Below are 239,661 nucleotides of genomic sequence, written 5' to 3'. Positions count from 1 at the left end.
ATGATAAGACGGGAGGACCAAGAACCAGCTGGGGCTCTCGCCTGACTTCTCTCTCCATGACGAGATGTACCTGACTTCTCTCTCCATGCCTGGGAGCGAAGCAGGACTAGCACACCCACCCGTGCAGAGAACCCACCATGCCCTTGCTGCGTCTGTCTGAATCTCGTAGGCTTCCAAAGTGTGAAGACTTGCTAAAAAGAAAAACCCTAATTTACAATGAGCTCAGCATCATTTATTCTATAGGATTATAAACTGACCTTCAGACTGGGAGAGGAGCCCCGAGCTGTTGGACAATGGCAGCTGAGATGAAGCACTGTGTGAACGGGAAAGAATGCAGGAGGCCCTGAGAACTCCGGAAGTTAGGGCCACAGACCTCCATAGAGCGGGGAGCAGTGGACGCTGCACGGAGGACACCACACTGACATCTGTCTCAGCTGGTGGCACGTGTGGGTCTGGACGTCCTGCCCTCATCAAACGCTGGCTGGTCTTAGGTTAAGGGGCTTTTTTGTTACTGCTGTGTCCCTGTGCGGGACCGTAACTGAGGCCTTGCTGGCCACCTGCTCTGACACCAGCCTGAAAACACTCTATGACCACGTCCAGAGTCCTTCATGGGAGTGGATGTGAACAGAAATGTGCTCACATGTAGCCTGTGAACTACCTTTCTGAGTGGTCAGGTCCATGACCACGCAGAGCTGACAATCAGGGCTTCTGACCACACAGTAGGGGACTGGGTGGGGAAAGACAGCTGCTCATACCCCTCAGATGTGTCAGGAGCTCAGCTCAGCCCTGTGAGGTACTGCTGTTACTCAAGCCACTGACAGACCAGACAATGGAGGCTCAGAAAGCTGAGCTGTGGTCAAGGTCACAAGCTGGAAGATGTCCCGGCAGGAACTGGATCCTACTCTTTGGAACCCAACCTTCCCCCAGAATAGCCCCCCTCCCAGGACCAGGCTGTGGGGTTTACTGCTTTATTAATACAAAGTATGGGATTTAAAATTGCCTAAGGAGTACAAAAAAGAAACTCCCTCTGTCATCTTTGACAAACCAAAAATTAAAGAATTATTGAGTCGGGAGCACATCTATAGTCAAGTTTAACTCTGGGAAGAGGAAAAAGGCTGAAGGTAAAAAATTCCTATTCTGCAATAACATATGGGTATTTTCAGCCTTACGTTGTACCAGTAATAGGAATCCCATTCAGGAGAGGAGGAGATCAGCAGAGAAGCACGAGGGGAACTGAGAACAGAGCTGCCTGCCCACGGGCTTGGAGCCCCAGCCACACTCTCTGCTGCGAAGCTGACTTCAGAAAGAGCCCCACCGCCCCAGCAATTCACACCCTCCCCAGGGCCAGGCCAGACCCCTGGAATGGACTGACACGGCCTGGTGGACTTCGCAGCAGAATTAAGGGAAGGTGAGTGGTGTCATCATCATCACCAGTCTCTCACAGGACCAACTTTTATTCTTTTCAGGACAAACTTTTAAAAGTAAAATGAATGAAACCACGTGAGATCAAGATACAAAGACAGAAATTCAATGTAGAAAAAAAGACTTTGCTGGGAAACAGTTGAGGAGAAACACTGGAGACATTTCACAGCCACACAAGAAGCTCACATTGTAAACAGGATTAAGCTGCTATTGATCTCCCCCCATCACATCAGGGTTTCATTTTGCTCAGCCTGAGATCTCGCTCAATTTCAAACTGCCTGTGATCCACTCGGTCTAGAAAAGCTTTCCGTTCAATGTACCTAGAAGAAAATGAAAGAGATGTTTGTCAGCAGAATTCAGTAAGAGAAAGGGCCCCCCTGCACTGTCCCATCCTCCAGGGTGTGAACAGGTCCACCTCAGCAGCCAGCGGGCTCCCTGGGTCAGAGAAATGCAAACAGCCGACCACAGTCGGTACCCAGAATGACCACCCACGACTCAGTAACATCCAAACAACTCACAGTTGGTCTAAACGAGGATGTTTCTGGTTCAGATGTGAATGAAAATAAAATGAAAAGGAGACAGCAACAACTTATCAAAGGGAAAGCACATTGGAGGCTTGGTGGCAGGAAAATGTTGCAACTATGAAACAAGGCTTTAAGGAAAGAAGAAAACCGGCTGAGTCAAACACAGGTTCAGAGCTCAGCTTGCTTACATGAGCTGGGCCACACTGGTCAAGGACTGACCATCTGAGCCTCATTTTTCCCAACTGCAACACAGTGATGTCGTATTTCATGGCTTAAGTGGTGTGCTGAGTTGGTGGGGAGAGAAAGCTTTGCATCCTGCATGTATACATCAAAATATAAGAAAAGGTGCATCTGAACGTGGAAGAAACAGGGTAATAAAAACTACCTCATAGGGCTGCAGTGAAGGTGAACGTGAGCTGAGGTACATAAAGTGCTCACTTTAGAAGGTATTTAACTGCCTCCCGCTCTTTCCTTCCACTCACCCTCTCTCCTCTCGGTGTACCCTCCACCCAATTGGGTGCAGGCTGCTTCTGTGCAGTTGACAGAAAAGGCCATTCCCTAAACTCCTCTGAGGGAATGAGATCAGTGCCTCTGCTGCTCAGAGTCCACACAGGTCAGTGCTCTGAGCGTCAGCAGACAGCTTCCCTCTCTTCCCATGTAGGGCGGGAAGGAAGCACAGGGCTGCAGCGGAGGGGAGGCTGGTTACTTAAGTAGAGACACTGCTGCATTTTAATGCTCCTTCTTGTCATAAAGTGTCCCTCGATATGCCTGGGGGGGGCATCTCTGCTAATTAATCTACTGAGAGAGCAAAACTGCCATTGAAAATGGAAGAGATAATTAAATCTCTGCACTCATTTTTCTTTTGTTGCACTGTGGAAAAGGTACACCTGTCTGTCATTTCAAGGCCATTACACATTTATGGTGAGAACCTCACCGGGTTTAGGAACCTGTGTTTCTTTGCCGAATTCAGGGCCTGGCTTTCCCTGTCACAGCACCCTGTTTCCAGCCAAGCCTGCAGCCACTAACCCTATACCTAACTGCAGAGGGGGTGATGGCTCTGCACCTGAATTCAAGACTCTGCCACTTGTTGGCTGTGTGACTCTGGTAAGCCACATCATCTTGCCCATTTACTTAGCACAGAGTAGGTGCTCAATAAAATGGCAGTGAGTGCTGTCACCATCATTTTGAGAAGCCAGCTTCCCTCAGGGTCTCGAGGTCAATGGATTCAAGAGGTGGTGTCGGCTCTCTCTATAGTGTTATCAGCAACTACCGTGTTTCCCTGAAAATAAGACCTAGCCGGACAATCAGCTCTAATGCATCTTTTGGAGCAAAAATTAACATAAGACTTGGTCTTATTTTACTATAAGACCGGGTCTTATATAATATAGTATAACAAAATATAATATAATACCAGGTCTGATATTAATTTTTGCTCCAAAAGACGCATTAGAGTTGATTGTCCAGCTAGGTCTTATTTTTGGGGAAACACGGTAGTGGCCACCACCTGGCCCGGGGTTGGGAACTAAGAGGCTGTGTCACAACTGCCAACTAGAGGCCAGAATGGCAGAAACACAAGGCAGAGCCTGATCCTAGGTTTGACATAAGACCTCAGGGTCAGGTTATCAGACTTAGCAAATGGAATACAGGATGCCCGTTAAATTTAAATTTCAGGTTCCCGGTGGACAGGGAAGCTATAGACACTGGACCCACTTTTGACATGGAGAGAAAACAGGGGAGATTGGTGGGAAGGTAGACCATAACAGCATAAATTCCCCTTCCAACTGTCACCAAGGGATGTGGATTCTCCAGTGGGGACTGTTAACCAAAATCGACTGAAGGGCTTTGTCACACTACAACCACCACCCCTCCCCGTCCCAGCCCACTGGCCCTGGGTGAAGATCGTGATGGGGATCAGGTTTTAAATGTGCTTTAAATGCCCCTCGAAGTTCCAGCAGAAAAAAAAGGGTGAATTTAGGGCACATTTCAAGAGAGCCATTACCCAGTGCTACCCAACTGAGAGCGGGCTGGAGGGGGAAGGAAGAGGAAGCACTGTACGGGGCTTTGAGCATTTGTAGTCTTTCCTCTTGACTTTCCTTTAAAGCAGAGGAAGTGATACTTAAATTGGGATGCTTGCTGAGCATGACAGGGCCTTGCAAGTTCCCAGAAACAGTGCTGGGTCCAGCTGACCTTGAGACTATCAAGAGCGAAGCCAGGATGGGTGCTAAAGAGGCAGGTGCAGGCAGAGTTCAGGGTTCAGGTTTAGGGCAGGCCTCGGGCAGCAAAGAGGGGCACATGTGCAGAATGCACCTGCATTCTCAAGGGCTACTCAAAGGCCATCAAGGCAGGTCTGGTGATTTCATTCCCCCATTCACAGCCATCTGCAGCTGCTAACGGGATCCCTCTGATGGCTTTGGTTTGCTGCCCAAAGCTGACCAGAAACAAAATTTCTATCGGACGTGGATGCCCCTATCACCGAGAGAGATAAAAGACGCCACGGATGAGGACAGCTTTGACGTTTACTATTTTTGTGACTTTGGGCAAGATATTTAATTTTCTGTGTCATATTTTCCTTCTCTGTAAAACAGGAATAAAAATTACAGTACCCCTCTGACAATACAATGAAACCGTGGTAAGTACTCTGTAAACAATAAACCCCAAATAGCGATGAGCATTGTGGGTTCCTGCTGCCCACTTCTGACTTGACTGCATTGCTACAAAGCCTCAGAACCGGGACAGCGGGAACAGGGACCAAGGGACCAAATGCTCCAGAAAGAGGAAGGGCTTGTGGGGAAGGCCCCTCCTCCACGGTGGCCTGAATGGATGGCCTATTTCAATGGAGCCTCAGGACGTTTCCAGGCACCTTAAAGCGGGTTACAGCCCCAGTGGTTCCCAGCAGAACCACCAGCTGACAAGTGCAATGGTGCTTTTCTGGCCTGTGCCCAGCACTCCTGGGGATCCAGGCTGATTTGGCCCAGTCTACTGGGAAGCTGGGGTGTGGGTGGGGGCGTCATCCCTTCCTGCTACCATTACCATATGTGGCCCATCTTAGAGGCCGCAGCTCTTCACTTTCATTAATAAAATATGCTAATAGCATCAAAACCTAAGGGATTTCCTAGCATTTCCTTTCAGAACCAGGTTAGACACAATAGACTGTGATATGTTTTTGATCTTTCAACCCAAATTGCTTTTCTGCCACCAATTTTCTTTAGAACCAGGCCAATGAGGAGGGAAGGGGAAATGGAAGAGGAGAAGAGAAGGTAGAAAATGCTTCCAGGGAACATGTCAGCACCTATTTCTGGGAACCCACACGGCACGAGAGGTTGGCCACCTACCCGGCCAAGAAGTCAGTGTAGGCAGGATGCCCAGTGGGTGTGCTGACGTCCAAATGCTCCATCACATGCCCACGAGAGGCCTCTTGCCCACTGGTCAGGAAAGGAAGGGCACGGGGAGGTCCAGGGAACTCGGAAGCGGGTCCAGAGCTGAGGACGCCTGGGGGCTGCCTTAGAGGTCGGCTGCAAGCAGAGGCGGCGTGCACTCAGGGCAGCACAAACACCAGAAGGGAAGGGGTAAACTTTTAATTCCCAAACTGGAAAGCAACGGGTAACAGAGGCACTCAGAGGCTGGAGTAAAGCTCTGTGATGGAGGTAATAAGATACACATTATTTTGCCCTGAGAAATGCAAATGAAAGAAGCAATCTGTCTAGTATTGCACAAGCCATGGGGGTTGGGGGCGCCGTAGAAGAGATGTGACTTGCAAACACCTTGGGTGCCAGAGTGAAAGGGTGGTGATTTTAATTAAGTTTCTCCTCCAGTGCTTTCCTCCCATTTCATTTCAATGTTGTGCTGGTTCTTAAAGCGTGACTCTTAGGGGTAATGGAGAGACATTCTTTGGAGAAAGAAAATGATTTTCTCTGGTCTTTCCTTCATGCCTCACCAAATCACAAATACACCTGGTTTCCAAGAGCTCCATAGCCTTCAATTTGATTGTCAGCAGCTGCAGGACCACGCCTCTGCTCCTCATTTTCTATGCATGAGCCCTTCCCCTATGCCTGCTGGCCTCCACCTCGGCAGTGCTGGAGGACCCACTGCTGAGGGCCAACACTGCCGGGGAACCTGTGGGATGGGTTACAGGCGAGAGGGAAGCAATGACAAACGCCTGGAGTGCAGACTGCTGACATCCATCCTGAAATGCTGGACCAGGTGCTGGGAGTCTGGGCTCAGAGGAAAAGTATCCTTGGTAGAAGCATTTGAACCAACTTTGCTGACCGAAAATGACCCCTGGGTGGAGCCATCATTCAGGTGTATCCTGCCCTTCTTTTCTGGGTGGTCCATTCTAGTCCTACTAGGCTCCGAATCAAAGCCATGGTTGTCTGCTAGCCAGTGGGATGGGCATCGAGACAGCGCAGCGGCTCAGCACGTGCTCTGCGTCGGTGCTTTTCTAGGTGCTGGTGAGAGTGGTGAACCAGACCCTGACCTTGGGGGCTTACTACATAGGAACAAAGAAAACCAAACAGGACAACATGCATCAGTTGGTAATAAGTGTGATGGAGAAAACACGGTGATGTGATTGTGGGTTCTAGGGTAGGGCCATGCTAGAGACTGGCACCTGAGTCCAGCCCATCATGGAGAAGGGTCTGGAGGAGCACGGCTGAGGGGGGACTGCCATGAGCAGGGGAGGACAGGATAACAGGTGGGCAGGGGACAGCTCAGGGAGGGCATGGAATGCCAGGGTTAAGGAGCTGAAAACTGATGTCAGCAGGGAAGAGAGGAAAACGGTTTGTATGAAAAACAATCATTTAGCTGCTACCATGTTTCCCGAAAATAAGACCTAGCTGGACCATCAGCTCTAATGCATCTTTTGGCGCAAAAATTACTGTAAGACCAGGTATTATATAAGACTGGGTCGTATTTTACTATAAGACCAGGTCTTACAACATAACATAACAATATAACATAACATAACATAACACCAGGTCTTATATTAATTTTTGCTCCGAAAGACGCATTAGAGCTGATGGTCCAGCTAGGTTTTCTTTTCAGGGAAACACAGTATGTGCCGGAGAATGGAGGAAAGGTAAAGATGCGGAGGCAGGGAGCACAGCAGATTCCTGTGGCTTGTACTGAGTGGAGGCAGTGGGGCTGGACTGAAATATTTCACGACAGAATTATCTAGTGGACTTTCAAGACATAAGTGGAAAGAGAGGAAATCAAGGATGACTCCTAGGTTTTCCTTTTAACAGCTGGGTGGATGGCGATGGTGCTATTTTTTGAGAAATCTGAGGGAGGAAAGTGTGTTTATGGAAAGAAAGCAGGTATGTGGTTTTAGGTATTAACTTTGATGTGTGTCTTGGCCATACAAATGGATATGTCAACAGGTGATACGGGAGTCTGGAGCTCAATGGAATGGTCACTTTTTTGGGAATCATCAGCAGAAAATGGTACCTAAGACATGGAACTAGCGAGCTTTGTTGGGGGAGAGAATGTGAGAAGAGAAGGCTGCCAGGAACTCAAACCTGGGACTCCCCAAATTTAAAAGCCCAGAAAAGGAAGAGAGACCAGCCAGGGATAGTGGGAAGAGATGCCCCCAAGCTGTATTTGCCATGACTGTGGAAAGTATTCCTATAAAGGGTTGGCAGGAATATGCCAGGAAGGGGGTTAAAGGAACAAAGCACTTAACTTTCCTGTAAGGCCCGACACTTGGTATGATTAGTAGAAGCAGTTGGGAGAAAGGAGTGAGCAGAGGACTGGGGGAAAAGGGAGGGTAGTTCTATTTACAAACACGCCAGACATTTCCCCTACTAATGTGATACCCGTAATAAACCTGAGAGGGATACTGAAGAGTTTCTGCTTTACAGAGGAGGAAACGGGGGCTAGAACACATGGCAGGTTGGTAGAGGGAGGATGTGAATTCAGCTTCAATTCAGTTTATGATAAAATATAACACACACACACACACACACACACACAGCAATGTATAAAATGGGAACGGCAAAAGGATTACTATCAAGCAAGTACGCATGTGGCCTTTACCAGGTAACACAGCAGCAGCTGGCTGCCTCCAGGAGGCCCCTGCAAACTCTTGGCCAGTGCTGGCCAGCCAGGTGGGAGCTCGCCCACATTTCCTTGCTCTCCTTTCACGTTCCTGTTCCCTTGACATTAGTCCAGTTGTGCCTCACTTTGAACTTAACATAAATACTTACACTGTGTGTCTTCTTTTGTGACTTGCTTCTTTCACAGATTGACCTAATAGACACACTGGTTTTGCATGTTTTTGACCCTCATATAAATGGAATCATACTGCATGAATGTCTTTGTGTTATTATGTTATTGAAATTTTTTCACGTTCATTCCCATTGCTGAAGAATATTCCCGTGAACAGATCACACTTTGTCACACTACTGACAGACATCTGAGTTGTTTCTAGTTTTGGGATATTATGAAAACCACTGTTATTTAAATTCTCATATGTGTCTTTTGGGGAACATATAACTGAATTTCTGTTGGGAATATAGCTAGGAGTTGAATTGTTAAATCACAGGGAATAACTACACTAAGCTTCAGTAGATAAATGCCAAATGGTGCATTTGAATTGAATTGTATCTCCCACATAGATTGGACATTTTTATCATTATGAGGAGACTACTCTCTTTATTTCTGGTAATGCTTTTGCCTTAAAGTCTATTTTATCTAATATTAATATAGTTACATCAGCTTTCTTTTGGTTAGTGTTTGCATGGTTTATCTTTTCTCCCATCTTTTTATTGTCAACATTTCTGCATCCCATCGTTTTAGATATGTCTGTTTTAAACAGCAAATGGTTGTTTTTTATTTTTTAAGTCAATGTGTCAATCTCTGTCTTTTAACTGGAGCATTTAGTTTATTGACATTTAATGAAAATTCTGATAAATTTAGTTTTAAATCTAACACCTTATTTTGTGCTTATTATTTGTCCTGCCTGTTTGGTTTCTTTAATTCTTCTTTTGGGTCTTCCTTCACAAATCACTCTATTTTTCTCCCTCTATTACTTTGGAAATTCTGTACTCTTGTTTCTATTCTAGGAATGTCAATATGCATACTTAACGCCTTTAACCTCCTCCTGGATAAAACAAGATCTTGGGAAAATTAAACTCCATTGACCCCCGCCCCCTTCCAACTTTTAGGTATTTATTGCCAGGTATTTTAATACTATCTTGCTTTAAGAAAAAACCTAATAACTTACAAGACAATAATATTGTTTTATATAGTCAGCGCTGATTTAAATTCACCTCATATCTGCCTCTTTGTCTGCTGGGGGCAACACTCAGCTTTTATTATTCTCAAAATTTCCATATTTGCCCTCGTTTTTGAAGGACACACACACACCCACCCACCCCCAGAAGCCTAGGTTGGTAATTGTTTATTTCTGCACTAGGAATAGACCGTTCCAGCGTCTTTGGCTTGTCCAGCGTCTTTGGCTTGTACTGTTGCCAATGAGAAGTCACCTGTCAGTCTAATAACCCTCCTCCTTTCAAAGAAGTCTTTTTTCTGGCTGCTCTTAAGATTTTTCTCTGTGTCTTTGGTTTGCTACAGTATCACTCTGATATGTCTAAGTGTCGATTTCTATTTCATTTATCTTGGGATATGCTTTGGGTTTTAAAAAAATCTATAAACAGATATCTTTCATCTTTTCCCACTCTGTCCTCCAAACTGCTTAACTTCCCTCCCATTTACTGTCTTTTTGTCGCTGAACTATGTTCTGGATAATTTCTTCTGTTTTCCAGTTCATGGATTCTCTTTTCAGCTGGTCCTACTATTAAATCTATCCATTTAGTTTTTAGTTATGGTCACTATATTTTTTATTTTTGGAAATTGTCTGTGTCTTTTTCAAATCTGTTAGGCCACTTTTTTAAGTTTAAAATCTGTACTTGATATTTACCTTGCTTAAATTCTTTGCAGATCTGATTCTGTGCCTGCTGTTTCTCAAGGTGCCTTGTTCCCTTATGTAAGTATTTTCAGATAGCAAAATTGCCCTTTAAAAAACTGGAAATAATAACCAACCTAGCTTCAAATTCTATCAAATCTTTACAAGGGGAAAGACGTGATAGCACTTACTGAATGGAATTACCATCAAAACACAAAAAGCACAATAATCTTTTAACCTCAATCCAACCTTATTTTAATCACGACTGCATAACAGGAATATTTTTATCACTAGTCATGACCTGAACTCTTGTATATGAGATCAATTTAAATATGGTGCTCATAAAAAGGTCACAGTCTCATAATAAATATCACAGAGGCCAAATCATTACTCATAGGTAGATTTTTTTGCGACATTATCAAATGTGACCTTTCCCCCTTCTTTGTTCAGCAAAGATCACTTTTTGTTCCAGGGGTACACTTCTGGGGATTCTCCACATATTCCTGCAGAGGGTCCTCTCCCCAGCTGTTGCCTCTGCTCTTGCCATCTGTATAGGAGAATTTGGGGTCTGACCTCCCTCTGCCCAAACAGACCTTACAGGTTTTGGTCCTTGTGCTTCCCTCCCTTCAAATCTGTGGCACTGGGCACACTTCTCAATAGAAATCTTCCTGCCCTTCTCGACATCCCGTTTTGAAGTCAGCTCTCTAGTTACTGGTAAAGGAGCCGCTAAAGGAGTGAGCATGGTCAGGCGAGTTAAGAAAGTTTATTGTGAGAGGAAGTCTACTGGGCTGAGCAAAGATGGCTATAGCCCGGGCTGCGCGTCTAAAGGAGACTGCAGTGAGGAGGGTTATATAGGGGCAATGCTGACAGGGTAGCATTGTTTGAACAGAAAATGCCTGCAAGCCAGCAGCTGTTTTGTGGCATTTTCTGTTATCACAAGTTTGGCTCTGTCTGCAGGTGTAGGCCAACAGACATTTTGTTGTTTTCTTGCAGACATGGCTCTGCCTATAAGTCAAGGTCTCTGAGCCCTAACATTCATAGACCTAACAGTTAACCTATGTGCTGAAAAGGCTCACCCAATAGCTGGTGCTGTCATCTCTAAGTGCTGCTCAACCCTGGCTGTGCAGCAGAAGTGCCTAAGGAGCGATCTGAAGACACAGAGAACGACGACTCTGGGTTCAGCAGCTCTGCACAGGGGTGACCTTGTCACCTGCACTTTGGAAAACTCCCCGAGGATTCTCTTGCTTAGCCAACATGTGACACAGTCCCTTCCCTGGAGGAGCTACTGGGCCCTTTGATCTGCCTGCAGGTGTGAGGAAGGCAAGTGAGTGGAGGCGTGGGGTAGGCACTGGAAAAACACAATCAGATCTGTGGAATCCTGGCGAGGGGAAAAAAGTCTCAGGGAAGGAGGGAAGAGCAGAGCACTTAAAAGTTACACGCTATTAGCTATTCCCTAACCCAGTGACTGGATTTTCCATTGCCTGAAAAGTCCTCCATACAAAGCAGATGTCTTTTGTAATCTTGTTTTCTCTTCCAGTCTCATTTTATTAGCTCTCCCTTATCTTTAACAGCACTACTCCTAACTTTTACAAGACCTGCAAGCAGAATGAACACTGTCTGACCCACATAATCAATACTCAGAGAAACACAGAGCGTAGCACACTCTGGTACTTCCCCGCTGCCTTAGATCACTAGACAAATGTGGCGAAGAAGAGGGAGCTGTGAGTTACTAGAGCTGAGTTGGAGTGGGTTGGTCTGGGGAAGATGTCAGAGGCCCTCTCTAGGTAACACTGACTCCTGCCTGCCCTTCTTCCTGGGTCTCCCCCAGATGGCTCTGTGGCACTTCCGCCTCTGTCCTGTGGCATTCCATCTTTGACACACTGACTTAGAAGTACGGTAGTTAAACAAGCCCGCGAAGTCATTAAAAAAAAAATACTTTTAAACATACTGTTCAACTTCCAAGTTCATTCAAATAATCTTGAAGCCTAGTTTTAGTAACATGGCCCCCAGAATGAATAACTCACCTGACTTTATTATAGGTCAGCTCGTAAATAACCCCAATGCCGACCACCTGGTGCGCGTCTTTATGTGACAGGAGCTCTGCAAAGGGCTTTGTGTACATCTCTTATACGATGAGTACGTACTGGACATACTACATACAGTATCTCACGAGATCCTCACAACCATGGAGGGTGGTAACATTATCCAGTTTTATGGCGAAGGAGCTGAGCCTCAGGCATGGCCTTACGGTGAGGGGCGGGACGATGAGCACCCAGGGCTGCCTGGCGGGGCCACACCACACTTCCTTTCACTGTTAGGGGCGGGGTCTGTTACCCCGAGGCATGGACCCACTTCTGCAGAAACTTTGTTCCTTAGTTCCTGCTGAGGTTCCTAAGCACTCACGGAACACTGCTTCTTTCTTGATATTCCTAAATACCTAGTTTATGGACATCCTCTGTGTATTGCAAAGTAAAGAAGAAGGGAGTGCAAGTGATGGCCTGGATGCTATCTGAGGGCTGGTGTGTCACAGATTGAAGCCAAGGGGGGAGCTCTACCCTGGGCTGTAACGACACGGACAAAAAAACAACAACAGAAAAAAGAAAACCCATGATAATGCGACAACGGCTAGGCACTCTGTTGGCTCTGCTTTTGAAGCATTTGAGCTAGTCTGGCTTCTCAGAAGGCCAAGTAATTCAGGTCAGGCCAAGACTGATACAGTGAGCCATCTGACCACGTGAACTAATGAGGTGACTTACAGTTCACAGAAGCTATAATTTAGCAAATTCAGCTTGGCAGACGTGACTGTCCCTGCGAGAAGTGCTGCTCACATGCCTCTCCCTTCCTGTCACTCCCAGTGTTTTTCTCACCGCCAGGACCTGCCCCACATTAGAACAGAGCTTCACTGACAGACCAAAGTACTCACATTTTTTCATTTAAATTGGGTGGCCTTTCTGCAATAAACTATTTCACAGTTCTTAGGATTTTTCAGAGGACTAGAATCTCCTCCTTACCCTTCTTTCCCTCGATTGTGGATGGCTAGTTCTTCGCCGATGCCCTCTTCCTCCTTGAAGCTCTCCCAGTCCAACTTGGACTTCTCCAGGGTGCTCATCTTCTGCTTCTTGGCTCCAATTTTTCCCAAAAGGCTGCTCATGCCACTAGATCTCTTTAACCTAGGGGAAGGGAAAACATGAGACATGTAATATGCGAAAACTACATAATCTCTTGATTAATGGTTTTTTGATTGGCACAGGGCCCCCTAGAATCGAGCTATCTATCTTAATGGGAGCGATGTTTGTATCTAGGGTACTGCCTGTCTGGTGTGGAGAACACTGATAGTAAGTAGACCAGAATTCTAAAGCACTTTTCCTGCTTAACATCTCGGACCGCTCTAAGGATCTGGGGTAGGAAATCCTGCAGACCTCTGTATGTCCTGACAGGTCTCTGCTTGCAAGGAGGGAGAAGTACAGCATGATTCAGACACGGCTTTAGATTCACATGCCCAGGTTCATATTCCAGGTCTAACTGACTTTAGGTAGTTATCTAACCACATCTGCCTTGGCTTCCTAATCTACAAAATGAATACGTACCCACGGGGTTATAGTGCATCTTACATGCAAAATGTTTAAAATAGCACCTGGCAGAGGAAAGGTGCAATAAATGTTAGCCATACTGAATCACTGTCATCATTTGTGCACTAAAGCCCCAGGGAATTCTTTGAAGAGAAAGAGAACCAAACCCCAACACTGATGATCAAGAAGTCACAATATCTTAAAAGTACTCTAAGACCAGTTTCCTTTCAACTCCTGTGAGTCAGGGCCTAGGTTTTTCCCAGGAGGTGGAGAATATCCCTTGCCCTGAAAGCAGGGAATGTACAGCCCATGTTCTATTTGCTGGTGTTGCTAGCTAGCATGGACTGTGGGAGAAACCCCATTTGCCCACGTTCAAGTCTTGGCAGGTCAAATTTTCTAGCCAATGTTAAATGTATGAGCTAAAATAAGAAAAACAGAATGCAGCTGCTGAGAAGATGGTATTAGGGGAAGGAACGTGGCTTTTGGTCTCTTTATGAAACTAATACAGGTTATATACCAGCATGCAAGAAACTGAAAGTGATTTTTTGCTTTACTGGGATAAGCAAGAGTTAAAACATTTAAAAACTATGAGCTAACACTACAAGGCCTACCGAGAACGATAATGATACCTGTCACTTGCCTAGAATGCTGATTCTCCAAGTGCTTTCAGAGCCATTTGCTTATCTCTTCTCACTACGGCCTGTGAAAGAGGAGTGCTGAGTCTCAGAGTTGGAGGAGGGGGCTTCACGATGACCTAGTGTCCCTCTAACCACTCTGAAACCCCACCTTCCTCGATCGCAGTGCCCATGAAGGGATGGCTCCCTGTCTCTGCTCTGGAGTGAGCAGACAGGCCAGTGTCCAAAATGCACATGAGACTGTTGGGCTGAACCATTTCCCTCCGCACTCTCACTGTATTCATGTCGGTTGAGAGGAGGCTACTAGCTTCCCTACTGTGGTCACGTCTCACTACACGCTGTTAGCTTAAGATCAACTTAGAAGAGGCTGGGCGGGCATCCTCATCCGCATTTTGAGTTGGACAAATAAACAAAGTCTGAAGAGGTTAAATGATACAACAAAGGTCAAATCAATAGAAAATGCAGATCCAGGACGAGGCAAGGTCATCTTGACGCCCAGTGCAGTGCACTGTACTGTCTTGCCTCGAAGGTGAGAATTTACTTGAGATATTTTCAGACAGCTATTTTACTTCCCAAATTGCTTAAGAATTTTCCAAACAGCTCTTTATGAGCTTTCAATTCACATCTTCTAAAAATTCTTTCCCTATAACAATTTCTCCCTCAACACATACACGCGCCCTGTTGTACCAGGAGCAGGGCATGAGTGGGGATTAAGAAACTTAAGATGTCTCAAATCTTTTCACTTCTCACCTGCCTCAGGGCCACTACCTAGGTTCTCACTGTTACAGTCTCTCAGGAGCCTCTTCACTGGTCTCCCTGACTTCTGTCCTGTCCCACCCTCATTCATGAGCTCCATCCTGGCATCTACTCTACCTGCTGTCATTTGAGTGAATTTTCTAAAACACAAAACTTATCATGTTTTTCTGCTTAAATGTCCCTGGACCCCTATTGTTCTTACAATAAGCCTGAATTCCTAAACTTGCAAAGTTTTTCCTGATCTTCTCTTATCACACCTACCCTTGTAATCTATGCTCCATCTATATAGTCCTGTACCTGCACTTCACCTCCACCTGCCTCCCTCCCATTCATCTGGTCTTACCTCAGCTTAGAAACCACTTCCTCCAGGAAGCCTTCCTGGACCCTTCCCCCAATCTCTGGATTAGCTACCTCCTGGTGCTGTTTCTATTGCACCCCAGTTCTTTTCCTATTGTAGCACAAATCCTTTCCCTGACAGATGCTCAAGAACTCTAATTTCAGCTGTCCCTGCACTGGTCCACTCTGAACAAGCTCAGTCACTGCTAAGCTTGTGTATTTGGCAAGACAATATCTTACCAAAAGCACACACCTGGAGGATTTCCATTTCTGGTTGCAGGGCCCCCTTTGCCCCTGGATACGTGGTGAAGTTCATGCCATTGGGGCCACCCTCATTTAGCTGGTGGCTGAATGGACCAGCCTCCTGTGCTCATACAGGAAATTCTGGCAGGTACTCTAAATACTTCTCAGGAGTTCTGGTGGCATCGAGCCCTCGTGGCCTTGGACAGGCACTCTTGTATTGGCTTTTCCTCCTAACCTGTCTCACTCGTCCCAACCCCTCACTCCTGCTTCCTGGGATGACTTTCCAAATAATCTACCTGCACTACAATTCTGCTCTGAGCGGAACCTAACGGATATTTAGGAGAAACGTAATTTTTCTTGTGTATGTTGCCTCTTTGCGGACACTCCAAATCTCTCTAGAGAACATGGATATAGTTCTGCAAACAGCAGGCACTCAGTAAAGCCAACAATGTCATCTGGACACAGAACAAATTAGTGGGAGAGAATTAGATCTTTGTAGAATAAAAAGTATTCAGAACACTTTGAAGTTGGGGAATTCTAAGGGGAGTAATTTCCACTTGTATTCACCAATCAGCTCTCAACAACGGGTTCCCTATTTTATCTGGGCAGCACCAAAGCTGGACACCATCTCTGTCCCTCAGCTTATAGCTCTGATGGTATTCCCAGATTACACCGTCTCTTCCACAAATCACTTTCAGAAGTCTATGAGAGAATGACTTTTTGCTACATGGCAGTAAAGAGGGTTCCAGAAAAGGAAAAAAGCCGTAATGCCCTTTTGCCCTGTTCACCACTTAAACATCAGCAAAATGTCACCTGTGCTATTATGCGTTATGGGAAAGCTTCCAGGTCTACCTTCATTGGATCATTAACATGGTTTATGATTTCCTAATTTGATAGTCTTGAAAGCAAAATTACCTGTCTTTTATTTGAGGCTAAATCAAAGTGAATGACGCATTTATAGTAGCAGCCAGAACTCACGGAGGCTCATCATAACTAAGACCTTCACTTTCTTCCTGGAACCTGGCATGTGGGGTCCCTGCAGGCTTTTGGGCTCTTACACTCACTCCCACCTTGACATGGGGCTTTAGTGGCATGATCCCGGCGTCATTCCATGGCAGCTTTCAGGAAGGCAGAGTTACCCAGTGCTTGGCCCTATCTCTGCTGGGAAGGTTCGTCAATCAGGCTTTCAGGAAAGCTGAGGCAGGCAAGAAAGCCTCAGGGGCTGCTGGCTCTCTCTGCTGCGAAAGAAGGCTGCAGAGGGCAGAGCAGCGGTACATCTCTCTAAGAACTTTGTCTCCTCAGGAGGGAGTAAATCAACACTGGTTTCCCATAGGCATTTGGCAGCTGTGGAGACCGGAAAGCTGTGGAGAAGAGCAGGCCAGAATCCCCTTGGAGAAGTCTCTGCTGTCAGTAGGAACCGATGCAGTTCCAGGCACCACTCTTTGTTCTGGAACCTACGCTATAAGGGCAAGGGACTACCAGAAAGTTGGTTTAGACAGACTGCCCCCTCACCAAGCTGTGGATTTTCCTATCTTGGTTCTAAAGTGTGATGAGCGGTGTCACAGAAGACCATAGTACTTCATTCAAGAGAATCCACCTGTTATAAGTCAAAGTTCAAAGAAATGCATCACACACTTGCCCACTCACAGATTACATCCGGAATGTTATACTCAGACATGTCCAGAGTATTGTTGCCACGATGTTTTCAATGTAACAATGATATTTCAACCTCCTCCTGAATGGCACACTCCTCTACCGACCTTACCACCATAATACGGATATAAAGACTCATCCTGTCCGAGGAGCATGGCTTTCTTTCTAACCAGCCAGCTTCCCATAAGAGAGCATGGCTGAGTGCACGCTGGGGAAAGAGACTTACCAAGTTTTCTTTCTTGTGTTTTCTGTCCAGTTACCCATCAAGCAGCAATTACCTCCAATTCCCTTCCTACCTAGCCCAAATGACCTATCCCAACACCAGACACCAGCCAAGACCTCACACAAAATAAGGCTCAGAAACTCAGAAAAGGAACAGGGACAAAAAAGGGCAAAATGACGCTCATCTTTTTCTTCTCTGAATTCAAAGTTTACAATGATAATTTGCTAGTACTCTGCTTCTCTATCCCCAGAAATGTAAGTTTAACAAAACTGATTACAACTAAATGATAAACTCCATCCTGTTGAGTCAGTCATAAAGATATTATTGTAACTTGTTTTCTCTGCGGCAGCCCCATGATTCACCAACCCATTTCCATTTATTTTGTAGCAAAAGCACTGCTGTATTTGGCCACCCTCAGAGAGGCGCTAAATCCTGCTGTTATTTATAAGAGGTACTGGAAAGGAGCTGGGAAAAGAACGTCTCAAGTGGCAACAGAAAGGATGGCAGGACACAACAACTGCTTGTGAAGGGAAAGTGGGAACCTCTTCCCCCGTGACCTTTAAAATCAGCCTCAGGCAGTTGGCGTCCCAGGGATTAGAATTTTCGGTTTGGGAATACATTTAGAGCTATTCATTCATTGTACTCATCCAACAGAGATTACTGAGAAACGACTGTCTACCAGACATTGTGTTTAGAACTGGGGACATGAAAATATATCAGGCATACTCTTTGGTTTCAAGGAGACAATCTAATAGAGGAGATCGCCATGCAGGGAAATTGTAACCACGTACTATGAGGACACGGAGAGGGAGCAGCTGAGAGGCTGTTTAATCCAAACTGCCTATTTTAGAGGTGAGTTAACTAAAACCTGAGAAGGTTAAGAAACCTGCCCCAGTTCACAATGGGAGACTTGGGGCTAGTACTCCATGCTTTTGACACCCAGCCTGTCTTCTCCATCTTGCTGATGCTAGAGATGGGGACGAGATAACCTTTGAGGGTACCTTCCATGCTCCAATTTCCACCATGGCTCACTGCTTTTGGGGACTGGTGGGTGGTGGTGGTATTATTATTTTCCCTGTTGTCCCAGAGCTCACTGTACACAGGACCCATTTCTTACTCATTTGGACTCACCCATTGTATAGCATAAAGCCTTGTCATGGTACGTGATCACTACATGTTTAATGAACTAGATCCCTGTGACTTGACAATGGACTTACCCAAATGAATTTTTTTCTTGTAACAAAAAGATTCCACACTACACTTGAACTGATAGGCCAGAAAAGGTAGCTCCCAAACTAGATCAGCAAGGACAGGGCCGACACATGTTCTCGGAAGCAGTACTGACCTTTACTTAGAACTTCAACTTACAGAGCCTGGCTCAAGTCTGTGCCTTCCATCACACAACTAGCATAACCACTGAAATGCAAATTATTTGGAACAAAGATTCTTTGGCAGACATACGCAGTTTCCTTAGTATTTGTCATCTGTTTACAAGGCGGGAGTGAACTTTTTTGTAGCTCACACATAGACTATTTTCCAGAACCCTGAGAAATGGGAAGAAAGTTCATGATAACCCTTTGGTGAGAACTGTCTACTTGGAACCACTCTTCTCTTTCAGATCTTCTTTGGATTTAGCTGAACTCTGTCAGAATGAAAAGTAAAGCCTTGATCCCCGGGCCCATTTCACTCCCCACCTGATCTACATCTCTAAGTAATGCAGAGATTTACATCTCTAAGTAATCTCCCCAAAGCCTAAAAACAGACCACTCAAGGAAATGGACTGGAAGCCAGTGGTACGTGAGGGAGATAGTTCAAATCCCATTCACTTCATCACCTTGTACTGACAGTATTCTGTGCGACATCAGGCTCAGGAAAGTGGAAAACCAGAAGTAAAACAAGATGTTCCAAATGATCTTAAACATTTTGTGGCTTGCAAAATTGTCAGTACTCTTAAATCTATTATTATTGTTGATATAGTGCCAGCAAAAAAAAAAAAAAAAAAAAACAAGTGGCATCTATCAGCAGGTGAAATGAAAGCTGGCAAACAGCAGCAGCTTCAGTTTTTCTACAAATAGAAAATGATTTGCTACTAAGTTTTATTACTCTTATGCTAATTCAAGAATGAACTGTACTTAAGTTTGTCTGATTTGATTTCAGCTGCTCTGCATCTTTATAACATGTCTATGAAACATACCTGCTTTATTCCACACTTGAATTTTCCTTTAATCTTTTAATCTAGCATGGTCTCCCATCTTTTTTTCTGTTTTCTTTGATTTTTGGTCATTGATGTCATTGCCGATTTTTTGAGTCCAGGTTCATTTTCTTATATAATATCGCTACTTTGGGGTTTGTCTGTTTCCTGTGCTAAGTATGTCACACTGATGAGGCTGGGTACTGCTTACTGCACCATCACACAGTGATGGACACAGAGTGTCAGGTCAGTCCAGGACCGATGATACTAAGTGTGGTCCCTTGGGGAAGGTGCTGATGGCCAGAGCTCTCATTTGTAAAGGGACATTCTCCCCTCTGTAATTAATGTGTAATATGTAGGATAAGGGTCTCAGGAAGTTTAGAAGCTTTGACTGCTTATTTCTGGTGCTTCACTCTATAATACCGTGACGTGTACTCTAAGGACAGACTGGGTGAATGAATAGTAAAGGATCTTATTTGAAGGACAAATATTCAGAAAATCCCAAAGGAAACATAAAGCTCTGGCTTTATGAGAAAAATCTCTAAAAACTGAAAGAGCAGTAACCAGAGAAAAGGCCAAGGGTTATGTATGGATCACCAGCAGAGTCCTAGATTGGACAGACCAATGGTGAGAACAGAGGTCTCTGGCCAACATGGAAGCATTCATCTAGATACCTCGATATTCTTCTCAAGGGGTGGCCTGGTATGTGTAAGGGTTAAGTGACACGGAAGGCAGTGGCAAAGAAAAACCCTTCTGGCCTGTCCATCAGACCTCTAGGAAATAATACTTCTGAATTTCCCTTCTCTTTTGTCCCACTCCCATGTGGTTTCATCTCATTCCCTGGGAAAGAGATAATGCCACATCCCTTCCAGCCTCTGCCCCAGCAATTTCCTTCCTTGTGTCATTCCCATGTGGTGGTGGTGGTGGTGGTGGTGGTGTCATGGCAAAGCAGGAAGGGCCTCCGTTTTACGGCAGTTAGGAAGTAAAGAGGCCTGGGGGCCCTCCAAGGAGGAAATGTTCAGTTTACTGGGAATTGGGGATTATGCCAGGGGAGGGGGATGCTTTCCCCGAGGTGCAAACTGCTGTTGCTTTAATTTGTATGATCAGGCACAGCTGGGGAGAATAATTTATTGACCAACACAAACAGGCCATTTACATTTCTGAGACAGAATTTTAAAGGAATTATTAAGTACAGCTTTTAACGAAGCCCATAATGGCATTTTTCTTTATGTAGAACCCTGGGAGCTCAACTGAGGCAGGCACAGCTTGTTTTCCAGATACTGGTTCCATATGGGCTCCCAAACAACCACAGCCACAGAGGCAAAGGAGAGATGAGGGGGACTGAGGATCTGGCAGCTACCAGGACAGTGACCCCTCCACAGGTGAGCTCTTCCGCTCTCTGCGGTGAGTGCTAAGCCAGGGCGGGTCTGCAGCCTACCTGCCTGGGCTGAGCGCAGGAGCCACCCGCTCACCCTGTCGCTCCCATCAGGAAAACACCGCTGGGCAAACAGCTCAGCTCTCCAACAGCTAATATGAGATGCAAAGCACAGGGCATGGAAGATAAATGTGCCTTGATTATGGGTTGTATGGCTAATTGCTGATTAGGGAGTTGGCATGCTTTCTCAGACCTCAGCATTCTGCTTTTCCTCTGACGCTCGGCTTTCTTTTTCTCCCAGGCAGTTCTCTATCTCCTCATGAAAATATCTGAGATGTCAACATAAAGTACGTTTTAAATTCTTGGGCACCGCCCAGAGTGAGATCAGGTTAACTTTTCAGGATGTGGGGGTGTCTCTAGCCCTCTAGCCAGACCAGAACTATTCCTTTAGTCTTACATCACAGAGACCTCACTGAGAACGAGTCATGCCTGTGCTCCTTTCTAGAAATGGGTGAGCACACTAACCACATGGCTTTAAATGAAACTCATATGAGTTGGCCAGCGTACATTTTGCAAAATTACTTCCCCTCCTTCCCAAACTTCTCACTGCTACTAAATGAGCATGCTCGATTCCAAATGAGAAGGATATGGATGCTGGACACAGCTGGCAATCCTGACACCTCCACATTCTGTCTGAAGGGGAGTGTGCTTTATGGTCCTTTCATTAATGAGGCTGAAATGGTAAGAAAGGTCATTTTCAGCACGTGGTGCTCTTGCTGGGGCCTGACTCCAAATCCCTCTCACAGTGGCACCTGCCACGTCGCTCGCTCATTTACTTGCCAGGGTATCTTCTCCAGCCTCTTAGAAGCCACAATACTGCTAACTCAATGGGCAATGTAACAAAGCTTATACCCCAACCTGCCCCCCTCTCCGGGGCAGCTCCCACCTCTCCTCAAAAAGCCAAGGAACACCACCATCAACGTCAGCAGTTTCCCCCTGGTCACAGCACCCCTCACAATCCGGGATTTAAAGAGCCCTTGGGAAGCAATTATCTGCACCAGGGTGATCAAAAGAAGGGGGTTGTTTCAGCCTGAGTCCACGATGTCCCTTTGCTAAGGCAATGCAATGGCTTTTAACAAAGAGAAGTATTTGTTCCCATGTAGTTTGGTAGAGAAAGCAGAAAACTTTCTTTTTACTTTATGCAGGAAATGGTTTTCATAGATGCTAACCGCAGCTCGGCAATCTGTATAAACCACAACATAGTTTCTCTTTAATAAATGGAAGATTTTTACCCATTGTATCACTAACCACCAAAAAGAATTCCCACCCTCCACCTCTAAAGCAAGAGATGGAGGGTGGGAATTCCTTTCCTTAATCTGTTACCCAGGGTTGCTAAAGCAGCTTTTTCATTCAGAAATGTAGATTATTCTACAAGTTTCCTGTCACCCAATCCCACTGCTGAGTGATGGACAAACCTTGAATGAATCCAGTCTCTCTGCACTCTGAGATCCCCTCAGATGACGTGCCTTTATGACCATGACCCACAGGGGGTCATAATATAAATGTATGACTGTGGGTTATGGCCAAAGTTTTGAAAAAGGTGCTTTGGCAATCGCTGGCTGGGATAAAGGCCTGCTGAAATAAAGCTGGCCATGCATAGATGGTTTGAGGGAATTGAAACGAAACGAAATGAAACCAAATCAAACCAAAGCAAAAGCATCGTTAGTTGCCCTTCATCAACTAAAGATGTGAAGGGCAGATTACTGAGTTCTTTGATTCATCCTTGCATACTATTAACCATTTGCTCTGGGAAACTAGCCATCACTGTCTCCCTGCTTTGAGAGCAAGGTTCCTGCCCTGAGGCCAGCAGAGTAGCCTTGACCCTCTCCTGGGGGGCCAGTGGCTTTCGGATGCCCTTCCCATCACTGTGAGGCTCAGCTGGTAGGTACTTCAGCAAAGACTGCCTGAGCGTGTTCATCATTTTCACTGCCCGGAAGGAAGCAGGCTCGGAGCTAGGGGACACTGACAGTCTCATCTGAATGACACAATTAAAACTAAAAGGGCACACACATATTAAAAAAACCAAAACAAGCCCCCGCCAACTACCTAGCTGTAGCGAGGAAGAGTTTTCCTCTAAGAGAGAAGATAATGGAGACAATAACCCAAGTATATAAAAGCTACTGAATTTATTCATATTCTGAAAGAATGCTGGAAAAATCTGATGATTAATAATTTCTTATTTCTAGCCAATAGGGTTAGAGTTAGGGTTAGGGTAAAAATACTTTTAAAAATAGCTTTACTGAGATATAATTAACATACTAAAGAATTCACCCATTTAAAGCATGCAGGTCAATGGTTTTCAGTGTATTCAGTTGTGTAGCCATTACCACAATCTAATATTATAACATTTTGTCACCCCCTCAAAAATAACCCTCACACTGATTAGCAGTCACCCCCCCCCATCGCCCCAGCTCTAGCCAACCACTAATCTACTTTCTGTCTCTATAAATTTGCTTATTCTCTCAGCTAATACTTTTAAATCATGTCTGACTATTTTAAATTATTCAAAAGCAACATATCTCTCAGTTGGTTATCTATTACAGCTTCCTATTGGAAACATTTAAACTTTCAATTTGTTCTCTATGTTGATGGTCAATACATAAATTTCGCAAGGGCCAGGAAAATCAGAAATCTAGACTTCAGACAAGAACACTGGAATATCTGTTGTAGAGCTCAGTCTCACACTATTTTGAAGCTGTGTTTTTAAAACAGTGGGGTACAGTGGCTTTGCATACATTGCAAAAACATGTCCCTGCCATTTAATTTTTTTTTTTTAAACCCTGGGCGAGTTAATTTCTCTGAGCCCCAAGTAACCAATTAGTAAAACGAGGATAATAGTAACTACCATGAAGGGTGATGATTACATGAGATATTCATCAACTCAACCCTATTTATTGAGTGCCTTCCGTGTGCCAGACTCTGCTGGCCCCTGGAGATAGAGACACAGATTTCTTACCCTCATTTAATTCATTTGCACAAGAGATAGATACGCAAACAAGTAATTACATTATGAGAAAACGACTACCCAGCAAGGGCAGTAAAAGCATAAGCATGTGAATTGGGGAAAGCTGCTGAGAGAGGGGTATGTGTCTGAAATTTGAAGGGTAAGAGGGAATCTGCCAGGGGGACAAACTGCCAGGGGGATAGAGAAGTCCAGAAAAAGGTTAATAATATCTGCAATGTATGTGAAAGCACGTAGCACAACACCTGGCACATAGTAAATAATCAATATTCCCTGTCGTCCCAACTCTTACACTCGTATGTCCTTGAAAAGATACTCTTTAAAATCCAGAAAGAAATTAAAATCTTGCTGCTGCTGGAGAAAAACTGGCGGATCTGAAACTTTAGGAGTTGCTTGTTCTGTTTTTTTCCTGAGGCTAATTCATCTTTGGCAGCAAAGTACATTTTATATTTTGACTTCTTTTCCCCCACAAACTTTTCATTTAAAAAAATTTCAAACCCAGATCTCCTTTAATCTAGAACAGTCCTCTTGCCTGTAGAAGGGCCTACGACTTGGACCTGACTGTTGGCGTCGGCTTCTTTGAAGGCATCTGGGCGTCTTCCAGCCTGCAATTCTTGGACTGCTTTGCTTCATCTACACGTACTTCCTGAATGACTTCATCCAGTCCCAAGGCTTAAATACCAGTTATATGCTCGGACTCCCCACATGTCTTATCTTCAGCCCAGACCTTTCTCCCAGACTCCAGCCTTACAAGCCGTTGCCCAGGGGACATCTCTACTGAGATGCCCAGTATACTTGGCCTGCGGCAGCAGCTGCCCACAAGGCAGCAACCACACCGGCCCGGGGCTTACCTCTTAGACTTCCTCTCCTCACCGACCCCCATTAATTCCACCTCAGGCAAGCACCCATCTTACAGACCTTGCTTCAAGCCATTCTTCTGTTCGAAATAGTCTCTTCTCAGTTAGCAGCTTGGTTAACTCCCTCCCCTCCCTCAAGTCCCCTCACGTTTCAATTTCTCAATGAGACTTATCCTGGCCATTCTATTCAATACTGTAACCTTTACCCTGACCCCACACTCCTGATCCCCTACCCTCCTCAGATTTTCTTTCCTTGATGTTTTCTAACACACCATGTAATTTATTTATGTTTATTGTCTATCTCCCTGCTGGAATGGAAACTCCACAAAGGCTGGGACCTATGTCTGTTTTGTTCACTGATAAAACCCAAGCACCTGGCAGTGCCTGGCAAATAAAAAATTTGTTGAAAGAATGTATGAATATTAGGGAAACATGTCAACTTCATAAATTATAAATAGATTCCAATAATGATAACCACTAAAGTAACAATTCTCGGTGTTGGCTAATCTCGTAGCTGCTGCTCATCCTTAGTTAAGTTTTCTACAGGAGAACCAAGTACTTCAGAGCAAGAATAGGAAAAGCATTTGTTCATGGCAACAGATGGCAGACCTCCTTGAATGGCTGTCAGTAGCCTGGAACTTGTCCTACGCTGGCCTTGGCACCACCTCATAAGAGCCTGCGGAATGTTCAACAATCTTGTTATAAACTCGTAATCCGGAGCACAGGGGCTAAGATATCTCAATTAAAACACAAGTAAGGGACAGTTAAGGGAAATGTCAGGCTAATCTTTTCTTGTTTATTTTTGCCTATAACAGAATTTGTGGGGGGAAAAGGGTGGTGGTAGTGGCATTTGGATTCATTTTCTGTGAAAATGAAGCCCTAGAACAACCAGGTCAGGAGACCTATGGAAAGACTTAGCTGTGTGGCAAATGAGCTTTCCCCCTTGCTATTGGCTACCTCACAGCTGGGCTTTGGTTGGTTTGGGGGGGTGGGGTGGGGCTAGTTTAAAGTCATATACACTACTATGTTATGAGCCAGAAGCAATGCCTGAGTCCAGCCTTGACGCTAAAACCAATAATGGATGGATGTAATTGGAGCAATTAGCTCACTTAATACTCAGCCAACAGAAAAATTTCTTGTCAGAATCTGCCAGAAAGAGTTATTCAGGTTTTGCCGCAGGCAGCAAACTGAGCTGTGGCAAAGATGACCACTCCCTCCAGCTGTCACAACCAGCCATGTCAAGGTAAGAGAGTTATGCAGACACTAACTTTCCCTCTTGTTCAGTGGAAATCTGAGCTGGTGTGCACAGTGGAAGGGATAAGATGGTGAAGAGCAGCTAGAAAAAGATACAAAAAGGAATTGATGCTTCTTACTGCTGGGGGTCTTGGTGCATGGTTGAGAACTCAGGGGTAAAAGAAGATCCTAAAAACTTCCAAAGGGGGTGGAAGAATAAGGTCATATACAAAGATTCAAGATTTGCAAATGGCTTCAGACTTGTGATGCTTGACTGTGGAGCAATGTCCTCAGAATTCTGAAGGAAAATAATTTTCCACATATAATGTTACACCCAACAAAACCACTAATAACACATGAAGGTAGGAGTGGCCGATTACCTCAGTTGGTTAGACTGCTGTGCTCTTAACAAGGTTGCAGGTTCAATCCCCACATGGGCCACTGTGAGCTGCGCCCTCCACAACTAGATTGAAAAAACTACTTGAGTTGGAGCTGATGGGTCCTGGAAAAACACACTTAAATAAATAAAAGTTTTTTTAAAAATGTGAAGGTACAACAAAATTATTTTCAGGTATACCAAGTTTCAAAAATTTATCTCCCATAAACTGTTTCCTAAGGATGTTACTGGAGGATGAGCTATATTACAACAAGGGAATAAACTTAGAAAAAGAAAGACAAGGGATCCAAGAAATAGGGGAGCTACACAAAGAGGGGTAAAAGGACGGTCCAGAGCAACAGCTGCACAGAAAGCCAAGCTAACAAAGAATCCTGGTTTGAGCAGAGTGACGGAAGGTTCCAGAAGTGATTGGGGGCAGGGAGGGGATGGAAATGACAGATTATCTGGCATAGTCGAAAGGGATTTTACAGCCCTGTTGGAGATTTGGGGAAAAAAATTGTGATAGGGACATAGAAAACCAAGCAAAGTAATATATGTATACGAAAGGAAATATGAGGCTAGTCCACACCCAGGCTTGGGAGTGAAAAACACTACCAGTGATAATAATGTTATTAAGTTGGGAGGATGGAAGGAGAGCTGGGATGCTGAGAGGCAAGGGTGGATCAAGAGTGTTAATTCCTCCTCTACCAGAACAGGAGTTGGTGCCTCTTAAAAACCAGAATTAACAGAAAGTTAATAAATAATGTCTAAAATTGATAAACTGAGAAATAATAGTATACTAAACCATTAGTTTAAAATATGAACAAGAAAGTACCAGAAGAATTAGCTAAAAGAGTTTAAAGTAGTTGGCTCTGGAAAGCAGGACCCAGGACGAAGTCAGGAGACTGCCTAGTACACTGTAACTATTCAAACTATGTATGATTTTGATTTAATAATCAGTCTGGGTTAATAAATCTTAATATTCCTACAGCAAAGAAGAGAAAGGGATGTTTCTGAGGAGCCATAGTCTGGCCATATTAGGCTCTTGGACTTCCTGATTTTGAATTTGTCTTCTTTGACCTCTGCTGTTTTTGTCACTTAACATGTTTCTTATTGTTTATTCTTTTAAAAAATTTTTGTTCTCTTGTTTATGCTTTTTTTTTTAAAGAAAGTAGAAAACATGGGTAAACATTTTTTTTTTAAATTTTTATTGGGAAGTATTGGGGAACAGTGTGTTTCTCCAGGGCCCATCAGCTCCAAGTCATTGTCCTTCAATTTAGTTGTGGAGGGCGCAGCTCAGCTCCAAGTCTAGTCACTTGTGCTCTAACCAAGTGAGCTATCCAGCCGCCCCTCTTATTGTTTATTCTTAATAAAGATCTTCTACATGTACAATCCTTTCCATAACACTGAAGTACCTGAATTGACCTATATTTGATAGCGTTCTATGGATAGGTTGGTCACTTGTTCACTTGTTCTAATATAGTTATTTATTCAAAATGTCTTACATTCCTACTATTGGCTAGCAAACATGCTGATGCAGGAGTACAAAGAAAAAGCAAGCCTTGTTATTATTCTTAGGAAGCTATAGCCCCCGATAGTACCTGACAGATAATAAGAATGAAATCTTCTGCTTCTCCCTCTAACACCTGTTATAATATTTTTTAGTGTTTTTCAGTGCGGTCCCAGAATCCCCTGTGGTTATTAAAAATGCAAACTCCAAGGCCCATCCCTGGCCTCCTGAATCAGTTTCTCTGGGATCAGCGCTTTACTTACAGCACACTACGATTTGAGGGCCACAGTTTTAGAGAAAATTCCTGATGTTTCCCACTGAAGCACATTACCACCTAAGTAATTATCCAAACATTATGGTTTCAAGAGAAACTGAATGGGCTGCCCAAACATTTGGGCAAGGCTGTGAACTCAATTTGGGTCAGCAGAGCCAAGTCACTGAGGAGTCATGAGGCTAGTTTTCAAAACAAAAAAAAGACGGATGTGTAAATTCAGGATAGAGGTGAGACCAGGATGGGGGTGGGTGGTTTTATCTTCTCCACCTGGTTCTGAACTCATGAGGAAAAATCATTCAACTTCCATATTGCTATTTCTTCACTGGAAAAGTTGGTGAAACGATTTGTTTCCCTGTGAGTACAATGTTGAAATGATGAAAGCTAAAACATTTTTCAGCACTTAATATAAAAGGTTTTCCAGAATCCTATTTATTTCTCAGGTTTCGTCTGCTGTTAATTAGAATATAAAGAGCATAAAACTGTGACACTCGTAAGATGAGAATGCCCCTCATTTTACTAACAGTCAAGCCCCACTGTCCATCCCCAAGCACGCTGAGGCCAACTAGCACAATTTTGTTATTATTCTGAAGGCTGCCTCTCAGGTAGACAAGCCAGTCCTTACGATGACAAAATGAAGCAAATTCCAACTATTAAAAGTTAGAAACAACACACAGTGGGCCTTACTCACCAGGGCTACTTCAAGGGGCAATGGGACTTATTCCCCAGCTACTTAGGACAGGCCTCTCCTCCCGTAGGTACTGAGGTACTGCTCTTCCTGCTGTGTGTGGGCGCCAAGCACTGATGGCCACACCGCCAACTTGTGGACTTCAATGGTGGCCAAGTACAGCCTGTGGTTTGTCTTACTATTGGGTCGTGCGTACGTACACACACACACACACACACACACACACACACACACACACACAGAGGTGTATATTTTGCAAATCTCTTCTTTTGTTCTGTGGCTTGCCTATTCACTTAATGATATCTTTTGATGAGCACAAGAAGAGATATCTGTATAGTTATTAGTTCAACACAAAAGGGAAAAAAATAGTAATGTTACAGATTTAAAGAAACGACCAGGATTTCTTCTTTAAACTATTTGCTTTTAGAAGCCAACTGTGTTTCTTAGTGAATGTGGAACCATTGTCTAAGGGCAAGCTAAAGTTTGGAATGACAAAAGTCACTGATGGCTGCCCCTTCAGATACATGCTGTGCTGCAGAGCCAAAGTAGATCACAGGACTGGCTAAAGGACATGCCTCTGTCAAATGAGAATTAGAGAGGAAAGCCTTCAAATGCCACTGAGACTGTCATCACACCAGAAGTTTTCGTTTTTGTTTTAAATAGGGGAAGGAAAGTTAAAAAGGCAATAAAAGGAAGTCTTTAAAGCCTTCCATACCACATTCTAGTTATTAATACCCTTTCCTTCTTTCGCTCTCTCCACAAGCTGATTAAAAAATAAGGAAGGAAGTTATGGTGGTTAGAGCAAGGCACTAAGATGATACGACATCTGGGCTGCACTCCTAATTTATCTGCTGTGTGGGCTGTCCCCACCCTGGATAAATCACTCCTTCACATTTTCTACTTCAGTGACTGAGACACAGAGAGACCAGTCTAACTCTGAGAGGCTGTGAGCATTATTAATCATTAATGCTCTGCAAGAGCCTCTGTGGAACAGAGGTACCGCAATATTAGTTACTCATGATCATTCGGAAAGGCCAACGATCGTTGCCACCCCCTACCATCCCCCCATCCACGACTTGCCCCGACTCACTGCAGCTGTGGAAAGCTTTGCTTTTTTCCCCTCCTGTAATCATCAAAACAAGACCCTTTAAAACAACAGAAACAGGTGAAAAGGAACAAGAAAGGATAATAATAAGGATAAAGTGTTGTAGCAGTCCCCCCCACCCAGACAACCCTGCCAACCTGAAATGCTCTAGAGAACACCTGCACTTCCCTGGGAGGTATGCCCCACAAAGAGGCTGCGGGCCAGCAGACGTTGCTCACTCTTAGCAAAGCCGTGCATCAGCTGGAGGAGGTGCAATGGGCAGAGGAGGTCTCCATTAGAATAAAGGAGGGAGTTGGAGAAAAGGTCATGTAAGGTACAGGAAGAAGTCTCTTGCCTCACCTTTACTACTCACGTTAAACTCTGTCAAAACAAGGCTGAAAAAGAAACAAAGGTGGAATACTCCCAGCACAACCTAATCCCCATGAAAAACTGGAGACAATGAAAAACACTTATTCAGCAGGTCAACTGATAAGCTAAGGAAATGCATGCGGAGGCTGAGAAAGGCTCAGGCACTCCTAAAATTAGTCTCCCAGAGGGTACAGTTCATGGACTCAACTAATTCCGCCATCCTTCTAGAGCCAGCCCCCTATTGTGTGTTGGCTTCATCATTTAGTAAGAATGGTAACCCAACTCCTGGTTAGGTTTCAACCACCAGTCTCTTGACGGTTGAGCGATTAGAACCTGAAGTCTGTGTTTGCCAGAAGTCTTGCCAGTGACTCTGCCTCTGGGTGGAGTTGGTGGTGGTGGAGGTGGTGGTGGTGGAGGAGGGGGCTTAAACCTTTATTTGGTTTATGTATATGGTCAAAATTCAAAATGATCAAAAAGGGACCCAGTGGAAACTAACGAGCTACCAGTCCCCCAGCTACCAGTTCTTGTTCTCGGAGGCAACCACTGTTACCATTCCAGGGGTGTTCTTTGTATATGTGACCACTGAGAATTCACAGACCACCCTCTCCAGTAGCTGATGCCCTAGCATTGTAGGTGGAGCCTAATTCCTCCGTGAGCACTGATAACAAATCTCCATATATTTAGTTTCTATCTGAGTCTGGAAATAAAGCTCTGCAAATCAGATTTTTAAAATGTTTTCTTCCTGCCAGAGCTATTTCATGCATATTCACTTCAAACAATGTATATCTGTATATATTCCCTCCCCCTCCTTAACATAAATGGTTGTATGCCCTCTACATTATTCGGCTCCTTGCTTTTTCATTATTTATGTATTTCAGAGATCATTACCTATCATCAGTCCACAAAGCAAATTCTCATTCTTTCCAAGCTGCATGTTGTTTTAAGAAACCATAATTTATCTGGCAGTCGCTACTGATGGACTGTCAATGGCAGTATTTTGCCACTACAAACATGGAGAGCCACACCCTGTCAAAGCTCTGTCACCAAACTTTGGGATCTCTGCCAATCTGGTGAAAAACAGCATCTCCTTGCCATTTAAATTTGTGTTTCTCTTTTTATTAGCAAAACTCAGCTTCTAACGTGTAAGGGCCATTTGTATTTTCTCTCTGGTGAACTTTAAAAACTGGGCAGTAGGTATGTTAAAGATGAGCATCTGGAGACTTGGACTTCTGGTGACAACCACGGTGGATGGTAGAGCACATGTGACAGGACATCTGGGTAGCTGCTTTGCACTGCTGTGATGTGCACGTGGCTGCTCAAATTCCAGATTATTGACCGAATGCATTTTCTGATGTCCGCCCCCCCCCCATCCCATCAATGCTGCTTTTGTTTCCTTTTTCATTTTTCTGGACATCCCTCTGGTAATTCTATAAAATAAGGATCATGAGTGAGAAACTGAGTTCTTGCACACCTGAAAAATGTCTTCATTTGCCCTCCACCAGAGGGATAGCTTCCCTGGGTATGGACTCCCTCCTAGGCTCTACATTATTTTCTCTCAGAACTATAAATGTGTTGCTTCATTGTCTTCTTGTATCCAGTGTTGCCACTGATGCCAAACTGATTCTTGCTTCTTTGTAGGCTGGACTGTTTTCTCTCTGGAAGCTTTTAGGATTTTTCCTTATCCTTAGTGTCCTGAGACTTCCATTATATGTGTACAAAATGAGTCTTCTTAAATTGATAAATTTGTGGTGGGCCCTTTCATGCTAAGGATTCTCACTTTACTTCTGTTTGGGAAGGTTTCTTCCCCTCACCATCTTCTCTCTTTTCTTCTTCCAGAACTTATCCCAGATGAACCCAGTAACTTCTGAAATGACCCCCTTTATTGTATTCATTCTTTTGTCACCCTTTCTATTATTTTATATTCTAGGAAAATTCTTTGGCCCTTTCCTCCTGCTCACTAATTCCCTTTAGTTGTATCCATTATACTGTGCAGCCCCTTTAACAAGATTCTAGCTAACAATCATGTTTCATTTTCAAGATCTAGGAAATAAAATTCATTCTTTTCCCATAATAGTCTGTTCTTGTTTCATGAATGCAATATTCTCTTTTTATCCCTGTCAGGGTATAAATACACTTCCCTTAATGTCTCCTTCCTTATTTACTTGGATCCACTGATGTTAGCTTTTCAATTTCTTGAGCTTGGAACTTCTCTTTTATGACACTGGTTTTCCTCAGATGTTTGGTGACTCTGAGTTATGTGCTTGCTCATCATGTTTTTAGATCTCCAGTATGTGAATGCTCCATCTAGTGACCACAGCCATGTCCAGTAATTATAGGGGAGCAGTGGAACATGCAGGGCTTTTGGACTCTAGTTTCTACCTTTAATATCATTCCATCTGCCTTCTCTCCTTCAGGAATTCCTCAAATTTCTAGGTTACCCAGGACATTCCTTTATTTCAGCATTGTTAAAGACATATATTTCTGATATATTTAGGGATTTGGGGTACATGTGTAGTTGGCATGTGTTCAATTTACTATCTTAAGCCATCTTAGCAGTGGCCATTTAGCACTGACCAGGTAGAGAATATTCTAAATATAAACCACTACTTCCTTATAGTAGAAAACAAAGATTCCTTAAAAGTCTCCAAATGGCATACATGGAGAAGGCAGTCCTTAAGATGAAGGATCTATTTTCTTTTCTTTGCCTATCAAATAAACAAAGCCCCCTGTCACTGTTTATGATTTTCCAGGTACTGCTTTTGGGATGCCTCAATTGGACAGACTCTTCTGGTTAATGAAATAATAATGACAAGTTAATAAACAAGCTGTTTGGTTTTCTAAACCAAATGTAATACCAGCTTTATGAGTAGGGTTGCCATGAATCAGCTCATTGGAATCTACTTGACTGATAAAATCACATTTCTAAAATTGCAAAGCTGAGAAATAACCCTGTAACAGATGTATGTATATGCAACAACCCTGGGGCCCTTTCAAATCATGGAACATCACCGACAATCAATCACTAAAAGAAAAAATAATTTAAGAGAAGAAGTAATTTCTGGTTCTCAAAGATAACCCAATTTAAAGGAGACTGTTCTTTCTCTAATAAGCTGAAGAGAGATAGGATCTGCCTCCTTTAATAAATGCTAGGTTAATAACATTTACTTAACAGGAGTAAAAATTTATTTTCTTTGTCCTACATTTAAATGTTTACATAAAACTAATACTTATGTTGCTCAACTGAAAGTAGTTTCTGGTCAGAGTAACAGATGGGGAAATCCTTCAATAAAATGTCATTGCCTTGAGGTGAAAGGCAACATAAAGACAAGACCAGGTTCTGCAGTAAGAGGAAAATATTTTTTTGGAATGAAACTTCTGCCTGCAAGTGAAGTTAATGTTCAAATTAAAAAGAAAAAGAAAAGAAATAGAAGCCCCTTGGTAGACTCTCCACTTCTCTGCTTGGAAGAAGGTTCTTTTCTCCCTTTCTGTTTCTCATTTGCGAAGTAAGAAAGAGTTAACTCATAAATTAGAAGAATGTTGTTCCAGCTCCACAGAAAGCTTTTAAGGATAGGGTCAATGCAAGGACCAGATTCTTCATTAACTCGTTAACAAGACAGGTCACTGTGGCCTCAGGGTTCATTTATCAGCAGGAAAACCTCAGCTGGCAATGGCTGGTTATTTCCTGTACATCTCAAAATCCAGAATGGAGAAGGAGACTCCATTGTGAGTTTGTTTCCGGACTTGGAAGGAAAGAAAATATTTTCACGATGACTATTCTTTTCTCAGGCTGGTGTCACATTTGGCCCAAAGGCACAATGGGCAAGCAAGGGGCTTCCACTCCCAGAGCACTTTCTAATGCTGTTTTTCCCCCAGTTAGCTATGTTCTAATGATGCTATGTGTAACCTCATTGGGTTTTACTGACAAGGCACTAGTTCTTCAATGAATTTTTATGTAAACGTTAATAGCCATAAATTAGGCAAGTGTCAGCAGTGATTAGCTGCCTATCTACCTGCACCACATACCATCAGCTACAATTCTCCTTGATGACTGCTGTTCTTGACTGTGACCTACTGTTCTTGGTCCAAAATGGTATCCAAAGCTATTAATAACCCTATGGAAACCGAACTGGTTTTGCTATAATGTTCAGAAAGACTTTCTTTTGTAATGCTGAGCCTGGCACCTACTTTGAGGAAGAAAACCATGAAACATCAAGCAATCATCCCACTGTCAAAAGAAGACTGGTAGTTTCTCTCCAAAATAAGTGGCTGGATTAGCAGAGAGCTTAAAACAAAAACCCCCAAACAAAACCTCTTAGCAGGGAAATTAAAAGCAGAGCTCCTATGTATTTGGCATTGCTCTGGCAATTAAGCCTTGGGAAGGCATCTCTGGCCTCACTGCAAACAGCAGAAGGTTTCAGCAGGGTATAGGAGGAAAAAAAAAAAAAAGAGACCTGATTTGCCAGTCTCCCCTTCCAGCCCTGAACTAGCAATGCTCACACACCTTCCACAGCTCCAAGAAAAGGCAGCCACAGCATTTCTAGAGGAGGCAAAGCTGCTGTTTCCTTTCTACCTCTTCCTTTTGCATATGCCACCCTTCCGAAGGCTCCCTTTTTGTGTTCAGTTGGTTGCTCGTCTCAAGCAGCCAGCTCAGGAGGCAGTGTGGTATACCTGAAAAGACCTACTGGAGGAATCAAAGGCCTCTCGGTCTTTTGACTCTGGCTGGCCCTTAGCCTCTCTGAGCTCTCTTTCCCATGGTCTCTTTCATTCTAAAACTCATGGCATTTTCCTAATTCATAATATTTGTATAGTACACACATTCCAAGCTAAACACTTCAAATATGCACCCCAGGTGCTTGAATATCACATGTCACACCAAGAACAGTTATAGCACCCTGCCACAAAATCCACTGCCAGGTCCAATCTGTGATCTGCTATGCGAGGCGTTTTACAATCCTCTGTTGACAGCAGAGTTTACTTTTTACTATAAGATGTAGGGAACAGTGGTACTTTCTAGCAGTGTTGGGAAAATAATCTCGGATTTATTGTTTTGAAAAACTGCTACTCACTACAGTCACAAAGCCATGTTCGTGCTTCTATTTTCACTGGTATCCTTATCCACTCTCCAGGAAGAAAAGGTCAGTACAACAGGAACTTATGTATACAAAACTCTGCTATGGCTCTGCCTCATAATAGCTTTGGCAAAAGAAGAGAGTTTTCTTTACTAGCTGACTCATTAACAGAAAGACCGTAAAAGTTTGTTTAATTAGAACAAGAGAGGGAGGTAGTAAGAAGGTCATTGCTGACCCATCACTTCCCATCCCCAGCCGTTGCCCACGCCAGTTCCAGTTCTGACCAAATCCTGTACATTAGCATGCCTGCTCCCTGTCTGCACACAGCACAATAGGCAACCTTTCTCTAGGTTCTTACTTGGGAGAAGGATAAAAACTTATTTTGAGGTCAGGCGGCTGGGTTAAGAGTCAGGAACCCTCCTCATCTTATCTTGACTTTGGGAGAAAACTTAGATTAGTGATTCTCAATCATGGGTGATTTTGCACCCACGGAACATTTGGCAATGTCTGGAGACATTTTCGGTTGTCACAACTTGAGGAGGGGAGGACAGGTATGACTGGCAACTAGAGGGTAGAAGCTAGGGATGCTGCTAAACATCCTGTAATGCACAGGATGTATGTAATGTGTAGTTCTCCACAACAAAGAACTATTCGACCCAAATGTCAGGGGTGCAGAGGCTGAGAAGCCCTGCCCTAGGTGAAATGGCATTCCTTCTATGCAAAGGGAGCAACTCTGCAGAGCTGCTGCGATGAGGACAGCAGTCTCCCTGATGCAGCAGAGTATGAGCTCCTTGGAAGGTCAGGTCCAGCAGCGAACATAGCCTGTCAGTCCCAACTTCTGGTTGTTTTTGGGGAAGATAAAGACTGATTGGCTTGGTCCTTGGGAAAATGGAAAAAGTCTCTGGGCTAAATTAAAAGACTTTACTGCATAATATTAAAGATTTCTATATACCGTTCAGCAACAACCCTTTCATATTTTAGCTGGGTAGAGAACAAAATGTTGGCAGCACTAGATGCCCAGTTTTCTCTGCATGCACATGTGCTTCTCTCTCGTGTAAGAGTTCCTTTGTGGGGGATTCCACCTTTGAGCAGCCCTCAAGTGGCCTGGGAACAGTCTGGCTATGGTTCCCTGACACTACCATGTTGACTCCATTTTTCTCTCCAGTAAAAAAAGTGTTGGTCTACATCATGTATATGAGAAACAAACACAAATGGAACTGTTCCAAGATGGAGAGGAATTTTAGAGAAAATAGATGTATATGACTAAATAGGGGCAATTCTCACAGTCTTTAGGGGAGTACATGGTCCCAGAAGCCTGGGAGGGAGTTTATGACTTTATCACTAGCTCAATTTTAAAAGCTTCCACATAGAAACTAAGCAGTAAGCTTTGGAATTGCCTTCGCTAGCACGCTAGAACTCTCAGGGCTGAAAGTGATCAATACCCTAATACTGACTAACCCAGCTCTCTTTCCTGTCACACCACTGTAAACCAGTTAATCAACGCAAGAGCAGCTCACGCAAGGTTGATTTCCTAAGGAGGCAAAGAAAAGAGAATGATTTGGCAGTTGAGTAGACTGGGCAACAGATGAGTATGCAACATTTTATGCAAAAAAATTTAAAGGCATTTGTTTAATTATGAGGACATTTTAAGACTCTCATAAAAAAGTTTTCCCTTTACCCCCAAATTAAAGCAGCATGAACAATTTTAAAGCTCTTATTTAGTTTTTAGTGTAATTATGGCAGGACAATGGCTGTAATAAACCATAGTTACTTAAAACCCAATGGACCAATTGCTTGGCTGTTGGATGAAGCTAACTAATCTCTGGCAGTAGTGCACTAATTCTAAAACTAATGAAAAGCTTGCCCTGCCAGCAAATACAAGGCTTTGGGGGCCTATGCATGTTTTTCATTGTGCTACACAAATATAAAAAGGAATCAGGATGATGACTGCATAACAATGTGAATGTACTAAATAGTATTTAATTGTATGCATTAAAACGATTAGTTTTATGTGAATTTTACCTCAATAAGAAAACAAAGGAATCAGGAGATAAACTACTATAATTGCTGTAGAAAACAAAATCCTGGGGAGTATGCCTATTAGAAAAATACCTATAAAACAATGGTATAATTCAAGAACAAACAACCATATTACAGCTCATGTTCAGATGTTTTACAGTAGACATGTATTCACATGAGAAGAAAAGCAAAGAAGAAGGAAAGCTGAATGAAAGACTACTCAAAATAAAATTTTAGAATGAACATAATAATCCTTAAGAAGAGTCCAGAGGCAACATGGTTTAGAAAGACTATCCCAAAAGCTGAGAGAGAGTTTGGTAACAGGAGATCAAAATCGTTTGTTTCTGTGGTGATTCGTTTGAGGTAGACCAATGAGGAAGACTGAATATAAGAAATGCAACTGAGTGAAATTTAAAATCTTGGGAAATGTTGATCTGTTCAAGACACATATTATTTGGTCCTAAGCTGGTGTCCAGCTGCCACAAGACCTGGTCAAGTAAACAGTGACTACACTGAGGCTGCACAAGGGAATAATCAAGGTCATCTTGAGATGAGGTCCAGAGGCTTCCAGGTCTCCACCCAAGAAATCGGAATGTCCATTAGAAGAAAATAACAGAATTGGATGACAGTGTGAGCAACACTGAGCAATGGCTCAAATGTAAATGTTCAGTGTCCACAATACATCTCCCAGGACTCACACTGCTTAAATCCCACAAGGCACACACAGTGCTTACTAGTATCAACCTAGTGTTAATAACAGAAAGGTGGTGAGATCATGTCCTGGATTCCGACATAAAAGATCCCGGTGAAATGTAAACGAAATAGCCCAAGGACCAGGAATGCTAATTTGCCAAAGTTCTCTGGGAATAAATGCTCTACCACACAGAGTTCCAGATGGACAGATAGGAAGAAGGAAGCCAAGAATAAACTACTACATTTCTAGATATTCTACAATGTGCACTTTGATTTTCCAAGATACTTCTAAAAACTTCCACTCAAAAAAAAGTCAACACTTCCTGCAAAAGATTTTGTATGCCATCCAAACTCTGGAAATCACCCTGCTCCATTCCTCTCCTCTGAGGCAGTATTTTGCTGCCTAATAAAGACTTGAAAATCTCGTTGTCAGTCATCAGGACTTCCCCACCCCACCCCCCGAAAAGTGATTTAGCATTCTGGGAAAATGGAGATAGTCTCATCTATCCTTCCCATGTAACAGGAAGTAATTGGTGCCACAACAGTTGGTGCATTCTGGGAACTCAAGTTCACTAACAAGTGTCAATATTCCTCTTATTAATATCAATAGAACACTAATCCAAAGTGACCTGAGAAAAACTGAAAAACAAAGCAATAAAAAAAGATCAATTTAAAGGGAAAAAAAATACTAACTTTACAGTGGAGAAACCTGGCAGACTCCACCTTAACCAAATGATCAAGCTTAACGTCACCAGTAATTTGTTGATACCCTGTGCATGAGAAGGGCACATCATCTCGGTGGCAGTCTTTCCAAACATGCATAATCCCAGTCACTTCATGAAATCATGAGGCAAACTCAAGTGCAGGGACATTCTACAAAATACCTGACCAGTACTCTTTAAAAAGTGTCATGGTCATGAAAAATAAAGACTTAGCAGCTGTCACAGGTTAAAGGAGACTATGGAGACATGACAACTAACTGCAAGGTGGACTCTTGGTTTGGATCCTGGTCCACAAAAAGGACATTAGTGGGAGAGCTAGTGACATCCAAATAAAATCTGTTGCTCAGTTAAAACTGCAGTAACCTGCAAGTTGTTTTTTCCTTTTTGGTTTATCTTAAATCAAACTTGATTAAGATACTAATTTACTACAAGCTCTTTTTTTTGTATTGAGATATAATTTGCGCATCATAAAACATACTCCTTTAAAGTGTACATTTCAGTGGTTACTAGCATAGTCACAAAGTTGTGGAACCATCACTATTACTTAATTCTAGAACATTTCCATCAGTCCTCCCCCTGCCAAAACAAACAAACCTCAGTACCTATCAGTAGTCTTTCCCCATTTCTTATCCTCCCTGCCCCTGACAACCATTAATCTACTTTCTGTCTCTATAGATTTGCTTATTCTGGATATTTTCTGTAAATGGAATCATACAATACATGGTCTTTTGTGTCGGACTTCTTTCACTTAGCACAAGGTTTTCAAGGTTCATCTATTTGAAGCACCAATGTTGTAGCGCCAATCAGTATCTCACACATTTTCAAGGCCAAATATTCCACTGTACATTTTATTTATGCATCCATCAATTGATAAACATTTGGATTGTTTCCACCCTTTGGCTAGTATAAATATAAAGGTGCCTTAGGGTGGGGCCAACAGACAGCCCCAGGATGGAGCTGGTCACTAGAAACACCAAGTGTTTAGAGGGTTGGAACTTTTAGCCCTGCCTGTTGACCTCTGGAAAGGGAGAGGTTAGAGACTAAGCTCTACAAAAACTCTTGAATAGTAAAATGTGATGAGCTTCTCGGTTAGAAAACACATTGAGGTATTTGGGCGACTGTTGCGCCTGGAGATGGCATGAAAGCTCTGGGCACACTCTTCCCTCCCAATACGTTGCCCTACTCATCTCTTCCATTGGGCTGTTCCTAAGTTATATCTTTTGTAATAAATTGGTAAACACAGTCAAGTGCTATCCTCTGTTCTGTGAGTCACTCTGGCAAATTATTGACCTTTAGAAAGGGGTCATGGGAACCCCTGATTTATAGTTAGTTATTTGGACAGAAATGTGGATGATCCAGGACTTGTACTTGGCATCTGAAGTGGGGGGCTGTCTTGTGGGACTGAGCCGTTAAACTGTGGGGTGTACACAAACTCTGGGTAGTGTTAGAATTGCAATGAATTGTTGAACACCCAGTTGGTATCTGGCGAGTCAGAGAATTGGTTGCTGTGTTGGAAAACACCTCGGAATGAATGTACATTTTGTTTATCCATTCATCAGTTGATAAACATTGGGTTGTTTCCACTTTTTGGTTACCATGAATAATGCTGTTATGAACATTTGTATACAAGATTTTGTGTGGACATGTTTTCAGTTTTCTTGGGTATATACCTAGGAGTGGAACTGTTGGGTCAGATGGTAAATCTAACTTTTTGAGTAACTGCCAAGAATATTTTCCAAAGATGCTATAGCTATACCATGTTACATCCTACCAGCAACATATAAGAGCTTCTTTCAATTTCTCCACATCCTCACCAACACTTGCTATTTCCATCTTTTTTATTACAGCCATTCCCGTGGGTGTGAAGTGGTATCACTGTGCTTTGATTTCCATTTTCCTAATGAATAATTATGTACAAGTGCTTTTTAGATTAAATATTGTTATTTTAGAATTATTGCAGACATTTAAACTGGACACAACTTAAGTAAGGATAGCCTTAAATCACAGAAATCCTTACCAGAAGCCAACCCCTCCCCAAAACCTCGGCATAAGACTATTAGTGGAGGGATTCTTTATAAAAACAAAAGACTAGAAACAACCCAAGTGTGTGTCAAAGAAAACTAACTGAATAAACTCTGGTACAATCATACCACAAAATACCTTGCTTCTGAAAAACAATGAATGAGGAAACTCTCTAAGTACTACAATCAAGTGACCTCCAGAATGTATTAAGTGAAAAAAAAAAGCAAGGCAGAGAAAACTGTATAGGAGGTCAGACAATTAGTTCGTGAACTTGTGGCAATGATGTTGCCAACTTTTTTTGCTATCAGAGGGATTATGATTTTGAACCAATTGGACAAACAGTTAACCAAGTTTACTATTTGGAAATGCTGAAAAGGCTGCGCGAAAAAGTTAGATGACCTGAACTTTTTGCCAACAATTCATGGCTCTTTGCATCATGACAATGCACCAGCTCACATGGCACTGTCTGTGAGGGAGTTTTTAGCCAGTAAACAAAACTGTATTGAGCACCCTCCCTACTCACCTGATCTGGCCCCCAATGACGTCTTTCTTTACCCGAAAATAAAGGAAATATTGAAAGGAAGGCTTTTTGATGACATTCAGGACATCAAGGGTAATACCATAACAGCTCTGATGGCCATCCAGAAAAAGAGTTCCAAAATTGCTTTAAAGGGTGGACTAGAGGCTGGTGTCGGTGCACAGCTTCCCAAGGGGAGTACTTCCAAGGTGACCATATTGATATTCAGTAATGAGGGATGTGGCACTTTTTCTAGGATGAGTTAGTTCATGAACTTAATTGTCTGACCGCGTATAGTATATTACTGTTAATCTAAGTCAGGGGAGATAAATATATCTTTTTTTGTTAATGGAAGGATAAACCATTAAAAAAGATTACTTATGGTATAAAAAGAAAATAGGTGGAGGGGATAGAGACTGAAGCTAAACTTATTTGAAAATTTGGTTTTTTTTAATAGATTTTGCATTAAGTACAAAGTAAAATTTAAGTAAAAACAAAAACAATCCCTAAAAATTAAATATAAAATAAAACAAACAATAGACTTAATATTTATCTAGTTGTTGGCATTACAAAAACTATTCCAAGTGACTTTAGAACATAGTCATTTGACTATACATTTTTAGTGAAATATATATACCCTAAGGACATAAAGAGAACTGCAAAGACAAAACAAAACAAAAAACCCCAACTTCAACTATGTATTTATACTAATTGCACCTGGTACTAGTGTCAGTACCGTCATTTTGAGACTCTGGTGTGTCTACTGTGAAATAAGGCAAATGGGTATTTATGTGACATTCTATAATTCCTGATGTTTGTTCTCAGTTTAAGAAGACAGAAGCTTCAGATTTAAGATAACCTGAGAGTCCTAAATTTGATTTAGAAGTAGAGTATTGCTTTTAGAGGAAGAAAATAAAAATAAAACTCTGCTCTGTGTGCTGAAGTCTTTGGAACAATGACCAAGTCAGTAGCAGCTAACACTTCTTATCCCCAGTGTTCTGAAATAATGTTTCCCTTTAAAAGGCACTACGTTAGATAACTGATACCAGGACTGGGGCAAGAAATATACAAAATGAGCCCGGGATGTTTCGTTATACCTGATAATATGGAAGCTATCAGAGAGTATTAGGGTCATTGTCGAAAGACTTGTGAATCTACTTTAAGAAATACTGACCATATGAAACAATTTGAGAATCAATAAGGATAATGACTACACCAAATTGCAATAACATCAAATGTTTTAATTCATGAGTTCCTAATAAAAAATATTAATTGGTTACTATGGAAGATGTTAGTGGACCAACTCATTTTGAAAATGGGTAAAAAATAAAATCAAGCATTTAGCATTTATCCTGTTTTCTACAGGAATTAGGAACTAAACAGATGAGGAGAGGTTGATGTTACACAAATATTATAGCTAATAAATAAGGAATGATAGATTTAGATTCACTGTTATAGACTGAATGCTTGTGCCTCCTCCCCCTCCCCAAATTCATGTTGAAACTTAATCCCAATGTGATGGTAGTTGGAGGTGGGGCTTTGGGGAGATGATGAAACATGAGGGTGGAGCCCTGGAGAATGGGGTTAGAAAGGTTGAAAAAGAAGCCCTAGAGAATTCCCTTGCACTTTCCACCAAGTGAGGACAGTGAGAAGACAGCTGTCCATAAACCAGGAAGCAGGCTCTCACCTGAATCTGACTGTGCCTTTATCTTAGGATTCCTCGCTCCAGAACTATAAGAAATAAACTTCTGTTGTTTATAAGCTACCCAGTCTACGGCAACCTGTTACAGCCTCTTTCTGAGAACAGAAGAGACTATTTGTAATTGAAGTAGAACGCCTACACCCTCTGCTATAATTACTTTTTATGTTTAAAAGAAGAATTTCCACAGCAAAGACCATAAAAACCCATTCTAAAGAATCTTAACCATACCAATCATGTCTCCAATGAAACAGGTATTTACCTGATACCACTACCATAACAATTTTTATTGCAATATAAAAGCTTAACAATTTAAATATGTAAGAAAAGTTAAATGTGATCACAACCTTTATAGAACTCCTGTTTCTCAAAGAATATTTAAAGTCCAGACAGAATGAAAGCCCTTCTTTTAGAACATCAACAGGGCAAATGTCCAAAGGGAAAATTATTGCCAGTAGTGGGAATGGTAATATGCCTCATAACATGTCAATGGTCCCTCCTCCATAACCACAACAGACATCAGTAATTAATCATAGCAATTCTTTCCTTCTGAGCCCCCACAGAGCTTCAGAATCTTTCCTCCATGGCAATACGATAACCACGACCAGTGTTATTAGGTACGAGGAAACCTATTTGCCACCCTTGTTTATGTCTTTTCTTCTTGGCTTCCCTCTCCTTGGAAAAGCATCATAATGCAGTGGAAGGAGCTCAGGCGTTGGAGTTAGACAAACCTGGGTGTGCATCTGGGTTCTGACTCTCTTTTGGCAAATAAACCTATTGAAATCTCTTTATCTTTAAAATGGGGATGAAACTATTCACTAGGATTAGAGATAATGCATATTAAACATTCATGGTGAGTGTTCACTAAATAACTATTACCATCATTCTCTCCTGAGGCTTGTTGAAGAAACCCATTACTATAACCACTACCTGAAGGGTGGAAGAAGGTCTGGCCGAGTTGGGGAAAGGAGATACTGGCCCACAAAGACTGACCTATTGCCATTAAGATCCACTGCTATGAAGAAGAAACATGCGGAAGCCCTGCAGTGAATTGTGGTGATTTGTGAAGAAAGAGCAGACAAGGATATACACAAGCCACATGACGCTTTAACTGGCCTCGAGATGACTGCTTCACATTGATAACTAAGAATAACTTGTTACAGAGTTAGTTGCAGGGGATATTTCTCTTCCTTACTAGGATTTGAATTCTTTGAGGACAGAGACCTTTTTCTTTCTCTCTATCCCTAGCACAACACTTTGCCAAAAGTATTCTTTAGTGCCAGGCAGTTAAAAAAAAAAAAAGAAAAAAGGACAGGACAGAAGGAAGCAAGGAAGGAAGGAAAGAAGGAAGGAAGGAAAAAGCAAGGAAGGAAGGAAGGTCAGTTTCACTTAAGAACGAAGTAGCACTTTGTTGCGTGCCATTCACCTAGTTATGGAGGAGGAATCTGAGATTAGCCAGGTTACACAACAAGACATGGCTAGGGTGGGAGGTGAAGCCCTGGTCAGCCTGACTCCAAGCATGAGTGAGGCACTCACATGTGACTCACTCACATGAGTGAGGCCTACAGATGTGGAGGTCCTGAAAAATTTAAGATATATCTCCAGGGAAGGTGTCTTCATGATAGTATAAAAACACGGCGGCCTCGTTGTGCTATTAGTTCGGACATATGCACTGTGGTATGGAAGATGTTTACATTAGGGGAAGCTGGGTGAAGGGTACACGGCATTCTCTATCTTCACAACTCTTCTATAAATCTAAAATATATTTTCGTAAATGTGGTGGGGAAAGGGACAAAGTGCTGTTTAAAAAACTGCTGCCTAAATGCAATGGGGTATTCTGGATTGGATGCTAGAAGAGCAAAAAGCCACTCATAGGAAAACTGGAATAAAGTCTAGAGATTGGTTAACAGTTTTGTCCCATTGTTGAGCTCTTCATTTTGACAAATGTTCCATGGTCATGTAAGATGTTAAAATGAGAGGAAGCTGAAAAGTATATGAAACTCTCTGCATAATTTTAGCAACTTTTCTGAAATAATAATCTATTCAGGTCATTCAATATAAAATTATTTTAGGGGTGGCCAGTTAGCTCAGTTGGTTACAGCATGGTGCTGGTAACACCAAGATTGCCGGTTCAATCCCTGCATGGGCACTATGAGCTATGCCCTCCTTAAAAAAAAAAAAAAAAAAAAATCTAAAACAAGAACTTTAGTTTTATAAAAAAGAACAAAGAAGTAAAAATTAAGTAAAACAAACTTCTATATACCATCCTTGTAATGTAATAAACATAATTTTATTAAAATGAGGTTATTAATTTATTATATCTTAATTCTTAGTTATCTTTTTAATATTCTATTTTACTATTATTAATATTCTATTTTACGAAGTGGGAAGTGAGCATAAAGCACTTCTGCTGAGAGTAGTGGTCTCCAGGAAAACATTTATGCACCGGAGTTACAAGCTAAATACTCTGCTTCTCTCAGATAAACTGTGGTAATTCATACGTGGGTACTTGGCAGACATTTTCTCATTTCTGAAAAGTGAACGAAGTAGTCTGTCACTTCAAGGAGAACAACTGACAGTATCTGCTGCCAATAATAAATTTTTAGCTTTAGAACTTTGGAAAACTTGTATGTACCATGAGCTGGACAGCTTCCCAGTGCTTAGAGACTTTCTGATGAGACTGGCAGTGATATTAATGTATGCGACTTATTAATTAAATCAGTCAATATCAGTAGATCTGTATAACTCAGTATAACCCATTTTCCAAATGACTAAAGCATGGCATTACAAATCATGCATATTAGTAAAAAAAATTCATTCAAAGTGCAAATGAGACCAAAGATTTTAATGTAATAGCACAAAAAGTTTATTGATATGGTTTCAGATTCCACATTACAGCTAAAATTTAAGAAACTACTATGGTTCATATTTTGATATAGTATAGTGATTTCAAAAATTATCTAAAAAGCTATTAAAATGCTCCTTCTTTTTTCAACTACCTATCTATGTGAGGCTGGATTTTCTTCATATAATTCAATCAAAATGAAATATCAAAACAGACTGAATGGAGAAGCAGACATGAGAATCCAGCTATCTTCTAATAAGCCAGACACTAAAGAAATACTATCACAATACTACTTTCCTTACGATTTTTTTGCAAAAGTAGTTACTTACTTACATTATGTTGACATGTAATGGGGTTTATTATTATTAGAAAATGAATTAATAAACATTTTAAATTGTTCTGTTTTGATTTTCTATATGATAAATGAGTTATAACCCACTAGATAATTCTATGGAGTGCAAAGAGGTCCTGAGAACAAAAACTTGAGAAGTGCAGATGTAGGGTAATGTGCACATAAATTCTTCTCCAGCAGGAAAAAGAAAAAGCCAAATTCTTATTAACAGGAAAAATTCACACCACTGGCTCCAAAATAGCAGAACTCTGCAGAAGTTGATATGCTGCGAAGTAGATTGTGTTGAAGTTTAGTTAGTCTGTGCACTGATTTTTCCCCCCACCCAGACTCCTAAAGAGCAAAAATAAGACAAAACAACAACAAAACCACTACTTCTCATGCCAAACCACGAAGCCAGTCTTTCCTGAGACTCCACGCCTTCATGGGCATCCTGAGCATCACTACCTCCACCTAGTGCTAACCAAGTGGCTCATCGTCTATCAGATTCTCCTACCTTTCATCCAGAGATTAACAGCCCTAAGCAAATTTGGAGACACATTCAGGACCATTAAAAATTAGTTTTGAATTCAGACCAAAAGTATAACCACCTCTGCCCCAGTAGGGGTGTGCTTCACTGTCTACTTGACCAAAGGCAATTTCTCTTGAGTGCCAGTGTTTCCTAAGTACCATCCAAAATTTTCAATGTTTTGTTTCTTGTGCTGTCAACCCTCATATTTGCATTGCTAATGGACACTTTCAAAGAAAGTTGAAAATGATCTGATAAGACAATTAGTTTTCTACTTGGCTGAATCTTGTATACTTTCTACCTTTTCAAACGCTGATCTCCCAATGGAGCTAGATTCTGTTTTGTGACTTACCCACACACACCTCTTAGCACATGAAGTAAAAGACGGGTTCTGAAGGAGTCCTTTCAGAAAGTAAACACAAGGGTCCTTATACTCACACTACCACAGAGCTTTATCTCATAGACTTGGGGACTTGCAGGTGGAAGGCAGGAAAGGGCTGGAGGTGTCTCTAAAGAGAATAATGCATCTAATTAGTCTCAGCCCCTGACTGGGTGTTGAGTCAGATGGCTGAGGGGTGAATAAAAAGTTCCTTGAAGCCAAAGTTGTGGGATAAATTTTAAATCCTGGCAGAGATGAATAAGAAGCCCTGGGGGAAATAGAGCTGAAAATTTTCTGTGGTACCGGCAGATAAAGAAAACATAAACCATTTTTCTTATAAGACCAATTTACACATGTAGAATTATACATTGACTGTATCAGCAACATGAACACATTATGTTGTGTTTAAGTGGGATCCATGTAACTCTTATCAGTCACCAAGGTGTCACCAAGGCCTCAAGGCTACTGGATTACCCTATTAAGATTTAAATAAAATCAGTTCAATATGTAACATGCACCCCACCCAATTTCTTCTGGATATTCTTAGGGTATTTATTAGTTGCTTCTAGCTTCAATTTTTTTGGTTGTGTCGAATAATCTCTGCTCTGTCATTCATTTTTAGCACACACACAGTCTATACACACAATGTTCTATATGTGGATACCAACCCAATCCTGTCACCAGTGCAAAGCTGTATACCATATCAGACTATTTCAGGATGGGGGTGGGGTAGAGCAGGGTATTGGCAACCCAGCACAGTAAGTAACAGTGGAATAGAGAATTAGCCATCTCTCTTTTGGGGAATCCCTAAGAACTTCTCACCAGCTATATCTTTCCCTGAAAGTCCTAGAATGATCAACAACTCTCTGAAATTTTATGTCAAATTTATGTACGTGCATATTTGTAATTTTTCTAGGAGGTAGGTCCATAATTTTCATCAGACTTTCAAAGGGCTCAAGATCCAAGAAAAGTTAAGACCAAGAAAAGTTTATATTCAGGTGAACATCAAAGTTCACTTTAATAGTAGACCAAATTATTGTCTCCCCACTAGATAATGTATCAGTAATGGGGAGATACAAATTAAAATTGTAGAATATATCATTTTATACCCATGAGACTGGCAACACTGAAGTCTGCAAATACCAACGTCTGGAGCAATAGGAACTCTCATTTGCTGCTAGATTGGTTCAACCACTTTGAAAAATAAATCGACATAATCATTTTAGGTTAACATTGAAACTTAGTCTAGATTCAGTAAATTCATTCTTAGAGTAGTCTTTCAAATTGCTGGTTCAAATTAGTGGGTCATAACCAGTATTTATTTTACTTTAATGAGAGATGGAATAGAATGTTACATTTTTACCTTATTGCATCTATTACATTTTACTTTCTTATGCATAAGTATAGTAAAAGTTTTGTTTCAGTCTTATATGTAGGTTAGAGAGAGAGAGTGTGTGTGTGCGCACATATTCGGGTTACAATGAAAATCTATTTCTTACTGTGGGATCATAATTAAAAACATTTCCCAAAACAATGACTTGGAGAAACCCCTACACATGTGCGCAAGGAAACATACATCGGAATGTTTACAGCAATATTTTTCCAATAGCAAAAAACTGAAAACAATACAGGAAAATGCAAAATTTGTGACATAGTCACACTATGGAATATAATAAAGCAGTGAATACGAATGAATTAAAGCTACCGCATCAATATGGATCTCAAAGAAAAGTTATATGAAAAAGTTAAAGAAAAATATATACTGTAAGACAGCATTACTTCAAGTTCAAAAACAAGCAAAACTAAATAATTATTTAAGGGTACTCATATAAATGCTTTAAAAAAAAACTAAAGAAAAGTAAGAGAATGATAGAAACAAAAATTAAGATGGTGGTTACCTCTTTGAGATTGAAATGGGATATAATACAAAAGGATACCCTGGGAATTTCTGAAGTTTAGTAGTGTTTTCTTTCTTAAACTGGGTAGCAAGTGTATGGGTATTTGTTTTGTTTGTATTTCTTATATACGCATATACATTATATATATGTTTTTTGTATGCAGGAAATATAATGAATAGAAAACAAAGCTCTGTCACTAAAATGAGGTTTACAGCAACAGCAGTACTTTTGGTCACTACCACTCATGAGCTCCCTTGAGCCCAGATTTGATCTCTAATATCACATTCCACTAAAAGAAACCAGACTCCTTGGATGGCAGATTATTCCATATCTTGGGGCAAGAAAACAATCAAGAGTGTTCTGGTATTTTCTATCACTGCCAAAGGGCAAGACTACTTTTAAGCCTGTCAGAATAATGTGAAAAGGACAAAGGAGTCAGCTTAAGACAAGGCTGTTAGATAAAAACAATTTGAGCATCAGAAAGAAAACTGTTGTTAACTGAAACAAATTAATTTTGTAAAAATAATTCAGCATTACGAATTGATGTTCCGAGGGTCTAAAATGGGTTTTTGTTCTTGAAAGGAACAGTTGCCCTCTTCCTCCATCTCAGTAACACCCAAAAGGGGCACAAAATAAAGACAAAAACAACAGATATGACCATAACCTCTCTGTAGCTGAGTTAAACCCCCCTTTCTATTAGGTTGGTGTAAAAGTAATTGCGGTTTAAAAGGTTAAAAATAACTGCAAAAACCGCAATTACTTTTGCACCAACCTAATAGTTTTCTACTAACTGCGAAAGTAAACATACTAGAAATTAGCTACTAGTTTACCCCCAAACCAAACAGTAATAAATTTTATAATAATTATACTTATAATCCATTTTATTTGTTATGTTGTTTAAACTGTTTAAAAGAATAAGCTACATTTAGTGTTTAATATGTAAACATTAATTTTCAATAGACAAATTAAATTGACTATTAAACAACCCAAAGAAATGTTACAGGTAAGATGTTAAAAAGTTGTACATAAGACTTCTTTTTTTTAAGGCAATAGTAAGAAATAGCAGTTGACTTGGTCTCTATCCACATGGTATCTATCCAACCTCTCGAGTACTAAGATGTGTTTTTGGCTATTTTTTCAAACATACCACCTATTCCCCAATTTTCTTCCTATAACCATTCATTAATTCAACAATTATTTATTGGGTGCCTACTTTTAACATAAACTATTCTAGGTGCTGCTGATAGTAAGGTAAGTTAAACAAAACAGACTGGGTTCTCCACTACCTTGGGGCTTATGAACTCATTATATAAACATGGCCCTGGGCACACTGATAATACCCAACAACTACCCAGTAACAAGAACTTTCATTGGAGAAATGCCGGGTTTAAGTCATAGATTCAAGTTGCCATAAATACCTCCCAGAATGACACTGCTTTCAGGGTTACAGAGTTTGCTGTTTTGAAATAAGAAGAGGTCCAGAAACTCTAAGTCTCATCTCAAAACGGAATGCTAGGTCAGATACTACAAAAACTTAGAAAGGGATAATGATTGAAAAGCTCAGAGAATGAAAAAACTTTCACAATACACAATAGAATCGCCAAGGCACCTGTCGCCTCCACGGCTATACTATAGAAAATAACTCCGAACACATGGACATGTCCTTTACTTGTGCAGTTTCTTTCTGAATTTCCTATGTCTGTTTCCTCTATGGTTTCCCTGGTTTCCTTGTATTTGTTTTCAGAACCTTTGTTAGTTCTTTGTTCTCTTCCTTCTCCTATTCCGCAGCCTGAGGCTTTGGAATAGGCTGGAAGTGGGCCTAAGAAAAACAAGCACAAGTGCCTGTCTTGACCAATAATTCCCATACATACAGGAAGTTATTTGTATAAGATGAAAAAACTCAGAAAAGCCCAAGTATTCAATGAAGTTACTCTTTTCCAGAAGAGGTGCTTTGGCTGCCATCAAACACCTGCTAGTTCTTACAGTGTATGATCTATACAAATTAGGTGGCGGCCATCACATGAGACAGAGTACTGGCTCACTACTGTTTTCTCCTGTTTCCATTTGTCTGCTCTACAGGATTCAAAGCAAAAATGGTCTTCATACCAAAAGTCAAGGCTCCGTAGAGCCCAATGGTTTTGCCTATAATCTATGGTGCAACATCCCTCTTTGGGTGGAGAGGCCAGGCCAGGCTGCAGCTCTAGGAGTGTTAATTCCAACAGTTTGCTGAAAAGACCAGTAAAGTGGAAATTAAAGTAGAGCACAACGCTCTTTTGAAGAATCAACCTCTTGTCTTCTTTCCAGGCAAGGCAGTGCTATGTTTTGCATTTTCCTGGACAGTCCCAACTTTTTAATTTTACTCCTTAATGTATAACTACATTTGATTTTAGCTCAAAAAAAAAAAAAGAAAAAAGTAGCACAATAATGAGGCCAATCTCAGTCTACAACACAAGCTGTGAGCTGAGGAACCTTCCAGAAGAGTTCTCTCTGCTTTTCATTCCTATATTTATAAGCAACCCTAAGTTCTGTTTATAAGAGGGAAAAGAATTACTTTACTATAAAACTCTAGTTCACTGTGGGCGCTCCGACTAATGACCATAAACACTCTGCTCCATAGGGTTTGTTTTATAAAACAGACTTTAATTCTTCTTTTAAACAATGATATTACATAGAACCAGAGGCAAGGGCAGGAGGTCACTGAGTGGACCCCAATGGCTGCAGCAAGAGCTCTAGCTGAGGTTTTGTTACTATGGCAGTGGCGATGGATGGAAGGTCTTATAGCTGTGTAAGACTGCTGGCTTTAAAATCTAGCCACTTGCCTGATGACCCAGCAATGAATGAGCTGAGAAACTAAAAGAACCACCACAAGGAAACAGATGAAAATATTTGGCCAACTTCATCCAGGCACAAAGAAGTGTTTGGTGTAATACTCTTCACTCTGGTACTAGAGTCAGGTTTGAAACAAAGCCAAATGTCTTTTTTTTTTTTTTAACTTTTATTTATTTAAGTGTGTTTTTCCAGGACCCATCAGCTCCAAGTCAAGTAGTTGTTTCAATCTAGTTGTGGAGGGTGCAGCTCACAGTGGCCCATGTGGGGATCTAACCGGCAACCTTGTTGTTAAGAGCACTGAGCTACCCGGCAGCCCCAAATGAGGTCTTTTAAAAATGGTTATTTTATTTAGAGAAAACCGTAACAAATCAAAGAATGAGACAGACAAGGAAATCTTCTTAGCAAAAAAAAAAAAAAAAAAAAAAGGCAAAAAGATTTCATGTATGAAAGTCTGCGCACAAAAGGGGCACAATTTGTGCCCCCCGTATTGTGACACTCGCCTTCTAAAATACTTATTAATACTTACTGCTTATCTAGTGGCACAATCTATGTGGAACTAGAACAAATACAGGAAACTTTTTACCCACGTGGAAATGGTGTTTGGGCAGGGTATCTGTCTTCTGGCAACTGTCCAGAACTGCTCAGCATTGAAAAATAGGAAATTGACATGAGTTCCCCAAAGATCCTGATCCATTCAATATTTAATAAATATTTACTGATAAACTATTATGAACCAAGGACTAGACTGAGAATAATAAACTAAAAGACTTGCTTCATGCCTTCAGGAAGCTAACAGGGAGAAGTGAAAAAATAAAATGTACATGAAAATCAATGTCATTACAGACTGAGGTTAGGTGATATGAAAGAAAAGGGGCTACGACAAATGACAGTGGGAACCGAATTTAGATTGGAGAGGTGTCTCCTGAGGCTCTTCTCCCCTCTAAACAAGTATCTAAAATAATTTTTGGAAGTCTATTATTTTAAACATTTTTTTGCCAGAAGGAAGATAAGAGTTTTATTTAATAATTCAACTTTTAAAAATGGTAATTAATGTACAAGCACAAAATTCAAAAGGTATCAGAAAATAAACCTCCCTTCTCCTCTCCCGTCTTCCAGCTACCAAATTCCCTCTCCCTGGAGACAAATACTATTATTAATTGCTTGAATATATTTCCAGAGATACACTAAACCTGCAGTTCTCAAAGTGTGGTCCAGGGATTCTCTTCAGGCAGTCAAAAAGGTTAAAACTATTTCCATGAAAACACTAAGACATTATTTGCCTTTTCTCTCTCATTCTCCCACAAGTGTACAGTGGAACTTTCCAGAGGCTACCATGATAGGTGATAGCATCATCACTCTGATGGCTGGTGGAATGTGTGAAGCAGATATGAGAATCCAGCTATCTTCTATTAAGACAGATATTAAAGAGATTTGTAAAAATGTAAAACAATGCCACTCATCTCAGTAAATTCTTTGTTTTGGAAAATATACTTATTTTTCATAAAGATGCCATTTATATTAACATGTAATGAGTTTACTACTATATGAAAACAAATGTTTTAAATTTCTTAGTTTTAATTTCTAATATAGTAAATATCAATAGATCTCAAAAGCTTTTGGGGTCCTCAATCATTTTTTAGAATGTAAAGAAATCCTAAGACCAAATAGGTTGAGAACCACTAATCTAAGAATGCGTAAGTGTTACGTCATTGTTCATTTTGAACCCTACTAAACAGTGGTATCTGTTGCATCATTTTGGTTAATGTTTTAAGGGGTGTGGTTTTAAGCGATGGATGATGAGAAAGAAGCTAAGTTACTTATTTGTGGCTACAATGTGTTGTGGATTATTTGGCCACCAACACAACACAAATTTCACCATGGTGACTGGTTAGTTGTTTTTCCACATCATGGTACATACTTGATGTATTAATATGTGGAGTTACTCTAAGCCCATAAAATGGTTACAAATCAGATGATAATTATATATGTGATATCTGAAATTGAGTAACAAGGCAAAATACATCTCTCGGTGGAAGAGTAAAGAGAGAAGGTGTTTTTAAATGGAATAACATGGTTAATGGTGGAGCAGCTTTTTAGGACTAACCCTTCCACAACCAGAAACAATGATAAACTCTGGACAAAATATGAAAGACAAGTATTGAAAATACAATAGAGCAACCAAAACCCGGCAGAAATTGGAGTACAATCAACCCTCGGAAGAAGGCAAAAGACTGAGAGCTGAGTCACAGAAAACTGCATCTTCATGGCTTGAGGAGACAAGAGTACTGAATTTGGCTGTCAGAGCAGCTGAAAAATGAGGGAGGAAATCCCAGCTCAGTAACAAGATACACAATTCATAGCCCTGTTCAAAAATAGGCAAAAAATTTAAAAGACATTTCATCAAAGAAGATATACAAATGGTTAGTAAACATATGAAAAGATACTCAACATCATTAGTCATTACATATAATGGGGTACCACCTACACACCCACCAGATCAAAAAGATGGACCATACCAGGTGTTGGTGAGGAAGAGGAGAAATAGGAACTCTCTTACATTGCTAATACATAGGAATGTAAAATGGGGCAGCCATTTTGGAAAACAATTTGGCAATTTCTTAAACTACTTTAAACATAAATTTATCATACCACCCAGCAATTCTACTCTTAAGTATCAACACAAGATAAATTAAAACATATGTCTCACAAAGACTTGCATACAAATGTTCAAGCAGCATTATTCATAATAGCCAAAAAGTGAAAATGATCCAAATGTCTATCAACTGGTGAACAGATAAGCAAAATGTTGAATATTAAGAGAACATTATTCAGCAATAAAAAAGAATGAACTACTGAAATATGCTACACCATCATAGATGAACCTCAGAAACATATACCAAGTAAAAGAAGGCAGACATTAAGAGATATATTAAATATATTAAATGTATTATTCTATTTATATGAAATTTCCAGGAAAGGTAGATCTACAGAGAACATCACAGAGCAGTGGTTGTCTGGGGCTAAAAGTGGGGTCAGGAATTGTCCACAAAAGGGCAGAAGGAAACTTTGGGTGATAGAAATATTCTAAAACCGAATCGTGCATGATGAAGGTTACAACTCTAAAATATTTACTAAAAATCATTAAAATTATATACTTACATTGGGTGAATTTTATGGTATGATAAATTATACCTTAAAGCTGTTTAAAAAAAACACAGAAAAAAATGCTAGGGAACAGAGAGCAAGCAGGGTGGGAGGAGGTAAAATGAAACTTCTAAGACTCATCAGTCAAATGTAATATGTGGAAGTTCTTTGCAAACTAGCTGTAAAAAACAAACAAAAACCTCTTAAGATACAATTAAGAAAATATGAACATTCAATGAAAACTTGATGGTATCAAGGAATTATTGTTATTTTCCAGATGTAATAATGGTAAAAGAATATTTAACTTTTTAAAGACATATATATTGAAATACGTATAGCTAAAATGACATGATGTTAAAGTTTTGCTTCAAAACATTCAGTGGATGTGATTGTGGTAGAATGGATGGGGCTATCACAGACGATACACAAATGGGACATGTGTTGGTAAGTGCTGAAGCTGGGTAATGTGTACATAGGGATTCATTAATACTATGCTACTATTGTTTGAAATTTTCCATATTAAAAAAAATAAAGGGATAATATCTACCTTATCAATTTATTTTGAGTAGTCAATTTGAAAACACATATAAAGAGCTTAACATAAACAAGTTTGGCAAATGTTGGTAATTGTTAGTTTGATGATGATACAGGGATTCATTATACCTTCCTCTTTACTTTTGTATATGTGTTTGAAGTTTTCCACAATAAAAAGATTTTTTTAAAAAAGTCTGACACCTATATATTTCATTGCATTATCATTTTTTCATTTTTCAATATACTAATACTTATGCAATCATGTCTTGCTTTACAAAGACCAAGACACTTACATGGCCAATCAGCTAATGTAGTAAATTCAAAGTTTGGTTAAAATAGGCATATCAGAAATATATATAAATATGAGTTGATCAAAAGTCAAAATTAAATATAGCCCTCCCTTCTTTTGTATAGTTTTTAAAGGTAATACGAGACTGATTTCATTAGGAATAGAATAAATTTATTTTTTTTGAGGAACAATAAAAGCTTAAAGCACATATTGCTATATAGAAATCTAGCTAGATGCAAAGCTTCTGCTTTAACTACTCTATGCAATCAGATTTAAGGCTGTGCAGTGTGTAGCCCAATTATTCTGCAATAAACTAAATACAGACTACTGCTAGAGACACATGTCCCCACACTGGTTTCCTCTGATGCAAATGGAAAAACAATGATTACAAATCTGTCCATCAGACACAAGGAGATTGGGGAGGGGGGGGCGGGTGAAGAACCAGTCTATTCTCTACTGTTCAGAGTCTCAAGAACTGGTTAAGGAACCAGATTAGAGTTTCTAAAATGGCCTGCTTTTGTCTGACCCACACATAGTTTTTTTAAAAAGTAGGAAAAAAATTCACACAAATTGACGTAAAATCCAGGAAAAATCTTAAGATCTGGTAACGTTTCCATGTGACAATAAATGACTGGTAGACACTGGAGTTTGGGACCCCTGTCATAGACTGATATAAAGATGGACACGATGTTCCCTATCCATATTTTAAAAATAATGTCAAAGCAAACTAAGAAACTTAAGCAAGATTCATATAAAATGCAAATTAGTATTTTAAAAACTAATATCTCCATCTTTAAGTCCTATGGTTAAGCTTCCACTGTAGCTGAGTTCTTATTCTGCTAACTTAGGCTCTTCTCTAAATATAGGTTTCTATATTCCAATACATAAAAACATTAATATAGCCTCACACTCATGGGAAGAACCTCCGTTTCTGAGTTTTGCCACTCAGATGTTTCGTTGTACATTGGAATGAACAGAGGAAAGAAAATTAAATGAAATTTCAGTTGGGGCGTTATCTTCCTGTAATTGAAAGGTTTCATTTAGGAAGAGGATGAAAATATTAATTAAATCTACACAGGCTTTTAACTAGTTTTAAGTTTCATTTATTTGTTAATTCTGCCCTTCTTATTTTTCCTGTTCATTTTTATAATTTCCTTGTCCAAATATTAACTAGTAAGTGAAGACCAACCTTGTTATTTAAGAAGGGGAAAAAGGGAACAATAACGTATTTTTACTGAGCCTGTGTTTGCCAGAAACTGTATTAAGACACTTTATCTCATTTCATTCTCAACAGCTCTATGAGGTAGGAATTATGATCTCCACTTTATAGCTGAAAGAGTCTTGCAAAACTAGGGTTTGAAGTCAGCAGGACTGGTTAAGTCAAAAGCACATATAATTATATTCTACCTACTTCCAAAGGAGTTGGCAGTAATATTCATGACAGCATTCTCTTCCTTCTACCATAAAATACAAGAGGCTCAAAATAATAACTACAAGAGGGCTTTAATCTGAAGAGTTTGACATAGAGCTAAAAATCCCCAAATAAAGAAAAAGTGAACACAATTTAGTGGTAACAAAATTGAAATATATGTGGTTTTCATATCCGTTCACAAATAGCTCAACACTGGGCAGCAGGAACACACCCATAATTTCAAGACTCCAGCCAGGATTGCTGACTAGCCTCAATAAAAATGTCAACTTGCTGCCAACGGATCCAGATCAGTGGAACTTTCCAGTTCTCTAAGGAAGCAATATAGAGTTGCCTGCAAAATGATTCCAGAATCCAATCAGAACTAGAAATTTAAAAAATCTCAGATCAGGCTCTGAGCATCAAATATCTTCGTGAAAGAACCAACAGAAAATCTGAGAGGTGCTCTAGTTGCCTCAATCCAGGGTTGCCTCAATAAGGTCTTGGAAGTCAGCTGACATTTGCAACTGCTGGCAAAGTTCATTCAACTTTTCCTTCTAGGTTTTGTTTCATGGAAGAAAAAATAAAACCATCATCTTCTAACACTAGGTAGTACTAACATTTCCTCCTGGCACCCTGTCCCCCACATATTTAAACACACACACACACACACACACACACACACACACACACACACACACACACAGAACCAGACACACACATCCCTTCAAATGCCTGTTTGAATCCTAAATAAACCAGAACACTGTGTCAGGGAGAGGGAAAATAAAAGTCTCAGCAAGGAAACATTTTAGTTAAAGTTCTAAAGGCAAACTAAAACTGCTAACTGAAAACGGAAATTAACTTTACCAACTATGAGATAAAGAAAAAAGCTCATGACCTTGTTACTTTAAAGGAATTCCCAAGCATGGAATCAGATCACAGGCTTAATTCCCAGTTTAGGAACTGAAACAACTCTGGCCTAGAGATAAAACGGTGACTATTTGCTTGACACACCTCTGCTGGAGCAGCTGCTCCCATCTGTCCACTTCCCTTCCTGACTCTAAAAACTAGTTCAAGGTCTGTATTTATCAGTTACATGTGCTAATTGGAAAAAAAAAAAAAAGGACATTTCCCAGGACACATTTATGGAAATAACATAGTGTCCTATTTCAACAGGCATAAACAGACGTTAAATTGACCAAAGTATATTTAAATAATCTCATTCATTCTTAGTAATGCTTACAGATTTGTTTTCTTACAGGACTTTCTTCCCACAAAATGACTGGCTATATACTAAGTTTTATAACTATTAGGAAGGTTATTTTGCTCTGAAAAAAGAAAAACAATTGGAAAAGAAGAGGGACGTTTTTCAAATGAATTTTCACAGGGTGGGCATTAAAAATCTCCTAAGCTAAGAAACAGAGCACTGGGTTCTTTTTCTTTGTGACCCTCTATCCTGCCTAAACCCACTGTGTAACTGACCATGAACAGAAGAGAGGCAGTTTGAACTCCAGCAGGTGAAATACACTGTATTTAAAGGGTCTGCTCCCCATAAGACTGTTCTGATTATAGCCATGAAGTCATTTTTGTCCTTTACAAGGGAAGCCGTCACTTCCTCCACACAATTCACCCATCCTACCTGCAATAACCATTTCTATTTGAGAAGAAAACTCTAATGAATTTTATCACCTTTCTAAATACGTAGTAGTCTCTATAAAAACATTGTTTATCAGAAAGCAAAACGGTAAATAACCTAAATGTCCTTATAGGGAAATGGTTTCATAAATTACAGAACATTCAGAACAGAACACCATACAGACATTAACGAGAATATCAGGTAAATCTACATGTACTAACATGAAATTAAATGTTTTAGTGCATATATTTTTGTATTTTTAAGTAAAAATGACAAATTTCAGGAACACAGGCTTAGGTGACTCCATTTATGTAAATAAACACCTTTTACATGTGAAAAAAAAATCCCGCACATAGCTACATATATATAGATTACTAAATGCTTAGGGAAAGGTCTAGGATACAGCTGTCCGATTGTAATACAATGAGAACCAAAAATATAGTTTTTCATTTTACAGTAGCCATATTAAAGAATGTAAAGGTGAAATGAATTTTAATCATTTATCCTATTTAACCCAATATATTGAAAATGTTAGTGACCATTTCAATAATGAAATTGATACAAAGATTATTGAGATAGTTTGCTCATTTTTTTCTTACTATTTTAAAATTTAGTGTTTATTTTACATGCATAGTGCATCCCAACTTGGACTAGTTCTATTTCAATGTTCAACAGCCGCATATAGCTAATGACTACTGTATTCGACAGATGAGGCTTAGAAAGAGAAACATCAAACTATTAACTTTTGTCTTCTACATCCTTCTGCATTGTTTGAATTTTTTAAATAACAGCCAGGTATTACAGACCCAAAAACCGAAACATAAAAGCCAGTACCATAAGGTTTCTTAAAAGGAGAAATCGGGGCCGGCCCGGTGGCTCAGGCGGTTGGAGCTCCATGCTCCTAACTCCAAAGGCTTCCGGTTCAATTCCCACATGGGCCAGTGGGCTCTCAACCACAAGGCTGCCAGTTCAACTCCTCGAGTCCCGCAAGGGATGGTGGGCTGCGGGGCGCCCCCTGCAACTAGCAACGGCAACTGGACCTGGAGCTGAGCTGCGCCCTCCACAACTAAGATGAAAGAACAACAACTTGACTTGGAAAAAAGTCCTGAAAGTACATACTGTGTCCCCAATAAAGTCCTGTTCCCCTTCCCCAAGGAAAAAAAAAAAAGAAAGAAAAAAAGGAAATATCATCTCAACTTTAGGATAGGCAGAATTCTTAGGATGCAAACACCAGTGACAATAAAAGATAAATTAAACTTCATCAAAATTTAAAATTTCTGCTCATCAAAATGTATCATAAAAAAGTGAATAGGCAAGATAAACAGACTGGGAAAAATACTCAATAGCACTTGTATCTGACCAAGTACCCATATCCAGGATATATAAAGTACTCCTACGAATCAACAACAGACTGATGGACAACCCAATAAAAAAACAACACAAAACAAACAAACAACAACAACAAAAAAAACGAGTCTGGAAGAGACACTTCACAAAAGAAGATATACAAACAGCCAATAATCACATGAAAAGATGTCAGTCATCATTATTAGTCTTCAGAGAAATGCAAATTAAAGCCACAGGAGATACCATTTCCCACCCATTAAAATAAAAAAGACTGACAACACCAAATGTGGGCAAGGTTATGGACCAAGCAGAAACTTCATATACTGCTGGCAAGAAATATAAAATAGCATAACCATTTTGGAGAACTGTCTGGCAGTTTGTTATAACATTAAACACACACCTACCCTATGATCTAACAATCCTATTCCTAGGTATTTATTTACCCAAGAAAAATAAAAACATATGTCTTTAAAAAGATTTAGAAACAACTCATGTCCATCAATAGGATGGATAAACTGGTATATTCTCATATAGTGGAAATAAAAAAGAATGAACTGATAGACACGGCAACACGGTTGAGTCTAAAAAACATTATTCTGAGTGAAAGAAGAGTTATACAGGCACAAAAGAGTCATACAGGTCTAATTTGATTTACATGAAGTTGTAGAATAGGCAAAACAAATAATAAAAACGATTGGTTGCCTGGGGCAGGGCATTGGGTGTGAGGGGGTAGAGGAAGAGAACAAACTGGAAAGGGCCATGAGGGAACTTTTTGGGGTGATGGACTTATACTACATTTTATTTTGGGTTGTGGCAACCTGGACTTATACAACTGTCAAAAGTTCCTGTGATAACCTACCTCCTGTCACAAAGGTCAAATGCTATGGTGAACTAAAAAGCATTTAACGGATGCTGTTTAATACATCTTCTGAACAGATGATGATTGAGAAAACAACGAAGGTTGGAGTATAGAGAATTATTGTCACTAAAATGCTCTCCCATCATTCTTACTGATGTGAAATCACACGAATTTCTTCATGTATTTTCCTCTAGTTTATTTTGTTTTGTTGTTTTATTGGGGAATAGTGTGTTTTTCCAGGACCCATCAGCTCCAAGTCAAGTCGTTGTCCTTCAATCTAGTTGTGGAGGGCGCAGCTCAGCTCCAAGTCCAGTCGCCGTTTTCAATGTTTAGTTGTAAGGGGTGCAGCCCACCATCCCATGTGGGAATTACACCAGCAACCTCATTGTTGAAAGCTCAGGCTCTAACCAACTGGGCCATCTGGCCGCCCAATTTTCCTCTAGTTTTGTTATTTATAAATGAGATGAAGGAATACTAACTACAACTAAAATGGTGTCCTCATTTCTCTGAAATCTTGTTGTATTTATATTTCACACCTTCCTTGAATATTTTCAATGAATGTCTATATAACAAGGCATCCGGCTGAAATAACAAAAAAGGAAAAGAAAAAAGAGGAGGGAAAAAGGTGGCAAAGAGAACAAACTAAGTATGAGAGAAGATGTAGAAAAGGCTTCCCATGTTCAGGTGCAACTTAGTCAATTTTGTTCCAAAGGAGGGAAAACATGAAGCCATTAAATATGCTCATAACTGGAAGTCAGGGGAAATTACTCAGAAAGTCTTTTCCCCACTGCCCCTCCCCACAGATTCACTCAGTTCTATTTTTTCTTGCAGAAAGTCCCCCACAGCAACAAAGTAGTCACCCCAAGATGCCTTCGCAATAAACAGGATATTGTGCCAAGTGGCAAAAGGTTTGGCTCACGTCCCTCTAACGTCTCCTACCTCTATCTAGTTCATCTACTCTACATAGTAAGTTTGCTAGTATTGGTCACCAGCCACAGCCTGACACTTTAGTAAGAGCTCACGTCATGTATCAAAATCCCTTACACACATTTTAACCCGGCACCGATGCTACATGGGAGAAAACAACCAAAGAGTTATCCATAAGGAAACCCCAAGTTAAGAGCAGGAAAGGCGGAGGGAATATCATGCGTTTCCTGACTATGAAACAAGGCTTCCAGGCACACATCAGAGCTTTTCGCTCCCTCTGACAAGGATGTGCATTGTGCAACGTTCTGCTGTGGAAACACTTCTACAAGAGGACAAGTCAACCTGAAATAAAGGAAATCAGAGGAGTTGCGAAATAAGTCCTCTGGAATGAGTAAAGAACTTCTCACATGTCTATGCTTGATCTATGGCATGATTAAGCTAAAATAAATTGTCATTCCAATCATATATAGGCATTACAGTCTGTTTCCTGGGTCAGTTACTTGCTGAACTCAAGCTGTGGAACCAAAAATGCTCTGTTTATAAGACGATAGGAGAATACATATAACCAAAGGAATAAGAATGAAATCTCCTTAGATCAAAGTTTACCCAAGACTTGTTAAAAATGGTGATCATTAATAAAAGCTATTCATTCTTTCATTCATTCATTCAACAAATACTGATAAAACATTTACCCTGGACCAGACTGGACATACAAAACAAAGATATGAGGTCTATGTCTTCAAGCTCACAGTGCAGCGGGGGAGACCAATATGTAAACTGACAGAGTACAGAGCAGCAAGTGCTCCAATAAAGGCTATTGACAAGTGTAGTTGGAAGGGGTATTAGGGTTTTTAGACACTGACTCTGGCTGAGTTAGACAGAAAGGAGCTTTATTTAAAAGACATTGGGGAAAAAGGAAGATATTGGGCTTTGCAAGTACCCAATTGAAGCTTAATTGAAGTTAGCACCCGCAGAACATATATCAAGACAGACCACATCCAGGGATATAAAATTAATGTCAACAAATTTAAAAGAGTTGAAATCATAAAGAGCGGATTCTCCAACAACAATGGAATCAAACTAGAAATCAACAACAGAAAGACAACAGAAAACCTCCAAATACTCGGCGACTAAACTATACATTTCTAAATAAGGCATGGGTCAAAGAGAAAGTCTCAAGAGAAATAAAAAAATGTTTAACTGAATGAAAATGAGAATACAACATATAAAAAATTCATGGGCTGGGTGGCCAGTTAGCTCAGTTGGTTAGAGTACTGTGCTAACAACACCAAGGTCGCCGGTACGATCCCCACATGAACCAGTGAGCCACGCCCTCTACAGCTAAGATTGTGAACAACAGCTCTCCCTGGAGCTGGACTACTGTGAGCGACCAACCGACAACCGATTGCCTCAGCCTGGGGGGGGGGGGGTAGAGTGCAAGGCTCCTAATACCAGCATGGGCCAGGGAGCTGTGTCCTACAAAACTACACTGAAAAACAACGGCTTGAACCAGAGTGGGGCCGGGGGAGGGGGGGGAGGCGGAAGAAGGGGGGGAAAAATTCATGGGACACAGTTAAAGCAGTTCAGGAGGGAAATTTCTAGTACTAATACAGACATTATAAAGAGGAAGAGTCTTAAATCAATAATCTAAGCTCCCACCTTGAGAACCTAGTAAAAGAGTAATATACATGCATAGCAAGAAGAAGGAAATAATAATTAGCATTAAGGCAATTGTAAACAAAAAGACAACACAGAAAAATCAGTGAAACAAAACTAGTTCTTTGGAAAAAAATCAATAAAAGCAATAAGCCTTAGCAAGACTGACAAAAAAATGATAGTAGACACAAATTACCAATATCAGGAATGAAATCGTTTATCACTACAAACCCTACAGATAGCAAAAGGATAATGAGAGAATACTACAATGAACCCTACTCATATAAAGTTAACAACTTAGACAAAATGGGCCAATTCCACAAAAACCACAAACTACCATAACACACCCTCTATGAAATAGATAATTTGATCAGCCCTGTAGCTATTAGGGAACCAGAATTTATAATTTAAAAACTCCCCAAAAAAGAAATCTCCAGGCCTTGATGGTTTCATGGGAGAACCTACCAACTGTTTAAACAAGAATCAACATTAATTTTACACAATCTCTTCTAGAAAACAGAAGAGAAGGGAACACTTCCCAATTCATTTAATGAAGTTAGCATTGTCTGATACCAAAACCAGACAAATAAGGAAATAAAACAAACAAAAAAACTAATACCAATATTCCTCATTAATACAGATGCCATCCTTAACAAAATATTAGCAAATACATTTCAACAATACATAAAAAGTATTAGGCACCATGACCAAGAGGGGTTTATTCCAGAGATGAAAAACTGGTTCAATATTTGAAAATTAATCAATGTATACTAGCATAAGTAAAACATATACAGATCAACAACAGAATTGAGAATCCAGAAGTAAACCTAGTTATGTCAATTTATTTTGACAAAGGCATCAAGACAATTCAATGGGGAAAGAATAGTTTTTTAAACAATGGTGCTGGGACAAACGGATAGCCACACACAAAAGAAGCAAGCTGGACTCCTACATCACACCATATTTGAAAATTAACTCAAGACAATCAAAAACCTAAATGTAAGCACTAAAACTCTAATAAAACTTTTGAAAGAAAATATAAGGGTTAGTATTTGTGGTCTTGAGTTAGGTAATAATTCCTTAGATATGACACTGAAAGCACAAGTAACAACAAAAAAAAGAGATTAACTGGCTTTCATCAAAATAAAATAATTTTGCTGCTGAAGATATGATCAAGAAAGTGAAGAGAATCCACATAAAGGGGAAACTATTTGTAAATCACATACCTGATAAGGAACTTGTATTCAGGATATATAAAAAATAGTTACAACTCAGTAATAAAAAGACAAGCCAATTAAAAATGGGGAAAGGATCTGAATAGACACCTCTCCAAAGATATACAAATGGCTAATAATGACATGAAAAGGTGACCAACATCATTAGCCACCAGGGAAATGCAAATCAAAACTACAAGACAGAACATCACACCTCTTAGGATGGCTATGCTCAAAAAGAAGAATAATGACAACTGTTGAGGAGGATGTAAAGAAATTAGAAACCTCATATACTGCTTGCAGTGTAGCTGCTATGGAAAACAGTCTGGTAGTTCATACAGTTAAACACAGTTACCAAATGATCAAGCAATTCCACTCCCTCCTACCCAAGAGAAATGAAAACACATGTCCACAGAAAAAACATGTAAGCAAATATTCATAGCATTATTCATAATAGCCAAAAATTGGTAACTTGAATGTGCATCAACTGATGAATGGATAACCATACAATGGTCTATTATATGGCAATCAAAAAAAATGAAGTACTAAAATATGCTACAATATGAATGAACCTTGAAACAATTAGTGAAAGCCAGACACACATATTGTATATTCCATTAATATGAAATGTTCAGAATAAGCTAATCCACAAAGAAACAGATTGGTGGTTGTGTAGGCGAGGAGTGGGAGGAATGGGGAGAATGGGAGGAAATGGAGAGTACCGGCCAATGGGTGCAGGATTTCTTTTGGGGGAGACAAAAATGGTCTAAAATTGGTAATGGTTGTTTGCAAAACTCTGTGAATATACTGGAAACCACTGAATTGTACATTTTAAATGGGCAAATTGTATGGTATGTGAATTACATCTCAACAAAGCTGTTTTAAAAAGATAAATCAATATAATTCATCATATTAATAGGCTAAAGGAAAAAAAATCCTAAGACTGCATCAAACTAGGTGTCAAATATACGGTTCTGGAAAGAGAACTGACTTTGGGTAGTGAACACACAATGTGACATACAGATGACGTATTACAGAATTGTGCACTTGAAACCTATGTACATTTTACTAACCATTATCACCCCAATAAATTTAATTTTTAAAAACGACTATATCAAACTGCACAGAAAAAGTTTTTGACAAATCTACAGTTAACCTTATATGTCAGAACATAAGACTGAATGTTTCTCCCTAAGATTGGAAACAAGGCTAGGATGTCTGCTCTCACTGCTCTTATTCAACATAGTGCCAGAAGTTTCAACCAGTGCAATAAGTCAAGAAAAGGAAAAAAAAATACATATCAGGAAGGAATAAAACTGTCTTTATTCACAGTAATAATTATCTATGCAGAAAATCCCAAGGAGTACCCTGAACTAATATTTGTGATCAGTGAGGTTGCAGGATATAAGATAAACACAAAAATCTATTATATTTCTGTATAAGAGCAATGACTATGTGGACACTGAAATTAAAAATACAATACCATCTATAGTCACTCAAAAGAACATTAAATATTAAGTATAAATCTTGCAAAACATGTATAGGACTTGTATGCTGAAAACTACAAAATGCTGACGAAAGGAATCAAAGATCTAAAATAAATGGAGAGACATATCATGTTCATGGATTGGAAAACTTAACATAGTAAAGATATAAATTCTCCTCAGACATATAGGTTTATATATATTCTGCTTGAGCTGTCATAAAAGAATGCCACAGACTGGGTGGCTTAAACAACAGAAATTTATTTTCTCACAACCTGGAGGCTGAAAGTCCAAGATGGAGGTATCTAGTGAGACCTTTCTTTCCTGGTTTGGAGAAGGCTGCATTCTTGCTGTGTCTTCACATGGCTTCTTCTCTGTGCATACTTGGAGAAAGATATAGCTGGTGTCTCTTCCTCTTCTTATAAGGACATCAGTCCTTATCAAATTAGGACCCCATCCATATGACCTCATTAACCATAATCACCTCCTTAAGGCCCTATCTCAAATTATAGTCACATTGCAGGTTAAGGCTTCAACATATGAATTTGGGAAGGAAATAATTCAGTCCATAACAAGGTTTAATGTAATTCCTATTAAAAGTCCAGTTTTTGCAGATACAGACAAAATTATTCCAAAATTTAGACAAAAAGGCAAAGGAACTACGATAATTAAAACAATTTTGAAAAGAAATAATAAAGTGAAATCAGTTTACTAGACTTCAAGACTTATTACATAAGTCACTAATCAAGATTGTGTCATGTTGGTAAGAGAGATATGTGTCAACGGAACAGAAGAGGGCCCAGAAATAGATAGACCCACACAAACATGCCCACTGATTCTTGACAAACGTACAAGAGCAAGTCAAAGATCTTCAACAAACAGTGCTGGAAATAGGACAGCATAGGCAAAAAAATTAACCTTGACCCAAATTGCATACCTTATATAAAAATTAACTGAAAGCGGATCATGGACTTAAATGTAAAATATAAAACCATAAAACTTTTAGGAAAAAGCAAAGGAGAAAAATCTGTGGGGTCTAGGGCTAGGCAAAGAATTCTTAGACTTGACACCAAAAGTATAATCAATAAAAGGAAAAATTGATAAATTGGACTTCATCAAAATTAAAAACAATTGCTCTGTGAAAGATCCTCTTTTTTTTTTTTTTTTTTAAGACTTTATTTGGGAAGGGGAACAGTATGTATTTCCAGGATTTTTTCCAAGTCAAGTTGTTGTCCTTTCAATCTTAGTTGTGGCGGGCGCATCTCAGCTCCAGGTCCAGTTGCCACTGTTAGTTGCAGGGGGTGCAGCCCACTATCCCTTGCCGACAATCTTGTGGTTGAGAGCCCAATGGCCCATGTGAGAATCGAACCGGCAGCCTTTGGCATTAGGACGCAGAGCTCCAACCGCCTGAGCCACCGGGCTGGCCCCCAAAAGATCCTCTTAAAAAGCGTAAGACAGGGTCGGCCAGATGGCTCAGTTAGAGTGTGAGCTCTGAACAGGGTTGCCGGTTCAATTCCCACATGGGATGGTGGGCTGCACCGCCTGCAACTGAAGATTGAAAATGGCAACTGGACTTGTTGCTGAGCTGCGCCCTCCACAACTACTTGGAGCTGATGGGCCCTGGAAAAACACACTGTCCCCTGATATTCCCCAATAAAATTTATTTAAAAAAAAAAAGCATAAGACAAGCTATACACTGGGAGAAAGTATTTGCAAACCATATCGTTCATAAAGAACAAATATCTAGAATTTATAAAGAACTCAAAACTCAATAATAAAAAGCTCAAACTATTCAATTAGGAAATGGGCAAAAGACATGAAAAGTCATTTCACCAAAGAGGATACAAAGATGGCAAAAGAGCACATGAAAAGATATTTAACACCATTAGCCATTAGGGAAATATAAATTAAAATCATAATGAACTATCACTACATACCTACCAGAATGGCTAAAATAAAAAAGGGACAGCACAAATACTGATGAGGATGTGAAGGAACTGGATCCCTTATACATTGAAGGTGGAAATGTAAAATGGTATAATTCGTCTAGAAAAGTCTGACAGTCCCTTATAAAACTATCCATGCAGCTACCATATGACCCAGCAATTGCATCCCCCTGAGAATTTATCTCTGAAAAACGAAATTTTAATTGTGGTAACCAGAATAATAATGCCTCCCCCCCACACACACACCCATACACAAGATGTCCTCTCCCTACACCGCTGGAATCTGTAAATGAGTTACCTAACATGGCAAAAAGGACTCTGTAGATGGGATTAAGGGTATGGACCTTGAGATGGAGATTATCTATGTGGGCTCAATCTAATCACAGGAGTCCTTAAAAGCAGAGAACCTTTCCCAGCTGGGTCAGAGAAATTATATGGAAGGAGTAGAGATTCATAGTTTGAGAGAGAATCAACCAGCTGTTGCTGGCTTTGAAATAGAAGGGCCATAGGCCAAGGAACGGGAATGGTCTCTAGAAGCTGGGAATGGTCCATAGTCGACAGTAAGACAATGAGGAGCTTAGTCCTACAATCATAAGGAACATAGACCTGCTTTGATCATAGCACAATGAGACTTGTGCTGGATTTTTGATTTATAAAATTGTAAGACAGTAAGTTTGTGCTGTGTAAGCAGCTAAGTTTGTCGTCATTTGTCATAGGTGAAATAGAAAACTCATGTTCACACAAAATAATAATTTACGTTCACAAAAAAACCTGTACACAAATATTTATAGCACTTTAATAGCCCCAAACTGGAAACCACACAGATATCCTGCAGTGAATGAATGACGAAATGAACTGTGGTACATGCATACCACGGAATACAAGTCAGCAACGAAAGGGAATGAATTACTGATACACTGCACAACCTGAATGAATCTACAGAGTGAAGAAAGCCCATCTCAAATGTTATATACTGCATGTTTCTATTTATATAACATTCTTGAAATGACAAAATTACAGAAATAGAGAACATACTAGTGGTTGGCCGAGTGGGGGAGGAAAGTGAATGTTGTTCTGGAAGCAACATGAGGGACCCCAGTGGATTGAAAATGTTCTCGTCTTCACTCTATCAATGACATTATCCTGGTTGTGATATTCTAAGATGTCACCACAGAGGGAAACTCAGTCAAGGGTTCAGGACTCTCGCTGTATTATATAACTGCATAGGAGTCTATAATCACTCAAAATAAAAAGTTCAATTTAAAAAAAAGGTATTGGTTTACTCACAAAATCCAGGAGGACTCAAGATCCAAGTTCAGAGGCCAAAATAATCACACCGCAGACCTAGGCCGCTGAGGAGACTGCTGTCATGGCTGCCACGCACATCCTGCTCTGAGGGCAAACGAAGCGGGTCTAAGATTTTCAGAGTTCCCTGCCTGGGCTCTCTAACCCTGGACTCAAAATCCTGGGCAGAGGTCTGATTCATGAAGCCATGGTTCCTGACTGAAAAGTAGCTGCAAGGGGGCTGGGAAATCAGGGTTTTCATTTTTCAGCTCCTTGCCTCCTGTGAAGGGTGGCATCTAAGAGGTTTCTTCAAGATCTCTGAGGGGGTCTGGCACCAGACAGACAAAAAGAAGGCAACAATAGGGGGCGGGGGTAAAGATTTTCAAAATAGACTTTAAGATGGTGCTGAAAGGAGGGCGTCAAATAGACTGACATGGACATGAGGGAATTTCACAAAAGAAAATTCATGGATGTTCTAGAAATCAAACCAAAAAATATTCCCAGGTATTTTGTTGCTGAACAGAATAGGGAAAACCAACAAAGGGAACAATGTAAGTAGCTCAAAAGAGAGAAGAAAAGCATCAGACATTTAAGATACACAGTATTTTAATAGTGAGAATCATTAGGTCTTGGGTAGGAGGAGCAGCAGTTCGTATCTTATATGAAAGGTAAGTCATCAAATGTATTTTTAACAGGCGCTGGGTATTCTTTTCTATGCTCAGAGTGGTCAGAAATGTTTCCTTCACTTCACTTCAAACTCATCAAATGTAATGAACAACTTTGTCCTAGCTTCAGGGAAACATGGAAAAGAACAATATAGGGTATCTGCCCTTAAAGAGCTCACAATGAACTTCCAGTTCAGACATGACAGATGTTTCACATAACCTAAGCATTTTCCAGATAAAGACCTAGAAATGCTAGATAAAATATTCCAAATATTATTTTAAATGTGTAGCTAAACTTAAGGCAAAAAGGGAACCCCCTAGGTGCCAGGATAAGAGAAGGAATTGAAAACCATAACCGTAGCACCGGAGCTAATACAGTGGCTACAGGGGGCTGAGTGGGGTAGGGGAAGAAGTTTCAGTAACTTCTGACCTGAGTTTTGTTATCCACATAATAACAGGACTGGTCTTGGGCTTATAAGCAGGTAAAACCTAGAACTAAAACCCCAAATAAAGGACAGACTAGAAAACATTTACCTAACAGCCCAGGAAGCAAACAAGAAAGCTTCTCTCTGCTTGGGCTATAAGGGGTATGGGGCAAAAAGTGTCTCTGAGAACTGGAACCCTGGGCCTGCAATCACATGCATTCGTGGTTCAAGTTATTTCGATCCCAACACCTGAATGCCCCTGGAACTCCAAAGCAATAGATTAACATAAAAATTAGCCCAAGCCAGGGCATCTAATAGAAGGAATTCATTTCTACTTTAGAGAAATACAGCTTCGCCCAGGCCACTTCGGATCACCTCACAGATAAAACCTTGTTAAGGATGAGTAAAAATACACTAAACGCAAAGGAAATAATCCACGTTAAGAGCCAACAAATAAAGACAACTTTAGAACCCCCCAAGAACTTCGATAAAAGAACCATCAGACAGTAACTATAAAGGAAGTACACTTAAAATAATTATAAATGTAAAACAAAACCTCAAAACCATTAAGAATAAGATTCTACGCAAAATGCACAGGCAGATTTGAAAACCAACCAAATAGAATTTTTAAAAATAAAAAACTTAGTCACTAAAATTAAACTCAATGGACAAGTTAAAATAGATTTGACACAGCTGAAGGAAAAGTAAAGAACTGGGACACAGTAAAGAAATAGCCAGAAGGCAACTCAGAGAATTAATGAGATGGAAAATACCACAGAGAAGCGAAGTGATATGGAGAACAGAAGGAGATCTGACATATACCTAACTGTGTTCTAGAAGGAGATAACAGAATGAGGCAATATTCAGAGATAACTCCTGACAATCTTTCAAAACATTCAAAAGACACAAATCCTCAGACTTAAGAAACAAAACTAAATCCACACCATCTACGTTATTGAAACTGCAGAAATCAGAAGTCAAAGAGAAGATCTTAAAAGAGCCTTTACTCTTTGTAGGACACGAATGAGAAAGAATAAAATAACTATACTTCATGGTCAAATATCTAAAGGGCCATTAGTGGAACAGGAGTACAAAGAGAGAGGACCTGTATCAGAAAAAGTGTGTGGGGAGGGCAGAGCTGGGGCTTGAAAAACAAGTAGGATTCCCATAGATGGGGAGAGATGAGGGCAACTGGGGAGGGGAGGCATCGAACAGTTTGAACAAAGTGAAAGGAGGAGAATACGGGTCAGGGGGAAGACTCCTTTTTGGCTGTCAAATAGAGTAACTCAGAAGAAGATATGGTTAGCCGGAGTTAAAGTATGGTGCTCACTAATACCAGGCTAAAGAATCTGAACTTAATAGTAGGCAACAAGGATCCAATTTTTGAGCAAATGAAGTGATCTAAATGAACTCTCTGCCAAATTATCCCAGCAGCAGCATGTAGGGTGGATACAGGAAGAGAGATTATAGGTTTTAAGTAATGTAGGAAACAATTACAATAGTCCAAGTCTTTCAAAAGACTTAAGAAAATATTTCAATTACATGGAGACAGACGCTTCAGAAAGTAAGATCCAGAAAAAAGGCAATGGGAATAGAGATGAAATATAGAGAGGTGGGAGGTAGGGAAGAAGGGAAAGAATATAAATGAATATTTATATACATTTCGAAGGTGGGATTAAAAGGAGTTCACGGATTGGGCAGTTGGGGAAGAAGAGGAGGCAGGGAAAAGAAAGAGAAGAATTGAAGACGGCACTGAGGTTGGAGCCTGAGTGACTGAGGGAATAGTGGTGGTACATTATTTTTTCTCCAGGGACATACCGGCAGTTTGGCCCAGCAGGAGAGAATAGATTGGAAAGAAATCTTAGATTCTAGTCTAGGTTCTGCCTCAGACAAGCTACTTAACGTCATAGGCTATGTTTCTTCTATCTGGAATATGGGAGGATTTACAGAAAAAGAGTTGAATGATGGACCAATGTGGTAGGTATCAAGGGGATGCAGAATCAGTTTCTAGCAAGCAGTCAAAAATATAGGTCTGGAGCTCAGGAGAAAGTCAGTACTAGAAGGACAGAGTAGAGAATAACCAACATAGAAGAGATGGCTAAAGCTGTTGTAAATATATGAATGATATTATTAAATGCATAAAGAAAAGAAGCCTGTGAATCTTGGGAAAACCCTAAACACAAAATATCCTGGTTGCGATATAGAAAAGGTGGCAGCTGAAAGCTCAGTGCCATACCAGGCTTATCAGGAAGTGGTGTCCTGAGATAGTGTATCATAAGTAGATGACATATCATATTGGGAGAAAGGAGTTGTATTTCATTTTCCATTGCCAACCAATTTCCTCGGTGATTGATAAAATGTAAGGAAAATAAAAGCCTTTATCACAGAATTTCCTTTCTATGCCTGGGAAACATTGATCTTTTGCTTTCATTATGGTGTTAAACAGAGTCCTATTTCAAAAGAATTTTAAAAAAATATAACTCCAATTTCATAAAGACAGATATTTCATAATCTAAGCCTTCACAGAGCTGAAATTCTGCCTGGCGCATTCTTGCATGATAGTATAAAACACACAGCTGACCCAAATTAGCCCAATGGGAAAGCTGGCTTCACCACATCAAGACTGAGAAAATGAGGTCCACACTGGTCCAATATAAGCTAAGTCGGAATGACTTTCTGAAATGACATAAAAAACTTGGATTTAGTTAACCCACAGCACAACACAGAAACATGGCTGGGAAGCAGACACGATGTTTTGTGGTTAGTGTTCTAAACGAAATTTTCCCTCAAATCTTTTCTTTGAAGCTAGTTACACTAGACAAGAGACCAAGATCAAGAGTGCTTTATACATGGTATTCCTTGGATCTTTCTAAATCTCATTTCTGGTCCAAATAGTCATGTCACACACTCTTTCTGACTGTAGAGAAAATTATTCTTTGGTTTCTGCCTCCCACAGCTCACCATCTCACAAGCAGCTGGGGCTAAAGGATCTCAGTCTAAAGCAGAAGTCAATGCAGAGGATGGGTTTTTCCTGTTCATTCTCAAATTAGCAGCCAGCCATTGAAATTACACATTTCAAATTCAAGGAATGGCTAATAATCAAAAGGCTGTGACTTTTTTGTGGTCATCTGCATCCAGAATTACCAGCTCTAAAGATAAATAGGTGTTCAGCTCTTTCATTTTCTCAATGAGATGCAAATATTAACCTAGTTTAAAAGTTTTAAATTATTTCAGCATAAATTTGTCATAGGTTCCCTTGGGTAACAGGGTTCTGGCAAGAATCCAGGGCTAAGTAACTGAATATAGTAAGGGCTGAACTTCAGATTAGCCTGATCTTCAATCCCTGACCAAAATAATTAGAACACAGCTGTTCAACCTCTTCCATAAGAAAAATTCTCCAATCCAAATGAAAATATTTACCTAATATGAACCTTTCTGAATAATCATAACCTTCCATGAAATGGCAGCAAGATGCCTGATCAGATAAGAATCACTGGTCGCTATGCTCAGGATAAATGACATTCTTCACGGATGTTAAAACTTCTGGGAATACATAGTAGCTTCAGACACTAAGGACCTGAGAGAGAAGTGGCATGCTGCGTTTTAAAGGATCTAGAACATACAGCCCCTGAATTGGCTCACAAATTTCTCTCAGTGTTTATAAAACTCAGATTTTTCCTGAACTCTAAGGTGACTAATAATTAATTAACTTTGATGATTTGATATAGTATGGAAACTATCTACAGGTGATACCCCAAATCTTAATTTATTCTTTCTGTAACATTTGACAAATGCACAAAAATGTAGCATTAGTTTAATTTTTGAATAAAGAGGGTTGTTTTTGGTACAAATTTTCAAAGGAGGGAAAATTTTAAGCCACAACAGCAGGTTATGAAGATCCAGTTAACATAATGATTATGGAGAAAACCCTGGTGAATACTGGTAATAGTGTGAAGAAATGGCACCTCACATAACACTGGAGATTTATTTGGCAACACTTATTAAGATTTAAGGTATACACATCTCATGACCCAGCAATTATACTTCTAAGAATTTGTCCTCCAGAAATAACAGCACAAGAACGTTAAAAAAAAAAAAGAAAACAGAAAAAAGAAAGTGCAACAATTATTACAGAATTATTCACAACTGTAAAATTTGGAAAACTAATGTTCATCAATAATGGAATGGCTAATTATTCAAGTCATAGAATATTCACACAACGAAATACCATGCAGACATAAGAAATGGAAGTGTTTACATTGAACATGTAAAGATGCCTTAGACTGTTAAGTAAAAATTCAAGTTGCAGACTAACATAGAGTCCATTATTGTTTTAATGTATCTATGATTATAATTTATTAGCATAGTATAAGGAAGAATCTGCACAAAACTGATAGCCAGTTAACAACTATTAGCTTCTGAAGCTGGGAATGAAGGCAAGGTAGGTAGCATGAAAATGTCACTGCTCTTTCTGAAGAAATATAAGTGGTGGGACTACAGGTCATTTTTACTGTCTAACTTGTAATAAAACAACAAATAACAAAAGAAGCTTTTGCATCTCAAGGAAAACAAATGATAGAAAAATCATCTGTCTAAGCACATCAGTAGAGTTGAAAACAAAACAAATTCTAGTAAAAGACAAATGTAGGAACCATACAGCACATAGAACTCAAACCAAGAGAGTAATCTAATTAGTCAAAGAAGAATGTACAGCACTCATGTACCAAATCTTGGGAATGCTTCAAGCTCCTGGGACCTTGCCAAAGACAAACTATCTTTTCAGAGGGGATTCTGCCCTCTAGTGTGCACTAAAAGAAGCTAAAGCACTTGAAGCAAACCAATCAAGTAGTGAAATTTAGTGATTTCATTAGTGAAATGAAGTATTTTCACTTCATTTCTAGAGCATCACAATTTTCTCTCTAAATGAAGTCCTCCATATCCTTGTTTCTAAATCGATTTCCCTTTATCATCCTGAGTAAACTTTGTGAACGTCATGACTTCAGCTACTTATTCTTTCTATTCTTCCCTACATTCCCAAGAAGTGCCCAAAGCACATTATCAACTCATAATTCACACCAACAGAAATTTGGTACAACCAAGGGTATGATAATATAGCAAAATAAAGCTTTCAAAGTTTATAACAGTTATAAGCACCTGACTCTTAAACTCAGATTTTTAAGTCCTGTTGGCACTATAACACTAGGCTAAGGGCAAAGGGAAAACACTGCTCTGTGTAATGAAATCTCTCTCTTCACAGGACTTTCAAGGGATACTAGAATTTGTTCAACACTGGGCAACCTTGAAAACCACTAGGAACACTTCCTAGGTTCATAGTACTTGCTGTAGATATTCAATCCAAACCGACAGAGGTTACCCCATCCTGGTGACCACAGATTACTATATACCTGTAATGCTTCTAGAAGTATATTTTAAAAAAACAAGAATAAGTTAAAACCAAATGAAGCAGAGTTTAACATCCATTGAAGAACATAAAGGTGAAAATCTGATCCAGGATTTTCTTGCCCCAACACAAAGCACATCCCTGTGGAGTTGACAGGCAAGATGACAGCAAGGCTGCCAGAATCAATCATTTCCATTGTCACACTAGCTCCTTGAAACATCCTCTTAAAATCTATTTCTATCTAGCTAGTCCTATCCTAGAACAAAGGCTGCCAGAAGAAATGCACTTAACACAAGCTGGGCAAGGATGTCTCCTGACTCCCCTAGCAACACAAACTGCCTACAACGTAGGATTCACACCTCAGTAGGAGTCCATTACCCTACAAAAATAGTAGCAGCCATTATTCCCTGGTCGACTGATCACATCTTGTCCACAGCTTCATTGGTGACTGTTAAAAGAATATGTATATACAAACATACCTGGAACTCATTTTTAAAATCATACTAGCCCCTTCAACTTCATGAGATAAGAATGAGATTAAACAGGAAACCTGGATTAGCCATGGTTCATGGGAAAAAGGCTACAAAGGAAAAGGGAGGAAACAGTCATCTCACCTCCTTCAAAAATAACAAAATACAAAATAGCTTTCAAAGAGTCCTTTATCAGTTATAAAGCTGAAGAGAGATACTTTTAACAAAAAAGGCTAATTAGAAGTGTAAGAAAAAGTGACTGCATGGCAGGCACAGTGGCTGAGCACCCAGGCTTTGGTCTCAAATAGATCTGAACTGGAATCCTGGCTCCACTATCCATCAACTATGTAATCTCAACAAGTTAATGACACTTCCCCGAGCCTCAGTTTCCTGATCTGTGAAATGGGCACAAAGTTAATGCCTGTCTCTTGAGTGTTTATGCAGATTAAATGAAACACTTAGGACTGTGCCTTAAACTTGGTAAGCTGTCAATAAATAGAAACTATTTAGTCTTTTTAAAAAGGTAAATAAATGTTTAACCTGCAGTCTCAGAAGATAATATATCTAATATTTTATCTAAAGAACCGGTTCCAAAAGGAAACTGATCTGGTCACTAAAAGGAAACTTGTCATCCTAGAGTGTGAGAAACACTTGACTACAGGAACCAAGCAGGTAACAGAAATGAGTGAGGTAGATGACTAGGGAGCAGGAAAGGGCAAACACCATCTACTCTGCTCCAGCTCACTGATGTCACAAAGAAAGAGGGAAGGCAGTGGCACAACTTCTCATTTCTGAAGAAAAGCCAGTAATCCCGATTTTTATGTTAAGTCTCCTGATTTTTAAATGCTGGCCACATAAAAACCTCTAAGGACAGATCTGGTCCATGGGCTGCCACTTTGCGAATGCCTGCTCTGAAGTAGGGTCTCAAACCAGAAACAGAAGGTAAGTTCAGTTATGTAACTGAGGGACTCCAGCTCCCTAAAACAATGTATCTCAAAGGGGACACTGCTGGTATTTTGGAAAAGAAAATCCTCTGAACAAACCCTCCTAAGCGATGCAGGATATTTAGTATCCCTGAACCCCACCAGTGGTCTCCTTAAGTCATACGACAATCAAAATATCTCACCACACATTTCTGAACACCTCCTACGGGCAGTACCACATCCACTAAGAATAACAAAGTTAAATTCAAGTCAGTGGGAAGTTCAAGAACATCTATTTATAAACAGTAATAAAATAAGGACAGGGTCAGCCCTAAGTCAACTCAAACTAAAATCCCAAATTATCATCAAACAGGAAATCTCACTGAGTAGAAAGCTTACAGCTGGCTATGGAAATAAATCAAAAGGCTTAATTCCCTCTCCTTACTTTTGGAATTATGACAGAAGGAAACTGCTTTGCCTTTTCTCTAGCCATTGCTGTTATAGTGTTACTAGACATTATAGTTTTCCACCAATTTCCATTTTTCCTATAGCAGGAGCTTACATATAGGAATGTACATGCTTCAAAGAAATCATGGTGGAAGAAATCTAGGCACCCAAATCACCCACTCCTTGGTAACACTCCTAGATTTTTTTCTTATGGCTCATTCAAGAGCATATCCAGATTACCAAATGACCCAGCAATTCTATACCCAGATATATACCCAGGTGAAATGAAAATTCATGTCCACACAAAAGCTTGTACATAAAGGTTCATGAAGTATTATTTATAATAGCCTAAAGTGTAAACAACCCTGTGTCCACCAAGTAATGAATGGATACACCAAATGTAGTATATCTATACAAGGGAATATGATTTGGCCATAATAAAGTATAGACACATGGATGAACCTTGAGAACATTATGCTAAGTCAAAGCAGCCAGACACAAAAGGATAAATATTGTATGATTCCATTTATGTGAAATGTCCAAAAAGGCAAATGTAGACACAGAAGATAGATTAGTGATTGCCTGGGGGTGGGAAGGAGAGGTAGGGATGGAGATAAAGAGTGACAGCATTTCTTTTGGGGGTGACGAAAATTATTGTGGCTGTATAGCTTTATGAATGCACAACTCTGTGAATACGGGAAAAATCAACAAAGTGTGTAATTTAAATTGTTGAATAAATAAAAACAGCTCGATAAAGCTGTTTTTAGAAAGAGAGCGAAAAGCACAATTTAAAATTATTGAGTCCAAAAATATCATGGGTCACATCTGTTAGAATACTCACTCTCTTCTAATTATCTTGATTATTACCATTACCAATAAGGCCTTACTCATGATATTTATTCTTTTGAAAAAGCCGATTGTCCTCTTCCTGAAATGGCCATTCTCATCATGTACATCATGTACTGCGCGAGTTGACCATTAAACAATGTGGGTTTGAACTGCATGGGTCCACTATGCCGATTTTTTCAACTGACCTGCACAGTTCAAACCCATGTTGTTCACCGGGGTCAACTGGTGGCTGGGAAACTGCATATGCAAGAGGACCCATTTAAGTTATACACAGATTTTCTTTGGGGCAGTCGGACCCCTAACCCTGCACTGTTCAAGGGTCAATTGTACATCTATTCACCAGGCACACAAACACAGCCAACTGATCACACATTTCATGAGAACATCAAACCAAGAGGTGAAGTCAGATTTCTGAGGTAACTTGTCTTTTTTGTTGTTGTTGATCTAAATACACTTGCTGTGAATAATTTGGGGGTCCTTTCTTCCCTGTTAGTAAAAACACGTGAAATATAATTAGCTTTGAAATGCTCCTCTCAGCATGAAAGCAACTCCTTTAAACATAAAAGAACCTAAAAAATAAATCAACATAGGTCAGAGGTCTGATCAGTCATCATAACAAGAGATTCTGATAAAAAATTAGAGACATTTCCACCTAATATTGTGGGTATATCTGATTTTTGTTACTTTAAGTGAAACGCTCAATGCTCTCTCTATTAAGACTATATATCGAAAATTTGTAAAACTTAAAAAAGCCAACAGTCATGTTTAGTCATGTCAGAGGAGTTTGGGAGAGATCAGATTAGTTGCTCAGACAGGAAGACTGTTGCAAGAATGAACGGTTTCCGGGGACTGAGTGGTCCAATAGGCTGAATACTGACAAACCACAAAAGTCAGGATTACTGTCTTCTCAGGCTTTCGTCTGGTTTTCTACTGCATCATGACACTGAGGAATTCTGTCTCTTCTATATTTGGGGCAAACATTGCTAAACTGACACACCCATGATGTTGTTGGAGACTCAACAGTAAGGCCTGTTTTCCCCTCAATAGACGGAGAAAATAAGACAAAACTACATGGGAAAACGATGTTTTCCACCCTTGGGCTTTATTGCCTGAGGTCATTCCCAACCCATAAGGAGGCAACTAAATAATAAGCCCTTAATTAAACAAGTTAATGTCCATAGCTAGGATAATAAACTGTAATGAGACTTACAGCCCACTAGTAGCCCACTACTGGAATAAGGTAAGTAATAAATGTGGGGTTGAAAGCTGACTAGCCAGATACCCACAAACTCTGGGAGAAGCTGGATTCAAGTGGCCAATAATATTGGTAATGAAGACGGGTGGGGGGAGGGCAGAGAGAGAGGGTGAGAAGTGGAACAAGAGCTTAGCGTAACAGAACTGTGGGAATTCAGACATACTAAGCATTGTGCTTTGTATTACCAAATGTAGAGCGTGCTTCTTGTCAGTCTCTAACTCAAATTGGGTGTTTGGTTTACTCCATTCCCAAAGCATAAACTATGGTTTTTTTATAGCCTACGCAGTGTGCTATTTTAAACATGTGGAGGAAATACATTTTCGGTTACAAACATTTGCTGCTCCTGTGAATCTGTTCTTGTTTGCTAGCAAAGGATGTGGGACAGGATGTTTTACTCTCCTGCTCTGGTTTTCCTGTATTGCTTAAATCTGTTTAGAGAGAAGAAAAATAAATAAATAAAGTATTTCTACTAGGCAATTTCTGTAAACTAAAGCAACTCCAAAAATGAAAAAAGTCTGTGGAAAAAAATATTAGAATAATTTTCTTTTAATAAATTGGATTACTCCTATAGATTCTTCCCTTAAAAATACTTTCCATGCCACGCACGTTCAGCCTGTAGCAGACACTAGTGTTGGCACAGACAAAACATGCTCACTTAGAGACACCAGATCAGCGGAATTCCTCCTGACTGTCTTTTCTCAAGCACAATTACAACTGTAGAACCTTTTTGAGATACAAGAAAAATGATCATGCCAACCTGAATGTCATCTTCTTGATTTATTCAGAAATTCAAGGTACACTGTATCATTAAGTTAACGTGTGCCCATTTTCATGTACAACTCTAAGGACTTTTTTACTCAGGCAGACACATCCTTATAATCTGTTATGTCCCACTATAACTTTCAAAAAAATGGATTTTGGTCAAATTTCACTTGACTCCTTTATAAAGGAGTCAGTAGTTCATTAATCTACTGAAAGATCTTTTATCAGTTGGCCCCTCCAAATTCCCTCCATGTCCTCCTCCACGCTGCTCCCTGCCCCAGATGCTGCCCTGTACGGACGAAAGACTCTCTTCTGGGTCAAGCCTTAGTCATGCTCCTTTGAGTCCTCATTTCAACTAGGGTTTCAATCTTGGCCCAATCCTTGCTGGGCTCGCACAGTTCAGTTTTGGTAAGAATCCTATAAAGTCAATTTAAAGAGAATCCCCCCCCTCGATATCTGATCTGATCATTCTCCATATTTGACGGAGTTCCTAATCCCACCTTTGATGTATGAGGCCTAGCCTGCCTTCGGCAAGAATCCCCCCACTCCCACTCCTCTTAGAAATATTCCATCCACTGACCCTGCCCCTCTCACATTGTTCCTTGGCTATAAATCCCCAGCTGTCCGTGCTGTACTCAGAGTTGAGTCTGATCTCTCTTCCCTATTTTGATAGTCTTAACACCTATTGCAATAATCCTGAGTTAAGTCTTCCTTACCATTTTAACAAGTATCAGAATAATTTTTTCTTTCACAAGATTCAGTGGTCAGTGGAGCGTCCTGGCTCCACTGAAATGGGAGGAAGGAATGAGAGATCTGGATATTCATTCCACTGGCTTCTCCCTGGAGGGCCCATCACTAAGTGAAGGTCTCAGCTCCTGTCAGGAGGCCCTGTCTGCCATAAACTGCTCCCCTTCTTGCCCCTTCAAGTCTAGGGGTAAAAATGGAGCCTCATTATTACCAGCCCTGGGGATACTGCACTATTCCTATCCCTGTGGTTTTACATTACTTTGTGAATTATTAAACTCTTCTCCAAGTATCCTAATTTGAGGATGCCATCTGTTTCCTGCTGAGTCTACCTAATATAGATATCATCTCTGCAGATTTCTTATCCTAGAAAGGCTATTTATTAGCTCTTTCTAAGAAAGGAAGGCATGGACACAGAACGCAGTGATATTTCCATGAGTGACTTAGTGACTTCATCAAGCTGACCTTGTTAAGCTGCTACTTCTCTCTCCTCTAGTTATCCTCATAATTACAGTAACAGAGTATATTCTGAATCACGTAGTTTCCAAGCAGAATCTCTAAGCATCAACAGGGATTATTTTAAGAAATACCCAAGGAGTCTAGAAGTAAAAATTGTGCTAGTTGAAACTATGCTAGAAACCTAAGGTAGAAGAAACTTTGCCTTTATTCCTATCTGACACTTAATCCAGATGTACCTTTCACAGTAATACTTTCAATAAATTCAAAATACACTATATATTAATACCAGATAGAAGCCTGGTAACCCAAGTAAAAGCCTGTAAAAGTCTAGAGCAATATTTTTTCAAATTCAGGTAGTAGTAGATTGTGAAATCACTTCAATGAGTCATAACATTTTTAAAAATAATACATACTATACACAATACTGTAAGACAGAACATCAGAGCTCATCATATATCATAAAGGTAAATATTTCACCAATTTTTTATTTCACATTTTTACATACCTATATTTATGCGTGTACTATGGCATACTGTAAAATGTATTCTTTACTGTGAGTGGCAGTCAAAAGAGTTTGAAAGCTAATGGTCTGAAGAGAATCCCTTTCAAACAATGATCATAGGCTTAAAAACATGTTGCTTCAGCCTACAACTGCACTTTTTAAAAATCTCAACCCTCACTAAAAGTACAGTTCATTTTGTGACCCAGTACCAGCACACCAGTAACTGAAACAAAAATGTTATTAAACAATATCAACTCTTACTATGTGATGTACTATAATATTTTGTATTCTATTTCATTTCTTTTAAATAATGACTGCAAACCACAGCTTAAAAAGTACTGGCCTAGCGTATTAACAAGGCCAGGCCTGGAGAACTGTTCATATTACTTCGGTCCATCCACAACTACCTCTGCCTGTGTTTACATCCTTCCCACTGTGGTAACCAGCACCTAAATTCTTGTCCTTCTCAGGTTCTGTGTAACTACCACATGACTCCTGACACCTAGTCGCTCCAATGGGAAGAGAAATACTTGGAGTAAGCAGCAGATAAAGAGTAGTGAGCAGATGTGGACGTAGCCCCAGCCACATCCTTACACTCACCGCCATGGCACACCGAGAGCACCACCTCACCGCAAGCACCTGCAGTCCACAGCCTGGGGAATGAGGCCAGGTGGGAGGAGCTGAGCCAGTGACTGATGGCAGCTGGAGGGTCAATATCCCAGCCTCCTTGCCCTCTCTGTATTCTTCACCATCGCCCTGAGTTCCCTGGCAGGACTGGCCACCAGCAGCAGTAACCTGCTAGGTAACGCACCTGTGCTGCCTTCCTTCTGACCCTTTTTACCTCTCTACTGGGGCTTCCTGGAATCACCTCCCACATTAACGACTGGCACTCAAACCTTCATCGGAGGGGCTGCTTCTGGGTAAACACCACCGTGGTGAGCAGACTAGTGTAACATAAGAGTTGTTTGGAGCCAGAGCTGCAGACATGAGAAAAGCCTGTCCTAGAAAAGCTTATTATCTGATAGGAAAACTCTATTTTTTTTCAATGTTAGAAAAATAAAACAAAACTTTACTGTTCATAGCAATGATGTTTGGGGAGGGAAGGAAGAAGCGGCAACAGAAGGGTTAGAAAGCCCCTATAGGTGACTTTTGTACCCCCAACACCTCAAGGACACAGAGGTCCCCACAGGTAGCACCATGTCCGTGTCACTTCTCTGTAGGCCAGTGCCCTGGACTCTCATATTCACTGTGAGGCTTCACTTCTTACATACAGGTTAAGAAGACAGGGAGTTTTATTTCCTCCAAAGAGAAAGAATGCCAGTCTTCTGCTAAAAATAACTCAAGTAATATGGAAACCATGAAAAGAGAAAAACTATTAAGTTCCTGACAATCTATTAATTGAATTATTTGTAAATCAGCTTTGACCTTTTTATGTGCTTTTGAGGTCCTTGGGATGGGAGTGAGTACTCAACTCAAACTTCATTAGACATTCTGATGATACTGTCATTCAAAAACTATTTTTAAATGTGAAGTTTACTTCATGTTCAGCTCTGTAGTTAACACTGTATATCAGGACTTTTTTCAGGGTAGAATCAAACTAGAGACCTATGGCTAATTTTCCATTGCAGCTTCCATTTTGGCAAATATTTCAGCAAAGGCAGAGCAGAGCATGATTCCTTCTCTCAGGAAAGGAGTCATGACAGCTACAGTTCAAGCAGGTCATTAAACTGAAAATAGCTTCCCAAGCGTGTCAGGCAGACCTGGGCCTGGGACTGGAATACTCACCCGGACCCAGCAGGGAGGGATGGCAGAGCTGAAGGGACATTAGCCTGTGGTTTTTCTTGCTCATTTTGCTTGAAGAAGGATTTGGCCTCTCTAGATGTAGCATCTACTTCTTTAGTCACCCTGTTCCAAGGAAGGAGATGTTAAGTTTACAAGAGGAATAAAAAGAGAGAAACAAAATCTAAAAAAGGGAATAAATGATAACAAGGAAAATACCCACTGAGCTTTATGGTTAAAGTACACTATAACAGTTCTAGAGAAAGACATTTTCCCTTACTACACGAAACAACAATGTATGTAAACTTGATCTCTCTAAAATCCCCTCCATGAAACACATGCTGGTAGTCACTACTGAATTACAGGCCTTGGGGTTACCGATGTGAAGGCTGGAAAAGGCTCTCCCACTGCACCTCACATGTCAATTAGGGCTCACACATAAAGACCCAGTAAAAGCTAGAAGGGGGAGATGGAATATTTGGGAGAAAAACATTGGCATTATTTAAAAAAGAAAGCAACAGTGTAAACAACTGGAAATACTAAGCAGAAGGCTCCTGTTCTACACTTAAAAAACAACCTAGAAATGAAACAAGATCCCTTAAAACTGGCTTATTCGGCACTAATTTGGGAATGGAAACTATATGATTGAGAACCTGGTCCAATTTCAACTCTGGAAAAAATTGCTTTCAATAAAACTGAAGAGCAAACAAGGATATTTATGGTGCCTGAAATTTCAGATAAATAAAGGAGAAATGCCTAATGCCTGCTTAGGCTTGCTAACTCAACAAAAACATCTGAGGAATTTTGTTCAAATTCCAATCTATTTGTAGAAAGGGTCCAAGATTATGGTCACTGTATTACATGTTCAACCAGGTCATCCAGAATACTGGCCAATAATGACAGGAGAATCCTACAAATTCCACCTTTGCAGGAATATGTCTCTATCTCTTCTTTCCTTCTTTCTAGGCTTCTTAGGACCAGAATCAAATTTTCTTATTAAGAGCCATCTCACTGCTGCACTCAGTACTCTGTCACCCACACAAATGACAGAGTAAGAGTTCGACAGTTTTGTATTAAGAATCTTCACTGGGAAAGATAGCCTAGTTAATCTTGAAGGGCGACTTAAACAACGACAACAAGCCTGTTATTCCCCTGCTCAAGTTCCTGAAACAGCTCAGTGTTACTCAGAGGATCAGACATAAACAGCTGAGTCTTGCCTTCAAGGCTGTCCAAAATTTGGTCCTACTTTCTATTAGGCTCAATTGGTGTGTCCCTCAGCTCTCCCAAATGAACCTCTCCATGATGAGTCAAGAGTCAAAAATAAGAGGAAGAATTTATATGACAGATTAGACCATCATTCAGCAAGTAGTCTCGCCTTCCCTGTTGACCAAGAAGATACTTCCCCACCCCATTAATGTTGGGCTTGGATACATGACTGGCTTCAATGGTCGGTGAGATGCTAGCTGATTTGACAGAAATAGAAGCTTTCAATGTGTCTGTGCTGTTTCACTTGCCCTTGAGTTCCATCCTTTAACCACTAGAATAATATGCCTCAGGTATACTTGCTACTGGTCCAAGGTGCACGAAAGACATGTGCTGTAGATCTGGACCCCAATAGCAGCTTGGAGTCAAGCCTAGTGAACCCAGATAGCCAGAAACACATGAGCAACACATAAATGCTTACTGGTGTACATCACTGAATTTGGGGATGATTTATCACACAGCATTTCTGTAGCAACAGCTGAAACATTTACATTTCATGGGTGAGAAAACTGAAATCTAAGGGGTTAAGTTACTTTTTTAAGACTAGCCAGAGATTAAGTAGCAATGGCAGAGAGAACCATGTAATAGACTCTATTTCCCACAGATTGGTGCCACAAATTTTCCATTCCACATGCTATTCTAGAACTGATACTACCTCAACAAGAGGGGCATGGAATGCCACCACCCCTTGAAACTGGGTGGGCCTTTCTGGCTGCTTCGATACTGAGTTCAGGGTAAATGAGTTAAGGCTTGCTGATAAAGGGTGACACAGCCTCCACTGGCTTTCTCTCTTGGGAATGCACCTTTGCAACACCAAGTTACCATACAACAAGAAGTCTGGCTACCCTGAAGCCATCATGCGGGAGAGAACATATGGGAAGACCACACAGAGAGAGAGAGGCCTGAGGAGCCAGTTCCAGCTCCCAGGTGTTTGAATCTTCCTAGCCCAAAGCACCAGACGTGGGAGTAAGAGAACCTTCAGGAGGGCTCCAGACCTACACAGTACAACTGCACAGGGCACCCCGAAAACTGCCTAGCAAGAGCTGCCAAGCTGAGCCCAGCCATCCCCAGAACTATGAAAAATCACAATAAAACAATTGTTTTAAGCCACTAAAATTTGGGGTGATTCCTTGCACTACTATATAAACAACCAAAATAAACCCACATCCAAACCCAAGGCTTAATGCAGAGTCCCAGAGTGCTGGACTAGAAAGAGTTGCCTTTAATCTCCTTGCCCTGGGTAGAATCTGGGCTCATGAAGAACAAGTGGAAACTTCCACGTAGACATGGTGGTCTGAACACAGGTTTTATTCTCCATTCCCTACTCAAACCCTGATAAACAGTGGTAAACAAATTTACAAGGGCAAAGTTACACATGGCTAATGAGAAGAGGTGTAACGGCAGGACAGAGATGTCAGTCAGATTTTCTGAAGATAGAAAGTAAACAGACAAGTAGTAATTGGCTTAGGTTTTTCTTTTCTCTGATCTCTTAGGCTACAGGCAAAACAAATCTGTACTATGCTATTGTAGAAAGGTTCAGAAAATTGAAATACCAGGAAACTTTGAAGGTGGAGGAGTAGGGCTAAACCCAGCTGCAAGTTTGCATCAGGAGCAAATAGGTTCCAGGTCCCCTTCTGCCTTATACCAGAGGCTACTGTCAACTGATTCAACGAAACCCATTCCTCTTTTGAGAAATGAAAATTACAGAAATTCTAGACTCAAAGGGCAGGGTTGAAGTCTCATTCTGAAAACAGGGGAATTAAATAAAAATCTATTTGCTCACTCTTCCCTTGCTATAGCAACCTTAAAGCTATGTGTTCTGGATGGCTGAGTTACAAGATAGGGTGCTACCCAACCAGTATTAGACTTTGCACCAGTAACAAATGAGTATGTACTATGTTATGCTACTGAGTTTCTGGGTTTATTTGTTACCCCAGCGTAGCACAGCCTAGCCTTACTAGCACATGAATTTAACGAATAGGAATTTGAGAACAAGAAAACATGGGAAAGGTTATCAACAGACAAACTTGTCCACAAAAAGAATGTTCTACAGAACATTTGATGTAGCAAATTTACAAAGGTCCACATCATTATGAAATTTTAGAATATTGGGGATAAGAAAAGATGAAGATCAAGTAGCCCAAATTATAGGGAAAATAAAAGAAGACTTTATGCAAAGTATGTTTATTTTTTTGTGTTTTTTTTTAACTTTTATTTATTTAAGTGTGTTTTTCCAGAACCTATCAGCTCCAAGTCACGTAGTTGTTTCAATCTAGTTGTGGAGGGTGCAGCTCACAGCGGCCCATGTGGGGATCAAACCAGCAACCTTGTTAAGAGCCCCGCGCTTTAACCAACTTAACCTACCAGCCGCCCATGGTTTTGTTTTTTACTTGTTTTACCAGAGGACTAAAAAAACGGAAATAATAGCAGCCACCTGAAATAATTTGGTAAAAATTTTCTGGAAAGCAACCTAAATCCAGGCACTGTGTTACATGTAGGACGTATAAAAAGATATGACGTGGTCTATGCCCTTAAGGGGCTCACAGCCTATCATATCAGGGAAGCCAACCATGAAAATGAGTCATGACAATACATGATTTCCAGTAAGTGTCATAAAGGAAGCAAGGAAAAAGTATAATCGTGAGAGTTCCGTTAATTTCTCAGGGTCAAAGTCCTATTCGTATTCACTAGGAAACAACTTCTATAAACTGGTGTGTTTCTCTTACGGACTTTGCTACTTGATGTTAACAAAGTAATATTGGCAGATTTCTCTTTGTTGACAGTGTGCGTAGAACTTCACTTTTAACCAGCAATAAGAAGCGATTCAGCTATCAAAATATCTTCAAGTAGGAGTGGTCTAAACTATAGACCACTTCTAATATACAAGAGGGAACACTGACAAGAAAAAGCCCACAATTAGCAGTAGTTAATTCAAGTGTTATCAGCAGAAATTCCATTGTAACTTCATTTTCACTTAATTCAGAACTCCCCGAAAAGTCTTTATTTAAACTTTCCGTGACTGGCCGTTTCCAAACGTGAATCATTTAGGCAAGTCTGAGCTAACTGGATCAGCTGGTTATGTGACAGGGAAGGATAAAAAAATGATGTTTCCTTATTCTCCAAGGTTAACAAGCTACACATTTTTCAAGTGGGGAAAAAACAAAACAAAAAAGTAAAAATCCAAAATCTAACTATTAAAACATAATTTGAAAGAACTAAAGCCTAACTTTCTGCTAACACTACCTTATGCTTATACTTACAAATTCTTCCCAGTCATCACTAGCTCTTTCCCACATTTCTTAAAGATGCAATAATATTCTTAACTTGATACAAAAGGAAAAAGCAAAATAATGATGTCAAAAGAGATAAAAAGATATGTTCAAAACTATACACCAAGTTTGTATCCGGCCGTCAATTAACATTCAGGCCTCCCAAGTTCCTACATGAGGGTTCCTTATAATACCTAAACTTAAGTATAAATAATTTAAGTTAAAACAAAAATCCTACCCAATTGCCAACTATTAACAGGGCTTTTGTTTTCTTTAGGAGAAAAGAGTTAGAGAACTTTCACTTGTCATGTTATATATCTCTGTAACATATTTTTTTCAAGTAATAAGCATATATTACTTTTGAATATGTTATATTTATGAAAAAAGAAGCGCTTCTTTACTCGTGTTTGACAGACATGGTGCTGCCCTCTCCCGACAAATCATAGAAATAGCAGGCTCCCAGAATACCCATCCAGTAGTTGTAATAATTTATATACATAAGTCATGCTGTCATCAACCCAACTTAGATTACATCAATTAACAAGAAAAAATTAAGCTATTTTGTCATATTAAAAATTTTAAAAATTAATATACACAGCATTTATTCAAAATTTGTGTCTAGATGTTCACTACTGAGAACTGGTATTTTATGTAGTTTGTTTCAATTACAGAATGAAAGGGTATAAATATAACAGTGATTCCCTGTATCAATCACTTATACTCACACTTTCAATGAACAGCATGTATAGTTATAAATTCTTTTCCTTTTCCTATCTTATGTTCATTTTGACTATGTTTATTAAAATGTAATTATATGTCTATTAAATTTTATTGTTAAAAATTTAGGCTTGTATACTTATTTTTAATTTATTTTTCTATAATTCCTGTCTCTTGTGTTTTACAAAAGTATTGGTCTGCAAAAGGTTGAAAATTTTAAATCAAGGTCCTTCACCACAGAGAGTTTAGATGATAATCTGCATTAAAATGAAATTTACTGGATGTGAGAATTATATTGTATCACAAAGGAGAATGTCCTTGTTCTTAGGGAACAGTGTTCAAGTATTTAAGAGGGAAGTAATTCTCTAATGTGTACAAGTATTTCTCAAATGGTTCAGCCAAAACAAAAATAAATACAGATATATATGGAGGTGAGAGAGGCAAAACATTAACAAGTAGTGAATCTGTACGATAGCTATATGGGTGTTCATTGTAATACTACCCTTGCAACGTCCCTGTAAGTGACATTTTTCAGAAAAGTTGGGGAGAAAATTTTTTTTAAATAATAAAAAGTTGTGCTGTACAACATTTATAAAACTCATAAGGCCAAATCCTTTTTTTCCGAGATGTATTTTCACTGGACAAAACAATTGTTGGAAAGTAGATACTATTTTTAAGAGTATCAATTTTAGGGGAAATCATACTTTTAGAGAAATTACATTTTTAATTACTGTCAAAGAAAATAAATGTGACTACCTAAAATACTATCGATTGGCACTTAATCTGTTCTCATTTAGCTCTAAATTATAGATCTGCTGTTTTCACATAATAAAATTTAAATACAGAGGAAAGAGGAAATTCTGGGCATGTAGCTCTTACCTAGAACAGCCAGGAGGTCATTAAGCTCCTACTGCTTTTCTAAATCAGTAACAAACCTCATGAATCAATTATAAAGAACAGTATTAACCCTTTTGCTGTGACGTTCATTTATATCTGAATGAGTATACCTGAAATTTTTATACATAAGAATAATGTCACTTATATACAAAACAGCTCAAATTGTTATTATTAAATGCATAAAATAGTCAAAATATCAACTTTTTGTATTTTGTGGATTTCTGACACATTTTGGAAAAAAACTTGAAATCAATTAACACAGCCAAAGAGTTCAAGTGAAGAAATAAAACAGGTAGCAAATTTCTCTCCTGGTACTTTCAATTCTTACCTGATTTCAGAGGCTTCACTGAGGTTCATACTTCACAGTCAAGGAAAATAATAAAGGGAGAAATGACTTAGTCAAAGTCACAAAGCGTGGCAATGAGTATGGGACCATATGCTTTACTCTTACATTTTCTTGTTTCTGCTCAGCCAACCACTTCATAATACCCCAAACTACATTACAATATGTGAAAGGACCTTTCTCGTGTTCCCTGATAATTCACAGAGCCACCGTTTTCCTTAAGTTCCATATATAACTACAAAATAATACGATGGGCTGGAATGAACCAGATGTCTAACACCATTTAGAAAGATGCTCATTTTTAAAACTACTTCTGAAGTTTGTGATTGTCATCTTACCTGACTTCTTCACCAGCAAAATCAAACACTTTGGTGATTTTAACTTTTTCTGTTTCTTTAGGTTTCTCTGGCTCTTCTGCTTTGCTCACCGATTTACTTGAACTCATCTCTTCAATCTCCTCTCTTTTCTATGAAAAAAAGAAATGTAATCCATTTCACGTAAGGAAAGAACCATTCAAACATGCTGTTTATGGCTATGCTTAAATGTTTCATCTCTAAACAGCTAAAGACCTACTGAAAATTTATTTGATTAAAAAGCTTATTTTTTCTACCATAGGGAATGCTTTTGCACTTACCGTGTTTCCCCGAAAATAAGACCTAGCCGGACAATCAGCTCTAATGCGTCTTTTGGAGCAAAAATTAATATAAGACCCAGTCTTATTTTACTATAAGACCCAGTGTTATATAATAAGATTAATTTTTAATCTTAGATTAATTTTTGCTCCAAAAGATGCATTAGAGCTGATTGTCCAGCTAGGTCTTATTTTCGAGGAAACACAGTAGTAGAGTTACTATCAAAGTGCTCCTATGTAGTATGACGTGTGCTGTAAGCTTCAAATCTCAGTCTGTAAATTTAAAAAAAAATCTATCTAGAGAAACATTCATCTCCTTCATCTACCAACTTACTTTAACTTGTGGACTTGGGGGCACTTTTGATTTTGGTCCCACATCATTGAGGAAGCTGGCCCACAGTTCATCCTCCTTCTTTTTCCTTGCATCCTCTGACCCAGTGCCTTTTTTCTGCTCTGCTACCGCGTCTTCCTCCTCACTGCTACTTCCTCCAGATTCCCCACTGGCATCCTCCTCTTCCTCTTCCTCTTCTTCTAACATGAGGCCACCTTGTCTTCTCTTCCTAATAACCCACAGTCACAAGAAAAAAGAAAGACAAGACAGACAGTACAAAATGATTTCAGTTATCCCTTCCTCAATTCCAAACATAATGTTGCAAACCCAAGAAAACTTAAATCTGGGGATTACTGATTAAAACACACATTGAGGGGAGTGTAAAAGAGGTACACTGAGATTTTGTGGGGGAAAAAAGAATTGAGCTCTTTAGCTTTTTCCCCAAACACTTAGAATCAAAATATAGTGTTCTGTTTTCAAAGTCAGGACCAGCTATTTTCACCAAGAAACACCCTAAATCACCTCACAGAATCAATCTGTCCGGAGAGTGTTCCCAGAACATCTCTGTCAGGTATTTTTGACTTTTTTAAAGTCATTACATTTGTAAAACATGTCTATCGAGGAGAGTTTCTTCCTAGAATTCTGGCGTTGGGGGATCCATGTTTCTTCCCACTTTCTAAAGATATGAAAGCTGGAATACAGAAAACCTCAAGGACAAAAGAACTGGGTCCAAGACTCATGAGAGTAAATTGATTCTGACTTCTAATACCTAAATACCTAAAGTGAATCTAATACCTAAAATTCTTTTTTCCCTTTTTATAAACTACAATCTGCTTTTTACTTCAGTGCCCAGGAAGCCAGAAACACCAATCAGAGAATAAAAGGCTTCTATGGAAGATTCTCTTATTTGAGTTAAACAACCTGTCAGAATTTTCATAACATTTGGTGGGAGTGTAATTCCGTAACCGGTCTACGGACAGCAATTTACTAATATTTTTACATAATTTTCTTAGTGCATATAACCCTGGATCAAACAATGCTACTTCTACAGATCTGATTTACAGACGTACTTCTACACATATACAAAGACACTACAGTCTTGTTTGTTGCAGTAAAGACGAGGAACAATCTAAATGTCTCTCATAAGGGAATCCTTAAATAAAGTCTATTCGTACAATGAAATATTATGCCATCACTGAAAAGAATAAGGTATAGCTAGATGTACTCCCATGGTATCATCCAAGATGTGAAATAATGAAAATGAGAAGCAATACATACGCAAAGCATGCTATTTTGCTTTTTGGTTTAAAAAGAGAGTAGAAATATATACTTACATGCTTGTACATGCATAGACTATCTCTGGTAACACAGTTCTGAGGCAAAGCCACAAGGGCTAGAGACAGTGTATACATTTTTGTAGTAATTGAGTTAACCACGTGTACACATTATCTATTAAATTTTTTAAAATTTAAGCTCAAAATTTTGTAAAGCTTGCCAGAGACCAAAACTGCAATTCTAAAATGTCACCAAATGTTTCCCTCAAGAGAGAAAGGTAAGATACCCTGGCAGCAAGAAATCTATCATCGGATCAATCCCAGTAATGAGGCTTGTTGTGAGCTGCTGACTTCTAAGGGCCTTGAGGGCAGCATCACCTGGCTGGCATGCTCTGGGCCTTTCTCTTCTTCCCTTTGGTTTTCTGTGTCTGCTCTGCACCATCCACTTCATCTTCCTTCACTAATTCATTTACATCATCTTCACTATACTCTCCACCTGAAATCACATAATAGGGTGGTCACACAGACAGGAATAAAGGCTTTCACATCCAGATGAGACATTTTCATTACAAAAAAGTCTAGTATTTTCCACTATTCTTCAATTAAAATACCATTTCCTTAGGGAAGTCTTCTCTGTCCCTGGAGACTAGGCTAAGTTATCAGATTCTAGTGTTCCGTGGCAGTCCGTATTTTCCTCTGTAACTCATCCCACTTGTATTTAATGTTTGCAATTTCTGCTATGCTCTACATGAGGACATGGATCCTACTTGTCTTTATAAATATTTGCTGAATGAATGAATAGAAATTCCAGTTCTGCTACTGTTCTTTTCAAAGGAAAAAACTAGTATTCCACCTCATCTTGGATATCTTTCAAAAGACAGCAAGTGATACCTTGTCTTGTCAATAAAAGGGGTTTAGAAAGAGGCCTAAAGACTTCCAGTTAGACATAGCAGAAAGAACAAACATGTCTACTCTCCATCCTCAGACACTGACATTCAGGCATCTCCAACAAAGAATTGCTGCCAAGATCCCAGTCTGACCACACTGTGGGCACCAGTCAATAAATCCTGCCCACATGGGGATTCAACTAGTTTTACTTCATATAAACTTTTACTTGAAGGGTAACATATATTAAAAAGCACACAAATCTAATGTACAGCTCAATGAAATTACGCAAAGTGAACACACATGTATAACCAGCACCCAGCTCAAGAACATTATAACCACATTCCAGAACCCCACTCATGCCCCCTTCCAATCACTAGCCATCAGCCCCAGCCCAAAGGTAACCACAGTCCTGACTTCAAATACCAGAGGTTAGTTTGTTATTCCTGAGTGGCAGCAAACATAAGCCTACAATGTGTACTCTTTTTAAGATAAATATTTTCCAGTCTGTTCATTGACATGGCATACAAATAATGTCATTTTACGTAGCAATGAGCATCTCTTTAAAGTTGAGATCTCATTCTTTGATATGATTTATCACCAAAAGGGCTCCCTGGGGGGAAAAAAAGAAAGAAAGAAACTTCAGCTAATTTCAGGTCTGAGGGAAGAAAAGCACAAGGTGAAACCAGGACATTTTGCTGTGCCAGAAAGCAAGCAAGCTATTTAAGAATATTGGGTCACATTAAACAGTCATAAGATCCATCTCGAAAGAAGTTTTAGTGACTTGAGTATTAAAAGGAATAACTGCTAGTAGATTTAAACACACTTAATCGATAAAAACCTGTGAACCCTTTATGATATCAAAAAAAAAGAAAGAAAAATTAATTTGTACAATTTTAGGCTACTATTAAAAGTATCCCCCATTTTGAAAATTGGTAATTAAGGAAAATGAATTAAACATTTATCCTGCCCCAGTTGATGAGGGAAAGCTATACTTTACAGAAGAACATCAACTAATAAATGTAAAAGAACCACAAAATTAGAAAAACACTTCTTATACTCTAATGATAGTAGTATTTAGGCTAGGATTATCCAGTAACGTTAAAGTACACACACACACACAATTTAAGTTTTAACTATTAGATAGACTGCCACACAAAATATTTTCAGGTCCAAGCGAGAAAACAATTATGTAATAGAGGGATCAGACTCTCTTCATCATGATCCACTAGTCACAACTATGGGAATCAACCAGGTCTTCTGAAACACACAAATCATGTATAATGTATTTCAGCCAAAAATGTTTTATTTGAACCCAACAAGCATTTAGACCTAACTTCTAATATATGGAAAAATCAAGGCACAAAGGAACTATCTAAACAATACCATGAAGGAGCAACCCTGGATTTGCCAGGTTCAAATACAAGTGAGACATTCTTCAGGACATACGGCCTGATCTCTTATGAACATCAATGTCATTAGAGAAAGGCTGCTATTACACAGGTTTAAGGGATGGAACAACTATATATGTGCAGTCCTGAACTGAACTGTGATTTGGACAAATAAGCTATAGCTATTTTGGGGTCAACTGGGAAAACTTGAATATGGTCTATATGCTAGATGAGTTGAAAGTTTACTGAAATGGATAAGGAGAGATTATTCACTGAAAAGAGCAGCTTACAAAGTAGCATGAAAAGTGTAATTTCAGATTGGGAAAAAATACAAACATCTATACTAGATGTAGAAAAAGATCAGAGTGAGTATTCACCAAAGGATTTAATACTGATAATCTCTGGGTGATGGGAAAGTAATGATTCTATCTTTTTCACCTTTAATTGTCCGCAGTTTCTAATTTTCTACAAAGCTTATGCACTGTTTTTATAATGATGTAAAGTTATTTTTCATCATATAAACGGGCAAGTGTTGCAGATAGTTCAGACAAGGAGATGCACATGGCTCTGGATCTAAAAAGATGCTCAATCTCATTGATAAGAAATAAGCAAATTTTAAATTAAAAAAAATCAAGATCAAATTGCATGCAGTTACTATAAGAAAAAAATAAGATGCAGAATAACATCCCTATAGACAATGAAGCACAAAATATTGTCCAAAGACTCAGAGCTTCCCTCATTTTTTTAGTCCTCCATGCTTAATTATGAGCCAAACTCAGAATCACAGAAAATCTGAGAAAGCATCTAACATCATAAAGCCCAAAACAAACAAATAGAACAAATAAAAACCACCTTGGAGGTGGTTTCCTCATTGAATGTGGCTAGCATTATTTGATACTAAAATTGGACAAGAAATTACAACATCCCTCATAAACACAGATGCAAAAAACCTCAACAAATATTAGCAAATCAAATTCAGCAATGTATAAAAAGAATATATCATGACCATGTGAGTTTCATCCCAGAAATAAAAGGCTATTCAAAATTTAAAAATCAAATCACTATACTAGTAATTTACCACATTAACAGACAAAAGAAAGAAAAACCACATACAATCAATAGATGGAGAAAAATAATTTGACAAAGACCACCCCTCAGTAAATTAAAAATAGAAGGAACTTCTTTAACCTGATAAAAGGTATCTGCAAGAGGCAGTATATGCAGACTGCCAGGGTTCAAATCCTAGCTCAGCTACGATCTAGCTAGCTGGGTGACTGTGGGGGCCTCAGTTTATTCATCTGTAAAACGCAGAGCACAACAGCACACATCTGGTAGCATTAAGTGATGGAGTTAGTCAATGTAAAGTGTTTAAAACACACACGCATGCGCATGCACGAGGCATCTGTGAAAAATCTATAGCTAACATTATACTAAATGATGAAATACTGATGTTTTCCCCTTAAAATGGGGAACATGATAAAGATGCCCACTGTCACCACTCCCATTCAACATCATACTGGAAGTCGTATAAAGTACAAGGCAAGCAAATGAAATAAAAGGCACATTTATGGGAAAAAAAGAAAAAAAATGCTTCTATTCACAGACAACATGATCTATGTTTTTTTTTTGTGGGGGGAGAATTAGGGCAGTCTTGGAACTGTTAATTCTGGTAGTACACAACTCTAAACATTTGTTGAAATTAACAGCACTGTACACTGAAAAGAGTTAATTTTACTGTATGTAAGTTAAAATTTTTTTTAAATTAAGTATTATTAATATCCATAGAGCAGTAAGATAATACACTGATGAAACAAGGTGATGCTATAAAAAAGGAACATTCAAAGAATAAAGAAGTTCTTCAAAATTAAAAATATGAAAGGAGAAAAAAACAATAGAAAAGTTGGAAGACAAAATAGACAATTTCCCGTGGCGGACTGATGGCTCAGTTGGTTAGAGCACGAGTTCTGAACAACAGGGTTGCTGGTTTGATTCCCAAATGGGCCAGTGAACTGCGCCCTCCACAACTAGATTGAAGGACAACGAGTTGGAGCTGATGGGCCCTGGAGAAACACACTGTTCCCCAATAAAAAATTAAAATAAAAAAAATAGACAATTTCCCATAAAGTGGGAAAAGGTCAAATGGTTAGAAAATAAGAGAATAAAAATTAGAGGTCAGTCCAAAAAATCTAACATAAGATTCAACTTACGAATAAGAAGGATTTCAGAAAAATTAAAAAATGGAGAAAATTCTAAAAAAATAAAATAAAAAATCCCAGAAGGCCTAGCACAATGGATGGAAACAGACTCATGCCAAGGTATGTATATTATTGTGAAATATCATATAATATCAGGAACTAATAGAACAGTCTATCAGCTTCCAGAGACAAACAGATCATAAATAAATGAGCAGAAATCAGAAACAAATTATGTTTCTTAATAGAAACACTGGAAACTAAAAACTAATGGAGCAACACCTTTCAAAATCAAATGGAAAAGTATTATAAAGCTTGGAATTATTATTACTGAACACAGAATTCTATACAGAATAAATAACAATCATGCCTGAGGGTCACATAGTTATTTTTAGATATTAAAATTCTAAAAAAAAAAAAAAAAGTTTCTACTATGCATCCTTTTTCCAGAAGTTATTTGAGGATTTATGCTGTTTGGCGGGATGCACCAAGAAAGAAAACATGGGACCCAAGAAATAGGGAATCCAACAGAGAAGGGAGATTAAGGGAGCACCCAGCATAGTGAGGAGATGGAAGATACTAAGTTTAAAACTGGGAAAATCAAGCCAAATTGGAGCAGGTCAGAAGGCAAAGATGGACTTCAAGAAAAAAGTGAAAGATTATTCAATGAATCTAAATATCTTGGAAGATAATTTAGATAATTCTGAGAGCTGTCAGCATAAGAAATGTCCAAAACTGCAGAATTTTTGTAAGAGTTTATAGTCAAACAGACAACATATGCTGGGGAGCAAGATCTCAAATGAGAATAACAACATTTTTACAATTTCCTGGATGCATTTGAAATTAAAAAGGGGACATAAGGAAGATTAAGAAAGCAAGGCAGGGATTGGATTACAGTATAGTTAACAAGATTATGTGCTCTCGAGTGCTAACCCCTTCAAGGGTATTACTTGTGATATTTCACAAGTATGCACAAGAACAATAGACAGGGCTGACTTAAAATCTTTCACTAAAGTCATAGGCCGGGGGCATGACTATCCACCACGACCTGCTCAGTTAGGAATTTATGATCAGATCACCCTGTGAGGTTACTTTCCATAGAACCCCTTTTTTCATCCCCAGTTCCCTCTTTTGGTCATAAATCAATCCCAAGGATGCACTGATGATCAACCTTTTGGTCGGATAGTGTGGTCTCACAGGCCAGGAAAGCTCATTCAAGCCTTAGTATCAACATGGTGTTGTTGACGCCTGGGGATGAGGCAATACCGTAACCACTGGATCTGAATTGAGGCTGAATTTTCTAAAAAAGGGAAGGGCAGGTACCTGGAAGGTGGTCAGGTCTTATGGCCTTCATTGAGAAAAAACACTCTGGATCATTTCTATCCTGTGAACTACCATGATCCGAGTTTTGCCTTCTGTCTCATTTCTCTGTATTTGACATCTATTATAATATTTACATAAGCCATGAAAAGATTATTAACAGTTATCTTACACATATTTAGTAATCCTAAACAATTGGACTATATAGAGAAACCCAAAGAACAAGTATAACTATTATTATGACTAATATCATAGCAGACAGGTAAGGACAATAAAACACAATGGATTCTGAGTTCAGGACCAATCCTTAGGTGTATAGGCCTTGTCGATGTCTTGGGATAGCTGTCTACCTCTGATGCCAGCAACGTCTGTCCTCGAGGAGTCTTTGATGTCCTCAGATGGGTAGATGTCCATTAGAGGTTAGGCGCCTGACAAAGTCCCTTCCAATGATGTTGGAGAGTGTCTTTTATTGGATATCCCTTCCAATAAACAAAATCTCCAGGTAGCAGGCAATGATCTTTAAAGTCTTCGTCTCCTGGGAGCTCCTTGTGAAAGGAAGTGGTTACCAACCTGGCATTTTCTTGAAGTGACTCTATCAAACCGTGGCAATAGTGTAAGACGTCTCCTTTCAATAATGTCAGCTCATAAATTCCTTCAGCTAAGTCCAGCTTAAATACATTGTGATGCATGAAGGAATGCAAAAACCAAAAAATGGGGTTTGCCAGGGAGCAGGAAAGAACCAGGCAGCCATCTTGGGCTTCCCATAGCCCCAACTATTCGTTTAACTTACTACCATTGTTTACCCATCCGATATACTCTAGTTTTTCATCACTTATTTTACAATGCTTCCTATGCAATTCCAAATCTTTTGAAGAGTTCCAAGAGCCCTTCTGGAACACCGCAGAGTCCTACATTATTGAGATTTTAACACTTAAAACATCAACGTCTAATGAAAACGAAGAAGTAAGCAATTAACATTCTTTAGCGTGGCCATTTCATAATCTCTAGAAACATTTTTCAGACATAAAAGTCGATTATTAATATGCACTTACTTCTGTAAAACCCAAGCAACATAAAGACATGTCCGTTTTACTTAAAACAATAAACTTAAACTAACTTTTATTTACTAAGGATTAATCTCAGATCACGTGAACTTGAAAAGCATTTGAGTTAGTTTCTATATTTCTGAGAATTTTAGAATACCCATTCCTTACAAGCACTTGCCTTTAAATTAATTTTAACAATACCATCCGGAGGTAGAAAATTATCTCACATTTACAACATACCTCTGTAGACATACAAAAACAGAACAGTTGGATCCAAATTTTGTTTTGGAGGCCTTTTACAATTTATATTTGTCCTTGACAAGTCAAGCTCCAAAATACTTTCCTCCTTTTAAAAAAGGACAGGCATTTTTAATACTACCAAGAATTGGGTTGTCACCTAACTGGCATCATAGATTGATCCATTTATCTAAATCCTCTTTTTAAAATCTTTGAGAGACCAATTAAATATGTTTTCCATTCTTCCTGCCTAATTTTATAGCCTGCCTTTCCTAACTGTGCATGTGAAAATTAATTTAGAAGTATCAAAGAATCCTCACCTTGGCCATCTCAGTTATAAATGGGAGGCTGACTCTGATGGGCCTTTTTCGCCTGGGAGGTAGGATTTCCCATGTTAATTTTGAGATCTGTAGAGTCAGAACAAACTTTTGGAGAAAATCAGCCTTTAAATGTATGTCTCCTGGCGAGCCAAATGTGGTGGGTACCCCATAGACCTGCTTTACTCCTTAGAGAAAATATTTCCTCGGCCAACCCCACAAAGATTCCTAGTCACCTAAGAACACCAGAGCAAGGGCCAGCAAGAGCTTACCAGGTGCCCTGAAACCACAATGCTTTCCAAAGCATGGGCCTCTCGTTCAGGGTGAACCCACCCATTCCAGGGCACCCTGCCCTTCTCCCCAGGGCTACCACACTGGACGAATGACTCCTGGTACCCATCTCTGCCACCCTGGATTTATGGATCAGAGCTATCATCACCCCATTTGGCTATTCGGATTGGAGAAGCAAGTGTCCTTTCTTTTTCGGTGCTAAAGCGAGTTCAGTCTCTCATTCAACCAGCAAAGATTTTGTTCAGATTTTAAATAAAAAGCCGAAATTAAAAGCAGCAACCCATTTTTTTTCCCTCTGGGTTATCTCAATCTTTATCTATCTTGAGGATTTTCTAAGAACAGCTCAAATAAACTCATGGCCTGCTACTTAAAGCATTGGAGGCCTGGGATTCTGAGAGAGACTCACCCAAGTCACCTGATGCGAAGGGGGGAGCTGGTGGGACACAGTGGGCCCTTGATTATACCTAGCCTGGGTCCAGGCAGGGTGGTCCTGGGTGGGCTTCTTCAGAATCCTGCCGACTACGTCAAGTAAATGTCAATATAAGAAATGTCCAAACCTGTAGAAAATTTTTATAAAGGTTTGAGCCAAACTGATGACAATGCAAGGAGCAAGGTCTCAAATGCTCTCGAGAATAACAATTTTGCAACTTCTATTATGCATTTGAAATTAAGGAGGGAACATAAGGAAGACTGAAGAAAGCAAGGCAGGGGTCAGATTACAGGATAGTTAGCAAGACTGTGTGCTGCTCTGGAGGGTTAATAACCCCTTCAAGGGTTTTTACTTGTGGTATTTCAAAGGCTTGTTAACCTAGAGGCACAAGAACAATGGATAGGGCCAGTTTAAAACCTTTCACTAAAGAAGTTGTATGCCTGGGGCCTGACTAAAGAGTTTATGATCAGATCACCCTGTGAGGTTACTTTCCATAGTACCCCTTTTTATTCAACCACAGATTTTAGGGTCTAATTTGTAAGTACATAGACTAGGCAACAACAACAAAATGACATTAAACTCCAGAAAAAACACCCCAGTCATATAACTTCTTTAGTAAAAGGCTTATCTTTGCCTTAAGCAAGCCCCAGCCATTGTTTCTGTGCATCTAGGTTAACACAATGCCGGTTCAGACTCCTCCTCCTAAAGTGGACCACCCTCAAGAGTTTAAAGCGCACAACCTTAACTATCCTGTAATCCGACCCCCGCCTTCGTGTAATTTTCTCCCACCTTCATGTAATCTTCCTTAGGTTCCCTCCTTAATCTCAAATACATAAAAGAAACTGCAAACTTATTCTCTGGAGCACTTGAGATCTTGCTCCCCAGCATGTGCCATCAGTTTAGCTCAAATAAACTCATAAAAATTCTCTACAGGTTTGCACATTTCTTATGTCAACACACTGACTACTAATCTAACCAAATTGGACACAGAAACAATGGCAGGCTGTGGAGTTGTGGAAGGCCAGAAGGTGGACGGGTATGTGTGTGTTGGGAATACGGGGAATGAAGTAAGGGGTATTAAATAAAATAAGACCTACAGTGCGTTGGTTAAGTCAACAGATAATAGAAATAACAATTTTTTTTTTTAATTTAAAAGTGGAAAAATTTTGCCACCAGGGAGGGTATACAGGAATGCATGTATGATGGGAACTGCTTTCAAAACAAGCCTTTTAGAAATATTTTACTACTTTTAAGTATGCATAATTTTGATTAAAATGAAAACTAGTTTTCAAAAGATCACTGAGAGTTCTGGTCAAGACAGTGGAGATAAATGCTGTGTTGCCTCCTCCCATGACATCAAACTTACAACTAAATTATAGAACAATCAACCTGGAGAACCACCTGAAGTCTAGCTGAACAGAAGTCTTATAACTAAGGATATAAAGAAGTCACGTGGAGACTGAAACATACTCTGCAAACCCACGTTAAAAAAAGGATTACTCTGGCCGTTAACAATTAAGACCAATGTTGGACAAGAATGGAATCAGGGAAACCAGCTGGAAGCTTTGACGAATGAATCCCAGTGAAGGATCATGGTAGCTCAGCAGCAGTGAGATTGGTGAGTGAGCGGTCAGAAAGGAATTCTCTTCTCCAGAGACACGACAGAACTTACTGATCCGTTGGACCAAAAGAGAGAGAATACCGATGATTACTAGGGGAGTTTGTTTTCTACCTGAGCGATTGTATGGGTGGATACTTTTAATACGGGAAAGTCTGGGGAAGGCACAGGATGGCGGAAGGGATAGGTTTGTTTGGGTGACAAGGTTTTTGCCCCGCTTGGTTTGAGACGCCTATACAATACAAAAGTTCTGAGAAGGGAGCAATAGGTGTATACTTTGCAAAGAGGCAAAAGGCAACAAGTGAACTTTCTAACAACCAGTGAACTTTCTAATCCCTACTGAGGGCAAAAAGTGGACGACGATCTATCTTGGACGTGAGGCTACATAGCTAGCAATTCCCTCAGGATGGAAGGTCTGACAATAATTGCCAACACTCGGAGTGCCTTCCAGGCGATTTCAGCATTGGTGTGGTTAGGGGACCACCGACCAACGCCAACAGAAGTAGGGCCACGTTCACGCGCCGGTTGCAGCGCTCTGGGAGGGGGCAGCGGCTGCGCGAGATGTCCCGGTTCACAGGTCTTGGGCAGGGAGGCGAGGGGGCGGAGACGCTCCAGACCCGCGCCACAGGGCCACCAGGGCCAGTGGGCCCACGCACGCCGAGCCAAGAGCGCCTCACGTGGGGCGCGGGGCGGGGCAAGCCGCCTCTCGCCTCAGGCGGAATCGCTTACCGGAAGGCACGTAGTCCTCGTCCTCCTCCGAGGTGGAGAAGTCTTCGGAGTCGAATTCCTCCATGTCGCTGCCACGCAGGGCGGACCAAGCCACAGAACCGGAGTAGCTGCCCCCAACGGCAAAGCCCTGGGGAGAGACCATAAAGATGTACTGGGGGCGGTGGCGGCTGGGGCGGGTCTCCACAGCGTATGCACACGCGCAGAGAGTGTTACGTGACGGGAACGCGACCCTTCTGGGCCAGTGCCTGGGCCTACGGCTACTGTGGCGGTTGGCCGCGCACCGTGCTGAAGCAGTGCATGCCGGGACTTGTAGTCTTCGGAGCTACCTAGCCTCTAATTTAGTAACCGTGCTTAAAAAAAATTGCGTCTCTACCCATTCAGGGGTTGGTATTTTCGAATTCGCTTACATGCTAAAATTTATTGTAACCCCAAAATCAATATTCGCGGTGCTTTTTGGGGTTATTCGTGGACATGCGCAGAGAGAAAATTTCAAGTCAACCCGCAGTGCGTTTTACCAGATGAGATTGAACAAGGCAGACAATCAGCTTTTTTGCTTCAATTCTTAGGCTGTGTGTAAGAGTACTTTTCGCTATCTAGTGCCACATGTTTTGCATCTTTGTGCTTTTTATAGCGATTTTGCGGTTTAATATGGCCCCCAAGCGTAGTGCTGAAGTGCTGTCTAGTGTTTCTAAGCACAAGAAGGCTGTGATGTGCCTTATGGAGAAAACGCCTGTGTTAGGTAAGCTTCGTTCACGCATGAGTTGTGCCGTTGGCCGTGAGTTCAATGTTAATGAATCAACAATCTGGTACATAAAGGAAAAGGAAATTCTCCGATCTGTATGTAAGGCTGCTCCGGTAAGTGCTAAAGTAACATCTACAGTGCGTGAGGAAGCTGTGGAAAAGATGGAAAAGCGGCTAAATCTGTGGATTCATGAGATGACAACGGATAAAAAAGGTGTGGTGGACAGCATTGTTGTGCGGCTGAAAGCCGAAGAAATTTACGGTCGTGTTACCCAGCGTCAGAAAAATGTTAAATCCTTCTCGGCTAGTGCTGGCTGGCTTGTCTGGTTCAAAAGGCAATCTGATGTGAAAAATGTTAAACTTACAAGTGAGGCAAGTTCTGCAGACCAGGAGGCTACAGAAGAATTTAAAAAATACTTGCTAAGTGTTATACAGGAAAAGGGATATGTGGAAGAGCAGGTTTTCAATGCTAATGAGACTGGCTAATTTTACAAGAACGTTGGCAAACAAACCTATATAACGCATATGACCTCCAGAACGCCTGGCTTTAAATCATTCCAAGACTATGCACCCTTCCTATTGTGCGACAATGACAAAGGGCGACTTTAAGTGCAAACTCCTAATGGTGTACAGAGCCCCAAATCCACAAGCTCTTAAAGAGAAAAGTATGAACCATGTGCCTGTCCATTGGAGACAGAACAGAAAAGCATAGATGACATCCAATTGGTTCCACAATTGCTTCATACCAGAAGTTGAATGCTATCCCCAGGGCAGAAACCTTCCAGGTTTTATTAATTTTGGATAATGCCCCAGTTCATTGCTCTGAAGAACTCCAAAATGCCCACCCCAATGTAGAACCGTGTTTCCCTGAGAATAAGACCTAACCAGAAAATAAGCCCTAGCATGATTTTTCAGGATGCTCGTAATATAAAATAAGTCCTACTGCATTTCCCCGAAAATAAGACTGGGTCTTATATTAATTTTTGCTCCAAAAGACGCTTTAGGACTTATATTACGAGCATCCTGAAAAATCATGCTACGGCTTATTTTCCGGTTAGGTCTTATTTTCGGGGAAATATGGAAGTTCTTTTCATGCCCCCAAACACTACATCTCTCATCCAAACCCTCAATTGGCATAATAAAAACTTTCAAGGTGCTCTGTAACAGGGAGTTTTATGTATAGCAATGCTTTTGAGACTGTCAAGGCCAACAAGGAAACCACCATGAGGGACTATTGAAAGTCAGTCACTATACAGAATGTTACTGATTACGTTGGCACAGCAGGCTACTATCAATAACTTGGAAAAATGTTTGGCTGGACTGTGTGGAAAGTTTCTGAAGGTGTTACTGAAAGTATAAAAAAAGAGTGTAAAATACGTAATGCATATAGCACTGCAAATAAGTATAGAAGGCTTTGATGACATGAAGAAGATGTGGAGGAAATTTTGGCAGAGAAGGCAGTAGAATCCACCAATGAAGACCTGGATGAGATGGCAAAACAAGGCATTGGAGTCAGCAATGATGAGGGCGGCAATGAAAGTCAGCCCGACTCCAAGAATTGTCCCTCTTATAGTTGCCAAGATATCAGAATGGAATTGTCCCTCTTATAGTCGCCAAGATATCAGAATGGAATTCTGCCTTGGAAAACATTTCCAATGACAGGAAAAAGTGTGACCCTATGCTTGATCGCAGCCTTAAATGTAAGTGCCTCACCTCCGGTGTGTTTGCCCCTTATGCTGAGATGCTTAAAGATTTGAGGCAAAAAGCCAAGTAGACAAAGTTGATCCTGCTTTTCGAACCAGTTTGGGAGGGAAAATTGCCAACTCTGTCAACAAGTCATGGGAGCCAAACTCCTGATGTTGAACTGCCAGATGTTGAGATACCTACTACCCTCTTCCCCTTCTGCTGAGTAATTTTCACCAAGCTCTCCCTTGGTTTTCATGGGGCAAGCCAAGGTGGAGAGGTTTAACCACACTGCACTGTATCATCACACATCCTCCAGCTCCATTGACAGTAACATTTTAGTTTGTATAAATCTTTAAATGCTTAATCTTTAATTTTTCAGGATTTTATTTGCATTATTGTACAGTATACAGTAAATGTTCATAGTACTAAGCTTACTGTATGTGAATATTGTATGTTATTCTGTTTACTGTGTATACTATATGTGAACTGTATGTGTGTGACTGAGGCAAAGAGTTCAAGTAGTACCATCTCTATTGTAGAGCACATTACACAAAAATGCTGTAAACAAAATAGTGTTTCATCATGAAGAAATACTACGTATAATTATTTGTAAGAAAGATAAATAAGGTGTCTTTGAACAGAAATATACATAAAACAGGGTATTGATCAGTTGACAAAAATGCTGTGACCAGAGACTCGCAGGAACCCAACCCTGTATCTTCCCCTAACAGTGGTTCAGTATTCACTAATTGTGTGTGGTTGCCGTTATAGATGCAACTACCGTGAACAACAGGAATTGACTGTATTCTAGAATTCAGACATCATCTACATGAATCCTTCCTTCAGTTAGTCCATATGGAAGTACTACCATATATAATCACTATCATTTTATCAGATTAAAAAATTTGTCTAATTGTAATCCAAGTGTAAGAGGCAGTAATCAGAAGCAAGTGCAGATGAGACATCAACGACTAACATCCTATTTGTTCAGGTTTAGGTTTTTTTTTCAGCTGAAAATTGCTCCTTGGTGATACTCTGGACTAGACTGGGTCAGTGTCACCCAGTGCTAGAGTTATCTAAATCAAGGAATAGATGAAACATGTCTGTGATTAAAAGGACATTACAGTGGCTCGATGCCATCAAACTTATAAAAACCACCGAATTGAAACATAATTCACACACCACAAATTTTCCCCACTTAAAGTGCACAATTCAATAGATGTGCAATCATCACCACAATCAATTTTGGAACATTTGTGTCACCCCAAAAAGGAACCTTACTCATTAGTAGTTACTCCCCATTTCTCCTCAATCCCCAGCCTCAGGCTGACCTTTTTGTCTCTACAGATTTGCCTCTTCTGGACATTTCATATAAATGGAATTATACATCATGTGGTCTTTTGTCACGATCTTCTTTCATTTAGCACAATTTCAAAGTTCATTTCTCTTAGGTATATACCTAGTAACTGGGTTTATCTTTTGAGGAACTGCCAAACTGTTTCCCAAAGCAGCCACACCATTTTATATTTTCACCAGCAGTGTATGAAGGTTCCAATTTCTCTACAGTGTCGTCAACACTCTTTTTGATTATAACCACCGTAGTGGGTATGAAGTGGCATTTCATTGTAGTTTCAATTTGCACTTCCCTGATGACTAGTGACGGTAAGCATCTTCTCATGTCTTACTGGCCATGGTATATGCTCTTTGGAGAAATGTCTATTCAGATCCTTTGCCCATTTTAAGATTGGATTATTTTTTTATTGAGTTGTAAGATTTCTTCTTACATTCTAAGTATCAGTCTCTTATATGTCACTTGAAAATATTTCCTCCTATTCTGTGGGGTGTTTTTTCACTTTCTTGATGGCATCCATTGAAGCATATATTTCCATTTTGATGAACTATTTATCTATTTTTATCTCTTGTTCATTGTGCTTTTGGGATTGCATCTAAGAAAGCGTTGACTAACCCAAGTGCACAAAACGTAGTTTTCTTCTGAGTTTTATAGTTTCAGTTCTTACATTTAGGACTAGGATCCATTTCAGCGGATTTTTCTTGTAAGAGAATAATAGAAAAATAGATACGAAATTCAGACCCAGTATTTGGGAGTTTATTGTTAGCGTCATTTTCATTGGACAGTGTGACAAACTGGGATGTCGTCGTTTGCCTCATCACTGAATCTGGGAAAAAGGATACATTGGAGTTCTCCAGCAGACTCCTCCAGCATCATCCCATTTCTGTATCTTTACAACTCATTGGCACTCCATACATTTGTTCAAATTCACAACCAAAGTTTCTGACCACATTAAGGGTAACCAGGGAGGAGAAATTTTCTATTGTGTCAAATAGTTTAATAAAGAGGTCAAAAATCAGTTAGCAGGTCAAATCTACCTTAAAGGCATGTAGTTTGACCTGAAATGGTTTTACATGAATTTACATTAAGTTGCCAGCACTTAAAAATGGTGTGATTTCAAATAATCTAGATTTGCAACTTCCCTTGAAAACTGGAGAATTTGGCAACACTGGGCTCATAATCCCACAAGCAGAAATCAGCTGGAACTGAGCAAGGGTTTTATACAGGTCTCTCCAGTTGGCCACAGTACAAATCCCCACAAGATTCCTGGTTCATTATTACCATGTTGTTTTGGCAGTAATTTACAAGGTCCTCTCTGCCAAATTCAGCACTGTTAGCCCCTCATTTGCCATAAACTCCTACCACTGTCCAATCTTGGGTTATTACCTTTTTGGAAATTGAAAGAAAAGTTCTTCCTCTGTTGCGTCCTGGATACATACAATCTGGGGGCTTCTGGCTGAACTCTGCTTGCATCTTCTGGGGTGCTAGAAACATTTGTATTTTGGTCTAAGTGGTAGTCACATAAGTGTATAAATACCTAAAAATTCATCAAGCTATATAAGATTTGTGCGCTTTACTTTCTATACATTGTATACTTCAGTTAAAAAAGAGAGAGAGAATGGATGGGCAGTCTCCTGCCAGACGTTGTATCTCTGCCTACAATTCCTGGAACTGCAGTAGTTATCTTGTGACCATGGAGTAAGCTACTCAAATTGGACTATCCAATTTCCTGAAAACGGCAGAGCGGAAATATTTATGATGTCACAGAGTGTACTAAACCAACCCTGGAGCCTCTCTTCATGTGGACTTACTACTGAAATAATAAAATTATCACATACTATCACAGTGTGTAATCATACAAAAGCTTGTTGATAGTTAATATATAGCCCACAAAGTGGAGTTAATAAGACTCAAGTTCACATGTAAGTACAGTTTAATCACATCTTTGAACAAGAATTTTAAGGTAAATTAGTAAGACGTTGAACATAAAAGAAATACAGTTAAACATGTATGTTAAATTATTAAAAAAACAAAAACACTTAGACAACCTTATTACAAAAGATTAAACTCATTGGCCACTGAAAAAAGAAATAACAGTTCCAGTTCACAGAATTGAAAGTAATTCTTTATTGATAAACATTTATACCAGAATTAGAAATGTCAGTAGAAAAATAAAATTTAAATAATTTTCTATCTTACAAAGATTTGATCATTTTGACTGTAGCAGTTAGTCAAATAATCTAATATAAAAAGTTAAGCTGATTTTAGTCACAACCAGCCTAACAGAGTGCACAAAAAAGAAATGCAGGTACATAAAACTTTCTGCATGTGGATAGCTAATGGCACCAGGGCTTCACATTCCAGGAAATGGTTTTGTAGGGAAGGTTATATGCACTGCAGTTGTAATATGAACTTAATTCAAACCAGAGCAGTCGGAAGGGACACTGGAATCAAAAGCCAACATACAATTTAAAAAACTTAAAAAACATAAGGAAAGGTTTAAATGAACTTTTTCTCACTAGTTTAGACATTTCCTAAGAAGTAATGTTTTGCTGCAAAAATGACTTAATAGCACCAAGAGACATGTTTCTCTTGGAATATTCATTACACTTTTGTATACAGACATAAGTTTTCATGAAATGCCTTTACCTTCAACACCCTATTTTAAAGAATCCAGAAATCAGCTTTTATGGTTGAGGGCTGACTTCCCTTCTCTGCATTAAAAAAAAAAAAAAGGAAAATGTGAACACACAACTGGGGCATGGGGTAGTTGTATATGTCTCTAAGAAAGTCAGATGTTAGGAAAAATTCTCAAAATTTTTGGTAAAATAAAATGTTCAACACAAATGCACATATTTTTCATCTGAGTAACCAACCTCAAATAATTGTGTATTGGACATGAGAAATTAAAAACAAAAAAAATCGAAAAACAAGAAAACAAAAATGAGGAGGAATAGACATTCTTTATCATTCAAATAGTTTTTTCCTGAAAAAAATTTCAAGCTACGAAGATCAATCTACATAAGGTATATATACATTTATTCACAGGAGAATGTTCACATACTGGGATGGATGAAACATTCAATAGTTTGAAGACACATTTTGTATTTGAAGTTTTTAAAAAGAGTGGACAGTCAAAATATAGCAAACAATAAACAGGTGGAAACAGAAGACACCTTTCAAAATTCATTAATTTTTGTGTCTTGGCTCTAAAAGAAAAATAACCAAACATTTCAATCAAACAAACAGATCAGCATGTTCAAAAATTAATATTCAGGGAAGGGGCTCACCAACCACTGGCCCACATGTTCAAGTTGTGAAATTCTATCCAAAAGAATGATTTATGTAAGAACACTAAGACGCATCCTTCAATAGAGATGATTAAAATGATTTCTTATAATAAAGGATACTGTTGTATCCAAATTTCTTAAACTGAAGGGCTACTTTTCAAAATCACAGCTCCTTGAACTGAAAAAGTCTTTAAAGACTTAAAATTTACTTGAAAGAAAGATTAGAGCATTGAAGAGCAATCTTGTTGGGGTATTTGTAAGGACATTTGCCTGCATTCTTACTCATAATTTTCCATCTTGTCTGAGTTTATGTCACTATGATTTTGTTAAGTGGTCTAAAGTCCTATTAGTTAAAAGGAAATGCCCAGTTAATTTTTGGATCCCTTTGTAATCCCTCTTTGACTATCCCTGGTAAATTGGTCCTCTTGGCTATTTTTAATCAGAAGCCAAAATGCATACTGCTTTAAATGGAATGGACACATTCCTGTGTACATGACCTCATGGGCTGTCAGCCTTACTCTCACAATGGAAACTTTCCTTTAAAACGTTAGACTTAATTACCAGAAACGATTTTGAAAACAGACAACAACAACATTGATTGTATTCCAAACAAAACAGTTTAGGTGGTAAGGATCAAGTTAGATATTTAATTTTTACAATCCTTTCTGTTTTGAGGTCACGGTTTTCGGGCCTTTTAATGAAAAAGAAAGTTAGGCAGAAGAAAAATTTAAAGCTAAACTTGGGTTAGAAAAACTCTGATACTTCTCTTTAAGGACAAAAATTCTCTTGAAGGGAAATGTAAAGGGCACAGTGAAAGAAGGCATATCTGAAAATTAAACCTTAGGCACTTTCTGGGAGTGACACCCAATACTGTAAAAGTGGGCTGAAGACCCACCATGAGATTACTTCACTAAGTTACTTCAGCCCACTTAGTTACTTCACTAAGTGGAGTAACTACCGTGTTTCCCTGAAAATAAGACCTAGCCAGACAGTCAGCTCTAATGCGTCTTTTGGAGCAAAAATTAATATAAGACCCAGTCTTATTTTACTATAATATAAGACTGGGTCTTATATAATATAACATAACATAATATAATGTAATATAATACTGGGTCTTATATTAATTTTTGCTCCAAAAGATGCATTGGAGCTCATTGTCTGGCTAGGTCTTATTTTCGGGGAAACAGGGTATTAAGACTAAAAGAAAATCAATAAGAACTAACTCTAGTTGAAGCGACACTTCTACAATTTTTCAAAGTTATTAAGAAAAACTAACAGGATATTTAAAGTATCTTTATTGTGTGCCACAAAGTTAAAAGAGTACCCTAACTCATCTGCTTAAAATTTTTGACTAGAGCTATTTAATAGTGTATGTTTCCAATTAAACTAAATAAAATTAATAGAATAAAAGTAATAGGAAAATGCGATACTGGAATTCTGGAGGAAAAAAACGGCACAATTAATTAGCTTATTTTGTTAAAATACACAAAACAACAAATTCACATCTCTTAAAATATATTAAATAATCAGAGGTCAAGATAGTTATCCATAAAATGTCACATCATTCAGTAGTTAATCTTTTTTTTTTAACAGTGGAATCAAAATCACTGCTTGTGTTATAGGTATTTCTTTCCTGTCATATTTCATCGAATTTGTTCTTAAAGCTACACTATACTCAGCCAAAACTTACTTGGCACTTACTGTCAAGAAGATGTTTAACAAAAGAAGAGTCTGCCAAATTTTAATCAAGAGGAGATCAAATAAGATTTTAGTACAGTATATTCTGCTCAGAAATAAACCAATATTTTCCATAGTTTCTCTGAAATCTGCAATATTGCATTTTCTCACAGCGTATTGTAAATCTCAGCGTGAAGGCTGCTATCCCAAAAGCACTGTTGACATGGCTTTGGGTAAAGGTGCACCTGTAAAACTGCTTAAATTAACTATCAAAACAAAATCAAACTTGATTTGTTTTGGTTGAGAACAAGAGGAATCCAAAAAGATCTTCAATTCCTGCAGCTTCAAATTGAAGAAAGGGCTGAGATGGCATTCTTCACATACTTTTTTATCCAAGTTGCTTCCATTTGAAGAACTAAGAAAACACTACATTCTTTATTGTATTCTTTTTGAGGATTCTATAAAACTTCGATTCACCATTATAGCATAAGGGTATATGCTATAGAGTCGCTAAAACCCGTAAAAAGGAGACCACCACTACACAAAATGTCTGTCCAGTGCCCAAGGTGAGGGCTTCAAATGGTATCATTTCCTTTCCTGCTGCTCGGTACACTCCAGCAATTGCTCCACCTGTCCAAAAATGTAAGTGTTAAAAAAAAAAAAAAATCAAGGTTAACATATTCGGGAAAATACAGCACTTAAAATTCTATTATAAGTAGTATGCTCCAGATTGTTTACATTAAAATTTAGATATTATAGAAATATTTTGTTGTCCTATTCTTTTTGCTTACTACTCTACATTTTAAGTATTCCTTATATGATTTGCAAATCACTGATATGTGCTTTTAGATGTTGAAAAGTGACTCCTTAAAACTCAGAGTCTCCTAGATATACTGAATAAAAACCATCTGCAAGTCATAACCCAAATCACAAAGATTGTAATTTCCACAAGACCTGATTACAAACTCACAAACATCTCCCCATGCATTTAACAGGTAGCTAATAAATGCTTGGCAATAAATGACAAAGAATCTGTGTGAGGCTGAGCAAGAAATATTTCAGGAGGAGCCACAGGCAATTCCCATTCCACCTTCTACTATACTCAGAGTTCCCTTCAAGAAATGGATGCAAGATGGAGGAGAGGGGTAGGAAAAGGAAGGAGGACTCTAGGCCTATAAAGTTGCTATTAATGAATTCAAAGGGCGTAAGGGGAGAGATACTCAGTGATTCCTTTCTGTTCCCCTATCACCGATTGTTCTTATTATGTTAGTCATTATAACTTCCTAGGAATTGAGTAAACAAAACAAACACAAATATCTGTATCTACCCAGGAACCCCTCTGAATTGTTACAGGGACTCAGCATTGGACCAAGAAAGTCAAGATTTCATTAGTTTGAAAAGAACAGATCCAGAGTTCTCACATGACCCTTCCCTCACAAAATGCTCCAAACAAAATTCTCCTTGGTCATAGTGTGTTCATTCACTCAAATATTTATGTACTTTCATGTCTTATAAGGTGTGATCCCTGTTCTCATAGTACACAGAATCTAGTTGGGGGACACAAGACAGAAAGCACAAGCATGAATTAGATTTTGAATGGTGCAACACAATATACAGGGTCTCAAGCAAATATCCACACATTTTGTATTAGGTTGGTACAAAAGTAATTGCGGTTTTTGCAATTATTTTTAACCGCAATTACTTTTGCACCAACCTAATAAATGTGATGTGAAGGTATGTGAACATATTTTAAGACCAGTATAACTAACACTTGTGGTAATTACCTGGAACACTTGTGACTCTGAAATGCCCACCTCCAGGGACAAAGCATACATACTATGTTACTAATATCTCAATGTTTCATTGAGCCCCTTTATAATGTAGCTCCAAAAAAAGTGGGCTGGGCAGAAGGAAGCTGAATGAACTTGACCTGGGCCCTAAAGTGGGATTTGGATGATGAAGAAGGGAAAAAAGGAAAAAGCTTACAGAAGGGGCAGCAAAATGGGAAGGGAACAGACTCAATGCACTGGAGTCTTAAAGACAGAAATGAACGTAGCATTCAGTGCACGATTACTATGTGTTAGGTATTATGTTAAATACTTTATATACATATTATTTCATTTAATCACCACACAGCACATGAGTATTATCCCTATTTTACCAATGAAAAATCTTAAACAGGTCCTAAGAGTCAGCAATCCAGTAAGGAAACTGAAGCAGAAAGTCTTTAAAAATAGTGGTAGGTAATATAGTTAAAAATATTGTATAAGGCCAGTTATAGAAACTGCTTAATGCAGACAGGAGAAAACTGACCTTCTCCCCGAGTTATCACAAAGGTTTCATCATCTACAAAACAGAGAAACGAGGCCACTTTGTCCCCCCAAAAACCCTCAAGTCAAAGACAGGGAGATTTCTGCTTGAAGTTCAAGGTTAAATTCAGGGGGGGGGGGGGGACAATGTTACAAATTAGTAGTAATACTATGTTTCTATTTTTAAGACTATATTTGTGTTTACATGTACATCTAGAAAAAAGTCTGAAAGCATATACCAAAATATAAACTGTGGTCATCATTTAGGGATGTGGCAGTGGAGAATTTTTTATTTTTGCTCTTATACTTTTTAATTTATATAAAATATACATGTTATTTATATTTAATTATAAGCTTAAAAATGATTTAAACTTATTCTCATCTCTGTAACATGAGCGAAAGCCAAGGGAAAAAAAAACAGGTAAAAATAATTTATAACAAGAATGTTATTCTAATTCTTATTCAGAAAGTCCTGAGAGGGAAAAAAAAAAATCCTAAAATAACCACACCTGAATTAGTGGCAGTAATTCATCAACCATCTTGCGATGCTACCAGTCACGTGGCAGCTGATAAGCAAGGGGCAGTAGCTTCCCAAAAATACTAATATCTTTTTTGTGCTAGTGACCCTATTTCACAGAGCTTAACATGGCTTCCCTGAAGCCAGTGAGAGAAAATCTGATTCAGGAAGTCAAAGATGTTAGCCAAATAATGGAGGATTTGGGGAGAGGATAAAAAAACAATACATAAATAAAAGGCCCCTGTGGTTCAAGGCTACTTTTTTTTCCTTCATCCCACTCAGACATGTTTCTAAAATGAGTACTGAAATTAACTGACTAGTCATATGAAATATTTTGACTGGTATTTTAATGTCTAACATACTTGTCAAGATTCCAGCAGTAATTGGTCCCACGATGCCCATCAACAGGATGCTTACAGACATGAACCTACCATATTTGTGATGTCTGAGGGTGAAGAGGGCCAGTAATCCAGCGGGGACATGAAAGAAGAGAGAGGACACCAGGGCCCACAGGAACACACCATACCACATCTCTACAAGGGGAAGCAAAGAAAGGTCGCAAATCAGTCTTTCCCATTGCAGTCATTACAAAGGGGGTAGTCATTATACCCAGTTATTTCATATTCCATTCATTTGCAATGCAGATTTATTAAATATCCAAATATTGATGGTTTTAGAGGGATCAGCAACCTATGACCACCACCTGTTTTTGTACATAAAATCTTACTGGAACACAGCCATCTCCATTCATTTAAGTCTTGTCTATGGCTACTTTTAAGCTACAAAAGCAGAGCTGAAACAGTGACAGCGACCACATAGCCTAATGAGCCTAAAATAATTACTATCTGGCCCTTTACAGAAAAAGTTGGCCAACCCGATTAGCAACCTCTATTTACCCTCAAACATTGAAAAAAAAAAAGATTCACCCAGATTTGAAAATTGCCCTAAATCATTTTCCTCCCGTAAGAAATACAAGCCTAAGTTCACCGACACGGTACCATGCAATCAATGCCTGTTGATCTTTCCTGGCTTTTTGATTACTCACTCACCTAAAATGGAAATGCTGTACAATTATATTCATTCAACAATCACTGATTTAGGGTGTTTGGCAGTTTTGTTCTGGTGAGAAGCTATCAGGTAACTGTAAGAAGTTTTAAACTATTTGTGAGATTTTTTTTCTTTCTGCTAACAAGGTATATCTTCAGAATAATTTTTAAATACTGTTGAAACTGGTCTATTTTGTTCGATGGTGTTTCACAAATTCTGTTAAAAATAAGTCAAATTACACATTATGGAGTATAAAGTGATTAAATAGTTATGTCCCAAGCTTAAAAAATACATAATCTTTAAACAACTCATGTAATGTATAAAAAATATGTTTAAGTAACAACTTCTCTTCCTCCACCAGAGGAAAAAACCACTTCTCCAGTCAACAGTGTCGATCAGGAATCGGGGGCAGGATTCTGAATCCCCAGGGTTTGAGTCCCCGTCCTCTTCAGAAACAAACCTCTATCATCACCGCCGCCTTCTTTCCAGCCTCGGGCCAGAGCTATTCTTGCTTCCACTGCCCAGGAGACCTGCCCTCTCTTCTTGGCAGCAGCTCCAGAGGCTGCAGTGTCCGGTGTCCAGTTACTGCTCCTCCCCAACGAAACTGTGCCCACCAGCTTGCTCCTGCCAGGGCCGCTGCTGTTGCACCCTGGCTCTGAGAGCAGCCGAGCCTCCGCAGCCCGAGCCACCTCGTACACCGCCCACTTGCCTGCTCAGGCCCAAGCCACAGCACAGCAGCATGCAGGTCCCTTGCAAAGCAGTCACCCCACCTTCAATCCCACAGTCCTGACCAGCTACTCTGACCTCTGTAACACCACCTGGGGGGCAGATAAAGTTCTCTGACGGCATTCCAGGAATGCCAGGGCCCTGTGGTGGACAAATAGGATGGCAAATCTGCCTCTGAGACTCAGAGCAGTAGCCATGCTGGCTGCTGGCTGTAACCACTGACTTGAAACCCTGCCACTGACCTGACACTGCTCTTGGGCCCTGATGATGCTCCCCAAGTTACAGAGATAAGCACTGCTTTCTGCACCCCTCAAGGCACTGCTGGCGCATGCCTTCTAACTGGCTGTCACAAAACCTAGGGCAGTGAACTGGGACATGAGCCCTTGATCTGCCAGAGACACACCAAGTTGGTAACCTCCATAAAAGTGGGTTTGGACACAGGTGTGCTACCCAACTGCTACGGACTGAATTGTGTTCCACCAAAACTTGTTATGTCGAAGCTCTAATCCAATAGGACTATGGCCTTATAAAAAGAAGAGAGATCTCTCTGTGTCTCTCATTCTTTCTCTCCCTGGCATGTGAGGACATAGTGAGAAGGCGACCCAGGACGGCCCTCACCGCAACACGACGATGCTGGCCCCCTGATCTAGAACTGTGAGAAAATGAATGTTATTTAAGCCACTCAGTCAATGGTATTTTGTAACAGCAGCCCCAGCAGACTAAGACACAAACACTCACCTGTTACCTCCTGCCCCAGAGTACAGCACGCGCCCCAGGGGATGCTAGGAGTACCAACCCACATCTCAATTTTCCTAAAAGCTGAAAAGCCTATTTGCAAACAAGGCCTGGCATAGCAGGTCAGCATCTCTCTGAGATTCTGAGGAAGGGAAGTGCGCAGCACAACCCTGAGCCACATCCATTAGCTAGCTCAGTGCCTACATATTTTATATAGCGTCACTTAAGTTACCGTATGCAGGGCGGAACGGCTTGATTACATTAAATGAATAGTACTGTTTAGAAAACACTTTTTTAGATGGGGGATTATTACAGGACGCTAAGAGCAAAGACAAACCCCGATCAATAGAACACTAAAAAAAAAACCTAAGTGATTTCCCTTTAATCTACTGCACCTTAATTTGCTATCTATTTAATAGCTATTTATTGATCATCATATAGGACTTTTTATTTCCCTGACTCAAAACACTGTCAAAAATCTTTGTCTACATATCTTACAGTATTGCCTAGTTCACTGTTTCAAATCAAGTGTGTTATCTTCAGCTTTGTTCCCTCTGGTAGCTAAAAGTCACATCACTTCCTGATGGTGAGCTATATAAATCAGATAATCTGTAATAAACGATTGTAAAGGGAAATTAGATTAAGCCCCAGTGACAGAATGGGCTCCAAAGATGTCCAGATACTCATCCCCAGAGCCTGTGAATGTGCAGCAAAAGGAAGTCTGCTTGTGCGATTAGATTAAGGATCTTGAGATGGGAGAGTAGCCTCGATTACCCAGGTGGGCCTTATGTAATCACGAGGGCTCTTTTCAAATGGAAGCGGGAGGGTCAGAGGCCGAGAGATTTGAAGATGCTATGCTGCTGGCTTTAAACATGGAGGAAGACGCCACAGGCCAAGGAATGCAGGTGACCACGAGAAGCTGGAAAAGGCAAGAAAAGCAATTCTTTCTGGAGCAGAGTACTGCTGACCCGTTTTGGACTGCTGACCTCCAGAACTGTAAGATGATAAAGCGGTGTTGTTTTAAGCCACTAAATTTGTGCTAAGATGTTACAGTGGGAACAAAACTAAGGGTTTATTCATTCAGCAATCAAATGTTTATTTTGCCTATTCCATATGCCAGGCACGTCAAATGAAAAAAAAAAAAGACAAAAATCCTTGCCTACAGGAATATTGTCTTTAAGAATCTATTTTTCAGGCAGACATTTCAGTTAAAAAGAAAAGCCACATAAATTATAGAATCCTCTTGGTGAGTTCTGTGTTGACAAAAGGGGTTTGTAATGGTTGGTTCCCTGGCCCTCTAACCTCTACAGCTGAGTTCCCTAAATTCCAAGCAAGACCTCAAGGCCAACCTGGCCCCACTCAGCAAGAATGGAAGAAGCCTAAGTAGGCTAAGCCAAGTGGGCTGCGTGAGGCTCAGCACAGCCATCCTTTCAGCTGGCCCCAGTCTACCTTATGTTCCAGAGCAAACAACTGTATGAACACAGCCAGTTCCTCTGACGCTGGGGTTCTCAGCAGACATATCAGCCCTCCCGGGAACTGTAGTCCTACCCTGTCCTACAACGCAACGCTGGAATGCCTTGATGCTAACCACCCATCAGCATCTCTCCACACTGCCAACTGTGAGACCCCCCGCCCCTTACTGAATCCCACCTACCTGCCAGGGATCCATCTGTCCCCTTATGAAAAAATAAGAGATGCATATACAGTTGACCTTTCTGGACAATGCAGGGATTAGGGGTGAAAATCGGAGAATAACTTAAGTCAACCCTCCACATATACGGATTCCAAACCACCAGTTTGAGCCTTGAACAACTCGGATTTGAACTGCGTGGGTCAACTGAAAAATCCATGTATCAGTGGACCCGTGCAGTTCAGACCCTCGCTGTTCAAGGGTCAACCATATACTGGTCTCTGCCCCCGGCTGATGCAGAGCTCCTAAACCCCTTGGAATTTCTAGGAGCATCTTTTGTTCTCAGGAAGTGACTTTTGGTGGGTTCCTGGATGAGGGCTGGTCACCAGAAGCCATGACTATAACCTTGGAACTTTCAGCTCCACCCTCCATTCTCCAGGGCGCGGAGGGGCTGGAAGCGGAGTTAATCATCAATCATGCCTCTATGATGAAGTCTCCCACCAGACACACAAGACCCACCACTAACTGTCCCCCCTACTCTGTCTCACACTCACCACCAACTGTTCCTTTCCACACTTCTAAATTTTGTTTGTTTATTTTCTCTCTCTCCCCACTAGAACGAAAGCTCCTTTGTTTTGTTCACTACCACATCTTTACTTGGTGCCTAGAAAACCACAGGCATACAACAGACACTGAGCAAATATTTGTTGAGTGAAATCAATAAATAACTGGTCCAACTATGACCCATTCTTGATTCCAGCAGCCACATGACCAAACATTAACGGGTTTCAGTTTAACTATCACAAGATACACTTTGACATTGATTTTCATGAAATTCATACCTTCAGGAAGTTAATGTTATTCCTGATACAAAGACAAGATCTGCCTTTCTTGGCATTCAGATTTGTTAAAAATGACAACAACAACAAAAGAAATCTGAACACCTTGGAATAAGGAGGGATACGCAGAAATCTAAATGGCTAAATTGCAAATGCAGGTTAAAAAAAATCAATTCGAAGCTTCCTGATAGTGATAAACCACAGAATATTTCAGAACAATGATTTTGCCATACTGAGTTGGCATAAAGTACAAGTAACCTTTTCTGTGGGGCCAAAATAGAAACTATTCCAGACTCAGGTAATGAAATTCACTGTCAGCAGGTTTTGGTGCCTCAAAAAGGATCAAACTTCATGCACCTATTGTAACCATCATTCCAGCAAAAGATGAGACATAGCAGGGAGGTTAAGTGTTTACCCATCACATTCTGATCAACTTGAGGTCAAGGGCTATATATCTCAATCATGTTTACACCCCAGCCCAGAGCCTGCACTTGGCCAAACGTGTACAGGTATCCCCTGCTTTTCAAAAGTTCACTTTCCACCTATTCGCTTTTATAAAAGACCTACATCAGTACCTGTTTTCACTACCCAAAAGAAATCCAAAGAGGACTTTTGCTTTTACAAAGAAAAGGCAAAAAGCAAAAACAGCATTGTTTGGCAGTGGGCTTTGCAGGCAGAACACACCCCAAGCAGCACACAAGAGTGGCACCTCAACATCCTTCCCTGGGAACTGTACTCACCATCAAGACACACTTTGAACTGTGTCTGTGAGCAACTGTGCTTTATCTCAATTTATTTTGTGCATCAGTTAGCAAGACATGTCCTAAGGTAATTCTCTTTATGCCATTTCGGTTCACAAAAGGTTTCACAGGAACACTCTAGTTTCAGATAGCCAGGGAAACCTGTACTTGATGAATGAATGATCCCTGGTAATCAACACCTCCAAGTTATATATCCATAGAAGTTCCCAGAAGCTCAAGTACATAATGCAGTTTGATATTTTCAGAACAATTTCTGAAAGCAAACCAATTCCCATAGCTACAGATTCTCTACTATGAGGTGTTAAAACTATTGTTCCAAATCCACTTATCTTGATCTTTTCTTAAAGAAAGAAAAGGCAACTAAATGCCAGACAGACTAAACAGAATACTCAGTTTCAAAGTATCACCTCACATGACTTATTAATTACAAAAGATTAAGGTACCCTTACAATGGAGAGATCTGATAAACACCATCTTCAACAAATGATTAAACGCACAAACTGACGAGTAAATGTCTCCTGATATGATGCACTGGAAAGTGGATAACATCACCTATGTAGGTAGTAGTATTCTGACCAAAAATGTTTAATCTGAATGTAATCATGAAGAAACAATTAGATAAATATAGATTGTGGGACATACTAAGAAACAATTAGTCTAGACTCTTCAAAAACGTCAATCTCAAGAAATTGAAACAAAGATGGAGGAACTGCTCGAGATTGAACCAGACCAAAGAGACATGACAACTAAATGCAATGTGTATCCTTGATTAAACTCCAAAATTAAAAAAAAAAAGGAAAAAACTATAAATGACATTACTGGGACAATTGGGGAAATTTAAATAAGGCCCATGTATTAGATAAAATGTTCTGTCAATGTTAAATTTCTTGGATGTGGTAGTTTTTTGGCTATAACAGAAAATGTCTTTGTTTTAAAAGATCCACGCTGAAGTATTAGACATCAAGAGCCATGACTTCTGTAACTTCCTTTAAAATGGCTCTGCAGAAAGTAAAACTGTTAAGTGTATGCATATACAGAGGGTGCCAAAAAAACTGTATACACATTCTAAGAAAGGAAAATTGTATTAAAATTGTAATATTCAATATATACCGTTTAAAAGGATGAATACAAGTCATGTTTGACTTCTGCAATTACAAGAGGTGCTCAAAGTGGTTACCATCAGCATCCAGACACTTCTGATTACGGCGAACTACCGCTTGAGCAACACTGAGCAAAGTGTTCACTTGTATACATTTTTTGGAACCCTCGGTATATACTTAGAGAAACCAAGAGAGTCAAAATTGAATAATGAACCTTCAGTAAAGGGTATATGGGTATTTGTTATACTATCATTTTAATTTTTCAGGTTTGAAAATTTTCAAAATAAAAAGTTGGGGGAACAAAGGAAACAAACAAAAAGAAACTAATCTGGCCTTTCAGTGTCTCCAGATTGCATGGACATTTCATTTTTTGGACAGTGTCTCCAGAATGCCATATATTTCTATTATGATTGTCAAATGTGAACTTAGGACCTTTTGAAACAAGGCGAACTGCCATATTGTCATTTTGGGCTCGATTTCAAGGTAACATCTGCATCTGCCCCATTATCAGCTATTTCACAAACCTGTCCGGGAAAATACTAGTTAGGTACTACACAGCAAGTCCCGGGTGACCAATGAATGGCGCCTGGCAGTCGCTGCCCAATGGATGAAAAAAAAAATCACAGGTGCCTTGTTTATGACTGCAGTAGGTAATTCAATCCTCCTTCCACTGTAGGTCATAGGCCCCGGTCTCGCATTGTTTACTAAGTCAAGGTATCAGTCAGCTTTGCTGGAGCCCAACCTCACCTTTCAATCGCTACTGTTCTCAGTCTTCTTGCATTTCAATGTCCAACACACATGAACTGTGCCTCCCTTCAGAGCCTTTATTAGTCTTCCCAAGAAATTTCTCCTCCGCTCGAGCATGGATCGCTTTCTATCTTATATTATAAATCTGAAAACCCCTGTATCAGGCCCAAGAGAAGCTCCAGTGGGGGTAAGAAGCGTTAAAAAGAAGCTGTGCCAAAGATCTCGAACGTGTGAGTGGGAGACTCGGCAACAGGTCTCAGAAAGTGATTCCTAGAAAGAGAAGCTGGTGGAGTGAGTAGATTTGGTCCGCGGTGCAAGCCATCCGCAGACAACCTCCTGGCACAGAGGGGTTGGGCTAGACTAGAAACAAAGGGAGTGTCAGTTCTGACTGCCCCTCAGCCCCGCCGGGACAATTTGGCGTTGGAGCTGCGAAAGCCGACAGACCAGCGCGGACAAAAGGGGTCAGGCGCATCCTGCGCCCCAAACAAGGCGGGGATGACCGCCTCCAGGGCTCTGCCGAGTTCACGTCTGAACCTAGGGCGTTTGGAAACTCCAAAGGGCAAGACCAGTTCTGGTGGTGGCTGAGCTCCCCTCATTCACCGGTACAGCCCTGGCCGCTCCCTCCGACTTCTCCCCCAGCGCGGACTCGGGATGGCCCAGTCCAAGGGGCCAGCGAGGAAGCGAGGATGGAAGGGGAGAGAACCCTCAGCTCCCCGCCAAGGCAGCGGGACCCTCCTTCCTGAAGGAAAAGAGCCCCCAGTGGGTTGGGAGGCGGGACCCAGCCTGTACGCTGGGGAAGGGGCACACCAACACCTTGGGGCGGCCGCAGCAGGGCGCGCAGAGCGCAGGCGCGGGGCGGGGCCGGTACCTGAGAAGGAGCACAGCGAAGTGGAGTTGGGGCACAGGGTCCCGTTGCCCACCCGCGGCACGAGCTTCAGGCTGAGGATCTGCTGCAGGAGCCCGGCAGATCCCCCGCTGCTGCCGCTCCCCTCGTGCTCCATCCGGCCGCCATTCACCGCAGAGAGATGTCGAAGAGTGTCCGACGTGTTGCTGTGGCTCACTCTCTCAGCCCGCTCACCCCTCTGCACCTCCGCCGCCTCAGCGTCACCTTCGGCCTGGGCCCTCTTCCTCCCAGCCCAACGGGCCTATCAAGTGATGGTTCCTTTCTCCAATCAGAGCGCGCCGCAGATGGCAGAGGCGGGGCGAGAGTTGTTTCCGCCCCTCACGTTGCGTACGGCTTACCCACCAGACGCCAACACCCACGGGCTGCGCCCCCTACTGGGGGAGTCTCTCCTGCTCCAGTAGGGCGCACGTCTCTGCAGCGCCGCTTATAAGAAAGTAGGGGAATTGCATACGCCCCACCAGACCAAGATGTAGATTTATAATAAAACGTATCTAGCAGTGAGAATAAGATGGTTCAGCAGCCAAGTGAAGGAGGCTGGTAGACAGTGCAGCAATGAACTTAATATTTGGAGGGAAAATGATTTTTTTGAAACGCTTAATTACTTTAAAAGCATGGTGTAGATAATACATAATATTTCCCTTTTAATTCAAGAACATTAGGAAGATTGTTTAATATTAGAGTTCCCTCTTGAAAGCCTTTGTTTTGGAAGGTTTTTAATACCATTTCCCTAACATTACAACTGGGATTTTTTGCACCAACCAAGAAACTTTTCCAAAACAAAAATAGTAAGCGAAAAAAATGTCATGAAATATTTAACAACGCTGTCTTTTGGTACATTTCCCAGACTAGCTGAGTGTATAAGAAGTGGAAGAAACCAATTATTTTAAGATTATATAACAGTCAATCGTGTATCACATTAGGAAACATTATTTTGAATTTAGAATTCTATCCCAGTCAAACTGCGAATTGAGAGATTAAAAAAAAGACGTTTAGACTTGCAGGACTCAGAAAATGCATGTTTCATGTGCCCTTTCTAAGGATGCTGAGAATGTAATCCAATGAAAATACAGAGTGATAACCAAGAAAGAGAAAGATGTGCAACACAAGAAATGGTGGATTTAACCATGAAGATGCTCATGCAGTTTCACTCCCAGGTGAATATCCTATAGTATTCATACCAGGAGATACATACAAGTAGTATCTAGTAGTACTGTAACAGCAAGTAACTGAAAACAAGCTGAGTGTCCATCAAGAAAAGAATGGATAAACAAAAGTGTGGTATAATTTCCAATAAAATACTTATCAGTAGTGGGAAATAAGTGACCTAAAGCTGCAAGCAACAACATGATGAATCCCAGAAATATAAAGTTTGAGAGGGAAATCTAAGCTGCAGATGGAAGCCCCAGTGTGATTCAATTCAAATCCAGTTCAAAATCTTGCTAAACTAACAATATACTAATTCAGGCAGTATATAACAATATACTAATTAACATAGGCAGTAAAATGATAATGAAATACTTATTTAACTGTATTTGTTCTATTATTATTTTTAATATCTGACATGTTACACATGTATGACATAAAATTTTTTATTCAACTAAGGAGGACAATAGAGCAAGAGTGGCCTTGGACAGACACCCTCTGTCTCACTCCAAGTAAAAGCCAAAGTTCTCACCAAGGCCTACAAGGTCCTACATGCTCTTACTCTTTCTCTCTTACCTTCTCATCTCCCAGCACCCTACCTTCTACTCATTACACCAGACCCACTAGCCCCTTGTTGTTTCTAATATGCCAGATACTTTCCCTCAGGATTTTTGTATTACCTATTTCCGGGACACTCTACCCATAGGTACCCCTTAATTAACTGCCTCACCTCCTTTAAGACTGTGCTCAAATGTCACTTTCTCAGTGAGATCTATCCTGATTACCCCATTAAAAATTGCAACTCACACCCCTACACACATACATTCCTAATCCTTGTGATCCTTCGCTACTTTTGCCCCTAGCACTGGTTGGTGCTCAATCTATAACGTGTGTTGAATGAATGAATGAATGGAGGTATGCAGGACTTGAAGATTGGGATCAGCATAGCACCAGAATGACAGGGCCAATCAAATTCTCCAGTCTTAACCCCAAGGGAGAAAGTATTCAATCGGCTGAAGGACTTGCCACCCTGGGAAAATTAAAAGTCCAGTCCGTGGTAATTGCTTCAGTCTCTGTCTTGTTGGCCAATCCCTCCCATCTCAGCAGCATTCCTGAGGGTACCAAGGCTTTTTTGCTCCAGTTCTTTTTTTCCTTATTTTTTTTTTAGACTTCTTTTTCTTAGAGCAGTTTCAGGTTTACAACAAAATTGAGAGGGAGGCAGAGATTTCCTATATGTCTCCTGCCCCCACACATTCATAGGCTCCCCCATTATCAACATCACTCACCAGAATGGTACCTTTTTACCAAGCATGATCCTGCACTGACTCACAGACCCTCAAAGTCCATAGTTTACATTATGGTTCACTCTTGGTGTTGTATGTTCTATGGGTTGGGACACATGTATAATGACGTATGTCCATTATCGTAATATCATACAGAGTACTTTCACTGCCTAAAAATCCGCTGTGTGGGCCGGCCCGGTGGCTCAGGCAGTTGGAGATCCATGCTCCTAACTCCGAAGGCTGCCGGTTTGATTCCCAAATGGGCCAGTGGGCTCTCAACCACAAGGTTGCCAGTTCAACTCCTCAAGTCCCACAAGGGATGGTGGGCTCTGCCCCCTGCAACTAAGATTGAACACAGCACCTTGAGCTGAGCTGCCTCTCGGATGGCTCAGTTGGTTGGAGTGCGTCCTCTCAACCACAAGGTTGCCAGTTCGACTAACGCAAGGGATGGTGGCCTGTGCCCCCTGCAACTAGCAACGGCAACTGGACCTGGAGCTGAGCTGCGCCCTCCACAACTAAGACTGAAAGGACAACAACTTGAAGCTGAACGGCACCCTCCACAACTAAGATTGAAAGGACAACAACTTGACTTGGAAAAAAGGCCTGAAAGTACACACTGTTCCCCAATAAAGTCCTGTTCCCCTTCCCCAATAAAATCTTAAAAAAAAAAAAATCCGCTATGCTTTGCCTATTCATCCCTCCCCTTCCGACCTCCAACCCTTAGCAACCACTAATCTTGTTACTGTCTCTATATAGTTTTTGCCTTTTCCAGAATGTCATGCAGTTGGAATCACACAATATGTAACTTCTTTAGATTGGCTTCTTTCACTTAGCAATACGCATTTCCTCCATTTCTTTTCATGGCTTGATAGCTCATTTTTTAAGCACTGAATAACGTTCTATCAGATAGGTAAACATGAAAATGATTGATTTAACCCTGTACAGGTGAGGGTAGCAGGGTGGGAGTTGCTGGTAGGAAACAGTGACAAGAGCAGTCTTGACACCATTCCAGAGAATAAATTGGTACTCGGTTTTTAGAGTAATTTGGCAGTTTCACATTTCAAACACAAATGCTCTTTGACCCAGCAATTCTTTTAGGAACTGCTATAGACACACAAACTCCGTCATCTCCTGGGGGTTCTCCAAACCCAGGAGCCTGGATTCCCAGGAGTGTGTCTTCTGTTTTGTCAAGAAACCTTGATTCCAAGGAGACCAACAAGGAGTCAAGCCTCCTTGGGCCATGACCCAGTCCCTCAGCTTTCCTCTGCTTTGGTTCCTTCATCCTATACTTAACTCCTATTCCTCCTTCATTTATTCAAACCAAACATTTCCTCTTCAAAGAGGTCTTCCTGACTCCCCATACTAAGGTAGATCACCCTCTACCTATTCTGACTGTTTTTTTCCTACAGCACAGTTGACATTTAAGATTGTATATTTATCTGTAGGACTATTTATATAGGGTCTGCTCTCCCCACAAGAGCAAAGGCTGTGACTGCTCTGTCCGCCATTATGTCCCCAGAGCTTGGCACTGGACCTATCTCATTGAAGCACTCAACTGGGGACTGCCTGTCTGTCCTGAAACCTGATATGGGTCCCCCCAAGGCCAGGGAACTCACCCAGAGGCTTGCCCAGAGCACCCCATATGCAGAGAGCAAAGTCCAGGAGCCGGTCATCCCCATCCTGGGACCTCAGGAATCAGGTAAGAATGGATGAGATATATAGCAAAGGCCATTAACTGTGGCCATCAATACAATCTGTGACCAGAGCGGAGGCAAATGAAACTTGTGGGATGCCACGTCAGGCTGGGCTCTGACACCCCCTTCTCTCCCCCCAAAAAAACCTTCCTGGACCTCGCTAAGGATCAGGGTCTCCCTGTTTTTAGCCTCTAGCACCATGAACCTCTTGCTCATCCTTCTTTGCTTGAACATAGCACATTGACCAGGACTGTTCCTAGGCTGACTCCTCCACTTGACAGTGCACTCCTTTCAGGCTGGGCCTGCAAGCTGCTTTTTACCCCAGTGGCCAGCAGAGGGTGGAGGACAGGGAGGGACATGCAGGGAGGGAAGTTGCTATGTAGTGGTAGGGGCCCCAATGCCCCAGCCAATTGCCCAGCACACCCCTCAATGTTCTGGTCCTTGAGATATTTGCAGTCAAATGCCAGGACAGCTCCTGATACCCAGAGATCTATGTCATCGCCAGGGAGAAACAATCTGGCTTTCCAAGCCTCTGATGGGGTCTTTTGCTGCATGCCCAGTTTGGTTTACCTGTTGGGAGTGTAAGTGTTATTGAAGTCGAAGATATGAGTTTGAGTCCCAGCCTGTACATTAAACTATATGACCCTATTCTTTCTATTACACAGAGTTGCCATTAATAAATCTGGGGTTTTAAATACCTTCTCCATGATACTGTGAGCGTGGGTTTTATGGAGCCTGAAGCTCCTACAGCTTGACAGATCCTCAAATGAGGAGTCTTGATGCTTCAACTTCAAGGTCAATATACCTGTTCTCTGCAAGAAAAGCAAAAAATGCCACATCCCCCTTGCCCTGCTTGCTTTGCAGTGAAGATGTGGGTCTACTATCCAGGTCCCACCAATCTAAGGCCATACCCAGGCTGAGAATCAGAAGCTAGCACCCTCCAGAATCCCTTTTGGTGACTGATGGCAACAGTGAGGGCTGCTCCCATGTCCAGAGAGAATGAGCACAGTTCTGGTGGCAACTGTCAGTCCCCAGACCAACTCTGTGCCCCAGTGAGATTTGGGGTATTCTTTTTTTTCTTCTTTTTTTTTTCTTTAAGATTTTATTGCGGAAGTGGAACAGGACTTTATTGGGGAACAGTGTGTACTTCCAAGACTTTTTTCCAAATCAAGTTGTTGTCCTTTCAGTCTTAGTTGTGGAGGGCGCAAGCTCAGCTCCAGGTCCAGTTGCCATTGCTAGTTGCAGGGGGCACAGCCCACCATCCCTTGTGGGAGTCGAACTGGCAACCTTGTGGTTGAGGACGCGCTCCAACCAACTGAGCCATCCGGGAGGCAGCTCAGCTCAAGGTGCCATGTTCAATTTTAGTTGCAGGGGCCAGAGCCCACCATCCCTTGCGGGACTCGAGTTGAACCGACAACCTTGTGGTTGAGAGCCCTCTGGCCCATGTGGGAATCGAACCGGCAGCCTTCAGAGTTAGGAGCATGGAGCTCCAACCGCCTGAGCCACCGGGCCGGCCTGGGGTATTCTATTTGTGTGGTTTCAAACCCGCTGTCTTGACCTTCCTAGAGATTTTGAGAGCTTTTTTGTTTGTTTGTTTTTTCCTTTTAATTATTTACTGAGCACTTGCTGGCTCTCACTTTCTGAGCTCAGTACTAAGCCCTCTCTACATATCCAGCATCCCTTTAATAAGACTTTGCTTCCAGAGCTCGGTATTGTAGCTTGCAGTTAGGAATCTTACTCTGCTCTCCCCCAGGGCCTGGCCCGGAAAGACCAAGGGAAGACAGAACCGCCCCAGAGCCTTTTTTCTCCCAAACTCATAGCAAGCCTGATCTAGTTACAGTCACCCTGCAACCTGCCCTCCAAGCACTCATCCTGCTGCCAATCTCTTGCTCTGCCACACGCTCTGCCTGGCTTGCTGCCCCAGGCCTCCCCAGCCTTCTCCTTCTCCACCTTTTCTCCTCACTGCCTCCCTCCAGGCTTATCCAGGAGGCTCTCTAGATTCTGCCAGTTAAGCCTGGAGCTCACCATTTCCTGTATCCTGCTGCTGTGGCCCCAGTCATGGCTGCTTGCTCTTCCCTAGGGCAAATAAGATGGAAAAATCTGACACTTCTTCGTCCAAGAGACAGGTCTCTGCAAGTCTGATTCATCCTCTCCTCTAGATTGCAGCCCCAGAGCAAAGCCTCCCTCCTCCCTTCATCCTCCTTGTTGTGTGAACTTGGACAAGTCCTCTCACTTTTGTTTGTTTATTTGTTTTGCTTGTCAAACTTTATAGGCTGCAAACTCTAATCTGTGCCACACAGGTTAATTATTATGTTTATTTCTGTAGGTAGGATCTTTCCTGTCAGGACAAAGCAAAAGTTCACTTTACCTGGGCAGGTAATGGGGGTGTATGGGCTTCTGGGAGGTGGGACAGAGAGAGGCTAAGGGGGGACCACATGATGAGAGCCACCTTATCTGATTTTTTGAACATACAGGTGAATATAAATGTCAACGGCTTTGATACAGTGTGGTGCCAGGCACGTGGTGGCAATGGAGTCTGAGGTGTGTGTGGGGACATGTACAGAGTTCATGGGTCAGCGCACCACAGCGCCCCTACACTTCCAGGCGGGAGGAGACCCCCTTCTTAGCTGCTGGATAATGCATCCCAAGGGAGGAGAGAGATAAGAGGAAAGAAAGAGCTTGAGTAGGAGTCAAGTCGTCTGAACTATTCCCTGTGCCCGGAGGAAGTGGGGGCACGGGCTTTGCTTTCCACGAAGTGTGTGCCTGTTGGGAACCCAGCTCGAAAAGAGGACTCGAAGGAAAGTCAAGAAGTGGGGGGAAAACAAGGAGTCTGGGGTCGCAGTCCTCGTCTACTGCAGATGAGGACTCGCAAACTCCCGGCCTCTCCAGTAGTGGCCTGTGCCCAGGCTCCCTCCCCACCATTGTGTCCCAGCCCTGGCAACAGCCATAACTGGGGACCTCTGCTAAGGCCCGGGGTGCACGGAGGTGGATGATGCCCAGCTGAAGCTGCTCGGCCCCCGCGGCAGCACCAGGTCCAGGGCGAGGTCACGCTGCTCGTCCTCGGAGAACACAGGCCGGTAGCCCAGCAGCTGCAGCGCGCCTGCACACAGCTCCTGCACGCGGCGGATCTTGGCAAAGGGCAGTGTGTGGCGCCAGGCCTGGGAGACGTTGAGCGCATCCCTGGACGTGGTCTTGAAGGCCTCCTGACGGGCACCGGGCCCGGACCCGTGCGTGATATTGTGGATCCAGGCCTCGAGCTGCGGCGTGAGGCTCAGGCCTGCGAAGGCATAGAGCGCACGGATCTCAGGCAGGGGTGCGCGAGCCAGGTCCTCGAAGCGCACCAGGCGGTAGCGGCCGCGCAGAAAGGGCGGTGGCTTGCGGGTCGCGGCCTCGGCGATGCGCACGTGGCTCCGGCACACCTCGCGCACCACACGCAGGCCCGGGTCAGCCTCCACCCACGTGCCGTTGGTGCCCAACACAATGCCGTTGTCGCGCGCCAGTGCCTTGGCCGTTTGCTCACGCGAGCGCAGCACCGCCCGTGGGTCGCGCACCAGGTGCACGACGCGCAGGTTGAGCGCGGGGTCGGTGAGCAGCGGGTAGAGCACCTGCAGGTTGAAGAAGCGCACCTCCTTGAGCACCACGTGGCTGTAGGAGCGGCAGGCTTCCTGCGCCAGGCCGAAGGGCCTCCGTGCGCACAGGGGCTTGCAAACCGCTTCGCTGCTGATGGCGCCACGCTGGAAGGCGCTGCAGGCCGGCGGCGAGCACAGCGCACGGCTCACTGCCCACTGGAAGAGGTCGGACAGGTTGCGACGCCAGGGCAGGTAGGCGTCAAACACGTCCATGTCGCACAGGAAGACCGAGCGCACCAGGTCACGCACAGCCATGTGCAGCGCAGGCGCGCTGCCCTGCGACAGGGTGGTCCACACGTGCCATGCGGGCTCCATCAGGTAGAAGACATCGGGGTGCTGGCTGAAGAGCTGGCCCACGAAGGAAGAACCCGAGCGCCAGGAGGACAGCACCAGCACGTGCACCCGTTCCTCGCCACCCACTGGGGACGTAGGCCTGGGCCTGGAGACCAGGAAGAGCAGGAGGCCCGTCTGCGCCAGAAGCAGCATGGTCACCGTTGTGCTCGAGATGCGCGGCAGCCACATGCCGCCAGCTGGGGGTGCCTGCGGGAGGACAGCACAGCCGTTAGGGACCGTGGCCAACTAGCCCATCCTATACCCCAACTCCTGCCCAGTGATTGCAGGAAGCAGCCCCAGGAATGTGACGTTAAGACGTAAGCCATGATCTAGAGTCTATGCAGAGCAAAAGCCCAGTGGCAGAATACTATGGGAAATAAGCTCCCTCTCTCCCTCCCTCCCTATCTGGAGAAGGAAATAATATTTTTGAAACAGAACTCCCACCTTTCGCTTAAGAATTCCTTTTAGGGAGACACTTTTGGGTTGTTTAGCTAAACAGCTTGATGGGTGATTTGGCTCCCTCAGGTTGTATGCTGTCTTTTGGCCTGTGATCTTGGACCAATCTCTGTGACTTAACTTACCCATCTGTAAAGGGGGTTAATATAGTACTAGAGTATTGGAATGAGCATGGTGGGGAGGAGGAGGTACTAACTCCCATGACTAATATCCTCTACTTTATACACACTGTGCATTGTTTGAATGTTTTTAAACAAGCAGATACAGTGTTTGTTATTAAAAGCAAATAAGCGAAATAGACAAAGAACCAACTGTTGCCATCACCCACAGGGAGTGAAGTGCTGCAGAATGCATGGACTCCAGAGGGTGGGTTTCCTTCTGAAGCCTCGTGAATTTGCAGAAGAAATTAGTTCAGGGAGAGGTAGGATAGAGCCAGAACAGTGGGGCGGTGAGAGCAGCATGAGGCCCCTGGCCACTGCTTACCCTTTCCCTGCTGAGGTTACTCACCCCTGTCCAGGGCTGCCAGGAACGCTGCCCGCCTCGATCACAAATCCATGGGAGACGCTCAGAGGGGACTCATGGCCTGAGAAAGCAGGAGGGAGGCTGGATTAGAGACCACAGGGGGAGATAGCCTGGTACACTAGGAAAGCTCTGCCTTCCCAGACTGACAGAAAGTGAGCTGGGCACATCCGTTTTCCCAAATGAGTATGAACTGACAGTCTCTCCTGCTGGGTGCAGGAGAGAGGGCTGGCTTTGAGTCCCTCCAATGCCACTTAGGAACCTAGAGCAAATGACTCAGCTTCTCCAAGGCTCAATTTCCTCCCTTATAAAATGGGGATGATAAAGTTTAACCTCTTAGGATTGTTGTGAGGAATGCTGCTACAAACACATAGGCGGAAAGGGCTTGGTAAGGTGCCACACATATGTCTCATGTTACTCTTGCAGTGTGGAGCTGTGTCTGGAGAGGAAAACCCACAGGAGGTCTCCACCCAGATGAGAGGTTACCTATGCTTGGAATCCCAGCATTTCCCAGGCCCACCTCTAGCCCCCAACCACCCCTGAGTCCTTTAGTGGATCTTAAGAATGTCATGCTTGTGCTGCAGAAAGGAACCCTGAGCCTCCCACACCTCAAGGTCCCCAAGTTGTCTCCTCTTTGTACCTGTTGCTCCTGCATTGATCTCAAGGATAAGGTGCTTTGGAAGAAGGGACCTGGAAGTTTCCTTCTTGCTTTTCATGTCATGGCTCCCTAATAACCCCCGCCCCATCCATGTCACCACTGAAAGAAGCCAGGGTCTAGATTGTGAGCAGAGATCCCATCTCTACTCCTTCCTTTCTTTATCAGGAAGCTGCTGGAGCGTGTCACCTGATGACTCCAGAACTGCCTCCTGGATCCCACACTCACTTCTGGAAAACCTGGAGGATAAGGAGAGTAGCCACCTATCTGTCTGCATTTGTTATCGCCTCTCCTCAAGCGTGTGCTTCTGCTGAGAACAGGGAGCAGGAGAGGAAGGGAACTCATAAGCCACGTGTGTTGCCCTAAGTCACTTCAAGTGCTAGATGCTTTATATCTACACTATGATTTAACTCAACGACCCCTGAGGTGGGCATTATGATCTCAGTTTCTTAGGGAAGGACCCAAGAGTTGGAGAGACAGTAGGAAGTTGGGACTCTCCCCCCACCAACCCCAAAATTCCATTGCTAAGTTCCTGGCACTTTCTGATCACAGGCTTTTGTCCTCTCTGGTCCCTGGGAGATCCTTGCAGAGTGCAGGACCTTGATGCTTTGGCTCAAATACAGCTGATCTGGCCAGCCCAGCCCTCCCCTGGGAGAAGGATCTTGAACACAGGCCAAGGTGTTTGATACCCGCAGTCCAGGGAAACCAAAGGTCTTCTTAAGTGACTCACACAATACAGGAACTGATATCTGATCCTGTTATTGGAACTCAAGAACTAGGAAGGGGAGTGAAAACATCCTATACCACCGCAAGGTGTCTTGAGAAGTCCACGTCCCCATAGGATCCTTACGTTCAGCACAGCCACCAACTGCTCCAGGGTTCAAAGGCAGAAAGACCATGTCAGGCAGGCACCGTGATATGTACTTTATCTTCACGATTGAATTTTATCCCCTTCAAGTCCCTAGGAGGCAGAAATTTCCCTGTCTGTTGTAACTGAGCCAATGGGCCTTAGAGACATGAATACTCACTAAGGTGCAAGGCAGAGTTTTTTTTTTTGTTTTTTTTTAAAGATTTTTTTTTTTATTGGGGAAAAGGAACAGGACTTTATTGGGGAACAGTGTGTACTTTCAGGCCTTTTTTCCAAGTCAAGTTGTTGTCCTTTCAATCTTAGTTGTGGAGGGTGCCGTTCAGCTTCAAGTTGTTGTCCTTTCAGGGTTAGTTGCGGAGGGCGCAGCTCAGCTCCAGGTCCAGTTGCCGTTGCTAATTGCAGGAGGCACAGCCCACTATCCCTTGTGGGAGTTGAACCGGCAACCTTGTGGTTGAGCGGACACGCTCCAACCAACTGAGCCATCCGGGAGGTAGCTCAGCTCAAGGTGCCATGTTCAATTTTAGTTGCAGGGGGCACTGCCCACCATCCCTTGTGGGAGTCGAGGAGTTGAACTGGCAATCTTGTGGTTGAGAGCCCACTGGCCCATGTGGGAATCGAACCGGCAGCCTTAGGATTTAGGAGCATGGAGCTCTAACTGCCTGAGCCACAGGGCCGGCCCAAGGCAGAGTTTTAAATCCAAGTGCCAGATTCCCAGTGGGAGGCTCTGGGGTGGGTCCCATTCTTAAGCCTTTGCCCACTGAAGCCAGTCTCCCCTCCCATGAATTCTTTCATTTGTAAAGTCTTTGGGGGGGGGCAGTATATATTTAATATATGTTCATTTTTTTTAGAAAAAGTAACACATAGAAGTTGCTCCAAATAATAAATGTACAGATGAGGGCATTGTAGGCTCATGTTTTGTTTGTGAAAATTAGGAAAGGGGTTCCATCATCTGGCAGACACAGCCCCACAACAAAGGGCCACTCAGTCTCTGTCCCCTACACCTTCCCTAGGCCCTCCCCGGAGGCAACCCTATCTCCAACTTCTACCAAGTCTTTGATGGTGAAGATAATGATGATGAAAATAACCATATGCTCAGGGGAGGAGAGTGGAGTCAAGATGCCATAGAATAAATAGAAAGTTCCCACTTCTCCCGATACCCAGGACCACCATCCACAGTGGTCTTTCTCAAGCCACTGAAACTGTTTTGTCCGAAGTTCTTTTGAAATTTTATTTTTGTGAAAATAATCCACATAGCTTGAATAAGCATAAGGTACCCCTGGAAGTTTATCCAAAACAGTGACCATATTAGTTTCTCCTGAGAGGGGAATGGAAGAGCTGGGAAAAGACATTTCACAATAAATCCTTTTTTTGTAACTTCTGAATTTTGACCCATATGAACGTATTACCTACTTTAAAATAGCTATATTAAAAGAAGCTTTCAAATTTTTTTTTGAGGCTTTCAAATTTGTTAGCTGTTTCTTCTGCTTATTACCTTCCTATGTCTTTTTTAAAAAGCATAAATTATGACTATTACAATGTATGGCATTTTATAGTGACTTATAATGAAAGATAAGGGTTTAGCTTCTCTACACACACACACACACACACACACAATTTTGTTCTCCCCCTAGCCTCCTAAGTTTTTTATAATATCTTTTTTTAAAATTAGTTTCAGGTGTACAAAGCAACATAATAGGTAGACATTTACACCCCTCACAAAGTGATAACACCCCTTCCCAAGCTACTACCACTCTGACATTTTATATAACTGTTACAATCCTCTTGACTATATTTCTTATGCTATACTCCCCCTCCTGTGACTATATATATATATATATATATATATATATATATATATATGTACATATATATAAAATAGTTGACCTACAATATTATTCTACTTCAGCTTCAGTTGTACAGCACATTGGTCAGGCATTTGCACAGTGTATGAAATGATCCCCTTGGTAAGTCCAGTGTCCATCTGGCACTTTACATTATCTTTACAACATTCTTGATTATATTCCCCATATGGGGGGGAATATAATCAAGAATGTTGTAAAGATAATGTAAAGTACCAGATGTCTACTAATTTGTTCTTCTAAGATAAGTTTTGGATAAGCCAATGTTCAAAATTTATATGCCTCCATAAAACAGCTCACAGATGAAGTACATAATGCACTAAGAGTACATTTCCTTTCTTGTATAACCTTTGTTTTCCTCGGAGTTAAATCACCTTAGAGATTAGATTTGTAATAGAAGGGTTGAAAGGAATAAAACATAAAGTGAGAGGCTCAATCCAGGAGGTTCAATGTCCAAGGTCCTCATCATGGTGGAGCTGACAATCTAGTTGGGAACATTAAAGACACATCCAGGAGATGGTCAAGGGACCAGATAGTGGTCCGAGTGAGTGGCCCAGACATCCAGTGCCATGTGAGGGTCATGCTAGTCCTGGTATGCATACTGCCTGGATTCTGGCAAAATCCCCCACCTGGCCTCCTGCTTATTTATACTGCAGAGCCCCCAGAGCTGCCTACGTCGCACGTTTTATCATGTCATTCTCCTACTCAGCCACCTTCTGCTTTCCAACCTCACTTCCCATGATTCCCAAACAGCATCCTATGCTTCAGATGATTGGAATCATTACTGCTCCTCCAGCAGGCTCCATGCTTCCTTACTCCTCTGTTGTGAGGGCCCAGCCCTGATTCCCATCAGGAGTCACCTCAGCTTCGTCTGAAGAGACCTCATCTGTGCCTCCTTCAAGGCACACACCACTCTGCCCTGCATAACACTGCCTCCCCTTCTTGTCTGTGAACAACTTGAGGACTGGGACTGTGGTGTTTTCCAGGTGAGCGCCCATTCTCAGGCATCCAGTGTGCTGGACAAGGTTATTTGTGTCCACTCAATACTTGTTCCCCTGTTTTCTGACAATAGCCTCCAGAGTTCTCTTTGAGGAACCACCCTTCACCCACACAGAGTGCATGTGGTTTGGATGGGGCTGACCAACCACCCCCTAGATCTTAGGGGGTCACATGTCTCAAGCCTGGTTTATCTATATATTCCACACACTATCCATTCACTACACTGACTGGCTTAAGGAACGGACATCAGACCCAAGTCCGATCCCAGGATTTTTGTTGATCTGAAGGGAAAAGGGAAACTGCCTGGGTATAAAGCCAACACAGAAGAGAACTGAGCAGAGAAAGAAAGACTGAGAGTCCATGAGCAAGCTGACAGCATTTGGACCCAGCTGTGCAAGATTCACCTATGGGTTTCTCAGTTGGGGAAAATACTCCACTTGTGCTAAAGCCAGAATGAGTTGAGTTTCTGTCACTTACAATCAAGAGTTCTGATTAGGTAGTGGAGCCCCTTCGTGGCATGGGGTAGTGTGAGAGTAACACTATAAAGAAGCATGGACAGAGTTCTGGGGGGGCTGGTCATGCTCTGTTTCTTGATGAGGGTGCTAATTACATGTGTGCTCGATTTGTGAAAAGTCATCAAGCTACACTTTAATGATTTTTGCTCTTTTCTGTATGTATGAGTTTGGACAATTAAGTTCACCAACTCATCCTAGAAAAAGTACTACACACCTCGTCGCTGAATATCACTATGGTCACCTTCGAAGTACTCCCCTTGGGAAGCTATGCACCGACACCAGCACCTAGTCCACCCTTCAAAGCAATTGTGGAACTCTTTCTGGAAGGGCCATCGAGCTGTCTTCATATTACCCTTGATGTCCTGAATGTCATCAAAATGTCTTCCTTTCAATATTCCCTTTCTCTTCGGGTAAAGAAAGAAGTCATTGGGGGCCAGATCAGGTGAGTAGGGAGGGTGTTCCAATACAGTTATTTGCGTAGTGACTGAAAACTCCCTCACAGACAGTGCCGTGTGAGCTGGTGCATTGTCGTGATGCGAGAGCCATGAATTGGCGAAAAGTTCAGGTCGTCTAACTTTTCCAAACAGCCTTTTCAGCACTTCCACATATTAAACTTGGTTAACTGTTTGTCCAGTTGGTACAAATTCATAATGAATAACCCCTCTGATATCAAAAAAAGGTTGGCAACATTATTGCAATAAGTTCCAAACTTAATTGTCAGACCTCATATACCAATAACAAAAGATGAATACAAGTCACGTTTGACTTCTGCAATTACAAGAGGTGCTCAAAGTGGTTACCATAAGCGTCCAGATACTTCTGATGACGGTGAACTACTGCTTGAGCATAGATAACATCTCTTAAAATGTGTGTACATTTTTTTGGCACCCCCAGTATTTGCTGATCGAAATTAGATACTCAGTTGTCCAAATTCAAAGGGAGTAATTCCCCACTTATCCCACATTTCTTTCTGCTGAGCGTCTTAAAGCTACAGTATCTTGTAAATATCCCTGATTTCTTAGCCTGAGAGATATAGGAAGGAACTATTGTTCTACCTAATTTGTAGATGGGAAAACCGAGATAAGGGCCCGGGATGGTTTGCCTTGGCAAGGCCAAGCTGGAGCCCAGGAATCCAGCTCTCTGGGCAGCGCTCTTTGTAGCCCAGCTCTGCCTTCCCTTAACTCAGCAGCTCCTCCTGTCACCAGCTTCTCCCAGCCCTGGCAAAGAATCTAAGGGAGTGAAATGTAATAATAGGTACAAATCCCTGGCTCAGATTTCTCTGAGTTTGGCGTCAGCTGGAGGCCATCCCTGTTCAGGAATCCCAAAGGCCGGATAAAATGGATTCCAGAGGAGGGATCAGAGGGCTTGAGGCATCAGGGGCCTTCCCGGGGGCAAAACAGCTCTAATGGGACCCAGGGCATCCCTTAGGGAGAAGGCTGACAGGGAGGGGAAGAAAAAGGAGAAAAGGGAGAGGAGGCGCAGAGAAAAGGAAGAATGAGAGCAAAAGAAAATACATTAAGGAGGGAGGAAAGGAAAGAGAGAGGAGGAAGATGAGTATTTATGGTGGGATGGGAACAAGGGCCATCACCTCTCTTCTGATTTAATCCTCACAACAACCCTATGAAGTAGACCTGATGCTCATCCTTATTTTACAGATGAGGAAACTGAAGCTTAGAAAGAGTATCTTGCCTAAAGACCCACAAAGCAGCTGAGTCAGAATTTGAACCCTAGTAGTCTAACTTTAGAGCTTTGAACTACATGGCACCAAGTGGAAAAATACAACAAAACATAAGCACATATATACACATACCAATTACGTTAATTGTATATAATACCAATTCTGTTAAAAATGCATGAATATCAAAGGACATCATCAAGAAAATGAAAAGTCACCCATACACGAGAGAAAATATTTGCATATTTGCATATATACAGCAAAGGACTTATACCCACAATATATAAAATGCAGTTATAATGCAACAATAAAAGACAACCTGATTTAAAAATGGGCAAAATATTTGAGTATAAATTTCTCCAAAGAAGATATACAAATAGCCTCTAAGCACATGAGAAGATGCTTGATGTTTTTAGTCGGAGAAATGCAAATCAAAATTACAGTGAGATCCCACTTCCCATCTACTAGAATGGCTATAATAAAAAAGATAATAACGACTGTTAGTGAGAGTGAGGAAAAATTGGAATCTTCATACACTGCTGATGGGAATGGGAAATGGTACAGTTGCTGTGGGAATTAGACAGTTCCTCAACGGTTTAAACAGAATTACCAAGTGATGTAGCACCTCTATTCCAAAACATATATCCAAGAGAACTAAAAACATATGCCCACACAAAAACTTGTTTGTGAATTTTCATAGCAGCATTATTCATAATGGCTAAAAAATGGAAACATCTTAAATGTTCATCAATTAACGAATGGATAAACAAAATGTGGTATATCCATATAATTGAATATTATCTGGCAATAAAAAGGAATGACATACTGATACATGTTACAACATGGATGTACCCTGAGGTGATGAATGCATGACACTGAATATACTAAAAAAAACAGTGAAAGTACTATTTAAAATGGTGAATTTTTTAAGGTATGTGAATTATAGTTCAAAAAAGCTGTTATTAAAAAAGTAAGCAAATACTCGTACGTATAGAAAGAAATCTGGAAGGATGCATGCTGACTATTAGTGATAATTTTTATATGGCCAGATTACGGGTAACTTTTTTCTTGTTAGTGCTTTGTTGCATTTTCCAGATAGTCTACAATAGACTTTTATTATTTTGGTAATCATAAAATCAGTTCTTTTTAGTTGGTTAAGGGAGGCATGGGTGGAGTTGCCTGCTCCAGCTTTCATTGCAGAGAGAGAGCTGCCTACAAATCCATCTCCCAGCTGACGTGGTACCTAGCTGGCCAGAGAAGGATGGAGAATTACCTGTTATGCAGTGATAGGTATCAAGGCCCCCATGCCCACCCTCAGCCGTTAGCTGGGCGAGGCTGTGGCAGAACATGTGCCTGGCTCCAAGCCCTAGCCACATCTGCCATCTCTTTGCTGGCCCTATGAACAACTGTGTGGAATCAGCCAGCGGCAGGGAGGCTGGAGTTGCACAGCCATTTGCCTGCAAGAATCTATTAGGAAATGAAATCAAATGTCTGGGAAAAGAGCCTCAAGTCTCCCTGGCTCAGAGCCAGCTTGGAGGCACTTCAGAGGAGATGAGCAGGTAACACATAAACCCCTTTCCCTGGCTCTGAGCTTTGGGGATACTCAAAGTGCACTTTGCATAGCACCTAATTTGGTCTAAATCATAGGACCTGACAGCTGGAGGGCTCTAAAGTCTGGGGGCTCCCATGTCTTCTCTGCAGTAACACACATGGCATGGGGGTAGGGAGTGCACATTTAGCATGTTCCCCCAAGTGTTGACTGAGCCCTTTTATTAGAGGGATAATCTGGAATGTTCTCTGAATTATTTTTGTAACCTTTTATTTTGATTGATTTTTAAAAAGTATATCATTCTTACAAGTCAATGACATAAAAAGGAAAAAGTGACACTTTTCAAAGAACACAACTCAAAACACATAGCAAGTTGCCAAATGCAACTTGTGGACCTTGTTTGGATTCTGATCCAAACAAATCAACTGAAAGAAGATATCCTTGAGGTGATCAGGGAAATTTTAATATGAGGTCTAACAATTAAGTTTGCGAACTTTTTGCACCAATGGTGCTAAGCTTTTTTTGATATCAGAGGGATTATTCATTATGAATTTGTACCAACTGGACACACAGTTAACCAAGTTTACTATTTGGAAGTTTACTATTTGAAAAAACTCTGTGGAAAAGTTAGGTGACCATAGTGATATTCAGCAATGAGGTATGTAGCACTTTTTCTAGGATGAGTTCACGAACTTAATTGTCTGAACTTCATGTGAACTAGGTATTAGGTGATACTAAGAAATCATTGCTAATGCTATTAAGAATTCTCTTGCTCGTGCATTTCTATACCTATCTTCCCTTACTAGACTACAAGCAGGATCCTGTCTGTCTCCTTAGAGGGAGTAGGGATAGCACAGTGGCTAACAGTGGGAACTCCCCTCAGTCATGTGATCTAAGGCCAGTTACTTAATCTCTCTGTGCCTTTCCCCCCTAATCTATAACATGGGGGAAATAATATAACCCAAGGCCTGGGCTTGATTTGACAATCAAATGAGTTAACATTTATAACGTGCTTAGAACAGTGTCTGGCACATAGTACACTTCTAAGTACTTGTCCAGGAATGTTTAAAATCCTGGGAACTATATTCTATGACTCCAAGGGGATCCTTGGATTTCACAAGGAGAACTCAGGGACGATAGCCTAACCAGGTTCAGGTGACTCTAGCACCCTAGCAACAGAATGTGGCAAGCCAGGTAGGGGCAGAATATGGAAATACAAAACAGAAGACAGTGAGTAGCGGCCAAAAGCCTGGCTTCTGAAGTCAGGCTGGGTTCAAATACTGACTCTACAACCAGTGAGGTGTGCGACTTTGAGCAAGTCTCTCCTAACCTCTCTGTGCGTCAGTTGATACCTTGTGAAGAAGCCATAGCAGCAGCTACCATACAGGTTGGAGAGGAGTAAATGGAACAACCTACACCTTAGCCTCGTCAGTGCTCACTGCGCACACAGCCCACTATTCTTATTAGCTCGGGCACTTAGCTCACTCATGGCTTTAGGGCAGCCAAATCCTTCTGCTTTTTAGGCCTCGGTGTTCCCATCTTCATGCCTCCAGCACAAGACAGAAGAGAAGAGAGTTAACAGTTCCTGGGCACCTATGCTGAGGCTAAGAGAGGTCTCTATTGTTACCCAAGATCCAACAGCCAGAAGTAGGGGCCACCACTCAAATCAGCTGGATCTGGTTCCAAATTCACTCACCAAACTACTTTTCCACAAGAGTTCCCTGGAAAAAGCCCTTGGAAAGCTTTCTTCATTAAAGCTACAACCTCTGAAACTCAAGTTTCAAGAGATATAGGATCCAGCCCCACCTCTAAGCAGTGATCTCACTCACAGCGGAAGCCCCACCGAGACACATGCAAACTAGCGCTGGGGCAGCGACGCCCTTTTCGCATTCTGATGGGACCGCCACCCTCAGATCCTCCCTACTAACTCGGTCCCCGGCTGCAAGATCAACACCGCCCCCGTCCCCGTCCCAAATGAGTCCCTGCCCAGGGTTGTGGCATCCACACCGAGAAGGGACGAACCAACGTACCCCAAAGCTCGCCGTCCTTGTCTGTCCTGGGGCGCCGAGGTGGCAGACACGTCTCTCCCGAGGCTCCGCGAAGGCTGCTTCCCTCCACAGGGGGAACTTCCAAGTTCCCCTCCACAGCGTGCGGTCTCTTCCCTGAGAGTCAGTAGGGACGACTTTGTTCCGTAGGATCCCAAGGCTATTAAGGGGCACGCGGTGATACCAGGGACGGAGCTCTGTGAATACCAAGATATTGGAGGCACCTCAGGACTCAAGGCAGAGGGAACCTGGAAACAGGGCAGGAGTCCCCAGGAAAAAGAGAAGCGTGGTGAAGAATGGGGTTTTGCGGGGGTGGGGGGAGGCCGGTTAGCTGGTTAGAGCGCGGTGCTCTTAACAAGGTCGTGGGTTCCATCCCCGCATGAGCCACTGTGAGCTGCGCCCTCCACAACTAGATTGAAACAACTACTCGTCTTGGAGCTGATGGGTCCTGGAAGCGCACACACACACACACACACACACACACACACACACACACACAGAATGGGATGTTGGGGGCGGGAGCCTGGCTGGGACTACAACAAGGACCAGATTCCTCCTGCCCCCGGGATCCCCACTGGTGCCAGCCCCACGCCCCGCGCCCTGCGCTACCTGTGCGGCCGCTGGCTGCTTGCGCACTGCTAGGCGCTGTCCGCCTGGAGCGGAGCGCACACAATGAAGCGCTTTCAGACGTGGCTGCGGTCCCGGAGCCGGCGGGCGGGAGCCAGGGCGGGAGGGGCGGGACGGGAGGAAGGAAGAAGCCGGTTGGCGCTCCCGCTACCCTCCACCACCACCCCACCGACAAGGACAAGGGGCCACACCTCGGAGGAGGGGCACAGGTGGGCCCTGGGGCTGCAGTAGGAGCACTGTTTGGACGGTGATGTCAAAGGGCACTGACAGAGTCACCTCTCATCAAGCTAATGGGCCAAAACAGTTGTCTGCTCCAATCCCGAGAAAGGAGGCTCCTGGGAGCACAAAAGGCCCTTGTGAAGGAAATCGAATCTTAATCTTGCTCCTCCTCGCTCTCGGCGGCATCCTCGCAGAGAAGTGACTGGGAATCCTGACCGGCTTTCCAAGCCCCCAGCCTCAGCCCTAAGCCAAGTCCAAGGCACGTTGATGCCAGGCGGACCCGTAGCCTCCCGGAGCAGCAGTAGCCGAGCTGCGAGGGGCGGAGACACCAGGTGCCCCTCCGGAGCTAGGCCCGTAGTGGGCTGGCCCCCCTCCTCTCTCCCTTCCCTGCTCTAGCCTTAACCCAGAGGCACAGGCTCCATAGCAGGTCTGGATAAATACAGGATACATTTCAGTATATAAAGCAGATTTCCTCCCCACAGATAGCAGCAGAGTCTAGGCATCTGAAAAACAGGGAATTCCGACCTCTTGTAATTCGTGGTGGGATCTAAAAGAAGTCTCTACTGCTGGAGTATAGATTAGTGCATTCTTTCCAGCATGCGGTTTGGCAAGATGAATTAAAAGGCTTCAGAACAGTCATAAGCTTTTTGAATCAGTAATTCCTTTCTAGGATCTATCTTAAGGAAATAAACCAGCAACGAGGATTTGTACACAAGGTTCACAGGGGCATTGTCTACGAGAGCAAAAAAGAGAAACAACACAAAAGATTAGAGAGCAGTGTGCCAGAACGCCACCAGTGGTAACTTCCGGGTAGTGGAGTTACAGACAACTTATTTTCTTTAGGTTTCTGTAATTACACATTTTCTCTGGGAAAGGAACTTCTTTTTAAAAGCATGAACATGAAGATAAAGAAAGAGGACAATGGAGAATTGCTTTATTAACCTTAGGTGATTGAACCTAAGCGTGACTTTAAGGGCCTCAACTGATTCAAACAAAAACTGGATAATCATTTGGCAAAAGGAGGGATACCTCCCAAATATGAATTGTCTCAAATCCTGACTTAACTAGTAGTGGTTACAGCTTGGTTGATAAAATCCTGTATATTTCTCACCTTTTCTCCTCTTGCAGCTACACTGTGTGATCCAGTTTCAGAAGCTACTAACATCTAATCTGTAAATAATTTGATATTCACCAGACACAGTTGTACTTTTCCAGCCTGTGGTTTCCACATGCCATGTGGATCCCGCCAAAAACTCACATTGACTTGGGGCTGGACCAGGGGACTTTTGCCAAAGAGCAAACAAAATCTCCAAGGTCTTTGGGCAGAGTCCTGGCAAAGCAAGGCTGCTGGTGAGTAACTTGGAGAAGTGTGTGCCACCTCTGCCCTCCCCATTCTTCCCCTTTCCAAATCCTTCCCCTCTAAAAAGCCACATGCAGCCTCCATTTTGAACATTTTAATTAGAAAGTTACAAAACATAATGGTTATTTATACAAATTTTGCATTGAAATAATTTAATAAAATGCAAAGTAACGCTTATACACATCTTTAGCTGTCTTTCCATGTCTCATTACCTTTTGTAATTTAGAAAATTCAGCAACCATTTTTGATTTAAATCTCAAAAAAAAAAAATTAGGCATGTAAACAGCCCTAAATTTTACAAGAAAAGGCAGAGGGGCCAGTGTTAGGATATTTATGGGATTGAATTCTTCAAAATAGCTGTTTGCAAAATTCTTATTTTGGTCAGCCTGAAAGAAAAGGTGCTTTGGAAATAAGAACTAATTCTCCAAGGTAAACTGAGGCACACACTGACGAGTGTGATTTTGAAGGGGCAAGAAGGGATCACAGTGGGCGTGTCCTTCTAGTGCCGAAGACATCTCCGGATCATAAAGCAGATCCATCTGCCCTTTGAGAAAACTGCATGTTTCCTCAAGACAGCAACAGAGAACCAGTCTTCTGTATGCGACAGAGACTTGTTCCAGCACTCTTCTCCTGCAGACGCTGAGTCATGCGGGTAATCGGGCTGAACTGCTTGTCATTCTAATGGCCAGGCTGGATTGGGCTGCCCGGGCTAGCATCCTCTTTCTCCCCTCACTGTTCCTTGTGTGTCTTCCCCAAAGCTGTCTGCTCTGATGGGTGCCCTGTTCCTTAGTCAAGGGAAATACAAGTAGCTTCCCACCAGCCCTCCAAATAAACTTTGTGGTTGTCGGGCAATGGGAACTAATACCAACAACAGGTTCTCTGTCACCCATGTCCTTTTCAGGAAGGGAGAGGGTTGTCAAAGAGGAGTAGCAAGTGTCCAGGCTGTGGGTTGGGGGCCAGAGAGAACCTGTTGTTACAATCCTTACTTCCCCCACTGCTGCTGAGGGGATCGTGAATGAAACAGCACTTCTGATTTCAGTCTGCAATTCCAGGGGCAGAGACAGAGAGCAAAGGCAGGGCAAAGAGCCAGCCACAGCAGGGCAGGATAAAGGGCTCTTCAGCTGAGCTGACGACAGACGATGTCTGTTAGACTGAGGGCAGGTGGATGGTTCCAGTGTCCTCAAGTTGCCCACCCTCACGTGCATACACATGTTCTTGAGCACCCGCACTCTCTCTCTCTCCCCATCTCTCCAGTTCTCCAGTTAAAGGCCTCTCAGTTCTGGAAATCAAAGTTCTGAATGGGAAATTTAGATGCCCAGGAGTGGAAACTGCTAGTGATTTGCATGTCTGTCACAAGAGAGCCCTGAAAAGAGTACAATGTAAGTTACAATAGGAGGAAGAAATGCATAGTGTTTCTCAGTTCAAGAAAGGAAAAGTCTTTGCTTGACCAGAGATGGGACTCTTTCCAACATGTCTTTCTAAACTCTTTCTAAACTGACTAGTTTTCTTCTGAAATTCAAATCTAAGGCCAAAAAAAAGGGCAAATTGTAGCCTGCAGAAACCCTCCACAAACTAGTCCCTGACAATTTTGGTAGGCACTTATAAGACATGGAATTTGTGTAGAGAAAAATTAGAAAGAACTGTTTTTTGTCTCTGATAGGAAAAGCACACATGCTGACACGTGTCCATGGGCTCTTTACAGAAATGTCGTAAGATGGCAGTTCTCAGAAGCCAACAGTGAGGTAGCCAGAGCCCTGCTTAGTTTTCAGAAATGGTCTTCTTATGATATGTGCTCCTTATACAGTTCTCCCTGGGGCACTGCTGTTACAGGGATTGTGGTGACCACCTGATTTTGAAACACAAATATTTTGATTCTTTCAAACACCCAGAGGAAGATAAGCAGGATACTGACATATTGGATCCAGGCAAACTTTATCATTTCCCAGAATCCTGGTAGATAAGTACACACAGTTAAGGAGTCTCAGGTGACATTTTCTAAGTGAATGTTAAACCAAAGTTCAGGTAAGATATGGCAAAAATGTTTTAAATACCCTTAAGGTAAAAGGGATAATAAAAGAGTATTAAGACAATAAATAAGGATGATTCTGACCTAGAAGAATTGCTAAGAAACAGGAACAGGAAATGAATTTTTTTCCCTGTATGAACAGCAGACAGAATCATATGTGTGGGGTTACAATGCTGTAATAATTTCCAATCTAAGCCTTTCCACCTCTGTTCCTTCTGGGGACAACTGAGAAATCCTTCTTTTCTTTTTCAAAACTGAGCTACTGTTGGCTCCTTAACAGAAAGGATATGAGATGACTTCCACGGGGTATCGGATGACAGCATTAATCACAAACGGAGCTTCGGCAGCCCTTCCCACCAGCCAGATGGGGTTGGCGTCAGTCAGGATGGTGGTTACTGCAATACAATCGGGAGTTAATCCATGAATGCTCTCTTTGGCAATACAATATTGAGGGCTATGAAAATACTCTTTTTACCTCTCGGGCAATGTCTGCATTTCAGAACTCAACTCAAATGATTAAAAATGAAAGCGAAATTGAATGCGCAAAATTGCTCACACATTGTTTGTTAAAATACTTGTCAAAACGTTAAAAAATGTGGAAGTGGTCTAGTGTTCTATAATTGCTGAGCGGCTAAGCAAAGGAATACTATGTTACCACTAAAATAATACCAATTAAAACTTTGTAGAAGCATGAGAAAATATTTATGTTACAAAGTAAGCAAAAATAAATTGGTACCCAAAGTATCTCGAAATTGTGATAGCAGCTATATTAAAAAACATCTGCATACAGAGAAAGACCAGAAGGAATGAAAAAGGCAAAGTTGATTTGTAGTTTTTTAGTTTAGGTTTCAATGTTTTTTAGTTTTAAAATTCCTTTATTTTTTGGTGTTTAGTGTATTATATAAAACCAGAAAAAAATACTGGAATTGTAGTCCCCCCACTTTTTAAATGTCTGTGTGCAGTATCTATGACATCTGGTTGTCATGTAATACTTTAGGTGCCTTTAGAGAAAACTTCAGAACACCAACCAGACAAAGATGCTGAGTCAAGCACATGGGATGGCCTGAGAGCCTTGCCTCTATAAGGGATGGACACCCTGCCTTCCTCTGTAAGGAATGGACATACTGCCTTCCAGCCAGAACCCTGCTATTCTCCTGATTTGATTGCTGATAAGGGGTGAGTCACTCACATTCCCTATTTCAATCTGAGAATGATGGGTAGTAACTTGTCTTTGGTTTCTTTTATAAATATGGTAAAGAGACCAAGTCAATTAAGCTTGTATTTAAAAAAAAAAAAGGAAACTCATCAAGCCAGTGGTGGGATAAATACGGCAATTAATTGGCACTAACCTGCTGCACCATAAGTGGGAGGGTGGGTAGGGTACGGGTCTTTAGATCAGGAGAAAAAGGACAGATCCTGGAGGCTGTTCGCCTCCCATCACTGACCATTCAGTGTTTTTGACATTTTCATCAAGAAAAATGTTCCAATTCTGTTTCTCCCTAAAGTCCCACTAACCTGGAAAGACCCTGAGAGGCATCTGAATGAAATCGGGGGACTCACCATTTCTTTCCTGATAGGCAGCAATGATGTGGGTGAGGTCGTAGTCCCGGGCAAAAGGACTGGTCCCGTTGATGACAGATACCTGGGATATGGAAGGAGGACATGGTGAGAGCACCTGAGTAGTTTCCTCTCTTGTTTTTCTATCCTCCTGCACACCCAGGCTGATCTCAGAGACCACACTCTTGTTCTTGGTGGCCTATACTAGTATCAAATCTTGTCTTCAAGGATGAATGAACTCTCCTGCAAAAATTTGTCATTTGCCCTCAGTTTTTCTGCTTGTGAGGAAGGAAACAAGGGGTCAATATCTACCTTTTAAAGGTTTTAACGTTCTTTATAAAATAGCTCTCTCTATTCCAAGGGGAGAAATAATTCCATTAATTTTAAAAAATAGACCATACTTTCAACTCCTTTGTCTTTTCCTTGCTCTTCTCTGGATGATCTCTAAATTTATCTCTTTTAAATGTAGAGCTGGAAATAGGATAAAATGCAAATATTAAGCACATAACCCCTTGAAGAAGGCAATTACTTCCTTTCTCTACTATCATATTCTTGTTGATATAAACCTTCAAATATAAGGTGCTATGGGTTTCTAGGCGAAGCCTGGACTCAGAATGCAGAGAACATAGGGGAGCCGTTAAAAAATGTAAAAAGGAAAGAAAGAAAAAAAAAAGGTTCCAGTCCAAGATGGTAAGAAAGAAGCTTCCTGAACTCACCTCCTTCCACTGAACTATAGCTACACATGGAGCAATTCCCTCTGAAAGAAATCCAGAAATTAGTTGAGTGACACCCTCACATTGGGCAAACGAGAAAATACCCACATCACCCACATTGAAATGGGCCTTGGGACACTCTCAACTACTGGGAGGCATTATGAACAAAAAAGGTAGCTTGGACAATGACAAAGGAGAGACAACCAAGAACTATGGCTGGCCTGATTGATAAGATTCATCTCCTACATGACACCATTCCACTCATCTCAATAGATGCAGAAAAAGCATTTGACAAAATTCAACATCCATTCATGATAAAAACTCTCAACAAAGTGGGTACAGAGGGAACATACCTCAACATAATAAAGGACATATATGACCAGCCCTCAGCTAACATCATACTCAATGGTGAAAAGCTGAAAGTTTTTCCTCTAAGATCAGGAACAAGACAATGAGGCCCACCTAGCCACTTTCATTCCACATAGTACAGGAAGTCCTAGCCAAAGCAATTAGGCAAGAAAAAAAATTTAAGTCATTCATGTTGAAAAGGAAGAAGTAAAATCATCTCTATTGACAGATGACACAATATTATATATAGAAAAGCCTAAAGATTCCACCAAAAACTGTTAGAACTAATAAATGAATCAGTAAAGTTGCAGGATACAAAATCAATATACAGAACTCACTTGTATTTTTATACACTAACAATGAAGTATCAGAAAGAGAAATTAAGAACACAATCTCATTACATTTATTTCATCAAGAATATAAAATAGGAACAAATTTAATCAATAGGGTGAAAGGTCTATACATTGGAAACTATAAGACATTGATAAAAGACATTGAAGAAGACACAAATTAATGGAAAGACGTTCTGTGCCCATGGGTTGAAAGAATTAGTGCTGTTAAAATGTTCATACTATCCAAAGCAATCTATAGATTCAGTGCAATCCCTATCAAAATTCCAATGGCATTTTTCACAGATATAGAAAAAACAATCCTAAAATTTGTATGGAACCACAAAAGACCCCAAATAGCCAAAGCAGTCTTGAGAAAGAACAAAGCTAAAGGCATCAAACTCCCTGACTTAAAACTATATTACAAAGCAATCAAAACAGGATGGTATTGGCATAAAACAGATGCATATCAATGGAACATAATAGAGAGCCTAGGAAAAAAAACCCAAATATATGGTCAGTTAATTTATGATAGGAGCCAGGAATATAATGGGGAAGAATAGTCTTTTCAATAAATGGTACTGGGAAAACTGGATATATCACCACATGCAAAAGAATTAAACCGGACTCCTATCTTATACCATGTATACAAACCAAATCAAAATGGATTAAAACTTAAATTTAAGATCTAAAACTATAAAACTCCTAGAAGAAAACATAGGGGTATATACTAATTTTTTTTTAATTTTTATGAATTCATTTGAACAAAACTGATGACATAAGCTGGGGAGCAAGATCTCAAATGCTCCCCAGGGGTGTGCTACTTGACATCAGTCTTGGCAATAATTTTTTGGATTTGACATCAAAAGTACAAGCAACAAAAGCAAAAACAATAAGTGAAACTATGTCAAACTAAAAAGCATCTGCAGAGCAAAGGAAACCATTAACAAAGTGAAAAGGCAACCTATAGAATGGTAGAAAATATTAGCAAATAATATATCTGATAAAGGGTTAATATCCAAAATATGTAAGAAACTCATACAACTCAACAGAGTAAACAAAAACCTATCTGATTAAAAACGGGCAGAGCAATTGCATAGACATTTGCATGTCTATTTGAATAAATAGAATGTCTAATAGACAGTTCCCTAAATGTCTATTCAATTGGCCGTACAGATGGCCAACAAGTTCATGAAAAGTGCTCAACATCACTAATCATCAGAGAAATGCAAACCAAAACCAAAATGAGATTATCACTTAATGACTATTATAAAAAAAGACAAGAGACAATAAGGGTTTGTGAGGATATAAAGAGAAGGGAACCCTTGTTCACTGTTGATGGGAATGTAAACTGGTACGGCTACCATAGAAAACAATGTGGAGGGTCCTCAAAACATTAAAACTAGAGCTGCCAAATGATCTAGCAATCCCACCTCTGGGTATATATCCCAAGGAAATGAAAACAGGATATTGAAGAGATTATATCCTGAAATAATGTCCCAAGTTCACTGCAGCATTATTTACAGTAACCAACATATGGAAACAACCTAAGTGTCTCTGAATGGATGAATGGGTAAAGAAGATGTGGCATATACATTGTGATTATTCAGACATGAAAAAAGAAGAAACCTGCCATTTGCAAAAACATAGGTGGAACTTGAGGGCATTATGCTAAGTGAAATAAACCAGACAGAGACAGACAAATACTGCATGGTATCACTTATATGTAGAATCTACATAAAAAGTCACACTCATAGATACAGAGCAGAGAAGTGGTTGCCAGGGGCTGGGGGATAGTCATGGGAGAAATAGGGAGAGGTTTGTAAAAGTACAAAGTTTCAGTTATAAGATGAATAAAGAGGATCTACTGTATAAAGGATCTACTGAATAAAGAGGATCTACCGATGACTGTAGTTAACACTGTATTGTCTAATTGAAATTTGCTAAGAGAGTAGAACTTAAATGTTCTCATACATACACAAAGAGATAAATATGTGACATGATGTATGTGTTCACTAATTGGGAAGAATCCTTTCATAATGCATATACATATATATCAAACCATCATGATGTATACTATAAATAGCTTACAATTTTATTTGCCAAGTATACCTCAATAAAGCTGAAAAACCCCCGAAGAACAGCAAAGACCTTTTCCAAGCAAAAAAGAAAAAAAAAAGTGCCATGTTAAGTTTCTATCTTATAGTTCTGCTCCTTTTTTTTTTTTTTTTAACTTACACTGATTATAGCTAGGGTGACCATAAACCCTAGTTTGTCTGGAACAGTTCTGGTTTATGTCTGTAATAACTGATAATGCCCCCTTTCCTTTTCAAAAGTATCTCAACTTATATGGGCCCCCTTGTGATAAAATAAAGGTTACTAATGGGTGCTTACATGCATGACGAGTTCTGGTCTCAGACAGACAATTCATGGCTCTGTTACTTTCAAGTTGTGGGATTTGGGGAAAATTAATTAATATCTATAAGTCCCAGTTTCCTCATGTGTAAACTGAGAGTTCATTTTTTTTCAATAAATCTGTCTGAACGCTTACAATGTGCCAGGCCCTGTTTTAGGCACTGGCGTGAAAGAATCGAGAAGATGTCAGTGCTTGTACTGCTGAAGGAGTCCGCAAATAAACAAACTGAAAATATCTCTCTAATACATCAGGTGGAAGTAAGAAAAGCAAATCTAGGTGAGGGGTGATGGAGAGAGGGGAAGGCTGTTTCAGAAAGAAATGTCAGGGAGCGACTGTGCTCAATGACATTTGAAAAAGGACCTGAATGGAGTGGCAGAATAAGCTATGTGGATAGTTGGCAGAGGGAAAGGCAAGTGCAAAAGCCCTGAGGCAAGGAGCTGCTTCTTGGGTTTGAAGCACAGCACAAAGACCACTATGGCTAGAAAGGAGCAAGGGGAGCAATGATAGGACAAGCCGCTGGAGAGCTGGGAAATGACAGAATTGACATCGCCTGAGGTTGCTGTGATGACTAAATGAGATGATAGATTTAAACACCTTAACTCAGCATTGGCATACTCATATGTTATGTGCTCAATCATCGGTTGTTAATATTGTTTTTGAAATGTTTTACATGAACCGAAAAAGATCACTTAGAATACGGTGTGTGTGTGTGTGTGTGTGTGTGTGTGTGTGTGTGTGTGTGTATCTGAAAGCAATAAACAATTTTGTTCTTAAAGACAGGTTTTTTTCTTTCTTTCCAGGTGTAAATAACAGGCGTACCTGTCTCCATATTTTGAAAGAATTCATAGCACGAATTCCTCAGAAATCCTCTTCTGTGCCACCCGCAGAGAAATGCTATTTCCAATTTCCATTTCTCCCTCTTCAAAGAACTGATCAACAGTAACATATAGAAACAAAGGAGACGGACAAGGAGAAGCATCCTTACATTGTACTGAACATCTAGGCCACTGTAGCTTAGGGGCTGCTTCTGCTGAAGCCTCAGATCTCCGTTCACATATAACTGGGACCCGGGAATAGCGAAGGAGGATTGGAGAAACGCCATGCTCTGCATCACGAATGTCGACATCCTCTGAAATCATCAGAGCGAGAGGCAATACCAATTTCAGTCAGATCTGAAGGGCTCTGGGTTCCCAGGGTCACCTATCTGTAGTTGAAGCCTAACAGTCCTTCACATACCTGGCTCAGCCATGCAGGAAGCGCTCCGTCCAGAACCCTCTGAGCTGTTAATAGCTCATGTAAATTAATATGGTCCGAATGCAAAACATTTGCCTAAGTTAAAATCCCAAACTCTATCTCAAAAAAGAGGCTTTTTCTACAGTGTGGGTTCTCCTAGAAACCAGAAAGAGGGGTCTGTTCTATTAAAAGACAAAAGGGAGAGGGCAGGCTTCCCTCAGGCATTGACTCACGTGCAGTTGGTAGGAGAAAGTCAAGATGAGCTGCACACCAAGAACATGCTCCGTGGACTGCAGGGGAAGCTCCAGTTTAAAATGTAACATGTCCATTTTCCCATCCTGGTTCCTGTCTTCTTCTCTAGCCTAGGAAACCCAAAGAGGGTCAGTGACCCTGGTCCTTAATAAGTTGGGAAGAATCCATATCACTATTGTACATACACAATGACCCGTTGTTCTGTCATACACAGCTTTCATCTCCCTCATCAAAAGAAAAGGAGAATGAATAGGTATAAGTGGATCGATGTTGGGGAAAGAGACACATCGGGTATGGCCCCTGAACTTCATACTTATGCTCTCAAATGTTCAAGGACCAAACTAAATGGGAACTTGAAGTGGCGATGACAACAATAAACATCTGGAGGGCATTTCTCTTTTTCAGTTGTCTTATTTGAACCTTTTCTGTTTGTTGCTGGTGTTTTCTTTCTTCTTTCATTTTTACAAACATGCCTGAGTGTGTATAGAAAATTTAAATAGCACATCAGACTTGTCTTCCACTTGTCGTCTAGGAGTCAACTTTTGTAAAATACAAAAGAAACTAATACTAATCTTTCTGCATCCCCTAGACTCAGCAGGAAAACACCAAGCTCTATTTATACATCTTTCAACCACAAGTGTCTTTGCTTCAGATTCTCAATGTTGGACCTCAGCTTATCACTGTCAGGACTTAAAGCCTAGTGCATCTTTTAGTACCAATCAATACAATGAAAAAGGAAGCTAAGCAAAACCAGTAAGCCATTAGAATTACACAGATACCTTATAAATTATGGACATGAAAGTAGATAAAAACAGATTTGAGGAGGGAAAAAGACAAAGGACAGCTCCTAAGAGGACCTTCATACCCAGTCTTGCCTCACGGTGATCCTAAAATGACCAGCAGGAAAAGGTGGTTAGTGAAATGTGATCACTGCTGACACGACTCCCTGGCACAACACTGGACCTTCCTGCTACAATGGATCCTGTCCCGGTGTAGGTTCCCAGAAGGATTCCACTATGGTGTATCAATGTTCCCATCTGAATTCTCCATCTACTGATTCATTTCTTTCCACTAATACTGTTATGTGAGGAAGAGATTCTTTGTTCTTTTTCAGGCTAATAAGGTCATTTTAGATAGCGATATCTCAGTTTTCAAAAACTTTCAATCGTTTCTTTCTTTCTAGACAATGATGTCCTTATCGTAGGCTTTGTGATAGAGAAACCTACCCTCTCTCTTCTGTTGGACACTATTTTTTCTGTCCTATTTCATCAGCTTCGCAGGTGCAGGGCAGGGATATCTGTTACCAGGGCTGACAATCAAATTACTGAGGCAATTACTTATTAGGGATTAGGATTAGGATGGAAAAGAGGCTGCCTTGTGTTCCTGTGAGTTTTCTTTAGTTGGTATCTGGGAAGACTTGGAAGACAAAGTTGGGAACACTCTTTGGAGTGGATCCCTGCCTTCTGGATCTTTAGGGTTGAACAGGGAGACAAAGATCAAATGTTTCAAAGTGCAAGAGAGGATAGTGGCGAGGAGGGAATTGCCAGACGAATCTGGACTCCAACACATTGTGGGCGGGAGAGCAACACAATTTATTTGATTTTTAAAATAAGTCTAAGGTAAGCCCAGCAAATATTATCCCCCTTGTATAGATGAGAAAAATCAAGGCTCAGGGAAGTGAAGGGATTTATTGGATACAGCTAGTGAACGTAAAGACAGGATATGAAACCATGTCTTTGACTTTAAGTCTGATTATCTTTCCAAGATTAAAATGTCCAGACAAAACAACAGCAACCACCAACCAAAAAACAACTCAAGAAGATGTTGGGTAGGACAAATCTTTTTGCAAAAAGCCAGCATCAAAAGTATAAGTCTGTATACTTGTTTATGTCCACACTTTTACTCCAAGTTCAGAGAACCGAGATCTGGCATAGCACCATAATTAGTGTCTGCTTGTTAAATTCACTCATTAATCTTTCAAGTAATTTTTGAGGGCTTACCATGTGTCAGGCACTATTTCAGGTACTGGGAATAAAATGGCAAACAAAATAGACAAAGTCCCCACCCTAGTGGAGTTTATATTCCCAGCTAGGCAGAAAATAAACAAATCAACAAATAAATTAACATACCAATATTACATAATGATAAGTTCCACACAAAAAAATAATGAAGCACGCTAAAATTAGAGGATGACCAGGGTAGAATTTTTTTACAGAAAATTCAGGAAGACCTGACTGTTGGAAACCTGGATGAAGTGAAGTGAGGAGGCACGGAGATATCTGGGGGAAGAGTGATCCAGGCTAACAAAGTGAAGATTAACTGAGTAAAAGCGGGTTAATGTTTAAGAGTGTTCCGAGGCCAGCACAGCTTGGCAGAGGAGGGAGATGGAGAGTAGTGGATGAAGGGGAACAAGAGAGAGCCATGGGGATAAGTGATGATGCAAACGGTGTATCTCCCACAATGACCAACCACTAAGTTAGACTGTCACTCCTCTAGGCTGGCAAGGTGGGCCACATTTCTATGCTACCACTTGCACCACTGATGAAATCAATGATTCAATTTCAGTTAGTTCAAATCAAGCTTAACAGATGTGCAACAGCCATAAAGGCAGACATTCAAAGAGCTAATACCCCTTTAACACAAGATCAAGATTAGCATCTAAAATCAAATTGGTGTGTCTGGCTAAGATAATTCATAAATCACACCATCACCTTGTTTCTATAAGGTATATGTGCAATTTGGGGCAATTTTTATATCCACTGGTTGTCCCATCTGATCCTTGTGCATATCCCAGGAGAGAGGTTATTATTAATAACAGTAATAATTAGAGGTACTATCATGCTCTTTACATAGATAGATTGAGGCTGAGAGAGGGTATGGAACCCAATGACAGAACTGGGGCTAGGACTTACGTTTGCTGACTCCATCTATAATAGCCCACAAAACCCCTAATTTCAAAGATTTCTGGTGGTTAAAGGAGGATAATCCTTTACAGGTATATGTGAAATCAACACTAATATACTAAACAGGATAAATACAGGCCTTGTTGGATTTAATCCATGTGCATCAGTCCACCTGTATCAATCAGGGTCCAATCAGGAAAACAGAAACTACACAGTTATTTGAACAGAGGGAATTTAGTATAGGGGATAATTAGTAACATAGGTATTAGAGGGCTAAAAAGGCAAAAAGGGAATGCTGTGATAGCACAGAGAAAGTAACTGCAGGAAGCAGTTCATGTCCTTAGGGCTGGAGAAGAATGGGAAGAGCCTGGCATTTCCTGGAGGAGCTGGGACTCAGACCTCAAGAAGGGAGTGCTGCTCAGCTGGTGCTGGGACCTCCAGAGCCTGGAGGAGGAACCCACTAGAGGAAATTAATGAGGCCAGAGGAAAGCCTTACTCCTTCCTGTTTGCATCACCCCAACAATGGTTCTTCACCCTGGCAGCGGCAACTGGTTGCAGTTTCCAGTTTTTTTCCTACTCCCAGAACAAGGCTCATCGCGCCTCCTACTGGCAGAACCTAACAGGAAGCCAGTGGGTAAAGAAGGATGGTTTTCAGCATCTGTGTCAGCATCACAAGCAGAGGAAAGGAGGGGTGCGTTTGGAGCTGAGACAAGACCTAAAAACAACACACCATCTGACTGGAAGAATTGCTATAAATTTAAGAGTGCCATTGTTTCCAAATGCTCTGACTGGCAATATTTTCCCTATCAAGGAATCTACAGTATCTCATGGTTTGTTTTCTTATCTTTCTTTCTTTAGAGTCATATTCTTTTATTAAAGGATAATTTCCTAGTTTAGACCAGTGTCCACCTTATCATATATTTGTCATTATTGAGTGTTCCACTTTTTTTTAAATGCTGAAAATACTCTTTGGCATCAGTCTTTGGGTCTCCTGCAAAGTAGGGACCACTAACTACTTCAGGCTCCTAGACTCATAAAATCCTTGCTACCTGTATTGCAGCGAATCTAAGATACCATCAATTATAAAATACACCATTATTTTATGTACCAGTAAAAAAGGAAAAATAATTCCAATTAAACTATGACACAATGTTTCTAGTCACTTAGAGTATTTATTTTATACTTATTGGAAGAGCTTTTAGATTTAGGCATATTTATATCAGATATGATACTTACGCACATAGAAGAATATAAGCAAAATAAACTGATACAGGGATTCCTAAAACTTCTTTACCTCGTGATTCTTTTGAATCACTTTTTGATTCAATGATATTCATACTTTTCTATGCAATTTTGTCCTTAATGCCACCAAGTACATTGGTGATAAAGCATTTCAAAAAACAAGTCATAAAGGAAACTAAAATCCATTGGCCTGGGCTCTTGAGCAGGCTTTAAAATTAGGCAGAGCTAGCCTATTTTTAAATGCCTCTTGAACCTTCCTTTACCCACTGTCCATTTGGCTGTTTAGGGGTTAAAATAATATTTTAGTATCTTACTATTTTATTTGTCAATTATACCTCAATAAAGCTGAAAACAACAACAACAACAACAACAACGTTTTACTATTGTCTCTGGGATTTTCTTTCAAGTTGCTGATGTCCCTTCTACAACTTTGAGTGCTGGCATTTTTGATGTTTACACATATGTAGGCAATGAAGTCTAAGCCAAGCCTGTCTCCTGGCCAACAGCTACTGGAAGACACCACAGACACACTCTGGTTTCAGAGATGTGAAAAAACAGACACATAGATTCTCAGACACATAAGCTCATAGACTCTCCACTATCTTCCTGCATCCTCCTACAGCCTTCAGCCCCATATTCTCTGGGTTCACAGATGCCTCCAAGAGCCACGTCAGGCTCATTGAGGGAAAAGGTCTAGCTGTGCTTTTTTTTCTTCTCTCATTAGAAATGACAAAAAACTTGACTTTTAAAGCATTAAAAACATAGAGACTTTAGAGACGCTGTCCAAGATAAGCTGACCAAAGCAGAAGCAAGCCCATTTCTGACTTCTGAGGCATTTTACCAAGTAGCAACCGAAAAGCCACTTCCAGCATTTGGTCAAACTTTGATCTAAAACCATTGCTTCCTTCACTTCCTGGGCAGTTTCTCAGATGGGTGGTAATCAGTCTAGCTTCATATTTAGAGTTAGAAAAATAAAATACTTTGTTGCAATAAGGGTTAAGAGTATAACATATGGAATAAGAAATCCTTGAGCTCAGCGAAGAAGGAAGCAAATCAGTTACTTGAGAACAAGGTCATAAATTACTTATAGACATAGGCCTAGAGTGGAGGAGAAAAAAAAAAAAAAACTAAGAAAAAGAAGCTTTGGTTTTGTATTTTAGTGTAAAACTGCCCAGTATTAAAGAGTATTAATAGTTCTGGACACCATAAAAATAAGAGGTAGTCTTGGCTTTGCAGATTTAAAATCTGCACACACATACCAGAAGCAGGGGGAACATGGGGGCAGTGCTCTCAAGGCAGTAGTTTCTGGTTACAGGGATAAGAGGCTAACTAGCAGTCCAAGTGGGGAGTCAACCAGTTGTGGTGGATGAACAAGTGAAAAGGACAAATGAGTGAAACCTAATGTTATATCCTTGTTTTCATGATTATTTTAAGTTTTCCTGATGATTTCTTAGACTCAAGTAACCAGAAGAGTATGATAGAGAGGAATATACCAATGTAAAGAAAAAAATTGCTACTCAAAATTTAAAAGACAGGGAATGCTAACCTAAAGTAAAACTAACAAGTTAATTTTTTTTTTGTTTGGAATAAAAAACCTTTTGTTTACACTTTTGGAAAGGCAACATATACACATGGAATGTAAGCATACCTGGGCACTGGCCTCTCATCCAGGCACCCTTCTTCAGATGCTTTATAATCTCAAATATGAATAAAAAATGGGCAACAGGTCATGATTAGTGAAGAGCTATTGAAAGAAATTTGTCTCCTACTCCAGTTCTGTTTTAAAAATCAATTTAAAAGTACTGATCATTTAAAGAATGAAAGAGTTCAATAATGTTTGTTACAAAACCCAGCAGACTTCCATCCCCATGGCAAATATTTTCACCTCATTTCAGGCATTCTCTGTTGATTTCCCAACAGAGATGAATATTTAATTTTCTTCCCCTCACATCTCTCAACTCTAACTCTCTCTCTCTCTCTCTCTCTCTCTCTCCCCCCATCCTCCAGGAGAGTTAAAGTCTCATTTGACTATGTAACTCATATTCACAACACTTTTCCTTTCCTTTCCTTACTTTTACTTCTCTGGAGTTAATAATTATTTTATTTGCTTGCTGAGTTTTCTATGTACTTACACAATTTCAACAAACAGCTTCTATTGCACTTCTCACAGATTGATTTTTAAAGGTGTGAGATTTATTCAAAATCTTATTCACTGCAACATTCTAATACTGAAAAAATAAATCAATACCCACCAATGAGAACTGGTTAAATCCATTACAGTTTTTCCATATTATGAAATACCTTGCAGATCTTAAAAAGAATGAGGCTGATTAACAAGTATTGATACATGTACCAAACTGAGCCTTTAATTTTATGTCATTATATGTATCTGTCACTCTAATATTTTACAATGAGCATACATTTTTATAATCAGAAAAATATAAGAAAATTTAAATCAGAAAAAAGTAATCTGATTCATATTTTGTTTGTAGTTATTCATATAACCAATAAGAGTATTTTTTTTTTCATTTTATTTAGATGCTAGAAAAAAAGTCTGAATTTTTTTTGCAGCTACACAAGTTTGGCTTGTAGACCAATCATCTCAGAGATGTCTCAAGAGATTCAGCTTTGGAAGAAGGAAAACCAGAATTTGCATACTTCTAAAGGAAAATGTTTTCCAAAAAATGAACAGAAAGAAGTGCTTGTAAAGGAAGCACTCCCTTATCCTGAACCAAACACTAAATTCCAGACAGTAAAATGCTTTAGTTTCATCCTGGACAGCTGCAGGATGGAGCAGCATCTAAGGAGACAAGCCCAGGGATTGGGAAGTCGCTCCACCAATCAGCGCCTGGGCTTCCAGTCTGTATAAAAATGCCTGCCCTTTCCGTTCCTACCGGTGTTTCGATGCACAATTACCGCGTGTACACAGTGGGGTTGTAACAAGAACACCGCCCGTCCTTCATGACTCATAAAGGTACTTTCGCGACCACTTTTCTATCAGACCAGACCCACGGAAATAACGGGGGTCAGAAACTGGCTGTCGCAGGCTTCTGGACTGTGTCAGGAAGCAGACGCTGACAACAGTGGCTGGTTTTCTTGGGGTGTGGGCAGCTGGGAGAAGTCGAATGAAACATGAATTGCTTCCCACGAAATCAAACATATGTCAGGCTACTGAGCCTGTGTACACAACTTACCGTGGGTTCCCGAACCCCAAAGCTGGGGGCCGGGCCTCTAGCCTCCTCCCCCACCCAGCCTGACCCCCCCAATCCGCCCCAGTCCGGGTGCACAGCTAGGTCCGGGCAGGAACCACGCACCGAAACGAGCGGGACACGCAGGTGATCCCCCTGCAGCCGGTTGAAGGCGGGGAACGTGCTCCAGGCGAGGAACCCGCCGCGCTCCGGTCCCAGCAGGACCACGAGCAGCACCTGGTGCTGGAAGCGCACGGTCGGCTGCTCCTCGTAGTTGCTCCGCTTCAGCCAAAACCCTGAGGTAAAGAGGGCGGGAGGACGGTGGGGAGGAGGTCAGGAAGGCCGGCGCGGGCGCAGCGGGGCCGCCGGGAGCTGTGTCGCGCATCGGTCGGGGGCAGGCTCACCGTGGCTCCGGTAGGCCACTAGCAGCGGCGGGATGTACGTAAGCGCGGTGGCCAGCAGCAGGAACAGCGCGGCCTTGGAGCAGAGCCCCGCGCGGTAGCCGCGCTCGGCTGGGTGAGAGAAGAGCTCGTAGAGCGCCATGAGCGCCGCGCGGAGTTTGGCCGCACGCTTCGGACGGACCCTCTGCAGTGGCGGAGGGACTACCAAGTTTGGCTTCTCCTGGTTGCCATAGCCTTGGTCTCTACGGCAACCGACGGCGCAAGAAAAGGAACCAATAGCAAGGGCCTTGGTAGGGGTGGGGCTAATGGGGGGCGGGGCCCTCTGGGTTGGTCGGCTTCGCTTTGTGCGTTACTCGCGTTTTCCCAAAGGCTGAGTTGAAGTCGAGTGTTTCTGTGCACGAAAATCGTAGCTGTCGCCCGTGTTAACATTTGTGTAAAATATAAGATTTTCATAGAAGTGGACTCAAAGTAAATACCTGCTATGTGTCATTCATTAACTATGAACCAATGTGGTTCATTCGTAAGTCCAACCAGTCCCAGCACACCTACACGGGAGGAAAACCCATAACATAAATGTGCCGGTGGTCTTGCACTTGATCCTGGGCTAAGGTCAAACCCAGGTCCCTTTGTTTCCAAATTTCCTGTTGCTTTCGCTATACTCCATAGCAGGACAGACACAGAAACAGGACACAAATCTCCCGGTTCTTCGTGGGATAAAGGATAATTACTATACAGCTCTGCTATACTTTGTTACCCTGTATTGTGTACAAGCTCTGCAATCGGTTTTAGGGGAAGCTATGGTCTTCCCCAAAGATAACATTGGCTTATCACTTAATTGTGCCCTCCTGCCCTCACTCCAAACCGGTATTTCGAACATGGCAGAAGAATTTCCTTTTCTTTTTCTTTCTTTCTTTTCTTTTTTTTTTTTTTTTATGGTTTACATCAAAGTTGTTGTTTACATAAAAGACATAGTGTGAGGTTTGTGTTCAGAATTTGTGCTCAGAATGGAGTCAAGTAGTCGATGCCCTTATTTTGAAGGCAACCTAGAAATGGCTTTTAGATGAAGAGAACAGCCAAGATCCTAACAACATAGAGAGAGGTCAAGACCTGCCCATTTGGGAAAACTATCCAGGGTCCTTACCGCAGTCCAAGATGAAAATGTCATCAGCCACAAAATGCTTTTTTTTTTTAAAAAAAACACCACAAACCTTTTATTTATTTAAGTGTGTTTTTCCGGGACCCATCAGCTCCAAGTCAAGTAGTCATTTCAATCTAGCTGTGGAAGGCGCAGCTTACAGTGGCCCATGTGGGGATTGAACCAGCAATCTTGTTGTTAGGAGCACTGTGCTCTAACCAACTGAGCTAACCGGCTGCCCCAAAAAATGCTTTTGATATATCCGGTCCAGTACTATTCATTTTTGCTTTAAAGATTGTCTGGGGTGGCAACACAACTGTTAAATATAGCAGTTGTATTTTTTAAATCTTATTATTCTGATGTTATATTGTATCTATGCTTTAAGTGGATGACTTTCATTTATTTCAATAACCATTAAAATTATATTCTAGAATAGATGGTTCTAGTGTCACCTCCTGAAGGTGGCTCTGCTCTGAGGAAGGAGATGTTTGTCTCCAAAGCTCCTCTTCCAGCAGAAGGAAACACGTACTGTAGCTAATGTCAACTTAATTACTGCTGAAATAGAAGGCGGTGACTGCTAAAAATTTAGGTGTATGAACATCCTGGGATGCCATGAGCTTTGCAAAACTATTTACTAATTTAATCTTTGATTCCATGATGTGAGGAAGCTAGTCTTTGAGGTTTTATTTAAATTCTTTAAGAGAGAACATCAGATTTTTTAAAAATGCTAAAGATTTGTGTATATTGTGTGATTTTTATGCATTCATGACTGAGAACTGACTTCTCAGTTTCCATGTCCATAATTTTCTGATGTTTCATACAATTTACCTTCAGGGACAGAGAGTCGTTCTCTTAAAACTACACATTTTAATAATATTCTACTCCTTTCTAGGAGCTCCCATTCAGGGTCTTTTTAATCAGTTTAGAACTCCTGAATGTTTGCTTCAAATGTTTCCAACACTTCTTTCACTTTGGTATTAATCTATATTGCTGAACCTTTGGCTTCCGAGTTCCCTCATCTAACTTCAGCTTTTGTTTCTATTCATTCATGAAAGTTTATCCTTTGAAAAATGTACCCTTCTCTCCAAAATATAAGATTGACATTCTCTGTGAAGTCTTTCTTGATAAGCCTCGCTTGGCTTTGTGTTGGCCCTATTGCCCTAGCCATCCCTCAGTATCCGTGTTCACACACCTCTCCAACATTTGAAATTTATTCTTTGTATGTTATAGGTCTGTTCATGTGTCATTGCATACGTGCATTATCCTTTTTCTCCTGCTGACTCACCTCTTCAACTAACGATCCCCACAAGGAAGGCATCCAGTGTCCTTAGAACATTCAATAAACTAAACATAATGACTCAATGAAGAAGGTGATGTATATCATTAAGGCATATCAGAGAAGCCAAGTAGAATGGTGAACTGGAAAAAGACATCAAGAAAGTGGGTAAAGCTAGAAGACAGAAGGACACTGCACATCACTGAGATCATCGGGTGTCATGCCTGTGGTTGGTGGGGGGTGGATCTTTCCCCTGAGAAGTGTACTAAGGCTTCCATGTGAATGGTGGTTTGCAAATGCTTTGGACTAGGACACAGTGACCAACTCTGAAAGCAGGAGTTTCAGTTCAATTTCTAACTCCTCCATTGATTCACTATCAGATAGTGAACAACCATCTTTATTCCTCAGTGTTTAATTCTATTTGCAAAAAAGGTATTTTCATTTTTTCACTCTCTAGCTGATCTCATCCAGTTGAATAGTTTTAAATAATTCTCTCCTGAATTTGAGACCCACAGATCCATTTACTTACTCAACATCTTCACTTGGATGTGTCTCTCAAACATCTCATACTTAATACATCCAAAACTAAACTCTTGATTCTCAACCCACCTGCCAAGCTGGATCCACTCTATTTCAGTAAACGGCAATTCCAGCCTTACAAAAACCTTGACTTGTCCCTCACTCCTCATATCCAATCTATCAGCAAATTTTATCAGCTTTACCTTCAAAATATACCTAGAATACAACTGCTTCCCACCACCTCCATAGACACCACCTTGATCTAAGCCAACATCATCTTTCACCTGGATCATCATGATATCCTGTTAACTGTTCCCCTTGCTTCCATCCTCAACCCCCCATAATCTACAGTCTAGTAACTAGCCTGATCACTTAAAAAGGAAAGTTTATCATATCAAAGCCTGTGCTTCACATGGAATTCAAAGCTCAATACAGTTTTGTTCTACATCTCTTTGATCTCATCTCCTCACACTCCCCCTTGTTTATTCAGCTCCAGCCACAAGGGGTTCCCTTCCGGTGCCTAGAATATGCCAACTACTTTATCGAATTAGCATTCTATCCCACCATCACTTTCTAGTCACCAACCCTGTTTTACTTTTCTAAACAGCACCTATCATTTCCTGATATATTTATTTTTGGTCTTGTTCCGCTAGAATACAAACTCCATGAGAGCAGAGGTGTGGTCTGTTCTGTCCACTGCTTTCCCCCAACACCCAGAAAGAACAGTCAGTGTTCCTATGTATACAACAGCAATTTCTAGGTATGAAATTCAAAGGATTTTTCACTTCATTAAAAACCTGCAAGCAAACAAAAAAACTATCTTGGTTGCTCAGACACACAATCTTAAAATAGCAAAAATACTTTTAGAATGAAGCTCGATTCCACAGCATCTTGTCAGGAATTTCAACTGTAGGAAATGATGAATGGCAATGTTCAAACATTCAGGCCTGTCAGATGCATCAGCATCACAGGCACGTGTAAAGGATCATGTGCCCAATTAAGCGAATATTCTTCTTACTTATTCACCAGCTCATAAACAGGCGATGACCCACAGCAGACTGCCCTGATGATTCTGCTAGGAAGAAAGGAATGACATCACTGGGGAACCTGAAGGCTCAGGCAGTGACACACGCACACTCACACAGCCTAGGCGGTGATTGCTGAACCCCAAGATGACTGCCGAAGAAGCTCATCTCATGACCAGCTATCAGGGGAATTCTCCGAGTTTGACAGTCACTTCGGACTCCTCTGCCAATTAAGGTTAAGGAGTCTCTTTATGATCATGGCGATGTTACAGTCCTCAAATGCCTTTGTGATACCTTTTCTTAAACGTTTATTTAAACATTTTTTCTTGAATAAAGGAAGGAAATTGGATTTGTTTAAATTCAATTTCTAGGTCCAAGGCAACCTGCTACGGCTGTCCTTAATATTGTCATCAGTAGCCCTCCCCATACAGTATCCTCAAATTAGTCACACTCCCGGTATGTAGCTCCCAACCTGTTACCACTCCAAACAGTACTCCCCAAACTGTGAATGCCTTAAACAGACCCACCCACCCCATTCCCCATCACAAGACCTCTCTTCTGTCATTCATACCTCCCAAATCCTCCCCGCCACCAACGCCCCAGTCAGGCTTCCCTCATGAACAGCCCTCTGTAAGGATCCTATTCTATCAGCCAGACCCTCAAACTCCCCTTTCCGTAGCCAACGTCCAACGAGATCCTACTTGTATTATGAGTTCCCAAACAACCCTCCCCAGTCACCAATAGCCCTCACAAATGCCCCTGTCGTCAACGTCATCAACTCCACTCACCCTGGGTTGCCCCTCGCGAGCCGCGCCGGAAGCCCCGCCCCTAGCCGGTTGCTAGGCTCCGGTAGCCGGAAGTCCCGCCTGCCGTGTATTCACCGCCGTCGCCGTCGCTGTCGTTGTTGTTGTGGTTGGTGCTCTGCGCTCCGCGGCTCCGAGAGCCGGCTGCGTCCTTTCCCCGCCGCCGCCATGAAGTGGATGTTTAAAGAGGACCATTCGCTGGGTAAGCGCTCGGCCACTGGCCGGGCCGTGGGGGCCGGCGCGGAGGGTGGGCCCTTCCCCCACTCGGGCCGCCCTGGGCTGGGCCGGGCGGGGCGGATGTAGAGCTTTGGGTTCAGGTCGCCGAGGCCCGGGTTCCCCGGGCAGCTGCCCACAGATCCCGTGCCGCCTTCCGCAGGCCCTGCCGGGAGCCAGGGGATCGAAGACTGAGGCCGCTGGGACGCCCGAACGAGGGCCCGGGGCGTGCGTAGGTCGCGGGGGGAGGAAGGCTGCGTGCCCCGGAACCGGCCTGCGGGCAGGCATGACCGTCAGCCGATGTGTTTCTCCCACAGAACACAGATGCGTGGAATCCGCGAAGATCCGAGCGAAATATCCCGACCGGGTTCCGGTGAGTGGACTCCCCGCCCCTTCACCTCACTGTCACCCCTGTCGTCTGGGACCCATGACAGGGCACCAGGCCATTCAACAGTTGACAAGTTGAGGTTCCAGCCCCGGTTATAGTAGCAGATGAGCCAGACTGGGTTAGGGGCCGTACGGATGCGGGCGTGAAGGGGCTGGAGCTGGTGCTGTTCAGGGTGCCTCAGTGCTGAATCTCCCGATCTAGGCCAGCGAGCTGTCTGCAGCCTCTGGGCTCCCTCGCTAATTATGTAAGGAACGATGTTCTAGGACAGGGCAACAGGTCACTGCCACTTTGGGGAACGATGGTGGAGCGAGACTGTCACTTTGGTCTTGGACGTGGTACTTTAGTCTCAGGACATTCTCATCTTTAACTTTGAGCCACCATTTTTATCTGACTTCCAGCACCCTTTCCTTACCCCTGACCCTGTCATCTTTTCCTGACCAAAAAAATCTGAGAAGCTGCTGAAAACCCCTTGTCCTGTAGTTTTCCCTTAATCAATACTAAATATGATCCTATATTTCTTTCATGGTAGGGGTGATGGTTTCTGTAATCCTTATTGATTTTTAAAGAACATCCAGGCCTGTTATTGTAGCTCATTGCTTGTGAACAATTTCTTTGGAGAGGTGTGAGGGGGACAAATTGAAAACCTGCTTCAGAGAGAATCAACAGGCCAAATGAAGAGCTTGGTTCTTGGCTGGCTGGAATTGCCAGTCATTTCCATTAGTCCATCCACTCTCATTTCCTGTGTTCCTTGGGATCTTAATTCCGCTGTAGTGTGAAGGTAGATCCTTTCTGGGATCCTGGAGTAAAAGGCTGCTGATGGAACCCTCACTAGATATTCTCAGGTCTGCCCAGACAAAATGTTGAAAGCTTTGTAGTAAGGGCTGTGTTTCTCTTATGCATGCTGAGATCAGGGATGAGAAATATAGTAACTGACCACAGAAAAACACTTACTGTTTCCCTATAACATATTTATATCAGTTGTTAACCTCCAGAGTCTGTGGTCTATTAATTCAGGGGCATGTTTTTTCATGTTACGCAGTTTCCCACCCACCTCCTTGCCCACACACTGTTCATCAGCTCCCTGACAATCCAAGGCCGAAGTCTTACATTAGAAATCCAGTCCTGATCTCTCTTTGCTTTGCCAGGTGATTGTGGAAAAGGTCTCAGGCTCTCAGATTGTTGACATTGACAAACGGAAGTATCTGGTTCCATCTGACATCACTGTGGCTCAGTTCATGTGGATCATCAGGAAAAGGATCCAGCTTCCTTCTGAAAAGGCGATCTTCCTGTTTGTGGACAAGACAGTCCCACAGTCCAGGTGAGAGATGTGTACTAGTATTGGTCATCTGCTTGGCTGTTTATAGAACTCAAAACTTTGGCGGTCTGAAAATTCTTAGAAGCCCTGACTGGAAATCAGGATTTTTGTGCTTCCTGACATTAGGAGCTCAGGGAAAATAAAGGCTTCAATACATGGGAGTGTGCTTTGGGTTAAGACTAGAACAAGGCCTGGATTATTTAAAAAAAATACAGTTGAGGACTTAGTTAAGCTTAAGCCATCAGTAGAACTGAAACCTGGAAGGGTTTTCTCCAAGTGATCCAGGGACTAAGTCTTGTCATTCTCCACTAGGAGCTTGTGGACCTTGCTGAGGCTCAGCTTCAGTTAATCACCCCGCTTGCTTGCCCTCTAAACTCAGTCAACTCAGTGCCACTGTGAGAATCTGTAGCTGCCTGGTCTTCAGTACACTACAATGGCTGCTGTCCAGCAAAAGGCTCTGAGGTCTCTCTGCAGACTTAAACCTCCCGTGGTATCATCTGTGCTGTCAGGTTAACCGCCCCCATGCTCTAGCTATTGTGCTTCCTGGAAGCAGTCTTTGGGATAACTTGGGGCTGAATCTAGGCAGTGCATTATAATTCCCTTCTTCCGTGTAGTTGACAGCTCAGATTTAGTCCCCTGTGGAAAGAGGAAAATGGACAGGCTCAGTCTAAATCCCTGGTCAGTCCTTTCCTGTTAACTGATTGAATACTAGGCCCTGAGCCAGATGCTGGCCCCCTCTTTCCTGAGTGTGAGTTTCTGGCTGCATCTCATCTTTGTGACCCAAACTAAGTTTCATTTGCTACTTCCTAAAAGTAGTCCTTCTAAAAATTAAGGCTTTCGGAAGCCCTGGGAAATAACCCAATGTGGCCAAAATATGTTCCTTTTGAAAATCCTTGAAAGCTCCAGAAGAGGCCTAAGCCAAATTCTAGTCCTTTTCCTATGAAAGGTAGAAAGCTCTTTTTCAGTCTGAAAGACCAAAAGGCAGAAAGGCTATTTTTTTGGTGTGATTTGCTTTTTCCCAATCTCTATCACTTCTACTCTACTCCCTGGTGTTTGGCAGAGAAGCAGGATAGGGGAGAAATGGAAGATTCTTCCCTAAGGTCTGTTGACATAAGAAATGTCCAAACGTAGAGAATTTTTATATGTTTGTTTGAGCCTAAACTGATGACACAGTGACTGGGAAGCAAGATCTCAAATGCTCCGGAGAGTGACAGTTTTACAGTGTCTTCTATGCATTTGGAATTAAGGCTGGAACATAAGGAAGATGACATGAAGATGGGAGCAAGCAAGGTGGAGATTGGATTACAGGATAGTTAAGTCTCTGTGCTCTCTTGAGGGTGGTTACCTTACTTCAAAGGTATGTTAATTTAGATGCACAGAAGCAATGGATGGGACTTGCTTAAGGCAAAGATAAACCTTTTATTTAAAATGTTAGTTGCCTGGAGCATGATTATCCACCACACCTGCCCAGTTAAGATTTTATGATCAGATCGCCCTGTGAGGTTACTTTCCATAGAACCCCTTTTTCATCCACAGGCCAGTGTCCTGCCTGAGGGGACAGGCCGGGTCCTGCCTGCTGGGTGCCTTTGCTATAGTAGCTATTGCTCAGGAAGCTGTGGTGTGGCCAGGGGTGATCTTGTCAGCCAGAGTTGGGCCCTTCAAGCCTTCCTTTGTAGCCTCTGGGCAGTGTGGCACTGGGTATACTCTTCACGAGGGGAAGAAGCCCTGTGTATCTGTGCTCAGTCAGCTCCATGTACAGGGGTAGGGGAGGTAAATTCATTCATATCACCTGCACTTTTGCAGAGCCTTGGTGACTGTTTCCTCCTTCCTGGAGTTAGCTTCTTAGTGGGAGGGAGGAGGTGACTAGGACCTATGGCATTACGTTTATTTCCTTCAATTCTTCTTCTTTTTTAAAATTTATGCATATTGGTGTGGTCAACAAAAGTACATAGGTTTCAAGTGTACAATTCTATAATACATCATCCATATATTGCATTATGTATTCACCACCCAGAATCAGTTCTCCTTCCATCACCATATATTTGACTCCCTTATTGCCTTTGATTTTGATCCTCTGATACTTCTTGAAGGAAATGAAGCAGGCTTCTGGAAACGTTAAGATTACTCTGATGGTTCCACATTAATCTAGCAATTAAAATAGCTGCAGATTTTAGCAACTGCCCTCTCCCCCCATTATCCCTGAGATATAAATAGAATTGGAAATGAAAAGTGATTCTCAGGGCCGCAGAATCTGCTTCATGTCCATTTTTCTCTCCAAGTCTCCTTTGCCTTTCCAACCTGGTAAGATTCTGCCCTAAAGCAGATTTACTCCAATGACCCAAGTCAGGATTTTAGTCACTAACGAGGGCCCCTGTGCCCAGGCCCTCAGTGCCCCTGGCACCAGTTAATGACTTCCTGCAATCATTAAAGCAGCAGTTCTTTTTTTTTTTTGAGGGTTTTATCCTTAAAACAAATTTGTTTATAAACAAAAGAGGCATGCTTGTGACATCATGGGGCTTTATGCAAATGATTAATCACCTGATAGCAGCACAAACAAAATTACCACAGGGTCTCTTTCCTAAAGCTGGTGTGTGACTCAGCTTCTCCATCTCCTCCCCTAAGGCAGTTTCGCAGCTTTTTCCTCAGCTCTTTCCAGACTCCTTAGGGAAGCCCAGGGCCACCCTTAACCTTTGCCTGTGCTTGCAGCTCTCAGTGGCTGGGGAAATGAGTTGGAAAGGGATGAATCTAAACTCGCAGGAGCTCTCCCGCATCCCAAAGCAGACAGCACTTAAGCCTGAGGCTGAGAGGAAGTGACTTCAATTATACATAAGTGCCTTGGAGCAGAACTTGGGGAGAGTGTTCAACATGTAGAATGTTGGGATTATTGTTTAGAGTAGTTAGTATTAAATGTTGATTCTCGAAATAGAGACAGAGGTAAGTCCCTAAAAGTTTTACTTCCCAAATTCTTTCTGAGTTCTGTTTTATAAAAAGGGGGATCTCAACTGCCTTTTCACATTAGCATTGGAAAGTTGAATTCTCTGCATAGGTGCCTGCATCCAGAATCAGGTGAAAACCGAAAGGAGAATGGGTTGGTGCAGACAGGACTTGAGGAAGCACAGCAGTGTACAGGTTTCCCAGCCATGGCATTGAAGGGGCACTCAGACCGGCAGTGGTGCCTACCTTTTGGTCTTTGTTTAGAACACAGACAAGAGTCTTATTAATCCGCTGTTTAAAATAGAAACAGGAGTATATTAGTTAATAAAGGATCGCTAAGATGTGATAATTTGGGAATGTTACATTGGTTAACCTTTGCTGTTTAAGATTATGGTGTTAAGTTGCTTCTGGATCTTAAAGAGATACTAAGTAAAAGGAAGTTGTAATGTCTTGTAGTCCATTCAAAATGTGGTTAAATCAAGCACTTTTGATCATTTCTGGGTAAATACCTCTTCAAGAACAGGGTTTATTTCAGCAGTTGAATAGGGTTTATTTATATCAGAGAAAAATCTGATGAAAGAAACAAGCAGTAGTTCATTTTTTTGGAAGCTCAGGGAGCCTTCGGGGACGTAGTAACGCTCGTACTTTGAGGCCGGTGCCTGTGTGGCCACTGGCCTGCCACTTCTCCCCTCCTCCCGCCCCCTGCAAGAAAAGAGAGAAATCCAGGTCCAATGGAAGCACATGTGCTTCGAAACAGATGGGAGGCCAGGTGTGCCTATCAGTCCAGGTGATCCATGAGTCAGGCTGGATCCCACAGCCCCGTGACCTGACCTTGGTTGGGGGCCGTGGGGACGTTCTGTAGGGAATGGACGTCCACACCGTTCTAGGTCAGCCTCCCCTGATTCATAGGCTGTTGAGTAGCTTAAAACTAATGTTTCCCTCAGCAGCATGGCCATTCCTACATGTGGATCCTTCTGAAAGGTTATTGCTTAGTTTGTCTGGTCTGTGACCCTGAATGGACGGGTGGGAGACAGGGTTTTAAGGAGCAATTTAGGTTCATTCCACTTGGTACTTCAGGGACGCACCACACTTAGATTGGCTCCATGGCTTGAATTTGCATTGGCTTTTCCCATTTGTTTGTCAGGCTCAGAGCTTGGAAGGTGGCAGTACCCCTCGTCCTCAGCAGCAGCCTTCTCGGATGAGTGCATGCGTACTTGATGCCACTGTGCTGTGCATGAGCATTAGGCCCCGGAGGCCATCTTGGGGTGTGTTCTGCAGCCAGTAACAGGCAGGAAGCTGTGGAGAGGCAGTGTGGCTCGCGAGGTGTCAGGCCGTGCAGCAAGCCTCAGCAGCTTAGCCAGGCAGACACCACAGAGCTACCTCTGCATTTGGACCCTAGGGCATTCCAGCGGTGGCCTGCCCAGTGTGGCCCAGGCTGTGAATTTGGAGAGGGAAGTTTATCTTAGAGGCTTAGGAACTTGTCTGAAACTGACACACTAGTCTCCTGCCATAGATTGCTGACTAGGGTTATAGTTTTCATTCCTGTACTTCCACTTGACTGTGCTTTTAATGGGACTTAAAAAACATTGTTTTAAAAACTGTACTTGTAGCCCAGCTCTTTTTGGCTCCAGGCCAAGTTATTCTGTGTGTGGCCTGGTGCTACAAGTGCTATTTTCAAATCATACTATACAGAGGGATGTGCCAGTCTTCTTTCTGGGCACCCAAGGAAGCCTTGAAATCAGGTGTCAGTTGAAGCTAAGGCTCTGCTGAATGGAGTGTTTAGCTCCTAGCATTAAGCATTGTCAGTTTTAAAGTTCTTGCCCAAGGGTTATCCTGAGTATAAGAACACAGTGCTACTGACAACTAAATAAAGTTTCCACACAAGGCTGTGTGACAGAGAAAAGGAGAAGAGTGAGAGGACTCTTAAAGTTTTTAGGCACAGTCATCTTGCTGTCAAATGACAGGATCTGAAGGAGAGAACACTAAGATCTGGCACACAGTGTGTGATGCAGAGGCCGGCAGCAGTGGCCTTACCTGGGAACGTGTCAGAAATGTAGTCTCAGGCCCCACCTGACCTGGTGATTCTGTGTGCACGTCGGTGTGTATGAGCGGCTCTGCGCTAAGGGAGCTCTCTGCAGAAGGTACAGGGATGCTGGCGTTAGGTCACCAGAACAGATGAGCTGTGTATGTACATGGAGGCAGCAGAGCTCGGTGGCAAGAGTGTCTCCTGGCTTTGTGACCTGAGGGGAATCATTTAATCTCTCTGTGCCTTACTTTTATGCTCTATGAACTACGGCCTATGATAGTACCTGCCTCTTAAGATTGTTGTGAGGATAAGAGGGGTATGTAATACACTTAGAACAGTGCTTGGCACTAAGTGCTATTATGATTGGGATTTACGATCAGCCTCTGTAGCTGCTAGGGCACTGGTTAAGCAAATTTATAAACTAAGTTTTACTTAAAAGACAATGGAATCTCAAGACAGAAAGCCACATATTTATAGCCGCCACCCCCCCCACCCCACCCCCCATCTCAGAGCCTGCCTTAGATGGTTGTGGTTCCTGTGTTCACCGCAGACAGCATAGAGAGTCTGGGGTGGGACACTGGTGTTCATAAAGCTCCTCAAAGTATGTATTTTTTAAAAACTTTCTTAGATTAAATTTGTTGGGGTGACATTGGTTAATAAAATTACATAGGTTTCAAGTGTACAATTCTACAGTACGTCATCTATATACCACATTGTGTGCTCACCACCCTAAGTCAGATCTTCTGTCAGCATATATTTGACTCCCCAAGCATTTCTAGTTCAGCAGTGGGACTCAGGCTTTCAAAAAACAGAACTTAGTCAGATGGAAGCAAACTTGACAAAGGCACCAAGGGGTGGCTGCCTTTGAATTGCACACAATATCTGCTACACCTGCATCGAAACCCCTTGGGTAATGGTAGTGAGGAGATGGTAAGACAGGTCTCATCAAGGTCACCCTTGACATGACTAAGTGGGGCAAAGGGAGTTAGTTGTGGCAATCGCTGTAGCTGTTTTCCCCTTAGCCTCATTCTGAGGAGTCGCAGGGAAAAGCAGAATTCCTCGGGGGCATTCCCAGCTACCAGGGTAAAAGTCTTCTTGAGAGATTCAGCTACTTGTTCAAGCCCATTGCTGTTCACTCCATTTCCTGGTGTGTCACTCTGCTTCCTGACCGACCACATGGCTCTTAAAGATAAGCATCTCAGAGTAAAGCAAGGCAAAGCAAAACAAAACAAAACAAGGAAGACAAGTATCTATGTTCCTCTGGCAGAGGGACTGGCAGAAGGACCTGGCTGCACGGGGACTCATCTGGCATTTTAAAACATACTGATGCCTGGGTCCTACCTCCAGAGATAATGATTTAATTGGTCTGGGATGGGCTTGGGCATGGAGATGTTTTTAAAGCTCCCCATTGTTTCTGATGTGTAGCCAAGATTGAGACAGACACAGGCTCTCCGGGTGGTCTCCTGAGTGGGGGTTCCTCCTCCTATCCAATGCTCCCCAAGTCCTTACATGTTCCAGAGCAGTGAAATAGCATGTGAGCCACATTGGTAATTTTAAATTTTCAGTTAGCCACATTAAGAAAGAAACAGGTGAAATTAATTTTAATATATTTATCCAGTATATCAAAACTATCATCATTTCAACATGTAATCAAAATTGAGATATTTTACGTTCTTTTTTCATACTGATTCTTTGAAATTTTGTGTGTTTTACACATATAACACATCCCAATTCAGACAAGCCACATTTCAAGTGCTGAAAATAGCTAGAGGTTACTGTATTGGCCAGCAAAACGTAGGGCATGTCTATCATAGCAGAAATCTCGACTAAACAGTACTGTTCCAGGTTCAGAGACCCTCACAGGAGTACTGTTTCATTGTACAAGATGCTGATGACAGGCCGTTTCGTATTCATACTCATCCACCCCCACGTTGTTACTTAATAATTCTCATCTACCCACACAGCCAAACGGGCTGAGCTTGAAAATGGGCAGGAAGAACAGGAAAGGGAAAAACTCCCCTTTACAAATGTGGCCTGTGTCCCTGTTTACATGGAGGTCCCATACAGCCTGCTACGGGTACAGCAGGAGAGTGGTGCAGTCATTACTTCACCAGCTTGAGGCCCTGGACCCCTCGTTATCTACCCCAGTGGCCCTTACTTGACTGAGTCCTGCATTTAAGCATCTCTTGTGACATGTCCAGGCTAGTGACCTCTGATGTCTCGAGCTGGCACTCAGACCCCTACTTTACTGCTGGTTCTGATTGACCTAACCAGGCACGGTGGCACTGAGTTTAACACATGTCCTCGCCTCCTTCTCATCTCTAATAGTACAGTCACGTGGCCAGAGCTCATGTGCGGTTCCAAGTGTTACTAGTCTTACTTGAGCAGGTACAGCTCGGTTTTGTGGCCGAGAACTAGATTAGGTCTCCTCTACTGCAGTCTGTTTTGCTGCTTAGGGAAAGCCAGCTTTCCCACCCACACATGTTTACGCAGTACCTATTTCTGGAGGGTTCTTAGGAAGGTTGGGCAGGGCGTCCTTGGATCCCAGATACAGTCTGAGAGCTGTTTGCGTTACATGTGAGGAAAAGAACTTCTCTTTGATGAGCTGATGCAGATCTCTGGGGCATAGCGTTTTTGGTGGGGGAGCTTCCACAAGAATGAACCCACCTGTACTTACATGTTAGGTACAAATTATAAATCTTCAATAAACCAGCCGGAGGAGAAGAAAGCTCTATGCACTCTTCCTTACCTTGGTCCTCCACCCATAAAGGGATGGGCCCCTTGGGTCCTTAATTTTGCTTAGCTTTTTCCCCTTGCCCAGGGCATTCAGAAAGCATTCGGAATGTATTAACCAGTACTACCAGCCAAGCCCACTCAAGGAGCGAGATAGAGCTGTCCTCTGAGGGATTTATTTTGTGTGAGGGTGAGTGCGAATGGCCTTGCCTTGCGGCAGGAGGATGGAGATTTGATTCTACTCTTACGTGTGTGTGATTTCCAGAGCCTGCTTAATCTTAGTCTTTTGTGGCTCCACTTACCTTCTTTACTACAGGATTGTAGCATGTACTGAGATTTGAATTTCTTTTTTTTCACCTACCACCAAAGGTGTGGGAGAGAGTAGCTAGTTTAAGGAGTCAAGTTCCTTGTCCTCGAGTATCTTTCTCCCAACACCTACACTCAGTAACTAAACCCAATTCTCAATGTTGTTTTTCTCTTTCAAGCCTAACTATGGGACAACTTTACGAGAAGGAAAAAGATGAAGATGGATTCTTATATGTGGCCTACAGTGGAGAGAACACCTTTGGCTTCTGAGGGCCAGCGCTCGGCTAGGTGCACCGTTCCTGCTTGTGTATCTTGTAAATAGCCGGCTGTTTTCAGTTACTATACCAGAACCTCTTCACATAGACCTATTAGTGCATTTGTAACTGGATTGATTTCTTAATATATTGGAAGGTTTTGTTTCCTTAGACTAGTAAATTATCATACAGAGTTTTATTTTGAGTTTTTCTTTTTGTGCACTGTCCTCATGGCTGTACTCTCCAGAGAACTTGTTCCTATGGGAATCATATTTAATGAAGATATTTCCATATTGAAGTGAGGTAGGTGGGGTATTGAAGTGAAAGGGAGGGAGATGATGCATTTATTCTGGATTATGTTTGAAGTGTTAGATGGCTAAGTATTAAAAGCATCCAAATTAAATCCTTAGCAGTCAGAACACTTGCTTCACTAGATTTTTGCCAACTGCCAATCATGTTGGACTGAGCTAATCTGTTCCTCTTTCTGAAACTACTAAGGTAAATAATTAACAATAAAACTTCCTCTTATAAAGGCATTGCAGTGTGACCACGTCCTTTATTCACCATCTTTTAGATTGGTCAGAGAAGTAGCTCCTATGTCTGCTGGGCCAGGAGGAGAGTTTGTGGGGCCCATGGCATCACAGCCAGGAACAGAAAGCAATGGCCTGTGTCATAGGAGGGACATTTTCTTTTAAGTGGTTAAAATGTTCACATGGTTCAGATATCAAGCCTCTATAAAAAGGTATACATTGAGAGCTCCTACCACTGTCTTCTGACTACCTGAACCCTCTGCCTTATGGGAAACTACTTTTACTGGCTTGTTTCTTTTTACTATTTATTTTTGGAAGTACAATTAAATATGAATATATGTCCTTATTTTCTTATACAAAAGAAAACACATATACTTACGTATATTGCTTTTTTCATTTAACAGTATATCCTGGTGATCCTTCCATATCAGTCCATAACCTTTTTATTTATTTTTATAGCAAATAGTATTACACTGTGTGGATATATCATCATTACTTAACTAGTCTCCTATTAATGGGGGATTAAGGTGCATTGGGGTTGTTTGCAATCTTTCACTGTTACATACAGTTTTGGAATGATAACCATGCACACACAGCCTTTATAGGCTGTTGCTCTTCAATCAGTACTTTCTTTCTAAAAATCAAGATTTAGATTTATTTTTCCATGCCTGTGAGTTTCATGATTTCTCACAAATTAGTATAGATGTGTAGGCTTGCCAGCACACCAACGCATCTCAGAGGAAATGCTTACTTTCCTAAATCTTCCTTAGATGGACTATGTTGGAGGCTAGAGACCTACATAGATCATTAGAATAAAGAAATCAGGTATCACTCAGTGATGTAAGAAAATGTAGTTAAAATGACTGTCAAATATCTACTGGGAAAGAAACAAAGATCTTTAGCTTCATTTTTACCAAATTATATAAGCAACCTGTCAGAGCTCTCTACTGATGACAGCTTCCCTATTGGGATCAGAAGAAATACTCTTGTCTTGGCAGTTTGTTGGTCTTTCCCAAACCTGACCCATTAAAATCTGTGGTCCTCTTTGCTGGTAGTTTCAAACTAGAAGCAGGAGGAAACTGGCCTATAAGTGAGCAAGGTAAAGGGAAGGAACACTCTGTGTTATAAGGAATCTTGTTTGCAGTGACATATACCAACTCAAACTGGCTAACGCTCTACAAAGGCAATTTATTATTTCATCTATCAAATAGGGATGGTTCACTGGCTTCAGGCATAACTAAAACCAGAGATCAAATGATAACATCAAAAGTCTTTCCATCTCTTGGTTTTGTTTTCCTCTGTGTTTACTTCATTCTCAGGCAGATTCCTTCCATGTGATGGCAAAGATGGCCTCATCAGCTTAGCAACTCCAGTAGAAGGAAGAGCATTTCTTCTGAGAACAACGTCAAAAGTCTCTGGGAGGACTCTGGCCTTGCTTGAATTACTAAACAGCCCTCTCCATGGGGCAGGAACTGGTGGGAGGCAGCGGTGAACCCCTCCTTAACCATGTGAACAGAACAGGATTATACAGACATGGAGGAGGGACAGCGTTCCAAAGGCGCTTTGATCTGTTTCTGCTTCACAACCACAAACCCACAAATGCAACTGAGAATAGAGGGCAGAAGAAAATCAAAAGGCAAGTGTCACCGTAGCCAACTGTGATTTTCTTTCTTTTAAAAGTAATTTATAGTTAGCATTTATTGAGCACTCACTGGGTACCAGATAATTTACATACATTATCGTGATTAATCTTCAAAAACCCCTCATAAGTAGGTAATATAATTCCCACAGCCACACTGCTAACAACTGGCAGAACTGAGACACCACATTTGAGATTTAAGAGGAACGATTGCAGTTGGCAGTATCAAATCATCTTGTGATGTCTGTTTTCTACTTACAGTGTGCCTCACACTATGTTGGACAGACACTGGGGCACAAATATGAATAAAGCATCACCCCATTCTACTGGAGCTTATGGTCTGGTAGGAAACTGACACAGATGATTATAAAGCAATGCTGTAAGTGCTATAGTAGAAAGTATTGGAACAGAGGAGAGACTATTACCTATAAAAACTCCTGAGGAAAGCAGCCTTATTTGTAATATCTAATAAAATTGGATTTGTCAATGTTACCTTTAAAATGCAGCATCTGATTGAAGGTTTTAAAAGTTATCTTAGTAAATAAAATTCAGCAGTACAATTAAATAGTCCTCACCAGGCAGAACTTAGTCCAAGAATGGATTATGTAGTTCCTCATTATGTCTACTAAAAAGTATACCAAATTAACAAAGAATATATATGTTCATAGATGAAGAAAAAGCACCTGAAACAACTCAAAACCCATTAATAATAATAATAATAATAATAATGATAATAAACCCTTAGCAAATTTCGAAGGGCACTTTAATTTGATAAAGGAAATTCATCAAAAATCTATAGCAAGTATGTACATTATATAAAGCTATGGTAAATAACTACCTATAAATAGATGATTCCAAAATCTCTATCTCCAGTCCATCTCTCTCTCACCTGATCCCCAAACCAGTCCCTCAAAATACCCATAAATAAGGCAGTGTGGTAGTGATATTGGGATAGACATCCATTAAAGGAACAAAACCCAGAAGTAGATCTGTGTATAATAAAACACGTCAGAGGTTGCATGACAAATCAGTAGGGAAATGATGAACCAGTCAACAAATATAAATGGTACTGTGACAACTGGTTACTTATATGGTAAAATTTTAGACACATTCCCATTAAAAACAGGAACTAGAGAAGGAAGTCAGGACTTTGATATATGAAGTATATCTCAATAAAGCTGTTTAATAAAAGTCTATCACAGCTTTTACTCAACACTGTCCTGGCATAAAACCAATACAATAAGAGAGAAAAAGTAAATGAGAAGCATAAAAATTAGGAAGACTGAACTGTATTTACATGCAGACAGTGATAGTCCACATAGAAAAATCCAAGAGAATCTATAAAAATTAGAACAAATGAAGTTCAGCATGGTTGCTGGATACCAGATAAGTTACAAATATTGATGTTTCTACATACCAGTTGTAACCAACTGGGGAATATAATAGGAAAAAAGATCTCATAGTCAATAAGAGAAAAATCTCTTAAGTGCATAGAAATAAATATAAGATATACAAGACCTTCATGGAGAAAATGATAAAACATTATTGAAGGACATAAAGACCTAAATAAGAGATACTTGTGTACTAATATACCATATTCAAGGATGAGAACACCCAACATTGTAAAGATGCATATTGTCCCCAGATTAACCTATGAGTTGAATGAAATTCCAATAAAAACCCCAATCAAGTTTTGTTTTTGTGTGTAATCTGGAAACTGATGCTAAAATGCATCTAGAAGAGCAAAAGGCCAAGAATAACCAAAAAGTGTTAAGGAAAACCATCTGGGGAGACCTGTCTTAGCAGTTATTAAGACTGTGCCATATGGCATAGAGATAACTAAATCGGGGAATACAACAGAAATCCAGAAACAGACCCATGTTTAAAATGTAACAGTGATGGCATGAAAATCAAACGGGAAATGATGAACTAGTTAATCCATGATTCTGTAACTGGTTACATATATGGAAAAAATAGATTCATATTATTACATCATGCCTAAAATAAATTCAGGGTCAATAAAAGATCTAAATGTGAAAAATCAAAACTTAAAAAAAATCGAGGAAAAAAATAGAATATCTATGATCTTGGCGTAGGGAGGGAGTTCTTAGACAAGATACAAAAATACAAACGAGAAAGGAAAAGATTGATAAATTTAAGTACATAAAAATAAAAATCTTAAAGTAAAAATCTTTTATACAAAAAATGTACTATAACAAAATCAATAGAAACTACAGATTGGGTGAAGATGTTTGTAACATATAAATCAAAAAAGAATTAATATCCAGAATAAATAAAGAATTCTTGCAATTAATAAGACAAACAACCCAATAGAACAATGGGCAAAAGATACCAAAACTCCTTAACGTCACTCAAGGCCACTGAGTGTGCGTCGCACATGACACCAAGTCTCAGGTGTGCCTTTGACAAAGACTGCAATGTGCACAGGGCCCTGCGGGTTGTGCATTGACACAAACTTCACTATGTAGTTAGGAGCCCTGTGAAAAGGCAAAGGAAAGGAAACTGGGATATCATTTCAAACGCATCACATTAGCCAAATGAAAAGTGCCAACGTATAAAATGTTAGGATGTGAAGCATCTGGAATTCTCATAACTGCTGCTGTGAGTATAAACTAATGCTCTCACACTGGAAAGCAGTTTGACACTATTCAGTAAAGATGAAATGCAGATAACCCTTGGCCTAGCAAATTCCATGTCTAGGTATATACCCTAGATATAGCCTACCTGTGTACAAGAGACATACAAACAAGAATGATCACTGCAGTCTTGTTTGTATGAGTAAAAAACTGGAAACCAACTAAATGTCCAACAGGAGAATAAAGAGATAATATGTGGTATATTCACACAGCAGTTAAAGTGAATGCAGCAGCGCTTCATATGTCAAAATAAGAAAGTCTCCAAAATGGTGCCAATGAATGAGAAAAAGCAAGATGCAGAAATATATTCAGCGTATCAGTTCTATAAAGTTTAGAAACACGCAAAACAATTGTATGTATTGCTTACAGGTACAAACTTATGTAATAACAGTATAAATCATGCAATTCAAGGTGGTGGCTGGGGAGTAGTATCAGGGAGGGGTAAATGTGGGGTTTCAAATACAACTAGTTATTTTTTATTTCTCCAGAAAGTAAAAGCCTGAAACAAACATAGCAAAAAGTTTACTGGCAATTTTCTGTTATTTTTGAAATGTTCTAGAACTTTTTGTTTTTAAGGTACACAGTGAGAACAGACATTGGGTCCTTCTCAAAAAAGCACGTGGGTCCCTCCATTTCTCACCTCTGTTCACTCCTCCGACCAGGGGAGGCTGGCTTCCACTTCCCTGACCCTGCTGTTTGTTGAGTTACCAAAAATAACCTTGCCCCCCAGTAGGGAAGAGGGGGGATGACAAGGTTCTTAGGGCTTACTTTCCTTGTTTTTCTTTTAGTATATTCTACATTTTCGATTACTCCCACCTAAAGCTCGTAATTGGTTCTCTGCTGATTTTCCTCTGCCCTCTTGGTCGTACTCTTTCCTGTGCTTCTCGACCTTCCCCTTGAACTCTCTCTGTTCCCAGGGTTCAGTCCAGGGTCCCCTTTTCTTATTCGTAAGAATTTGGTTGATTTTACCCTAACCAATGTCTTCAAAGACTACCTATAAATAAATGACTCCAAAATCTCTATCTCTGGCCCATCTCTCACCCGATTCCCAAACCAGTCCTTCAAAATACCCACTCTAGGTCCTTACCTCATGATATGACAGAAATCCCAAACTCTGAAACAGCTTATCATCCCCACCTCCATCTCCTGCCCTGCCCCCAAAGACCAGCTCCTCTTCCTGGCTCCCTTTTCCCAATACACGGCACCACATTCCATCCTGTCACCCACTCAGTAACCTGGAAGCCACCCTCAATACTCCCTCCTCCCCTACCTGCAATCAGCCTCACCAGCCTCTGTATTTCTCAAGTCAGTCCCCTTCCTATGGCTCTAAAACCATTATTGTCTGGGTGGGCCTCATCGTTTGTCTTCTAATTACTACAGTAACCCCCCAACTGTGGTCTCCTTGCCACCATCCCTGCCTCTGCCAATCCATCCTCCTTGCTACAGAGGAGAGTATTTCTAGAATGCAACTTCCATCCCATCTCTTTTCTCAAAATCCTGAAGTGCTGAGTTGTCGGGATAAAACCATTCTTCACAGGGCATATAAAGTTCCCCCAACATGCCCCCAAGTGCCTCTCCCCCTCCCATACTCCACCAGCCCAGCCATGGCCTGCTTTCATCTCTGGCCTTTACACACGGTGATTCTCTTCCTCAAATATCCTCCTCTCCAAACTGTCCCCACACGCACCCCCATTTCCGTTTGCTTGCTGTCCCGTAATCCTTCCCCTTCACCTCCGTGCTTAAGTATATACCTGGGCCAATGAAACTTCCCGTGCACCTTCCTCTCCCAGCTCGGTACTGGACCTCTATCCTAGCCATCTTCACACTGGACTATTCCACTGTGAAGGCAGTTAGTTGCCCGTCTTCCCTACTGGTCAAGGAGCAACAAGAGGACTATCCCCTCTCCTTGTACCTTGGGCATCGCACAATGCCTGGCATATTGATAGTACATGACTGGTCCACCTGGAGCCGAGAGCCTACTTAACAAGTGCGAACGCAGCTTAATTTTGCAGCAGTGGCTGAAACAGGCCGTGGCTACAGGGAGGGCTGGGGCAGGTGTGTGCGCTAGGCCACTGGTCCCAAAGGTGGTCTGAGGATCTTGTTCTAGAAGAATCTAAAAGGAGGCGATATAAGTGTTCTTATTCTGAGAACACTCACTTATAATTAGACTGAATGGTAGCATGCTTTAAAAAGCGCAATTGGGTCCCCTTTACACCTTTATTTCCTTAGGGAGAAAAAAAAGATCCTGGTGTTGACATGTGGGAGGCAAAGCATAGAATTAGGTAGGAGGATCTACATACACCTCTGATCAACAGCTTTGCTTCCTCGCCTCTGTGGCTGCTGAAGACAGGCTGCTGCTTCCAGATGTGGCAGGGAGAGGTGCCCGCAAGCAAACCTGCGAATGCCTGGTGTGCGGCAAGAGGCTCACAAACATTGGCTCCATAAGCTTCTGCTGAGGACAATCTCTTAATGCTTATTGGCAAAAGCTCTGGAAATCGAGACCGGCAAATTGAACGGTCACTTATGAGCTGAAGTGGCAGACCAAGGCTGGTGTTCCCTACCTGCTAGGCACTGTACACATGGAGGCAGCCCCCTCACACCTATGCTGCACATTATCTCATCCCCACAGCCCCGTCACCAGGGGGTGGTGGTGCCCTCATGTCAGGTAAGGCCACTGACACAGAGAATCTACTTACCTCCCTAAGATCGCACAACCAGTGTATCCTGGAGCCACTCAGTTCAAACTCAGGTCTAGAGCCTAGAGCCACCCTTGTTCTGCTAGACCAGAGGTTACAAATGGAATGCCTGTGTCTCTAAGTGGACCCTAGACATGTACATAAAAATCCAGTTTTCTTGCTTCTGAAAAACTTTGGAAGATCTGATAACAATCAGCAGGAACAAGATCCTGGTTTCTCATTGGATAAGGAACACACTTTTCAGTTCCCCTCCTTTCTTTAAGCTTCCTACTCCTGAAAATATCTGGGGCTGTAACCTTTGCACCATCGTTTATGCGCCATCCTTCATTTTCGAGTAGAATTTCTCCAAATTATATGCAAACAAAATACTTGCCCATCTTTCCTGAAAGAGGCATATGTCTGGGCTGCACGATCTGCCTGCTTCAGCACAGGTGCGTGAACACTGCTGTCTGGAGCTGGTTGAGACTGTGCTGCCACTCACTCCATCACCCCAACGTCCTGTTTCTCCGGTTGCCAGCTGGTTTCTCAGCCCAGCAGGTAGGGCTGTGCTAGGACAGAAGGGTATTCACAATGGCACTGGATAAATGAAGGGAAGGGAAAAGTACAGCATGAAAATAACCAGCGGAAAAGGCAGTCACTGGAGGTCAGGACAGTTCACAAGTGGCAGCAATAAAAAAGGAAGTTGATGAAATCCGGGGGTGGGTGGTGGAATATATACATCGAGAAGCGCTCTTTTCTTTCTCTCAATTATCTAATTCAGTGAAAGCAGGCAACTAGATTGTGTGCATCTATTGTGGGGCAAAGCTTGGGTTGCCCTCAGTATAATTTCTCGGAGCTCTCCTGAGAGGTTGCACATAAAGGTCTTGTTGTTGAACTGAAGAGAAATGCTGGGAATGGGCTCTGTCATCCTGCTCTGTTGTCAGGTTGGTTTCAGCACCAAGGGGCCCACCGTGCCTCCCCTAGAGACACTGTGGGTTTCAATGCGCTTTTTATTCTCTTGGCTGCTGGAGCAAACAGCCATCACTGTTTCCATTGTGAGTTCTTTTTCTTCTGGAGCCAAGCTCAAGTTCAAGGAACATGTGCTTGAGACCAACATTTGGCAGCCTGGGTCCCCACTTGGAGTGACGTTCTGCCTTAGCCTTTTTCCCATCAAGACACTTTCCCGCATTTGGAGATTGAAAAGCAATGCTGAACACACTTTGTTCTAAAAGCTGGTTCCTACTCTGCTGGCTCATCAAGATGAGGGACAAAACATCCACACCCAAATACAGAACCCAGGTTACTGGGCTAAGATAACAATTATTTCCATCCTTTCATTGTTACCAACATGACTGAGGCCATCGCATCTCAAAATGTCAATGGGCTCAGTTTCCTGGAGAAAAATTCTCTTTGCATTATCTACTCCATGAAGAATTTTATGAGAAATCCTACCTCACAGGTGAAAAAATTAAGCATCCTAATTACTGGGACCTCATTTTGTAGAACAGGTTAACAGGTTAGAAGTCAGAGATTAAATACTTTCCCCACATTCACATAGCTAGTAGCAGAGTTGGTACTAGAACATAACTACTTGAATATTCAGACCTAAGGACTACGTTTTTTTCACATTTTTAAATTGGGGAATAATTATAGACAATAAAAACTCACAGATCTTAAGTGTAGAGCTTAATAAATTTTGACAAATGTTTATATCCATGTAATCAACATTCTAATCAAAACAGAATGTTCCATCATCCTAGAACGTTCCCTTGGACCTTTTCCACTCAATCCCATCTCCCACCTTTCCCCACGAGGCAATAACCACTGCTCTGATTTCTATCCCCTTCAGTTCTGGGGCCCCAGTTGTAAGAAATGAAAATTGAATTAATACATCTTTGCCTGCAGCTCTGAAGTGCTTTTTTGCAGAATTTTCCTCCCCTTTTTGGACCACAAGTACTACTTAAGATTTGTTTTAGATCCATCTGGACAGCCTTCCAGGAAGTCAATTTTAGCCCCAGGACAGACACATTTAAGTTTAAAGGAATTCACATTTATAGGCTATGAAGGCCAACTATGATTCCTTAATATGCAGTATAAAAAGAACTTTTTGGAAAATGAAGTGGTCTCTCCAGAATATCTGCCTTCTTGCCTCTTTCTGTATCTAACTACTCCTTCAGGATAGCTGCCCTTGTTTCTATGGAAAGAATTGCTGGAGCTCTTGAAAGTGAGTACATGTGTACGGTCTACTTGGAAGTCACTTCCTAGATTTAATAACCTTCCTGCTGCAGTGGGACCCCTCTTAACTCATCTGATGTCCCCAGACAGTTGAAAATGTAACTAGCCAGCAAGGGAACTTAGAAACTGGAAACTGGAAAACTTCGGCTAAGGTTTGCTCAGAACATTGTCCTAAAGCCAAAAAAAATGTTGCCAAGGTCCAGGTGGAGGCAGCTTTCCACCAGCCACAAACACAACCGAATCAGACGGGGCCAGCTTCTCTTCCAGCCAGAGCACTGGCGGGCAGGCTGGGTCATTTTCTCCACAGCAAATTGGTCTCCCAGATGGTGACCTAATGCTTGGCACTGGTGAACTCCATAAAACAAGGCATTTCACCCTATGCTCTGAGGCAAAAATGACTACATGGAATATATACATATATAATTAATTAAGTCAAGTTTTAAAAATCCTAAAGAAAAAGAATAAAAATGATGGACACAGTCATAACATTAGAACCCATTTGTTAACACAGAGCAAAGAAGAAGCAATGCTAAAATGTAAACTCGCCTGACAGAGCCAAATTCTAGAAGACATTTTGTTAGTAAAGAGATAATTCTGTGGAATTATAAGTAGAGCTGCCAAAAGCAATGTGGGGAGTCCTTCTTTCCTATATAATGTCACTTCCTCTGAGTGTTTTCTGGTGTTTCTACAGTAGAAACACCTTTTTTCTACTAAATAGAGAAAACTTCCATTTCTAAAATGTATTTTTAAAATAGTTACTATAGGTGTGGCCAGTTAGCTCAGCTGGTTAGAGCGTGGTGCTGGTAGCACCAAGGTTGCCAGTTCGATCCCCGCATGGGCCATTGTGAGCTGCACCCTCCTTCAAAAAATAAAACAAAATAGGTACTATATTAACATGGTTCAAAAATTTAAAAAATATATATAAAGGGTCTTCAGTGAAAAGTCTCCCTCTCACTCGTGGGCCCCAGCCATTCCCTTTTTCTCCTCATGGGCCCAGTGTAGTGGTTTCCTGTGTATCTATTTATCTATTCAGAGATAGTTTAGCATATACAAGCAAAACATAGATATACACCTTTCATTGTTCTTTTTTAGAAATAAAATGTTATAATGTTGTCTGTCCTGCATTTTACTTTTTTTCCCCACTTGTATTTAGAAACAGAACTTTGAAGATGCTTTTAAATAAAGCAAAATTATATGTTCATTTACCCTTTGACTCAGCAAATCCCACTTCTAAATCTATCCAAAAGATACACTGGCAAAAATACAAAATATTTTATGTGGGTTATTCACAGGGCATTTCCAAAGGAAAGAATGAAATGTCCCTCAACAACTAAGAATGGTTACTTCTCGGGGAAGGAAAAAACAGGGAAGGGGATGCTGATAGAAGACCTTTCTGAATGTAACTTTTCCTCCCCTTTTTTTTCACTAGTTTAAACTTTGGAATCATATAAATAGTTTGTGTAGTTTTTTTAAAAGCTCCTCTAAAAATTGAAAGCAAACTGAAACAAAATTAACTATGTGTATATTTGGAGCAATAACTAAAGAGAGGAACTGTTTTAAGTGATTTTAAAATATTCACAGTCCCTAGACCAGGGTTTCTTAACCTCAGCACTGTTGATATTTTTTGGGGCCAGAAAACTCTTTGTTGTTGGGGGGTCATCCTGTGCACTGTAGGGTGTTAGCACCCAAGGCTCTCGTGAGCTTCTCTGATTGGTGACAGTTTGCATGTATTGTCACACACTGTGGCTCGGAGAATTAAGTGCTGTGCGTGTGACCATGGGGAGAGTGTTTTAAAATGTAGGAGGAAGGGGCACGCTGTGGCACAAGGAGCCACATGTGGAAGCACTAGGGTCGGTCAGGAGGTAGAGGGAGCCAGGAGGAAATGTGGGCAAGGGCTGTTATATCTGAAAGGGAAGCAAGGGGCGAGACAGAGTACGCAGGCTTGGGATTGGCTAGTTTGACTAATTTCAGTAGGCCCTGAGGCACAGGGGCTGTCCCTACTTTTCTGGTACCTGGCCCTGGGGTGATAAGGGCAGAGTGTGAGAGTCCAGAAAGGAGGTGGTTGGGTATGGGCTCTGGATTGGTTGGTTTGCATATAAAAGGTGCACTCACAGATGAGTCTCTCACTATCTCTACAAATTGGCTAGCCCTGGGAGGGGCCATCTCTCCAGGGTCAGGAAGACACAGATGTCAAAGCACCAGAGACACATTAACAGAGAGGACAACCAGGAACTTGTTAGCTGCTTTCTCCTGGCCTTCACCCAGGCACCTTTTCTCTTCGCTGACTTGAATTCTTTCACTGTAATAACTGGTGAGTATAACAGCTTTTCTGAATTCTGTGAGTCTGTCTAGTGAATCATCGAACCTGAGTGTGGTCTTGGGACCCTGATACAACTGCTAAAACCATTAGGTGAAAGGGTGGTAGGGAACTTCATAATGGGATAGATCAGGCTGATGGGGAACTTCACAATTAGATCAGGCTGAACCCATTGCTCAGTCATGGAAAGTGGGACAATCAGATGTTATGTGTTCCTCTTGATCTGATGCAACAGATGTATGCAGAATCACCTAAGAAGTGTTTCTATCAAATGAACTAAGCCTAAATCTAATCAAGCCTCTCCATGGAACTGCAAATTTATAGGAATTATGGGGGACAGGGGAACCCGTTCTCAACTTTGGAGGAAATAAGCAGCCAAATCCAGGATAGAGGAGACTCTACAGGACAAATAACATATTTGTTCAACACATAAAAAGGAGACTGAACTGTTATACATTTAGTGAGACAAAAAGCAAATCAATCAAATGAATGGTGTGGACTTTGTTTGGATCCTAATTTGAATAAATCAATAGTCAAAATACCTTAATTTTTAAAATTTTTTTGATGGACGGAATGGGGTAAGGTTCCCATTTTAGACATGATTTCTAGCTCCTCTGAAGTCTATTCTTTTTCTATGGCTCAAAGCATCCTTCTATAGAAAAACCTTCTCCTGATCATGTCCTGGTGAAAGCCAAGCACCGTCTTCTTAGAAACTTGTCATAAACTGCTCTCTCCCCACTCCTCCTCATTGGAGAGAATGAGAATCTAGTGAAACATCCTGCCTAAATGTTGACTCTTCCCTAACACTACCAGGAAAAGAATGTGTACAGTCTGTTTTAGGGTCATTGAAACATACCCTACACAAGCTCCTTGATTTCAAAGACTGTGTTGATCTGCAAGTCAGGCAGTAAGCAAATATTTGTTGAGTACCTTCTAGGTGTGTATGCTGTGCTAGAACTATGCATAAATGTAATAAGTAGAATAGAATAGAGAGCCCAGAAATAAATCCTCACTTATAGGTCAATTAATCTACGACAAAGGAGGGAAGAATATACAATGGGGTAAAGACAGTCTCTTCAATAAGTGGTGTTGGCAGAACTGGACAGATACATGCAAAAAAATGAAATTGGACTACCATATACAAAAATAAAATGGATTAAAGACTTAAATGTTAGACCTAAAACTCTAAAACTCCTAGAATAAAACATAGGCAGTAAACTTTTTGACATCACTCTTAGCAGTATCTTTTTTGGATATGTCTCCTCAGGCAAGGGAAACAAAAGAAAAAATAAACAAATGAGACTACATCAAACTAAAAAGATTTTGCACAGTGAAGGAACCTATCAACAAAATGAAAAGACAACCTACTGAATGGGAGAAGATATTCGTGAATGATACATCCGATAAGGTGTTAATATCCAAAATATATAAAGAATTCATACAACTTAACATCAAAAAAATCCAATTAAAAAACGGGCAGAGGACTTGAATAGATATTTCTTCCAAGAGGACATACAGATGGCCAACAGACATATGAAAAGATGCTCAACATCACTGATCATCACAGAAATGCAAATTAAACCACCATGAGATATCAGCTCACACCTGTCAGAATGACTATCATTGATAAATCAAATAAATGCTGGCAAAGATGTGGAGAAAAGGGAACACTAGTGAACTTTTGGTGAGATTTTAAATTAGTATAGCCACTATGGAAAACAGTATGGATATTCCTCAAAAAATTAAAAATAGAGCTGCCATAAGATCCAGGAATTCCACTTCTGGGTATTAATCCAAAGAAAACAAAAACACTAATTTAAAAAGATATATGCACCCCTATGTTCATGCAGCATTATTAGTAATAGCCAAGATATGGAAGCAACCTAGATGTCCATCAATAGATGAATGAATAAAGATGATGTGAAATATATCTATACAATGGAGTATTATTCAGCCATAAAAAAGAATGAAATCTTTCCATTTGCGACAACATGGACAGACCTAGAGGGTGTTATGCTAAGTGAAAAAAGTCAGACAGAGAAAGACAAATACCATATGATCTCACTTATGCGTGGCATCTAAAAATTAATGAATAAACAGAAACAGAAAGAGACCCATAGATATAGAGAACAAACTGATGTTTGCCAAAGGGGAGGGGATGGGGAATGGGAATAAAAAAAATAAAGGCCCTCCTATGTGGCTGTGGTGGGCATCCAATTAATAATATGTTAATTAACAAATATTTGTTGATCACCTACTACATACCAGGGGCTGTTTTAGGTATTGCAGATAAGCTATGAATAAGACAAAGTTCCCATCTTCAAGTAGCTTCCAGTCAAAAGACATTTTTGAGACAACAAAGGGAAACCCAATACGCACTGCATATTAGACACTAAGGAACTGTTAATTTTCTTGGGTGAAATATGATAGTTAGGGTTCATTTTAAAATGCTCCCAGCAAAAGAAACCGGAGGGGAGGTGGGGAATAGATCAGGTAACAACAGCATAAAGCTGCTGGTTGTTAAGTCTGGGTGGTGGTACATGGAGGTCCACTGTGCTACTCTATTTTTGTGTCTATTTAAAAATTTCTATAACAAGTTTTTTAAAAAAGTATTTAAAAATCAGAAGCAGGTATCAGTAAAAACACATGCTCTAATTAAATGTATGAAATTTGAGAACATGCCAATATTGCAGAGATGTGATTTTAAGGTACAGCAAAGATTCTAAACTTGGTTTTTAAGAGATTAAAGTAAAATGTAGGAATTTGATGTCTAAGAACCACCTTTTGTTCTTGAGAAAACAGGCAAAGCCCAAGGGGAAGCTGCCTTTCACCTCTAGCTTTCAGGATTTTCCCAGTCTCTGTTCTGATGTCTAAAATTAGGGGTGCTTTTTACATTTAGACTTGTTGGTACACATTTGACAAACTTGCCATACAATTGAGGAATAAAAAGACATTACCCCCTTACATTCTCATATAAATCTTTATCCTCTGAAATAGAATCTCATAAGACACAGATACATAACCTTTCGTGGGCAAAAATTCCTGCCGTCGCGGTATCCTAACTGCTATTATAACGCAGGATTTGGGGTCAGGCAAAGGATTTCTGATTTAAGCAGCACATGGGAGAGCCCAGCCTTCAGGGAGTGGTGTCTTTACCTTTCTTTCCTGCTATCTAAAAGGATTTCTCATGGAAAGAAATTCAAGGATAACTTGTTAGACAAACATGTATTACTCCTGTAATTAAAAAAAATTTAAGAACATATGCTCACACACAAACTTTTATGTGAATATTCACAGTGGCACTACTCACAGTAGCCAAAAAGTGAAACAAATGTCCATCAACTAATGATTGGATGAACAAAATGTGGTATAGCCATACAAATGAATGTTATTTTTATTCCACAAAAAGAAGTAAAGTACTGATTCATGGTACTGATTCGTTATTATATCATACATCTTAAAACATTATGTTAAGTGAAAGAAGCCAGTCACAAAAGATCACATATTGTATGATTCCATTATATGAAATGATTCCATTATATGAAACGTTCAGAACAGGCAAATCCAGAGACAGAAAATAGATTACTGCTTGCCCTGGGGGCTAAGAAGCTTGGGGGGGTGGGGGGTGGGGAGTAACTGCTAATGAGTACTGTACTGGGTTAAACACTGTCCCCCCATATTAGAAAAAAAAAGTTCTAAAATTGATTGCAGTGATGTTTATATACTTTGTGGATATAGCACTAAATTATATGGTATGTGAATTATGTCTCAATAAAGTTCTTATAAAAAATATTTAAAGTCCTATAGAAATGCCAAAGAACTGACAAGGACCCTGAAGAATCCCAATGTGGACAGTATCATTTTCAGTCAATAATTTCATGTGTGAAGAGGTGGAGTTAAATATTAGATGTTAGTTAAAACAGGATTGATTGCTAGGTGTGTTCGTGATTTGCTATAGGGACTTGTGGCCTTTTAGACTTTCCACTGAAAGTCATAGAAAACCATCTCCAACAGGCTTACTTAAAACAATGGGTATTTATCTCACACAGCTGAAGTCCAGGGTGGGCACTAGCTTCAGGTACCCAAACAAGGTCACTAGAACTTGGATTTTCTTGGCTGCTTCTTTCTTTGCTTCCTTCATTCTCAAGCTGGTTGTATCTATGTGGTAGGCAAAGTCCCAAGATTATGTGGTCCCTATAGCTTATGATTCAAGAGGAGAATCTTTTCTGAAAGCTCTGGTAATAGTTCCAGGAATGTCCAGGGCTGGCTCACAGGGAGTAAGGTTTTCTTCAACCAAGTCTCATGGATAGAGCAGGAAAGGGTGGCTCTCTGAAGGAAGAAAGGCTGGGGGTACAAAATATATGTCCACTATACCAGGCGGAGCTCTAGAACTTGCAGAGATTCAAACATCATCTCAGCCCAATAAATACTTGCCGAATCAATGTAGGAACACACAAAACAGAGCAACTGGAGAGTACGTTTAAAGCATCACATTTCAGATTCTTATTCCGTATTTTAGAGAAGCAATAAAACACAAGTTAGAACAGATACCGAGGTCATTAGCAAGATGCCATTTCAGCAGAGAAGCACTTCAATCCAATATAGATTGTTCCATGTTCCAGAATTCCATCCATCTTACACAAAAGAGATATGCTGATCGGGTAGATGGCAGATGTTTTGTTCTGACTTAGCCACAAGATAAAGGTAAGGCTTGTCCCTCATAAAGGAAGAAGCTGGTCTGGCACGAAAGGCTGGAAAACACCTTGCTACCAATAAGTTCTTTGCAAATGTTCCTACTCATTTAAATTGGTGATAATCCGGTGGGTTTCTGATCCAGGATCCAAATGCCTGCTTCCGGAGTGCACTCCAGGCTTCCTGGTAAGTAGACGCAGCCTCTTTGTAGTCCTGGTATGTCTCAAGCTTCCGCACCCTAATGCACACACACCGTCAAGCACACAGGTTCTCACTGAACAGCTCACCGCCGTGGCCAACAAGACACCAGAGTGATCAACTGGACAGATTTATTACAAGAGACTTAGGAACAGGAGGGTTTTGGTATGCTTTTCTAGAGTGACTGTCTCCTTCGTAGGGAATTCGTTAGAAAGTAATATGGATTAAAACAGGTAAGAATAAACAGAATGCTAGTTTTGTCTGGTCCTGGTGAAATCAGATAAAACAAGAATAATTGTAGCTACTTTTTGGTTTAAAGTTTTCTAAGCATCTATAATTTCCACCGGAGGATACAGCCATTAGAAACTTCTTGCCTGCATTTTTCCCTAACAAACCAAACCACTTTTTATCCATATTCTCCTCCTATGTACCTCTAACCAACACCCCTTCCGAATCCCTTAGCCATCTCTGATTGTTAAAAACTGGCTGATATGCTGAGTAATATTTGTAGCACTTATACCCAGTTAAAATATTTTCTTGTGACAAAGATTCTCTCCTTTGACCAAACCTGAGTCAGGCTCCTCCAAACCCTCTTCTCGACTTGGACCTTGAGCTCTGTCCTTGCATCTTAGAGTCGAAGAAACTGAGATTCATGCCTTATTGATCCAATTTTACCCTGCTTCTAAGTTGTTCCTTAGCTCACTTCAGCAGAGCAAAGTTGCTAATTGTAGCAAAAACTGATTTCAGTTATTTGATCAATTTTGTACAGCTTTTTGTTAGTTAATGGGTGGGATCCATACACATGACAATGTTAAACTTTACCTGAGCCCTGAGTTCCTAAAAAACAGCTATGATTGAAAAATCTCCCTCCCACCCTTCTGTGTTCTGGGAAATGGTTGCCTGCAAAGACCTGCCTTCCCCACGACTTAGATAAGACTCACGGATGTCCCATGGTTTACCCATGACAACCAGACGCAGGCCCTCTTAACTCCCATTCGTCGTCTCATAATGGTTAGCTGAACCCACGGACTAAGCTTGACAAAATACCTGCTAACTTGACCAAATATCAGTTACACGCCCCTCCTTGTGCTGGAGCCCTGAACTTCGACACACCCTCAGCCTGAGGCAGGATTGGAGTATTTAACACCCCTTAACAGCCCCTCCGGAGAATCAATTGACCACAAGAAAAGACATCTCCTGTGCAACTGTCCCTCCACACTGCCTATTCATCTCACTCTCCCATTCCAAGTTCTGATAGCCTTGTTTACCCCTCCGTATAAACGATAACTTCCAGTCTGCCTTGGAGAGGCTTACAGAGCTATCATTGGCGTGTTCTTGCTTTGCATGAGTTCTCTTATTATAATAGACCCCCTTCTCTTACTGCAATAACCCTTTTGAATAAAGTCTCTCCTTACCTAAGTCCAGGTATGTTTTTAAAACACACAATGTATGGAAACCCACCCAGTTCTAGTTTGATTCATTTTTTCACATAAGAAACATGCAAACTGACCATGGATGACTGGAGGGCATCAATATTGACCAGTCTGCATGACGGTGATAACAGTGGCTAGCCTCTTCGTATAGAAGTTTCTAGCTACTACTTTGCTTCCCCACTGTTGTGTAAGAATTTGGCCAGTCTTTGTTGCCAGTTCCTGGGCAGGAAACTCTAACCCCTTAAGAATTTTCCAAGTGAGAGGAATGTATTTGTTTTCATGGTGGACCCCTCATCTCATACCTCAGTTTATATTTAACAAGGTGACTCATGGTAGGAGAGTTTCAGGATTGGGCTGGCCATGCCAGAAAGACCAACCACAAGATTAGAGAGTTGGAGCACTGAGCCATCTGATAACAGTCTGACCTCCTATTGTGGGAGGAGGATATGAAGATTGAGTTTAATCACATCATGTGAACTACACTTCAATCAATCATGCTTATTAATAAAACCCCAATAAAAACTCTGGACCCTAAAGTGCAGGTCAGCTTCCTGATTGGTGATACACAGTGATGTGCTGAGAGGGTAATGCAATCTGAGAACACAGAAGCCCTATTGTTTGGGACCCTCCGAGACCTCACCCTATCTGTCCCTTCTTTTAGTGGCCCTGCCTTGCACTCTTTACAGTAAAAGGTAATTTTAAGTATGTTGCTTTCCTGAGTTCTATGAGTTGTTCTAATGAATCGTGGAACCTGAAGGTGTAGTGGGAACACCTGAGTTTGTAGTAACCTGGTCAGAAGTGTGAGTGGCTTGGGGGCCCTCTGAGCTTGCTGTGGCTGTCATCTGAAGTAAGGGCAGTTAGTGTCCGAATTGCACCCACCCACCTGTCCCTGAAGTGGTTTTATAGTTCTCTACATTCCTGTTTGGAGAGAGATTTAAATCGTGGAGCTATAGTTCACAACCACTGATGTGAACAAAAGAAAGAGAAGAGAATGACGTTCCTAACAGAATATATTGGTCTCCAAGCACTCCCATTTCCACAGCATTCCCATTCCATCTAGAGGTGGAATGCAAGGAGGGCCTGGAATGGGCCAAGACCCAATTCTACCCTTTGTCTCTTATGACTGTACCGCCAAACTACCCATCCTCCATACCTCAGCTCGTACACCAATCTGCGAGTGGGGCTATGGGGATGGAAGAGCATGTGGTCAGTAATAAGTGCCCACTGGCCTATTGAACCACCACTCCTGTCAAAGCTTCCTGGCATCCACAAGCCAGAATTAAACCAGAAATCTTCCTAAGAAAAAATATGGGTTAATAGCATCACCTGAGGGAGTCTGGCCACTTGTCCTCTGAAATACTGCTTAGAAGTTTCTGGAATGATCTAAAGAGTTCCACTTTGCTGATTCGAGATCTGTTTGGAAAAAGACAAAAATAATTTATTAAGTGTTTACAGTGTACCAGATTCCTGTCAAAGATACCAGGCTTCACACGGTATTTACGTTAGAATGTGCCAGAGCCCCCATTTTCACCTGTGTCTGGCAATGAGAAAACCTAGACCTGAGTATCTGATTAGGTTGATGCATTTTTATGAATCTCTTTTCGTTTTTTTTTTTTTGTATGTGTGTGGTTTTTTTTTAAGGAGGGCACAACTCACAGTGGCCCATGAGGGGATCAAACCGGCAAACTTGGTGCTACCAGCACCACGCTCTGACCAACTGAGCTAACCGGCCATGCCCCAAAAATGAATTTCATCTTAAGAAATATCATTAGCAGTGAAATTATCAAGGTAACAGGTTCAAACGGGGTAAAGACAGAGGTGGAATTACTAAATTCCCCCCAGGACACCTATCAGCCACGTTGGCTACCTCCTTTCAAGGGAGCTGGCCCCTTGGGTAATACTGCTTACAAGAAAACATTGAAAGCTCTGTTTCCGAGACCCGAGTGTTGCTCCCTGTATGAACTGTGGTTATGAAGTCCACTTGGACGCACCACCTGAGGCAGAACCTCCACACTCTCCCTTTGGGCATCATGGGGCTTTGGAGGCCAATCCTTTGCTTCTAACATCAAGCTTCATGGAGGTCATAGTTTGGAACAGTGAAGGAAGTGAGTCTGAATTTTTTACCAGCCCATATGGCCCTTCTTGGTTTGGCCCATCCATGTCAGCATGGCCTGAATTGTGTGTGCCTCCTTCCTTTCTCTTATACATACAATTCATGAGCTGATCTAGACGTTGGGAACTGCTGTGTGTGCCTACAAAGTCTGGGCTCATCGTTACACACCACACCCTTCACTGTACATGCAAACTGTACCATCAGCTTGGACACAGTGGCCATACTCATACATATGGAATAAGGGATTACACAGTCTGCCAAGAGGCTGCCTTACCTGGCTGGGACCCAGCCTACAGAACGGAATCACTGCTTAAAGCAGAACCCTGAACCCTCACATGCTGCTCTCCCTGGGCCTTAATTGTGGTTAAGTGGCTGCTGGCACTCAGGAATATTAGGCTGCTATAACATTAAAAAGCTCCAAAGCCAAAAACCTAATGGAACGCATCTCATTAACAGATTAAAGGAGAAAAGTAATATAATTATGAGAAAAATATATGCAGAAAAAACATTTGTTAGAATTCAATATCTATTGAATGACTTAAAATCTTTTACAAACTAGGGCTAGGAAAGGTATTTAAATTCATACACAGTATCTATAAAAATCTACAGGAAATATATGTTCTTAAAATCAGGAATAAGACAAGGGTACTTGCTATCATTGCTTTTATCCAATGTTATCCAAAAGGTTCTGGCCAGCAAGACAAGAAATAAAAGGAAAAAGCATTCAAAAAAATCCAAAGCAAAGCCACTATTTGCACATGAGTGTGATACTGTCAGTTCTAGCCAGCACATAAGTCAAGAAATAAAAGGAATGGAGAACTGGAAAGGAAATACCATTTGCAAAAGATTATCTATATTAAAAAATTCCAAAAGAATTCCCAGATCAATTGGTAGAATAATAAGCATTAGCAAAGTTGCTGAATACAAATATTGACTGTGGCAGAGAGAAACAAAAGATTGGTTGCAACAGCAATGCCCAGAAAATGCAACAAAAAGAAATTATATAAAATAGCATCTATAGTAGCCAACCGCTAAGATGGTGATTCTTGCCTCCCAGAATTCATACCCCTGTGCAATCCCCTCCCACACTGAGTAGGGCTGACCCGTATAAACATTAGTAGATTGCAGATACAGTGTAACTTCTGAGGCTGGGTCATAAAAGACACCGTGGCTCCTGCCTTGCTCTCTTGGATCACTTGTTCTGGGGGAAGCCAGCCAGTGAGTTGTGAAGATGAACACTGGTAGCCTATGGAGAGATCCAGGTTGTGAGAACTGAGGCCTCCTGCTAACAGCTAGCACTGAGCTGTCAGTCAGTCCCATGAATGAGCCATTTTGGAATTGGATCCTCCAGCCCCAGTCAAGCCTTCAGATGACTGCAGCCCTGGCTGACATAATGGACTGCAACCTCCTAAGTCCCTGAGTCAGAATTATCCAGCTAAGCTCTTCCCAAATTCCTGACCCACAGAAACTATGAAATAGTAAATGTTGGTTGTTGTTTTAAGCCACTAAGTTTTGGAAGTGTAATTAATTACACAGCAACAGATAACTAATACAACATTCAAGGAATAACTCTAATAAAAGATGTGAAAGATTTATATGAAGAAAATTAAACTTCACCAAAACATATGTAAGACCTACTAGGGAAGCTATATATACCTATGTAATTTTTAAAAGATTACACATTCACATTGTAATCTTTAAAATATCACGTTGATATTTTCCATCTAGCACTATCTTTAATCTAACATACTTAGGTATACTTAAAGTTATTTTTTAACCCCTCACCATTTTCTTTTATAATCCAATGAGCCATGTAATGATTCGCTAGGATGCTCTGGCATCTGGACAGAATGGAAAGAGGATTTGCCACTTTCGGGCAAAGGAATATGCCTACAACAGGCAGAGTAAAATTAAGCTTCTTAGAAATGAGGGTCCTTTATCTGGTTCCTATTATCTCATTGCTTTTAAAAACCAGGAAGACTTAAATAAAACAGTCCCTTTTAGTGATGCATTAGCATACTAAATGTCTCTAACATCCCAGTCTGACTTTATATTCCCTATAGTTCTAAAGAACGTGGTCCCCGGATTCCAGCATTCAGGAATGAGCAGTGAGAAAACCTACTTTCTCCCCAGCAGCTGTTGGTTTTTAGAATAAAAGTGACTGATTCTTTCACAAATAATATGAAGCTTTACTTGATAATTAAAGAGGAAATTGATCTTAAGATGTCTACTGCAATTCCTGCACCATGTTAGAGGAACTCTCTCTCATTCAATTCTCACAACTTTCCTGTGCAATAGATACTCTTAGTTATTCTTGCTTTATTGCTGGGGAAATGGAGGCTAGGAGGGGTAAAGCAATGTGCCCAAGTTCACACAGCCAGGAGAAAAGGGAGCCAGGAATTAAACATCCATCTCTTAAACTACAAAGCGTCTGCTCTTTCTACCGTATACATCCTCCTTGTATGGGGTCTGCCTTCTAAATGGAGACAGCCACAATGTGCCAGAGACCTCAGATCATCTCCTCCAAGGTCCCTGTCTTACAGATATGAACACACTGAGGCCCAGAGAGCAAGTGGACTTGTCCAAAGTCACCCAGATACCTGGAGACACAGCAAGGGTGACGACAATAGGAGGCACTTCCAATCACACAGAAAGCACTTATGTGTTAGGAGAAGCTGGAGAACAGCACTAGGGGAATCTGGAGAAAAGATGGTAATTTTGAGCCAGAAGGCGGTGGTTGAGCTGAGCTTTTAAAGTAAGCGAGTGTGTGGATTCATCGTGAATCAGGAAATGGAAACCACAGTCAGATTCGTGGGGCTGGTATGAGTTGCCTGTCACCAGAGTTCAGCAGGAAACTTGTGGTTCCTGTCCCTCGTGACCTGCTCTGCTCACACACCCATGGTCTCCTGAGAGGTGCTAATAATGGTGGCCTAAAGCCAGGAAGGCCCTTCAAAAAACTGGTCCAAAAATCTCTACCCACAACAATTTTGTAAATCTTACTCAATCCTAGGACACGAGTCTCTCGGTGCAGCTCAACCCAGACTGAGATGGATATGCCTTTGGTGGAGAGGCCACCCCCCACAGTGCCTCCCACCCTCAGGCTAGTGCAGACCACCTATGGCTCAGTGAGAGGAGAAAAGCAGCGTGGATGAGATTAGCTGAGCATTTAGCAAGAGAAGAACCAGTAATGTAGATGCATGAACCTCCAAACACACAACGATGGAACCTGCATCTCATGTCCAGCAGGTCTTAAGCTCTACACTGCAGCAAAAGCCAATCTGAATACACGAAGTCCTATTTCCATGGTGCCCTTTTTGCCAGTTCAATCGCTGTGGAGGTTCATAAGTGACTCGGGTTCCAACCTTGAATTACTAAATCAGAATCCCTAGTGGCAAAGCCCAAGAAAGTGTTCTTTTCAAAATATCCCAGGGGAAAGAATTTCCCCAAAATGGTGCTGTAACAATTGGATACAAAAGAATGCACCTGGACCCCTACCTCATACCTTATAGAAAAATGAACTCAAAATGGATCAAAGTCCTAAACTTAAGAGCTAAAACTACAAAAACTATTAGAAGATAACACAGTAAATCTTTGTGACCTTGGATCAGGCAGTGATTTCTTAGATATGACACCAAAAGCACAAATCACCAAAGGAAAAAACAGATGAAATGGACTTCATCAAAAGTTTTAACTTTCATGCTTTAAAGGATACTGTCAGAAAGTGAAGAGACAACCCACAGAATTGGAGAAAATATTTCTAAACACATATCTGATAAAGGACTAGTGTCCAGAATATATAAAGAAATCCTGTAACTCAACAATAAAAATATACCAATTTTAAAAATGGGCAAAGGATCCGAATAGACATTTCTCCAAAGAAGATATACAAATGACTAATGAGTACATGAAAAGATGCTCAACATGATTAGTTGTTAGGGAAATACAAATCAAAACCACAATGAGATAGTTTTCACACCCATGAGAATGGCTACAATAAAAAAGAGATAATAACAAGTATTGTAAAGGATGTAAGATAACTGAAACTCTCATACATTGCTGATAAAAGTTTTAAATGGTGCAGCTGTTATGGAAAAGTCTGGCAGTTCCTCAAAAGTTAAACAAAAGGTTATCATATGACCCAGGAATTCCACTCCTAGGTATATATCCAAGAAAAATGAAAACGTATGTCCACCCAAAAGCTTGTATACAAATGTTCATAGCAGCATTATTCATCATAGTCAAAAAGTGAAGCAACCCAAATGTCCTTCAGTGGATGAACAGATAAACAAAAGGTGGTCTATCCATACAATGGACTATCATTCAGCCATAAAAAGGAATGAAGGCCTGATACATGCTACAACATGGATGAACCTTGAAAACATTATGCCAAGTGGATGAAATTAGATGCAAAAGGCCAAAATTGTATGTATGATTCCATTTATATGACATACCAAGAATAGATAAATCTGTGGAGACAGAAGTAAATTAGGGGTTGCCAGGGTTTAGGAGAGGAAGGTGTAGGGAGTTAGTGCTATTGCATGTAGGGTTTTCTTTTTGGAGAAATGACAATGTTCTGGAACTAGAGAGTGGTGCGGCGTGAGTACACAGCCACTGTCTCCTTCCGCCCCAGTATGCTGTACCTGGCCTGAAGGCTTCTGATTCCTTTCTTTGTTGCTCCCTGTGGAAAGCCATTGGCAGTAACATCCAACGGCTGCTCAGGAACTGCACTCCAGCTGATGGCTATGAAAAAGATAAAATTCTGGGGTTAAAACTGTTCAGTTTTCTATCCATTCCAGAGGTGCTTTAATAAAAACATTTCCCTGTCTCTGCAGACCCGAGAGCTCGATATGACGTCAGACACAATGACTGCCAGTCTGACACGCGGCCTCCGGACAGTGTAAAGTGGTTCATGATTCCCCACCGTCATTACCCTATCAGCTAACAATCGTTGGGCATCTATTATATGCTAAACACGGAAAATGAATGAAACAGAATTTCTCATTTAATTCTCATGACAACCCTGATAAATAAATGATATTCTTATATGAAGATAAAGAAATTGAGGTTAAGAGAAATAGGTTGCCCAGGGTCACACAGAACATGAACTTGACCCAGTGTGGGTGTCTCTAAAGCCCACACTACTGACCATTTGGGTGGTAAACTGCCTCCCCAGGCTGGGAGGATGCAGCCCCTCCCAGGCCACTCCACCGTCTGGGGACAAGTTACTCCAGGGCAAGTGGAACCTGGATCCTTTACCTGCTCCGCAAGGAACAAGTCGGCCTGGGCTGTCAGCCCTTTTTGCCTGCATTGCACAGCGGCTCTGCTCAAACAGTAAATCTGACTGCTGTATTTTCACTTCTTGAACTCCAAAGCCATTGGGTAAAGCCGAGACGTTCTGACACCTAAATGTGAGGGAAAATGCATTCAGTTTAGGCACACTCCTGGAGAGGGTATCTAGGACTGTGGACCACACCACTGCCCCTACGTCTCGGGAGGCAAAGGCCTTAGGAGGTGTGTGGATTTGTTGGTTTATTTATGGAAAGGGAAATACAGGAGGGTGTGACAGAATAGAATCTACATTACATGAACCTTATGGCTGCAGGAAGATCCCTTCTCATCACTCTGAAGTGGTATCTGTGATTTGAGTCACCACCCCTCAGTGACTTCAGTAACACGAAAAGCCAGCCCTTCCTGATATCAGCTTTGACAGATCTGAAAACCTTAAGCAGGAGTATTAACTTGTTGGCATCCGCTTCCTAGGGAATCCTTTGAACACACCGGAAACCAAACTTATCCTATAATATGAAAGCTTCATTTTTTTCTCTTGTATTTTTCTACACAAACTAGACGCCAACACAGTGCTGGACTAGACCTAAGCAGAGAGCAACTTAAAGTCTAAGAATAGGGAAAACATGGAAAACACAGAAAACGTTTTGGGCACAGTGACTAGGGTTACTTTTTTTAAATTTAATATATTTACTGGGATACAGTTTATATCCCATACAGTTTACCCATTTAAAGTGTATAATTCAGTGTAATTTTTAGTATATGTATAGAATTGGGCAACTATCACCATAATCTAAGTTTATAACATTTTCATCACCCCAGTAAGAAACCCCCCACCTATCAGCAGTCACTCCCCAAACCCTTCTCCAGTCCCTGGCACCCACGAATCTACTTTCTGTTTCTATGGATTGCCTATTTTGGACATTTCCCTACATGAAGTCATACATTATGTAGCTTCTTTCACTTGGCATAATGTTTTCAAGGTTCATCCATGTTGGAGCACGTGTCAGTCCTTCATTTGTTTTTGCAGCTGAGTGATATTCCACTGTATGGATAGGCCACCTTCTAGTTATCCATTCACCAGCTCTTGGACATTTGAGTTGCTTCACTTTGGGGCCGTTATGACTAATGCTGCTATGCCCATTCATGTGCAAGTTTTTACATGGATGTATGTTTTCACTTCTCTTGGGTATGTACCCAGGAATGGAATTAGTGGGTTAGATCCTGGGGCTACTTCCCGGAATTGGCTTCAGGGGTGGTCATTTGACACAGGCCCACAGGCTTCCCCTGGCCGTGGCTTCATCCCACCCTCAGTCACTACAGCATTCATTGGGTTTGGCTACCTTCTGTGGATGGGAAAAAAAGGGGTTCTATGGAAAGTAACTTCACAGTGTGATGTGATTATAAATTCCTAACTGGGCAGGTCATGGTGGGTAGTCACACCCCAGGCATATAACTTCTTTAGTGAAAGGTTTTAAGCTAGCCCTGTCCATTGTTCTAGTGCATCTAGGTTAACAAGCCTTTGAAATACCACAAGTAATACCCCTTAAAGGGAGTAGTAGTCCTCAAGAAAGCACACTGTCTTGCTAACCAAGACACCACTGTAATCCAATCCCCCCCCTTGTTTTCTCCAATCTTCTTTATGTTCCCTCCTTAATTTCAAATGCATAAAAGAAGATGCAAACTATTATTCTCGGGAGCATCTGAGATCTTGCTCCTGGCAATTGTTGTCAGTTTGGCTCAAATAAACTCATAAAAATTCTCTATAGGTCTAGATATTTCTTACGTTGACACTTCAGGGAAACCGAACTTGAGTGATCATCCTTTATCTTTTATCCTTTTAAAAATTAACAGTAATATTTGCGAGTTTAAAAATTTTTTAACAGCAATATATGTACATTGTAGAAGAATTAGAAAACAAAAAAATCAAAGACAAAACTACCCATAATACCACAATTCAGAGGTAATAATATTAATACCTTTGTGTAGTTCCTCCTACAATTTTTTTCTATGTGTATATACACTTTAAGACCAAAATGAACTCATTTTAACCTCTAAATTATTCTTTAAACATGAGGATCTTACCATGTTAAATATTCCTCAGTAGGAGCCTTAACAAAAACCACTAGGTTTCCTATTGCTAGCCATTTCAGTCGTTTCCTTTTCTTTTTAAAAAATGACTACACACAAAGCTAAATGTTTGAACACTTTCTCAGTTATTTCCTTAGGGCAAATTCCTAGCAGTGGAACTGCTGGATCAAAATGCATGGGTATTTCTAAGGCTCTTTGGACATACTCTCAGACTGCTTCTCGGAAAGACTTCCAAAGAAGCCCTCCCTCCCTGCCCTCTCACCTCCTAATGAGTGCTCTCTGCATGGCTTCCTGGCTGTACGGACACTTCCCGATGACCACAGCTGACAGGTAGATGGGCTCTTCTAAAAAGTGCATCAGCAATGCCCCTTGGCATCCGAGGATGTTCCACCGTGCCACCTTGTCACTGCAGGACATGGAGCAAGTCCTGTCTCCCCGGCCTGGCTTCACTCGGAGCAGCCCCACCTGGTGATACGCAACACCAGGCATCCCCGAGTCTCCAGCTTCCCCAGGCACACACTTGGCTCCAGTTCTATGAACATCCACTACGTTGGCACCAGCAGGGGCCATTCCAGTGACAGCAGCCAGTTCCCCTGAGGTGAGATTAGAGCTGCTGACACTTGGTGGGATCGGGCCACTTTCCTGATTGCCAAAACTCTGACGGTGAGCCACACCATTGGCGACTTCTGTGGCAGGAGTCCCGGGCTCACGCCTCATCTTTTTGGTCACAGGACTATCTGGGCCTTCACATTTCCTTTTATCTTCAGTAGGTTTCAGGTTACCACTGGCTTCCATTGATGGGTTATTGGCCCAATCTGTCCTGACCGGACAGCAAGGCTGATCTTCACACTCAAGCATCGGAATGATGGAGGCATCCCCACCTGCAGGAGAAGGAACGCCCTAGATCAGTGGTTCTCAAAGTGAGGCCCCTGGACCAGCCATATCGGATCCCTTAGGATCTTGTTAGAAATGCAAATTCTTGGGACCCACAGTAGATCTGCTGCATCAGAAACTCTGGAGGTGGTACACAGAAGCTTGTGTTCTGATAAGCTCTCCAGGAGATTCTGATGCAAGCTCAAGATTGAGAACTACTGTTCTAAACAAAGCTTAATTCTATTCTCCCAGCTAACCTGAGATGAGATCCTTGCCCCAATTTCCCTAATAAGAATACTCTGGGGCTTTTGTTGAAGACCCTTTCCAGACCCAGTGAGTTAGAATTTCTGAGGGGAGGGGGGTCTGGAAAACTGAATATTTTAACAATAATCCCAGGTAATTCTTATCACAGGAAATTTGGAAATACTGGTCTAGACCACGATTTCTCAACCTCTGCATTATTGACATTTTGGGCCAGATAATTATTTGCTGTGGGGTCTGTCCTGTACATTGTAGGATGTTTAGCAGCCTCCCAGGTCTCTACCTATTAGATATCAATAGCACCCCCCAGTCTGGCCATCAAAAGTGTCTCCAGATGTTGCGAAATGTCTCCTGGGGAGCAAAATAGTCCTGAGTTGAAAATCACGGGTTCAGAATGAGCAATTTCCCAAGTGCATTTTTGATGAATGTTATCCCACACAATGTCTTTGAAAACGAAAGTGGTTTCATGGTTAAATAAGTTAGGCAAGGCTCACAATTTCCTCATTGCAGAGGTATATGTGCATATCCTCAGACTAAAAACTCGACAGTAAATTACACAGCTGGTATTTCCACATGCTGGTTTAGAGATTTCTGACCTATTCTGTGCTTACATGGAATCAAAGAAAACCAGAGGTCAGCAAAGAGCACAGCTTCCCCTTGAGAAGGGAGCTACTTTTTCAAGCACTAACCTAATGTGTGTTGCTTTTCTAAAGTGTGTGAATAATACATCTGTAGCTTTTATAAACCAAGAGTGGGAAAGGAAAGAAGTGGGAGTGTTGCCAGAGAGGCCGGCTGGCCGACTTCCAGAGACCTCACAAGGTGACAGTGACTTTGGAGAATTCACCAGGGCCCACCTCCCACTCCGCAGGCTCCAAAATTTGAACTTGACAGATGCCTGAACTCAAGAGGCTGACTCATGCTAAGAAAACTCACAAATAAGAGCCTGAAGTAGCTGAACCATGCACTAAGTTATCAATTAGTAATGAGGAATAAATGCCAAGGGAGCCAGATAGTCAGTCTCTAGATAGTGTTCTTTCTTTCTGCAGACAAGCCATGGGTAAACATTACATTTAAAAATTTTTTAAAAATGAGCCAGGTAAGTTAGATCAGTGCTTCTAGATTTTGATTTCACAGTAAAATTTCCAGAAGATTTTAAGATCAACAAAGGTTGTCAACTTTTTATTCTATCAAATAAGATCTTTAAAAATCCTAATTACCATTATTTTAAAAAGATTAAAATCGCATAACCTTTAAATGGAAAGAAATTAGCTTTTTGAAAAATTAATTATGTAGTCCTGATTTTCTTCTCATCTGGTCATAGACCAGTACACTCTCACAGAACAGTAGCAGCCTGTGAGCTGTTGACTTATATAGTTTGATTTGAAGGTCAGGCTAGCTGTAGTTCCCGGATGCAACTGTCCCACAATAACCCTACACCTGCCAGCTCAGCCCTGGCTACTCAAAGTCCACAGGCCAACACCATGGGCATAGGCTGGGGACTCATTAGAAATGCAGAATCTCACACTCCACCTCAGAACAACTGACTTTGAATTTGCATTTTAGCAAGACCCCTGGGTTATTTCATAGTTTGAGAAGCACTGAGTTAAGAAACATCCTTTGGTCCTTGGACCAGAGCACCCACTGCTAAGAACAGGGTATGGATGAGCCCTACCTACCTCTGTATGTCATTTCTCTGGCCTTTGACTCTTAACCAACTCTTTTGTGATAGACTCATCCTTTCTTCAGCTATATTTTTTGAGTTATGATCAAGTCTTGACAGCTATTCTGTCTCTTCAGAGTGATTACCTATCTCTCCTCAAGTTACATGTGTTAGTCTTAAAGTTTAATGCTCAGAGGACAATCTTATATTCTTGTTTCAAAGTTTTTAGGGTGAGGAAATCTTACTGCCATCCCTGAGTTGTCTACAACGGGCAGAAATTATTCATAATTTTCGAGTCAGAAAAACAGAGGGTAGAAATGACTCTGGAGACTGGTCTGGTCTTCCTGCTACTGTAAGCCCAGCACCTGAACATCCCCTTGTAACTCATCAAACTTTAACTAACCAGGGCTGTCTACGTTCCCTACAAGACTCGATGAAGGTAAACAAGGGGCTGGTCCTATTCGCTGCTACATACCCAGTATGTCATACTGTACCTGATAAGTAGTAGAATATATTTGTTGAATGAATGAATGGATGAATGAAATGAGTTTCAGGATAAATTACTAGAGAAACCAGGGCTTTGGACTGCTAAGCCCTATTGTTGGTTTTAGACCTTGTGGGATTTCAGCTTTGTTTCCCAGTCCTGACTGGGAACTGAGAAGTGAGTAACAGAATTAGTGAATACTAATACCGTATCAGTGAATACTAATACCACCCCCTTTTCTTGGTGAAAGAAGTGATTAGGCGCACTGGCCTGTTCACAAAAAGGCACTGTCACTGGTTGTAGCTACACTTCAGTCAGCAGTGCTTTTTTTTTGAGAAACATGTCTACGGATAAGACAAATATAAGGAAGAAGACAATGTAACAGTAATCCAAAAGCTTGCATACACTTACAGGGAGTATGGCTGGAGAAAAACACAAACAAGAGGTCTGGTCTGAGTTTCCACAGTCCTCTCTGAGTTCCTGGGACAAAGATGCTATCCTGTTTCCGGGCAGCCACCAAGTGGAGCTGATGGAGAAGGTACCTAATGGGCGCAGGATGTTATCAGAATGAACACTGATCTCCGGGGTACAGGGAAAGACTCTGGCTGGGTGATTACTAAGAAAGAAAGATCTACAGATTTTGGAATGATGCGACTGATCTAGACCAGTGATTCTCAAAGTGTGGTTCCTGAACCGGCGGCATCAGCATCATCTGGAATTTGTTAGAAATGCCACTTCTCAGTCTCCACCTTGGACTGGCTGAATCAGAATGTCTGGGGGTGAGCCCAGCAATCTGGATTTTAACAAACCTTCTAGTGGATTCTGATGCACAGCCAAGCATGAGAACCACTGTCTCGACCCGTGCGATTCAAAGTGTAGTTCACAGGCCAACATAATCAACTTTACTTGGGAGCTTATTAGAAATGCAAATTCTGCCCTCCCTTCCCCCAACTTCAGATTAAATCAGACTCTCTGGGGATGTGGTTTTACCTTTGGAAACTCCTTCTGGCTATGACCTCAGCATGGCTATCATTGAGGATGTCTCCTGTGGCAAAGACAGGACACTAGTGAAGACCGGAATCTAGAGGGGCCTTGGTTCCTAGAAGCAGAACACAGCAGTTTCCCCCAACACCCCGGATGGCCATGTAGCTCCTAGAGGGCTTGCCAGAAAGTATCAGAACCGTTAATGGCAATGCATTTACAGCAGAGTTTCAATTCCGCACTACTGACATTTTGGGTTGGAATATTCTTTGTGGTGGGGGCTGTCCTGGGCATTGTAGGATGCTGAGCAACATTCCTGGCCTCTACTCACTAGAGGTCAGCAGCATATTCCCCTTCCCCGTTGTGACAACTAAAAATGTCTCCAGACATTGTCAAATGAGCTCCAGGGGGCAAAATCTTCCTTAGCTGAGAACTACTGATTTATAGGGAAATCTTTATCTGGAGGACAGGGGTCCAGATCTTTTGTACCCTGGGATCATACTTGTACTCATGGTGATACAGTTCCATGGAATTCAATCCGTAGTGGTCCTGGAACAGCTTCCTCACATACAGGACCAAGGCTAGAGTGGGGGAAGCAAACTCAAGAATGCCTGCGCTAACCAGAAGCAGAGGTAAAGATGCCGTATCTCTAAGGAATTTCCATCTTCTTTTTGGTGCCAAAGTCTCCATTTAATTCAAGATTGCTTTCCGGGGCTTCAGATATAATGTAGAATAGCTAAGCCCAGGGAACTTCTGGTGTGAGCATGAGAATACTGGCCGACTTTCAATCCACTCAGAAAACAAGTTCCTGGTGGCTTTTGCTTCCAGTTTATTCCCATTCTTGAAATGAGTTCTGTCCTTCCAACTGGAGCGACTGTCAGTGTGAACTGAAAGGTCAGCCACCTCAGTAATAGGGCTCCCGTGCCTTGTAGAGGAGGAGAGGGCAACATGGACATCGTTTCCAAAGCTCCCTAGACAGGCACTGCTTAGACTGCATGCGGGCTTACCACTCTTCCTCATTTTGGACCGGCCTATGCATTTCGTTCCTGTTCCCATTGAGACAACTTCCTTTGTCACTGAGGGGAAAAGAAGGAATCGTTACGTTAAATGAGTTCTCAGACGCTGAATGGTTCCCAGTCCTCGGGTTTACTAAGTCTGCCCATTCCTCCAGAGCATTCCCACAGGCTGACCCATCTGTGGATTTGGGTTCCAGGACAGCCATCGCTCACCACCAGAAGTGCTGCGCCACCTGGTGGAGAGCAGGGAAACATGCCCAACACCATAGTTTATATCTGACCACAACCATCCCTGTAAAGCCACGTTTAATTCCACCATTTCTGACAGAGAGTGAGCGTTCCAGACAGAAAGGATCTCACCTCGCACCAGTTTGTTAGGGGAGTCCCAGGTCTGGTCAGCGATAGGCTGTATCTTCACCACAGCAGCTAGTAACGTCCACTCACGGTTGGGCTCAGGCTTCCCCTGCTTGGGCAGATTGATCCTATAGTGCTCATAACATAGGTGCGCAATCTCATCCGCAGTCCACATGGTCTGAGCTGGTGCTGAGGCCCTGATCGAAAACCACCACCATCAGAAGTACAGAAAGGAGGACAATGCAAATGCTACACCCTCACACAAGTGCTTCAACAGATTTCCAGATGTAGCCCAACCGTGTTCATACTGAAGTTTCTGTATCTCTAACTTTATGGGTCATTTTCTCGTACTTCTCTGCCCCTTTCATCTTCCAGGAAAGATTAAAACAGTCTCAGATACCACCAACCCCAGAAGACACTCTATTTCTTCAAGCTGTTCCTTAATATCTGACATGTTTCTAATTAATCTGAACTACTACTCAAAGTGAAAGCATATGAGAGGGAAGTACCCTTGCGAGTCCAATTTTCATTTGGAGATAGCACAGCTCATAGACTCAGCTCAGTTTAGGCAGACTTTCACCATACAGGGTTTATCTTTCCCCAGGCAGATGTTCTTCTTTTCCACCCTCTTTTTCAGGCATTTTATTTTTCTATTTCCCCCACAGTAGATTGGTTGTTTAGCTCCCTCTAGTAAATCTCTACTGATATGCCTATCAGGATAGCAACCTTTAATTTCTCAGATATTTTATGATGCAGAGGGAAGAAGTGACAGGGCCCAGTGGTTTTTCACCAGTCTAGGGTTCTCATAGTTGTGAAGAGTGTGGGCTTAGAGTTACCCTTTCTGGGTTCTAACTATGGCTTTGCTTGTGTTAACTGTGTGTCTGTTTCTTCACCTGTTAAAATAGGGATAATAGTACTATTTAATCCATGGGGTTGTTGTGAGGATTAAATAATATTTATAAAAAGTTACTGCTATACTACTGAGCATAATTAGTGTCAACTGTGATTAGTATTACTAAAAAGTACCTCTGATTTTCCTGACTTATTTGCCTTGAGCTTCTTGCAGGGGAGGGAAGCTGTAATGGATACATAAAGCCATGAATGAAAACCATTCAGCAGATCAGATCTCAAAGAGGCCTAGGACACTTTGCTGGAAACTCTCCCACTCATGACTGTTGACTCTATCAATGACCTCATCTGGATTCAAATGTATGAAAAGCTTCTTAGTAGAAAATGGGATCATCGGTGATAGACATAGCTAAGCATTTTAAAAAAGAAAAAAGAAAGGCTTTACTAAGTCCCAAAACACGTAGCTTCTGAAAACTGATGTTTCTACAATGAGCCTCCTCCATTGTGTTAATTAAACAAGGAGGCCATTAGACCAATGTGGCTCTAATGTCGCTGCGGCCTATGTAAGCCAACCAAGATCTAAGCCTGTAAATGCCTCAAGGTGTGGATGAAAAAAGGGCCACATACTCAACCAGACAAACTCAGGGGAGGCCTACATGGCCAGCCTTACAAACTCAAGAGACTGAAAGTAACCAGAAAGGATGGTCTGAACATAAAAATTCCTAACTAAAAGTGAGTCATGGTGGGGAATCACTTCCTAGGACTATGGCTTCTTTGACAAAGGCCAATCAATCTTTACCTAAGTGAGCCTGTCTACTGTCTTTCTGCTTCGAAGATAACACACCTTTGAAACGTCAGAGTAATCTCCTTTCCCGGACCCCTAAGGGTACAACCCTCACCAGAACAGAGATCACAGAACCCCTCATTGTTATCTTGTTCCCCTGCATACCATCTGCAAGTGCTGTAAATATTAATTAACTATCCTGTACCCACCAATGTAAAAGATATATCTCTCCGTTTTACTTTTTATCCAATCGCAGAAATTCCGCCCCCCCCACCGCTTTGCTTTCTCCCGCCCCCTTAATCTACCACCAATGGATTTCATGTAACCCTCCTTACATCTCCCTTTATTCTTATGTATAACATAAGCTGCAAAACCGCCATTCTGTGGAGCATTTTCTCAATCCCTCAAGATTTTGCTTCCCATCATCATCAGTTTGGCTCAAATAAACTCAAAAATTTTCTACAGATTTGGACGTTTCTTTCATCAGCAAAGGTTACATCAAAACACTAAGGACAATTAGGCTTTAAACTATAGTCAAATAATTTATTTTCTTGCTTCTGCACTTTCTCTGTCTTTACCCTGGCTTCTATCTACAGAATGCTCCTAACCATTTCTGGTTTGGTGCTGCCCAATTTGTATTAATTTTTGCTCAAATAAACTTATTTCCCTCTCATTTCTAGGGGGGCTATCACAGGGCAGTAAATGTTATGAAGGCAGATAGATACTCAGGAAACCAACCTGAAGTTACATCAGAGACACATGTCACAAACCGTAAGAGCTAAGAAGCCATTACTTGCCAGAAGAAACGTTGACTCCCTAAGATGAAGCATCCCAGAACTATATCACTTCATTCATGTAGCTGAGTCTGGATGAGCACGCACAATAGTTCAAATGAACAAATGTTTTTGATGTACTGGGTCCACTAAAATTCAAATCCACTGTCCTAGATCTTGAATAGCTTCTTCCTAGGAAACAATAACTCAGTTAAACAGGCATTTATTTGCCCACAAGACAGCATGTTATGCCAGTTGCAAAAAGCTGAAGAACCCACTTCCTTTTCAAACCAAAGTTAATGCAGGTCGGCTGCCACGTGAGAAATTTAAGCAGTATTGTAAGGTAAGCTTATTTCCCTTCGGCCACCTTCTCATTAACTTCAAAAGCAGACTCTCTTCCTGGCAGGGTCTAGAGGCAGGGGCTGGGCCCATTCCAACAGTTATGGGAGACTCGAGGCCGTGGAAGTTAGGGATAACGTGAGCGCCTGTCTCCTTGGGTTATTAGGGATCAGCTGTGAAGCTACACGTCCCACTCTCACCCACCGCAAGAGCTCTTCACACCGCGGATACTGGCATTTCCATGAAAGGAGCAGCACTGATCCACGTGTCGCATGTCGGGGGAGGCACATGCCATCACAAGCTCTCCTCATACAAAATGGCCTCGGGAAACTTAGACCAAGAGCATCTCACACAGGAGCCCCAGAGCAACCCTCATTCGCGCGCCCCCGGACTCGTGACCCCACCACCTCGCGGACGCTCCCCTCCCACCTCCACAACGAGCACCCTCGGAAGGAAACGGCAGAACTCGCGTCGCGCAACGAACGTGCCGTCACAGAGGCTGTTATTCCAGGCCCCGCCTCCAGAAGTGCGCAGTGCACTCTGGCCATTGTAGTCCTTCAGGGTGGGGTGGTGCTTCGAGACCGGTGGCTTGCGGCGCTGTGCGTAGGAACCGGTGGAATGGGCTGATGGAAGCTGACTCCCTGGTAAGATGTGGTTCAAAGAATAGTACAATGATGTCGTGTCTTGGAACACTAGTCTGAATTTCTGTCTACAATAGCGCTGTCCAATAGAAATGTAATTTGAGCCAGATAGGTAGTTTAAAATTTTCTAGTGGATGCATTTTAAAAAGTCAAACGAAATAGATGAAACTAATTTTAATCATATTATTTTATTTAACCCAATATATCCAAAGTATTATCATTTCAACGTGTAATCCATATGTTAAAAAATACTGAGATATTTTACTTTTTTTTTCATACCAAGCTTAAGAAATCTGGTATTTTATACTTACAGTACATCTCAGTTCGAACCAGCCACATTTCAAGTGCTCAGTAGCCACATGTGGCTAGTCTAAAACCTTCAGGTTGCCAGGTAGTATAGCTGTCTGGGTTGTTTAGAAGCCTGTACAACCCCACAACTGTATACCACAATTCCTAAAGATGACAGAATTCACTTTTCTTGTTATCACTCCTCAAAAGTTAGAGACAGAAGTACAACTTATTTGATCCCCTCCTCCATAGTTCAGAGGAAAAGGGCAAGAAGCCTCATCCAAGCTAAGGATCCTGTTCCTCATTTCTGTCTCTCCAATATCTTTAATCTGCAACTGACTCCCCTCTTCTGTATGTAAAGAAGTGCTGATCTTGGGGTGGGGGGAGTCACCTTCCAGGGTCCTTTTTCTTGGTACCACCATCAATCTAATCACACAAATGGAAAAAGTGAGTCACCCTTCTTGTCATTTCCCTTCCCTTAACCCTTACAATATAATCTGTTGCCTTTTCCTGTCCAACTCCAATTCTTTTCCACAAAGTCAGATTGATGTTTTCAAAATGCAAATTTATGTCACTCCCCTGCTTAAATACTTCAGTGGCTTTCCAGCACTTTAAAAAATCTATTTTTCAATTATAGTCAACAATGTCATATTAAATGCAGGTGTACAATGTAGTGATTAGACAATTACATACCCTATGAATTGATCACCACCATTAAGTATAGCACCCATCTAGCACTCTTTAACATACAAAATCCCGTAATGGGGCTCACAGTCCTGTATGACCAGCCCTCTCCTGCCTCACCTGGTGGCATATTTCTTTGGGCTTCTGTATCTCTATCTGGTATCATTGCCTTCTCTGTTTTTTCCTACTTAAGGACCTTTGCACTTATTGCCACACCACAGAAAGCCCTTCATCTCCTTTATCTTCCTTCAGATCTCAGATTGAATGTCCTCATTCCTTAACTAGGTAGCTCTGTTAGAGTTTCTCAATACACCATGGACCTCTCCTTCAAAGTAATTACCAGAGTGGCCATTTGATGAATTTTTAAATGGTTTATTAAATGTCTATTTTCCTTCAAGTCTGGAAGCTTGGGACCATGACTTTGTTTACTCCAACACAGCAGTAAACAAATTGTGAGCCTTCAACTGTTTGAGGAGGTAATAAGGACTTTATAATCCTTCTAGCTTTCATCTTGTCATTTTCCCTGCCAAACCCACAAAGCTTTCCACTGCTGCTTCAGTTGGTCTCTATCCCCAGCCTCCTTGAGGCCAGAGAGCTGGCTTCTGCCCCCAGCCTACTTAACAGCTCTTTACCAGTCACTTGTGACCTCATTAATCCACATGCCTTTCCCAATGGCCTGCATTGAAGGTACAGTGGTAATGTTACCTTATCTTGACGCTGTGCCTTCCCCCTTGGTGAAATGACTGTTTTCAGTTTACTTACCACCACCTTGCTGAAGAATGTCCCATGTGGAGATGTTTTTTTCTGAAATATCACTCGGTCATCTACTATCACTGCCAAGTGCTCCTGGAACCTATCTTTCAGGAACAGTAAGGGGTAGGGGAAGGTGCTCGAGACCCCTGAAGTAGTTCCCTGTTAGGTAATTCTGCACTTAGATCATTTGATCAGCTACAGAAGTAGAAACCTCTGGGGAAGTAGACTGGCATGTCCCAGACCAAGGTGCGTGCAGATGTGTTGCTGAGGGGCAAAAATAGGTCCTTTGTTGACTCACTGGAAAAAAGGTTCCCTCAGCTGCCTCCGTGTCAGGGATCAGGGACTCGATTGCAACAGCAGGGCCTCAGCCAGACCCTTGTCATATTCTTAGCCCCACTGAATTGAGCTGAAAATAAAACTCCAGACTGACTAGTCAACATGCTATCCCCACCTGAGGTCTAAGAGGCATGTCAAACTTAGTATATACAAAACCAAATGCTCAACCTTCCCTTTCAAACCTGCCCTGCCTGTCTTTCCCATCTCAGTAAATACATCTACTTTTCAGTTGTTCGGGCCCAAAACCTTGAAATCATTTTTGACTCCTCTTTTCCTCCCAACCCATATTCCATCAGTAATTTCTGCTGACCTCAGGAACACAGGCAGAGTCCAGTAACTTATAACCACCGCCACTACTTTAAACCACCCAAGTCTAAACCATTATCTGTCCACAGCCCCCTGCAATAGCGTTAATTGGTCTCCTTACTTTCACTCTTGCTCTCCACATGCTAACTGGAATAATCTGTTAAAAACACTCCTCTGCTCAAACCCTCCAATGGCTTTCCATCTCACGCATAATAAACTACTCGTCTGCATGGCTTTGGGGGGGGGGGGGGAGCGGGCCTGTGGGATCCAGCCCTCACTCACTTCCACTCACTCCTCTAGCCACACCAGAACCTTTGCTGTTCCTCCAAAATGTGGTCCTCTAGTCTGGATTGCTCTTTTCTCTCAGATCGCTGAGAAACGTTTACCTAGGAGAGGTCTTCCATGATCACATATTTAAAAATGCACTGTCCCCATCCACCTTTCTAAAGTAGCAACTCTGTCTTACTCTGCTTTTGCTTCCATTACCAGAAAGAACATGTTTTACCTGTTTCTTGTCTGCTTACACCCATCCCTCCACCCCACCCCTAAATAAAGAATTTAAGTTCCATGAAAGCAGGGACTTGGCTTTTGTTCACTGCTGTGTCCCTAATTCCTTAGAACAGTGCCTGGCACACAGCAGACATTAATATAATTTGTTGAATAAAGTGGTATAATCCTAAACATTAGGCTAGCAGCCTGAGAAAAAAGTTGACATTCCAAAGGCAAAGAATGATGAGGTCAAGAGTAGAGAAAAACGGTTTATTTGGTAACACAGGGAGTTTAAAAAAAGGAGTTCTTAATTCCTTTTCTCTCTTTTACAAGCAAATTGAATTGCAATAGTAAATGGATAGCAATATACAAGAATTCCCTTGCAGTCCTTAATCTTTCGCAGAAATACAAAGATGCCTGAGTTATGTGACTTGCAGTTATTTTTTAGACAGAAGTGCCAGCTGTAGTGTCCAGTGAACCAGCAGTTGCTACATTTTCCTTCTTGTCTTCCGGTTTCATGGCAGGAAAGAGAAGTACTTCCTACAGGAGAGAAAATGCATTTTGAAGAACACTGTTGTTTTTTCACAGCTATCCACCCATTCATTTTGCCTCTGGTTATTGTTACAACCAAAACCCAGAGATCTGCACATCGCAACTGAAAAGACAGATATGTTCTTATAATTCAACTCAGTCCTTCTCAATTATAGAGTATGGCAAAGAACACATGCATAGCACTGCCTAGGGTACATGTCAAAAGGATCAATAAATACAGGGGATTCTCTTAAAATTTGATTTCCTCATCTATAAAAATGGGATAACAACAGTTTCTACACCACAGAGGGCTGACAAGTTAAATGAGGTAACGCATGTCGAGAGCTTAGCATGTTCTTTGGATCCTCAAGAAATGTAAGCAGTTAGTATTCCTTGTGCCTAACGTAGAAAACCCCCCAAATTCTGTTAAGGTCAGAGGCCCGCCCGTGGCATTGCACGTCACTCCTTTGCCTGCTCCTCCCTCCAGCCCAAAGCCCGTTCTTATTCTCCAGGCCCACCATGCCCTGCGTCCAGCACAGTGGGGCTCCGTCAAAGCAGTGTGCACATGGAGGGTCGCTGTACCTTAATGTTATTGGAGTCTGTGAGAAACATGGTGACTCGGTCGATGCCCATGCCCCAGCCAGCTGTGGGGGGCAGCCCGTATTCCAGGGCAGTGCAGAAGTTTTCATCTATGAACATGGCCTCATCATCGCCAGCGGCCTTGGCCTGAAAGAGAAGAGAACCAAACAGTGACACTATCCTGGGCTGCACTGTCTGTGTCCAAGTCAGCACGTTAAAACACTCACGGGGATGACCATTCCAGCATGCTCTGGACACCCAGCACTTGCTGGGAATTAGGTTGCCCTGTAAGTCCAAGATAGACCCATTTCTTTCAAAGACCTGGAGGTCAGGGCTGATGAAATCTACCTCAGAACACATGCAAATCTCTGTGACAAAAAAATAGCTCCACATGCAAATCTCTCTGTGACATAAAAATAGCTTCAGTGATTTTCAGCTCACCGAGAATCAGTGAGACTGATTTTCAGAGACTCTGATGACTCCTAAGAGTCCTTCTCCCATTTCCTGAGACTACCCACCAGTGGCAATGTTAGTGCAGGCAGCCTGTGGGGGCTCTGTCTTCACTAACCTTTATCTGCCTCTCATCCCCCAGCCACTCAATAAATGTACCAACTGAGAAAAATTGTGTTCTTGTTAGGCAAATGTATTTTCAAGACAAGTGTCATACTCCCCACACAGATAATCATGCTGAAAGCTCTCTGTATGTAGAAATTCTAGGGCCAAACTAGTCAAGTTCTCAATCTTGATATGTGACTTCCTCCAGTGAAACCCATGGCTTTATCCTTCATTTCTGTTGAAGTGACCAAAAGATGCAGAAAATGACACAGATGAGGGTTAAAATTGACTTCCTGGTGAGTATGCACACTGACGAATTACGTGCCTTTGCTCATTCTTCTTCCTTACCTTGGCCTGTTCTTCAAAAAGCTGCCGCTGCCGCATGGGGTCATTCAGCTCGGTGTAGGCATTGCATATTTCCTTCTTCATGACAAATAGCTCAAAGCGCTCAGTCAGACCCTCTTTAGAGCGGTGCCTGGGGACAGGAGACCAAAGGGAGGTTCCTGGATTCTAGTTGACTCAAGTGTTACCGGAGTCTGCATACATTCTTAGCATCAAATATCACTTGGTAAAATAGTGAGGGTTAGAGAGAGACAGACATGGAAGCTCTAATTATCTTCCCAACCAGCCTGTGTGCGATACACAGAATCATACTTCCTGCACTCATGCCCTCTGTAGTCCCTGTCAAGGACTCTGGGCTGCTCATACGACTTGCTTTGGCCAATGGGTCATCAACAGAAGCTTGATATGTTTGCACACTAAGGTTTATCCTTTTGGAATGCTTCCTTTTGGAACCCAGCTGCTATGTAAGAAAACCCAGGCTATGCTCCCAGAGACACCCACGTGGAGGAGAAGCAAGATGCCGACAGTTCCCAGTTGAAAATAATCACTTGATTATTATAATCACTCGTCAACACTATATAGAACAGAGAGACTACCCAATGAACCCACAGAATCTCGAGAATGAATAAATTGTAGTTTTATACTACTAAGTTTTGGTGTTATATAGTAACACCAAGTGGGCAGTCTTATCTTACCACTTGGCCAAAGGGCTCATTATCTGCGGGTGATCACAGATGAATGTAGGATTGATGCATGTCACTTCCAGGAACTCGCCAACAAGCTTAATGAAAAAGAAAAGCAGAGCTAGAGATGCTTTCTCAACGGCATTTTCATTGTTCCAGTCTAGGTAGAAGAGAATCAGCTCCCACCCACACCTGGAGCTAGAGGGCTTTATCTTCAACTCCTCAATGACTGGTAAGGGGTAACTGGGATAACTGGGCACAGAGCTTAGTACAACAAAACTTGTTAATTCTCTTATTTCTAGTTCACCTTCATAGGGAGTAGGGGGCTGGTTACCACTGGATGAAGGCAGGTACTTGAAGTACATGGCTTTTCACCTTATCAAGGAGCCTGGTTGTGGTCCGAGGCGGAGGGCATTCAACAGCTTTTGCCACACAGATATCATCAAGAATTTTGCGAGTTTCTGTAATATAAATGTACAAGTTAGGACAGAAGAATGATCACACTACTCCAGTAAAACAGTACACAAAGATAACTGTGGGAAATTCTAGCCCTGACCCAGTCCAATTCAGAGCTAAACAGGAAGGAGGGTCACACAATGGAGGAGTGTGTCACTTCACCTTCAGTTTCGAAGAGGCTAGTGTCTGGAAGCTTCACCCCCAGGGCTTTCTCAAGCTCTTCTACCATGCTGATTCTCCGGAAGGGTGGGGTGAAATCAATCTCATAGGCTTGGCCCTCTGGGCCATCTGGATGGTAGGTGACCTTGAAACCACCTGTAATGTGCTTCACCATTCCTGGGAAAAGAAATCTCATTTAAAGCAGACCAATAGGAAGTCCTCCTGAAAGCAGCACACTAGCCCCTCACACACGTGTGAAAGTCAAAAGAGGCAAGGTCACCTGAAATCATCTTCTCTGTGATTTCCATGAGATCATGATAGTCTGCGTAGGCCATGTAGAACTCACAAGTGGTGAACTCAGGGTTGTGAGTCAAGTCAATTCCTTCATTCCGGAACTGCCGTCCAATTTCATACACTCGGTCAATGCCACCAACCACCAGCATCTAGTAACACACGGCCATGGTCATAGCAGCTAATTGTGCCTTAATGACTCTGGAAAGTTTCTGTCTATAAAAGTTGTAACTTGGTTTTCACATCTCAGGTCTCTACCTAAATGCAGAGTACTCTATTCTCTTTAGGCCTTTGTAGTGGACAGTAATCATTTATTTTGGCTGTCCAGGACCTCTGAATACTCTTTTGTCTGGGGTGTCCCCCATCTTGTGAGTGCGAGCCTCCCCAAGAAAGAAGCTTGTCTTGGGATTAGGATGCAGACACGTAACCCAAACATTCCACCAATCAGACACACCCATGAGACTTCAATGGGGAAACTACTGAAAGAAGATGTAGGTATTGCACAGAATTCCTTCTGGCAAAGGGGGGCCAGAGATACCAGTTTTTAGAAGTAGTAACTACAGAGGTCCTATGGGCAGTGATCTGTGCCAGGTGCCAGGGTTATGAGCTGTGGTAACTGTGCCTAGTGAAAAAGATACTGGGTTCTCCATGAGAAGGCCCAGTGACATGATTCAGAATCATTCTTAAACATGTGGTCTCCAAGCCTAACTCTCTAATTCTCCCAGAAATTGTGAGAGTCCTTATATTTGTGAATACCTTTTTCTTTTGCTTAAAGTAATTAGAACGGGTTCTGTTGTCTGCAACTAAGAATCTTGAATGATAGTCTTCGATATTTACTCTGATGATTTGAAGGTAGTTATTTCCAACTTCTAGACAGAGATTAAGCTCTATCTTCTACTAAAGACTAAAATCAGATCTAATTTAAGGAGAACTATAAACTTAAAAGTATAATGGAAACCAAAGGTTAGGAGGATCTGTACACCTAGAAAAGGCAACCCCTTTGCCCTCTGATTTGCAATGTTCTACTGATCTTGTAGAGAAATTCTAGAAGTATCAAACAAATTAAGGTATTTATTCTCCTGGCTGTTCTACTCTCACTCTTTCTCTTATTTCTGACTGCACTTGTCTAGCCAATGGTTTTCTAGCATTCTGCTCTAAGGGAACAGGCATCTTCTTCTTGATTACCTTATGGTAGAGTTCTGGAGCAATTCTCATATATAAATTCATGTCCAGCTCATTGTGGTAGGTGATGAAAGGCTTGGCCATAGCTCCTCCTGGGATGATGTTCATCATGGGAGTTTCAATCTAAAAGACAGGGAGAAACATTTAGTCCTCGGACAGAGGAGCTCAAACATTTAGTCCTTGGACAGAGGCCTTGGGGATAGCTCATGCTTTGCATGTGATATCATCTAGGCCTGTTATAACCCCAAGTACAAGTTCAATAATAATGTGCTAATGTTTGACAAAAAAGTAGAGACAGCTTGATTTTCTAGAATAGCGCCTCAATTTCTATTAATACCAAACACCATTAATAGAGTACAGCAGGTCCTTGAATAACTGTGTTTTGTTAATGTTAGTTGTAACAATGACAGGAACTTAACTCTTGTTTATATCAATTAGCCTGTGGGAAAAAGCTTTCACTATATGTTGTTTTACTTAAAATCATAGAACCTATTGACAGCATTAAGGGAGGACTTACTGTACCATAAATTTTTACAAGCTGTAAGTGGGAATCTAAATGGGGTACAGCCTTTGAGTGTAATGTGCAGTGTTTACTAAAAATTGAACTGCTTATCCTTTGACTTAGTTGTTCTACTTCTAGAAATCCATCTGACAGAAACACTTGCAAATGAGCACAAAGATGTTCACTGAAACCTTATAGGAGAAAATCAGAAAGCAAGAGAGACAGACATGCAAAGGGCTCCAGAATATATTAGGTGGAAAACCCCCCCAAAAAGGTCCATAATACATATAGTGACTTCATTTATGTTTAAAATAAAATAAAACACTTTCAAAACAGGTACCCCATTTGCAATATGTGTCGGTACACATGTATATATGCAGAGTAAATGGCACGGAAGGATACATATCAAAAGCAAGTTGGGAAGTTAGTTAGAAATAAAAGGGGACTTTCAGTTTTGCTTCTGTTTACTTCTTTATTATTTGAATTTATTTTATAATAACATGCACTCACCCTTTTTTTCCTAAAATATATTTCTTAATGCTACAAAAAAGCAGAATGAGTCATTAACACATTGAATGTGGCTTCGTGAGTGTGTGGATGGCCTTACACTTTGAGCATTATCTTAGAAGTCAGGTCCTACCCTCCTAATTAGGGCATTAAATAAACAAGGTGGTACAAAGACATTGGCAAAAGAGGACTTTTCATTGAACATGAAGGATATTGACACAGTATCTGCCATGGTGAAGGGAAGGTATAGTAAGAGGCAAGCACAGGAAGGCAGCTCATCATGCCAGGTAAGGAACTCTCCATCACCTCTAGGAATCCCAACTCATCCAAGAAACTTCTTATATATGTGATGATCTTAGAGCGGATGATAAATTTCTGTCTCACAAAGTCATTCAGGATCAAGTCCAAGTATCTCTGACGATATCGTGTTTCCTAAACCAAAAACAGAGATCACTAATACGTCTGATTCAGTGGTATGATGATAAACCACAGTTAGGAGGCCATGAGAGCTTACCTTGTCTTTGAGGCCAAAGTGAAGATGAGGCAACATATGCAAGCAAGGAGACAGCAGTGTGATCTCATAGGGGATGATGCTCAGCTCACCCTTCTTGGTTTTCCCAGGATTCCCCTGAACTCCAATGATGTCTCCCCGACGCAGTTTGTTATTGATACGAACAAATTCTTCTTCCGATTTATAGTTCCTGAGTGAAAGGAAAATGTAATTCAATATGCAACATTCCAAATTAAAACTGACCACGGATTTACTCTGGAACCCTCACTAAACTGTTAATGCCTGGTTAATATGAGCCCAAGAAAAATCTCAGATTCAAGGTCAACTATTAAAAAGTATTATCTTTTATTTTTAACTGCTACACAACCCGAGAGCAGTCATCACTCGCCAGGTGACCATGTAGCCTTTTTATTCTCTCTTGAGCCTTACCCAACCATAAACCACTTCTTCTAACCTTAAATACCAAGGGGAAGAGAAGAACACATGGGACTTTGTTCCCAAACATGTTGCTCTGGTCCAATCTAGAAACCATATAATTGGATTATTTCTATGTACCTGGAATTGGCCATGACTTGCAACTTGACACCCTCTCCTCGAAGGTCATAGAAGATGAGCTTTCCCCCAGAAGCTCTTTTGGCATGGATCCTACCTAGAAAAAGAATAGCAAAAATACTGACTGATAGAAGCAGAAGCCATTTCATGATATCAGTGCCAAAAAAGCTCCCTCTGCATTTTTTGTGTCCAGACACAACATAAACCAGAACAATTTGATTTTAGCCTGAGGCATAAGCCCTACCTCTGTCTTCATAACAGTGTTGGATCCCCATTCAAACCAGCTAACGATGTGTAGGCAGATCTGGTTTTAAAGATGTTAACTAAATGTTGGAAGAGAGTGGTGTTGGCGGCAGCATAGTTTTGGATCTTCCTGAATTCTCACATAAAAATACAAAATACAACTAGACAGGCAAAGCCAAAAAGCCATGGACAGAATTTACAAGAAAATTATGTGGGAAGATAGTCCCAAGAATCCCCAAATATAAGCAATGGGGCAAACCACCAAGAGCCCCAAGACCTCCATGTAGGGAGCAATGAATTGTCTGAGAACTGGAAATCTACCAAACAGCCATTGGTATTTACTAGAAAGTGTGGCAGGCCAAATGGAGGACAGCAGCTGAAATTGGGAGGGGCTCTGCCCACTGCCATATGAGAGTATAATGGGTCACATTAAGAAGGTCTAGGTGATGAAGCCCTTTTAATGTAGCCCCCAGAAGCTCTCTAAATTTAATAGCCACGGATCTCTTCTAGGCCAAGGCCCCACAAAATTGAGTAAGACCAGGAAAACAGAGACAAAGGAAAGAGAAGATGCAGCAAATATGAAGGGGATTGAGAGCCTGGAAATCTCCGAGAGCAAGCTGCTTTATAGTTCTAAACACTTCACAAAAACAACAGAAGAGGGAGCTAGTTTGGTGAGGTTGGAAAAGCTATCTGAACCACGTTTCCTTGTAACATTTGGGAAAACTAATTTCACATAAAAATAAGCAAGCAACATAGAAGTATTTAGGTCAAATACCATATGAACCTATTAAATAAAAAAGATAAGAATAACATTCTTATGGACAATGAAAGCACTCAAGAAGACATACTTAGAAAAACAGAAAAAAATTCTATTTCACAATGAGCTAAGCAACATTAAGTTACACAAAACATGAAAGAACACAAATCAGATTGAGAAAAACTAAGAAATGAGGGGACACATGAAAAAATTAGAAATGAAATATTTCAGAAACGAAGACTAAAAAGAAATCAGTTACTGAATACAACAAAGAATGCCTTAAGAGAAACAAGTTAGAATGGAGGATAAAATTAAAAATCAAAGTATAAAGAGAAAAAAACTTCCTAAAATGAAAAGACTTGAAAATACACATTTAAAGGGCATACTGTGTACTTGAGAATATTGACCCAGAATAAGTAACAAGAAGACAGCCTTTAGTAAAATTACTGGACTTTAAAGAAGACTTGGGCATTTAGGCATTCGCAGGGGTTTCTCTCTGGGTGTTGGGATTATGGATCATTAAACCTTTCTCTCTTTGCTTCTTTGAATGTTCTAAATTTTCTGCAACTAATACTTTTACTTTTTTTTGGGGGGGGGGGGCAAATAAAAGATAGGATTTAATCTTTTGTAAATTAAGGGCTGCTTGAGAGCAAGACCAACCCAGACCTTCCTCTGTGCTGCTGGAGAGGCCCCCCTGCTATGGGGGCTCAGCAAACTGACATGGAGTCCTCGTACCTGCCACCTTTACGGTGATGTCACTCAGGTGGTCCCCAGGCTGCAGGTGACTGTATTCTTGGATGAAGTGAGTGAGTGAGACGTCTACATAGAACTTGTGTGGGTATGGGTCTTCTCCGTTGACCTTCAGTTGGTGGATTGCCTGGCAGCGGATCTTGTAGTATTGCTATTTAAATATAAACACAAACACGAAAATGCCTTTGAGAAGTTGAACCTGGTCAGGACAGTGGTCCATCTAGCAGAGTATTGTATTATGCTTTAGAGTGGCCCCAATACACTCAAGTTTCTTAACTGACTACCTCCCACCCTTGAAATCACAGGATTGGATATGGAGTGAGATTTGTACTTAAAAGAAAGAATTCAACAAAAAGAAGAACTGGAGTTCTGCCTAAATGGTACAGGTGGCCTGGGTTACTACTTTTCTGGATGTGTCAGCATGGAGTCACTTAGGCTCTTTCCCACTTAGCACCCACATTAGACTTTTCTCTGCGGCAGGCCCATGGGGCCTAGAGGATGTTAAAAATGAGCATCGCTGTGCTAATACAATTTTATTTCAATACCAGGCAGGAGGGATGAGATGGGGGCCTAGGGATAGTGGATCTGGCCTGAGGACCACAGTTTGCCAGTCTCTGGTCTAAAGTATACCCTAGCCTATCTTTAGGGAGAACTTTCTCTGGGACTGCTATAAGGCCCAACAGTTCCAAGAAAGATTAATCAGTCACTTGGAAGTACTAGATTCTGTCAAATGCCTGTTGGGAGTTGATAAGAATGCTTATGGCCTGTGCTTTTAACCAAATGGAGTGGCAGGCCCTTGCTCATCCTCTTACAATGACCCAGGGCCCAGTGCCCATTCCAGTTCCTATGTATCGTCTTAGTCACTGGTCCCAAGGGATTTGCCCCAAGTGCCATCAGAAGCTTCCCCGCCCCGCCAGGGTGGTGGTCCAGAGACTCACGTTTGGGTCCAGGCTCTCCTCCTCAGCACCCACGTCACTGTTAGTGGTGTGGCCGGGGGCGGCAGCATTGGCCTGGCTTAGGTTCTCACTGAGCTCCTTCTGCTTGGCCTCCTTCTCTGCTACTTTCTTCTCAGCTTTCAGGCGTCTCTTTAGCTCACTATTGGGAAGACAAAAATGTTCAAAGTGATATTTGCCTGAAGAGTCCTCTACTATGTTCTGCCCCACAGCCCACTTATCAAAATGATGAACAGCCTGAAGGAAATGCTCCTGCACAGTTGTGCACCCCCACTTCTAGTCTCTTGGTCACTCAACTTGATATGTGAGACAAAGAAAAAATAAGCATTGAGAAAGCTCTTTTTCAATTTCTATTTTCCAGTCTGAGGTCCTTGGCCTTAGGTCCCAACTAAAATCAAGACACACCAGGACAAAGAAAACTCCTACACGTTAGTTTACATTTAGAACAGGAAAATAAGTTTTCCAGAAAATCAGTAAGATAGGCTTTTCTCAAGCTAATCAGGCTAGGGAGCGCCTTGAGGCCAGGGACTGAATCTTAACTGTTCGGTATCCTCTGCAGAATATGAAGTTCCTTGAGTACCAGACCTGATGTGGTAAGGATACATCTCCAGCTGTCTGCCACCCCTCCCCACCCATGCCCGAGGAGTGGGTTAGTCTGGGGTGGGGAAGGGTGGCTCTTCAGAGTTCAAGAAGACACTCCACTGATAATCTCTCCCACAGCATTGATCAGTGCATTGACAATGCCTTCAGTACTGGTCTCACTCTGCCCACTGGAGTCTGACTCTGACAACAAACTTGGAAGAACAGTGCATAAAGCAGCAGTGTAGGGGATAATACACCATCTTTGCAGTCAGACTGCCTGGGGCTAAATTCTGACACACCGACTTATCAGTTATGTGACCATGGGCAAGTGACTTAACTTCTCCCCATCTGTAAAATGGGTAATAGACAGTAATAATGTATGTACAGAGATGACCCTGTCCCTAGCATTTAGTAAGCATGTAAATGTGAGCTATTCTAGGTATCCCTCACTAGCTTAACCCTTCACTCTGCACCAGCACAGAAACCTTACAGATTTGGTCAAATTCCTCACTCTCCACTCTTGGTATAATACTTGTCACCTGAGACTCAAAAAGTAAAGTGATTCATACAACTCGGTATCCCTTATGATCTGAAACCTTCCTATCTGAACCCATAAACCAAGCAGATTTGGGTAGAGAGAGATACCCTCATTATTTAAATAGAATTGCTCATTCTTTCAAACCACCAATGTTAACAGTGTGCTGTAATTCAGTCAGGAGGCATCTAATCCTATTTGGTTTTTCTTAGCATTAATAAATAATCCTATTCAAATAGTGGTTGTTTTTTATATTAAATCAATCCCAAGGATAATCCAAAAAGGTTCTGGGAATAGAAATAAGACTAGAAACCAAGTTAATCTCAGGAGCAAACAAATTCCAGAAAGGCAGGAAAACGAAAACAACCTGCATTACAAATTCTTTATTCATAGAAGGGTTTTGTTTCAGCACTGTTCTAGAATAAGATCCACAAGTCATCTCAAGAATCTAAAGACAGAGAATTTGAATTTATTAAAGAGAAAATGAGAAAAGACTATTGGTTTTGGTAGCAGGGCTTTTTGTTTCCTTACCAACAAATGCAATGATTAGCCAGAGGCTTAACAAATAAGGACTTATAAGGGAAGGACTTTGCTCCCACACAATAAAGAAGGTAATGGGCACCAACCTTCCTTTATTAGAAAGTGCCTTGTCCTTGTGAAGCGCTGTGAAAGGAGCAAGTTGACACAGTCGCAGCTCCCTCTGCCCCCACTGTGCCCAGGTTTGGCGCAGGGACCCCCTAACAAGCCTTACAGCAGCTTGCGTCAACATGGCAGAACACCCTGGAACTAATGATTACCACCACCTAACAGGAAACAGAGATGTGGTGTCAGATGGGACAGACAGTATATACACACCCAACCAGAACTCCTACTCTTACGGATTGGGGAAGGGGGAGGTTGCAAAATCTTTTAGTGTCCAATTTTACTTAAGACCCTCTTAACTGAGAGCAACTCTTAACACTTACTCTGCTGCAACCATAACTGACAATATTCTCAGTCCTGGTTATGGTAAAAAAGTACATATCCAGGGTCAAAAGTGACTAGCAAGTCAATCAATAGCTTACAGGTAGAAATGATCACAACAGTCTAGAAAATGGGAGAAAGGACATAAAGCAGTATTTCTAAAGTCCCTGGCGCCTGGCTCTCTCTTGGCACTGGGAAACAGGAAATGTCATTGTCAACTGCAAACTCTAAATGAAACTAAAAGTAAGCCACACAAAAGCACCGGAGTCAAAGATAAGACTTGTTTGGAACTCTGGAAAGAAGGTGGAAGAGAATTTCAGGACATGATGTTTACACGGAAAGGCAACAGCATTACAGGGATCTTGCTCCTTATTGTATTCAAACAAATTTGGCCTTTCACTGGGAAATGAGTCACCTGTCAAGCAGCCGTCTTTTTACACTTGGAGAATATAGTTGGCATAAAATGGGGTTCACTGGGGATCCAAAGGAAATTCCACGAACAGTTAAGAAATAGAAGGAAATGTTAATAAAATTATTTTAGCCCATATCACTAGATTATACCAACAGCACATTCTTTATGACAATGTGAGGTGTGGTGCAGGAAGTATACAAAGCTTGGAATGCACACTTTTAGGTATGCACACTTCAGCAATGTGTTTCATCACCCGGAGTCTCAGTTTATTAAATTGAAAAATGGACATGAACACCTCCTTTACAAGGTTATTATTGAGATTAGACAAAAAGTTTGTATAGTTCCAGCACAGTGCCTGCCAAATAAAAGTGGCTTTAAAAGGTAGTAGATGGGGGTAGCCTGTTGGCTCAGTTGGTTGGAGCATGGTGCTGATGGCACCGGGGTTGCCGTTTTGATCCCTGCATGAGCCACTGTGAGCTGTGCCCTCCTTAATAAGAAAAAAAAAAAAAAAAGTGGTAGATGCAATTAATCTAAGAAAAGTCAGTAGAAAGGAACTGGCCAGTTTCCTCAATTTACCATAAAATTGTCTCCTCAACTGGAGACCTTGCTTGGGAGGTATCTGTGATTTACAACCGTAAAATTCATTTACTGATGTAACAGATCAAAAGTCCTATTTTTCCCAAAGGCAGAAATACAAGACCTGGTTCCAAACAGAGAGATCCATCAGACAACTCTCAAGATAACATATTAGGGTGCTATCAAACCATAAATTTAGGTTATTTCCTTTCTCATTTTTCTTACTAGTTGAGTGCAATTCCATCAGGGTTCAGTGAGAGCCCTAATGCACTCAAGCACCCATTACATGTAATGAACTACTATAACTAACTTCTTTCCTATGCCTCTGGAATGGTACTATTTATTTTATGTACCTCTCTTGGGAGTATTGAGAAAGGCTATTCAAATCATTGTCTACGTCCTGTGAAGAACGCTGGTTAAGAGGGAGTATAGTATATACAGAATATAAGACATCGTTAAAGGGTGGCTAATCTTGATTTATTTATATTTACCTTCACACTCCAAGGATTTGGGGTGATATATCCAGCAATACTAAGTGCAGCTTGGCTGAGTACGACAGTCTCTACTACCACACATTGGTCATTCCTTCAATACTCACAGACCCTTTGAATAACCCACATGGATAGACGCACGGTAGTTTTAGACCTGATAAGGTTCAGAATGGCCTTAGTGAGGCCAAGAAAAATGAAAGTCTTTCTGAAAAGCCGGGGTATTTAACATTTTTCCAATCTCCTTATCGGGGCGTGGCTTAACAGTACAAGAAATGCATTTCTCGGAAGGAATAAATTTCGCTTTCGTCTCCTCTCAGTTCTTCGCATTCTCTTACTTCAGGAGTACGACAGTGGGGGGAACCCGCCAGCCCTGCACCCCGGGACTCCCTGAGGAATGTAGTTCGCACGTAGCCGCTACGTTGCGGCGTGTGTGTACCCACTAGAACCTCGGCCGGAACCTCGAGGCATTTCCCAGCCCGGACTCGCCGGCCGCACAGGCCTTAACGACCCACAGCGACACTTACTTTTTGCTCAGTTTGGGCTCGCCTTCGTCCACGTTCACCTCAGCCTGCTGCACTGCAGCCATCTCGCCAAAGGGTGAGACCTGAAAGAAATCAAGGTCTTACCGCAATTTCCAAGTCACCGCTGGAAGCCCCGCCTCTTCCGGGGGCCGGGCACAGTTGCTACTGCCGCGCAGGCGTAGTGCGGGGTTTAGCGGCAGCGGCATCTGGAGCAATAGGTTACTTGTGTTCCATGTTCTGTGTTTTAGTTCCGGGCATTAACTATGGCGGAGGCGATGGATCTGGGCAAAGACCCCAACGGGCCCACCCATTCCTCGACTCTGTTCGTGAGGGAAGATGGCAGCTCCATGTCGTTTTACGTGCGTCCCAGCCCGGCCAAGCGCCGGCTCTCCACACTCATTTTGCACGGTGGCGGTACGCTGTGCCGGGTGCAGGAGCCCGGGGCCGTGCTGCTGGCCCAGCCAGGGGAGGCGGCGTACGAGGCCTCGGGCGACTTCATCTCCACGCAGTATATTCTAGATTGCGTGGAGCGTAACGAGAGGCTCGAGCTGGAGGCCTATCGGCTGGGCCTGACCCCCGCGGCCGACCAGGCCCCACAGACAAAGACCCGGGCTCAGGCCGAGGGCGCTGCTGCCGCGGAGGCTGAGCGGCCGTCGCTCACGGGGCGGATCGTCTTCACGGACGCGGACGATGTGGCCATCTTGACGTACGTGAAGGAAAATGCCCGCTCAACCAGCTCCGTCACGGGCAACGCTTTGTGGAAAGCGATGGAGAAAAGTTCGCTCACCCAGCACTCGTGGCAGTCCCTGAAGGACCGCTACTTAAAGCACCTGCGGGGCCAGGAGGATAAGTACCTGTTGGGGGACGCCCCAGTCAGCCCGTCCTGCCAGAAACTCAAGCGGAAAGCGGAGGAAGACCCGGAAGCTGCTGACAGCGGGGGTGAGGACGAGCGTGCTGAAGGGGGCGGGGCGCCTTTCCCGCTTCCTGGCGTCCATTTTGGCCTCTTTGGTTAACGTCGTTTGGTAAAATTGCACCATTTTCTAATCTCAAGTTTAATTTCCGTTTCCTTTTCAATAACTAGGATATTGACACCGTTTGACATTTATGTGCAAAAAGAGTAAAATATATAGGAAATTCTCCCCTTGTATCAGATTCCAGTTTTCTTCCCTAGAGGCAAGGGGGGCGGGAGGAACCAGCTTCGTGGGTATCTTTTTGGAGAGTCATTTTAATTATTGAATTATAAGTTGAACTATAATACATTAATTTCAGGTGTACAACAGTGATTCAATATTTTTATGCATTATGGAATTATCACAATAAATCTAGTCACCATCTGTCACCCTACAAAGTTACTGACTACGTTCTCTGTACTGTACATTACATCCAGGTGACTTACTTGTTTTGTAACGGGAAGTTTGTACCTCCTGATCACCTTCATCTGTTTCACCTGTTCCCCCCATCTCTCCATTTCCTTCCCCTCTGGCAACCACCAGTTCTAAAAAATACTTATATGTTCAGGTAGGTTCAGTATGAACTGTTTTAAAGGCATGCCAGGTCAGTTTGTTTTCATGTTTTGGCTTAATTGAATGTGTAGTCACACAAGAGTCTTTGCTTCCTGGTGAAATTTTAACACAATTGAATTGAATGTTGAGATTCAGGGTTAGAACACAGTGCAAAGTCGTTAAGATGCTTCATTTTTTATATAACGGCTATTGACAACTTAAATTGACAAACACTTTTGTTTAGAGGCATGTCTTTTCCCCACTTCTCTTATGTGGCGTTTCCTTGTAACAGTTGAAATCTGGGGAGGTAACATATATTTCTCGTTTAGTATGCTTAGTAGGAATTTTGTTTTTGGTAAAAGTGACATATCAGATTTATTCATTCAACAGATATTTGAGTGCCAGACACTGTTATCCTGCTGGGATATAGCAATAAGTAAAAGTCCTGTGGTCATGGAGCTTAACATGGTAGCTGGGAAGTGGTAAGTGCTAAAGAGAAAAATCAGGGTAAAGGTTGGGGAGGAGGTTGTTTTCTATAGGGTGATAAGGGAAGGTTCCTGTGATAAACTGGTATTTGAGCAGAGACCAAAGAAAATGAAAGAGTAAGCCAGAGGGTTATCTGAATAAGAGTATTCCAGGCAGAGGGAATAATTTCAAAGGCCCTGATGTGGGAATATGAATGTTGTGTTCTTGGAGCAACAGAGATCAGTTGGGCTGGAACAGAGTAAGCAAGAAGGAGAATTCTAGGAATGAGCACAGGGCTAGGCTAGGTGTATGGGTGAAGTAGATCATGTAGAGCCTTGCTTTTAAATCAGTGGTGTTGGGACTACTGGCAAGCCATTTGATACCTGGGACAAAATGAATCTAGATTCACCCAACTCAAAATAATATTTGATGATCAGCTATTTAAATGTAAACATTAAAATCCTAAAATGACTAAGAGAAAATGTGCATGTACTTTTTAATATTAGCATGGTGATAGTTCTGAAACCAAGAAGACTAAGAAAAAGTTTCATGTATTTGATTACTTAAAATTAAAAGCTTCTCATGATATAATGTCAGGGCAAACTGGGAAATACTCCCACTACATTGCAACAGAGTTAGTTCCCTTGACGTCCAAAGAGCTTGCAGACGTTAGTAACTAAAAGAAAAGCTAGTAGAAAGATGAGCAAAAGAAATGGAACAAGAAGTTTCCAGAAAAGGAAATAAATGGCCAATAAACAAACACAGAAATATTGTTAGTAAATAAAAAGAAACTAGACCCTGAGCAGAGGACCAGATAAGCCATGCCTGGACTTCTGACCCATGGAAACTGTGAAATAATAAATGTGTGTGTTGTTGTTTTTAAAAACAGTAAACCAGAAGAAGGAAATGTCACATTTTATCAAATTGTCAAAAATTAACAAAATGGGTGATACCCAAAGTTAGTGAGGTATATGAAAACAAATAAACTCCTACATTACATTATTAATAGAAGGAAATTGGTATAATTTCTTTGGAGGGCACTTTGAAAACATCTAACAATGTTTAAAATGCTTGTTCCCTTAAACGTGGCAATATTGCTTCTAGGAATTTATCCTACAGATATACTCAGGGAACAAAAGGGTACATAATGAAAAGTTAAGTCTCCCTACTCCATACTCCTTCTGGTTCCTCTCCCAGGGTAACCACTACTGTCTTCCTTGTTATATGTCCTTTTTGCTCATAATACTAGCATACTAGAAATCAGTTCTACAGTTTGCTTTCTTTTAACTTACTGATCTTGAAGTCTTTGTGTGTCTATGCATAACTTTGCCTCATTCTTTTCCTCATTGATTGCATTGTATTCTATTATGAGAATGAATCACAATTTGTTCTTTTTACTGCAGAAAATTTTGAACATTTATAAAAGTAGAGAGAGTAGTAAAATGAACTATACTGCATATACTTGTCAACCGATTTCACTTGATTATAGTTGATGGCCAATTCTTTTTCACCTATACCTTTCAATCCAGGCATTTGGGATTATTTTGAAACAAATGCCAGGCATCATACCATTTTATCTATTTCAGCACTTATCTTTAAAGATAAGGCTTCTTTTTTTCTTTTTTAAAGATTTTATTGGGGACGGGGAGCAGGACTTTATTGGGGAACAGTGCGTACTTCCAGGACTTTTTTCCAAGTCAAGTTGTTGTCCTTTCAATCTTAGTTGTGGAGGGTGCCGTTCAGCTCCAGGTCCAGTTGTCGTTGCTAGTTGTAGGGGGCGCAGCCCACCATCCCTTGTGGGAGTCGAACTGGCAACATGGTTGAGAGGATGCGCTCCAACCAGCAGCTATCCGGGAGGCAGCTCAGCTCAAGGTGCCGTGTTCAATCTTAGTTGCAGGGGGCGGAGCCCACCATTTTTTGCGGGACTTGAGGAGTAGAACCGGCAACCTTGTGGTTGAGAGCCCACTGGCCCATGTGGGAATCGAACCGGCAGCCTTCGGAGTTAGGAGCACAGAGCTCCAACCGCCTGAGCCACCGGGCCGGCCCCCTCAAATTTATTTTTAATGTAACAACATGGCTGGACCTAGAGGGTATTATGCTAAGTGAAATAAGGTAGACAAAGAAAGACAAATACCATATGATTTCACTTATATGTGGAATCTAAAGAACAAAATAAACAAAACAGGAATGGACTCATAGATACAGAGAACAAGCTGATGGTTGCCAGATGGGAGGGGGTTGGGGTGCAGAGGGTGAAAAAGGTGAAGGGATTAAGAAGTACAAATTGGTAGTTACAAAATTGTCACAGGGGTGTAAAGTACAACACGGAATATAGTCAATAATATGGTAATTATGTGTAGTGCCAGGTGGGTACCAGACTTATCAGGGGGATCACTTTGTAAATTGTTTAAATGTCTAACCACTATGCTGTACTCCTGAAACTAATATTGAATGTCAATTGTAACTGAAAAATAAAAATAAAAAAAATAAAAAAATTTTTAGTCTAAAATGTACATTACATAAATTTTACCACTTTAACCATTTTTAGGTGTTGTAAGTACATTCGTACTGTCAGGTGACCATCACTACCATCCATCTCCAGAACTCTGATCTTCCAAAACTGAAACTCTATATCCATTAAACACACACTTGCTATTTCTCCCTCCCCTCATCCCCTGACAAACACCATTCTACTTTTTGTCCATGAATTTGATCTCTAGGTACCTTATATAAGTGGGATCATACAATATTTGTCCTTTTGTGTCTGGCTTATTTCACTTAGCATAATGTCTCATGTCAGAATTTCATTCCTTTTTAGGGCTGAATAATATTCCACTATGTATATACCACATTTTGTTTATCAGTTCATCTATCGATGGACATTTGGGTTGTTTGTGTTTCTTGGCTATTGTGAATAATGCTGTTATAAATATGGGTATAGTAATATCTGTTTGAGACCCTGCTTTAATTTTTGGGAGGTATATACCCAGAAGTGGAATTGTTGGATCATATGGTAATTTTATGCTTAATATTTGGGCAACTGCCATACCGTTTTCCAGTTACGTGTTTTAACACATGTATAGATTTTTGTAACTACCACCAAAAATCAGGATACAGAACAGTTCCATCACAAAAAAACTCCCCTCATGCTTCCCCTTAACGTTCAGTTTTTGTTAGGTAGAAAAGAGCAAAGTTAAATCCTCAGAGAACAAAGAGTAAAGGGGAACCAAGAGTATGTTTAGCTTTAGGGGTCTTTCTGTAGGTGGTATGTGGTAGATTGGTGTGACTGATCTGTGTAGAGTTTTATATAAAGTCTTGGCTCTCTTGCCCCAACTTGGTCAACTCTAAAGGACCGTCCTAGCTTCATTTTAGCTGAGGTCCTATTGGTACTATTTCACAGCTATTTTGTCTGCCCATCTGCTTTCTTCTCTTCAATAGGGGTTTTCCTAGGCACACTCCCTAATAAACACCTTACATACTAACCTCCATCTCAGGATCTGCCAAAGAATCCTGAGAGAACCCGATTTATTGCCCAGTTTTGTTAATTTGCAAAATCTATCAATACAAAGCAAAAAATGAATTAAACTTCAAGAGTATTTTTATTTTACATGTCAGATCCTAGAAAAATTATCACCATTTGGATAGTGCAACTTTTCAGAAACTAGTAGAAATTATTGAACATGCATGCCTTATGTTATTCTTATCCTCTGATCAAAGACAAATATCTTCTAATAGACAAAAAGTTCAGGCTCACTTTTGGCCCAGAGTTTACAAAGCATGCACTGTATTTTTGTTTTATGTGAAAGAGGCTCATTCTAATTTGGTGCTGTTGTTTCCTTTAATAGAGCCACAGAATAAGAGAACTCCAGACTTGCCTGAAGAAGAATCTGTAAAGGAAGAGGTCCAGGAGAATGAAGAAGCAGTCAAAAAGACGCATATAGAAACCACCCCGGAATTTGAGGAGGTTGTGGTATGTTAATTAGATTTAACTCATTTTTTCCATGCCTTCATTCTTTGAAATTGGTCATCCCATCTACCCTTTTTATACACCCAAGGCCTGGAAAGGTAAGAGAAGTTCAAGGTAGAGGAGGAAAATGGAAAATGGAACTGATTTAGGTTTCAGGCATGTAGCTTTAGTTTTTTGGCAGGAAACCTTGACGGGGAGAGGTAGAGCAGTTGGGGAGAATTATTTTTTAAGCAGTATAAAGTATCCCATTTTGAGTACTTTGATCTCAGTGTAAGTTTTTCAAGTTAAGACTGTGGATTTATCTTTTAAAAATGTTCTTATGCTTCTCAGGAACATAAACATAATTTTTTAAAGAATTTAGTTTTATTAAGCAAGTTTAGCTTTTTGTTTATTTAGAGCTTTTTGGGAATTTTTTTTATCTCTTCCATATTTGGTCTAGCTTCTAATACTCTCTTGGAATCCCATATTTAATCATCGTTTTATAGAAAGAAAGGCAGGAACCATAAAATAATGAGTAATTTTTAAAAAAATCCAAATTATTTATGTATATATATATTCTTCAAGAAAAAGGATCTTTTAAATTAATTTTTCTTACTAAGTTTCTGTAATTGGTGAATGAAGGAATGCATAAGAATTGGCAGAATTTAGGGATTGTTGCCTTTTGTGGTCTGAGTTTTATTATTTGATATTTGGTTCATTTTCCAAAAACTTTTCAAATGTTCTCAACAACTCCCAGACAGGGCCTACATAGGTCTCTTCTCATGTAACATACTTTATAATGTGCCTGAATATAGTTAGTATGGCTTGGAGGCCTTAATATATTCATACAGCAATGTTTTTTGAGTACTTATTATGTGCAGGCATTGGTAGGCACTGGGAATGTGATGGTGAGCAAAACAGATACAATTCCTGCCCTTACGGAGCTTATAACCTGGGAACGAAGTAATGCTTTAAACAAATACATTAATGCATACATGTGTGTATGTGTATTCATATATATATTTTTTCACATTCAGTGTAGCTTCTAATGTTCTATTGGAATACCAGAATTAATTATATATACATACTCGTGTGTGCACACGCACACGCACACCTGCACACTCTTCCTTACCCAGTCCATACATATATGTAGATACTACACATACTCACACGTATGTACATACATCCAGCACGAATAAATATAAGAAGGTCTATGGCATATTAGAGGAACTGGAGGAAGTCTAGTGTGATTGGAAGAAAAGGGCAAGAGGTGGTAATTGGGAGAGGCCAAATGTTGCAAGAGTAAGTGTGATTTGGTAATTAGATTGGTCTTATTCGTTACTTTTTCTAGGAGGAGACCCCTGATTTTGAAATACACATAACAATGTGTGATGACGATCTACCCACACCTGAGGAAGACTCAGAAACACAACCTGATGAGGAAGAAGAAGAAGAAGAAAAAGTTTCTCCACCAGAGGTGGGAGCTGCCATTAAGATCATCCGGCAGTTAATGGAAAAGTTTAACTTGGATCTGTCAACAGTTACACAGGCCTTCCTAAAAAATAGTGGTGAGCTGGAGGCTACTACCTCCTTTTTAGAATCTGGTCAGAGGGCTGATGGATATCCCATTTGGTCTCGACAGGATGACTTAGATTTACAAAAAGATGATGAGGCTACCCGAGATGCATTGATCAAAAAATTTGGTGCTCAGAATGTAGCTCGGAGGATTGAATTTCGAAAGAAATAATTGCAAAGATAATGAGAAAAGAAAAAAGGTATGGCAGATGAAGTGGTAAAAAAATTTGTGACCATTGAACTTCAGAGATTCTTATATTGGAATTGACACTTGTCTTCTGACCAATGCTGTCATTGCTCTGAGTCCTAGATTTTGTAGCCAAGCCGGGTTGGTAGGAGGATAAAAATAAGAGAAATTGGATATATTTAGAGCTGTTCCTGGCAGTATCAGTGTGTTTATGAAAGGAAAGTCTAAACCAGAAAGAGGTTGATCCATGTAGTAGTAATCCTTTTCTGGAACGGAACCCCTGTCATGCTGGTGACAGGAGCTAGTGACCAAGTCAAAGGAGGAAAATTTAGGAGAGGAGACAGGTCTTTGCAGGAACATGAATAAGAAGCCTCCTATCCTTTGGCAGAAGCTCCTCTACATTGTGATAGATTTTAAGTCAAGAATCTAGAAATACGGAAAGATTTTGTTACGAGGCCTTGAACATGGACTATCCCAAACACTTGTATCCCCCAGTGAGCTTTGATTTCTAAACTGCTTTGAAAACCCCATATTCCCTTTGTTTACTTAATATTTGGGGACCCTGTTCCTTGGTTGTCTTTTCTTCAAGTCCTTGTCAGTCAAGTCGTTAGCACGTATTTTTTTTTGTTTTGTTTTTTTTCTATCTACCACCCAATTTTGTTTAAAATACACACAAAACCCTAGAGAGTCTCAAGAAGAGTCTTACTTGATTACTAGTAATGTGTTTTTATTTATTGCGGATAGCTTTGTGATAAGACTGTGTTAGAGTTACAGATTAGTGGATTAATTTCTCTTTGTTGTGTTGCTTTTGTTGTTGAAAATAAAAAGAAGTTTGTATTTGAGTCTCCAACCAGTATTTTCTTTGATTGTATCACAAAACTGTTTTGGTATAAAATCATAATGGAACTGACATTTTTGCCTCTTATTAATTAGATAAATAATCAGTAAAGTGCTTCTATTTTAGAACTAATAGGCCATTTAGAAAGATGCTAGTTCTTCTGGAGGGAGCAAAGAGAAGAACTGCAAGGACTATGAAAGATGGCAAAATAAGGTGAACTGCTGAGAGCCAAAGGGGAGGAAAGAAACCAATCAGGAACCATCAGGGGTGTAGCAGAAGGTGTCAGTGCCGCTCCCATATTCCCTGGCAGTCACCATTCCCGCACATGCCACCAGTAGGAGTCTTATTGCAAGCACCTGCTTGAGGCCTTCGCTGTCCTTGAAATGCTAAGGAGTGGCTTTCAGCAAATAGTGTGTGGGGATTAGAGGATACATATCCAGCGTCCTTGCTGACCAGAGAAATGACACAACTGAATACGTATTTGAGAATTAACCCCCTGAATGGGATAATGGTTTGCATGCCATCTTTCAGAAGTCTCCAGTAGAAATAAACATAGTTGTCCACAGTGGTAATTGGTTTATAAATGCACCCTGCATAGGCTTCCTTTTCGTCTCACATCCTCACTTCCCTTTTAGTGCATCCTGGAGTCATCAGTTACACACAAATTCTTTCCTTAGAGTCCGCTTCTGGGGGAACCCAGCCTAAATCAAAGTGCTTCGCTGTTCCTTAGTATGTTGGAAAGGTAAACCACTCCAGTAGTAACTGTAGCTTGCTACAGTAGTAATTCTTAAATGGGGATTGGGAGGAGTTGGGTGGTAGGCATTTGTTTAAAATGTGTTTTTCCTTCTGATAAGACTCTAGGGTGGTAAAGTTACTACAGCTTGTTGGCTTTACAGGGCTGGAAACTCCAGTTTTGTCAAAGCAGGTGCAAAAGGGTCTGATTTATACCCCGACTTCCAAAAGACATGTTTAAACTGAGACACGTACCAACCAATAGTCCTCATAATAAACCATTAACTTTCAAATATCTGGTTTTGTAATTGCTCGGGTCATTTCATCTCTTGGGCTGGGAAATATATGTAGGAAAACAAATCAGAAGTATTTTGGGGAGCACAAATCTAACCAAGGAAAATGCGTTGGATCTTAGTGGTTAATGGCGTTGAGTTATGGCTGCACCAGCTCCAAAGACCAGCTGTTCAAGTGCTGACGTTGGGATACCTCTCCCTTGAGCCTCCAGATTCTTGTTCTTTGGGTTTTCTTTTCTTGATTTCACTAGTCTGGCTCTGTTTTTCTGCTTGTGCCCTGGGAGACATCATTTCTTACTCATTTTAGTTCTTGAGTTCTGGGCCTTCTTCATTGTTCTGCTCCCCCCTTGAAAT

The 239,661-nt window shown here is 41.3% G+C and overlaps 8 protein-coding genes and 1 long non-coding RNA gene across 23 annotated transcripts; 3 read left to right on the top strand and 6 right to left on the bottom strand.

Annotated features, from left to right (window-relative positions):
- Window positions 1-1,436: 1,436 nt before the first annotated feature.
- On the bottom strand, window positions 1,437-103,654 carry CFDP1 (chromatin remodeling protein CFDP1). Its single transcript, XM_019710688.3, has 7 exons — window positions 103,377-103,654; window positions 93,299-93,416; window positions 91,650-91,875; window positions 91,023-91,150; window positions 84,202-84,321; window positions 12,858-13,016; window positions 1,437-1,742 (listed from the first exon to the last, which is right to left on the bottom strand). The coding sequence occupies exons 1-7, from the start codon at window positions 103,516-103,518 to the stop codon at window positions 1,652-1,654; spliced, it is 984 nt and encodes a 327-aa protein (XP_019566247.2). The 5' UTR covers window positions 103,519-103,654; the 3' UTR covers window positions 1,437-1,651.
- Window positions 103,655-109,261: 5,607 nt separating this feature from the next.
- TMEM170A (transmembrane protein 170A) lies at window positions 109,262-123,676 on the bottom strand. Of its 2 annotated transcripts, none has more exons than XM_019710703.3 (3): window positions 123,401-123,676; window positions 115,379-115,480; window positions 109,262-112,751 (listed from the first exon to the last, which is right to left on the bottom strand). In XM_019710703.3, exons 1-3 carry the CDS (start codon window positions 123,531-123,533, stop codon window positions 112,621-112,623), a joined length of 366 nt encoding a protein of 121 aa, XP_019566262.1. In that variant the 5' UTR covers window positions 123,534-123,676; the 3' UTR covers window positions 109,262-112,620. The 2 variants fall into 2 exon arrangements, with proteins under 2 accessions (XP_019566262.1, XP_019566256.1); XM_019710697.3 differs by having other exon boundaries at window positions 111,943-112,751; window positions 115,310-115,480; window positions 123,401-123,674.
- A 6,109-nt stretch (window positions 123,677-129,785) lies between these two features.
- On the bottom strand, window positions 129,786-144,788 carry LOC109434073 (carbohydrate sulfotransferase 6). Of its 2 annotated transcripts, none has more exons than XM_019710762.3 (4): window positions 143,268-144,788; window positions 142,644-142,906; window positions 132,482-132,557; window positions 129,786-131,725 (listed from the first exon to the last, which is right to left on the bottom strand). In XM_019710762.3, exon 4 carries the CDS (start codon window positions 131,705-131,707, stop codon window positions 130,520-130,522), a length of 1,188 nt encoding a protein of 395 aa, XP_019566321.1. In that variant the 5' UTR covers window positions 131,708-131,725; window positions 132,482-132,557; window positions 142,644-142,906; window positions 143,268-144,788; the 3' UTR covers window positions 129,786-130,519. The 2 variants fall into 2 exon arrangements, with proteins under 2 accessions (XP_019566321.1, XP_019566329.1); XM_019710770.3 differs by having other exon boundaries at window positions 142,644-142,855.
- Window positions 144,789-144,943: 155 nt separating this feature from the next.
- TMEM231 (transmembrane protein 231) lies at window positions 144,944-161,737 on the bottom strand. The gene is made up of 7 exons (XM_019710800.3): window positions 161,476-161,737; window positions 161,198-161,367; window positions 153,720-153,848; window positions 153,239-153,382; window positions 148,451-148,532; window positions 147,180-147,285; window positions 144,944-146,825 (listed from the first exon to the last, which is right to left on the bottom strand). The coding sequence occupies exons 1-7, from the start codon at window positions 161,612-161,614 to the stop codon at window positions 146,645-146,647; spliced, it is 951 nt and encodes a 316-aa protein (XP_019566359.2). The 5' UTR covers window positions 161,615-161,737; the 3' UTR covers window positions 144,944-146,644.
- Window positions 161,236-165,776, top strand: LOC141567486 (uncharacterized). Its single transcript, XR_016022031.1, has 2 exons — window positions 161,236-161,372; window positions 165,432-165,776. It is a non-coding gene; the product is annotated as an uncharacterized LOC141567486 (long non-coding RNA).
- Window positions 165,777-166,274: 498 nt separating this feature from the next.
- On the top strand, window positions 166,275-176,935 carry GABARAPL2 (GABA type A receptor associated protein like 2). The gene is made up of 4 exons (XM_019710828.3): window positions 166,275-166,432; window positions 166,761-166,816; window positions 167,977-168,149; window positions 176,325-176,935. Exons 1-4 carry the CDS (start codon window positions 166,399-166,401, stop codon window positions 176,413-176,415), a joined length of 354 nt encoding a protein of 117 aa, XP_019566387.1. The 5' UTR covers window positions 166,275-166,398; the 3' UTR covers window positions 176,416-176,935.
- On the bottom strand, window positions 168,143-213,163 carry ADAT1 (adenosine deaminase tRNA specific 1). Of its 10 annotated transcripts, none has more exons than XM_074314556.2 (11): window positions 213,069-213,163; window positions 212,325-212,492; window positions 209,901-210,091; window positions 209,532-209,600; window positions 208,534-208,588; window positions 207,955-208,085; window positions 204,528-205,146; window positions 202,145-202,290; window positions 201,529-201,628; window positions 196,102-196,188; window positions 168,143-168,782 (listed from the first exon to the last, which is right to left on the bottom strand). In XM_074314556.2, exons 3-11 carry the CDS (start codon window positions 210,067-210,069, stop codon window positions 168,737-168,739), a joined length of 1,422 nt encoding a protein of 473 aa, XP_074170657.2. In that variant the 5' UTR covers window positions 210,070-210,091; window positions 212,325-212,492; window positions 213,069-213,163; the 3' UTR covers window positions 168,143-168,736. The 10 variants fall into 10 exon arrangements, with proteins under 10 accessions (XP_074170657.2, XP_019566286.3, XP_019566270.3 ...); XM_019710727.3 differs by lacking the exon at window positions 168,143-168,782 and adding an exon at window positions 191,666-193,382 and having other exon boundaries at window positions 212,266-212,492; XM_019710711.3 differs by lacking the exon at window positions 168,143-168,782 and adding an exon at window positions 191,666-193,382 and having other exon boundaries at window positions 212,298-212,492.
- Window positions 213,164-216,392: 3,229 nt separating this feature from the next.
- Window positions 216,393-230,701, bottom strand: KARS1 (lysyl-tRNA synthetase 1). 4 transcript variants are annotated; one of them, XM_074314552.1, is made up of 17 exons: window positions 230,624-230,686; window positions 229,773-229,852; window positions 229,249-229,402; window positions 227,433-227,609; window positions 225,675-225,831; window positions 224,722-224,887; window positions 222,990-223,083; window positions 222,438-222,624; window positions 222,230-222,355; window positions 220,918-221,037; window positions 219,722-219,884; window positions 219,445-219,618; window positions 219,202-219,287; window positions 218,839-218,924; window positions 218,150-218,276; window positions 217,250-217,393; window positions 216,393-216,676 (listed from the first exon to the last, which is right to left on the bottom strand). In XM_074314552.1, exons 4-17 carry the CDS (start codon window positions 227,573-227,575, stop codon window positions 216,581-216,583), a joined length of 1,869 nt encoding a protein of 622 aa, XP_074170653.1. In that variant the 5' UTR covers window positions 227,576-227,609; window positions 229,249-229,402; window positions 229,773-229,852; window positions 230,624-230,686; the 3' UTR covers window positions 216,393-216,580. The 4 variants fall into 4 exon arrangements, with proteins under 4 accessions (XP_074170653.1, XP_074170652.1, XP_019566411.1 ...); XM_074314551.2 differs by lacking the exon at window positions 229,249-229,402 and having other exon boundaries at window positions 230,624-230,666; XM_019710852.3 differs by lacking the exon at window positions 230,624-230,686 and having other exon boundaries at window positions 229,249-229,422; window positions 229,773-229,874.
- Window positions 229,920-238,281, top strand: TERF2IP (TERF2 interacting protein). Its single transcript, XM_019710866.3, has 3 exons — window positions 229,920-230,708; window positions 235,582-235,706; window positions 237,034-238,281. Exons 1-3 carry the CDS (start codon window positions 230,033-230,035, stop codon window positions 237,427-237,429), a joined length of 1,197 nt encoding a protein of 398 aa, XP_019566425.3. The 5' UTR covers window positions 229,920-230,032; the 3' UTR covers window positions 237,430-238,281.
- The last annotated feature ends 1,380 nt before the right edge of the window (window positions 238,282-239,661 follow it).

The sequence above is a fragment of the Rhinolophus sinicus genome, chromosome 8, assembly GCF_057876585.1.
Source record: "Rhinolophus sinicus isolate RSI-liver-muscle chromosome 8, RSI-T2T, whole genome shotgun sequence".
In the NCBI taxonomy this organism is placed as follows: Eukaryota; Metazoa; Chordata; class Mammalia; order Chiroptera; family Rhinolophidae; genus Rhinolophus; species Rhinolophus sinicus.
This window is presented reverse-complemented; position numbering and strand designations above follow the sequence as displayed.

Coding starts and splice junctions, on each gene's coding strand:
- TMEM231 (XM_019710800.3), bottom strand. CDS start 161,614: ATGGCGCTCTACGAGCTCTTCTCTCACCCAGCCGAGCGCGGCTACCGC. Junction 147,286..148,450: donor TGCCTATCAGGAAAGAAATG/GTGAGTCCCCCG, acceptor ATTGTATTGCAG/TAACCACCATCCTGACTGAC. Junction 146,826..147,179: donor TACCCCGTGGAAGTCATCTC/ATATCCTTTCTG, acceptor AACTGTGTGTAC/TTATCTACCAGGATTCTGGG.
- CFDP1 (XM_019710688.3), bottom strand. CDS start 103,518: ATGGTCTCTCCCCAGGGCTTTGCCGTTGGGGGCAGCTACTCCGGTTCT. Junction 91,151..91,649: donor CCCCAAGTCCACAAGTTAAA/GTAAGTTGGTAG, acceptor TTTTTTTCATAG/AAAAGAGAGGAGATTGAAGA. Junction 84,322..91,022: donor TTTGCTGGTGAAGAAGTCAG/GTAAGATGACAA, acceptor TCCTTGGAACAG/GGTGACTAAAGAAGTAGATG.
- KARS1 (XM_074314552.1), bottom strand. CDS start 227,575: ATGTTGACGCAAGCTGCTGTAAGGCTTGTTAGGGGGTCCCTGCGCCAA. Junction 222,625..222,989: donor CAAGTCATGGCCAATTCCAG/GTACATAGAAAT, acceptor CCTTTCACTCAG/GAACTATAAATCGGAAGAAG. Junction 222,356..222,437: donor ACTTTGGCCTCAAAGACAAG/GTAAGCTCTCAT, acceptor TTTTTGGTTTAG/GAAACACGATATCGTCAGAG.
- GABARAPL2 (XM_019710828.3), top strand. CDS start 166,399: ATGAAGTGGATGTTTAAAGAGGACCATTCGCTGG. Junction 166,433..166,760: donor TAAAGAGGACCATTCGCTGG/GTAAGCGCTCGG, acceptor TTTCTCCCACAG/AACACAGATGCGTGGAATCC. Junction 166,817..167,976: donor AATATCCCGACCGGGTTCCG/GTGAGTGGACTC, acceptor TTGCTTTGCCAG/GTGATTGTGGAAAAGGTCTC.
- ADAT1 (XM_019710727.3), bottom strand. CDS start 210,069: ATGTGGACTGCGGATGAGATTGCGCACCTATGTTATGAGCACTATAGG. Junction 208,086..208,533: donor GCCAGAAGGAGTTTCCAAAG/GTAAAACCACAT, acceptor TGCGCCCATTAG/GTACCTTCTCCATCAGCTCC. Junction 196,189..201,528: donor ATCAGAAGCCTTCAGGCCAG/GTACAGCATACT, acceptor TTTTCCAAACAG/ATCTCGAATCAGCAAAGTGG.
- TERF2IP (XM_019710866.3), top strand. CDS start 230,033: ATGGCGGAGGCGATGGATCTGGGCAAAGACCCCAACGGGCCCACCCAT. Junction 230,709..235,581: donor GGAAGCTGCTGACAGCGGGG/GTGAGGACGAGC, acceptor TTCCTTTAATAG/AGCCACAGAATAAGAGAACT. Junction 235,707..237,033: donor CGGAATTTGAGGAGGTTGTG/GTATGTTAATTA, acceptor TACTTTTTCTAG/GAGGAGACCCCTGATTTTGA.
- LOC109434073 (XM_019710762.3), bottom strand. CDS start 131,707: ATGTGGCTGCCGCGCATCTCGAGCACAACGGTGACCATGCTGCTTCTG.
- TMEM170A (XM_019710697.3), bottom strand. CDS start 123,533: ATGGAGCACGAGGGGAGCGGCAGCAGCGGGGGATCTGCCGGGCTCCTG. Junction 115,481..123,400: donor TTCGCTGTGCTCCTTCTCAG/GTACCGGCCCCG, acceptor TTCCCCTTGTAG/AGATGTGGTATGGTGTGTTC. Junction 112,752..115,309: donor TACTGCTGGAATCTTGACAA/GTATGTTAGACA, acceptor ATTTTTGGACAG/GTGGAGCAATTGCTGGAGTG.